Below are 288,358 nucleotides of genomic sequence, written 5' to 3' on the forward strand. Positions count from 1 at the left end.
GATTTTCAGCATTTTTAATTGGATTTAAATTTTTTTCAAGAGAAAAAAACTGAAAATCAATAAGAAAAATCTGATTTGACATTTTTCCATTAGAAAATGATAAAAGATGACGTGGGATCACAGTTTTATACAATTCTTTCACTATGTGTAAGGAAAAGACTATTGGTAATAAAAGTAAATTTAAATAAAATCCCAAGTATAATTTATCATTTTACAAGAGAATTTAAGATTCAACGAGAATGAAAATCTTATTTTAAATTATTTCTTACTTTTGACGTTTAAAGTCTTTAAAGACTTCGACTTTCCAGGATGAGAACAGAACATACGAGTCAAAGAAGATTAAAAAAAAAACACCCTTGAAAAAGACACGTTAAAAGATTTTGGGCTTAGATTGGGCTGGTTTTAATTTGTCCACTTTTGCTGATAAAGTCCAAAAATAAAATCTCACTTTTTTTTCATATAATTATATAACAATCACAATCTATAATAGTATTTTATTATAAGAGACAAGTTTGTTGTAAAATCAGTTTTATATTTTATTAAATTTAGTAAAATTCCTAAGTGGAATAAAAATAATCCATGTAGTACTATGTGTAAATTATAAAGTTAGTCCTTATACTTTTCGAATTGCTCAATTTCAATTCCTTTACTTTTTGAAATTTAAAATTTTAAGCCAAACCCAAAATGGTAGCAGTTAAATGTTCCTAGTTAAATTCTACTATTAGGCGTGTATCATGCCTAAAGTTGTAGATCCAGTCTCCAATATGATCATTCTTAGTTTCCATATTTTTCGAATTTTGAAATTTCAGTATTAATGCAAATAAAGTCCTTAAATCCATTAAACTAACATGACATTACACGTGTGATAATATATTTATCGCATAAGAGTTTAGAAATTGTATAACTTAATGAATTTAATAACTACTATTTGGTTAAAAGTTAAAAGACCCTAAAAACTTTATTCTTTTTCTCTAAGTCATTTGTTTCTTCTCTTTTATTTTGTCCAGTGGCAGTAGCCAGCCTGCCTTTTTTTCCCTCCCACTAACCCTCTTTTTTTTTCTTTTCATTCTCATGTGCCTTATCTCTTTCCAGTTTACAGATCTATTTTGTGGGTATCTTTGTTGCTTTCACAAGTTGTAATGGGTAAATGACAGTGCTTGTTGTCACTAAAACTCCACCAGCCACCAGTAGTTTTTTTTCGGAAAGTGGGTGACTCTTTCTTGGCTTCTCTGTTTTGAGAGTATTTCAGAATAATAAATGATTTCACGAGTTGGTTTGGACTCGCGTTGTCTTAAGTTTTATATGTTGTTTTTGTTTGTTTTCCATTGTTTAACAAGTCTTCACTTTTAGAAGTTTTGTCTATTCCTGTAACACGTTTTTTAGTCTTACTTATGCATGTAGTCTTGCTTTTGCAAGTGATTTTAGGGATGGTTTTGTCGTCGTCCTCTCCAATTTGGTGGATGCTCGATTCTTTTGCCGATTTTTGCTTGCCACTTTGGACCATCCAGGCTTATTTCCTTGTCATATTAAGTGCTTGGAATCACTCCAAATATGTTGTACTAGAGTTGTGACAAAGCCAATTGTCAATGTGTCATAATGTTCATTTGATGTTGAGGTTGAAGCCTTTGTTGTGTTGATGGAGCTTGTCCTTCACCACCTGCGATTGGTATTTGTTGTTTTTTTTCCTTGAATTGCATGATTTCATTCATGGAATAAATTAATGAATTTCTCTTTTAAAAAAATAACCACTCTTTGGTTAGGACCGAATTTTCAAATTTTGAAAACTATAAGGACAAAAAATGAACAAATTAAAGTACAAAGACTAAATTCAAAGCTTACACATAGTAACAAAATTTAACCATTACTGTGTAATCAAGTTGGTATTTGAGACAAATCCTTAATCTTCAACCCTAACTAAAATCCAGACCAACATGATCAAATTCCCTAAATTTTATGAAATCCTTAAAATTTTCAAATCCAAACAAGATTCTACTCGAACCCTAAACTCATACAATCAAATCCTTAAATTCTTTTAAACCAAAATAACACTTATGTATTCTTTTTTAAATCCCAATATTCACACATTGAACACATAAATTCTTCTAACTCTAACACCAATTCAATTCAAAATCTATACCTTTTTTGTTTATTTATTACAAAAAAAAAATTGGTTTTTCATTGCGTTTTCAAAACGCCCAAAAACAACACAAAAATGTCATGAAAAGGTAATTTAAAATTTTGAGCTTTCATGACGTTTTCTATGAAATGTAGGAAAGCGTCACTCATGAAAAGTTACAAAAATTTTGGAAGTTAGAAAGCATCACGAAAAGATGTAAAGAACATCACAAAAACATTTTACGTTAGCGACATTTTTAAGACTCGCCTAATATTTTTAAATCATCACGAAAAGTTTTTTTTTTCATGATGTTTTAAATCATCACTAATAATTACCCAAAAACGTCATTAAAAGTGCCCTCTTCTATGCTATCTTCCTTATTTTACCATTTGCCAAAAAAAAAAGTCATTGAAAATATGTCTTGTCGAGATGTTTATTAAAAAGGACATCGAAAATTGTAACTTTCGTGACATTTACTAAAAAAAACACGAAAAAATTACATGAAAAAATCAATTGAACCCCAAACACAATTGAAGCCCTAAAGATATATAAACTTCAAACACCCCAATATAATCCAAACCTTAAATACCATTGGAATCACAACACTAAACAAAAACATATTTTCTAGGTGGACTTAGGCACTCCCACCAAAACTCCATGAACCCCTTTGTGCTCTCCTCAAAGTAGAGAGACAAAAAGTCAGGGTTAAAACTGAACATAGACACTCTGGACACAATACATCTACCATTTAAAGGTCTAATCAACTATTTAAAATATGACACTTTAAAAACTTCTCTTAATAAAAGAGTTACCCCTCAACATGTTAACATTTTGAACTAGTTTTTTAATGCAAACAACAATAAAAGCTAAAAACAATCAAAGAAAAAAGAAAAATGATTATAGGTTAAATTTGATCGCAGTATATAATCTAAATTCAAAATTTAACCTTAACGATTTTTTTAAATATAATCAAAATATCTTTTATTGGTTTGAATTTAGTTTTGTTCGAGTCTTAACAAAATTTTTAACACCAATACCAATACCCAATTCATTGTAATAATTTTAAAAGATTAAACATACAAATTAAACCCAAATTTAATTATTTTTATTACAACTAATCGATGGTCCAAAATTAGGGCGATACATGAAACTAGCTTGGTAACTATGAAATAGCTAGAAATGAAAGAAAACTAAAAACAGGGACAAAAAGCGAATAATAAACAAATAAAACTTTGGTTTTCACCAAATCAAGCACATATAATAAGTTAATGAGCAAATCTTATTCTTGTTCTCTAATAGGGCTAATTTATAGTTTCATGCAAATGGTGACATTAATGCAAACTTTGAAATTAATCTCTTCAAGCTTCTCCATCTACACATCATCTCTAAAGATTCCAAAACCCATCAACATCCCAAAATGCATATTCGTCGTCGTCGACGACGTCCTTTTTTGTCGATGAGTTATCGTTTATCCCAATCTGAGTAAATCGATTAATGTACTGATTATTATCGAGTCCAGGAAATGGTTCTCCTATCTTTAATATCCCTGGCGGCCGTCTATCGAATGACCTCAAACATTTCGATTTCTTATAAACCCGGCACAAGCTGAATTCTTGTCTTAGCTGTAAAAAAAAAAGAGAGAGAGAGAGAGAGAGAAAATCACATAAAATATAGAGGAAAGGTTGTCTAGGTTTGAATCCGAGGTTATATGATAAAGAACTTACGGTAGGAGGTGTAGTGGCATTAGCTAAAGAAACATGGTCTTGAATAGCTTTATATTCGTTCATTTTCCAGTCAGTTTTCTTCCCATTTGGGGCTCTTCCGTTGTAGAAGACCATAGTTCGTTTGACACCTATGGGGCGACTGTTGAAAGAGTAAACATAACCAGGTGAACCAGTGGCTTTCCAGTACCCCGATGATGTTAGCCGCTTTGGTCTCCCTCCTCGAGCTTCACTCTCTTGCCTTGGAATGAAGAAAAACCATTGCTCTGGGTCTTTATGACATAGGTTATCTGAGAATCCTGCATCAAATGCACCAGTGATCATGAGAAACACATATATATATTATATTGGTTTAAAAAAAAGAAAAACATAAAATGTTCGACCTCCTTGAAACTTTTGCTAGTTTTATTTCCAAGATAATCAAATAACCCAGAAATTTTATGCCAAAAAGTGAAGAAAGGGAGACTCTAGAGTCCATATTCAAAGCTTTCTCGTATATGGGTAAGTTTCATCTGACAAAAAAAAGCTTTATTCAGCTCAAACACTGAGCCCCAAGTTTCATGGTACTCAAGAAAAACAATACTGGTTAATCTTTCCTACTGCTGAAGATATATATATATACACGCACACACGCAAGTGGTATCTCAGCTCTCTCAATATCCTCGGGGTGTTGAGTTTGAGCCTTGTCATGAGCTTGCTTTTCAGCAACCATGGCAGAAGACTCCGATCAAAAGCAATACCGAGCTTATTGAGAATCCGCAACCCTCAACAAAACTAAGAAATTTTATGTCAAAAGAAGTGATAGAAAGGGATATTGTTAAATCCAAAAGAGAAGAAGAAATATATTTACGAGGAAGATCCCAAGGATTGAAGTTATAAATGTCGACAACTGGTATAACTCGATTCATAACGTGGTTGAGATCATCATCTGTTTTAGCTTCAAGCTTCTTGTGGAGATAAAACGAAACCAGCTCTTCTTCAGTAGGATAGAACCGAAACCCTGGTGGCATATCCTCCATTTTGATATACCTATACTTGTTTATTCATGCCAGTCTTCTACTATATATACACACACACATGTAGTTACAGTTGTAATTTCTCGATCATTGATTAATGGGGGGCCAGCAACGGACTGTGGAGTTAGGCAAGAGAGAAGAAATCAGTCAGAAAATGGAAGGGAAATGGCCTTGGAAACTTCCACGGGCTTTACCATGGAAAATGTTAATACAATTGTCACTCATTTCACATTTTATTTATTATTTTACTTGGACGTAGTCAATATATTCTTATATGAAATAAAGTGGTTGTTCGTGTTTGATGTGATTGGAGTACATACAAATAATAAATTTATCTTATTTTATCTTAACTAAAAAAATTACAATTTGGTCAGTGAACTATTCGGAAGTTTTCGTTTAAGTCACTGAACTATTGAAAAGCTTTTATTTAAATCGTTGTGCTGTTAAATTTATTTTTTTAAATAAAAGTTCTGCTAGCGAGCTCCCAGTTATGATTCAACAATCGGTACAATAGATCAGTACACATCAACAACTCGAAGAACATATCTTAGATCCAAGCCGATTTAACAGCCGGTATCGAAGATCGGAGAAAAAACTGTTTGAATTTTAGTGCGCAAATTCATGACATCTAAAACTATTTTTATGAAAAAATTAACTGTAGAAAAGAAGGGGAAATAAAGCTTTTGATTGGTGTAGGCAATACGAACAGAGAAAGTCATATAGCATCAATTTTAACAATTCAATGACTTAAATGAAAACTCTTTAATAGTTCAATAACTAGATTGTTTTACCTATAATTTAGTGACTAATGATGTAGTTTACCCTATTAAAAATTTGTATAATTAATTGTATATGAATATATGTATATTTATATAACTGTTATACGCATCACATAAAATATATATTTTTCTTTTATCTCGTAATACATATATATATATATTATGTTTTGTACATTTTTACCTGAATTGTATATATTATAAAAGTAGACCTTCTCACATATGTTTTCTGGTGCAAAATTAAATTAATATTGCTTATCTTCTTATAATTTTTTATATAATTGATATTCTAAACAAATTCACGGTTAATTTAATAAATTAATTATATTTATAGTGCTCCAAAAGTTTTCAATTCAATATTTTAATTATAAGTAAAAATTTACTTAGCAAAATTAAAATAATTTTACATTTTTTCATAATTTTTTATATGGTTAATATTTTAATAATTCAATCTTCATATTTCATGCTCCATTCATTAGATCATGCATGTCAAGTTCGGTATAAATTAAAATTTTTAACTAAAAATAAACTATTAAATATATATTAATATAAACAATATTTTAATTCGATATGATAGTAGAAATATTAGATCGATTCAAAAATTTACATGCATTACAAGTAAAAATACTTTGATAAATGTAATAGTTGGATTATAAAATATTAATTGTATAAAAAGTTACAGAATGGTGTAAAATCATATTAATTTTACATCGGTGTTTAGTTTTACATCTATGCAAGTGAATCTCTCCCTTTAAATCATATTAATTAAGAAAAGTATTTTATTAAATAATAAATAAGCATTTTACATTTATTCAAAATTTAACATGTATAATCTACGTAAATAAAACGTAAAAACAATAAACAAATATTAATAGCATAAAACACATTACCAAAATTGAGTAAAATTAATATATCATATGGTTTATGGTAAGGTGGAAGCTTTTGGATCATTCAACTCTCAAATTTAATTGTTATTTTATTTAAATCATATGTTTTTTTAATCAAATTTATTTTAATGTAAATTTAGATATATTTTTATTATAACTTCAATTATGTTTTATATGGTTAATTCTAAGTTATGTTTACATTTTTTTTTGTAATTATAAAAATCGATATTACAAGCTATTCTTTATGCATATAATGTTCTGTTTTTTATTGTCAAGTTTTTATTGTAAGGAGCTAAAATTGATTATGTGTCGGCATTAGTGGCCAAAATCGCAGTCACAACGGGGTATACATTGGTGTTTCATGGGGGGATTTGTGTGACTTGAAGGAGGTTGGAGGTATGGGCTTTCGTAATTTGACTAAATTTAATATCACACTATTAGCTAAGCAAGGGTAGCGTTTACTTTGTAACCCCACTTCGCTAGTGGCTCGAGTGCTAAAAGCTAAATATTTTGTAAACAAAGATTTTTTAAGAGTTGAGTTAGGAAGTCAACCTTTAGCAATTTGGCGAAGTATATGGGTAGAAGGGACCTTCTTGATAAATGGATCGACTGGCAAGGTGGAAGTGGGAAACTAATCTCCATTTGGGATATGTGTTGGCTCCTTGGCGACAAACCCTACAAAGTACAATCAACCCAAGTGAGTGGAATTGAGTGAGTAACAGATTTGATTGATGAGCAAACCTGGAAATAGAAGGAGGATCAAATATTGACCTCATTTGATATTCACGAGGCAAGGAAAATTTTGAGCATTTAGCTGACGCAACATCAGATAACAAATCGACTAAGATGGTGCCTTGAAAGCTCGGGTGAGTACACAGTTTGTAGTGGATACATATTATTACTTAGAGGCTTTCCTGACACTGATGATGACACATATAGATTTATATGCCAAGATATTTGAGGCCTTTATAGACAGATTTGGCAAACATATGCGTCGGAGAATATGAAAATTATAGTATGATGATTCACGAACAAATTTGTGCCTACTAATGCTAATTTGTGCCTAAGAAGACTAATGGTTGATGCAATTTGCCCTCATTGTCACCTTGAGGCAGAACGTGTCCTTCATGCTAACTGAGATTGCCCAATAGCCATACAGGTTTGGCAAAAATTGGGAATCAATTGAGTGATAAGCCAAGCAGAGAACTCCTTGGTAAGTTGGGTTGGACAATTATTCAATGGGAGGAGCAACTATCAAAAGTTAATTACTATTGTAGCAATATGGGAAATTTCGCTTTCAAAAAATAGGTTGGTGCATGAAAGCAAACAACAAACAAGTTCTGAGATTACTACATTTGTATTAGGTTATGCTAGAGAATTAGAAACACTGGTAGGGAAATAGTTAAAGCTTAAGCCAACAGAGCCTGTGGGGTGGTGTTGCGCGGAAGCGTGTAAAAGAGTAAAATTATTGTACTAAAAAATCACACTAAGTTCAATTCCCAAGAAAGAGAGGTGGATCACGAGGATCGCTTAAGTACCAGGTTTTTCCTAGCCAGAATATCCCTTTATCGTAATTTAATAACACAATAAATCACTACAATCACACTCGCAAAATATGCAAAATAAACAATAAAGAACACTAGAATTTTAACGAGGTTCAGCAAATTTTGCCTACGTCCTCGGGTACTACCAAATATATTTCACTCCAAAATATAAGTGAAAGTTTATAAAAAAGGAGAGAGAACAATTGCCTTAAGTAGAGAATGGCAAATGTAGGATGTAGAAAATGAGAAATAGTTAGGCCCATTTATAGTTGAAGCTCAAAGATTAACTTGCAAAGTCCTTATACAATTAGGGACCAAAATTGAAATTATCCCAAGCTAAATTTCAACCCTAAAATCTATGCCTTAAATGCTTAGATTTTCGGTGCCAAATTTCTGACACCATCCATCTTTGAAAAGTCAAAGATGGTTGCCAATAATCTCCACATTGAAGATTTGATTAGGATAATCTTATCTTCACACAATTCTTTCTGCCTTTGACGGCAATACTTGATAGTGCCTTCTTCAACTGTTAAACTTGCAGAATATTGATCAAGTTCAAACAATGTTCGAACTTGATTGTTGTTACCACTTTGGTCATCATATCTGCAGGATTATTTGCAGTCTTGATCTTCTGAAGACGAATTTTCCCCCCATCAATAATTTTTCGCACAAAATGGAATCGTACGTCGATATGCTTTGTACGTGCATGATAGACTTGATTCTTTGCTAAATGAATAGCACTTTGACTATCACAATACACGTTAATATGCTCCTGAACCAATCCCAAGGTTTTAACCATACCTTGTAACCAAATAGCTTCCTTTACAGCCTCTTTTATAGCCATGTATTCGGCTTCTGTGGTTGATAACGTAACTGTAGACTGCAGTGTAGACTTCTAACTTATTGGTCCTCCAGCAAGTGTAAACACATAACCGGTGGTTGATCTTCGCTTGTCCAAATCACCGGCATAGTCAGAATCAACGTACCCAATAACACCTTTACCAAGTGTAGTATCCTGCTTGAACAGTAATCCAACATCCACGGTTTTCAAAATATACCATAGAATCCATTTCACAGCTTGCCAATGTCCTTTTCCAGGATTATGCATAAAACTGCTCACTATACTAACTGCCTGTGAAATGTCGGGTCTTGTACACACCATTGTATACATCAAGCTACCCACTGCATTAGAATACAGAACTTGTAACATGTATTCTTGTTCCGTATTTGTCGAAGGAGATAGTTGTGCAGAAAGCTTGAAATGAGAAGCCAACGGGGTACTTACAGGTTTTGTCTACTCGTTCATGCCAAATTGCTGTAATACTTTCTTCAAATACTGCTTCTGAGATATACTAACTCTGCCATGAGCTCTATCTTTGCATATTTCCATGCTAAGAATCTTCTTAGCTTCACCTAGATCTTTCATCTCAAACTCGAGATTGAGTTGAGTCTTCAATCTCTCAATCTCAACTTTGCTCTTAGATGCTATCAGCATATCATCAACATATAAGAGCAAGTATATGAAAGTTCCTACTTGTAGCTTCTGAAAATACACGCAATGATCAAATTTACTTCTTGTGTACCTTTATCCTTTCATGAACTGATCAAATAGCTTGTACCACTACCTTAGAGATTGTTTCAATTTATAAAGTGACTTCGTCAGTTTGCAAACCCAATTTTCTTTATCAGCAACCTTGAATCCATCAGGCTGAGTCATATAGATTTCCTCTTCCAAATCACCGTGTAAAAAAGCCGTCTTCACATCAAGTTGAACTAGTTCAAGGTCATATTGCGTAACCAAGGCTAGCAAAATCTGAATAGACGAATGCTTCAAAACTGGAGAAAAACTTCATTGTAGTCTATTCCTTTTTTTTTAGCGTAACCCTTTGCTACCAATCTAGCCTTGTATCGAATTTCATTTTTACCATGAAATCCTTCTTTTTTTGTATGTACCCATTTGCATCCAATTGCCTTCTTTCCCTGGGGTAGTGTCACCAACTCTCAAGTCCTATTTTTATGAAGAGACTGCATTTCTTCATTCATAGCTTGCTTCCACTTTACACCATCAGGGCTACTTATTGCTTCTGTGTAAGTAGAATGAACATCATCATCTGCAATTGGAAGTGCATAGGCCACTATATCATCAAGCGACCAGGCTTATGAATCCCTCTTCTTGGCCTCCTATATGCAATTGAATCTTGTTGCTGTAGAAGTTCTTAGGTCGAAACTTCATCATCATTTGTTCCTTTAATATTAGCTGAGTCATCATTAACCTTTTCAAGCTCCACCTGCTGCAAAGTGCCACTGGTTTTGTCATCCTTTTGTGAATCCTTGTTCTTCATCATGGTTGATTCATCAAAAGTCACATATCTACTGAAAACAATCTTCCTTGTATCAGGACACCAGAGACGGTATCCTTTTACTCCACTAGTTATACCCAAGAATAATGCTTTCTTTACTCTTGGGTCTAACTTAGATTCTTTTACATGATAATATGCAGTGGAACCAAAAACATGTAAAGAATCATAATCAGTAGTAGGTTTACCAGTCCATATCTCCATAGGAGTTTTTCCATTTATTGCAGCTGATGGCAACCGGTTAATTAGATGGCACGCATATGTAACTACCTCAGCCCAAAATTTCTTGCCCAATCCAGCATTGAACAACATACATTGAACTTTCTCTAGTATAGTCCGATTCATACGTTCTGCCACCCCATTCTGCTGTGGTGTATCTCAAACAGTGAAGTGTCGCACAATGCCCTCATCTTGACATACTTGTAGAAATGGATCATTTTTGTACTCAGTACCATTATCTGATCGAAGTCGTTTGACCTTTCGACCAGTCTGAGTCTCCACCATCTTCTTCCACTTCAGAAATGCATCCAAAACTTTATTTTTCTTTTCATTAGATACACCCATACTTTTCTTGAATAATCATCAACAAAAGTAACAAAATAGTGCATACCTCCCAAAGAAGCCACTTTGGTAGATCCCCACACGTCATTGTGAACATAGTCCAGAATTCCTTCCGTATTGTGAATTGCTGAACCAAATTTTACCCTCGTCTGCTTGCCCAGAACACAATGTTCACAGAATTCCAATTTGCAAGAATTTACACCTTTCAACAAGCCTTGCTTCGCCAAAGTCTGCAAAGCTTTTTCACCAGCATGTCCTAATCGCATATGCCATAACCTGGTAGCCTCTGAATCTGCATCTTTCGCAAAAGCTGTTGATGTTGATCCAATAACTGTACTTCCATTTAAATAGTACAAGTTATTTCTTCTAGTTCCTTTTATCACCGTCAATACCCAAGCTACTACCTTTAGTAATCCATCTCTCAAAGTGACTGTGAGCTCTTTAGATTCTAGGGCCCCTAATGAGATCAGATTTTTCTTCAAGCTAGGTACATAGCGAATATCTGTCAAGAGTTGGATTGAGCCGTCGTAATTCTTCAATTTGATTGTACCTACTCCCATTGTCTTACAAGCACTGTCATTGCCCATAAAAACAACTCCACCTTCTAGTTCTTCAAGACTAGAAAACCAGTCCTTATTAGGACACATATGGTAAGTACATCCCGAATATAAGATCTACTCATCCGTATGACATGTCATTGCCATGCCAACCAAGCTAAAGTCTGACCCCTCATCATGCTCCGCTACACATGCATCAGAAATAGCCTTGCCCTTTTGTAACTTAGGACAATTCTTTTTCCAGTGCCCTTTCTCACGACAAAAAGTACATTCATCTTTGGCGAGTCTCCTTTTGGACTTGCCCCTTCTACCAAGTTTGTTGCTGTGTGAACGACCTCTTACTGTTAAGACTTCTGCAGTTGTATCTCTGTGATCTCTTTTATCTTTCTTTCGAGTCTCAGATCTGTACAACGCACTGCAGACTGCATCAAATGTGATCGTATCCTTCCCATGAAGCAATGTGGTGGTAAGATGATCATATTCATCGGGAAGAGAATTCAACAACAATAATGCCTTGTCTTCATCTTCAAACTTCTCATCCAAATTTAGCAAGTCTGCTAAAATTTTATTGAATGAGTTCATATGGTCATTCATCGACATACCGGGTGCATATGTGAACTGAAAAAGTTTTTTCATATAAAGCCTATTTTCAAGACTTTTCGTTAGAAACTTTTCTTCCAATGTATCCCACAACTTCTTCGCTGATGTCTCCCTCATGACAGAGTACTTCTGCTCTTTGGCCAAACATAGGCGGATTGTACCACATGTCTGTCTATTGATCTTGGCCCACTCCTTATCATCCATCTTGTCAGGTTTTTCTTCAAGGGCTATATCCAACTCTTGCTGACATAAGACATCCAGGATCTCAAACTGCCACATACCAAAATTATTGGTACCATCAAATTTCTCTACTTCAAATTTTGCATTGGTCACGGTAGTCTTTGTTGATGACGATGCCTTTGCCATTTTTCTCCTTGATCCCAACTACTGTATATATGAACAGTACCATCTACGTAAATAGTATCGTGGATGAACAATACCGTATATGTAAATAGTATCGTAAATAGTCGTATTCCCCAAGTACGAATTTAGCTCCGATACCAATTGTTGCACGGAAGCGTGTAAAAGAGTAAAATTATTGTACTAAAAAATCACACTAAGTTCAATTCCCAGGAAAGAGAGGTGGATCACGAGGATTGCTTAAGTACCAGGTCTTTCCTAGCCAGAATATCCCTCTATCGTAATTTAATAGCACAATAAATCACTACAATCACACTCGCAAAATATGCAAAATAAACAATAAAGAACACTAGAATTTTAACGAGGTTCAGCAGATTTTGCCTACGTCCTCGGGTACTACCAAATATATTTCACTCCAAAATACAAGTGAAAGTTTACAAATAAAGAGAGAGAACAATTGCCTTAAGTAGAGAATGGCAAATGTGGGATGTAGAAAATGAGAAATAGTTAGGCCCATTTATAGTTGAAGCTCAAGGATTAACTTGCAAAGTCCTTATACAATTAGGGACCAAAATTACAATTATCCCAAGCTAAATTTCAACCCTAAAATCTATGCCTTAAATGCTTAGATTTTCGGTGCCAAATTTTTGACACCATCCATCTGTGAAAAGTCAAAGATGGTTGCCAATAGGTGGCGACCTCCTTAGGAGCCTTTTGTTTAGGTAAACTTCGATACGAGCTTCTACAAGGATTTGGAAGCGTCATGTACATGCATTATCATTAGAAACAGTGAATGATTTATCATGGGCGCAACTTGCTTATAGAATCATTACATATATGATGTTCTAACTGTAGAGGCCTTAGCAAGAACCCAAGCAATCGGATTCACTCAGGAGATAGGTTTTCGGCCTGTGGAAGTAGAAGATGACTCCTTAGTAGTGATAAAGAAGCTTAAAGCGACATGCATTGATAGAACGGTGATTAGTATATTTCATCTAGGATGCGAAACAAATTTTTGTAGGCTTTAAAGGAATCAAGTTCTAACATTTAAAGAGAGGAGGAAATCGAGTAGCCCAACTACTGACCAAGGAAGGATTTCGACAAAAACGGGATGTCTGGTGGATCGAAGAAGATCCAATGGTGGTTTAGGAGGTTGCGGAGATGGGAAGGCAGAACATCCATCATCTTAGCTGGGTGTCACAAAATAGATGTCTTGAAAAGCTAGAAGGTCTTATTCATTCTCTAGTAGAGGAGTGATTCTCTCAGATTTGATCTGGTTCATCATTTTAATTTGTGATATGAGATTTCACATGAGCATGAAAAGGTCCCTAGGGCAAAGAAGAGAAATGATCTTGTTTTCTTTAATTATTATTTTTCTCGATTTGCCTACAATCGTGTATTGTATTTATTTTATTACCATTACTTTTCTCTTTCTTTACTAATAAGAGCATATATGATTGCATTAAAAAGAAGTAAGTAGGATAAGTTATTTGTACTTTTCAGAGGTGAATGAAACACATTGCGTAGAGACGCGCAGTACTTTTTCTTTTCTTTTTTTTTTGTTTGTTTTATGTATAAAGGCAGACACGAAAACGTCGTGAATTCATTGAATTTGTTGTCCTTTTTCTTTTTAAATTCCCTTTCGGAGATAAAGGTAAATTGACCATTAAAGCATCAGGCAATTCTTTTATTAATTAATCTATTAATCCTTTTATCTTTATCTTTATCTTTATTATTTTTTGGCCACAGATTTTATAGTTAATTTTGTCTCTCATTTTAGTTCCCAAACTGTTGGTCTACCTTTTCACAACACTACTTTTTTTATACAACTTTTGTTTGTCTTGCATTTCCAAAAAATTAAAATAAATTTATAAATTTCAATTAAGTACACAACTATTTTTTATTCTTTTCTCATTAGATGTATTCACAGATTGGGTTAATATCGTTTTGATAGATCTAACTCAAATCAAGATTATTATTTACAAGCAAAATGGGCATGAATTATTATTTAAATAATGAAATTATTATCTACTTAATCAAATTATAAAAATATAAACATTAAACACTTTCTTTTTTCTAATTTGGGTCCTAAATTTATCCAATTTGGTACCTCAAGTTGACAACTTTTTCCTAATTTGGTACATAAGCTTTTTTTTTGGGATCTAATTTGGTACCTTAACTTAACATTTTTTTCATAATTTGACACCTAAATTTGTCAAATATTATACAAATTACTCTAATACACTAAAAGTGTTATTTTTATGAGGTAACAAAAACAATCAATGTCTGACCGTAATGTGACAGATGAAATATAATTTCTTTTTTGTATTTTAAATTTTCAAATACTTCTAATTTATTTTATTTATTTTTTAATTTAACATAATAAATTTCTTTTATTTTAGATTTTTTAAAATTTTTATCCTTTTTTTTTCAATATCCATTCATTAAGCATAACTCAAAGCATAATTTTTTAACACGAATTTCTTTTAATACTAATGAGATTTTTAGATTAAAGATTTAATGAAGACCAAACCATGCTTTAAGCATGCGATCCCTTTTCAATCATTCTTACTATTAATAGTTAAAATAACTCGAGTCTCAATTAAAAGTAAATTTTTGAACATATTATTTAGTCATATAGACAAAATTTTAAATAAAAGTAATCATTCCTATTCCATGTTATCTCCACATGTCTGAGTAGGAAGAAGGAGGAGTATGATGGGATTTTATTTTATTTTATTGTGATGATATGCTAAAGATAATTATACTTTTGTCTACTGAACTTGAACTTTTGCTTTTTGGATTTTTTTTTGGGCATAATTGATGATTACTATTGCTCTAATATTATGTGGTTGATTATTAATGCTGTATGTTTTCTATTCATTAATGATTGATTCCATAGTTATGCTTTATAATTGTATGGATGGATTAAGGGGAGTGTTGTGCTGAAGAGCATATTTATCTATTTTAAATGTGTTGTTGTGTTTTTGGTAAAAAATGTCAATGAGGGAGATTGTTAGTGACAATTACATTGTCCAGATGCAATTCCAGTTTAGTTGGCATCTTTTCGTAGCATTTTTTTGAGTTAAAACGTAGAAAAATCAAGTCAAACAAGGGTTTTATGAAGACTTTCAATGTGTTCGAAGTTTTTTTTATTTGAAGAAATTTGATTTCCTAAAAGGATTATCCGAGAAGATCTCTCTGCTAATTTTATTCCAAATTGAAGACTTCATCGAGTTAAATTTAAGAAGATAGAGAGCAAATAAAGATTCACATTACTTGTAATTTTGCAAGCCAATATCTATAAATTTAGGAGCCTTGTTAAAGTTTTATGCACGAGATTGTGAGCACTTATCTTGTTTGTGTGAGAAACCTATTCTAGTGCATTATTGAAAAACAATTGTTTAGTTTGCAACTAAGCTTTCAAGGTGAAAGTCTTAGTGGGGAGAGTGGTCTAGATTATATATAGGAGTGAGATTGCAACTTGGTGAGCGAGTTGACCTTAAGTCATGTCTTGTACAAGTAAATTTATAGTGGATTCTTCTTTGGACGAAACCTCATAAACTTAGGAAGTTTTCGAACAATGTAACCAAAATTTTGTGTCCATCTTGTATTTTCACTCTATTAATTAGTAAGTTCAATTACAACTGAATATGCATCAAGAATACAAAATCAACAAACACTCAATATAATTTTAAGAAGGGAAAGTCCCAAAATCATACAGGAACTATGATGCAATTTGCAATGTATACATGAATTTTGATTTTGTGCAATTTTGAACATGATATTTTGATTTGATTCAATTTTTTTTAGCAAAGAACTAACATTATTATCGATATAACATCATTTTACATTTACATATTACATACACAAATAATTATACTTCAATATAAAAATAAATTGGCGTATTCATTTCTTTAGATGTGTAGAATTGAATCAAAATTAAAGTTTTATGTATATTTTTGAATTAAAATCAAAAGTTTAATATGTATAATTGCACAAAATCAAAATTCTTGTATCAAATTACACTTTAAATCAAAATTCTTGTATAATTTTGATATTTATCCCTTTAAGAAACACAGAATCTTTCAAATGAAAATAAAAGCAAAGCAAAAAAACCACTTTATGGAAACATCAACAATTCAAATGAAAATAAAAGCAAAGCAAAAAAACCACTTTATGGAAACATCAACAATTCAACTTGGAATAGATTCGACTGTCAAATTGAAAGTATGAACTATGAAGAGGGAAAATGTAATAAGGTAGACATAATTTGATATAAGGAGTGAATGAACCAAATTATGTACCTTTATAGAAAATATTTTTTTCTTACGGTTTACATCTTCTTAACTCAATAACAAGAGCAATATATTTTAGACACAAGAATTTAGGTTCGATCCTGTGAAAAATAGAACGTCGATAATGACAATGTATCGCAAAGAAAAGAAAGAAAAATAGAACATAGAATTTTATGTGAAAACCCTTTTGGGAAAAACCCACGGGCAGAGGAGAAGAAAAATCACCATGTCTAATTTGAATGATACAAGAGGAGAGACGATTACATCTATTTATAGATTTAAAACCTTATTCTAATCAAAGTCAAATAGAAGTAATGCAGTAAGGTTAAAACACCTTATTTTAATCAACATCAAATAGAGGAAGTAAACTTTGGCCCTCGCCTTCGCCCTCGTAGATCCCCCTATCTTGCCACTTGTATTTATTTTAACAAGAATTTGAATCACACAACTTCTAACAGATCCTAATAAACTTCTTTAATTCATTTATAATATATATATGATGAGATTGAGATTTTAAAACTTTAATGTTTTAAGTTTAAGTGTTAACATAAATAAATATAATGTGTGAGTTCTTTTTTCATAAACTTTAATTCATTTATTATGAATTTAAATTCCGCTATTTGTGGTTCAGATATATTCAATTTGTAGTTCGATTATGTTTTGTAGTGTTTTGATTCAAATTATAAATATTCAAATATAGATTATGAAACCTTTAAACTCCTTTAAAATAATCATTCATATCAAATATACAAAAATACTTATCAAGATATATAATTCTTGAGCCAGCTAGTGTGTTACATGATTTGAGTTCAAGCAATCATGCCACAAGACAATATTTATACAGACTTCAATTTTATCTTTATATTTGTGAAATTCTTCCTTGATTATAATTGTTTACTTGTCTAATTTTTTTTAAGTTCAAATCTGGACAATACCTTCCCCTACCTCTTTAAATGTGTATTATCAAATCTCGATAATTATACTCATTTCTTTAGATATGTACATTGAATCAAAATCAAAGCTTCATGTATACATATGAATTACAATTCAAACTTCACGTGTATAATTACACTAAATCTAAATTCATATATTAAATTGCATATTAAAACAAAATTTATGTATAAATTTAATATTCATCCCCACTTAAATCATATATAATTAATGATATTACGTCCCACCTTCCGCTTGTTAATGGGAGAGAGTTGTAGATGGCCTCTTCTCTTTTTTTTTTTTTAGATTAAGAATGTGTCTAATTATCAAATTACCTATGGGCGTAAATTTAATTTAGCATGATCCAAATTATTATTTGATAATTAAAATTATTTTTTTATTTTTAAATATTTAATGAATTATATTTTTAGTGAGATAAATCTCATAATTACACCTAAACTTTGATTTAATATATAATTTGATATATGGACTTTATTTTGGTGTAATTATGCACATGAAACTTTAATTTTGATTCAAATTGTACACATTTAAAGAAATAACTACATCAATTTATTTATATATTAAATAAATATAAATATTTGTGTATGCAGTATGTAAATGTAAAATGGTTTTTTATTGATGATTATGTTAATGACTTGTGAAAATTAAATCAAATGAAAATTTCATGTATAAAATTACACAAAATCGAAGTTCATTTATAATTTTAAGATTTATCCCTATTTATAGTTTGGGGATTAAGTTTAATTAAAAACAAATTTAAACATTAAAATAAATAAATTTATTGATCCAATTCATATACAAATTTAAGTCTCACATAGTGAATAAAGCCTTGGCAATATAGGTAAAGAGATTTTTGAGTATTTATATTGAGTTTATTCAAATTTTAATTAATTGGACATATATTATTTATAAATTGTATTGCACAAACTCCATAAAAAAAATATAAGCCTAGTATGTTTTCTGAGTAAACTATATCTAATGTTATCAAATTATTAGTAAGTTTATGTTTTTGTTACTCAATTTCAAAAGGTTACAAAATGGTCACTAAGCTATTCGAAAGTTTTCATTGAAGTTACTGGACTATTAAAATCATTGTTGTATGGCATTCTTTATTCGCACTATCTATACCAATTGAAAGCTCACCTTCTTTTTTCTTCTACAGTTCAATTTTTTTTCATAAAACAACTTTGAACGTCATGAGTTTACAAACAAAAATTCAAATAATTTCTTCTTTGATCTCCAACACTGACCGTCAAAGTGACTCAAATCTAAAGTATGTTCTTCTACTCATTGATGAGTATTGATCTACAATACTAATTGTCAAATTATTATTTAGAGCTCGCCAGCAGACTTAAAAAAATAACACTTAACAGTCTAATACTTTAAATAAATTTTTTTGAATAATTCATAGAATAATGTAATAACCATTTTGTAATATTGAGCGAAAAATAAATTTATTAATGATTTAGTCACATTTGCTAGTTTCCCGTTTCGGCGTAAATAAGAAGCAGAGCCTGCGCGGGTTGTATACGTTTTGAACAGGAGCGCGTATGTCAATTTCACATCAAATCTCGCCCAAATTTTTGTTTTCGTCGACTTCTTTTGACTCCATTCTTCCAGTTTCTCTCCAACCTTTTCATACGTGCCAATATTTATATTATTTGTATTAAATTTGAGTACTATTATTTAATTTTAAATTAAACAAATTATTAGTAAGATATTTGAATCATTAAATGTTTGAATTTAGTAAATAAAATAAAATTAAAAATAAAGATAAAATTGTGACAAATTCATAATATCGATATTGGTGTAATCTTCGAGTCTCAATACCTTATGAACACGGAATTCAAAAATTTAGAAAAATTAGATTAAAAAAATTAGAGTTGCAATTAATTTTTTGAAGTATATGTTAACATTAATGGGAGACAACATTAATGGCAAACAATACAAAGTGGTGCAAGTTTAGCACCCTAAAGTTGACTTTGAAAAAGTGGCATGGGATTATTTTTTTTTGGTCCTTGAGATAATGGGCTATTTATTGTTTGGTCCTTGAACCTCAACTATAAATAGGCCTTCTCATTTCTCATTTCAATCATCCCAACCAATCTTTCTCTCTTAGTTTTCTCTCTTCTCCCATTTGAGAATTCTCAAGGAATTCTATTTGTTTGTAATATTGTGAAGATAGTAAAGTTATCATCTGGTGTTAGTGCCCGAGGACGTAGGTATAATTTACCGAACCTCGTTAAAACTCTTGTGTTCTTTCTTGTCCTATTTTTCTTTCAATATTTGAGGGTATAATAGTAGTATTTAATTGTGCTATTAAATTACTATAGAAGGGATATTCTGACTAAGGAAAGACTTGGTATTTAAGAGATCCATGTGATCCACCTTTCTTCCCTGGGAATTGAACTTTGTGTGATTTTTTAGTACAATAATTTACACGCTTCCGACCCTATTGGAACAACAAGTGGTATCAAGAGCCGAAGGTTAATCGTAGTATGCTCTGTGGTTGCAGTTTGAACTGATCTTCCACATCAGAAAAGATTTCCTTAGGTATATTGAAAGATTATGGAGAAAACAGTCGGTGTAGGAGCTTCAACATCGTCCATGTGGACAAGACCGACAATTGCAAATGCAAGATTGGCCGTGGAGATCTTTGATGGCACGGGCCATTTTGGTATGTGGCAAAGTGAGGTTCTAGATGCCCTTTTTCAGCAGGGTCTAGACATTGCCATTGATGAAGAGAAACCAGATGATGTACAGGAGAAAGACTGGAAGGCGATCAATCGGTTGGCATGTGGCACAATTCGATCATGCCTTTCTCGAGAGCAGAGGTATGCTTTTTCAAAGGAGACTTCTGCAAATAAGTTGTGGGTGGCACTTGAAGAAAATTTTTTGAAGAAAAACAGTCAAAATAAGCTCCACTTGAAGAAAAGACTGTTTCGCTTCACATACGTCCCAAGTACCACAATGAATGATCACATCACCAAATTTAATCAGTTAGTCACTGATTTGCTGAATATGGATGAGACATTCAAAGATGAAGATTTGGCTTTGATGCTGTTGGGGTCACTTCCTGAGGAGTTTGAGTTCCTAGAAACTACTCTACTTCATGGCAGGAGTGATATATCTCTGAGCGAAGTCTGTGCGGCCTTATACAGTTATGAACAGAGAAAGAAGGACAAACAGAAAAACTCAATCAGAGATACAGAAGCTTTAGTAGTCCGAGGTCGTTCATACACTCGGAAGAAAACTCAAAAGGGGAGATCAAAGTCAAAGTCTAGACTTAGGAAAGATGAATGTGCTTTTTGTCATGAGAAAGGCCATTGGAAGAAAAATTGTCCAAAGCTGAAGAATAAGGGAAAAGCTGCTGTAGATGCTTGTGTTGCAAAGCATGATACTAGTGACTCTGAACTATCACTGGTTGCATCATCATCGTCGTTCCATTCAGATGAGTGGATATTGGATTCGGGTTGTACCTATCATATGTCCCCTAACCGGAAGTGGTTCTCTGATTTAGTAGAACTAAATGGAGGAGTTGTTTATATGGGCAATGACAATGCCTGTAAAACTGTTGGGATAGGTTCAATCCAATTAAAGAATCAAGATGGATCAACCAGAGTTCTGACTGATGTTCGGTACGTGCCCAGTTTGAAGAAAAATCTCATCTCATTGGGAGCCTTGGAATCCAATGGTTCAGTTGTTACTATGAGAGATGAGGTTTTGAAAGTGACATCTGGCGCATTTGTGATATTGAAGGGCATCAGGAAAAATAACTTGTATTACTACCAAGGTAGTACAGTTATTGGAGCAGTCGCTGCAGCTTCCGGCAACAAAGAATTGGACTCAATACAGTTGTGGCATATGAAGTTGGGACATGCCAGCGAAAAATCCTTGCAAATTCTGGCAAAGCAAGGATTGTTGAAAGGTGCAAAGGCTTGCAAATTAAAATTTTGCGAGCATTGTGTTCTGGGAAAGCAAAAGAAAGTGAAATTCGGTACTGCTATCCATAATACAAAAGGTATTTTGGAATATGTTCACTCAGATGTGTGGGGGCCTTCCAAGACACCTTCATTGGGAGGAAAACACTACTTTGTTACTTTTGTTGATGACTTTTCCAGAAGAGTTTGGGTGTATACCATAGAACTAAGGATGAAGTGCTTAGAGTTTTTCTTAAATGGAAAACTATGATCAAAAACCAGACTGGCAAGAAAATCAAGCGGCTTAGGACGGACAATGGAGGGGAATATAAAAGTGATCCGTTCTTCGATGTGTGCCAAGAGTATGGTATTGTTCGACACTTCACAGTTAGGGATACACCACAACAGAATGGAGTGACAGAGCGTATGAATCGAACATTGCTGGAGAAAGTTCGATGTATGTTGTCCAATGCTGGGTTGGGCAAGCAATTTTGGGCTGAGGCTGTGACATACGCTGGCCATCTTGTTAATCGTTTGCCATCATCTGCATTAGAAAGAAAAACTCCTATGGAGGTATGGTCTGGAAAATCGGCTACAGATTATGATTCCTTACATGTGTTTGGAACCACTGCATATTACCATGTGAAGGAGTCAAAGTTAGATCCGAGGGCAAAGAAAGCTCTCTTTATGGGAATCACTTCTGGAGTGAAGGGATTTCGTCTTTGGTGCTTAAGCACAAAGAAAATGATCTGTAGCAGAGATGTTACCTTTGATGAATCTGCCACATTGAAAAATGTAGCAGATAAAGATATTCAGACGAGCAATACTCCACAGCAGGTGGAGTGTACTCCAAAACAGGTGGAGTTTGAGCAGATGGGGATTTGCCCAGTTAATAAGTTTAATTCTCCAGCCACAATGGAGGAATTAGAGGTTGAAGAGGTTCTGACCCAAGAACCACTAAGTACACCAGAACCAGTTGCAGTTGCAAGGCCACGGAGAGAAATTCGTAAACCTGCTCGATTTACTGATATGGTGGCCTACGCCCTTCCCGTTGTTGATGATATTCCTATCACTTATCAAGAAGCAATGCAAAGCTTAGAAAGTGATAAATGGAAAAGCGCCATGGATGAAGAAATGCAGTCTCTCCGGAAGAACAATACTTGGGAGTTGGCGCAATTACCGAAAGGTAAAAGGGCAATCGGATGCAAGTGGGTATTCGCAAAGAAAGATGGATCTCCTAGCAAGAAGGATATTCGCTACAAGGCAAGATTGGTAGCTAAAGGCTACGCTCAGAAGGAGGAAATTGACTACAATGATGTATTTTCCCCTATTGTGAAGCATTCCTCCATTAGAATTTTGTTGGCCTTGGTAGCACAGTTGAATTTGGAGCTAGCTCAACTTGATGTTAAGACGGCTTTCTTGCATGGTGAGTTAGAAGAGGAGATCTATATGACTCAGCCCGAAGGATACACAGATGCTGGTGGTAGAAATTGGGTTTGTAAGCTGAACAAATCGCTATATGGATTGAAGCAATCCCGAGGCAGTGGTACAAGCGATTTGATAGCTTTATGAGAAGGCAGAAGTACACAAGAAGCAAATATGACAATTGTGTATATTTGCAGAAGCTGCATGACGGATCTTTCATTTATCTACTCTTGTATGTTGATGATATGTTAATCGCTTCGAAGAGCCAAAATGAGATAGATAAGCTGAAGGCTCAGTTGAATCAAGAGTTCGAGATGAAAGATCTAGGTGAGGCCAAGAAGATTCTCGGCATGGAGATAAGTAGAGATAGACCGAGAGGCAAGCTCTGTTTAAATCAGAAGCAATATCTGAAAAAGGTATTACAATGTTTTGGTGTAAATGAAAACACAAAACATGTAAGTACCCCACTTGCTTCTCATTCGAAACTTAGTGCTCAATTATCTCCGAAGACTGAAGATGAAAGAGAATATATGGCGAAAGTCCCATATGCTAATGCAGTTGGGAGTTTGATGTATGCGATGGTGTGTACGAGGCCTGACATTTCACAAGCTGTTGGAGTTGTGAGCAGGTATATGCATGATCCTGGAAAAGGACATTGGCAAGCTGTGAAATGGATTCTACGGTATCTTCGAAAAACCGTAGATGTTGGTTTAATTTTTGAACAGGATGAAGCACTTGGTCAGTTTGTAGTTGGATATGTTGATTCCGACTTTGCTGGTGATTTAGATAAACGTCGTTCAACTACGGGGTATCTGTTTACTCTTGCGAAAGCCCCAGTAAGTTGGAAGTCTACCTTACAGTCTACAGTAGCTGTGTCTACTACATAGGCAGAATATATGGCAGTTACAGAAGCTGTTAAGGAGGCTATTTGGCTTAATGGATTGTTGAAAGACTTAGGAGTTGTTCAAAGTCACATAAGTTTATATTGTGACAGTCAGAGCGCTATTCATTTAGCGAAAAATCAAGTCTATCATTTAAGAACCAAGCATATCGACGTAAGATATCACTTTGTGCGGGAAGTCTTTGAAAAAGGAAAAATTCTACTTCAGAAGATTCCGACAGCAGATAATCCCGCAGATATGATGACCAAGGTGGTAACAACAATCAAGTTTAATCATTGTTTGAACTTGATTAACATCCTGAGAATTTGAGCACCTTCAGGTGTATGGCGCTCGAGAGTGCATTTGTAGGCACTACAAAAGATAACTTTATCGAATTTGGGGAGTTGAAGGAAGTGTGTGAATATGTGATTATCGTAATCAAATCTTCAAGGTGGAGATTGTTAACATTAATGGGAGACAACATTAATGGCAAACAATACAAAGTGGTGCAAGTTTAGCACCCTAAAGTTGACTTTGAAAAAGTGGCATGGGATAATTTTTTTTGGTCCTTGAGATAATGGGCTATTTATTGTTTGGTCCTTGAACCTCAACTATAAATAGGCCTTCTCATTTCTCATTTCAATCATCCCAACCAATCTTTCTCTCTTAGTTTTCTCTCTTCTCCCATTTGAGAATTCTCAAGGAATTCTATTTGTTTGTAATATTGTGAAGATAGTAAAGTTATCATCTGGTGTTAGTGCCCGAGGACGTAGGTATAATTTACCGAACCTCGTTAAAACTCTTGTGTTCTTTCTTGTCCTATTTTTCTTTCAATATTTGAGGGTATAATAGTAGTATTTAATTGTGCTATTAAATTACTATAGAAGGGATATTCTGACTAAGGAAAGACTTGGTATTTAAGAGATCCATGTGATCCACCTCTCTTCCCTGGGAATTGAACTTTGTGTGATTTTTTAGTACAATAATTTACACGCTTCCGACCCTATTGGAACAACAGTATAGGTATATCGTGTGCCATAATCTAATAAGATATTCTTGTTGAAGATGATGTACGAATCATGATTGCAATATATAAATCACATGATAATGCGATAATCAGGCTTGACGACATTCAGAATGTCAGAAATGTTTACTCTTGTAGCTTTGCAATATGAAACTCCGGCCTCGACCTACGAATTGATCAATAGTTTCATAGCATTGTTGAAAAATTTATGTACGTTTGATAGTTATATTGAGGTAGGAATACAATCTGAATTTGAAATAAATATTTTCTTTGGTATATGGAAAAAACCTTAAATTTGAAAGAAATATTTTTTTGAATCTAGACTAAGATGATATAGTTTAAAATATTGTTTAATTAGTAAAATTCATTTTTATTAAAATATTATAATGAAAAACAAAATAATAATATAAAATATTGTTTCAACTTTTTTTGAAAATTTAACGATAAGTAATTTTCAAATTCGACCAATTGAGTATTAGAAATATTGAAAAGAGATAGAATTCATTCATATCATCAACAATACCGAGTCTATGAATTTATACACACAACTCATCAAAGAAGCTAACTGACAGACTCTAACAGAATGAGTAACAAAGATAATAACTATATTGCTAACTGCCTAACTGATCCTCATCACTATGCATCTGCTCAACAGACATTCTGTCTAACATTCCCCCTACAAAGGCTTGATAGAAAGAACCAGTCGCAGTGACAACCATATGATCTTGACAACGTGTAAAGGTTCCCATAGTTAAAGGTTTGGTCAGCACATCAACAACTTGATCACACCCAAGGACATGATTCACCTGTAATTCTCTGCGAAGCACTTTTTCTCAAACAAAGTGCATGCCAAGCTCTACATGCTTGACTCTGGCATGAATGATTGGATTCCCGGCCAACGACACTACGCTGGAATTGTCACACCAGATTGTAGGTATACCAAAACCTATTATGCCAATCTCATCAATTAATAGGATATACCAAGTTAATTTAGTAGCAGCATTCGCTAGTATTCTATACTCTAACTCGGTGGTGGAGCGAGACACAACATCTTGTTTCTTTGAGGACCATCTAATGAGATTATTACCAAGGTAAATATAGAGGCCAGAGGTGGACTTGCGATCTTTAAGAGAGCTCGCCCAATCTGGTGTCAGAAAAACCAGTTAACTTCATAATATGGTCGATATACTAGTCCATAACCAATCATGCCTTGAATGTATCATAGGATTCTTTTAATAACAGTCCAGTGGATATCATAAGGCAAATGCATGTATTGACTAACCTTGTTGACGACAAATGATATATTTGGTTAAGTTAAACACATATATTTCAAGCTACCAACAACCTGCCGATGCAAGGTTCTGTCTGGAAGAAAAGATCTAATCAGAGAACTGATGGTGGGATAACTAACCATAGGGGTATTCACCGACTTGGCATTTTCATGTGAGCACAGTTAAGCAAGTCACGAGCATACTTTTGTTGAGACAAATGCAAGCAATCTCCACTCCAAGTAACCTCAAGCCCAAGAAAATAACTAAGCTTGCCTAGATCTTTCAAGGCAAACTTCTGATCCAAACTTTGAACCATATCTTCAAGCTTGGAACAAGAATCACTTGTTATTATTATATCATCCAGGTGTACAAGAATAAACAGATTGCTTGTTGAAGTATGTTTGAAGAATAGTGATGCATCTACTTTTGAAGACTGAAAATGCAAATCTTAAGTTAGATATCTTGTAGTTTCTCAAACCAAGCTCTTGAAGCTTGTTTGAGCCCATATATGGCTTTATTCAATCTACAAGTCAGGGGGTCCCATCAGCACCAAGAACCTCAAACCCAAGAGGTTGTTTCATATAGATATCCTTAGCTAATTCACCATTCAAGAATGTGTTGTTTACAACCACCTGACATAGCTTCCATTTATAAGACACAATTAAGGCCAAAATTGTATGAACAGTGTTAGATTTTACAACTGGGTTGAATGTTTCATGGTAATCCAGCCCGGGAGCTTGTGAAAATCCTTGAGCTACCAGTCGGAGTTTGTTATGAGTGATACTACCATCCAGGTTTTTCTTGACTTTGAATAGCCACTTGTAGCCCACGAGTTCTCAATCAAGCAAAGTTGGCACTAACTCTCACGTATTGTTCCTAACTAAAGCATATAGCTCATCATGAACCACCACCTGCCACGACGGAATGGCCATGGCCTTATGAATATCAACTAGTGTGTCTAAGCTAACAGTGGCCATACACACATTTGGTTTGTATATGCCTACTTTGCTTTGTGTTACCATGGGATGGATGCTGCTAGCAACAACATTCTGGTCAATCTGTTCTAGAATAGGAGAAAGGAAATTTTGAATAGTGGCTGCACTTGGTAAATCGGTACCAGCTGAGTAAGATAGAGTATCTTGAGCCTAAACTTCGAACAAGACCGAACCTTGCTGTAGATCGAGGAGAGGCTAAATTAGCAGTGGCTGACGATAAGTAACACCTGGATGGCACTTGCACAGCTAGGTTATTACTAGCATCTGAAACCAGAGCTGGAAGTGTAGTAACTGTGTTTAAAACCTCTGATGAAGTAGTGGGAGTGGAATAAGGGAACTTGGCATAGGGAAAGACATTTTCATCGAAACGCACATGCTGAGAGATATACAATCGCCCTGTCAGATTCAAGCATTTATACCCTCTATGATTAAGAGCATACCCCCAAAAAATACAAGGCGCATTGAATCTTGTGACGGTTATATGAACGTAGTAACGGGTAATACAGGTACCCAAAGACCCTGGACAATCCATAATTTGGTTGTTGGCCAAAAAGCTTCTTAACTGGTGAGACCCCATCAACACTTTTGTAGGTAGTATGTGGATAAGGTGAATTGCTGTATAGAATGCATCCATCCAAAATGACAGTGGCAAAGATGCTTGGGCTAGTAACACTAGACTTGTTTCCGCAATTTGTTGCTGTCGACATTCCACTAATCCATTTTTTTTTGAAACTATGCGGGCAAGTCACACAGTGAGTTATGCCTAACTATTTAAGGTATGAATCGAATCTCCTAAACACTTCACCACCATCAGTCTATAATTGTTTGAGCCTTACTCCCATTTGCAACTCAACATGTGTCTTGAAGGTCAATTTGGCCCTCCTCTTTGCTTTTTGTTCCAATTTAGTTGTTTTTGTATGATTTTGAATTTCAACACCCCAATTTCATTCCTGATAAGAAAAACTGAAGTTTTAGTAGCATCTTATTTGATAATTAGCCAAAAATAAATTCATTAAAAACACAAATTTATCTTGCTATCAACGACATAATAATCATTCTCAGTATTTGAATCAAATGCTCACTTTTATTCTTTTATAGGATTACAAACTCATTTAGATTATTTACTGAAGTAAGTTGTCTTTCTCGCAATGTAAACGTTCTTACAATATTACTTATCTTCAGTAAATGTTCTTACAATACTACTTATCTTCAGTTTGAACTTAGACAATCAATGAGCTAATATTTTCTTGTCACAATTTTACTATGCATGCAAAATATAAAAGACATAAATACAAAAGACATAATAGTGAAATGTGAAATTAACTTTATTTATTTATTCATCGTTCAAATAAATAGAAGATAGTTACATGTTTACTACAATATGGGTACATTTCCCAACAAGACAACCAGTCTCAAAATGACGCAAGTAAGGCTTAGAGTATGTGTAATCAGATGACCATGATGAGTGCAGCACAAATAAGCTGATTTAGGCCTACGGCTCACGTGAGAATTCAACCCATGGAAAGAAAAGCCGATACGCCTAATAACCGAATTAGAATTTATGCTTGTATTCACATCATCGTTGGCATCATACTTGTAAAAACATCGAGGAGCAAGATGACTGAATTTACCACAGATCTAGCACTACAATTGCGTTCTACCACCAAACCGATCTCATCCACAACCACGAAATGATCCAGTCGTTTGTTGTGACCGAAACACCTAAGGTGACGGTTGTTCAGAATATGATAGGAAAGCTGGTGAAGAAACCTTATTGGCTTCAGCTAGATTGGCTGAGAATAAGCCATATGACAGATGGGCTTACTATCTAGCTTCAGCATCAAGAAAAGTTGTAGTAATATCGTACAAATCAAATGGAACACGACTTTTCGCAATAATTGACACAACGTGATCAAATTCTAGAAGAAGACCATTGAGAAGTTCTGATTTTTGTTCTTCTAAAGATACATAATGGCCACACCCACCTAAGGAATCACATAGATGCTTAATCTCTGCTAGATACATTGACATAGAAATATTATTTTTCTTAAGGTGATGGAGAAGAGATCGATACCTCATGGCTTTGGTGGTGGTCTGAGTTTCAAGAATTTGCAATAGTGCCTCCCACAACTCAGCCACAAAGGAGGAGCTCCCAATTAATCGGTTGTGCAACGACAAACTTATGGTAAAAAGAAGCCAAGCTGACAACGTCGAGTCTTGTTATTCATATTGAGCACATGTCAGATTTTTAATAGAAACACCGTATTCACTAACAGTCAGTTGTGACGGTACGACAATTGTACCCTCAATAAACAGAAGTAACCAATGAGTCTTGAACACAAGTAGCACATGATGCTTCCATGCTAAGAAATTGCTATCATCAACAAGCATAACAACTTTCTGAGAAGCGAAAGCCACTAGATTGAAGAAGTTTTCAGTTGCTACTTCGGTGGAGCCAACAATTGACTCCATTGTTGTCACAACATTCAAATACACTCTGATACCATATTAGAAAGATTGAAAAGAGATAGAAATCATTCATATCATCAACAATACAGAGACTATGAATTTATACACATAGCTCATCAGAGAAGCTAACTAAAAAACTTTAACAGAACGAGTAATAAAGATAACAACTATATTGCTAACTGCCTAATTGATCCTCATCACTATGCAACTGCTCAGAGACGTTCTATTTAACATTGAGCTAGTTTTGGGGGGAAATAGTATTTTAACATTTAAATTTGTATTTACTTTCAAAAAATTTAATAAATAAAATCAATTAAATAACTAATAATATATAAATAAATATATAGTGGTGAAATATAAATAAATCAGTGAATAAAACCTACAATGAAAAGGTTAATTGGATGAAAAAGTAAGATTGTAATTAAATTCGGTTTTTATTCATTTATTAAATTAAATAAATTAACAAAAATAATATTTTAAGGTTAATATTTTTAAGAAAATTGAACATAAATATGATTTAATTCATTTACGCCCGTTTCAAACTCATTTAATAATTTAAAGTTAGTTTAAAGCTTATTTATTATTCAATCATTGTATAATTTAATAATATTATTATTGTTTGTGTACAAATTTTATTTATAATATAATTATTAAAAATTATATTTGATTGTTTTATATCGAAAAAATAAGATACATGTTTATTGCTTGTTTATTTATTCGTTGTTTATAAACATTGCTTATAAACATAATTTAATGTTCACAAACAAATTAATTTAACTTAAACGAATAAACCTAAACGTTCATAATTTTAAAATTGAACAAATCATTATTAAGAAAAATCATACTAAAAATTAAAAAATATTTTTTTTGAACAATCCTATTATAGATTTTAATCATATATATTTTTCATAGAAATCACAATGTCTAAAATTATCCATAGCTCCTCTCAACCTATAAATAGAATGATAATGCGCTTCAGTGCACTCAAACACACGTCCTTCTGCATTAGCAACAATACTCATACTAATCAAAGACTCAATCAACAAAATCAAAATATATTAAAACCCAAGAAAAAAAAACAAAAAAAAACAGTGACAAACAAAAATCAGTCTCTATCGTAATTACTACTATCAATAATTCTCATATATCATTTTCCACAATTCAGAGCCACGTCAAATAAGGTAAGATTTTTAAAAAAAAATCCAGCTAAAGAATATAAATCCAAATCTTTCTTTTTCGAATAGTTTGATTTAGGGTCAATTCATTTAAATTTTAAAAAAAATTTATTTTCAATTAATTTTACAAAACATTTTAAGTTAAAATATTTTTTTATTTTTATTTTTCAAAAATTATTTTTAAAATTTTCAACCAAACACGTATTCAATTCTTTCAATTTTACAATAAAACGAAAATGACTTATATTTCCTAAACAAAGGGAATGTTAGAGCAGTACCACACTTGAGGACAACTGGCTTGCCACTTGACCAACCAAATGAGCGGGCAACCACCCGTACTGTCGGTGATATGGCACTACTAAGCACGGGACGTTCCCCCTATAAATACCTTGAAAAACGAAGAAGAACGACACTACCAATCACTTAGCCTTCCTTACTTCCTAGCTACCTTCACCTTACTATCATTTTATTCTGACTCTGCGCTTATTTAGATGAATTAATCTCCTTGTCACCAATCCACCACTTTCTCCTCCTATTTCCTTCCCTTATTGAACATATGTCTCAACAATTCTCTTTAATTTAATTTCTTTTAATAATGCATTAATTAAATTAATATTTTCACTGCTCTTTTCTATGTCCTCCAATTTTATAGGTACAACTCAATATAAGTTTTGTTCAAAATTATAACACAACGATATAATACAAACACAACACTAAAAAGAAACACAAATACATAACAAAATCGTTATAATGAAAATTTTTAAGTCTTCGATTGGATTGATACTACGAATCAACTGGACACCAAAATTAAATTAAAGAAGATTTAAAAATCATTTAAAAACATATTTCTTTTGAGAAAAAAAAGATTGCTAGGTTTAAGTTTCATATTACTCTAAAAGTATTTTTTTTAGAAATATTTTTATGTAAAATCTAAAAAATGAATTAAAAAATTTAAATCTAAAAAAATATAGATAGTGAGACTCAAGCTTAATTTTTCGTCTATGCCTATATTTCGGGCCTAGTATTTTTATCCAAACCCTCTTAAATTTTGGACGGACTTTCTAACCTAGCTCATAAATAGGTCTACTAAAACTTAAAGACATAAATATTCTCAAAACCTTAAACTTACAGTTTCAACTAAAATTTTATTTTTTTTACATAATTTTTTTTCAATATAAATCAACTTAAATAAAATAATAATATAAAAAATACACATACATAATGTTAATACATTAATTGCTAAATCTTAGAAATACCTCTGGTTGAGCTGTATCCTCACAAAGACCTCAAGAATATATGTCTCACTCAACAAAATAGTCGAGCATTTTCATTCAATGTGCTTTAGGCATAAAAGGGAAAAAAAAACAAAATAAAAGTTGAACAATAAATGGAAAATTTAAGGACGAATTTGGTTTTTAGGTGTAGTCAATTAGTTCCTCATGGAGACGGCATAGACAGTTATGTTGCTGAAATATTCCAAGTGAAATCAGGATGTAATTTCATAAAGTTACAGAATTTTAATTTGATATAATGATTTATTTATCCTTTAATTTTAAAAATAAAAAATTATTTTAGTTATTCATTTAATTTTTCATTCTTTTTAATCTTTAAATTTATGTTTTTTGTTAAATTATCCCAAAATATATAGAAAATTTGACTTTTTTTTAACTTAGTTGACGTTGCATACATGCGGTTGCCACATGGATGATACGTAAGCATTTAATTAAATTATTTAAAATTTAAAATTTAGAAAAATTATAAAAAAATATTTTTAAAAATTTAAAATCATTAAAAATTCTAAAAATGATATAATTTTTTTTAATTTTTTTTAAATTTTAAAAAATTAATTAAATATTGACGTGTCATCTACGTGGCAATTATTGTGTATGTCATGTTAACAAAGTTAACAAACGTTAAGTTTTTCATCTATTTTGAGATGATTTGACAACAAATGTAAATTCAATGGCTAAAAGATGTGAATAATTAAATAGAGGGCTAAATTGACTTTTTTTGTAAAGTTAGAGGGCCCAAAAAGTCATTATACCTTTTAATTTTAGATTTGTTATAGCTTCATCATAACATGGCTCGTCAAAACTATCCATTAACTGCAAGAACATGGTTTAGCCTTATAACCAAGGTGAAGTTAGGAAATGGTTTTGGGGTAAAAATTCAACCTTCATCTTCCTCCAAAGGAAAAGGTAAAAAGAAACTCTTTCAAAATCCACCTTCACCATTTTCTATACCATGTCAACCAAATTCTCATCCTGATCATCCTCCAAAAGTGCTAAGCTTAATATTAGAAAAAAGATTTCACAGAGAAGCCATGAACATGATGCTTTCCTATCAGTTAAGCATTTTTCGAGACTTTGGAGGATTATTTCTAAAACCTTTAGGGCTTCACCCTGAATATCCATTTATTCATCCTCTCAAGTTCCAGTTTGGTGAATTTCCTGAAGAATTGAAATGGATGCTTTGGTACTTGACTCATTTATTCCACATAGGAGTTGAGTTCTTCATCCCAGATCTCCAACATTTTCTGACCATGGCTATCCAAGATGAAATCAGTCCTGAAATGAAAAACCTGGAAAATTTTTTCAAATGGTTCTATCTTTTAGAGCAATGGGCTGACATGATTATGTTCGAATTTCTCAAAAATACCAGAGTCTAATGGATCTTAATTATCTTCTATAAACCCCAATACTTCATGCAAAATGGTCCGGCCACACAACTAGGAGCTTTCCCTAGTGCATGGATTCACATGACGTATTTTTCAGAAGTGGGCCTAAACAAGTATGATTATAAAGATTTGCAAAAGTATTTGTGTCAAATTAACAAAGTTACTCCCTCAGAGATATGGCCATCAGAGAAAGATTTGGCACCATGGGACATAGAAAAAGATCCACCGACACCTTATCAACAACAGTTGAAAGAAGCCTTAAAAGAATATCACTCCAACATGTCAGATCCAATTGAGTGGTCACAAGAGTATCCAATGTTTTGCAGTCAAATCATGGAAGACACACCGGCATGGAAAGACGAGCATGAAGACAAACCCCATGATGACTTAGAAGAAAGAATTGAACAACTGGAACTAAAATGCTATGAAGCTAGAGAGGAAAAGAAAAGAAAGATAGAGGGGCTCAACATCACCTCCGACATTAGTACAAACTATGATACTGACTAAAGACTGAGTGTTTTGTCCTGATATATATTATTGTCCTTTGCTTTATTTAACACTTGTAATGAGTCACCATCTTATGTCTTTTACTTTTATAAAAGTAGGATGAGTCATTGTATTAAAAAGCAGATTCCTTCTTATCTGCTAGTTGAGTCATCATCCTTATGAATTATTGTTAGCTCAGTCATTGTAAAAGGCAGATTCATTCTTATCTGCTAGTTCACTTTTCCTTCTCTATATAAGGAAGGAGGATATTAGTTGTAAGATATAGAAACCTTAAGCCAGAAATAAGATATCAGAGTATTTTAAATCATGTCTTACTAAATCTCTCTGATCTCTTCCTGCCTGCTTATGGTGTATCTATGAAAGAAAATCTCTTGTGAGTTTAAGAGTATGCTCTATGCTTGCCATACAATGGATCTTGCACATCAGAAATTAAGCTTAGACCAGGGATACTAAGCTTAGATGAGTTTGAAGAAGTAGTCTAAATTAATTGTATTAACAGCTAAAAGGCAGTGCATGTTTAAGTGGCCAAGAGGAGAAGGCCTTTGTTTTGGCATAGCATACCTGCTGTTATGACCCATTAAGTTCAGATATCCCATCTTCATACTCACCTGCCCATCCCCAACTCCTTCAGTGGGCTGAATGGTTTTCATTTTCATTTTCGAGGTCAAGGTTGCTACCTACCCTTTCTCTCCACCCTTGTTTATAGTATCGCCATTGGAATAACACACAATTTGGTGAAGCTTGGCTTTATAGCCTCATCAAGCAAACCTCTCTTTAATGTTTCATCATACCAAGTGAGGCCACATGACTCTTGGAAGATATATGAAAAATAGTTTTTGATGACACACATCAATATGTCATATCTTAACTTAATAAACACTTTGCCTAGTCCTTTCATGTCCACCTTTATAATATTTTCAGTTGAAATGCGCCATCCTACCACCGCATATATAGAATAAAGAACTTAATGACTAGAAACAACACTCAATCAACCTTCCTTTATAAATACTCCTCCTTAATACTGATGCAAGGAAGAGGAGGCATACATAGTCTATACTCTGCTAAAACTTAATCTCAACATTCTCAAACTATCATTCTAATGACTTTCTGCATCCTTTACAGTGTGAATCAGCTCCATTCTAATAAGTCTCTATGTCTTTTATAACGTGAATTATACCCATTATATTATTTAACATCAATGTTATAATATGATTTAATGCCACATTTTAAAGTATCCAAATGAATTTACTCTGGCCAAACAAGTGGTTGACTTTTCTTGTTTCCTCCTCAAAGAGTTAACTTGTATGGGCACTATGAATCCAAAAAATCAATTGCATTCGAAGTCAAGTATAAGTATATTCACAGTCGGAATATAAAAATAATACACCCCAACTAAATATTATAAAGTGTGTTGATATAATAATTAGAATATTTTTCGAATAAAATATACAAATTAAAATTTAAATCTGAATAAAATTTAGATTAATAATCAACAGATTATTTACACAAGATGAAATTTGAATATAATATCTCAAAATTTTGAAAACCATAATTTTAGCATCAAACAAAAACCTTGGTGATATTTTTTAAATTTTTTTGGTAGAAGAAAAAAAATTAGACTAAAACAAAACTAGTCTAATTTCCATCGATCACATCAGAGATTACGTGATAAACATCAATTTTTAATAGACGTCGCACATAGATCGAAAGTTTATCAAGAATGATCAATTGGTTCAAGATTTCCTTAGCCAAGCAATCAGCGACTCTGTTGCCATCTCTCAATAAAAGTCTAAGCTTCACTTGTCAATCCTTAGCAATTCAATTGTGGAGCAATCTGACTTTCGCTATATTGTTTACACAAGCAAAACCAGAACACAAAATTTCCAGTAAGAGAGCATTGTCGGTTTCCACTTCCACCTTTCGAAATCCCCGCTCCCAAGCTAGTTTCAACCCTTCAAGCATGGCCTTAGCTTCTACCTGAAAGATATCAACCAAGCTTGTTACCATGACAAATTAATTTTTATTAGATTAACATTTTTGAGTAAACTACACTAGTAGTCGCTCAATTATTAGTATTTTTTTATTATCCAACTACAAAAAGTTACAACATGGTCACCCAATTATTAGTAAAAAAATTTTGGGTCAACCAACTATGAAAAGTTACAAAATGACCACACAATTATGTAGTTTTGTCTTTTTTATCACTGCTTGGCTAATGGTGCAACTTTCAAAATTAACATAATAGTAATTTTAACTTTCAATATTTATACATTGTGTCAATTTAGTTTTGTTTTTTTAAAAAAAAAACTCAACATTTATACATTGTGTAATTTGGTTTTTTTTTTAGTTTTAATTTTACTTTTCTTTGCAACCCTTTCACCTAAAAAGCTAAAAAAAATAAATTTATTAGCTAAATTTGATTGAAATATACAAAAAATGGAGACATCTCTAAAATCCAAGATAATAATTTTCATCTTTTCTCAATATTTTAAAAATAACCCTTAATGTCACAAAAAATGAAAGCAAAAGTGCAAAAAAAACCCCCCAAATTTACACAATGTGTAAATGTTGAGAGTTAATTTTTTTAAAAAAATCAAGACTAAATTGACATAATTTATAGATATTTAGAGTTAAATCTTTTATTATTCTAATTTTAAAAGCTATCATAATTCACCAATTAATGAAAAACAAAATTAAGGGTGGGTTTGGATTGGTGATTGGGTGCGATACGGTGCGTTTAGTTTACTTTTTGTCTCAAGCTACAGTGTCTAATCTCACTGCTACCGCTGTTTTTACACTAACCGCAGATAAACACACCACCCATCTAAACTCGCACTAAATAGTTGGGTGGTCGTAAAAGAAGTTTACTCTTTTAACCCTTTGATTCTCAAGAAGCCCGCCAAGCTCTCAAAGCCCCAACATTCCTCTCTTCAACTCTTATATACCTCAATAAAGTCCCCCAGAATCCAGCCCAATATCCCCACACCATAACCAATGGTTGCTATGTACATAACTCCTCTTCCTCCTCCGCTGATCCATGGCTGTTTCAAATTGAATTAGGGTTTCGTTTCATTTTTCATTACGTTCTTAGATTTTTCTGTTTGATAAAATACAAAAGCGTAACTCCTTAAGGTCGCCTTTCGTTTTAAATCCATGGAAGCGCTTCGAGTCATAGCTGCGCAACATTAACCATTCTCCTGGGTTTTCTCTTGAGGGTTTTCCTCTTTAGATTTCCCCTTGATTTTTTTTCCCTTCTGGGTTTTTCGTTATTGAGCCCCCCTTAAAATCTGCCACCCATTAAGCATAATTCTTAGTGTGGTTCCAGTTATGGGGGAAAAGAGTCTAAATGCCAATCAACAATTATTAGATGTCTCAGTTACTTCAAGTGAGGAGACAAACTGATACAAATGAAAGCGATTGGTTTTGATTTTGATTTTGACTTTTGACTGTTTTTTTTTTCTAAATTGGCAAGAGTGATGAATCAATTAGATGTGTGAATGGGGGTTTTGAATTTGTTTTCTTTTAATATTTCCCATTTTGAATTCAAACTTTCGAGGCATTAGAATTTGTCTGACTTGCCATTGTTTCAAAGAATGAATGACTTTTATTTGTTCTATGTTATTCTCCTGCATAGGTTTCTCATTCACATTGATGGTTTTAAAGACTTTGAATCGTGTGTGGCTTGACTTCAAAACTTGATTTTGTATCATAATGAACCATCAAATTTCCAAATCCTAAAAGACTTGAGGATGATTATATAAGTGAGCTTCAAGACTTGAAAAAAAATAATTATAATTTAGGGATTGTAATTTAAATAGTATGTTAATATATTAATTAATTACAAAAATGGCTCAAGCGAAAATTATATATAAAAATAACTTGAAATCTATTGTGTTCGTCGTTGTCACCTGACACACGGTGCTAATGATTAACTTAAAAAAATTTGGTCAAGAAAAAATATTTAATGAAAATTTTAATAGGAATTAAATGAGAATTCTAAAGTTTGTGATAATTTTTGTAAAAAATAAATATTTAATGGGAATTTTAAAGGTGGCACCAATCAGTAAATTTTAAAAAATAATTTTTTTTTGATATCGCCATTAATAGGAATTTTTTTAAAAGAAAATAGGTGAAATAAAAAAAAAGTTAAAAAGCAACCGTTGAAATAGAAAAAAGAAACCAAAATAATAATAATAATAATAATAATAATAATAATAATAATAATAATAATAATAATAATAAAGGGGAAGCTTGTGACTAATGCTTACTTCACATGTGATTCTTAGGACAGAAAAATTAAAAATAAATAATCTATGAGATAGTGTGAGAAAGAAAGAGATATGAGAGAAAAATAGAGCGACGAGAGAAGGAAAGTAAAAAATGAGAAAGGAAAAGATAGTAAAGTAATATTATTTTAAAATAAAGATTTGAGAGATTTATGGGAATGCACTGATTGCATAAAATAATATTATTTAGTTTCTTACTTTTCAAATGTAGGAGGGCTTTGTAAAGTAAAAAAAGTATGAAATTTTTATTAAATATTTTTTTAAATTGTCATGAACTTTAAAATTCTCATTTAATTCTCATTAAATATTTTTTAAAAAAGTTATCACCAACTTTAAAATAAATATGTGGAAGTTGGTTGTCGGGGCTCAGCGGGAAGAGGATTGTACCATGAGAGAAACAATGTCGACCTCTTTCAAATATACAACATGGATTCTGGCAATGCAATAGAGTTGGGCTTTCATGTGGATCTGAATGAATCATCTTTTCCACAGAGGATAGCAAGTTACAAATTCTGTTTCAGTAGGACATGTATTTCTATTACTATGAAATTCATAAATGAAGTAATTAATCGTAGGGTAACATTATCCTGTTTGTAGTGAAGAATATTGTATATATTCCTAAGAAAAGAAAAGAAATTTGTCAAAATTTATAGGTCTTAAAGGGTCGTGGAAACACATAAGAACTCTTGAATGAAACTGGAAAAGAGATGTAACTCTAGTTCTTTCGGAAATGGTAAGATCTTTGGCACAATAAGAAAGGGTTGATCCTTATCATCTTGACTTGGTTCTAATTTCTCTAATTTTTTAAGAATACCGCTTCTCCTACTTGTATTGAATAGAACATGCTGAGGCAAACATTCTTTATGTAAAACCTACTTGATTTAGATCGGGAGAATCGTACGGTTTTGTGAAACCATGTGTATATGGCTCAAATCCATAGTCAATCTTATTTCTGATAGGAGCAGTTGACAATTGAATCCAACTTTTCCATTATTTACGTATCTGTAATAGTGCAAAAGGAAAGCCTAGCTCCAAGTTGTTCAAGAATAGTTGCGTTGTTGAGTTTCTCGATCCTTTAACTTAGGATTAGTCAGCTCTATTTCTTGATGGGGGCAGGGAAAGGATATAACTCAACGGTAGAGTGTCACCTTGACGTGGTGGAAATCATCAATTCGAGCCTGATTATCCCTAAAGCCAATGTGAGTTTTTCTATTTTCCCTTGCCCTCCGCAATGATCGAATAAGAATAGATAAGAGGCTCATGGGATTGACGTGAGGGGGTAGGGATGGTTATATTTTGGGGAGCAAACTCCAGGCGAATATGAAGCACAAGGATACATGTTATGCCTTAGAATGAAAGGCAATTCCGAACTGACTTTGTCTACGATCAAGTAAGCTATAAGTAATGCAATTATGAATCTTATGGAGAGTTCAATCATGGCTCAAGATGAACGCTGGAGGCATGCTTAATACATGCAAGTCGAACAGGAAGTAGTGTTTCCAATTGCGGACGGGTGCATAACGTGTAAGAACCTGCCCTTGGGAGGGGAACAACATTTAATTTCCCTTCAAATTCCCATTAAATATTTTTTAAAAATCTATTTTTTAAAAGTTGTCACCAACTTTAAAATTTTCATTTAATTCTCATTAAAATTTATATTAAATATTTTTCCTTTAAATTTATGTCTTGGGTTATGGAAATTAAATGCTTCTCTTTTTTGGTTCAAATTCTCATTTAATCTTCATTAAAATTCACATAACTTTTCGTTTTATTAATTTTTCACGTCATTTTTGTTTTTTGTTTTATTTCTTTTCTTTCTCTTCTTCTTCTCAACGGAGAACCCTAGTCATCGTATTCAATAGTCGCCGATGTTGATTTTTATGGTGACCTTTCGTGTCGATTTCGACACCAAAGAAGAGATTCCTCATTCTTGTTGACTTCTACGATTCAGATTTTTGAGTAGCAAGCTTCATATCTTCTAAAACAATGACCAAAGCTTTGAACTACTCTTTCTTCGATCTCCATTTTGCATTACCAAATTGTTACCAATTGGAGATATGTTGTTCTCCGCATTTAAACACGTCACCTCACCGTTCGGATCATCGAACGGAGTCATGAGCTTTCACCTCTAACAGCCTATAATTTTTTTTTTCGTTTCAAGCCATTTTTTATAAAAAAAACATATATATCAATACTGCCTGACACACAGACAACACTAAAAAATAATTTTTTTTAACTTTTCAGTGTCGACTGACACGTCGATGACACCTATTAAAAAGTTTTTTTTTCCTTTTTTTTGTCTCAATTGTGAATACCCTTATTTTTCACGAGTATTTCGAAAAACACATATTGGTACCGCCTAACACAGTGATAGCACCCAAAAAAAAATATTTTTTCACAAGTCGATGATTGGCTAATGATGAGGGGGCGGTGCTGTCTGATACATTAGCGGCACTCGTGGGCACTGTGGACTTCAGGTCATTTACGTATATAATTTTTATCTTGAGTCATTTTCGTAATTAATGAACTATTTGGGTTATTTTTGAAAAAAAAAACCTATTATTGATGAGAAAAAAATGTTTAAATGAAAAATTAGCTTCAAACTGTAGTGTTTTTCTCCCTATTTGATTTTTTTGTCAAAAGTGGTACCTAAATTTTAATTCAATTACTAATTTGGGTCCAAATCGTTAACTTCATTTAAAAATAATATAAAGCCAATTAGAGTCTGACACATGACATTTTAATTAAATAAAAAATTAGATTAATTCTAATATTCAAAGGGCGATGGAACGTTTTGATTCTAATCGCTTAGCTCAGCTTGAGATGGATGTTCGAGACAATTTGGAGAGTGTTCTTAATCATGAGGAGTTACTTTGGAAGCATAAGGTCTGGTATGATTAGCTTAATTTGGGAGATTATAATACTAAATTTTTTTCATAGTCGTACGATTCAATGGAGAAATTTTAATCGTATTATTGCTTTACAGCTTGATAATGGTGAGTTGAATTCTAATCAGAATGTCCTTCAAGCTGAGGCGATTGGTTTTTTTCAAAAATTATATGGAGAAGTCTCGCAACCCATGAGGGGACTCCCGATTGGCATTTTTTCACGGCTTAGTTTTTCGGATGTTGATTTTTTGGAATAGTCAATATTGAATGAAGAGATTATGACATTATTTGATATGGCTCCATCGAAGGCTCCGGGTAGTGATGGTTTTCATGCCTTCTTTTTTCAGAACCGATGGGATGTTGTTGGTAATTGATCTGCCACAAATCGATGTGGCAAATTAGGCTTTTTCGACGTACTTAAGGAGCTTTTTCTCGAGCAAAATAGCATCTTTAACATAGTTTTTCGTTATTTTTATATTTTCAGTTAATAAGTGGAATGTCTCATTTTTGCTCATTTTGTAACCCAAATTAGCCAATATCACCATTGGGAGGTCTAACATGTCATTGAGTGATGTAGGGACGTGTTAGAGGTCAAAAACGAGCGAGAACAACATCAAGGGAAATGGTATCGCGATATCCACTCTTTGGGAATACGATACCTTCAATAATATAGAAGACTGAAGACTCCCTTCAGTGGTATTGCGATATCCACTTTGGGTGTCACGATATCCACCTTCCAAGGAAGACCCCAAGGTTCAATACTGCCTGAGGTATCGCGATATCCTCTTCTAGGTATCACAATATCACCTTCGTTAGGGGAACAAACTTGGACAAAAAGGGTAGTCTTTGTTTAGCCGATCCACCAATCAATCAAGGCCCATGTAGAGGCATTTTTGGTAACAAAAAATCACCAAAAGACACTTTAAAACAACCAAAAACTGTTGAGGAAGATAGAGACACACATTAACTTAGTTTTAGGTTTACTTTTCTCTAAGTTTCTTTAGTTTTTCTTTGCACTTTTTCTAGTGTTTTTATTTTCTCGTCTTATACATTAGTTTAGAGTTTATTTTTCTACATTTACTCCTTATTCTTAATGTTCTTAGTGTTAGTTAAGTTAGTTATTAATGTAGCTAAGGGTTATTTACATTTTCAGTCATCATACCTTACTTTCAATACTTTTAAGCTTTAGTTTAATGTATTTCAGTTTATCTTACTTTAGATATGTTAAACTTGTTCCTTTTATGTTTCTTGCTTTAGATTTCCTCTTTAAATGCTTTTAGTTTCATGTTGTTTACATTTTCATGCATAAAAATCTCAAGTTTTATATTTTTCTTGAGTTTTATTTTCATGGTTGCCTTATTTTCCATTTTCATGTTTAATTCTTTCACTTTGAGCATGAGTAGCTAAACCTCAAAGGAGGTTGGTGATAAAGATGTGGGTAAACTAAAATATTTGGACAAAGGACTAAATCATAATAAATTGGAAAAATCGAATAGAACAAAGAACCTTTGGAAGTGACGCCCCTAAGGGAACATCTAGGCGAGTGAGACCGGAAGGTAATCTTGTCGCGCACTCATTCATTGGTCCCGGATTAACTGATGAGATCGGAAGATAAATCGGACCTAATTCGTCTAAGTCGGTAAAATTGAGATTGGAAGATAAAATGGAGCCACTTAGGAATTGATGTGATTTAAGTCCCTTTTTTCGAGGTTCAGTGAACCACATAGAAGTCAATCAACCCCCGTTAGTTCTTTGTTGGATAGTCCCTTAGTTTTACATTTTTTTACAATTTTGTCCTTAAAGTAGCATATTTAACTTTCTTGCTACCTTACCATGTTATGAAATGTCGTACTATAAAATCGTATTAGTAGCCACTTAGACTCTATCGTGTATGCTAGTTATCGCTCAATTGACTCTTCCTTTAGGTTCGACCCTTTGTAATACTTCGTATTCCATCGAAACTATAAATATTACAGGTGATACTGTATGTTTACAGTAAAACTAAGCTTTAAAAATAGTTTTATAAATTCATTGTTTTAATACGCATATGTGCAACCAGCCAGTAATATTGCTTGTGAGTGGGTTAAAGGGGTATTTGCAGGCAATGCCATAGATCTAGATCTAAATAATACTTTGATTGTTCTTATTCTTAAGACAGTGAATCCGAAAAGCTTGACACGATTCATCCTTTTAGTCTATGCTCTGTCCTTTGTAAATTGGTCATGAAAGTTATTGTCGACCGTTTCAAATTACTTTTTCCTAATTTCATTACGCAAGAATAGGCAATGTTCATTGTTGGGCATAATATTTCTGATAGTATAATCATAGCGCAAGAAGCTATCCACTTAATGAAAGGCAAGTGTAAGGGTAGGAAATGGATGGCGATTAAAATTGACTTGGAGAAAACTTATGATATAGTGGACTAGGAGTTTATTGATGCTTCTTTTTAGGCTGTTGGTATACCGAATTTTCTCTTGAGAGTAGTTATGTTTGTCATCTCTTTTTCCACTATGCAAATTCTATGGAACGGGGTTCCCACTCAGAAATTTAAGCCAGCTAGAGGGATTAGATAGGATTGTCATCTATCTCCCTATCTTTTCATGTTATGCATAAAATGGCTAGGATATAGTATTTGTTCTAAAATAGATTCTGGCAAATAGTGGTGAGCAAAATTTAATTCGATTTGAAAAAATCAGTTTTTTTTTATTTTGAGTTAATTGAATCGAGTTATTCAAATTATTTGAGTCAACTCGAATAAGTAATTCAAGTTTCCAGTTCGAATCGAGTTGAATTTTACAATTCAAATAACAGATTGATATAAATACCCTTTTGGTCCCTGCGAAGTTTGAAAATGAACAAATTGGTCTCTTTCAACAATAATTACAAAATATTTCAAAATTATTTTCAAAATTCAAAATAGTTATAAAAATTCCAAATTTTTATTTTTTCTAAAAAATCTAATAAATATATAAAGAAAGTTTTAAAAAAAGTAAAAATTCACTAGAATATTAATTTTGGGGACCTAAATAAGTTAATTAATTATTCAAGTTTATCATACTAAAGTATTTTTTATTATTTTTCTTTGAAGAAGTTTTCAAATATATATGGTTTCAAATTTATGTGCTTTAACATTGAATTAGTTATATTGTAACAAGATTTTAATTTGACATGTTTAATTTTTTATTTTAACTTAGAATTTTATTTCACTCGGCTTGATTCAAAAAAATTTTAAACCGAGTTAGGATGATAAAATAGGACTTGTCAACTCAATTAACTCGAAATTCTTTCACTCGGTTCGATCAAACGCTCACCCTTACTGGCGAATGGTGTCTTATTCGGTTATCACGATCAGGACCTGTATTGTCTCATCTTTTCTTTGCAGATGATTTGGTTTTTTTTTTTTGCAAAACAGAATTGGAGCAAGCTCGATTACTTAAAAGTATTTCAGAACACTTCTGTGGTTATTTTGGACATAGGATTAGTACACGAAAAAACAACATTTTCTTTTCTAGTGGAGTTGGGGGTGACTTAAGCAACCAGATTAGTAAGTTGTTTGGGTTTCAGGAAGTTCAAAATCTTGGCTCTTATTTGAGGGTGCCTCTCTTCCACAAAAAGGTCACTAATAACACTTTGAGCTTTGTGGTGGAAAAGGTGTGGCGCAAGTTACAAAGTTGGAAAGCAAGACAATTGTCCATAACTGGTAGAGTTACTTTGGATCAATCTGTCCTTCTTTCAATTCCCAATTATTTTATGCAGCCTATGATGATACCTAAAGGAATCTATGCAGAGATTGAACAAATGGTCAGGCAATTCTGGAGGACATATGAAGATGACATTAGTTGGGTGGGACTCCACCTATCAACCTCGATCTCGTGGTGGCCTTGGAATTCGAGATTTAAAGACCAAAACACCTCGTTTCTTATGAATATTGGGTTTAATTTAGTATCTAATGATAGTGCCTTATGGGTACAAGTCCTTAGAGCAAAGTATGGTTTGAAAGTGCAATTACCAGATAACTCGTAGTAAATGCTCACATCTTTGGAAGACCCTTTCTAAGGTATGACCCTTATTTTTTAGACAATTTAGCTTGGTCAGTAGGAAATGGTAATAGCATTCATTTTTGGAAGGATTCATGGATCCTGACAATAGATCCTTTGATAATGCAAATTCCTGCTCATGCTAATCTTGATTTGGATTGCCCTCTTAGTGAAATGGTTACACTAATGGAACTTGGAATCTTGACCTTTTTAGCATCTGGCTGTCAGAGGATGTGGTCAAGCAAATAGTAAGTATTCCACCTCATCACCCTTCATTGGGATTGGATAGGGTTATTTGGACATGTACGACGTTAGGGTCCTTTTCTGTTCGAAGTGTCTTTTGGTCTTTAAAGGAAAATTCTTGGAATTCTAGAGATGACTTTTGGAAGAACACATGGAAATATCAGGGGCAGCAAAAAGTCATATTTTTCCTTTGGATAGTATCTAAGCAAAGGCTACTTACTAATGCGGAGTGTACTCAGCGGGGAATTGGGCATAACAGCTCTTGCTCATTATGCGGACATGAAATTGAGGATACTCTTCATTTACTTCAGGATTGTTCGGCAACGAAGGAAATGTGGATGCATATTGTCCCAATTGATCAACTTCTAGCCTTTGTTGTCACATGAGGTTGCTTGGACGAGGGATAATTTGGTCTTGTCTTTTTGGGCTAATTGCTTGGTGCATCTGGAAAAATAGGAATTTATTTATCTTCCAAGGTATTACTTGAAACGCTCTTGAGATTTTTAAAGTTCCTATAGTTGGGCACAATAGTATGAGTTAAGTCATAATGAATACAAAACATACTTTTTTATACTTGAGCACCTTTGACAAGTAAGTGGGTACACTTATTCACTGATGGTGCAGTGGATAGAGGTTCTGGTAGTGCTTCTGCTAGTGGAGTGTTGCGTGATAAGAATGGGAATTGGATCTTGGGGTATAATCACTCTCTAGGAAAATGCACAGTTTTTTAGGCTGAACTATGGGGTATTTTGGATGGTATATTTATTTTGCTTAGCAAATGTTTTAAAAGAGTTACGATTCAGACCGATAATCCGGAGATGGTCAAAGCCTTACAAGATATTATGATGGTGGATTCAGGAATCACAGTACTCAGGAGGGTCTAACAGATTATGAGAACTGAAGGACAGTGGTGGATTAGGTATGTTCCTAGGGAGGTTAATCTAGTTGCTGACTGTTTAGCTTAACTAAATTTAGGATGAAAGACGCCCCTATCTATAACAAGATAAAGTTAGTGGTGCTTTCAAACAATTTAAATTGATGTAACTTCGTTGTTTATTTATAAAAAAAAATAGATATTAAAGTTAAGAAGCATAGTAATAGTTATGTTATCAACCAAAGTCATTATATTAAGAAATTTTCAAACATGTCAATATACAACAAATTAATACTCCATATATGACTCATACGTTAAATTGGTTTAAAGTCGTGACCCAGTAATTGCACTGGAAGCTTACGTTGATAACATTTTCAGTTTGCAAATTGTATGTACACAAGTAAACTTAGCACAGTTCATTGAAAAATATTTTATTTTTGAAAGATACTTTAATGCAAGTTGAATATTTACGTTAGAACGAGTTGTTATTTTATTTTATTTTATTTGACAACGTAAAATTATTAACATTATAAAATATATATATTAAAAAGAAAATTACTATTATCTTATAAAAAACACTTGGTCGAAAAAATAATTATATATATAACCTAAGCTAATTCTTTCTTTTCAATGTTTCTATGAAACTTTTTACCCACATAAATTAATGCATTTTAAAAATTGTTTTAAAATATTATATTATAGAAATTACATAATATCACTTAAAGAATACGACATGTTATATTATATTAATTTTTATTTTTGAAGTATAATCTAAAGACACCTATTTGTTTGGTTGTCTGAAGATTTTATCCTTCGGGGCAAAAAACAACAAAAGAATAATATGATATGGCCATTGTTTTAACAATCATTCTCATTTTCCAAATTTAACTATGTATAACACACTCAAATACTTTTAGAAAAACCCTAAATTAAACTTATTTTGCACCACTCAATTATTAATTCACATTTAACCATAAAATATTTTAGATGGACACTTATAGTTTCGGTTTCCACCACACAAATACCCTTTTAGTACAACTGTTATTATTTAAATTCTTTAATGTATGGAAAATTGAAGTTAAAAAAATATTTGGTATACTTAGTTAAATTTAAAATTGTTCACAAGGTTGGGTTTATGAGAAATATATATAGAGTATAATAAAATTTGATCATCCACTTCCAGAGTTTGCCCTTAAAGTTTCATTGGATTGTGTATATTCATCATTTACCATATGCGTATATATATATATATATATTCAAGCCTGTATTTAAGACGGTTGAAGACCAAATTTGATTAGCTGCTAATAGTAATTCACAAATTGTAGTTTTGAGTGCATTAAAATATGTAATATTCTCAAATTTATTGTAATTTACAGGTAATTTTAAAATTATATATATATTATATAGAAGTTCATTTGCATGTATCATGCAAGGTTTAGGTCCAATTTATCGAGCAACTAGAAATAAGCTTTTAAAGGATCAGTCTCCCCTTGGTTAGCCAATGATTATGAGAAAAACCTTATTCAAGCCTTGGCAAAAAGGTTGAAATTGCTTGAGCATGAACAAAGATTTTTGTCATTATCAGTAGATCTTATTCCAGTTTCATATCTATTTTATGCTCATTCTTTGGAAGCTGCACATTAATGAATTGAAATGTGAAGGAATAATTTTGATGCTTTCTTTATTCATATAAGAGAACAATGCTGCACAACTAGGAGTATAATTCTCTTCATTTTACCAGTATTTCCGTACTTCGAAAAATGGCAGACAAGAAGAGAACATGTTTGATCGTTTGCCTGTTCATTGAGTTTGTAATATATATTGTCAAATGAGCATAGTCTAGGCGATATTGGCAATGAGGATAGGTGTAGGCGATATTGGCAATGAGTGCATTGGATTCTTGTTCCAGATACTTCCTCAGGGTTCAGTCTTTAATCTATAAATTAATATGAAACTGAGGTACACTCCCATGCGTTGTTTTCATTGTTTAGAAGGTCCTCTAAGGTTCATTCAGTTCTGGGTTTCAAAATGGAGAAACCAGACATGGTTTTTAATGGACATGATGGATATGATGCTGTTGTTGTAGGGTCTGGATATGGTGGTTCAGTTGCTGCTTGTAGGTTATCAATGGCTGGAGTCAAAGTATGCCTCGTTGAAAAAGGTCAAAAATGGGAAGCTAAGGATTTTCCAACAAATAGTTTCAACATCATATCAGCTTTGAGGATGGAGAGTCAAATTTTGGGTGTCAGCTTTGGACCAAAGGATGCTTTGTTTCAGGTCAGTCTCATTTTCATTGTTATGAACATGGCTTTGAAACTTGTATGAACAAAACTTGTTATTGAAATTACAGGTTTATGAACAAAATGATTCACTGGCAGCAATGGCTTGTGGAGTTGGTGGAGGGTCACTAGTGAATGCAGGAGTTATGGTGCCAACCCCAGTTCGAACTCGAAGAAGTTCAAAATGGCCAAAGGAATGGGAAACTGATTGGGATAGCTGTGAAGCTTCTGCTGCTACAATGATGAGAATACAAAGTGTTCCTCTCCAGTTCCCCATTGCCAAAATCATGAAAAAATCGATGTGGGAGAGGTTGAACATATGGTTCAGGATTCAATTAAACTAAGCATGAATTTTGATATTGGAGACACTTCATCTAGATTACCTAAGCATCAAAATATGGATACATGCATAGGCTGTGGAAACTGTCTAGCTGGATGTCCTTATAATGCCAAGAATTCTACTGACAAAAACTATCTTGCATCAGCAATTCAGGTATGTGCACTTCAACTTGGGATATTGGAAGAATCAGATTAATATAGGTCAACATCATGTCAAAATGTACACATATTCTTGTTCATTTTATCTAAAATTAGAACTTGTTGTGATGCAGGCAGGATGTGTTGTTAAAACAGGGTGTCAAGTTCATTATGTAGTTAAAAAATCATATGAAACTGACCAAAATGGTGAAATTGGTGGAAAAAGAAGGTGGCTTGTTTACTTGAATGATATGGACTATATAAAAGCTGATTTTGTGATCTTGTCAGGTATCAATCAATGGTGAAATTATTAGATATACATCCAAAATTTTTGTTTTCAAAATCTTCTAAAAGCTTAAATTTTATGTTCCACAGCTGGAGTGTTTGGCACAACTGCAATACTTTTCAACTCACAAATGAAAGGATTAAAGATCTCAAAAGCACTTGGTTCTGGTTTCAGCTGTAATGGAAATACTGTTGCTTATCTTTGTGGAAGCAATGGACCTTTGAATGGTTATGGACTAGACAAAAAGCAACTGTCAAAGATACCTATTCAAGCACGGCCGGGACCATCCATCTCATCATCTTACTCTTCTCCATTGGGTTTTACAATCCAGGTTCGAGTACTAAATAGCTTCGACTCTTCATTTTTAAGTATTCGTATTCAACTCATATACGTTGACACCAACCATTATTCTCAAAAGGCCTTAAATGGCAAATTATGGAGTTGTTGCATTGACTTTGTATTCATTCATTGACCTTCTTTTCTTTTTGGTGCAGAGTGCTGTACTTCCTACAGCTTATCCTTACCTGTTGTTTAAAGGGATTACAACATTTGGATGGCCAACTGGTTACTGGTTTTTTCATGGCATTATTGACAAGCTGAAACATCTGATAGGTTCTAAGTCCAGCCAAGCAATGGTGCTCCTTGCTATGGGACATGACAAGAGTGATGGAAAAATCATATTAGATAAGGAAACAAATAAAATTATCTTCAGTCCTCCCCATGATCCTTTACTTCCCCAAAAAGTTAAGGCCTTTCAGAAGATCACTAGGAAATTAGGTGGAATTCTATTCATGTCAAGGTTCCGAAGCGCATCGGTACATCTTCTAGGTGGTTGCAATGCATCATCAGATTCTTCAGATGGTGTCTGTGATCCAAATGGTCAGGTTTTTGATCCAGAGGTCCCTGGTCTTGTCCACCAAGGTCTCTATGTTTGTGATGCTTCACTAATTCCATGTTCTGTTGGTGTAAATCCATCCCTTACGATCGCAGCAGCCGCTGAGCATGTATGTAAGGACTTAGTGAATAATGTTCTCAAGTACAAAACCAAAACTTGTACAAATTATGTTTCTAAAGTGGTTGATCAAAATCCACCTATTGAAACACATGATACTTTAAAGAGCAGCGAGACATCATATGTGTCAGTCAAAGAAACCTTGAGAGGTTATATAGGAGGTATGCCATGCACTGCTACTCTCAGAATGAAGATAAACTTGCAGAACTCGAACGATTTTGATGATTGGAATTATTCGATTATGCGAAAATCTCTTGTAACTTTGAAAGGGAAAGTCGGCGGTTATGTCGTTTTTCGAGCCATTGAAAAGGATAAGTTGCATGTTATTGATGGTGAAGTAAAAATGTTTGAAGTAAATTACAGAACACCTTATACACAATATATGCACTATCGTCTTCTCCTTGCAGCTGCTTCGGGTTCAAGGTACAATAAAGCATCTATTTTCAGTCCTTTTTAACTATCTCGCTCTTTTTTACTACAAAATTTATAACATTAATCAAATGCAGATATGTTCTTGAGGGAAAGAAGATAATGAATCCTTATCTATTTGCAATATTTTCTCGGAAGGAGACAACGTTGTATGTAACATTCAAAAGGGTTTCTGGAAACTTTGCTGAGGATCATCATGTAGGATTGAACTTAAAAGGAAAGCTTAAAGTTTCCATGATTCAGCTACTTAAAACACTGTTGAGCCTTGAAGGAAATGGAAAAGGAAGATTTCTTCATCTTTTCTTATTGCATCTCCTTAGAACTTACATACTACAAATACCACAAGGAATTCATGAAGAGTATACCCCCACAGATTCTTACAACAATTCATATCCAACCAGCACTTTCCATGAATTAGAAACAGGTATACATGAACTAGGACTGAATTCTTTGTTAAAGATCTTCTGAAGTTAAAGCTGAATCTTTGTATATGATGCAGGAGATGGATGTATCATAAGCTGTAGGCGGTGGAACCGCGGTCATAGTAGGTTGAAGTTCAATGAGGAAAAGCATCCAGTTCTTCTACTTAATGGACATTCAACTGAGAGTTTCTGTCTGCCAACTGAACCAAATGATTTAATCAGGACTTTATTGACAGAAGGGCATGAAATATGGTTACTCCAACCAAGATTGCATCCATTGAATCCCTCAAACAACTTCACCATTGAAGATCTTGGAAGATATGACATACCAGCTGGTAACAAAACTTACAAAAAAGTAGCAATGCTTACACTTTTGAGTGGTAATTAACTTACGTTTCATCTACTTATTTTGTTGTAGTAATCAGCAAGATCTGTGAATTTCATGGTCCAAGCATGAAGGTACATGTAGTTGCACATTGTGTTGGAGGCTTAGCCATTCATATAGCTGTTATGGGAGGACATGTCTCTCCAACTCGAATTGCTTCTTTGTGTTGCACCAACTCTTCAATGTTCTTCAAACTTAGTACTTTAGCCACAGTCAAGATGTGGCTTCCTTTGGTGTCTGTAAGTTTTCCTTTACAACAAAAACTATATGGTTTAACACAATTTGATGTCAACTTGATATTGCTTTAGCCTAATCAACCTGCAGATATCAATGGCTTTGCTAGGCAAGAACAAAACCCTGACTCTCTTAGACACATCAAAGGCCAGTTTGAGACACCGGCTCCTAATGTATATAGCTCGTTGGATACCTCGATACGAGAGATGTACTTGCAATGAATGTGAAGTCTTTTCTGGCATATTTGGCAATACATTCTGGCATCAAAACTTGACCCCAACAATGCACCATTGGTTAAACAAGCGAAGTACAACAAAGCTTCCAATGGCAGCCTTTCCTCACTTAAGGAAAATCTGCAAATCCGGATTCATTGTCGATAGCAAAGGAAACAACTCATATTTGATTCATCCAGAGAGAATGGCCGTGTCGACATTATACATCTCCGGGGGACGAAGTCTTTTGGTGACTCCAGAGACTACCTTTTTAGCTAATAAGTATGTGAAGTTGCACTAACCGGGTTTTAGACATGAAAGGATTGTTGTGGATGGTTTTGGACATTCAGATTTATTGATTGGTGAAGAGTCTTGTAAAGAAGTTTTCCCATACATCGTATCTCACATAAGGTTATGTGAAGAAGGGAAAGATATAGTAATGATTAACAAGGAAAAGAAAGACCGTAAAGAAGCCTTGGATTGGGCTGCTGATCCTTACCGTGGTTATGGAGGATCTGAAAGTTGTTTGTTTTCACCTTTGCTAGTCTTGTTCTTGGTTTTATTATTAGTTTTCATGGTATCATCATTCAGTACTCTGTTAAAAAGACATTAATAAGAATAAAAATTTGCCAGAGTATTAACAATAAGATAGTTTGGCCAAGTGGTCTAAGGCGCCATTTTTGGCTCTGGTCCGAAAGGGAGCTGTCATTTTGCACTGCTTTGCAACTAGTGGCTTTTGGGGTTTTTTTTGGCACTGCTTTGCAACCAGGTGGCTGAACTTCTTGTCCTTTGGTGGCTTAACCTGCTTGGCCCTGCTTTGCAACTAGGTGGCTAAACTTCTCGTCCTTTGATGACCCTTTGGTGGCTTAACCTGCTTGGCAACTAGTGGCTAAACTTCAATGAAAGAACTGCAGTTTCATTGGAAGTCTGCTCCAAAGCTGCTCTACCAAGAACTAAAGCATCCTCTGCAACACTGGTGCTGTCATATATTTAAGTTGAGCTTTTTAGAAGTTCTGGAACAGTTTTTAATGGCGGCATGGTGTCGAATAAGTCCACCAGTTCTGGCCAGCAATGCTCTGAGTTGGTTTTGGAGACAACAACACTCATAGTATATGAAACAGAAGGCTTACCAGTACGGTAGGAAAGGAATTGAAAGGGTAAGTGTCTAAGCTTGTGTAACAGGGCAGATAATCTCCCGTTAAATAGCTTTTCTTTTTGTGAAGATTAGAATTGGTGCAAATTCTATGTTTTTTGTCAAAAAAGAAGCTTTTGAATAGAGATCATGGATGGTCAATAACCTATTGCTTTTGCAGTACCTCATATTTGGTTGTCATTTTATACAGTTTCTCAACTTCAAATCAAAGTACGTTAGACATTGTCAAATTTTCAAGAGCATAGTCTAATAATTTTCTACAATTTATAATGGTTATTTTTCATTAATGGATTTCTTTGGAATTTTATAATGGGATTATGTTATGATGATAAGTGCAGAAACTTTTTGAGAAAGCTAAAACAACTCGATATCAAAAGATTAAATACTATAACTCTTTAAAGCTCAAAATTATAGAAGTGTCATACATAAAACCCTATAAAATAATGGCTTAAAGAAGGAATCATATTGCGCAATATAAGGTATCATATTCCCTTCTCTTCAATGGCAAGCAGCTTTGCAATGAGATCATCCATAGAGCTGTTGAAAGCTGTCAATTTCTTTGCTATTGCAGTGTTGCCTATGATCCAAAGAGAGTGCTACTGCCTATTGTTATAAGAATAACATGGAAAAATCCCCCTGCAAATTGGTATAAACTTAACTCCGAAGGTTCATCCATTGAAAACCCCAAGTGTCGGTGGAGCTGGGTTCTTATTAGAGAGGATGAAAGAACTGGGTTACTGGTTGCTTCAGGCACATCCCACACATTACTAGCATCAAAGCAGCTTTGGGGCACGTAGAGATGGTTTAAACCTTGCTGTCTCCCTTTACATTAAATCTTGTGGTGGAACGTGATGCCATGGCAGTCAGTAGCTTCATTCAGCACATGGTCAAGTATGAGTAAGCTGAGGTTGTTAGGCTGTTGATCAAGAAGTTAATTAGTTGTTAGCTGGTTAATAATCAGTTGTACAGTTGTACTTCAACTATAAATACGTGTATTAATACTAGTCAGGAATAAGACTAATACCATTCTATTTTCTCTAGTTTGTTTTCTTCTTCAGTTGCATTTGTTCATACCTTTTGAGTCTTTCAAGCATGGTATCAGAGCTGGTGTTCTGAGCATAATCAGACGATCTTGAGCTGTGGAGTCAACAATGGTTCAGCCTGGTGAAATTTCAGATTCGGTGAGTGCAGATTCTTCATGTCCTGCCACTTCTGATGCTTCTTCATCTACAAAAATCAACCAAACATTTAACAATAAAAAGTTAAATGTGAGATTAGATGAAAAGAGCTTTCTCCAATGGAAGCAACAAGTGTTTCTTACCGTCCGCAACCATGGTTTGGAGAAATTCCTCACCGGAGAAGTGATTGTTCCATCAGCTAAGGTGCGTAATAGTGAAGGTGAATTGGTTGAAAATGAAGCCCATGAACGGTACATTCAGCAAGACTGTGCTCTTGCCTCATGGTTTCTTTTACTGTAAGTCCCATCTCTTATCTCAGTTGGTAGGATCGGATACTTCAAAAGATATCTGGAGTACACTGTTACGCTTGTTTTCTACTAAGTCTACAACCAAAATATGTGATACTCTTGCTGCTTGTGGTAACTCTCTTTCTGAAATTGAACATGTGGCCACTATCCTTAATGGTTTACCTGTTAAGTATGATCCATTTATTGCCGTTATAGCTGCTAGTAGAGAGCCTGTTTCACTTGAAGGAGCTTGTTCTATTCTTGTTGATGCAGAGACAAGGCAACTTAATTCTACAAGGTAGCCTATAAGTGTTCATGTGACACAGTATTCTGACTATCGAGCTCAACCTGTGAACGGTTTTAAACTGAACTGTTTTTTGTCTGCTGGAATGAAGCCGTGTGGCAGATTTGGTGGTGGATCACACCCACAATACCAACTTTGTGGCAAGGTGGGACATTTTGTTGACTGATGCTTCCATCGGTTTGATCATTCCTTTCCGGGTGTCTCCTCGAGCAGTTATAGACCACCACGGCCAGTGCCTGCAACTAATATGTGTGCTTTCACATCAGCTGTTCCTGTTTTTTTGGACAATGTTTTGCCCTCTTATGGTTCATCAATTACAATGTCTGCTGATCGTTCAGTTCTAAGGCCTTTAGTACAGAGCTCCACTGCTCGAGATATTCAGTTAGATCCATCTGTTAGTGCCACTTGGTTTGTTGATTCCGAGGCTACTCACCATGTGACTCTCAGGCTTTTTCTGCTGGGAAGGAGTATGTTGGTAAAGGCAAAGTTGTCGTTGTCTTTGCTTTTGATCAACTTTGCACATATCTCATCCCCTAATTGTATTAAGCCTCTCTCCGTTTACTGAGGCCATGGGAGCTTTTGTGTACCGTACTTGATACTAAGTCAATGCATGTATGTTCCTTTCTTGACAAAAAAGAAATATGCTTCTTATTCTTGAATAGAAGAGTGACCAAATAGATTTAACATTGCGATAAAAGCATATAGAGACTATGCACCGAGAAAGCTGGTTGAAAGCTGCTGATGAAAGCTCGATGAGAAAATTGGTTATAACGAAGATCCACTCTTTGTTCATCTATCAAATAATCAAGTAACCAAACAAAAAAGAAACAGGAAATCAGTAGTTTACCTTCAATGAAGCCCTTATGCAATGGATCAGTGATTATTATATTAACGTCTTCACCTTTACCATTTTTCTTAAACTTAATTCTCTGAAAGTATTTTCTGGGGAAGTCTGCTCCAAAGCGACTCTACCGTGAACTGAAGCATCTCCTGCAACACCAGTGTGTTATCATGTATTAAACTTGCATGGTAGCAAAGGGCTTGACGGGTTCCAGTGATGAGTAAATCCACCAGTTCTGGCCATGTTGGAGTTTTGCAGCAAAAGAAAAAACAAAAACGATTGAAGTAAAAACTGAATGAAGAACTTTTGGCAAAAATAACTAAAAAATTTTCTCAGTTTTCATTCAAATTTTGAAAATATATGAGAATTACAAAAGTAATTGGTCAGTTACCTAATAGTTTAACTACTCCCACTTAATACATGACCAAAGCTAGCCTAACTTGTACACAAAAGTAAGCTGACATATCAGCTATTATATCAATTCAAATTAAACAACATATCCTACTAACTTTGCTATCAAATTACAAGGGAACGGAACAAAATAATCAAAATATGTTGCTGCATTCGGATCGGCTCCCATTCTGCACTTCAAACAGTGTTGCTATTGGTGTTGTGCTGAATTGCTACTAGTCTTCTGTTGCAATGCAGGCCAAAGTTTAACACTCCTCCTTGGACTATATGCAACAAACACCAATTTTCTTTCTCAAAGTTTCAAATCTGGTAGCTCCTAATGGCTTGGTCAAAATATCAGCCCATTGAATTTCTGAGCTACAATGAACAAGACTGACTTCCTTCGATTGCTCAGCTTCTCGAACAAAATGGAATTTGATCTTGAAATGTTTAGTCTTACCATGAAAGACTGGATTTTTGGCTATGGCAACTGCTGATTGGTTATCAACCCTGATTTCAGTTGGTTGAGTTTGTTTTTCATTTAGATCATACAGGAGCTTCCTAAGCCAAATGGCTTGATTAACAAATGCAACAGCTGAGATGTATTCTGTTTCAGTTGTAGATTGAGCAACAGTTTGTTGCTTCTTTGAACTCCAGCTGAAAACACTAGAGCCTAAAGTGAAGAAGTAACCTGATGTACTCTTCATGTCATCAATTGAACCTGCCCAATCACTGTCAGAATAACCAACTAGCTTTAGATCCTCTGCCTTTTCAAATTTCACACTAGAATTAAAGGTTCCTTTGACATATCTTAAGACCCTTTTTGCAACTTTAAAATGTGCAACATTACAGCAGTGCATGAACTTTGAAAGAAGGCTAACTGCATACATGATGTCTGGCCTTGTTGCTGTCAAATAGAGCAAGCAACCAACCAAACTCCTATATCCCTTTTCATCCACTCGATTATGCTCACTGGTGCTTGATAGTTTCTCTCCCAGTGCAACAGGAGTGGTAGCAGACTTGCACTTTGACATACAAAATTTTCTTAGCACTTTCAGTGCAAATGTTTGTTGGCTTAAGAAAATACTTTGAACTTCTTGATTTACCTCCATACTAAGAAAGTATGTCATCAAGCCAAGATTAGTCATCTCGAACACTTCTTGCATCTGCTTCTTAAAATTCACAATCAGCTTATTTTTACAACTAATAACTAACAAATCATCAACATATAGGGACACAATCAGCAAAGTCTCTTTTCCATCCTTCTTGACATAAAGAGTAGGCTTACTAATACTCTTTGTGAACCCGAGCCTTGTCAAATAGCCATCTATCCTGTCATACCAGGCCCTTGGAGCCTGTTTTAGGCCATACAATGCCTTCTTGAGCTTGTAAACTTTATGTTCCTCACCAGGGATCTTGAAACCCTCAAGCTGTTCTATAAAGATTTCTTCCTTGAGAAATCCATTTAGAAATGCTGATTTGACATCCAAGTGAATGGTATCCAACCTTGCAACAGGTGTAAAGGTTTCAGAGAAATCAATCCCTTGCTGTTGACTGTACCCTTTTACAACTAGCCTGGCCTTGTGTTTGTTCAGTGACCTATCTGCATTATTTTTGGTCCTAAACACTCATTTGACCTCAATAATCTTTCTATTTTTAAGCCTATCAACCAGCTCCCAAGTATCATTCTTATGGATCATTCTCATTCAGCTTCCATAGCTTTTTGCCAGTAGCTCTCTTTTGCAGCTTCATCATAGCAGGAAGGCTCCACCATGGTCACAGCACACCTTTCATAGATGTTTGCTAGTGTCCTAGTGCCTCTAACAGGTATATCATCATAACCAGCTTCAGCTACATCTTCAATTTCAGCCTGCTGTATGTCAAGGTCATTCTGATCTTCATCAAGCAGACTTGCCTCGATTCCATCCCATTTCCAACAATTTACTTCACCAAACTTAACATCCCTGCTCACCATAATCTTCTTAGCTAGTGGATCAAAAACTCTATATCCCTTCTTCACACTACTATAGCCACAAACACCCATGGCATGGACCTTTTTTCCAGCTTAGTTCTTTTCTCTGCTGGTATCAGTACATTGCACAAACAACCAAACACTTTCAAGTGTGAGACAGTTGGTTTCTGTCCAAACCAGGCTTCAAATGGTATTTTTCCCTTAACTGCATTAGTTGGTAGCCTGTTTTGTAAGTAAATAGATGTGTTTACAGCCTCAGCCCAAAAGTTGTTAGGCATTTTGGCCTCAAACAGAAGGCACATTGCCATATCAAGGACTGTCCTATTCTTTTTCTCACAGACACCATTCTGCTGTGGTGTATAAATGGTAGTTAGCTAGTGTTGAATTCTTGCTTCATCACATATCTTTTGGAACTTCTAAGACACATTCTTAGTTCCATTGTCAGACCTTAAGCATTTAAGCTTGCAACTAGCTTGGTTTTCAGCCAATGCCTTGAATTTGTAAAAGAAATCAACAACATCTGACTTTTGTTTCAAGAAGCTTACCCAACAAAACCTGGTGCAATCATCAATAAATAGTGCAAAGTACCTACTGCCATTTAAGGAGGTGGTCTTCATAGGTCCACAGATGTCTGTATAGACCAGTTGGAGCCTTTCTTGAGCTCTACATGCTTTGTTGACAGGAAAAGGTAGTCTGGTCTGCTTGCCAAGCTGACAGACCTCACATACTTCTTTCTTTGGCTTGATCTTGGACATGTTTTCAACCAAATTCATTTTTTGCAACAGGCTAAGTGGATTGTAGTTCACATGCCCCAGCCTCCTATACCATAAGCTTGCTTCATCAGCCTGAGATGCATATGCCTTTGCTTGCAGCTGATTCACATCCACAATGAAAGATATTACTTGACTTGGTGCCAATCATAGCCTTGTCCTTGCCTTCTGCCTTCAGAAGTTCACCATTCCCTATTCTGACTTGGGACTTAAAGGTGGCGTCTAGCTCCTTGAATATGCTTTTATCTGAAGCCATATGGTGAGTACATCCACTGTCAAGTAGCCAAATCTTGCAGACCTTACTCGAGCTTGCAAAACAAGATGCTGTAAAGACATGCTCTTCTTGTACTTCAACAACCTCAGCAGCCTGACTTGATTCTGATATTGTGGTTGTGCTTTTGGCTTATTTTTTCACACTTTTTCAATGTGGCCAAGCTGTTTGCAGCCTCTACACTGAATGTCTGGCCTGTACCAACAGTAATTTTCAAGGTGAGTGGTCTTCTTACAATAAGCACAAGGTGGAAACTTCTTTTTGGTAGCTTCTTTCTTGCCTGTTTCTTTCTTTTCTATCCAAGGCTTCTTGCCTTTGAAATTCGAGCTTGAACTTGAACATTCTTTACTCTTAGCTTGAAAAGCTCCATCAAAATGCTCTTCCATTCTGTTTGCTCTTCTTTACTCTTGTGCATAGAGAGCATTTATCAACTCTGTCAAAGGAATGGTTGATAGGTCCCTTGAGTCCTCCAAAGAAGAAATTTTTTATTCATACTTCTCTGGTAAGGTTGTTATAACTTTCTCAACTACCCTTTGATCACTAAACTCATCCCCAAGCATTCTTATATTGTTGACTGTGGTCATAATTCTGTTAGCATACTGCTTGATGGCTTTTGAATCTTTCATTTTCAGATTCTCAAAGTCCCTTCTTAAATTAATTAGTTACTGCTGTCTGGTCTTGTCTGACCCCTGAAACTCCTCCTTAAGTTTATCCCAAGCCTGCTTTGGTGTGTCACGGGTCATTATCCTTGTGAAGATAACATCAGAGACTCCACTTTGAAGGCATGACATGGAATTGTACTTCTGGACACAGTCTTCACTATGCTGCCTAATCTGAGCTATGGTCGAATTAGCTCTCAAGGGTGGTGGCTCTGTGTCATTCAGAACAACATTCCACAGGTCATGTACCTAAATATGTTTTCATTTTCACAGCCCAAATGTTATAGTTTTCACCAACAAAAACAGGTGGAGGAAGTGGTGAAAAATTCATCTTTACAGCAACCAAAACCAACCAACAAAAAATAGCTTTTGCTTCTTTGTTTCAGACATGAATCACTTAGAAATAATGCACAACCAAGGCCCTCAAAGACAACGGGCTCTGATACCATTTGTTGGAGTTTTGCAACAAAAGAAAAATAAAAACAATTGAAGCAAAAATTGAATGAAGAACTTTTGGCAAAAATAACTGAAAACTTTTCTCAATTTTCATTCAAATTTTGAAAATATATGAGAGTTACAAAAGTAATTGGTCAGTTACCTAATAGTTTAACTGCTCCCACTTAATACATGACCAAAACTAGCCTAACTTGTACGCAACAGTAAGATGACATATCAGTTATTACATTAATTCAAATCAAACAACATATCCTACTAACTTTGCTATCAAATTACATGGGAACTAGATAAGGTTACATATGAACAAAATAATCAAAATATGTTGCTGCATTCGGATCAGCTCTATTTCTGCACTTCAAACAGTGTTGCTGCTGGTGTTGTGCTGAATTGCTACTGGTCTTCTGTTGTAATGCAGGCCAAAGATTAACAGGTTAGCTATGTCTAGAGTTGGTTTGGAGGAAAACATTCATAGTCTCTGAAACAGAAGGCTTTCTAATTGCTCGTTTTAGAAACAAAAAGAAGGCGAAAACAAATGAAGTTGAAGATTACTTTGAACTAAATAGCTTTTTTTTATTTAAGACAAATATTTGAGGTGAAAATTCTATGGTTTCCCAAAAAAGAGCTTTTGAATAGAGATCATTGATGGTCATTATGTTGAAATATGTGAAACCCATATATTTTGGTATATATTTTGGGATATATTTTAAAGTTATTTAAGTAGATAAATCTTAGAATAAATCATTTGAGATATTCTAAGAATATTTTATTTTATCATTTAGTAGTTTATTAGAATAAGGAAATTATTTTCCTTATCTTTTAGTAGTTTATTAGAATAAGGGAATTATTTTTCTAATTAGGTTATTTCTCTATTTAAATTCAATTGTTTAGTTAATAAAATATAGAACAGTTTTATTAAATGCTCTCTTGAAAACTTTCATGGTATCAGAGCTAGGTTATCTCTAGTAGCATCATGGTTAAAACAGCCTTCATTGGAGATAAGAGATCCAACAATCAAATAGAGGAAGAAAGTTTTACCGTTGAAACAACTAATGAAAATTATGAGGGCCAAAGTTCTCTAGAAGGGTCTCCATTTACTAAGGAACAACTAGAGCATCTATACAAGCTTTTTCAATCACCACAATTTCAGATGAATTTTTATCTTCCTAACTCATCCAATAATCCTTCTTCCTCCTTTGCCCAATCAGGTACTGATTTTTCTATTTTTTTCCAGTGCCAAGCCTTGTAAAATAAACATGTAGATCGTTGATTCTAGAGCTAGTGACCACATGACTAGTAGTCATTTTCTTTTTTCAACTTACACACCTTGTGCAGGAAAAAAAATCAAAGTAACGGATAGGTCATTCTCGGCAATAGCCGGGAAATGCACTGTTAAAATTTTTCCTTCCTTGGTTTTACATGATATTTCACATGTGTCAAATCTAGCTTGTAATCTCATACCGATTAGTAAATTATCCCAATCCTCGAATTGTTATGTTATATTTGACTCCTCTATGTGTAAATTTCAGGACATAGTCTCGGGTAGGATGATTGGCAATGCTAAAGAATCTGCTGGAATTTACTTTCTTGACGACGACCATCTAAGTCAACCAACAACTACTTTATGTTTAAATTCTGCTTCTAGTTTTGATAAGGTTATGATTTGGCATTATAGGCTTGGACACTTTAATTTTTACTATTTAAGATATTTGTTACCTGATCTATTTAAAAACAAAAGTCCTTATTCATATCACTGTGAATTTTGTGAATTGGCTAAACATCTTCGGTCATTCTTCCCACCTTAAAAATATAAAACTTCTAAACCTTTTTCGTTAATTTATAGTGATGTTTGGGGACCTTCAAGAGTCCTAACTTTTTCAGGAAAATGTTGTTTTGTCACATTTATTGATGATCATACTCGTATTTGTTGGGTGTTTTTATTAAAGATAAGTCTGTAGTTAAAAATGTGTTTTAGTCTTTTTATGCTATGGTGAAAACACAATTTGGTGTGAGAATAGAAGTACTTCGGAGTGACAATGGTGGGAATTTTTTAGTGACCAATTAGGTGTTTTCTTAACCAAACATGGTATAATCCAGGAAAGCTCTTGTACAAATACACAACAATAAAATAGGGTTGCAGAAAGAAAAAACTAACATATTTTGGAAGTAACTAGAGCCTTGATGTTCACTAGTCAGGTACCACATTATCTTTGGGGTGAAGCCTTGTTAACAGCTACATATCTTATTAATAGAATGCCTAGTAAAACTCTAAACTATAGAACTCCTTTCAGTCTCTTTAAAGATAACTTTCCTAACTCTAAATTGATCACAGATTTATCCTTTTGAGTTTTTGGGTGTAGTGTTTTTGTTCATCTTCACAACCAAGGTAAACTAGATCCTAGAGCAAAAAAAATACGTCTTTGTTGGCTATGCTTCTAATAAAAAGGTTTACAAATGTTACGATCCAATTGATAGGAAGATTATTATTACCATAGATGTCACATTTGTTGAAACGCAATCTTACTTTGATTCTAATCTTCAGGGAGGGAATTATAGTAAGGAAGATTCTATAATTGATCAAGAAAACACTAGGAATATACAACATAGGGATTCTAATAATAGGGAAGGTGAATTTATGATTAATGTAGAAATTAATTATGTTAATTTTGTTAATGAAAAGGAGTATGAAGGTGTAGAGTCTGATCATGAGAATAAAGAACAAACAAATGAGTTAATTGTTTACTGAAGAAGAAATCGAAATCAAGAAAGTGGAATCCACCAGATTCATCACCAAGAATCCGACCCGCAAGATCTTGTCAAAAGTTCAGATAAAGCTCATAATCCAACCAATGAATTTTCTGATTTAGATATTCCAATTTCTAAAAGAAAAGGTGTTATAAATGTTGTCAAATATCTCATGTCTAACTTTGTGTCTTATAAAGCCTTATCTTCAACATTCTCAACCTTTGTTTCGTGTCTTGATACTGTGAAAATACCCAAAAATGTAAAAAATGCTTTACAAGTTCCTGAGTGGAAGGAGGCTATTTTAAAGGAGATGTGCGCTCTTGAAAAAATAGGTACATGGGAAATAGTGAAATTACCTGTAGGGAAGAAAACTGTGGGCTGTAAATGGGTGTTCACAACCAAATTCAAACCGGATGGATCTTTAGATAGATACAAAGCCCGACTAGTGGCTAAAGGGTACACTCAAACATACGGGATAGATTATCTTGAAACATTTGCTCCAGTAGCCAAATTAAATTCAGTTAGAATTCTTTTATCAATTGTTTTTAATCTTGATTGGTCCTTTCAGCAGCTAGATGTGAAGAATGCTTTCCTAAATAGGAAACTTGAAGAAGAAGTTTACATGGATCCTCCTCCAGGTTTTGAAGAAAAATTTAGAACTCGAGTATGTAAGCTCAGGAAATCTTTGTATGGTCTAAAGCAGTCTCCCCGAGCTTGGTTTGAACAGTTCACTTGAGTTGTTAAAAAACAAGGTTACTTACAAGGGCAAACTGATCACACAATGTTCTATCGACACTCACAAAGAGATAGAATAGTAATTATTGTAGTTTATGTCGATGATATCATTCTTACAAGAGATGATGTGGATGAAATAAGGCGTCTCAAGGAGCATCTAGCATTGGAGTTTGAGATCAAAGACTTGGGTCCTTTGAAATACTTTCTTGGAATGGAAGTTGCTCAATCAAAGAAGGGTCCTGTGGTCTCTCAGAAAAAATATGTGATTGATATTTTAAAAGAGGCTGGGATGAGTGGTTGTCGCCCAACTGACACATCAATTGATCCAAATGTAAAATTCAGAAATAAATAAGGTCAATTAGTTGATAAAGGGCAATACCAAAGATTAGTCGGTAAGTTAATTTACTTATCACATACAAGGCCAGACATAGCTTTTGCAGTGAGCTTAGTGAGTCAATTTATGCACTCCCCAATGGAGGAACATAAAGAAGTAGTGTTTCGGATTCTGAGATACTTGAAGAGTTCACCTGGAAAGGGCTTATTCTTCAAGAAATCCGAACAAAGACGAATTGAAGCTTATACAGATGCAGACTGGGCAGGCTCAATAACAGATAGAAGATCTACATCAAGATATTGTACATTTGTTTGGGGAAACCTTGTGACTTGGTGAAGCAAAAAACAAAATGTTGTAGCAAGAAGTAGTGCAAAGGCTGAGTTTAGATCAATGGCTCAAGGAATTTGTGAAATGATGTGGCTAAAAAGAATTATGGAAGAGCTAAGGAAACCAATAACTTCACCAACAAAGTTGTACTGTGATAGCAAAACTGTCATTAGTATTGCTCACAACCCAGTCCAACATGACATAACTAAACATGTTAAGATTGATGGACACTTTATCAAGGAGAAGGTTGAAGAAGGCCAAGTGTGCATAACAAAACAACAAATTACTAACATACTCACCAAAAGGCTCTCTAAGACAAGCTTTAATTTTCTTGTATGCAAATTTCCTTATCTTTTAGTAGTTTATTAGAATAAAAAATTATTTTCCCAATTGAGTTATAACTCTTTTCTCTATTTAAGTTATAACTCTTTTCTCTATTTAAATTCAGTTATTAAGTTAATAAAATATAAAACAGTTTTATTAAATGCTCTCTTAAAAACTTTCACATTAACCATTGCTTTTGCAGTAGCCAGTGTTTGGATGTATTGATATCATCATCCACATTCTGTCAACTTCAAAATAAAATATATAAGACTGTCAAATTTTCAACTCTTGTTTATGGGTAGCGTACACTTGACATTTATATTTAACAAACTGTAAAATAATGGCCTAAAGAAAGTATCTAATAACAAAGTACATTTTCTCAGCAACTGTTAGATACTTCATTATTTCTCAACCCTAAACCTAATCTGCCATATATGTCATCCTTGCCTGAATGTTTCAATTGTTCATCTTATCAGGCTTTGCCATACTCCAAGCTTCAACATCTGCAGTGATTGTCTCAGTCCCATTGTTGAAGACAAACAAGTGAGCATCATCAAACACTGCTACCAATGGATATACTCTCGAAGTGATGCATGTTTTTCCCCCGGCCCCGAAACTCTCCACCACCGAGTGATCAATCTGCAGAGAACAGAAAAACCGAGAGAGTGAGAGAAAGAAGAAATATTATAAGGACAAGTTTAGCCATAGAAAGTCTATGGGTGAGCATAGTCTAGGTGAGCGGTCCTGAAATTAGAACCCCTTATCATCCATGTAGGGTTGGTTCTAAATGTTTTAAACCATGGGTTGACTTAGATTTCTAAGACAGTTTAGGACCAACTCTATGGTCATAAATGGTTTAGCGTCAACCCTAGAAGAAAAAAAAGTTATTTGAAGGGCATGTATGTAGAAAAGTCCTAAGAGAAATCTTATATGTATCATCCAAATCTACATCTACAAATCCTGCAAAAGATGGTTTGTATAGCCCCTCTTTCCTCAAGGATGAACTGCCACAATGTAACACAAAATTGATCAAAATATATCTAAAAGTTTGATATAAGAAAAAAGAAATATTGATTTGCAAAGGCAAAACAAACCTCCCAGAATCTGAGCATAAGAGAACAACATGCTTGTATAGACCTGTAAATACCCTGAAAAAAACAGGGGTATATTCTTCTAACTTTTCTGAAGCTAATGTTAGGAGCCCAAACGGTCCAACGCCACCTTGAACAGTTGAACCCTTAAGGCCACAGAGATCCTGAGCATTGGTCCAGCTAGGATCAAACGGTTCAGCTTTGTCCAAGTTAGGTATGGAGAAGGTAATGTCAACATCAGCCTATGAAGATCATCAAACCAGTGAAACTCATGTTCAAAACTTGGTTTAATTCAAATCAATTAATTAAAAAGAAAAAAAGGGTTTCAATCTAAAGAAGCACACCTGAGCAGCAGTAATTGCTTTGACTTCAATATGTTCTCCCGACTTGAGTTCTTGATTGCTCAATTGAACATTTTGGCCTCTAAGAGTCTCTATTTCTTCAATAGGCCATTGCAGCAACTGCTTCCCACTAGGATCAAGCCACACCTTCCTTGGAATTGCCTGAGAAAGCGCCATGAAAGTTACTTAACAAAGTATCATAAAATCAAAACATTATCATACAAATCAATCAACAACATTACCTGAAGACCAGCCCATCCTTTCTGAACATCATCTTGAGCAGTATCCGATTCATTGGTCCAACCCCATAAAATCCTCCTATTCTTTGAAGGGTCAAAAAATGTCTTTGAAGCATAAAAATTCCCGTAGTCAAATCTAAGCCCATTCCAACCATCAACAAACCCCTTACCAACCACATATTTATCCCTTGCTTCTGGGAAATACGAACCTATAGTATAATACTCATACCTTGTAAGATCTAAGCTTACCTTCAAAACATGCTTAACATTAGGGCCAAAAGCAGAGTTGTCAAGGCCAGTGTCCCCAGACAATGACACTGGGAAAAAATCTGCACATTCAAACATGCCAGTATTCGGCACCGAATGTAAAGGATGTTTGGCCTTTACCCATTTCCTGAAACCCCTACTTCTATACAAATAAGCAATCCCTCTCTGTTTCCTTCGGCTAGCCACCACCATTCTCCAATGCCCACCGATCTTCCAAGCAGTTGTTGGGTCACGGAAAGCGGTTTTATTCATGGTTTCATCGGCAACCACGATAGGGTTGTCAGCCGGTTTGACCCATTTACGCAAATAAGGGTCAGATAAGTTCTCTGGAACAGCATAGTTTTGCACTTGATATTGATTAGGATCAATCCCTGTGTAGAAAATTACAGGCTTATTTTCCGGAAGAACCGTAGCGGATCCTGACCAACACCCGTTGATATCAAAAGATTCTGAAGGATAAATTGCAGGCTCGAGAGCTTCCCAATTGACCATGTCTTTGGATTCTGAATGAGCCCAAACAATGTTGCCCCAAACTGCACCTTTGGGGTTGTATTGATAGAATAAATGGTAAATGCCATTGTAATACATAGGACCTGTTTGATAAAATGCGTGTGAGAATAACATAAACAATTACAACTTTCTAAAAAATGGGGTTAAAATGAAAAAGAATCATAGTTAAAAGGAGTGTATGAAAATTGAAATTTGCAGTGCTTTTTTTTAAAAAAAAAAAGACTTACCATTTGGATCTGTCGCCACGGCGTTTATCGATTAAGCAATCCCCCATTGAACAATGCCAAAACAATTTGAAAAGTTAGAGTATATATATATATATATATATGGAATAAAAGGCAGCATCACGTGTTAAACTAATTCAATTATTATTTAAAAATTTATATAAATAAAATAGACATAATAATTTATTTAGCCCTCCATTTTTACGAAAAAATCATTATAACCCTCATTTAATTTTTATCTTTTTTTTAATTTTTAAACTTGTATTATTTATCAAACCAGTTCAAAATAAATGGGAAAAATTAATCTTTATTAACTTTACTAAACATAGATACCTCATCCGTATTTAATTAATTTTTAAAATAAAAAAAACTAATATAATTTTTTTTCACAAAATTAGAAGGCCAAATAAATTTTATGTTAACAAAACGAAAGCTAATAAAAACAAAGCAATATATATATATATTAGTGGCGAAGCCAAGGCCCTGAAATGACAAAAATTGTCACCTAAGCGTTTTTATAACTTATAAACTTTTAAATTAATAATGGTAAAATTTCATGTTAACCCCCTAAAAATAATAAAAAATTTATTTAATCCTTTAAAAATTATAAAAATATAATTAAAATGGTGAAATTACATTTTCCAATGTCCTGAAAACATACAATTTAATTCCATCCCCTCCAAAAAATAAAAATAAAAGAAAAACATTACCGTTAATCCAGTTCATAGGAGGCTGAAAGTGATACCCAGTTCGATGAGGTTGTTTTACAGTAAGTGCAGTTTTAGATTGTAAATGTGGATAAACCTTATGAAATGCTTCAACGACGCCATTCTTACTTATTATCTCACAAAAACACCCAATTATTAAATAAACTAACAAAATATTTTTTGTAAACTCCATTGAAATTTCAAAAGCTGAATGTTGAAACAGGATGATGATTCATTTATGTAGGACTAAAATTTAACAATTTCAAAATATATATAAATTTTTTTAAATGTTTAGATAAGATAGATTTTTATTTGAATTTACCAGTAATTTATAATATCAACATTAAATCTACAATTCTTGATTTTCGTTTTTTCTTTTTTTAAATAACTGAATTTTAAACGTAATTAGTGATAAACTGGTTTACTCATGCAAAGCTAGTGTAACAAATTATATAATTTTATAACTTAATTAGTATATTATCCTATATATAGAAATACATTATCTTTACATTATTAGATATAAGATTTTTCAAGATTGTATTAAGAATTTTAATTCATCTAGTTAAAGACTTCTCGTCTCTCGATTTTGAAATTGAGCAAATTGGTCCCTCTCAAAAATATTAGAGTAATTTAATTTCAAAAGTAAACAACTAAAGATAATTAAGTACGGTGTTAATGTCTTCCGTCAATTGTACATAATTTTGATTGGTATAGCAACAAATTGAACCTTCGATGTTTACATATTTTGTCATGTTAACCTCAATTCTAATAAATTCAACATCAACATTTACACAAATGTTGCAGGACGGATTTGTTAAATTATGACCAAATTGATAAAATTTGTAAACTTTGAGAGCTAAAATTATTATTATATCAATCAAAATCATATACAATTGATAGAAACATTATCGTTGTGATTAATTGTCTTTAATTGCTTACTTTCGAAATTGATATGGATTAAATTGTTTTTATTTTTTTGAGAGGAATTGGAGAGGTCTTTTTACCATTCATCTACTTTTCGGATTTAAAAATGAAAACTTATTTATTAACACCATTAAAATTCTTTGGTTAAAGTCGATTGAGTCTTAGCTCAACTGACATCGATATTACTGTTAATGCAAAAAGACGTAGATTCGAGTGCCTTGAAATGCATTGCCCCTTTTAGAGGAGCTATATATATCAAAAACAATGACTAAGAATTGTAGCTATAGGTACAAAAACAACCTGCCAATATATCAAGTAAACCAATTACCACTAGTCTCCTCATTGAAGTGGTGAAACTGGTTCGCATCTCGGACGATGATCAACCACTTTTTGTAATAGCCGATCTGGGTGTCAACGGTCATGTGATTTGTTGATAAGATATTGATGTTTTAGTTTCGTAAACCTTAAAAGAAACCCGGGATTAGTCTGAATTCTATCATTTACAATGTCCTCGAAAACCCGGGACTGCCTGGTAGGAAGAAAACTATCCTGCCAATTACCAGTAGCCTCCACACGAACAAGCCCCCTCAATGAAGTGGTGAAACCGATTCGAATCTCGGACGATAATCGACCTCTTTGTAATAGCTGATACGAACTTTATAAACGTGTGGCAGTCACCGCAAACTCTAAGATTCTTTGTGATCCTGATAGGAGTTCCCTCAGGTGTGGCAATAAGACCAAACGTAATAGCCAGTTTTTCACTGTGTATACAACATTCCAACCTTAACTTCCTCATCAACATCGTGTAACACGAAGTTTGTGTCCGGAACATAACCAGCTAGCTCCAATTTCTCGATCAGACTTTTCAGCAATCCATAAATCTCCTTAGACAGAGGATGAGACTTGTCCCCAACACTAAACTGATGAATCTTGTTGTCAACCTCGATCCAGGTCCAACCCGGGATCTTTTTCAAGTTCCTTTTTGTCATTAAGTTCCTAACTTTTGCCATATCTTCCCACATACCGGCATTTGCATAAATGTTGGAGAGTAACACATAGTGACCCGGATTTTGTGGCTGCAGTTCGAGAAGTGATTTTGCAGCCCATTCAGCCAACTCTACATGTTTATGGATTCTACATGCTGCAAGAAAAGCACTCCATAGCCCTTCATCTTTCTCAACTGTCATGTTCTCTATTAACTTCAAGGCTTCATCAAGTCTCCCGGCTCGACCTAACAGATCAACCATGCAAGTACAATGCTTCACATCTGGTTTCACACCATATTTGTCCCACATAATGTTGAAAAGCTCAAAACCTTCATCAACCAAACCAGCATGACTACAAGCATATAAAAGTGAAACAAAAGTTATCCTATTTGGCATTATCCCACAATTCAACATCATAGGAAACAAATCAAGTGCTTTCTTGCCTTGACCATGGTATCCATAAGCAGCAATCATCACACTCCATGATATTACATTCTTCTCTCGCATCCCATCAAATATTTCTCTCGCAAAATCAACACTACCACATTTTGCATACATATCAATCATTGCAGTACCCAATAATGAACAAATCTAGCCTTATGCATGGCACCCAATTTTGAACAAGCGTTAACCACAGTCACCATTGTAATCTTATCAGGAACAATGCCTTCCTCTCTCATCCAATCAAACAAAACCAACGATTCGTTAGGATTCCCACACTCGGCATACCCATCTATCATAACAGTCCAAGTAACAAGGTCTTTCTTATGCATATCATCAAACAGTTTACGAGCATCATCAATAACCCTACATTTTGCATACATATCAACAAGTGCTGCACAAACAAAGTGATCCCAAGACAACCCAGATTTCAAAACAACACCATGAACCAAACTACCCATTAACAAATCCATCCTATCCCTACAAACTCTCAAAACAAAAGGCAAAGTATAATTATCAGGCTGAACACTACACCTAGTAAGCTCCTTAAAAGTTCTAAAACAATTCACAAAGTCACCATCTTTAGCAAACCCACCAACCATAACACTCCAAGAAACCGGGTCCTTCTCTCTCATTCCACCAAAAAAAGCATGAGCTTCATCTATAGCTTTGTGTTGAACGTATATGTAAAGGAGTTTGTTTGAAACGAAGAGGTTAGTTAATAACCCATTGGCAACTATTTGCGCATGAGCTTGTTTTATTTGAAAGATGTTTTTGCAGTTTAACAAAACAGAGACGAAATACTTGGGGTCTATTTGGAGTGAAGGATGTGATTCCAACGGTTTTTGCGTATGGGTTTGGGATTTGAGGGAGGTTTCTTGAGTGTCTACAGTTGCAGCAAGTTGAGAAAGAGGTAAAAGGCGAAATCTTTCATGGTTTGCTGTAAGAAAGGTAGTTTTCGTGAGCTTTAACATGGTACGAGGAAGGGAGGAATACGTTAGAGACTCCCTAATGCTATTGCCTACAGCTTCTTAGTCTAACCCGACCTGACCGTATCATTGTCGGCTCAGAGACGAGGGAACATGCAGCGGTTCGAGTTGGCGGCCGTTTTACTGTATAAATATGTCAATCGCCCTTAAATTTTTTAGGTTATTTTAGGTTAGATTATTTGAGAATGATTTTAAATTTTTTAAATTAATTTATTATTGATATAAATCATTTTAAATTTTTATTAAATTTTAAATTTAAATCATTTCAATTTTTTTATTCGAATTAATCGATGAGTTGGATTTTTAACTTTTTATCATAAAGAAACATGAGAACATGGTGGTGCAATAAGGGGGAATATACTGAAGCTGAAATATACATACGGCCATCTTTGCAATAATATACATAAATATAGTTCAGAAAAGTAGAATTCTCAATTTCGAGTATACAAAAATGGCATACATTACAAAGCTGCTTAATAAAATTTCACCCTGGGTATTGGGTGTTTACGTAACTCTATCCAGAGGTTCAAAAACTTCAAAATCCTAAGAAAGGATTATTCATACGAGCTTTTTTACTTGATAGAGAATGTAAAAAATCAATAAAACGAAAGAAAAAAAACTTATTACCTTTTTTTTCCATTTTTCTTACCAAGTGATACCTCTGGTAACTTGTAGTATACCACCTTTCGCCTCCATTTACTGACTGCAACCTTACAATCATCCAATGATGATGACGAATGATGACTAACAGGTGTGACTTTAATCATACAAAATACAAATATAATTTTTGCAAAGAATATTATGAATGTAAGAGAGAGCACACTGGATTTTAGTTGATTTCGGTAAGGGGAGAGCGTGTTGGTATTACTGATGACTTTAACAACTTTGGTTCAAATGACTCGTACGAGTTGTTTTCTCGAAATTCTTCGATCAAGGCTTCCATTGGCATGGCTCGTAATGATTCAATAGTCCCCTTGGTCGGTACATCTTGTTCGCTTCGTATTGGAGTCGTCGCACTCGGCTCATAATCCTATAACATTATTTGTAAAACGGTGCAAAAAATCGAATCGTTAAATTATCTGAATGCAATCTAAGTTACTACTTGGCTCATAAGCTGTATAACAACATACCATATACGTCTGCTGGAATGTTTCTTCTGCTCTCTGTTTGATTGATGTAGCTTGACTTGAATGATCATCGTGGAATATCTTGAGGGTTTTGCCATGAGCTTTAACGGAATCCAAGATTCTGGATTTAATTCCATGTTCCTGCTCTGACATACCTGTATAGAATTACATGGTATAAATACCAATCGTACCATTCTAGTTAAAACTGAACGATTTTTCACCTTGCATGGTATGAATATATACAGTCCAGAAGAAACTTACTATCAATGTATTTAAGGGTATCATCAGTATTCTTCAAGCTATCTTGCTCAGCTGAAATCCTGGCACAATCAATCTCGGCGTCATGCTGCTCATTTGCATTAGAAGCATTCCTGAAAGAAACGAATTAACTTCAGAAAAACAATAAATGAAATATAAATAGAAGAATCTCGGCATTGTTAACTTCATGTCCCATATGGCAACAAGGCTGTAAAATATATTTTACCACTGACCTTATAAGTGATGCCATATCTGAAACATGTTTATGAGCCATCTCATTTACAGATTCCTGAGCATCTTTGCTGTGCTTGAATGCAGATTCAGCAGTCGACACACTGAAAGTAAAAGATAAGGAGAAATTAAGTCTAAAGATGCAAAGACAAGAGAAACTGATTCAGAGTACAAATATAGCATATTTTACCATTGCTGTAAAAGTGCCTCCATGCGACAATGTTTGGCAGCCGAGTAATCGGAACTGTCTTTAGCATCATTCTCTGCTTGCATAACAAATTCTTGCCATTTTCGTTTTGCATCTGTTGTAATACCCACCATGGAGGAAACATGTCCATCTAAAAATGTTTTGTTTGCCATAGCACTTTCTCTGATATCCACAAGCCTTGCATCCACCTGCCAGAAAAACCATAAGTTAATCTTGAAAAAAAGAGAGGGATACGTAGAAAACAAATAGAGAATCAACAAACCAGCTCTTTTTGCCGACGAACATGGTTATACACAAGATTTGTCATATCAGCAATAAGCTTCTCGGAATCAGATTTTGATTGTTCCTGCATAGCATATGCTTGATGAGTAAAGAAATTTCAGCAGCATATCTCTGAGCAGGAATGTATGTATTATACCTCATAAACCTTCTGGAAGCTAGCGATGCTCTTCATTTGAACTTCATCAGCTTGGACTGCATGATTCTGAACCTTCACAGACTCTTCAGAAAGCTTATCAAGAATTCCATTGGTGTAATCAGAAATGTTTTTTGTTTGCTCAATACTAGCATGGAACCTCTGTTAATCAAAAGGAGGCGCAGAAAAAAGTAAATCAGAAATGAAAAGAAAACTAAAATATGAACCGAATGAAGAAATCTACATATTAACCCATCAAAGGGAACTTATGCTAAAATAAATAGTACAAGCCAAACAATTACAGAAAAGAAATACTGAAAAAAAAAAGAGAGGGAGAGATGCAAGGAGACAATGAGATCACTACATTAGAGGCAAGTTGAAAATTCGAGCACAAACCTGCCGTAGCTCCCTTGCAAAAAGAGCCATTTCTCCCTGGTGAGTTGCAAGAGTACCCTGAAGATCATTAAATATTGAAGCTGCTTTTCCGGCCTCGGATTTGAGGAACTGATCCACAGTTAATCAAAAGGGAAACAATAAAATGAGCTCAATTCCAAATAAATTAAGTTATTCCAACCTCAGAATATCAGCACCTACCTCTTCGATGGAATGTGCGTTTGAAGCAGCCAGAGTTGAAATTTCATCTAGGGCAGCATTGGAGCTACCCTTGTGCAAACGCACAATATTTTGGACTGCCTCCATCTGGGAAACATGCAAAGTCCTCGCGGCAGTGACCTTTTTCTTCATATCCAAGATTGCCTAAAAGCAATATTTATGTATGCAAGGTCAGCCACTGCTAACAAATGAACTCCAAAACAAAACAAGAACTCCCACACTGAGGAAAATGTAAAACATGAGGTCACTTAAAAAGGGAGAATCCTGAATGCCATAACCATTTAATACCTTTTGATGTGTATCAGTAAAAGAACAACAGAGTTTCTCAACACTCTCAAGGTGTTCGTTTTGCTGAGACATTAATGAGGACACCAGGTTGCAAATAGAACCAATTTGTTGGGCAAGTTCTACTTGATAGTTATTAACCACTACTCTATTATCAGCATTCAGCTTGTCTTCCCTTCCTATAAGGTAAAACATCATACTCAGGTTCATGTTTCTGTTTACTGATAAACACAATATGTTTCTATTTACTGAAAACTAAATTGAACGTACCAATTTTTAGGAACAACAAAGCATTATCCTTGACAGCTTTCTCTAAGTCGGACCTCAAAGCACAAGCTTGATGTGCTAAAGCATTTTCTATTTTTGACCATCCAAAAATAATGTCAGCAGAAAATAAATCTGAATATAAGCTAAAATTCAAGTAAGTACGTATTAATCTGTACCTGCTTGTTTCTGCTGAGATATGATAAATTCTTTCTCCTTCAGCACATAACGACACTTCTTCAATTCTTCTTCGGAGTTGACAAGCAATTTGCTAGTTTCATTCAAGTTTTTCTGCATATTCAGAAAATTACTTAGCACCAATCTATAATATAAAAGAATCAGATGAAAATTTTGAGGCAGCTCACCTCTGTCTTCTCAAGTTTGCCACTCAAATCTGAGCACTGTCGAACTTGAGCAACATATTTGTCTTGCAATTCCTCAAGTTGCTGATTTGTAACATACCAAGCAAAAGACATAAACATAAGCCACAAAAATCAAACAGAGACGGCAAGCATCTCATCCATCCAACCACCCCAAAATGATACCAAAAAAAAAGCTAACCTTCTGATGGTTTTCGAGAAGGACCCCCATTTTTTCAATCTGATCGGCCATTGCCTAAAAAATGTCATACAAGCACACTAATAAGAATAAATGAAAACAAAACATTCAGTATAACCCGAGTACTTCATAAATGAACTGATTTATATAGGGGAAAATTAATAGAATAATAGGAAAGCATTAACACATTTAAGAAATGACATCAAAGAACATTTTGAAATAATGAAATCATTCTTTCTACACATGAACATACACCCTAAAGGTAAGTGGGGGAAGTATCAGCCAAAGTGCACACCTTCCTTTCACTTTCCTCTTGGTAATACCGCTCTTTTGGAACATAAACACCATTTTTCTCACGAGCAGCATACACCTCTGAAGAATTGGGCAACATAAAAATGCAATGTATATTAATCAACATAGTTTATGAAGGAATACAATATTGCCCCATACTATTAATTTTATTAACACCCCTCCAATAAAGAAGAATCTTACCTCCCTTTAGGCGTTCAATTTCACCATAAAGGTCCTTTATAAGAGTTGATTTCATCATTTTTTGGTTAACCTACATAAGAATATCAATAAGTTACTAGTTAAAATTTTTTTCTCAATTCGAAAGAACAAGTCAATATTGCTATAGAGAAAATGCCATATTACTGCAATTCATGGTTAACTAGACATTCAAGATATAAATATACTACACGACAATTACTTTACTTGCTGGAATATATAACCCACTGTAATTTATTCAAGACAATAAGTAACTGTGAAGATAACAGGCCAGTTTTGGAATATAAATAATTCAGACTACTATTGAGAGGTTGGACTATAGTAAGTTTCAAGGAAGATAAACTTTCAGTTAAAAGAAACTGATTTGTTCAATAAAGATTATGTGCCACACACCTCAGGCTTATTTTTTATGTGTTTTGCCCTGTGTGCATAATCAAGTGTGCTTAAGGTCTCCTCCAGACAATGGACAGCAGGAGAAACTGTTGCTATAATGCAAGTCTTTGTTCTTCCCCCAAGTGAATCACGGAGTAATCGAGTAAGCTTGCTATCCCTAAATTCCAATTACACTAAATAATTAGAAAAAAACATGCAATGATCATTAAATCAACTCTAAGAAGCAATTTCAAACCTGTATGGAACATGCCCAAGATGCTCCACGAGAGCACTTATAACTCGTCCTAAAGTAAGCAAACTCTTATTAATTTCACCAGCTTCTCTTGCACGACCCTGTAAATATCAACATCAACCAACACATTAACTATTTCTAATAGGTGAGTTAAGATCCAACATTCGACCAGAACATTAATTGTACTAGAAAGACATACATCCCTAGCACCAGATCGAGATATATTTTCTGATCCTGCTAAATCAACCAAATTCAGCTTCCCACACTTTATAAGCTCTTCACCTTCTGGTGTCGCCTCTTTAATATGAATTGTAATAGAAAATAAAGAATGCGACCGACTGAAATAAACCAGAATTCTTCAATCAAAAAAAAAGAGAAAAAATCTGAACTTTCAAACATAAAATCAAATAACAATTACCTTGACTGCTTATTCAACAAAGTCTCTGCAGTTCGACGCTTAGCAGACCCTCTTTCAAGCAAAGTAAATATCTCACTAGAAGTTGTAACAATTTCTTCTTCTAAACCTCTCACAAGAACTCCACCTTTCCCATCTTCCATAAGTGGCAACGTCTTCTTCTGCTTCTCCTCCAAAACAACTTTTGAAATTTCTTCAGGCGCAAGTAAATCAGTAATTTCCTCATTATATAGTTCCAAAAATGTAACTTTTACGCTGTATTCTGCATTCTGACCCTCTAAGGTATCAAATATTTGTTGAACTGCTCTCGGGATAACCCCTGCATCAGCTGGTAACTCGCCATTATGTCCCGCCTGTCACGTTTGCATAGAATAAGATTAACAAATTAGAGTGTATAAATTAAACAAGGCCTAAAATTAGAAACAGATGTAAGCAAGAACACAGATATTTGGTCTATATTACCTTTCCCCTCTTGCATTCACCTTCCATAGTGTAAGTTTTGCCAGTACCAGTTTGCCCATAAGCAAAAATAGTACAGTTAAAACCTTCCAAGACTTCATTCACAATCGGAACCACTGCTTGTTCGTATAGATCTTTTTGTTGGGCTGTTGGCCCAAATACCTGTTCAAAAATTAAAATCCCTGACAGATTGAACATTTACCGGAGAAAACAAATCCAACTATAATATTAATTGATCAATTAACAAATTAAAATTTTACGATCACAAAAATGGAAACCTTATCGAAAGTGAAAACCCTATCGATATGCTTCCCGGCGATGTTCTGCGAAACAGCCACTTCTCGTTGGAACTCATTACAAGTCACTACCTGCGGCGCATTGTTCCTTAACTCATCTTCACTAAATGGCCTGAATTTTTACAAATTAAAAAAAAATCAAAATCTATCAAATCAAATGAAATGAAATTACAGGATCTAAGAAACCCTAAGTGGAAATTAGATTTAAGAAATGAAGGAAAAAACCTGCAACGGAGGAGGACTTGAACGTTGACGCCTTTCTCTCTTTCATGGCGACCGGACATTTTTCAAATCGTTGAAGAGGTGAAGAATCACAGGAAACTATTTTCGATATGATTTTTGCTTTGTTTTTGTTGATCTATATGACTGTTTAGATCGGGTTTTTGAATTTGGTTCCTTTTTTTTTTTTTTTTTGCCTTTGTGGGTTTGTGTATTGGAGAAATAAATCTGAAAGGGAGAAAGAGCGGGCTTTAGAGTGAGATTTGAATTTTTTGAAAGGAGGCGCTCCGGGGGAGCCGTTGGGTTTATATGCTTTGTTGGATTGTTAATCGGACGGTCTAGATTAGTTAAATCAGTTGGACTGCATTGCCCTTATGAATTATTTATAATGCCTTGTGATTTTAGTTCCTTTTAACGTGACTGAGCCTGGCCCACTTATACTTGGCCCAATCAAGCCTTTCTTGTTGGTCTACGTTTTTCTATTAGTAAATAAAGAATACATAGCCTAAAAATTAGGAATGCATCTTCTTCTAGTAGTCTTCTTATATACTGTGGTGGATCTTGGGAATAACTAATTGATTTAGGGTGAGTTTGGATGGGTGATTGGGTGCGGTGCGGTGTGTTTAACTTACTTTTTGTTTCACGTTACAGTATCGCTACAGTATCTAATCTCACCGCCATCGCTGTTTTGACACTAACCGCAGGTAAACGAACCGCCCATCCAAACTCACCCTTAATTGCCCTATTGTTGCCTTGGTCAAGCAATCAGCCACATTGTTACTCTCCTTTAATACCTGTCTAAATTTTATTTTCTAATCCTTATTGCACCATTCATATATTAATTGAACTTCTCTAATATTATTAATTGATGCGAACTCATTTTAAATAGTATCAATTAACATTGCACTATTGCAATTAGAGGTGATCATGGGTTAGGCTACTCGACCCGGCCCGACAGTCCGCCCAAAAAATAGGAGGGTTCGGATAAAAATATAGGCCCGGAATATGAATTTGGGCAAAAAAAATTAGGCCCGTTTAGAAAACGGACTGCGCCTCGAGCAAAACTTTTTTGGCCCAGGCCCGGCCCTGCTCGAATTAGATATTAAATATATTTTTTTTTATTTTTAATCAAGTATACTTTTTAAAATTTAATATGTTATTTTCTTTTGAAAATATGCTATTTTTGGTGTTGTATATTTTAATATGGGACGGGTCGGGCTCGGGCTCGGGCTTAGCAATTTTCTTTCGAGCCGGGCTTGGACAAATTTTTAGGCCCATATTTCAGGTCAGGCCTGCCCAAGCCTAGAAAACATGTCTAAAACTTTGTCTGAGTCCGGCCCGGCCCATGATCACCTCTAATCGCAATCAACCTCTACATTTTGAGCACATGGATTTAAATATACATATATTCATTTTTTATATTTATAGAAATTGTTTTTATACTTTTGGTCAATTTTATTTTGCAAAATTAAAATAGATAAGGGGATAAAGAAATATGTATGGTTTTATTATCAATAAATTATTCTATTGAACATTTACTTTAGAATAAACAAATTTATCGTGATAAAAACTTTGCACAAAAATATTTAGTGAATAAAAAAATTACACATGTTTATATATATAAGATGTCATTTTATTAAAAACTTTCAATAAGATAAAATCTCGAGTAAGGAAAAAATAGCACAATGCCTATTTCTTTCCCTCGTGATAACAACACATAAAATTTTAAAGTCTATATATTTTAATCTTAAATACAAGTTTTTCAAATATTGAAGTAAATAATGCTTTATAAACTAATCTATTAATTGTTCACTTTAATTGATTTGCGGAATATATATTTCACAATTATTATATAAAGATCATGAATAAGGAAGAATTTTGAGAAAATATATTTCACTTGAGCTTCTTTAATATATTTCATACAAGTTATCAAATTGTGTGCTATTACCAAGACGTAATAGTGTTTCTATAGCCCTAAGATGTGCTTCTGAACTAGACTTGTTCATAGGTTGGGCAACCTGTCCAGTCCCGAAGGTACACCCGAAATTTAGGAGGGTTTAGATAATAATATTAAGCTCGAAAAATGGGATTAGGCAAAAAAAATTAAGCTTGTTTAAAATATGTGTTGGGCTTGGGCTTGGGCTTGGACATTCAATCCAGAGCTCGATCCGGCCTATTTTTTAATTTATGATACTTTATATTATGGTATTTTTATATATTATATAATTTAGAACATATTAAAAAAATAAATATATACTGAATATATAATACTACTCTAATATAAACATTAAAATAATATTAAGATGACTATATAAAAAATTTAATAAATAAAAAATGTATAAATTTATTAAATATTAAAATAATATAAATATAAATATATTTAAAAAATTAAAAAATAATATGAACGGGTTTAGAATAGACTTGGGTTAGTCATTTGCAAATATAATTGGATTTAGATAAAATTTTAAACTCATATTTCGAGTCAAGTTAAACTTAAACAAACATGAAATATATTAATACCATGATTAATCCCGACCCAACCATGAACACCACTATTCTAAACCAATTATTTCTTTATAATTTTATTGAAGATGAAAGATTGTCTTTCTTTCACATTTGGTGGTCTCACAATTATTGAGTACACAACGAAATCATTTTATTCATATTGAACCAATTTAAGAACCTGTTTGTATATTTCAATTTACAAATAAAATGCACTATATGGTAATCTTTACCAAAAGTTGTAACAATAACTATTATACATATATCAAGTTTTTCATAAATTGTTAAACTAATAAGATATTTAAATATTATTACATCCGTCACAACAAAAAATTATATCTTTACATAATCAATGTTAAGACTTTTGTGAAAACTTCCATCCCAAAAATTGTGCTTTACCACATTGCTTTATACCTTTAGATATTTGAGATACAGATAAAAAAAATTCACATTTTGAAAGTGAATTTAATTCTAGTTCAATAATGTTTTTTCTATGTCTACATTACTCGACAAATTTATGTTCAATATCCTTATTTTCTTTCGCCATTTAAATAGTAATATTATATGTATAAATATTGTCGATAAATTATTCAATTCAGTTTCATCTTTTTTTTTATTGTGACATGACTTATCAATATCTCTTCATGTTCATTATTTAAAGTTTCAAGCACCTGAATCTCTTCTGAAATTTTATGATTAGTTATGTATTAAGTCTCTTTTGATGTATTTGTCTTTATTATATGATTATATCGAGTTGTTATTTTCTTTTACGAGATTTTTCATCTTTAAAACTAACTGATCTTTTTTTTTGGCATGTCTTACTTTTATTTGTTCTAATAAGTCATTTTACGAAGACATTGATTCGTATTCAAACATTTTCAGCTATGAGACTTAGGGTGGGTTTGGATGGGTGATTGGGTGCGGTACGGTGCGGTGCGTTTAGCTTACTTTTTCTCTCACGCTACAGTATCGCTACAGTATCTAATCTCACTGCCACCGCTGTTTTCACACTAACCACAGATAAACGCACCGCCCATCCAAACTCACCCTTAAATATTCTTGTTAGGTCGGAGAAATTATTTGGTGTTGATTTGGAGCACCTCATTTCATTCACTTATGAACTTCTAATTCATATGAGATAATAAATAATGTATTTAGTATAATCAATATAATAATCAATAAATAATGTCGTGATTGAATATTTGCTTAAAATATTTAATAATAGAAAGGATAACATAATTAATATGTATTCTTAAATTTCTTCAAAAACTTATTGTTGTTAATTGTGTTGGATCAACCTGAACATATACTACACATTAAAAATTTTAAAAATGGAAAATAATTTACCCTAACTAAAAGCAAATTATAATGAGATTGTTACAATTTATTGGATTGATGCGTACAATTGTTGTTGCAAGTAAAATATCATATTTTCATACATTTATTAAAAATTTTGCTATCATAAGTAATAAGTAATGATTTAGCTATTGATTGGAGGAATTTAAACAATAAATTTGCTAAACTATTTTATGTATAAATATCAAACTCTATAAGCAATTATTTCATTAGACAAAATAATCATTAAAAATTTAAGATATGATGTCACCGAAATTAGCAAGATAAATTATTTTAATTCTATAATTTGAAAACTTTGCTCTTAATTTAATTATTTGAATAAGCAATCTTGTAAATGATGGGTTGTGAGTTAATAATGCACATGTGACTATCTTGTAGATTTATAGATGCATCTATCAAAATCATATAATAATATGTTTCACATCAAGAATAAATGGGCTCAAATTTCATAAATTTCTTATAATGATATATTTGGACTAGTGAACATCTTGTTTAGCATAGTTTGTTATTCAATCATACTAGTGTCATGGGTCGCGGTTCAAAGTTTGTGATGAATACACACGAAGAGTCCCATAGAGGTCAACTAATTAAATGAGGCTCATTTGACTCACTTGAACTAACCCAATTTATGGAACACATGGAGAAACCCGTCTACTTGAAGCTTTGCTAGCCTAATGAAACACTCCAATAAAACTGGAGTTGCCAGGGTAAATATCGTAAATCTTGAGGAATAAGTAGAGGTGCTCATGAGTCGCGTCAGGCCGAGCCTAAACATGATATTAACATAATTTATATTTGCCCAAGTTCAGCCTGACCTGAAATATGAGCTTAAGATTTTGCTAAAACATGCTCATATTTGTAAAGACTGACCAAAGCCATTTTATTTTTTTAAAATATTTATTTTATTTTAATTTTTAATAATTTTATACAGTTTTTATTTATTAAAATTTTTTATATAGTCGTATTAACATTATTTTAATGTTTACATTTGAGTAGTATTATATATTTAGTATATGTTTATTTTTTAATGTGTTCTAAATTACATACTATAAAATATTATAAACTTAAAAATGGGTCAGGACAGGTCGAGCTTGGGCCTTGAATGTTAAAGCTCGGCTCATATTTTAAACTGGCTTAATTTTTTTGCCCATACCTATTTTTCGGGCTTAATATTTTTGCTCAAACCCTCCCAAAATTTTTACGGGCTTTCAGGCCTAAATGGATAGCCCAACCATGAACAAGTGTAGAGATAGAATTGTATAGTGTTTAAATCTCTTAAAACACTCATTGTAAATAAACATTAATCTCAACAATTAATATATTTGATCTGTACCGCTAAATCTAAGAAAATTCAACTATAAATAAATGCCCTTCGTATAAACATTTGGTATGCAAGAAGATAAGTAATAAATTTCAATAAATTTAACCAACAAATTGACATGTGTATTTTTTATAGCAAAACTATTCTTTTAACATCCAAATCACCCGAAAATGTTACATTTGCAAAAAAAAAAATCTAATAAACTCCATCTTCAATTAAGGTTTAGACTCTAATAATATTATATATGTTGAAAATATAATTGATGCATTAATGTACCATCAAATAATTTTAATAACATTGAAAGGTTTAAAAAATATTTTAAAAATAAATATTAATCATACTAATTAAACATAAATAAATTCAAAAACTTATTATTAATTTTTGAAACGTATAATTTTACTCAAGAAAATCAATGGAGGGAGACTTGATGACGTCCAACAATTTGTAAGGATTTCAATTTTGACTCCAATAATCAAAACATTAAACTCTTCGTCTTCCCCTAAAACCCTACGCTCTAAATCAGTAGTTGAGCAAACCTCTTTCACAATGAGCAGATCCGGCCAGCCTCCAGATCTCAAAAAGTAACTTGTTTTTTCACGCTCCTATTTCAATGCTTCTCTTTGTTTGAATCTCTTTTCCCTGGATTTTTTTTGTTTTTTTATTTTCTTTTTATCTTGCTTATAACAGGTACATGGACAAGAAGCTCCAGAGTAAGTTTTTCATTTTTTTTTTATGCTTTGCTTCTACTTATTTCAATTCCATACTAAAATTTAGTTGAAGTTAGTTTATATTCATTTTTTGTTGCTTGTTTCCAGTAGTAGCTCGCTTAAGCCTCAATTCCGTTTGTTAAGTTTCGCATGCACGATGATAAATGGCTCTTGGTTCCTTTTTTACATTTATTTTTTCAGTTGTGATGAGTATTTGAGAATTGAGACCTGCGTATGCCCTGCAATATGGAATTTCATATTTTTGGTTCATTAGAATGTCTGTTTCTGGGTTGTGATAGTTAAAGAATTTGTATGTTATGCAACATTTGATTAGGTGTTAGATTGCATACATTTAGGTATCAAGACCTAGATTACTTCGAATTAGCGTATGAGTGTTGTGCACGGATATGTTGTAACTTCTTTTGAGGTTCTTTAATGTATTTGGAAGATCCTTAGAGGGTCATATACTCGCTCACAAGTCCAAGTATTTCTCATATTTTAAGGAAAAAATAATAGTCGGAGCCTATGTTACTTTGACACGGGTGCGAGTATCGGATATGTGTATGTGTCCAACACAGTTATGGTCTGATTTTTCTAAGATTTTCTATTTATTTGGAGTATCATTGGAGGCTCCAGATCCATGTGTTGGACACAGCTACACAGGTTCCTCAACAAAAACAAAGAGTCGGAGCAACATACATAAGATTTTAATCCCTTGTCTCGGGGTGTACTTTCACGTTTAATAAAAATTGTGGTTGTTTTTCTGTATGTTTTTCAATCTTTTGGACTCTTCTGGATGTTAATAGTCATAAAATTGCATCCTTGAGAACATAGTATTGACCATAATTGAAGATTGAAGCATTCTGTCATCAAAAGAAAAAATAAAAGAGATTGAATAATTCATGAGCTACTGTTGGTTGTAGATTTGGCTATGAATTGTTGCGGTATTTTCTAATACCTCTTTGATTTAGTGAGTCAGGAATTCTTTGCTTTATGCTTTTACTCGCTCTTGTAAGTTGCAGTTGTGTTAGGTCGCAATATGTAAAATACAATATTTATAAATGAGATAACAAAAGTAAATGTTTGGCTTAAAAGCTTTTGAGATTGTTGGTTTACATAAATTCTATATTACAATTTTGAATCTTAAGAACTCTATCATGCTTAAAACTGCAGTTAAGCTGAATGCAAATCGGTTGGTTGTTGGAACACTTCGCGGATTTGATCAGTTTATGAACCTAGTAGTTGACAACACCGTTGAGGTGAATGGCAATGAGAAAACTGACATAGGCATGGTGGTGAGTCTCGTAATGCTTAAACCGTCACTAAAGATATAATACTTCGATCATTTGCCTCATTTAAGTGGTATCAATTTGTTGCAGGTGATCAGAGGAAATAGCGTTGTTACTGTTGAAGCACTTGAGCCCGTAGGCCGGATGCAGTAATTTAGGTTTTTCGTTCCAAAACTTGGATTTCACTTTCTGTATCTCTTTCACTCTTTGTGTCTAGCCTGCTAGCTTCGGGCTTCATATGTTACATGATCGAGAATCCGTAGGAAGTTGTTAGATTGATATCCATGGATTCTGTTCTTTCTTTTCGCTATCCTTTGATCTATTATCACTTTGACGGAAACAAGGCTCTCCAAGTAAACGAAAGCATCAAAACCATCAAATATCAGATGCCTATGAATCTTAAACTTCTTAAATTCGTGTTTACCAGGATTGTAAGACACCATTTCATTATTGAGTGCTAGGTTTTCCACCATAATAACTTCATTGTTTTCCCGAACTGTCAATGCGCTCCTTCTACACTACACCCATGCTTTTCAAATTCGAAATTGGGAACTTTTATCTGTCACACTGTATTCTTTCTTCACAAATATGTTCATATGATTTCTTTTAGTTACACCTATACCCAAGCTTCCATCCCACATTAGAAAATTGAAATCGAAAACTACATCATCTGGTAGTCGTATTCTTCGAAACTCTTCATCACCCAAGTCGAATGATATGATGTCAAAACCTATGCTATCATGATATTCGCCTTTCCAATGAATCAATCTGTAAAAGCTTTTAGTAGTATAACTGCAAATGTCTCCCGAATTTATGCTATTGAACTTGCCTCGTTTTACTTGTCTCCATGAATAAGTTCCCAATGTGTAAACTTCTACATTGTACGATCCAACATAGAAGCTACCGCTGACATTATATTTGGTTCTTCCGAGTTTTCTACTACTCATCTGCATAGCTTCACATCGATGGTTTAGGAGATTATATCAGAACCTAAAAAAGTAAAAAAGTTTTAATCTCGGGTTTCAGACTCGAAATCAGGAGGATAAAAGTTTCCTTGGTATACATCATTATAATTTGGCAAATAGTTGAAATCAAATATAAGACCATCACAATGGTATACATCATTTAAATTATATCTCCAGGACCCGTCAAAGAAATCTAAAGACAAATCAAAGCTACGATCAAAAGAATCATTATTGGAGATTATTGAGAAGGAAACTTTCGACGTCGATCCTCTCCTAATAATGAAGATATCTTCCTTGTGACAACGGTGTTGACGGCTTCGATCCAAATGCATGGTTATGAAGGTGTTGCCACTAAAGAGAGCATACCATGATTTGCAAACCGATTTGAATCGGCAAGTTCAAAAGGATAACATCATATCCATTGGTAAATCACTAAATGCAACACCCTAGATCCGATCCAGTCGTTCGGTATAAACTATAAGATACTATAATTATAAAAATTTGACATCATTCACAATTTAATAAAAATAACCAAATAATTCATTTGCAACTATTTCCATGCTATTCAATCAAAATGAGACTTAACTCAAGTTTATGGAACATTTAAAATAAACTGGAAACATTTTTGGATTAAAATAAATTTTTGAGTAAAAGGTGAAAATAAATATTATACAGTCGTGCGTGTGATAGAGTTTAGCCTGATCGAAGAACTTAAAACATTTTTTTTTCTAAAAAGGGTTGAATTTGGAATTTAATAATTAATGTATAATCAATCACTGTATATTTATAATTTTGGTATGGGGAGTTTAAGTTGGAGTAAAACAAAGCCACGTGACCAATTCATATTATAATTCTAGTGAAATTGGGATTTAGGGTTTAGATGAGAGTGAATGTTGAACTCAATTTAATTTAAAATATATATAATATGGATTTAACTAAGTAATGAGATTTAAACATTAAATTTCTGGGGGCAATGTTATTAAAGGTAAATCTGGTTTTTGGTTTTAACTTTGAGGGACTTTTTTAATATCTAATAAAACATTACGTGAAGTAATATATGGGTTAACTTTCTGTTTAGTCCCTAAATTACACTTTTTTTGTCAATTAGGTAGCTATAATAGGGCTATAAAGTAAAATCTATTATTGAACTTTTATTCCGTTAACGTTCGTAAACCAGACCTGATTTTGGGGTAGGGTCCATTAATTTTGATCCTCTACTTTTCACTTTAACTTTATGCAAGTTAGGACCCTTTTTATGAACGTATTTTCAATACGATGTGTTTATTTTTTTTATCTTACGCTACAGTATCGTTATAACATTTAATTTCACTTCTACTGTTATACTTACATTAACCGTAAGTAAATGCTTCACCTATACAAAGGGCCCTTAACCCTACTTTGTGACGTGAGTAATTTGACCCAAATAGCTAAAGCAGTTAACACGAAAGGTTAATGAGATTTTCACTCCAAATTGAGGTGTTTCGAGATATTTTGTAAAGAAAATTAATTCACGTAAATCAATATAAGTATGATAATTTTGCATTTTTAAATAAGTCACATTATACTAACTTGGCTTAAAGTATGTGAATTATTCACGTTATAAAAGGTAAGAATAATTTTTTTCTCCATTTTCATAATTGAACTTAACAATTAGATCCATTTTGGTTTTTTTTAATTTGAATTCTATCAAGATTTAATGATGTGATCAGTGTTATTGGAATAAGATCGGATCAAACAAGCTGAGAATTGGTCGATATAATGGTCCAAACAAAAGGGTTGAACCGATTGACTCGAAAACTACTTAAAATTGGTAAAAATAAAAAATCGAGACAAAAATCGACAGTTTTTACAACATACAATATGCATTAAAATGATGCATGCATTTTTCATTAAATCTTGAAAAACATTTGTAAGTTGTTACAACAATAATTCCTACATTTACAAAGAGTAACCAATCTTTACTCTTATTTTAGGGAGGAGGATAGGTAGTAGATGATATTTTTTCTTAGGAATGGATTCGAGTAGATTTCTCTTTTCTAGTTCTTAAAAAGTTAGGTTAGATCTTCATTTTTATTTTTATTTGTGGATTTTTTTTATTTTCGACGTTAAAGCTCTGCGATTGAAGAATACTCAAGACTCTTGCACTTATTCTGATTTACCTACGAGCATTTCTCTCTTTATTCTCAATTTTATATTTGATTCATCAAATGTTGATAGAATTTTTGTATGAAAAATGAAATAGATCATGTGATTTTATGAAATAAGTTGAACCGGTTTAATATTTTTTAGATTTTTAATGAAATTTTAATTAATTATTTAATTATTGTTGGTCCATAGTTAAAACGATCGAACTAATTGAATCAAGAATCAACAGTCTGATTTGTTTAGCTATTGATTCAGTTATTTAAGCATTAAACGTAATAATTAAGATTGTACCATATCATTACGTTAAAAATTTATATAAATTTTCAAGTGATGTCATCAAATTTTTAAAAAATTTAAAGATAAAAATGAATCTAATTGTTAAGCTCAAATGATAAAGTTTACAAAAAAATGTAAGTACCAAAATGAACTCAAGGGTAAAAAATTATATTATCCCATGTCAAAGTTGATCCCGTTGGTTGCAAAAAAGAAAAAGGGTTCATCCCGTTGGTGGGGGGGGGGATTAACGATCACTTAAGAAAGGCCTAAAAAAAGGCAAAGCCGCCGCAAAGACAGCCATCTTTATTTCCGATAGCCACTATGTTGGGTTCAAATTTGAAAGAACAAAGGCACAAACGGACGACGCTCCTCAATCAAACACCCTTTTTGAAAAGAGGACGGTTCCTTTTTATTCATGTATTGATTGCTTCATCTACAAAGTAACTCAACCAAAGAATAATAGCTCTTGAAATTCATGTGTTAGCCTGATAATCAGAGTGCTCATCGTTTCAGATGTGATTTGAGTTTGAGCCGCGTTGTTATTAAAGCTTTACTCTCCTCTTATAATTCACCAAAAAATAAAATAATAGCTCTTACACCTACCAGGTCGGGATTTCCAATAAAAGAGCCACTGTTGTTAATCTCATGCCAAAATGCACTTCTATGAAATAGTCCTCTAATTCTTTTCCTTATAATATGTATATCTATGATAAATTTAATTATCAATGTTTGCATTTTTTTATCAATTTGGCAATTATTTTTATTTATTTATTTAGTTACCCTTAACTTTTTAAAAAGAGTTAAAATAAGTTTTTAACGGAAATATTGACTAAAAAAATTAAAATTTTTAAGGCTTAATGGTATAAAAGGCCCTCGTACTTTTTTGAAAAAAAATCAATTAAACCTATGCAACATTTTTGCACAAAATTGAGTCCTTCAACTAACATTTTCCATAAAAAAACCTCATTTGACCAATATCGATCGTTATAACGCTAATGTGGCCGTTAATAGCGCTAGCGTGGTGCTTCGTGTCAGCAATAATTACTGATGTGGTAATGTCACATCGATAAAAAATAAAAAAATTAAAAGAAATATTTAATTTTTTTACTGCAATGAACCTGAACATATGATTGTTCAAGTTGATTCATTTCAAAGTTTAATTTCTTTAAAAAATATTTTTAAAAATTGTTATAAATTTTTAAAACATTATTAAAATTTATAAAAATATTAAATAAAGTTCAAAAAATTCAAAAAAAAAATAAAAATCATTTAAGAAGTTAAGCCTATAATAAATATAGATATATGGTTGTCCAAATTTGCATGAAATTTGAACAGTAATATTTCCATATTCATTCAAAACAACTTTTTAAATTATATAAGGTTTAAAAAATATTAAAAATATTTTTCTTTAAAAAATTAATATGTGTATCGATATTTTAATTGTATCGATACCTTTTAGGATGTATAAAAAATAAAAATATTTTATAAAATAAATATAAATAATTTTAATTGTATTAACCGTAAAGTTTTTTTTAGAATGTATGAATACATCCAAATCTATAAGATTAAAAAAAAAACTTTTCTAATGTTTTTAAAAATTAAGCTTTAAAATGAATGAACCTGGAGAATCATATGTTCAGGCTCATTCCAATAAAAAATAAACATTTTTTTTAAATTTTTTTAAATTTTTTTTTATTTTTTTTCTTGACGAGATTGTCGCTGACATGGAGTGTCACGTTATTGCTGAAACAGTCTGACATTGGTCAAAGGAGTTTTTTGATAGAAAATGTTAGTTGAAGGACTCAATTAGGTGTAAAAAAGTCGCAAGAGCTTAATTGATTTTTTCAAAAAAAAAAACAAAAAACTCAAGGGTCTTTTATACCATTAAGTCATTTTTAACAATATTAGCGTAATAACTCGTGTTACAATTCACGCATATTTGATGTTGATATGACACCATTTGGGTCATATGCCACGAATAATTTAAAATTTACAAAATTATTCAAAAAATTAAAAATACATAAAAATTCAAAAAGCTAGCATGAATTAAAAAAGGATATTTAAAAATTTTATGTTTTAGTTGGTAGTTCCGTTAAGAAAAAATCAATTCGATATTTGATGGCGGAATTCAAGTTTTTTAAGAAGTCTAATAATATTATATAAAAATATATTTAAAAATTAATAAATCCAAAGGATTCCAACTAAATAATGTTTTATTCGATTTTAGTTTAATTAAAAAAAATACTAAACTAAATCCTTTTTCCGAAGGAACCGTTACTACCCAAAAGAGCCCACTAATGACCAGTCAACTACTGTCAAAGCTTAAAAGCATACGTTTCGATATTTGATTGGCTTTCGAAACACAACGACAATTTAGTTAATCGTAGAGAATCACCCCCTCAATTTATTTTATAGAATAATAAAGCCTAAAATGAAAGGTGGTATCCTTTTTTTCTCTTCTATTTCTTCTCTGAACCTCTTCAATTCCTTTTCCGCCTACAACCACTTCTCATTAATCTTCAACTAATATTTTCAATCTTTTAACATTGCTTATTCAATCCTCAATCTATTTCCATTTTTAAAAAAAGTTGAAAAGAGCATAGAAGAAAAAAAAAACCTTGAAAAATGATGATGGTTGCTTGTTACCATCCAAAATCTTGCCTTGAATCAAACTCTACATTGACACCAAATCTTGATATCTTATTATTGCATTAAGTTTTTTCAAAGAAACTCTTTTTGGGATTTGTTTCTTGGGTGTAAATCCTTGTCCCCAATAAAGAAAACACAATGACTGAAGTGCTCCAATCATCTTCATCTCACTTCTCTTCATCTTCAAGCCCCACTTCCACACAACATGGCCTTATTAACACCTCAATGAGCATTATAGCCCAAGGAAGTGATCGAGGAGAAGAGAACAGGCAAGTGGGAGAAAGGAGAGGAAGGGATAAAGGAGGTGAACAGCAGCTGCCTTTGGTAACGATTTTGGTGACTGCTTTTAGGAAGTCTGTGATTGGTTGTAGCATTTCTGGAAGTAAAGAGCTTTGTGCAATGGAAATTGGGTTGCCCACCAATGTTAAGCATGTTGCTCATGTGACTTTTGATAGGTTCCATGGTTTTCTTGGTTTGCCGGTTGAGTTTGAACCTGAGGTCCCCAGGAAAGCCCCTAGTGCTAGGTAAAGATTCCTTTTTTTTTCTTCTTCTTTTCTTTTGGTTCTTGAAAATTTATCATCTGGGTTTGTTTCAATTTTGAGTCTTTCTGTCTTGATTAAATTGTTTTTGATTGTCAATAAAGAAAAATTTTCTGGGGTTTTGGTTATATATTGGTTAATGTGCTTATTTTCTTGATATTTGTTTCACATTCATATAATTCACTATGCTTTAACTTTTATACTGTCTTTGTTGAAGGTTGCTGATGCTAAGATTGGAATATTTCCGGTTTTTATTACCTAAATATGAAGAAACTATTGTTGTAAATAAGTGTAAACATCAATTCATTTTAGGAGCTTTCTATGATGATTTGATTTCTTTTAGAGTCCTTTCTAAACTTTGTTTATAAAGGATTTAAATGACTGTCAATTGCATTGAATATCGGCGACGGTGCGAATATCGTGTTGTGGCTGCTATTTAAATCCATGGTTGATACCGTGCTATGTGATCATAGATGTCAAAGACTTTATCAACAGTGTGTGTGTGGCTGAATTCAGTTCATTAACTAAGACACCATTGTTGTGCAGTGCGAATGTGTTCGGTGTTTCGACAGAGTCTATGCAGCTTTCGTTCGATTGTAGAGGAAATAGTGTGCCAACAATCCTACTATTGATGCAAAGGCATTTATATGACAAAGGTGGCCTCCAGGTATGTGATCATATCTATCTTTACTCTGCTATTGCTACGAAAATTGCTTGGATTATCCAATTCTTTTTGTTTAGGCCGAAGGGATTTTCCGAATTAATGCCGAGAACAGTCAGGAGGAGTATGTTAGAGAACAACTAAATAGAGGAGTAATACCAGATGGAATAGATGTGCATTGCTTGGCAGGTCTTATAAAGGTATTTTCTTTCTCTTTAAAAGCGGCTGTATTTATGTATGTATGTATGTATGTGTGTGTGTATTGTATGCTGAGTTGCTGTCAAAAATTTCTTATGTTGAACTGACATGTTGTATATGGTTGATGTGTTTATAAATGCGTGCATTGCTTGGCCGGTCTTATAAAGGTATTTTCTTTCTCTTTAAAAGCAGCTGTATGTATGTATGTATGTATGTATGTATGTATGCATGTATGTATGCATATATGTATGTACATATGTATGTGTATGCGTGTGTGTATTGTATTCGGAGATGTCATCAAGAACTTGTCATGTTGGACTGTGATATATTGCCATATGGTTGATGTGTTTATAAATCTGCAGGCTTGGTTTAGGGAACTTCCTAGTGGTGTCTTGGACTCTCTTCCTCCAGAACTGGTAATAAAATCACAGTCCGAGGAAGAGTGTGCTCGGCTTGTAAGGCTTCTTCCTCCGACAGAAGCTGCTCTACTCGATTGGACAATAAATTTGATGGCCGATGTCGTGGAACTGGAACATCTAAACAAGATGAATGCACGTAATGTCGCCATGGTGTTTGCTCCAAACATGACACAAGTGAGTTAATATCTTTCAGTAGTTTTAAATGTCGGGTTTCATGTTCAATTATCGGATACTGATATTACTGCTGTTCATTGCAGTTGTCGGATCCTTTAACTGCATTGATGCATGCGGTCCAAGTGATGAATTTTCTCAAGACACTTATTATTAGGACTCTAAAAGCAAGACAAGATTCTATGGTAGACTCTACTTCCAATTTTCCGTTAGAGCCTTCCGATAAGAATGGACCGCAAAGCTCTTCACAACTATGCAACGATGTCAATACTGAGGTTAAAAACGAATGTGAAGGAGAGAAATCATTTGTTCCAACTACAGAAAGAAACTCTCAAAGTTTAGCTTCGATAGAGAACATTAGTGCTGGAAATCGATCTCTAGTTGATAACCGTCCTTGCATTATGGTTTCCCGAGAAGGTAGTCTCCGGAGTTCATCTGAAAGCGTAAAGAAAGGATCGAAGAAGGCGAATGAACGGTCCATGGCGGATCGTGAATCAGGACTCGAAGAGAAGAGCAAGGGAACACGGATTGTCAACCGCGTAAACTCGAGAGCTGAGCTTTGCGAAGCTTGGAGGTGAATGGCCTAAATGCTAGGTCGTAGTCGGAGGGGGGGTCGGGGAATGCCGACCGATAAATGTCGGTAACGATGTGTTTTGGTTTCATTTACATTTGGAATTATTGTGTATTTGGGTTTCATGTGTCTTAAAATGCGACTTTGGGTGGAAATTCTTTTAACCATTTTCATTAGAATCATTCTGACATTTGCTCTACTAATTTCTAACATGTATTGTTTCATGGTACCTTTGTTTTTACAGTTTATAATCAATCAAAGATTCTTTGTGTTGCTGACCCCAAACATGATTTTTCATGTTCTTGTGACTGTCTGATTGCCAAAAGTTTGCATAGCTTTGGATGGACGGCGAGATTTAAATCAATGATGACGGTGAAAATAGTTCTTGTAAAAATGAAATTTAGTATTGTACCGGTGACATTAAAACAATGTTGGGATGTGTGTTTTGATTCAATTGTAACGGTGACGGTGGGATGAAAGTAGAAAATAATCATAAGAGCACTAAATTAAAGCAAGTGTATATATAATAAAAAATAAAATAATATTTGTATTAAATAATAAAGTAATTAAATTTATATTAATGTTAAACGAAAGTTAAAAATATTAAAGTGTTTAAAATATTAGAGATGTTAGTTTAAAATATATTTATAAAAATATTTATATTAAATAATAAAATATAAATTGGTTTTTTAATAATAAATTAAAATGACTCTTTTTGAATTAAATTATTTAAAATTATTTATATAAAATAATAATTAAATTTATATTTATGATAACAAAAAAATTAATATATTTATTAGATTTTTATATAAAAGTTAATCCAAACCAGTGCAAAATCGCGAAAGTGCCATTGTTGCTCTTTCTTCCTCAATGTATACAAGTTGACACTCATCGCAAATACAATAAGATAATACATCTTCAATTAACGCAAAATCAGCCGTGATAACCACAAAACAAGAAAATAAATGAGATATATATATAAAAATCCTGTTTAAAACAACATGTAAAAGCTACGAGAAAAGTTCTTATTACTAGATCACAATATAAAGTCACGATAAAGAGCATATAACTCCAACAAGGCTAACAATAAGTAATTCAAGCAAACAAATGAGAAAAGTCGAAAAATATCACCTCTAAAACTGAATTTAAAATTAAAATCTTTAAGCTACAACACCCGAATGAAAAATCGAACCATACATGATCAAAATATTTAAATCTACTAGTCAAGCCCTAAAGTTAATTCAAGCCAACCTCATATGAACTTGGATTGAAGAGTTGATCAAAACTGCTCAAGGTAAACAAAAATTATTTTTTGTCACATTTTTTTCTGACTCGTTTTTATCAAAAAATTCAGTAGCGGATAAAACAACAAATTTTTACAATTCAAATTGTTAAGCTACAACTCCTCTCGTAAAAGTGATCATTTAACTCAAAGTAGATTTTCTCGAGTCAATGTCTCCGCGATATTTGAATTTCTATATCCAAAACTTACTTACACAGGTATAAAATTTAAGTAGATAGATTAAAATATAATACGTCATAGTTTTGTACTAATAATAAGTTGGACTAAGAGCATATCCATGAACAAGGAAACTAATTCAGTCCAATTTCCAGCCCACCTGTAGATTAACGTTAACGCTTTTCTTAAGAAGTAACGCAGAGTCAAACTCAATTTGCTGCCTTTTCCTAACTTAATGTTGCTAATTTTTTTTCTCAATTTCACTTAGGAATTCGTTTTTGTTTCCATATGAAACTCAACTTGAAGATGAATATACGATGCTGTCAGAGAAATTTTTCTTCTGCTTTGCCGCCTCTGGTTCCCATTCAACTTCCTTCTCCAAGGTAACGATTTCTTTCTTTCTGTCCGTCTGTTTTTCCCCAATTTGTTACTTTTAATTTAGAATTTATGTTATATTTGCACTCAATTAATATGGGTACCTCCCAAATTTGCCTTTTTTTTTGGTGATTTTCCATGGGTTCTAGTTGGAGTTCCAAGCTCTAACATCTGTGCTAAAATTCTGAACTTTCTTTTCATTGATTCTTATTTTATTTTAAGGGAAACCCATTTTTGGTATATATTGCCTGACGAAGTGAAAAGTGTGGCTCTTCTAAATCGATATTCTGAGCTCTTATCGCCATGTGAAAGAGAGAATGTTAATCGTATGAGTGGAGATCAGCTCAAGAAAAGAGCCTTGCTTGCTAGAGCCTTGGTTCGTACTACAATTGCCAGATGTAGGTTCCCTTTTTCTTTTTTCTGCTTATTATTTTATTCATATCATTCTTTTATCTTTGAATGTGTTTGTAATTGATAAGAAAAAAAGCTAGTATGCTTTTGTTTAGTCAGAATTAGATCAAGTTATTGGTTTTAATGTAACTAAAATTACTCAATTCCTGTTTCATATATCAATGTGTGCTATGTTACTCGGCTTAAGAGAGTTAGTGTAGGATACGGATATGTTTTCAACACGGGGATTCTCAAGTTTTTCTATGTTCCTTTTAGAAGATCATCGGAAGGTCATATACCGTGATGTCTATATAAATGTTGCATTCACCATCTTATTAGGGGTGAAAATAACTGCTAGAATCCTAGTATGTGATTTTGATTTTCTCTTTAACACGTGAAGGTTCAAGATATTAATTAGAATTGCGATTAGGATTCATGATCTCGAACCGAAGGAATAGTCTTGCTTGTTGTTCTTAGTATTATTTTTAAGCTTCATGTGTTCTTTCTGTAAGTGGTGTAAAATGTAATGGCCTTCTAGCAATGCGAAAATGCCTATCTGCAAAGCATGTTTTCGGCATTTGTATTTTAAAGACTATAGATTTCCTATATGACATGCTCTGCATAGACTACTAACATAGTCTGTGTATTGCTAGATCAGACAAATTGTGAAATCAATCCAAGATCTTTGAAGTTTAGGAAGAATATCTACGGGAAACCTGAGGTAAGTTCCAACTTGGATTAGTAAAGCATTTGCAATCCTTTTGTTTGCTTTCTTATCCCTCCGTTTCATCTTTTCGAATGTCATTTTGTATTCTCGCGTGCTCGTAATTGTATTTTTTGGCGTATCTAAATAGGTGGAGTGGCATAAAGATGACAACTTCAGCCCACCACCTTTGCATTTCAATATCTCACACACACCTTCGATGATTGCTTGCGGTGTGACAATCAATGCGCCGGTAAGTTGATTTCCATTCTTATTCTTCTTACATGATGAGTGTCAGTTTGTCTTTGTTGTAAGTTTTGCTACTTTGAGTAATCAAACTTGGTGCAAATTTCTTACCTAATTGTAGATTGGCATTGATGTTGAAGAGAAGCAACGAAAACTAAAGAACGATATTATAGCATTTGCTCAACGCTATTTTTCACCTTATGAAGTAAAACTTTTAACTTCTATATCAGACCCTGAAGTTCGGCGTCAGGAGTTTATTAAACTATGGACTCTCAAGGTAAACAAGATCTATCATGGTTGGGATATAAAATAAGTATTGCATACACGTTTTTTCTCAAGTGTTCGAGAATCCTGATATCTTTTTCAGGAGGCATATGTAAAGGCATTGGGAAAAGGCTTCTCAGCTATGCCTTTCAAGACCTTTACCATTCAGTTTAGGACTTCAACTTTAAGGTGTTTTCATCTTCCAGGGAACTCAGTTTCCAAGGTTTGTACCCGAACTTTATGAGTCCACAAACGTCATCGTCTATGTCACAATATGAATGTGGGGAGTTATAAATTGAAATTACTTATTTAGTCCTGTAAAAACTAAAACTAAAAGCATCGTTGAGTTAGTCATTTCACCTTATTGCTGAGCTTTTCGATCGGAAGTTTAACAACAAGAGTAAAAGAAGAGACGTGCTAAAAGTAGCATGCTAAAAGTAGCATGGAGGACTTTATACTAGGAGTTGGATTGCATTTTGTCCCCTTTACTCAAAAAATGAGCGAACTAGTCCCCATACGTTAGATAAAAAAACAAATTAATCATTCACGTCAGGTGTAACTGTCTGATTATTTTGTTAGCCATGTTCGTTTTTAATAGTAGAAATAGATGAGATTTTTAATAAGAAAGACCAGTTTGCTCTTTGATTTAATGTACACGGACTAATTGGTTCATTTTTTGTGTAAAGGGGCAAAATGTAATCTGACTTTTAGTACAACAAGCTCCAAAATACTTTTACCGAATACAAGTACACAGCTTTTAGCTTTTCGATCGTTTCCGTGTATTTTAAACTGAATTATATCTTGTTTTTTTTTCTATTAACGCTAGTAACATTTTCAGGCATCTGAGGTTATTGTTGAATCATCCAATGATCCCGGGAACCTCACAAACAATTGCCTATTTGCGCTCTTGGAAGTTGCCGGTTCTCATTACGCCGCCATTTGTGTAGAAAATGATGAAATTGTTAGAGGTTGGATTCTGATTCTCTTCGGTTTGCTTGTAGAATACATGGTTGCTAAAACGTTAATGTTCCATTCTTAGGTGAATCAAATACACCAATGAAATTGACCGTACGGAAAACCATTCCGTTTGTTGAAGATGTTTGCGTCTCCGGAACTGATGCAGTTCTACCCTTACGTGGCATAATTGAACAATAGCTGAAACTTGGGCGGTATTTATTTTTGATAGATTATTGATATATGAGATGCAATTGGCAAATTTCGCAATGTGAATTTAGCATAGGCATGTCTGGATCTTTTTTGGTTCTAGGCTTCAAACATTATCTATGAGACTGAAGCATTTGTTGCACTCCATTGTTAATTGTGTAGTTCTTATTGTTTTTTTTTCTTTGGCATCTTTATTTTTTAAAATTATCATTCAATTCGAGAGTGTGTTAAATACTCGACTTGTATATATTCAACCTTTCGGAAGTTTTTTCTTTCTTTCTTTTTTTAACAATTTCGTTATAGATTTTAATTATATCTTTTCTTTTTAATGTAATGTCTAGAACTATTTATATTCTTTTCCAATCCATAAACAGGAGGATAATGCGTTTCAACGTACTTGAATCTATATCTTTCTATATTGGCAACAATGCTCATGCCAGTTGAGTTAAGACTTCGAATTCATATTTTTATGCTCGTATACATATTGAATATGAGTATTAAGATGTAGAATAAGTATAATTTTATATTTGTGTTAGTGGATTTTTCTCTATAGAAGACTAGATTTTTGCCTAAGCAATACTCGGTCTAAATTACTATGATAACACTTATTTATTTTTTGTTATGCCTTTTTTTTTTCTTTAGAAGATTTAGTATTTAATTGAATTACTATGATAACACTTATTTATTTTTCATTTGGAATTTAGTTCATATACTTTTATTTTTAGGAATTTAGTTCTTTTGCTTTTCAAATTTCAAATTTTAGGTCCAACGATTAACACTGTTAAAATCATTTTATTATATTCAAATTCATATCAAGTTTTCAACCATTTCTCAGCTTATTGACACGTTATTGCTCAATCGCCCCTAGGGCTCGTTTCTAGCCAATTCGCATGATCTTTCACATGTCATCGAATATCACAATTCATATGTGTAATTGTACCAAATCAACTCAGATTTCATTTCAATCCACCATATAACCTAGCCAAATCATGTTTATATAATCCTAATGATCTGACTCGGATTTCAATATAGATATATGAATTAGTCAATTTGCATCTCAATCTGGCATAGCAGTGCATCATTAGATAACCGAAAGAAAGATACTGGCACAAATAGTGCATCATCAGACAATCTGAAACAGTTATACTGGCACACATAGTGCATGATTGGATAAAACGAAGCAATCATATTGGCACATAAGTGCATCATCGAATTTACCAAAGCAAATATACTGACACATAAGGTACATCATCAGATAAACCGAAGCAATCATACTGACACATAAGTGTATAATTGGAAGTACCAAAGTAAATATATTAACACACGAGGTGCATCATTGGATAAACTGAAGCAATCATACTGACACATAAGTGCATCATCTAATAGACCGAAGTATAACCCGTACAGTTAATAAGGTAACCAAATTTCAATTTCATCGCATAGTTCAATTCACATTTTATCATTCTCAATTCATCATTAATTCGCAATTCCAATACAACATATAACATGTACCACATATCAATTAAATCATAATCTTTTCTATTATATTCAATTTAGTTATCTATCTTGATTTACTATATCAATCACTACAATTTAGCTCATACAAGCATTATAAACTCACCTTATTACTAAATCATATAGTTTAACACGAGTACGCAACAATTAGATTGATCTCAGGTCATAAAAATACAAACCGTAAGCTCGCATCAGTCATCGTCGGCTCTCGCCTCTCCTTTCTCTCTCGACAATCTTGTGTCGTCTTTAGCTACGAATAATAATTCCATAATAACACAGTGTCAAAGTCCCAAATAACATTCAAATTCAAAGTCATACATAACTCGGACAAGCATAACCATCTACCTCCTATTTCTACCAAAATTTCATGACAAATTTACATTTTTGTTCAATTTGATCACTAATATACGAAATCAACAATTAAACTTTACAATTTAGTCTTTTTCTTAAACTAAGTTTAATTTCTATCAAATTCACACCCAATTCTTCAAGAAATCAACAATGGTAACTTTCTAAAACTTTAAAAGTTTTACAAATTGGTACATTGGCTAGCTAAATCAAGCTCCCGCGACCTCAAATCTATAAAAATTACAAGAAAATAACTTGAATTTCTTACCAATTTAATGGCTGAATGTGAAAGCTTTTAAATGGTTGTTCTTTCTTCTTCCGACCGTTAATTGGTGAAGAAGATGACGATTATCAATCTCTTTCCCATTTTCTTTATTATTTATAGTTCAATTAAGCTTAATTAATCTAGTTTAACTTAAATTAATCTAATTTAATTATGATAATCAAACTATTAATTTAACTTAGTGGATTCATCATCATCCACTTACAAGATGAAAACTAATAGTTTTATAACCATTTAATACTTTGGGAAATTGCTATATAGGTCGTCAAGCCTTTAGCTAATTAAAAATCTATAACGATTAAATTTTTATAATTTAGTTCCTAGGTCTTACTAAATTATTTAATCAAATTTCAATTCATCTATACACTAACTCTGTAAATATTCATATTTAATATTTATGGATTTGGTTTACGAAAATGAGGTTCCGAGACCATATTTTTCGACACCAATAAAAACAAGGTCGTTACATGATGCATCTCAAAATTGAGTATAGTATAAACACTAAATTCATAAATTGACCTTAATGGAAAATTTAGCACCATAAACAACAAGAGTCGGAAACAAACAAATAAAATAAAAGGATAAAATCTTATATTTGATGACAGTAAAAGGACTAAATTTAGAATTTGACCTTAACGAAACTTATTTTAGCAGTAAAAAATCTCTCTAGTCCCTCCAAAAAAAATTAGTGTAATTAATCTTTGTTAATTTTGAAGGTGACAAATTAAAGGCAATTAATTATAGCGTTAATGTCTTTCGTCAATTGTGCATAAATTTAATCAGTATAATAACAAATTTAGCTATCAATATTTACATATTTAGTTAAATTGATCTCGGTTCTAAAAAAATTCAATAAAATTAGCGTCAACATTTACACTTTGCAAAAATATTGTGGGCTAAATTTGTTAAATTATGACTAAATTGATAGAATGTGTAAATTATGAGAGATAAATTTGTTATTATGTTGGTCAAATTTATGTAAAATTGGTGAAAAACATTAACGATGCGATTAATTGTCCTTGGTTGCTCACTTTTGAAATTGGCATAAATTAAGATGGGAGCCAATTTGCTCAAAATTAAAATTGAGAGGGACCGGAGAGATCCTTTTACCTATTCCAGAGGAAAGCTCAAATATACCCCCGATTCTTGATTATTTCAAAAAGGCCTACCAAAGTTGTCGTTTAAAGCAGGGTGCAGCTAATGGCCTCACCGTATAAATATCAATCCAACCGCCGCCGTTAAAATCCCGCGCTCTGTTTTTGAAGCATTTTCCTTTTCTCATATCCATTTCCCTATAATTTTATAATTACATGCGCCCAAAAATAGCAATAAAGAACTCTCTCGTTGCTCAGGAATTTTTTCTAGCCTAGACCCTGTCTGTTTCTTGAGAAAATCGATGATAAAATCTTACAGAATTTCCTTTTTTTTCCAGATTTCTCGGCAGTCAACTCACTACTAGTTTGGTATACGGTACATTCTACGTCACAACTTTTTTTTCTGTATTTTGTAGTTTTTGACTTGGAAAGAATACATCCAGATCAACTGAAATAACGACTGTTGATAAATATTTGCTGGAAAAGCTGTATAAACAATCGATTTAGACGGGATTCCTTAGGTTATGAGTAGCATTTTTTTGCTTGAAATTGGTCCTCCTTCAAACAAAAACTATTTTTTGTCACATTTTTTTTCTGACTCGTTTTTATCAAAAAATTCAGTAACGGATAAAACAACAATTTTTTACAATTTAAATTGTTAAGCTACAACTTCTTTTGTAAAAGTGATCATTTAACTCAAAGTAGATTTTCTCGAGTCAAAGTCTCCGCGATATTTGAATTTCTATATCCAAAACTTACTTACAAGGGTATAAAATTTAAGTAGATAGATTAAACTATAATACGTCATAGTTTTGGACAAATAATAAGTTGGACTAAGAGCATATCCATAAACAGGGAAACTAATTCAGTCCAATTTCCAGCCCACCTGTAGATTAACGTTAACGCTTTTCTTAAGAAGTAACGCAGAGTCAAACTCAATTTGCTGCCTTTTCCTAAGTTAATGTTGCTATTTTTTTTCTTCTAAATTTCACTTAGTAATTCGTTTTTGTTTCCATACGAAACTCAACTTGAAGATGAATATACGATGCTTTCATCAGAGGGATCGGACAGAATTGATCATTCTTTAAAATCTTTGCTCTTTTCCCCGTTACATGAGAATAAATAAAGATGGATTGTTGTACTGGCCCAATTTTGTCCGGCCCAAACTAAAAATAGACAAACATAAATAAATAAAATAGACAAGTCTATTAAATAAAAAGTCCAATTTACAAACCCAAACACTACCCAAAACCCACCTAGCCCAATTAGCTCAATCTAGATCTCCTAAACACATATCAGGCTTAGAATGCTCCTCAACAAGTTAGCTCGAAAAAGCTCATACTGTGATATCTGGAGCACTTAGTTTCATTTTTACTCACTCTATGTTCTAGCAATGTTTGTTATTTTAGTTAATCTTTTTACTAAAGTTTTACCTCAATAAATTTCAGTCTTTTCCATGTTGCAACCTTGTTCAAGCATTTTTGCATTGAAATAATGATTAATGGACTAACAATATTATAAAGTATAAAAGGATTTCTGCATATCACTTTGAAAAATTTCTACATAGTACAGGGACCTGAAATAGGACCACTAGTTAGAAATAACCAAATTTGAAAGTTGGAAAGGTCTTGAAACGAATAGTCCAGATTGTGATTACCTCTTCGGGTTTCCTGTCAAAGATACCAGACTTGAATGGAAGGCGTGGTAACACATCAGTGATAGCACTTGGACGAATAACGAGCAATGTCGGTCTAAGCACCAAAAAAATAGACCATTCTCAAATGAAATTTTGTATTCATACAAATACCATGCATACACATCTAGCTAAGAGCATTTGATTTATTCCAATCATATTATCCTAATCGCTTGGCAAAAATATAAGCCTATAAAACAAATTCTACAAGTCCTATTCCCCAGAAAGCAACGTAATGGATCAATGAAACAATGAATCTCATCTCCACGAAGATATAGTGGATCAAGATGAAGCTACAAATCCTACATCTTGAAGTTGCAGTGGACTGAATTGAAACTACAATAGTGAATTTTATCTCCCTGAAGATGCAGCTGAGCAATATGAAACTACAAATCCTATATCTTTGAGACTACAGAGGATCGAATTGAAAATATAGTAGCGAAGCTTAGCTCTCTGAAGATGTAGAGGAGTAAGATAAAGCTACAACATTGAATCTTGTCTTTCTAAAGTTACAGTGAAACGGATAAAACAACAATTCCAGTCCCTCTGAAGTTGCAGTGGGTTGGAATGAAATTACAATTGCAAACATTATCTCCTTAAAGTAGCAATGGAGCAAAAAGAAGTTGTGACACTAAATCTTGCCTTCCTAAAGTTGTAGCAAAGCGGATTCAATAGAGTAGAGTAACCAATGAATAGAAAGAGTGGGTTACTTGAAAAAGAGAAGCACCAGAGAAGTTGAGATTTAGTGAGATCGGACAAAATTGGTCCTCCTTTAAAGTCTTTGCTTCCTTCCCGTTACTTGAGAATAAGTAAAGATGGGCAACTGTAATAGTCCAATTTTGTCCGACCCAAACTAAAATGGATAAACATAAATAAATAAAATAGACAAGTCCATTAAATAAAAAGTCCATTTTAGAGACCCAAATACTACCTAAAACCCATCTAGCCCAATTACCCAGAAGCCCAAATACAAACCCAAGCCCAAGACTCTAAAAAATTAACTAGAAACCTTAAAACCCTAAAGTCATCAATGTTGTTTCCCTCGCCAAGTCAGCAAGCATGTCCCCCAAGGTCTGACGCTTTCTCTACTACCATTTCACTGGAATGGCAAGGGGCGTGACTCCCACCGCTATTGACCAAAGGTCCCCTTGCCACCATTACAAAAAACCTGCAAAAAAAGAAAGAAACAGAAACAAAACATTAGAGAAACAGAGAAAAGAAACAAAAAAATATTATAACTCGAATATAAAGCCCAAAATCTTTTGTAAACATTTTTAACCATCAATGAAAATAGAGAACAAAAAGAACAAAAACAGATTAAAAAGGCATTTTTTCAGTTTAAATTTCAAAAACATAAAACGAAAGTTAGTTTTTTTTTTCTTTTACCTGAACGCCGATTCGTCTCCCTACCGTGGATGGATGAGGCCACTGTCTCCAATGACAGACAACCCCTCTCTGGTTTGATAGGAGAGGCTAAGGTGCCCTTTTCCAAAAAGTAAATGATGAAACTGAAAAGTATCTCTTTTTTTTTTTTTCCGGCTAGTTATTGGGATGTTTTAGTCCTGGATCTGTTTCCAAGGCTTCGAAAAGGTTCTAAAAACTTTTTTTTTTTAAAATTTTCAGCCACCAGATGTGGTGATCGCCGTCGCCGATGATCGGTGGCTGCGACAGAGCTGCAGCGGCCTTATGGTCGGACCAGGGGGAAGTTTTGAAAGAGAAAAAAAAGGTTTAAAAATGAATTTTTAAATTTTTTTTAATTTATATAGGGCCTCTGGTATGACATAATTTAGGCTTGGCTTCAAAAGCCCAAAACGACGTTGTTTTGAGGCCGACTTGATGACCCAACTTAGATCCTCTAGAATCTAAGTGTTTTTGAGGGGAATGGGCTAATTGTTGTTTAAGCCTTTTTGTTTTTTTTTTACTATCTTTTAATTTCGTCCCATTTTTTATTTTCGTTTTTTATTTCTATCCTTTTTATTTTATTTTTGTGCAATTTAGTCTCCCTGACTCACAGGTAACCTTTTTGGATGTGACTGTTTCAAAAAAAAAAACCTTTTTGGATGTGACACGTGTGCAGTGGTGGGGATAATAGCCCTTTTAGTCCTTGTACCTTTTCACATACGCTAATTTAGTCATTTATTTGCCTTTTTTTGTTTTTGCAATTCAGACTTTAAATTTTTTTTAAGTTTCAATTTAGCCTTTTATTTATTTAATTTGGCCCTTTGACTTTCTGCTTTTTTAATTTCCAGCACTCTTAAGTCATGCTATTTACATTTCCCCCTTTTTAAATTATACATTTTCCATTTTCATCCTTAAGTGATTATATTTTTTTGTGTTCACTTTTAATTAAATATGATGTTGATTATGTCATGATTATTATTGATTAATGTTATTATTATAGTTGTGTTTTTATTACTTTCATTTATATACTATAGTATTATTCCACTTTCACTTATATAGCTATTTTATTTCATTTTTGCCATCATCATAATTTATATTATTCCTTGAAACACTTGTTCATTTTCATATCACATTCTAATAAATTAATCGTATATCAATAAGTGTTATATTCATGTTTGCACAACACAAAAGAAGTAATTAAAACCAAGGTGATGTTTTCTTATTTTGGGATTTGAGAAGTTGTACTTCTAACTTACGGAGTATGACTTTCTCCTAGAATCGAAATAATTAAATATCTTTATTAAATTTGAAAATATGTAAGGTCTAGACAATAAATTAAGCGATGAACATTTTTATTTTTGGGGATTCAAGATGTTTTGCCCTAACTTACGGGACATGACTTCTTTCATCTTGATCGACTCAAAATAAGAAAGCCATTCCCATGAAATTTAATTTAGATAGTGATATTTTTAATGTTATCGAATAATATCATGCAAAATGTGGATCGCATTTTAAATTCTCTTCGAAATCTCAATTCCCGACATTAAGACATGAAGTAATCAACTAGGTACCAATTTTGAGCGTTATGAGGGTGCTAACCATTCCTCATACGTAACTAACTCTTGCACTCATTTTCTGGATTTTGTAGACAAAAAATTATCGTTTTAGTAATTTTAACCTTTTATTAAAAATTATTAAGTTTTGAGGTGATCCAATCATACCTAATAAAAAGGATTGGTGGCGACTCCGTCTTCGTTTTAAAATAAAAGTCGAGTTACCAAAAAAGGTTTTGACAAATACATATATGACATATAAGGATGATAATGGAGAAAAGCGAGGTGGTTGATGTTAAATCCATTACTGCACCACAACTAGCATGCTCTGTTGCATTATCTACTTTGTTTCACTATGAATGTGTAATATTAAAATTTACTACCATCTTCATAGATGTTGGATGTATCTATTCCCATTCCACACTGCCTTGCTTCAATTTTATTTTATTAATTACTTTTAATTTTTTTTACAAACAAGTAAATATTTAAATATAAAATATGTAAATTTTGTTATAACACATATTTTTGTCTTTTAATTTTTATAAATATATATACGTCAAATAATAAATTAATATAATGGAGTGGGGTAAGTAATCACTAATAAAATAAAATTCAACCACCTCATTCTGCATCCACTTTATTCGGATCTTATCATCTTCGAACATTGGTATATATTTGGAGGGTCATTTTTCATATCTATATTAGACACAAGTACTTTAAGGAAAAAATAAGAGGCGAAGCAACAGAGCTTGTACACATTCCAATAGTTAGTTAATTGGGGGTGAATGAATACATATTTGACATGGATGCTAGCTGATGTGCTGAACTAAGAACATAATCCGTCTTTTATTGCTATGCCAAGTGACATCTTTTACAGTGATGCCTTTTGCTACTTAGGGTCCGTTCTTTATTACTTTTGAAAAATATTGTGGAAAAGTACTTTTGAGAAGTGCTTTTGAAAAAATTGAGTGTTTGGTATTGTTGTCAAAAAGTACTTTTGAGAAATAAAATGTTCATTTTAGACATGGTATTATAAAGTAATAAATATGTATTTAAATAATGTTCAAATTAGTTAATTTTATGATATTTTAGCAAAATTATAAAAAATAATTTATCATAACTTATTGTTAATATTTTAATATTTTAATATTAAATTTAAATATTTCTAAGTAATTAATATTAATTATTTATTACATTTAATTAGAATATATAAACTATATTTAAATATTTAAATATAATAATTACATATTTGTAATTAGATATTGACACAATTGTATTATTATAAAAATTATTTTTTATTTTTAATTAATGCTTTTAACACATTTGTATTATTTTATTTTAAAATGTATTTGAATATATAACTCATATTAGATATTAACATAACATATAAAATATAAACCTAACAAATTAAAATATTACATATATTTAGATTAAAGTTTTAAAAAGAAATAATATTTATATACCAAATATAAATACTAAAAATTTTGGAAGAAGACAGAGGTTAAAAATGTAAATAGAAGCCAAAATCACTTTTGGTAGATGAAGAAGTTAAAAATTTTAACTTCTCCGTCTGCCAAAAAGTACTTTTTTTTAGTTGAAAATTTTTCTGAGATGATGTCTGCTTTTTATTACTTTTTAAGGAAAAATACTTTTATATGCAAAAACTCATCTGAAAAGCAATAAAGAACTCAGCCTTAGTATCCTCCACACCTGTTTTATCATTAAGCACTCATATAATTTATTTCTCTAATTTTTCAATCATGGTATATGTGTCCAGCTATGATCAGCTTTGTCAGCATGCAAATGGAGAGTTCAAACACCTATTCCTTTGTGGTTGATAATGTGTTGGTGAATAAATTTGTCAAATCATTGCTCTAATAAATTTGTTAGATTTTTATATATATTTTTCAATATTATATATATTTTTTTTCATTTTATCTCTGTTAATATGAATTATATATCTCAGATTATCTTTATATAAGATAGTTAACTTTTTATTTACTTATTTATAGAGGTAAATCGCAAATTTTCTCGAGTTAATAATTTTAGTCAGACTATGAAATGTTTAGCTTGTAACCTATATAAGATAGTAAAATTTTACACTTGATGGTATATGTTGGGTGTTCATACTTTTGTTACTTTAAGCATTTTCTTTTTGGGTAAACTACACCCATGGTCACTTTTGTTTACCTTAGGTTACATTTCAGTCACTTATTTTTGAAATGTTACGTTTTAGTCACTTACGTTATCGTGTTGTAACATTTTAGTCACTGAGCCGTTAATTGTCGTTAATGGTGTAATGGTAAGCTGATGGCACGTTAAATTATCATTTCAAACAAAAACTTTAGGTTAAATTTTACAATTAGTCCCCATAATTTTTCGTTTTGAGCAATTTAATTCTTTTATGTTCTTTTAACTTTCTTTCTTTTTTTTCTTTATTTTTCATTCTCTTCTGCTTCTCCCTCTGTTTTCCTACATTCTTTATTTCTTTTAATATACCAGGAAGTTGAATTGGTAGTGAAGAAAGAAGCATGGTATGAGTTTATGGGTTTTGGTTATAGGCAAATGATGACAATCGACTTCCTACTTCTTTTTTCACTACCAATTCGACTTCCTAATATGTTAAAAGAAATGGAAAATGTATGAAAACAAAGGGAGAAACAAAAGAGAATGGAAAAAAAGAGGAAAGTTTAAATAACATAAAAGAAAAAAATTAAATTACTTAAAAGGAAAAAATATAGGGATCAATTGTATAATTTAACCTAAAATTTTGTTTGAAATGATGATTTAACGTGCCACGTCAGCTTACCGTTACACCATTAACGACGATTAATGGCTCAGTGACTAAAATATTACAACATGATAACATAAATGACTAAAACGTAACATTTCAAATATAAATGACTAAAACGTAACCTAAGGTAAACAAAAGTGACCATAAGTGTAGTTTACTCTTTCTTTTTTTGAAAGAATATACTTGTAAATGAAGTTATTTAAGGGAAAGTGAGTGCAAATAGTTGGAAAATATTGAGATTGTAATTATCCATGTTAGGGTCTGTTTGATTGCCAGTAAAATATTTTCCGTAAAATGATTTCTGGAAAATGTTTTACTTTTCTGTAAAATGATTTACTGAAAAATATTTTCTGGTGTTTGATTGAATCAGTGTAAAATATTTTCTGCTGTTTGACAGATTTCCTGAAAATATTTTATGAAAAAGTTGTTTTTACATATATTAATATATATTAATAAATTTTTATATTTTAAATTGTTTTTACATATATTGCAATGATTTATTTATAATAATACTCAATTATTAAACTACAATATTAATCGTTATAAATTGAAAAAAAATGCATTCTTATTAGTTGGAAAAAAAAGTGAAGAGAAATGGCTAAAAATTTACCTTTTTTATTTTATTATTTATTAAATGGGAAGTAAACTTCATACAATACAACATTCTTGAGCAATAATTAAATTCCTAATAGACTAAACTTGTGATTAATTTGGTCAAAAATCAATCAAAGCTTAGGAGTTTGACACAATTAATTCAACCTTTCTCTATAAAATGAAGTATAAGCTTTATGGTAATCGAACATCTCTCTTAAGATCATCAAATGTTTTGTGAGAGTCAAATTTCTAATGGTTAACCATTTACAAATGATGAAGTATTGTTGTCTAAGAGAGAGAGTAGTGATATATGTATACCATATAAACATACACTACTTTTTCTAAATGTCTGTACATATTAACAAACTTTAATACAACAATACAACTACATGTTGTTGTCTAAGAGAGAGAGTAGTGATATATGTATACCATATAAACATACACTACTTTTTCTAAATGTCTGTACATATTAACAAACTTTAATACAACAATACAACTACATGCATGGTATTGATCCTTTACCTCCTTTTATGTATGTATATGTACTAGCTGATGTAGAATTTTAAGGGCAAGACTAGCTTGAAGATTCTTCTTAAGTCGGCTCCTTCCTTCATAGGGAAAAAAATACAGAACGAAGCTTGAATGAAGAAGAAGTCTCAACAACTTCAAGCTGCGTCATGATGATTGAGAAATTCTATTATACAAGGATACACTAGATCTACGGCCTGCATCAAAAGGAAGTGTAAATATTTAGGAGAAGCAATGTTCCAATTGGAATAACAGGAACATTTAGGACCTGTGCAGGGTCTGCCTGCTCACCGAAGAGAAATAACATCAGATTATTGTCAATATACATACAAGCAGATAATAACACTTCACAGAGAAACAATGCTTAAGCAATTTAGCTTCAATAACACTTGCCAAGGGTAAAAGCAGTTTGAGTGACGATCTAGAAGACATATAGTCCAATGATGATGCCAACGTAGTGACTGCTGCCAATCCAGAATCCTTTCCTTCATAACCTTATAAAAACAAGACATTTTAGCACTCCTATATATTGTTCAAGATACAAAGTCAAAGTAAGATGAAAAGTTTACTTATAAAACTATTCCATCAAGTAGCCTACCGGGACATATAGAACTCTTTTGGACTTATACAGCAACGATTTTGATTCCATCTAAGGGCCTTAAAGAGTTCAAAATTAATTGGCTCTACTCATAAAGGACTCAACATCATCCTGGTTGACATGCTTTAGCTGTGATAATTAAAACGCAACAGTTTGAACTCTTAGATTAGCCAAGCTGTTAAAATTGCTGTTAAAATGTTTAACCGGTCTAAAAAGTGATTATAAACTGTTTACAAGTCTATTTCAGTCGGTGCTGTGTCCAAAGGAAATGAAATTCAAGTTGGTCACAGCTTCAAAATGCTAAATAAATTCTAATCATAACAGAACAGAGAAATTAAACATGCAGTTATGTGTTAATATAACAAACTATTTTGCAATACCAAAAAGGTAATAGCCAAAAGGATATGCAGTAATAGGTTTTACATAGGTCATAAATGTAGATGAACAAGCAAGTTTTTACAGAATCTTACCACATCGTGATAGCATCGCATATAGCAAGATACTGCCCATAGAATGACCGATTGCAAGTAACTTGCCATCCTTTGGTTCACTCTTATCCTTTATGTATTCCATCTAAGATAAAAATTTTAGTTTAACAATACTCAAGTTAGTTGTCATGGCTTACGAATTGTCAGCTGGTGTACGCATCGCATAAGGGAGGCACCTCACCACAGCAGGGACGTCTTCTTCTAGGTAGTTATCAAAGTCCCAATCATACTTGGAAATAAGATCAAGTTGTTTCTGCATATCTTTTAGTGCTGTGGAAATGCTGTTTTGCATATCAAAAGCACGTACTGGAGATGATCTTTCAGCTTCTTCAATTATATTTACAAGCTTTTCAATTAAATCCGTAATTTGACTGGAAAAAGCATATCTTTTTTCTGTTTTTGAAAACCTCTTATAATCTGTACCCTTACCATAAAAATCCTTCCTCTGAGAAATAGAATCTAAAGGGTCTATATATTGTCCAAAATCCATTCCTTGTGTACTCAATCCAGCACCTCTAAGTTCAATAATCCAAGTATCATATCCTTGACTGCACATGAAGCGTGCGAACGAGGACTGAACATGAATTTGCATCATCAATAGACTTAAAAACAAGAACCCCAAGAAAGCTAAAAGCCTAGAAATTACAATCCAACGGAAGAAACTCTATAAACAGAACAAGCGTAACCTCACAAAGCCATAAGCTACGAAACCACAATCCAATGGAAGAAAAGTTAAGAACATCGAGAAATACAATTAAAAGCTAAAAATTAATAACAAAAAGAAACCCATAAAAGCTATGAGGTTTAGAAAATTACAAACCCATCACGTAGAAGCTTGGAAATTGCATTAATTCACCAACAGAAATAATTCAATGAGAATGAAGAATGGATTGAAATTCGGGTATAGGGTCGGAGCGGGAAGGATTGAGGGAATCGAAATGAAGAATGGATTGGAATGGGAGAAGCCACAGAAAATGAGTAGAAATGAAAGTGGAAATAGAAAACATACATTTCTAAAGAAAGTCTGCAAAGAAAATTTTGAAGCTGAGACGATGAGAGTGTAGAGAAGAGAATGGAAAATGTCTTACGGAAGGAAAATCGGTAAGACGTTTTCCAAAACTAAGGAAGTGATTTTACCCGTGTTTGTAAAAGGTTTTCCTTGTGGAATTCATTTTCCTCCAATCAAACACCGGAAAATGGGGAAAACCAATTCCGAAAAATATTTTCCCTATCAAACAGACCCTTAGTTTTATCGAAACACTTGTTGCAAAATCAATTTAGACCTTAAATTGAAACAAAGGTAAATCAAAGTGCTTTTTCAATAATAATTATTTATATTATTTGTATAAATTTTTAAATATTTTTATTAAAATAAATTAGAATAAAACTAACTATTTCAATTTTTTTGAAACCAATAGTGACGTAAGAGATAATAAATGTGTTTATGGACCAGGTCGGGCTGGGTCTAAGTATATTATTAATATATTTTATGCCCGAAATATGAGTTTAAAATTTTGCCAAAGTTTGTCTATATTCATAAATGGTTAACTCAAGCTCCTCTTAAACCCATTCATATTATTATTTTTTAAAAATTTTAAAAAATATATTTATATTATTTAAATTTAATAATTTCATATATTTTTTTATTTATTAAAAAATTATATGTAATTATCTTAACATTTTTAATGTTTACGTTATAGTAATATTTATATATTACTGTATATTTAATTTTTATGTGTTGTAAATTACATGATATAAAATATTACAAACTAAAGAAAGAGTCGGTCCGGACTTGGACCTTGAATGTTCTCTCCACTATGAAAAGTTACAAAATTATCACCAAACTACTCAAATTTGTCTTTTTATTATTATTATCACTAGTTGACTAACAGTACAACTTTTAAATTTTACATAATAGTAATTTTAACTCTCAATATTATAAAGAAGTGCAAAACTCAATATAATAGAAACACCAAAAAATTCAAGATAATAAATTTCATATTATCTCATTTTTTTTTAAAATTTACCCCCAATATTATAAAGAAGAGCAAACAAAAAAATACTAAATTACACAATGCGTAAATATCGAGAGTTAATTTTTTTATAATCAATACTAAATTTGACATATTTTATAAATGTTGAGAGTTAAAGTTGTTATTATGCTAATTCTAAAAGCTACCATCGTTAGTCAGATGGTGACCAGAAAAGATAAAATTGAATAGTTGGATAATCATTTTGTAACTCATATTTAGGTGACCAAAATAGAAATTTACTAATAGTTGGATGATATTGTAACTTTTCATAGTTAGATGACTAAAAAATAAATTTACTAATAGTTGACTGCCTACCAGTTAAATTTACCCTAATAATAATGATGTGGTAAAATTACTCGAATATAAGGGCCCGCTAAAGTAAAGCGCCCGCCCCATAACTTTCTTTCTTAAAACTCAAAATTAGGGTTTGCTTTAACAAAATCCCTCAGCATTCTCTGCTAGATTTCCCTCCTTCTCTTCAAATTTTCCTGCTCGGTAATTTCTCTTTGCTTTCTCTTTCTAAGTTCATGTTCACTGTTCTCGATTCTCTTCTTTGTGCTTAATGCTGATTGTTTAATCTCTCTCTCTCTCTCTCTCTCTCTCTCTCTCTCTCTCTCTCTTTTCGGTTAGCCATTTATTGAATTCGAAATTGTTGTAGGCTTACTGTTTTTATATTTTGATTAAATTCGTTAAGCTATTCTGAAGTGATAATCCATGAACATGAAGTCTTGAAAAACAATGGAATTCGTATTTCTGTTTGTTTAAAATTTCATGAATTTGTTGTTGAAATAGCGTCGTAAGCAATGGATTTATGAAAGAAATAATGTTTTTGCTCCTTTGCTGGAATATCGTATTATATCCCTTCAATTTCTTTATATTCTCCCTTTTAGTTTAGTTGAATTTCTTATTCCTTACTTTTTGCCTTTTGTGTTTTTCTTTCCCTTTTGCCCTTTTGGTGAATGCATTTTCCCAGATATATAATTAAACGGTAGAACTGGCCATTGTCTTTTTTTGGGGGCAATCTATTATCTAACTTTCAAGAATTTCACTTTGTTGAGCATCTGAATCCTCTTGATTATCGTTCAGAACTTTCTCTTTCTTGTCTCTATTACTATTTGTACTATTTTGTAATTCCCTTTTTTGAGAGTCATTCAAGTTGCGACTCCTGTGAAAGCCATATTATCTTCATGGCACAGATTCAAACAAAATTCTTATTCTGCAACTCCATTTGGCCTCTCATTTTTGTTTCCTACTTTCCACATTTGGACTCTTTTCTTTTGTCAATGCTTCTGGCTTCTGTGCTTCCTTCACAGTTGCTTTGCAAGCTTGGTTTATTAGATTACATAAAATGCCAAGGACAAGGGAAGAGATTGAAGAGCAGGTGGACCTTGATGGAGACAATGATCCTGAGGAGACTATAGAGGAAGAGGTTGAATATGAAGAAATAGAGGAAGAGGAGGAAGTGGAAGTTGAGGAAGAGGTAGAAGAGGAAGTGGAAGTAGAAGAAGAAGAAGAAGAGGACGAGGATGAGGATGCTGAGCTTGTTGATTTCCAGAAAGGCTCTGATGCTAATGAGGGGATGGATGATTTTGAAACAGAGGAAGAAAAGAAAAAGAAGCATGCAGAGCTTCTTGCACTTCCTCCTCATGGGTCAGAGGTTTACCTTGGTGGCATTCCTCATGATGCTTCTGATGAGGACTTGAGGAGATTTTGTGAATCTATAGGAGAAGTCATAGAGGTAACTTTTGCTAATTTCACAATGTCTGGCTGTGTTATTCTTATTTTGGCTGACTAGGTCATGATTATAGGTTAGGATAATGAAGGAGAAAGATTCAGGGGAGGCCAAGGGTTATGCTTTTGTGACCTTCAGGTCCAAAGAGTTGGCTTCCAAAGCTATTGAAAATCTGAATGGTTCTGAATTCAAGGTGAGAAAGAATGGTCTGCAGATTCTAGTAGGGCTTAACATTAAATACGTGCTGTTATTTGTTTGTATCCAATTTTCGTCTTCCTTTTTGCTTCCTATGAATTAAGTAGACGAATAGTGGCTTTGTTTTTTTCCAATTATTTTCACCCCTGAAGCTTTTTTCTGTTTTCTTGTTTACTCTTTTTGCCTTCTTCAGGGGAAGAAGATAAAATGTTCAACATCTCAAGCAAAGAATAAGTTATTTATTGGTAATGTTCCCAGAAACTGGGGGGAGGAAGATGTGAAGAAGGTTGTAAAAGATGTTGGTCCTGGAGTCAATAGTATTGAATTGTTGAAGGTTTGTGCATTAGTGCATTTGTTGTCTGTCACTTCCAGATTTTTGAGACTGATGTAATTCAATTAAAAGTTCCAAGTCTTATGTGCCAATTTATATCAGCTATTGATACAATGAGCTTGACATTGATAGGATCCAATGAACCCTAGCCGAAACCGTGGATTTGTTTTCATAGAGTACTATAATCATGCATGTGCTGAATACTCAAGACAGAAAATGATGAAGCCAACATTTAAGCTTGATGATAATGCTCCAACCGTGAGTTGGGCAGACCCAAGAAGTGCAGAATCTTTTTCCAATACTCAGGTTTTTTAATCTTATTTGCTGAATAATGCATTGTGGCTTTAATGCTTGGCCTTATTTGCAGAATAATGTGCACAGGGAGTTGTCTAGTCATAATGTTTGATATATTGCAGGTTAAGGCTTTGTATGTTAAGAATTTGCCAAAAGATATAACTCAGGATCGCCTAAGGAAGCTGTTTGAACATCATGGAAAGATCTTGAAAGTTGTAGTTCCACCTGCGAAAGTTGGAAAGGAGAACAGCAGATATGGTTTTGTGCATTTTGCGGAGAGGTCAAGTGCCATGAAAGCATTGAAGAACACTGAAAAATATGAGATTGATGGTAGGATATACATCTTGTACCTTACAGATTTTATTAACTTCTGTATTTTTCCATGGAGATTAAGGGCATCATTGATGTTATTTTATTGGGTTTTCTGTTATTGACAGATCACGTATTGGAGTGCTCTCTTGCAAAACCACAAGCGGATCAGAAGTCTGGAGCATCTGGCTCCCAGAAGTTATCTCTAGATTCGAGCTTCCCACCTCTTCTCGGATATGGTTTAGTTGGGGGAGCATATGGTGGTCTTGGGACAGGATTTGGTCCTGCTGGCTTTGGACAGGTTAGATACTTTTTTTCACTTTGTCTTCTCAGAATTCAGCCTTTTTATGCTCATTTGTAATTGGAAAAAGTTGGAAAGTGAAATAGTTGACATTTTTTAAGGGAAACAATTCGAATGGGCTCAGATCTCTTTTAGATTGAACTTGGGTTCTTTATTTGTGAATACTGGGTGATTAATCTAAAATTGGCACATAAGTCTGCACTGGTTGTATCCTGTTATTTCTCTAATACTCCCTTCAGGAATGTAAAGGAACATTGCACTTTATAAAGAATAAGAAAGGCACCATTCTTTCCTACATCAAAATTTCTTTTCTTATAATAAGTTTGTGAATATCCTACGGTAGACATTATTATGCGAGTTGACCGTTAGACATTGCCTATAATAAGGTGCCACTATTAATTTTTGACCTTTTGAATGCGTATACTTGATTATTTGTTTTTCTTTAGCACCATTTTATAATGTTTTACTTATATTTATGTTAAAATCTTGCAGCCATTGATCTACGGTCAAGGTCCAACCCCTGCAGGAATGGCAATGATGCCAATGCTTTTACCTGATGGAAGGATTGGATATGTCTTGTAAGTTCTAAAAATGCTTTTGTGGTGCAATTGATCGTGTGAGCCTGTGCTATTGTTCTATGTGTGCATGCGTGTGTGTTTTGACATGACTGGTGCATGTGCTACCCATTCATTTCTTATTTTCTTTTAGTCCATGATGCCGCTCACTTGAGAAATTGCTTACATTTTGGTACAGGCAACAGCCTGGAGTGCAACCACACACCCCTCCACCACAGCCCCATAGCAGCCGAGGTGGTGCTAGTGGTAGCAGTTCGAGTGGTGGAAGGCGGAGCAGCAATGACAGTAGCCGAGGACGGCGTAGGTATAATCCATATTAGTTTAGTTCCCAATTTCATGTTTTTCACGGTCTGAAGCTTAGAACGAATCTGCTTGAGTTGTATTTGAGGCTAAGCAGTAAGGATTACCCAATTAGTTTCTGTTTTAACATAATTTGATGGCAAATGTAGCTGTAAAACCATAACTGATATTTATTTGATGGCTGATGCCAATTCCAGTGATCAAAATTGCCCATTATATTTTTTATTTTAAATTATAATTATATATTTATATCAATCATTCTTTTAAATTCTTTTTTAATCTGGCTAGGCCAACCAAAGCAAAGAAAATAAAGAATTTTAGCCACAACTTGGCTCAGCAATGGACATAATTAGGCCAAAATTTAGTTAAATTTATTTATTATAATCTGAGTTCAAATTAAATAAAGTACTTCAGATGTTTGAATTTAGTAGGTTAAAAAAAGTTTAGGCTCCTATCGATATAAAATATGATATTTTTGTACCAATTCATATAAATGTAATTTCTTTTTATCTTATTTCTCATAAAGATTTAATTATCAAACATGTTGAAAACAAGTGTTTAAATTCGTTTATCAATTTTTTTAAAAAAAAGTAAAAAATACTTAAATTTTTTATATTATCCGGAAACATAAACATAAAGAAATTCGGATAAAAGATTTTTGAGTACTAATACCAATATTTAGTTTGAATATATTGTTGATGATAATTACAATATTTGAATTTAAATATTAATTAAATCCATAAATATCATAATTTGCATTATTCATCATCATTCCAATTTATGTTCGGTTTGTATTACTTTTTATACGAATTTGCTCATTTCATGCTAAAATGTATTCTTTTCGTCACGTTCAAAATAAAAGTTAAATTCTGCCATAAATCCATTTACTTTGCGAAAGTTTTGGATTTAATCCCTATACTTCAATTTGATCAATTTTAGGCCCTATATTTTTTAAGATTGGTCAACCTTAGTTCCTATATGATTCTAATTTCGAATTTTTAATCCTCACCTAAACAATAGCAGTTAAATTTATTTAGTTAAATTCAATTACTAGTCTTATATTATGTGTAGATTTGATTCATATTCTCAAATTGAATCATTATAAGTCCCTATACTTTTCGAATTTTGAAAATTTAATCTTGATGCAAATGAACCTCATTAATCTATTAATTGGATTTTTAATAAGTAATATGTAGAAATAATAAGATGATAAGTCATCACGTATATGACAATATGCTTGGCATATCATATTTTAAAAATAACAGCGTTTAATTTAATAAATTTAATAATAATGGTTTGGTGATGGCTGAAATTTTAAATTTTAGAAAATATAAAGACTGATCAAACTAAAATACAAAAAAATAAATCCACATCTTTCGAAAAAAGAAAAGAAAAGAGAATTTAACTTAAAATAAATAAATTTGAGATTTAGAAAAATACTAATCTTTTATTCATCCATAGAAAACTAGTTAATGCTGTTGTGAACAAAAGTAAAATTTACAGAGATTATTATTTTCGGGATTCGTGATTATCACTCTTATAATAATAGTTTCCGGTGCCTGACGGAGCCTATCCACTAACCATGACCCAAATCCATTATACATTTTCGCAAGGTATCTATAATTAGAACTTGTGAAATACTCATCCAGGTCCGCCATTGTTGGTTCCTTAATTTTCCCAGCACTGATATCTTGAAATAGTTTCATTGCGTTCTTCTTCGTGGAGCGCAACCATTCCATCTGCATATCCATGACAAACACCTCATCTTCTATTTTATTCATCACCATTTCTTGTTTCGTAACCTCGGGACGTTTCTGTTTATTAGTATTGTATACACCTTTTGAAAAAGTACTGAAATTCAACACTTGTTTCCCAATTTCATCAATCTCAGTACTATAAACTCCCGATAGATTTTCCGATAGAAGATAATAGTTTTCTGTCACCTTTTCAAGCTCTTCTTCTTCGGGTTTATTAATCTCCTTTTTGGGTTTTGTTAAAGATGATGACGATGGTCCCTCTCGTTTAACTTTATAGCTTTCCGTCACCTTTTCAATCTCTTCTTCGGGTTTCTTTTTTTTGTTACCGATTTTCGATTCTAATGACGGCCCTTTTTGTCGAGGTTTACAGCTTTCTTTAACAATATCCACCTCTTGGTTTCGTTTTTTTCCTTCAGACTCCGATGATGATGATGATGATGTTGGTCGGCTTATATTCGTGTAAAACTCAAAAAGATGATCAAATTCTTCCCCAAAAGCATGAAAATTCTCAGCGATTGCGGTTTTCAGATCAACCATTATGATTTTCCCAGTACCATAAGCATATAAATGTTTCAACAAATCCAAATACTTATCGTAACTGGTTTGCTTCATTACCTTTTCACAAAACTCCATTGCTTCAGCCAATTGATCCTTAGTTTCATTCAAGCCATCGATTTTTCTATCTTCCTCGGAAGCTAGCTTCCTCTTCCCTTTGTTACTACTATCTGCTGATTGAACTCTACGAGTTACGCCATTAGCTAAGCTTAAAACGAATTGAAACTGAGTAAAAAAACCTGGGTATTCACGAAGTAAAACTTCTACAATCTCATTCAAACGATAAACGGTGATTCCTCCATTGTTGAATTCATCGACACATTGCAACAAAAGCGTATATTGATCAGCTTCCATATGTTCCTTCACCCTTTCAAGAAAAGCTTCCATCTTTGACTTGCGGAAACTCAAATCAGAGGCATCCATCTTAAACAAATCTGATTTACTGCTATTTCTTAAATTTTTCTTGAAGTTCTTTCTAATGGAATTTTAAGCATGAATTAAATACTAATCGGACTTTGTTTGCTAAAAGGAGTAGAAAGGCACAATTTTATTCAAATTAAAAGACTTATATTCATAGTTGGTATAGGAAAAAGAAATAATATAACCGTCTGGAAGTTGGGCCATTTTTATAATTTTTTTAAATTATAGGGTCACTTTTCTAAAAAGGATATTATATGTTTATATAGTATAGATATAGATTTAACGAAATAATAATGTGTAAAATATTCTTAAAAAATGTCAGTTCTTGTATCCGCAGATTTTGATATAATATCATTGAAAATCATGAAAAAAAAACACCTAATTCGGCAAATGGATTAAACCCCCATTCTCTTCCATGGATAAAACTTGAGTTTCAAAGCCATTCTCATTAAGGCAATAAACATGGATCACAAACCCTAAACAATCACATAAAGATAAAGATAATGATGAATAAGAAATTAAATTACATATGATCAACAGGTGCTGTATTTGAATAACTTTACACTGAAAAGACATTTCATACGTAAAATAACAAAAAAAAGGTAAATTAAGATTAACTGAAATCTCTGAAGAGCATAACAATGTTCTTCCCTAAAAAGCAAAGAGCACCAATGGAGTTTGTATCAAACATGGTCATTACATGATCAACTCATTCATAAGCAATTATTCTATAGAAAGCATCAACAACCATTTCATGGATGTTGTAAAATATAACTAGGTTTATATGTTGTAACAGCTTTAAACATATACTTACTTGGACTACTACTACCAGTGTTGATGTTCAATTCAAGGATGCATCTCGGGGTGGTTCGATCCATATGTTCTCGAACGGATCTTGTTCTCCCCAGTCATGGCACTCTTTGCGAGGGTAGTATCTACGGTCATCAACCGAGTATGATATGCATCGCTTTCCAAAGAAACGAACCTTAGAGAAGTAGACAACGTTCCTCATTGCACCAGGGAGTTCGGTTCTTGAATGAGACGACAAGAAACTAGCAAATAGCGTCACACCGTTAAGGGTTTGCATTTCTTCCCATACCATTTCGGAATGATCCAATTTGAATATGATGGGGGTCTCAGTATTACAAGTATAGATAACTAAGATATCTCCATCGTGCTCTGCCATAAATTTTCCTTTCCACCAATTTTTGGCAAAAAAGTTCTCAGGGCATCTCGGAGGAGGCACATGAAGAACACTCCAAGCGCGCAGCAGCGGATCATAGACCCCTAACCAACCAGTGAGGCTAAGACAATAGAACATTCCACTGCAGAATACCATTTTGTTCCAAATGCTACTAACGAACGGCAATCGGTTCTGGTGATTAACAGTGGTCCACTCAGAATCCCCAGGACGACATGTGCTAATAGCGACAACAGTAGGACTGATATGTTTAATCGTAAAAACCACACACAGGTCAGATGTTGGGGCATCGGAGAAGGCAACCATCTGATATGTCAACTCAAATCTGGGAAGCTTAATCATGTGGCGATTGAAGGGATTAAAGAAGAACACACCGTGATTTCTGGGTCGGTACAGCAACAACCAACCATCTTTGGTGTAACAAGCCCTGGATCCTTGTAGCTCTGGCAGCTCGAGAGAGTAGGTTTTACGCTCTGCTGGATCATAGAACTCATACAAGCTACCATATTTTGGAAAGTACATAAGCCACGGTGATTGGTTAACCACCCGGACTGCAACTGCAACCTTATGCCACCTCCTACATACAGCAGAAGCTCGAACATTGTCCTCTAGTGTTAGGCGGCACAGAATCAATTCCAAAAGTTCCACAGGAAGATCAGCCCACGTTTGTAGCTTCAAACTCTCCTCCTCCTCGGTTGCTTTTTTTTCATCCAAATTTATTGTTTCGGCTAACCTATACAGCCAAAAGGATTATTGTTATTCAAATGCCATTATCAGTTATAACTACTAAAAAGAAAAGGGCGGCAAAGAAACCCAGAGAAGAACCCTAAATTGCTCCATTATGTCGGACAGCTTATCATGCTTTAGAACAAATTCAGTGTGCAATGCTTGCTGTTTCTTGAACCTACAACTGATCAAGTTTTGAAAAAGAGCATATCTTTATCTTCTATTCATTACATATTGCATGCTAAAATGGTACACGCCGAAAAGGTACTTATTTGACTTAACCATAAACACTTTCCGAGTCCCAACCCCAAGTGGAAAATTTAAAGCAACAGTACGTACAGTTAGGAAAGAAACAACAACCGTTGGTTACACTTGTTGCTATTAGTCACTGTATTAAATATACAAAATACTTCATATTCACATTCAATCGTGTCTACCATTTAAGTCAATATTCCTATTCAAGAAAGGCATTATTTGTCGTATAGCCTAAAACAAAATTAGCAAATAACACATGCACCATGATTAAAAAGATTTTCTTTATAACCTTTCTTTGATAAGATCAATCTCTATAAATTTCACCATCTCAAGTAACACAAAAACATCGATCAAACAGTTACAAGTAAGATCTCTATAAATTTGGCTCAAATAACACAATCATTGATCAAACAGTGATAAGTAAGATCTCTATAAATTTGACTATTTCAAGTAACAAAAGGATAATAATTTCCATCATGATTTCATGAAATGGAATTGATCCTGGTTACAAGAATGTTGATATTTTATCAAATCCTAAATGAAAACCTAAGGCTTTGTTAAGTAGCCACTTATTGGTAGTACAAAAGTCCAACAAAAGAAGTCACAAATCGTAAAACGACATTAAACATGCAACCGTCGGTTTCACTTGTTGCTATTAGAAGTCACTGTATTAAACATGCAAAATGCTTCATATTCACATGCAACCATATCTACCATTTAAGTCATATTCCTACTTAAGAAAGGGATTTTTGTCGTATAGCCTAAAACAAAAATAGCAAATAACACATGCACCATGATTAAAAAGATTTTTGTTAGAACCTTTCTTTGATAAGATCAGTCTCAATAAATTTGACTATCTCAAATAACACAAAATCGATCAAAAAGTGATAAGTAAGATCTCTATGAATTTGACGATTTCAAGAAACACAAGGATAACCATTTCCATCATGATTTCATGAAATGGAATTGATCTTGGCTAGAAGAATGTTGATATTTTATCAAATCCTCAATGAAAATCTAAGGCTTTGTTAAGTAGCTGCCTATTGATGGTACAAAAGTCCACTAAAAGAAGTCACACATTGTAAAACGAATTTAAACATGCAACCGTCGGTTACACTTGAAGCTATTAGAAGTCACTGTATTAACCATTTAAGTCATATTCCTATTTAAGAACGGTATATTTGTTGTATAGCCTAAAACAAAATTAGCAAATAACATATGCACCATAATTAAAACGATTTTCTTTAAAACCTTTCTTTGGAAAGTTTGATCTCTATAAATTTGGCTATCTCAAATAACGGAAAACATTGATCAAACAGTGAAAACTAAGATCTTGGTTAGAAGAATGTTGATACCTCAATGAAAATCTAAGGCTTTGTTAAGTAACCGCGTATTGGTAGTACAAAAGTCCACCAAAAGAAGCCACAGATGGTAAAACAATCTTAAATTTTAATCCTCCATTAACAGTACTCTGCATGCAAATGAGTTACTCAAGAACTTAACAAGCGGTAACAACTCAAAGACCCTTCTTTGACAGACCTTTAGAACCCATAACCTTGTGGTGCAAAAGACACTACCAAAATTCAGTGACATGGCTGAAATACCCCCACATTCATTCATTTCAACATAATCTCCTTACATAAATACTGGATTTTAGGTTTTAAACCAGAAACCCTAGACATTCAAATAATTTTTTAGCATGACCAAGAAAAACCCAATTCCCAAAACCCAAATTGAGGAATTAAAGAAATTAAAAATTCATTAAAACCCACAAGCAATTCTAAACACTAAAAATCTTTAATTACTCTCAAATACAGTCATTAAACGACAACAAAGCAAAACCCAATTCACCCCAACTGTTTCAGATCAGAATTTTAAAAAAAAAATCAGATTTGATTAAATTTTACATAATTCAAAAAATAACACATTTTATCTCATATCAAGAACACAGAAAACTCCAATTCATTTGAATGAAACCCTAGCATAGCAATTAAAAGTTTCATTTTCATCACACACACACACACACACACACACAAAAGAAGAAGCAAATGTTAAACTTATCAAATTGGCTACACAAAACAAAACCCAGAAATAAAAACACTTACAACTTAAGCTTCCTTCTCTTTCTCTCAGCCATATCCTGCAAAAAAAAAAACTGAAGTTTTTACTGTGTATTCTCAAAGGGAGTGTGATATGAGATTATATATAAAAGGAAGCACATAAGCTCAAAGTGAAGTGGTGAAAATGTGTTAAGGGTGCAATCAAGTGTGGCTGATTCCTTCGTAAAAAGGACAAAAGACAGCGAAGCATGGATGCCACGTAATTTAATTGGTGTTAGGTTGATTGACTTTGACGACGTGGCGTGTGTTTAATGGTTTAGTTTAGATGTGAAAAAAAATACTGACAGCAGATCCTATGGATTTATATGGTAAGCAGAAAGTAACGGCAGAGAAGGCTTTTGCCACCTGGTCAATGGTTTTTTCACCTCTAAAATTGAAAATGTAACGTTTATTTTGTTTATTAATTTCAAATTGGTCCTTCAATTTCATAACATTTTAATTACATTTTACATCAATTAAATCATTCAATTGTTAAAATCGTTAAATGACATGTCAAACCTTATAACATAATTTAACATGAAAATTTTAAAGAAAACTCAAATATTACTGCATAACTTATATAAGTAAAACTGGAAAAAAAAAAGCGAGCAATAAAACTTTTGTATTTGCAAAAGATAGTTTAAACTAAAAATTAAATTATTATAATATAAATGAACTAATAAATTAGACTAAAATTTACTATAACAGCCGCACATCAAAAAATTTGAATTTGCTAATTACTCTAAATCCTAAAAGTTAATAAATAAATAAATAAATTACTAATTTTATGTCTAGTTTAGCGCCACGTGGCCAGACCTCACGAAGTTGGGCGGGCAACAATTGGCAAATTTATAATTAACTTTAAAAATTATGATGTAAAAATAAATATTTTATATTTAAAATAATAAAAATGATTTAAAAATATTATATAAAAACAAATTTAAAATTTTGTTTAATTGAAAATTTATTTTTTAAGAAATACTAGTATAAAAGACTTTGAAACTTTATAACATAAAAATAAAATTCAAAATTAATATAAAAAAATAGATAACTAAACAAAATTATCATGAAGAATTTGGAAATCTATAATAAAAAACTCAACCCTACCAACAAATATTAATGTCTAGTAATTTTATCTCGTGTGCATGCATATGAAAATTATGAATTTAGAGCATTATATACGTTTAAAAATAACATCCAATAAATAAATATCATTTGAAACTACCTATACAACTATATATAAAAAGAAGGTCCACAATGGACACCTGTCCATTTTTATATGTTCCTCTTTTTTTTTTTTTTGACATGAGAACCTTATGGGTAAATTTCAATTCCAATCCCTTTACTTTTTAGATTATAAGAATGGTTAAATTTCAATTTTGATATTTATATTTTGTTCAAATTTGAAATTTAATCTATATATTTTAATTTTGACATAATTTGATACCTCAACTTTTATAATGGCATTAGTTAATCTAATACTTTATTGCAATTAAGATGGTGATGTGAATTTTTAAGAATTTTTAGCACTGTTAAAATTATTTATTAAATTCAGGTTTATTAAAGTGTTGTTCTTTTGTTACATGGATAACAAGTTTATTGTATTTTTTTCAAAATATCACACCAACACAAAAAGAATTTTAAGAGAGTTAATAAATTGACCTAAATTTCTGAGAGACTAAATTCCTAAAAATAAAAATATGAAATTTAAATTCTAAAAAAACGAAGTGTACAAATACTTTGAGCAAATTTTAACTTTTAAATTTTTAGACTATAATTTGGTTAAGAAATAAATAATTAATCCAACGCGGAATGTGGGTGGAAACCGTACTAGTAATAGTAACACATATGTCTGTTCAAAAATAAATATAATGCATATGCAACATTGTGATATTTTTCTCCTTGAATTATGCTATTTATGTTCTCAATTATATTATTTATACTAATATTTTATTTATTATTGGTTTAGGGAATAATTGGAGAAAAAATAGCTTAAAGTTTATTTTTGACAAGTTTTTACAGTTTAGGCTTTCAACACAATGCGGTTTTAGTATTTCGGCCATAACTTGAGATACAAACATTCATTTTGGACCCATAATCTATCGATTCGAAATAAAATTAAAAGGTCTAGCTAAACTTATTTCAAAGGTGAAGCCCAAAAATGTCAAAAGGATGTCCAAAATAGCTTGAAAGTTTGACACAAAAATTGTCAAAATAACCTAGAAATTTATACTTATTTAATTAAGAGCACTTTTGTATTTTTTCTATTATATTTTTTTCCTATAAATAGAGATTATTAGGTTAAGATTAGGAGAGATTTAGACCTAGTTATTCTTAATTTTATTTTGTTTTCTTTATTTTATGGGTTTTTAAAGCCTCTTTTCTAGTAAAAGGTTATATCGAAGTTTGATTCAATAAATTTGTAAGATTTATTTATGCTTTAATTCTTTTTTTTCTTTGACATTCGTGCATTTTCTGTTTTAATTACAATTGTTTAGGTTTGTTTAATAGGTGACCAATATTCATAGCTTAGAATGGTTGTCGAGTCAATTAGGATAATTAAATCTGTAATTGTTTAATTCATTCTAATATTAGTGACAAATTGAATAACTTGTTTGTGGACGATTATAAGGTGTGTATGTTTGATCTAGCTTAAATGAACCCCGTTGAGGTGAATTTGTTAGTTGGAATTAGGTCTCTCTAGTTCATAATGTTGCTAGTAATTAAGTTAAATATTGGGCGTTAAGCTGTGAGATTGTTTATCGGTTAAGGAAGTAATTTCAAACGAGTTGCTTCTTGGTTACCGAATAAGTAAAGATTTATTTTATAATCTCTTTTTACTTTGTTTAATTTTTAATTTTATACCATTTTACTTATTTATTAAAGAAATAAAATTATCATCGATCTCTATGGATATGACCCTACTTGTCTCTTTCTATTAATTTATATTTTTCAAGTAGATTTTTATTTTTTTAGGTCTCGACAATCCAACAATGTACGGAATAAAATGAAAAAAATAGCTTAGATTGTGAGTAAAAGAAATTTAAATAAGCAAAGACATTAGATTAAGAATATTAAATATATAAGAATATTAAATACACACTAATTTTTATCATTTATTTTTACTTTTCCATAACACGTCAAAATGTCATCATGTTAGTTAAAAGAAAAATTTAGTATAAAAATAATTAAAAAATTGTTGTTGGATAATATTTAATTATTTAAGAGTTCAACTCCTAATTAATTGTTAAAATACTATTTAAAATGTTTTAGTATTTATTTTTCTAAAAAAAATTATCATGGTATTGACATTTTAATTGATATATACAAGTGGTAAATTTTATTATCAAAATAAATTCATTTAATTGAAGTTTTTCAAAAGGTAAAAGTACTTAAAATAAAAAAAAATTATAATATAATGAACAATATAAGAAATAAATATGTGTAAATAATATTTATAAATTATAAAAATAGATGAACAGGTTTTCCTTTTTTTCTTCCCAATTTTATTCTCTTCTTTGCTCTGCTAAACAGGTTTTCTTTCAATGGCTAATTTTAATTCCTCTTCTTTACCTTCTGTTGTTGTCGTTGCTGCTTGTTCTTTGCTCGAGAAGCCGGTTGCGTTAACGGCAGCTTCATGTTCATCGCTGACGTCTTCTATCGAAGGAGTGCTTGACGACAGTGTCGAAGACGACTGCTATATCTGTCTCGAGCCTTTCACTATACAAGACCCTATCACTGTATGATTCATTACTCTTTGCTCCTCTTTTGATTCAACTGTTCTTATAATGTCTACTTCACTAAACTTAGCATTTATTTCCTTCTCATACAATTAAACAAAGCATAAAATAAAATAAAAATCCCCTTTATCGTTAAATTAAGCTCAAATTAACGTTGCCCACACTAAATCCATTTCAAAATCAGCTAAAATTAAAATCTCAAGAACGAAAAAAAAATTAAAAAACAAAGCAAGGAGCAAAGAATTGGTGAAAAAGTGGATGGGTTGATGAGAAATAGACCTTTGGGAAAAGGAGCGATGTGGTTTTATTCGAAATAAATGCAACCTTGGCAGTTACAGAAACACTTGCAGACGATGTTATCGGCAGCGTCTTTGTGCCATCGCTCGGGATGACGACCGGGAACAGTTTCAGCACTGGCCCAGCACTTGCTCTTTGCCTTTGAATAGAAGAATCTTGGCCTCTCTTCCTCACTAGGGTGTGCATAATTTGGGTAAAACTGAAAAAATTTGGTTAACCGACCGAATTCGGTTAATCGGTCGGGGGTCGGTTAATTTTTTATGATTTTTCGGTTAACGGTTAATTTGGTTCGAAACTGTTCGGTTAACTGAAAAATTAATAAATAAAATTATCCAACCCAACTCAATTACCAACCTAACCCAATTACCCAATCCAGTAAAACTAAAACTAAAGTCTACCTAATTATCCAACCCAATAAAACTAAAACTAAAGTCTACCCAATTACCAACCCAATTAATTTCAAGAATTATGTAATGTTTTTAATTATGTAGTGATTCAAAGACTTATGTAATATTTTTAATTATGTAGTTATTCAATTCGGGTAATTCGGTTAATTTTTAATCAAAAATAAAAACCATACAATTTTCGGTTAATTCGGTTAACCGACCTAATTAATCGAAAAAATTTCGGTTCGGTTAATTTTTTTTTAAAAAAATCAGTTCGGTTAACGATTAAAAATTTTGGAAGGTCGGTTAATTAGGTTATAGCTATTTCGGGTTGGTTAACCGAATGCACACCCCTATTCCTCACCATTGCTACTGCAAGAACAAGGCGAAGGCAAAGAGCTCATCCTTCCACTGGAGAACGATTAACGCTGGGGTCGATGGTGCACAAATAAACGACGATTTGAAGAGAGGTGGTGGAGAGAAGTGTTCTGGTGGTGCCCAATCGAAGCTTCGTCAGCTGTACACAAGGCGGTTAGGGTTCATTCGGGGGAAGAAAAAAAAGGGAAATTGGGAAGAAGAAAGGAAAATCGGGAAAAATAAGAAGAAAAATGGATAAAAATGGAAATAGATTTTAAAAACAATTTTATTGATTTTTAATATATTTTTTTAGATTATAACATTATCATAATGTCATGAACGTCACGTGTTACAATTTTATCCTACCACTTATCCTAAACTTGACGGTGTTACAAAAAGATACCAATTTAGTTAACAAAAAAATTCAAGTATCGACTTGAGATAAAAAAAACATAAAGTATCAATTTGAAAGTGTTTGACAAGTTTAGATACTAATTTTATATTTAAACTTTTTTTATTATAATTTTTCAGTAAGGATAGTATGGATGGGAGACATGATCGATATATAAAATCCACTGGCACATACAAAAGAAGAAAGAAAATGGGTTGGTGCATAGTTATGATTTGATTATATATATATACATATAAAAGTATGAGTTTGGAGAAATCTTTAAATTGACCAGATCAATATTTTATTTTTTATCATATCACTAAATTTACATTTAAAAATAAAAAAATTGAAATAAAATAGAAGTTGTGATGATTATACATTTTAAATTATAATTCAATAGAAGTTGTGATAATTACACATTTAAAAATAATTATAATTTAATTTACAATTATTAGTTTAAAAAGTTGTGCTAATTTTGAAATAGAGATATTATTTAAATAGAATTTTAAGCATAAAATATAGGGAAATTTTATGATAATTATAATTATTAATTAAAATTTTTGATATAAGAAAAGAAGTGCTAAATCATAAAACATTGAAAAAAATTTGTGATAATTATAATTATTAATTAAAAACATTAATATAAAAAAGAAGTTGTGCTAATTTTATTGAAGTAAAATGGAAGTATTAGTTAAATAAAATTTTAAGCATCTTAATTATGGGAATTATACTCCATATATAGGGTCAGTTGATTAACAAATATCCTGTAGGGGCATGGTAAATTATTTTAAAAAATAAATATTTTTAAAAAATGAGCCACATGCCAATTTTTTAAGGTTACTTATAGAATAAAAAAGTATACTGTTAGTGTACCAAATAAAATTATAACTTTATTATTATTAGAGTTAATTAGTTATTGTTTTGAATAATATTACTTGTATTAATTATATAAAGCAAAACTATATTGTATGTTGATTATGTCAAAAATGCTTTAATTATGATCCGAAAATTTTCTATTATAATATTTGGATTGATAGGTTAATTATTTTAATTATATTCAATAATTTAAATAAGAAATATTAATCTACATTAAATACTTCAACTAAGATTACAATATTTAAAAAAAATAATTAATTATTAAACGCATAAAATCTCATGCAACGTATGTAACATTAAAAACTGATATATATACATATATAGGCACAAGTTTAAAAAACAACTTTTGAATCGAAGAGAATACCCTTTATTTTCTATCATATTATTAAATTGACATTTAAAAATATTTATAATTTATAATTATTTATTTAAAAAGTTGGTGTATAAATAAAATTTGTGATATTTATACATTTAACAACAATTATAATTTTATATAAGTTGTTATAGTTACACAATTAAAAATAATTATATTTTAATTTACATTCATTATTTAAAAAATTAGTTAAAATAATTCTAATTGAAGTAGAAGTTACTTAAAAAAAGTTTTTACAATTACAATGATTTAAAAAAGTTTTTTTTGTAATTTTTTATTTTTTACTTGATATTTTTTGCTACATATTAATTATATTATTTACAAATTAATATAGTCAATTTATTAACTATAAAGGAAATAAAAATAAAAATTGAATAGTGAAGAGTTTATATTATAATATATATATTTTATTGTTTTTAAAAATGCTTTAATGATAATAATTTTATATTACTACTATATTAGAATTATCAAAATACTTAATATATTTAAAATAATTTATTAGTTATTATTTTAAATAATGATTATATAAAGTAAAATTTTGTCCTATGATTGAAATAGTGCAAATGTTTTAATTATGATTTGATTTTTTTAATATTATTAAAAAGTTTATATATCTACAAAATATCAATCTTTTAATATAGTATATGAATTTTTTTTATTATATTTGAATTTTTATATAAATTAATATATTTTAATTATATTTAACAATTCGAGTAATGAATTAAAAAATTAATTATAATAATTAAAATTAAACACTTAAAATCACATGCAATAGATGTACCATTAGAAACTAAGAGCATGTTTGGTTTGGTGTATTGGCATAGCCAATACACCCCTAATCGGTGGGCCCCACCTAATGCGACTGTATTCCATCGTTTGGTTTGATATATTTCTAATACGGGTGTAATCCTTTACCTTCCTAATCGGTGAAAACCACCGATTTCTAATCCCCCTCTTTTCTGCAGATTAGTTGCCCCTTCGGTTTCCCCTCCCTGTTTTACCCTTTCTGCCGATTTGCTCCCTCTGTGCGCCACTCAAAATTCATTCCATATCCTAAAACCCAATTCTCTCTATCTCCCTTTCCTCTCTTTCAACCATGGACGCCTTGCTTTCTGCCCCGAAAATCACTTCTCAGTCGCTCTCTACCTCTCCAGGTTCTTCTTCCTCTTCTTCTTTAACTTCGAACGATGATTCTGAGTTTGTAACTAGTTCAGTAAGTGAACGTACTTTGGAAGATAATGGGAATGGTAAAACTAATGATAGTAACGAGAATGGTGAGGGGAAGTTTGAAACAGTACCCGAGAGGCCATTTATGGCTGACCCTGATGAAGTAATTCCGACCGTGAGGGATGTTAGTGATGCCCCTTTTGTTGGTTCTGATGGTTCGAATGTGATTTTGAATGAGGACTCGTTTGAGGATGGCGATAATGGTTTAGAGGAATATAGAGGTGAGGGTTCGATGGGGAAGGTTGATGTTGATAGTGTTGGTAATGGGGAAAAGGACGATAAGGTGGAAATGGGTTCCATTGGAGAAGTCGACCAATCTGTTTTATTAATGGAAAGTGGAGAGGAAGGTAGAATTGGGATTTTTGAGAATAATTTGGTGTTAGATGGTGGAGCTAAGGGTTTCAATCCTATGATTGTAGAAACAGTAGATCATCAGGTAGTTGAAGTCGATGGTTCGAAATTTTCTGGCGAAGAGGAGTTGGCTGTCGATGCGAAACCTTTGACTGGAGCTGCTTTAGGCATTGAGACATTGGTGATGAAGGAGACAGAGGTGGTTCCAGTTGACGATAATGCGAGCTTGGATAACGGCTTGAATCATGCTGATGGTTCGAAGTTTTCCGGCGGAGACGAGTTGGCTGTTGATGCTGAGAATAAAGCTGATATTGCCAGTGGGGTTATGCTTGGTAAAGAAAATTCTGGGACTGAGCTAAATGATCTCAAAGATGAGGAGATCAAAGATATTTTGGAACAAGCATTTGCTGAGAAAGTAGATGGAGGGGGTGGAGATGGAATTCAGGCAAAGGATAGTTCTGCTCAACCTACAGAAATAATGGCAGCTCATGAAACAGAGAATTTAGATAGTGATTCTCAAAGCAAAAGGTCAGTAACCCTGCCAGGAGAAGAATCTCATTGGCCTGAGTCAGTGGAGCAAACTACAGTGGCTGGAAAAGTTAGTTTTGAAGGTGAAATGGAAGAGAAGTAGCATCAGAATGAAGGCTCAGAGACTGATGGAGAGGCTGAAAGTATGTTCTTTAAGAATGCTGAAGCTGCTAAGCAATTCTTGGAGGAGCTAGAACGAGGATCTGCCATTGGTTCTCACTCGGGTGCTGATACTTCTCATAATCATATACAGACAAATGCTATTGATTCAGATGAAGAAGGGGATACGGATGAAGAAGGAGAGGGGAAGGAGTTATTTGATTCTGCTGCTTTGGCAGCCCTCTTGAAAGCAGCAACTGGTGCTGGCTCTGATGGCGGCAACATTACTATAACCTCTCAAGATGGATCTAGGCTTTTCACTGTTGAACGTCCTGCAGGCTTAGGATCCTCACTGTAAAATGCAACATCCGCACCTCGATCAAACAGGCCTAACATATTTAGTCCTGCTGTAACAAGTAGGGGAGATTCTGACAACAACTTGACAGAAGAAGATAAAATAAAATTGGAAAAGTTACAGCTTATAAGAGTCAAATTTTTGAGGATTCTTCAAAGGCTCTTCGTTATTCTGTTTTTGACTCCTATAGCTATGTTTGTTTATTTAATGAAGATTTAAGGATATCTTTCAAGAGGTTTATGAGGCTAACTGGAAATCAAAATATGAGGCTGCTGGGATATGGTGAGGATCTTTTTCACTTTGATTGACTTAAATTAATTTTCTTTATATTTATGTCAAATATTGATTCAGATTATTTAATTTAAGGTATGAACACCGTCTTATTGATGATATGGTGGCATATGCTCTAAAGAGTGAAGGTGGTTATGTTTGGGCATGCAAGAACTATGATGGTGATGTCCAGAGTGATTTCTTAGCCCAAGGTTTGTGTCACAAACTAGTAAAAGGGGAAAAAATGTTCCCCTTTCAACCCCAAATTGATAAAATTTCACATTATTCTTGCGGCATGGTAGCTATATTGCTTTTCTAACTAGACCTGAATTGCTTTTTGTAGGTTTTGGATCTCTTGGATTGATGACATCTGTGCTGGTATATCTCATGTCAACAGTTTATTTAATTTTATTATCTTCTCTGCTGGTGATAAATAGTCTTCTTATCTTCCTCCTGCGTTGAAGATGAATACTAAACATGGGATGATGTAAATTCAATCCTATCCTGAGCACCATCTTACATGCCACTTACCCTACATGATGAATTTGTTTGTGTTTCAGGTTTGCCCAGATGGGAAGACAATAGAAGCAGAAGCTGCTCATGGTACTGTTACACGGCATTTCAGAGTTCACCAAAAGGGTGGTGAGACCAGCACGAACAGCATAGCATCTATCTTTGCTTGGACGCGTGGGCTTGCACACAGGTAGTACTGATGGCATCTTTCTTTTTCACATGGGCGGCTAACAAAATTATTTAAATGTTTTACTAGAACTATTATGTTGTTTGCAGGGCAAAATTGGATGACAATCCTAAACTCTTGGATTTCACTGAGAAACTAGAGGCAGCTTGTATTGGAACTGTGGAATCTGGAAAGATGACCAAAGATCTTGCACTAATCATTCACGGCTCTAAGTAAGTATTTGTCAAGCATGTTTTATGCAATTTAACCGCCAGTGATTTTTATGGTCTGTTAACTTGCAAATGATCCTTTATAAGAAATGTTTGTGCATGTCAGTGCGTACTCATATAATTCGTTTTTGTACTTTGCATACATGTACATATATGTTATAATGAACTTGGTTATAACATTGACATGGATGCTGCAGGCTTGCTAGGGACAAGTACCTGAATACTGAGGAGTTCATTGATGCTGTTGCAGCAGATCTAAAAGCAAGACTTTCTTAAGCATAAATTTGAACATGGTAACTACTCCTAACCATCAAAGTTCTTTGTGCTTGTTTTGCCCCCTCCACCTTGTATAGACCAATTTATTGGGAAGATAAACATATGAAATTAACTTATTTGCGTAATTGTTAAGTGAAAAACGTTTTATTAGCAAGTTGCACATTTTGCAATAGATGTTTTAACTTGGATAAATATGAGAAATTTTTTTAATAGCATGTTTTGTGCTTCTTGATGTTTGCTTTGGTGCCGGGTCCTTGTAATATAGACTTGGGAGCAAAGTTGTAAAATTTTAACTGACGGTAATTTAAAAGGGACTAAATTGCTCAAATTTTTTTCATGTTGGAGGGACAAGTTTGTACTTAAGCTTTATTGTACAAGGATCTGCTGGGAAATTTAACCTTTGCGTTTGTGTTTGTGGCCTGATGTTTCTTTAGACATTGATGGTAATGTTTGCGTTATTATCTGTTGCAGGTCGAAAATGGAAGGGGGTGGTTTTGCGGGTTTGCAGGAAAAATAATAATAAAAAGCATCAGTGGAGGTGGCGTGGATGAGGTGAGGATGGCAGTTGTCAATAGATGAATTTAATCACCATTTTATGAGATACAGAGACGAGCACTCTCTCACTTGATTCATCTCATTTTTATGTTTTGAAGGGTTTCGATTTTTAATGTAACATTATATTTAAGGATTTGGATTTTGGTTAAATTTCCGTCGTACACCATATCTGCACCCCTACGATATGCATGATGCAACAAATGGATGAAAACCGACATAGAAAATATTTAAAAACAAAAGAAAATGGGCATGGGCATGGGCATGGGCATGGGCATGGTAAATATAATTAACTGCCTCGCCTCATTGGAAGTTAATTTGATGTTGTATTACATGTACAACAATATTTCTATTATAATGTTTTATTAATGTAACAAATAAAATGTAATTTGGTTGCATGGTATATACCTACCTTGTGTAATTATAATCTTAAATTTAAAAAGTATTCAGCAGCAACTTTTTATATATTTTAAAACTTGATTAAAAATAGTTGAGGATAAGAAAAGAAAGGAAAATAAATTAGAGGAAAGCTGAGTAATAAATGGTAAGAATTTCATTAAATTATATATTTTAATTAAAATATATTTAATAATAATTATGTTAATTTATATTTTACAGTATCATATATTATGATTTCAGTAAATTAATATAAGAATATTAATTATTAAGAATTTTATTAAATTATATATTTTAATTAAAATATATTTAATAATAATTATGTTTAAATATGATTAAATTATTTATTATTGATAATAATAATCTTATTATAATTTAAATTACAATAACAATAATCATTTACCAAAATAAATTTATGCTAAGGGTATTCTAGTCATTTTAGTTTTTTCCATTATGCTATTACACCTCTATTCCATTCAACCAAACACAAGATTACTATTACGCCTCTATTCCATTACATTCAACCAAACAGTGGATTAGCTATTACACCTCTAATCCAATACACCTCTAATCCCAATACACCTCTAATCCAATACGCCTCTAATCCAATACAGCGAACCAAACGTGCCCTAATTTTTTTAAAAGAAATCAAGTTAAAGCTCGGTTTGATTCGATTTATACAAATGGTCCATTTTATTGTTTACAAATAATAATAATAATTAAAAATTAAATTTATATGAATAATTAGATATTTTATAATTAAACATATAAATAATAAATAAATTTTAAATTATTTAATTTGAATTCGGGACGAGATGAGCTAATTTGAGATGAAAAATATTTTCCAAAATCGTTTTAAAATGAGTCGAGCCAACCTAGCCACACGAGCCACTTGGCTGTTGAAGAGGTTTATGTTTGATGATACGTAAAGAGAAATTTACTTTCAAGGCAATAAAATGCTTTTTTTATTAACTGAACAGTGAAGGGGTTAGTACACACATGGGCAAGCCTATTTATAATATTAACACACTTTATGTTTACCTAAATCCAGCCGGCCCAAATATGAGCCTAAAATTTTGGCCAAAACTGTCCATATTTATAAATGGTTAACCCAAACCCATTTTAGGCTTGGCTGTATTATTTTTTTAAAATACTTATATTATTTTTATTTATTATTATTTTTATAATCATAACATTTTTTAATATTTATATTATAGTATTATTATATATTACTATCGATTTAATTTTTATGTGTTATAAATTACATAATATATAAAAATAACATAATATAAAACATTATAAACTTTAAAAAATGGTTAGGCTGGGCTTGAGCCTTGAATGTTCAAGCTCAAGCCCAAACTATATTTTAAATGGGCCTAATTTTTTTTTGTCAAATCCTATTTTTCGAGCTTAATCTTTTAATTCAAACCCTTCTAAATTTTAGATGAGTCTTCATACTCACACCATGCACGCACACACTACATCCAAAGGGATCTACTCAAATAAAAGCCTACTACTTGCTCCCCGGAGACTCAAACTCAAGTGAATTCTATGCGTGAACATATAATGACCCGAAAGTTAGTGGTGTCGAAAAATATGGTTTCAGAATAGTATAAGAAAATTAAATTTTGGATAGCTAATTTAGTTGAACTAGTGTTTAATTAAGATACAAGAACAAAATTGTAAAAGTAGTAAAAGTCCAATTATTATAGGTTTTTAATTAGAAACAAGGACTAAAGATTAAAATGGCAATTAGACCAGCCTAATATTAATAGTTGACGGTGAGAGGAAGCATTATAAATTATATTATAAAGTTTTTATTTAAATAGTTAAAATTGTAATAAAATATGATAAAAAATATAGATGTTGGAAAGAAAGAGAAAAAATTTCTCTCTTTTCTTCCTCAATAGTCAAAACTTATAAGGAGAAGGAGGAAGTACGTACGACCTAGGGTAGTAAAATTTTAAAGCTTCAAATGGTTAGTTCAATTTAGTCTCTCTTTTTTTTGTAATTTTTATGTTTTTTAGATCATGAGAGCTTAATCTAACTAGTCCATGTATCAATTTGTAAAATTATTAAAGTTTTAGAAAGATGTCATTGATGATTTTTTGAAGTTTTAGGTATTAGAATGATAGATTTTAAGCTTAGAGGTGAAAAAGGACTAAATTGTAAAGTTAATTGATAGTTTTGCTTAATAGGAACTAAAATGAATAAATTGTGAAATTTCTTGTAGAAATGAGAAATAGGAGGTCCTAAGTGGACTATAGTGAAATCAGATTAAAATTTGGAGTTTTAAATTGAAAGTTATGTTAGTCCCGATTTTAAGGACTAAATTGAATAAAATGCAATTTTTTTTTGTAAACTGACAATTGAATCTGCTCTTGATTAATTCTTGATTGTATTGTATGTTTATTTTAATTTGTAGCTAACGTCGACTTGAAATCCTCGAAAGAAAAAGAAAAGCTAAAGTCGTCAACGAATAGCTCGAAGTTCTCGGTTTGTGTTTCTATAATTTGAACTATTTTGATTGTTGCATTTTTATATTGCTTTGCATGATAAGATTATGAGGTGAGCTAAATTTGATAAATCAAGTTGAATTGATACAATTTTGATTTGGTTAAAGATATAGAGAGCTAAATTGAAAAGAATTGAAAATATTGAATCTTGATGAAAATGTGAGATTGTTCTTGAATTGAGCTAATTCGTGATATCATATATACGAAATGATGATTGGTTGATGAATAAAAAGTGATGATGTATAAATTGAACTATATTCGGAATTGAATAAATTGTTACCCTATTAACTTTTCGGGTAGAGTTGGATATAGTTGGCATGTCATAGGATAGGTAGAGTACGGGTTACTTTGACTACGTGTCGATGAGGCACTGGGTGTCAAATCACTTCGGTTATATCGATAAGCATAGGGCGCAATTTATATACTTCAAATTTATCCGATAAATCATTGGGTGCTAATTTGGTGTGATTGGTAGGATCCGTGTATCCGTTCGAGTTTGAGTCAAGTTAATAGGGAATTAAAATGTAAAATGCGTAAAAGTATATGTATGAATTGAGATAATGGATGATTGTGAAAATTGAATTTAAGTTTGGAAGAACTAATGCTATAGTAAACAAGTGGATCAATTTGATTGAGATATGGAAGATAAATATATATGATACACTTATATTAGCTTGATTTAACATAAGTGAAATGAATTGTAAAACAAAATGATGCTTTATGTCATATTTATTGACATTGAATTGAATTGTATGGCATTTGGTTATGTAAACTTATTTTATTTATGTTGTTTATAATGTTCAAATTACAAAAATATCATTGAGTTTATACTCAGCGTATATTTTATTTTTTGTGCGCAAATTAGGTTTTGATCATATTCATTTTATCTACACCAACATCTAGCTGAAATTCCAGACTCAAGTTGGTGAAGTTTCTTTTGTTAGTTAATTGCATGTACCTATTAGGATCAATTTAGTATAAATTATGCTTTTTTGCTTGTATCTATGTTATACTAATGAAGTATATTATGATCAAGTGAAGGCATTTTGGTGAATAGGCTTTTACGAGAATTGGTATGGCATTAAAGGTTAGTACTTGTTGATAAGACATGAAATTATGTTTTGCAAGAGTTGCATTGAAGTTGGTATGTTTGAATATATGTTAAATGTTGATATAGGATAAGTTAACACACATTGGAAGACGGCATATTTTGGGTTGTATGCTTTTAATGTGCATGTTTTGGCAATTGAAATGATAAATTGGTAAGAAGCTATCTAATAATTGGTTGAATGGATTATATAAATTGAAATAGGTTAATAAGTTGCATATAATTGATGGAAGTGAATTGGATATGCATTTGGCATGTTTATGTTAACTTGAATATGGTTTGAGCTTGATAGATATGAATTGGTAAGTGTTTGGAGAATGAATGTGAATCATCTATGCATGTTTGGGTAGTGTTTTGAAGTGTCTAATGTAGGTAAATCATGCTTGACATAGGCATGAAATTATAATTGGCATGTTGAGATAGTATTGAGTACCTTTTGGTAAATTTTTTTTTGCCAAAATAGATAGTGATATCGTTCAAATGTTGTCACGACGAGTCAATCACATTGCGGCTCCAAATACAGGTCGTCGAGACGAGCCTGAGCCCAGGCCACAGTGTGATGAGACCCAGACAGTAAGTCATGTCGTGACGAGAAACTCCCTCACGTCACGACATTGACCCTTAGTTTAGAATTCTTTGCAATTAAGTCCTATCCTTATCTCAAGTTAGCTTTAGAGCTTATGTAAGCTCGTGTAAGACCTAAAATTGACTTACTCCATATTGAATGTATGTTTTAACTAAATTTTAATTATTGATTGCTATGAATTGCTCGTACTTTGATTGTGATTATTTTGACAACAAATGTGACATCTTGTAACTTGAACCCGAAGACCGAATCGGGTGACGGGGTGTTACAGAACATCCCTTAACCATCGGGCTAATTACGAGTATTCAAGAACGTAAAACACCCTTAATTTTACATGTTTCATAACATTTCTATTGACAATTTTTACATATTTTCATAAATATTTAATTGATTAATATTATAATAAAAATAATATCCAAATTAGTAATATAATTATGCTAATCATGCAAGCAAAGCCTGAAATTAATCCAATATTTCTACTATATATGGAGAATATATATCCTATTTTGAATTAAACATTTTAAACATATACATTTTAGGTAAATATAATATAAAATACTATGATTGAATTAAATAAATATTAATTATATAAAAAAATATGATATTATGCAAAATTATTACATTTATTTTAAATTAACTCAACAACCTCTATTAGCACCAATTATTATAAACATTGTATTAAATAATTAATTTAATAAACTAATTCAATCATTTATACATATAAAACTCGAATTTAAATTTCAAAATTCTCAAATTTTCAACCTTAACATCAGTTAGTTAATATATTGACTATTCATTAACACTTTAATAATTATTAAAATTTAAGTCGATTGAGTCTTAACTCGATTAGTATGAGCGTTGTTACCAATGCAGGATGACGTTGGTTTGAGCATTGATGATTCTAAATATTATTTAAAAGAAAAACAGATATGATCAGAACGTATAACATCATCCGTAAAATTTCACCTATTAAATATTTGTAGTAGAGGGAGACAAGCATTGAAACGATTAATGCAAAGAAGTGAGATATATGAATGAAAATGTTAGATGTTTCTTTTTCCAAATAATGTTGAACCTGCAAGAAAGGACATATCACATGCCTACATTGCTTGTCATTTGCTTTACATTTAATGTCAAGTAACATCTATTTCAAGGATATATGGTTAAAATAAAGAGCTCAAATTAATTAGTTCGTTCTTCCATGCATGCATGTTATTTTAAATTAGATTATGATATATTAATAATGTAGGCACAAATTTTATGTAAAAATTATATTTATAAAAATTTAGTTGAAATAATAAAAATAAAAATATTATAAATTGTATCGTAACTTTAAATCATATCATGTATCGATTAGATTTTATTTTTTTAATAAATTTTATATGAAAAACAAAAATACTTTTAAATAATATTAATTTTTTACTACTCGAATTTATATCAAATTAACTATTAATACTATTTTAGTCAAAGATTTAATAATAGTAGATGTAATGCCCATCCTCAATTTATTTTTGGAAAGATATTTGTGGCTGATGGTAACAAAGGGCATCGACAAACAACATGAGATGAAATCCAATTGTTAGATTTGTGGATATTTTTTTTATAAGAGATAATATCAAGTAAATTTAAAGTTTAATCCAATATTTAATCTAATTATTTATAATAAAAATACTGGTATCAATTATAATTAGACTTGTTTATATGCCGGTCGAGGTCTGTCTGAAAAGTGAGAGAATTTGGACAAAAATATGGGCTCAAAAAATAGGTTTCGGTAAAAAAAATAAAGCCCGTTTAGAAAATGGGTCAAGCCTTGGGTGGGGCTTTTTCGGCCTAGGCACGGCTCGATTTTGCAAAAAGAAAAAAATCTATTAATTTCTTGTTGTTTTCTTATTGTTTTGCTGCTATTTCACTATTATGTTGTTATTGTTTACATATTGTATAACACTTATTTTATTGTTTATTTTGTTACTATTTTAGAGGCTTTTGCTTGTTAAGTTGCAACTAAGTTAGTGCTATTTAAATATAAAGATTTCTTTTAATTTATTTTCATTTTGTTGGGAAACATTTATTTTAATGTTTTTAGTGTTTTTGATGTATTGCATTTTTTTTAAAAATTATATAAAAAATTTTAATAAGAGCGGGCTAGTCTGGGCTCGGGTTTTATCATTTTTATCTGGTCCGGGCTTGGGCAAAATTTTAAGCATTTTTTGTCGGGCCAAGCCTGGGCCAATCAAATGGGCCTAAAATTTTCAAGACCCAACCTGACCCATGGACAAGTCTAAATATAATATGGATACTTCTTGTGATTTTTAAAATTAATATTTTTACCGTACAAATAATTGTAATAGACTTATTTAAGAATTGAATTTTTTTTTATATTTTCAATGTAGAAAAATTTATAATTTATGTAATGGTTTGTATAATTTATGTAACACAAAACATTACAAATGTTATAATAATTGGTATAATTGAGTAATGTTTTGTGTAATACAAAAATTATAATAATTTGTGGATTTGAATATTCTTTTTCTTGTGATTTCAAAAATTAATTATTTTATTAGATTAGTAATCTTAGACTTAATAAAATTGGTAATCTTGTTACACTTATCAAGATTTTAGCTACTTGTCCGATAATTTAATTTGTATCAATTTGTCTAATAAAATTTTAGACTTAGTTGATTGTTAGCCTAGGCTTAATTTTTTGTCCAAATCTAACCCGACTCATATAAAAATATTAAAATTTGAGTCTGGACCGACCAACTCGTATTAATTTTTTAATTTTTATTTTTTATATAAAAATTAAAAAATATAATACACCAAATACACTAAAAATATTGAAATAAATGTTTCCTAATAAATTGAAAATAAATTTTAAAAAATCATTATATTTAAATAACACTAAAATATGTGCAACTTAACAAGCAAATACCTCTAAAATAGTAGCAAAATTAACAATAAAACAAGTGTTATACAATATCTAAAGATGAACAATAAAATAGTAGCAACATAATAGTAAAATGACAGTAAAATAGTGGCAAAAAGTGGGAAACAGCAACAAAACATGGAAAAACAACAGGATTTTTTTATTGCAAATTCGGGCCAACCCGGCTTAAAAAAACCTTATCTGAGGCCCAACTCATTTTCTAAACGGGCCTTATTTTTTTGCCCAACCTCATTTTCCATGCCTATATTTTTGCCGAAACTCTCCCTTTTTGAGTGATGAGATAAATTACCTTCAGTGGGAAATGTTGTTTTCATTAGAAAGCTTGCTAATATCTGAACAAAATACGTACTAACTTCGCGTAGCACACTTCATTATCTGCTCTTTTTGACACAATGTGAACTACTCATAGTTTCTCCCCAACTCATAAGTAAGAGGATAATGCGCTTCAGCGCACTCGAACCCACGTCCTCCTGCATTGGCAACAATGCTCATACCAATCAAGCTAGGACTTAGGGCCAATTCTTCATTGCTTAAAAAAAGCACTTCTGACTCCAAAAGTACTTTTGAAAGAAAAGCTATGAAGAACAAGCTGCTTTTGGCATAAATTTTTAGTTTTTCAGAAGTGCTTTTCAAAAGTACTTCTGAAAATGAGCTGAAAAGGAGAAGCTAAAAATTTTAATTTTTATTCTCTCAAAAGCACTTTTGGTGCTTAATTACTTTTTCACCCTTCTAATAACATAGTATTTTTCTTTTTTTTTCTTAGTACTTAATTACAATTGTGTTAAAATCATTAATTAAAAAAATATTTTTTAAAATACTAATTACAAATATTTAATGGTTATATTTAAATATTTAAAATATAGTTTATATATTCTAATTAAATTATATAAATAATTAATATTTATTGCTTAAAAAAATATTTACAATTTATATTTCATATATAAAATATTAACAACAAGTTATAATAATTTTTTTATATTATTACTAAAATATAATAATATTAACTAATTTAAATATTATTTAAATACATATTTGTTACTTGATAATAATATGTTTAAAATGGACATTTTATTTCTCAAAATCACTTTTTGACAGCAATGCTAAACACTCAAATTTTAAACTAAACTTTTCAAAAGTATGTTTTCACAACACTTTTTAAAAACAATGAAGAATTGGCCATTAATCGACAACCCAACCTAAATCACTATTTAATAATAACAAATATTTACATATAAAAAAATATTATTAAATCCAAATTACTTTAGATTAAATGTGTATTTGTTTTTAATCTAAAGTTTAATAGAGACATTGTAGAACAACAATTCATTGAAAACAATGTAAAAGGAGAAAGAAAGAGGAGAAACTTCTAAAGATAAAGCCAAAGTTCACTTATTATTTGGTTCATAATTATCTCTAACTTTTTAGATGATATTATTATATGTATAAGAAAAGCTCAAACATTGATGGAAAATAGATTTTGTCCCTATTTACCTATTTTCTTAATTGCAACCAACATCAAGCAATCAATCAAATTCCAATGATCTCAGTCCAAATTATTATTATCTTATATTAATATAAAATATCCTTTAAACAATGAAACAAATTGGTTATATTAAATTGTTGAGAGAAATAAAGTAATTATCTATCTTTTGATCACTCGACTTCAAAAGTTATAATATTATCATTAAATTATTTAGATGTTTTTATTTAAATTATTAAATCATTCGAAGTTTTTCATCTAAATCAGTAAATTGTTCAAAAGTTTTTATTTAAGTTGTTGGGCTGTTATGTTTTTTTTTTAAAGTTCAACCAGCAAGCTCTAAACGATAGTTTGACGATCAGTAGTAGAATATACTTTAGATCCAATTCAATTTGACGGTCAATGTCGGAGATTGGAGAAAAAAACTGTTTGGATATTCGAAGCTATTTCATGCCAAAAAAATAATAAAAAACTATAAAAGAGAAGGGGAATGAGAGCTTTTGATTGGTGTAGACGATGCAAATAGAGAATTGCCATACAACGATGATTTTAACAGCTCAGTGACTTAAATGAAAACTTTCGAATAGTTCAATAACCATTGTGTAACTCTTAAAAATTGAGTGACCAAAACGTTAACTTACTAATAATTTAATGACCTTGAACGTGATTTACACCAATAAAAATATTTTATCATTCACATTTGATATGACATTTATAAAAAAAAGAGAAGCATTTATCAAAATATATCTAAATAAATAAATTTTTAATAAAAAATAGATTCCATTTGACCATATTATTTATATTGCAAGATAAGTAAGTTTCCAACTAAAATGATACGTTAGGTTGAATTCAATAACACGTGGCCAGACCACATTTTGTGAATTTAATCATAAGAATCCCATCAACCAAATCAAACGATATATAATAATTTTTGGGTAAGTTATCTATTTTTTTAAAAATAATCTCATCAACGTTCTGATCATATTAACTCTTTTTAATATAATATTTAAAATTACTTATAGTCCTTCCTAACCCATAAATATGAGAATAATGCGCTTCAGCGTACTCAAATCCGTGTCTTTCTATATTACCAACAATACTTATATCAATCGAGTTAAAACTCAGTCAACGGTAACTTATAATTTAAATTTTTTTAAGGATTAGATTATTCAGTTATTTTGTTAAATTTGATTTATTTTAATTTTGAATAAAATAAAATGAAAACAAATTTTTTTTTCTGAAATAAAGACAATTTTTTGTGATTCATAATGAGAAAATAATTTTAAATATTGAGATTTGAATGATAAATTATAATAAAATTTAATGCTTAGAAATTCCTTTTAGTGAAAGTATTGACTTTGAAATTAATATCAATTACTACTATATTATCTTATCTTTCAATATGTTAGGTATAAGTTTAGCATATTATGGATTTTAGCTGTACTTTCATATATTTTATTTTTTAGCCTAATAATAAATAAAAAATCTAAATATGATTAATAATTAATTTTTAATAAAATTAAGGAAAAAAAGTGGGAAGTGGGAACTCCCTATTTCCTTTTTTTTCTTCTCATTTTTTCCCGTAAGTCCATTTTTATTTTAAGGGTGTAATTAAATTATTAATAAATTTACATTTTAGTCACTGAAAGCTTTTATTTGAGTCATTAGATTGTTAAATTTTTTTTGAAGTTTGGCTAATGAGTCCCAAGCGACGACGGCGGTTGATTTGATTGATCAATACTCATCAAGGACTAGAAGAACATATCTTAGATCCAAGTCGATCTAACGGTTTGCATAAGAGATTGAAAAAGGAAGTTGTTCGATTTTGGTTCATAGGTTCGTGACATTCAAAATTATTTCATGGAAAAAAAAAACTAAATTGTAGAAAAGACAGAAAATGAGAGCTTGTGATTAATGCAGACGGTGTGAACAACGTTTTAATAATCCAATGACTTAAATGAAAACTTTCAAATAATTTAATAACCATTTTGTAACTTTTTGAAGTTGAGTGACCAAAACATAAACTTACTAATAATTTACTAACATTTGATATTATTTACCCGTATTTTAATTTAAATATAAATTTAATTTTAATAATTTATTATTGTACATTTGTCGACATCTAATCTTATTTATCGAATCTAAAAACTCTGCTAGCAATTAACAAATATATTTTCCATCTCATAAAATATAACTGGAGTAGTCGATAACGTTGAAGAGTCTCCTTCCAAAACTCAGTTTCTCACTCTAAATTTTCCACAATTAAAATATAAATCTCCTCAAAACTACCCTCTTCTCTCTCAAATTCTCTTTTATTATTTTTCAAGGTTTAAAGTGTTCGTATAATGCCACAGGGCAATCTGGAAACCCTCGTTTCCGCCTGTGCTTGCGGCTCTTGCGACAACAAAATTGTCTGCGAGACTTTAACAACCACCGAAGGCCACTACGACGACTGCCTCCACACGGCGGAGAAACTTCTCGAAGAAGAAACCCCTCCGGATTTTCCGCCAGAATCGTTTTTGTTATCCAAAGACGCTGAGCTCGTCTGGTTCGATAGCAACGCTTTTCTAGAACGGAAAGATTCGCAGAAACGGAACTCCGTTTCGAACTCTACAAATCTTAATCCTAATCTCAACTCAGTTCCGAATTCTCAACGCTTTTCTTTGAGAAAATCTAAGGCTTCGATCCTCGGATTACCGAAACCACAGAAATCTTGCTTCGTTGAAACAAAGAACCGGAAGCCTGGAAACACCAGATTGTTTCCTAAACGATCCGGTTCGGTTAAATCGGATCCGCCCGTCATTGAACCTTCTTCGCCTAAAGTTTCTTGCATGGGAAGAGTCAGATCGAAACGAGACCGTAATCGCCGATTAAAAAAGAACCGCCAAAAATCAGCCGGAACCGAAACAGTTAAAAAGAAAACAACGAGGACAGGGAGCGGTTTCTTCTCGAGTTTCCGTGCTATTTTCCGGTGCAATAGTAAAGCACGTGAGTCACACGCTCTGCCATTAACACTGTCGCCGCCGCGAGACAGTGACATTAGGTCTCGCTTGCCGCCGCATGATGGTGATGACGTATTGAATGTAGCTCCTGAAATAGCGGAGAGTGGACCGGTTGCAGAGCCGGTCAGTCTAGGTGGAATGAAGCGGTTCTCGTCGGGTAGGAGATCGGAGACGTTAATCTGAACCGTGTGGAGAACCGGTTCCCTGAGTGGTGGGCCATAGCTAAGGTCGTGGGTTTGGTTTTTGGTCGTAGTTGGTAACTTGCTGGTCCCGCCTAATGCGCTAAACTTCCTTCGTGGTGGCGTGGCATGATAAATTAGCGGTTTCCTTTGAAGGTAAAAAACCAAAACAAACACATTTAATTTTCAAAATTTCCACGCTCTTTTCTCTCTCTAAAAAACCCAAAAAAAAAAAGGAAAAAAGAAAAGGTTTGATTTCATTTTATAGTACTGTCACTGGGATGATGCTCATAAGCGTTTTTCTGTAATCTTCCTTTTGTTATTTTAATAAAAACTTCAAAACAACCATGTAAAATTTTATATTCTCTGTGAATATTTTTTTTTATCATTTATCATAAATTCTAACTTAAAGAGATTGAATTATGTCATAAATATAAAATTAAATTTTCATTTATAGCATAGTATATTTAACTATCTATTTTCGAAGGAAAAGGCAAAGGAAGTATCAAGAGTTTTACATCCTTAAGGGCATGTAGATTACTAGTTTTTATGGCACACCCTATGGGTGAAAATAATGGTATATAAACTTATATTTAGGGTTGAGGAAAATTTGATTCAATTTAAAATTTTGAATTCTTTTTTAAATTTGGAGTTAATTGAACTGAGTGATTCGAGTTTGAATCGAATTGAATTTTATGATTTGAATAATTCGAATAACCTTTTGGTCTCTTAAAGTTTGAAAATGAGCAAATTGGTCTTTCTCAACAAAAATTAAAAAAAATTTATATTTATATTTTTTAAAAAATTATAAAAATTTTAAAAAATACATAAAGAAAGTTAAAAAATTTCTAGAATAATAAATTTGGGATTTAAATAACTTAATTAATAATTCAAGTCTATCATACTGAAATATTTTTTATTATTATTTTATTTTAAAAAAGTTGTAAAATATATATTGTTTCAAATTTATATACTTTAACATGAAATTAGTTATATTGTAACAAGATTTCAAATCAAGTTAAGATAATAAAATAAGACTATTCAACTCGATTAACTTGAAATTTTTTTTATTTAATTCGATAGAACGCTCACCATATATTTATAAAAATTTTACATTAAAATTGAGTTCTTAGTTGACTTTAACTTGTTAAGTTGAAAGTTCAAAATTTATGTCTTGGGTTCAAATTCTATTATAATATTGATTTTATTAAAAATATGAAAAAGATAAAAATTAATATTTATTTTACTAATTTTTTAACTGAATTGTTGTTAATCAGAATTTAATATAAGTATAAATATTTTGAAGACACATGAGTGATGAAGTATTTAACTGAAAATTGTGTTTAATAATAATAAATAAGCTTCAAGTTTTATAATGTCTTTGTGAATTTTAGATTTTTTTTATTAGTCTAATTTTATTAATTATATTGTAATTCTAATTTATTCTAAATAAAAGTTATAGTAATAATAAAAAAAGTTATAGTAAAAAAAAGTTATAATTTATTAATTATATTGATATCAAGAATCAAGTGAAAGAAACAAACAAAATATAAGTCAAATATTAGTACTCTAAGAAATTATATTAGTTTGAATTCAAATGTTTATATTTTATTAGTTTTTAAAGTTAACTTCATACGTAAATGAGTATTTTTTAGTAAAGAGGAAAAATATTTGGTATATTGTCAGTGAAGTTTTTAAACTCTGTAAGTAGAGTTAGAGAGTAAAAAAAAAAAGAGATATTTGACAAATTTTTAAGGCTGCTTGTGAAATAAAAAAGTATACTGCCAATGAATACTAACCCTTTAATAAAATGTCTATATTTACTCGTAATCTTTCCTTAATCTTAGGCTTAGAGAAAATGCGTTGAAATGCACTCGAACTCATATTCTCTTAATTATTGTAATAATAATAATACCATCAAGACTACAACCTAATTTATAAATAGATAGATTTTATTAAAAAAATATCAATGAGTAGCTTTTTTAAAGATAGTTATGCAATATTAAAATGTTTGAATTTAGTGAAAAAAAGCGGTTAAAAATACTGTGAAAAAGAAAAAAAATGTTCGTAAAAGTTTATGTTTTGATCATTCAAGTTCAATTGATAGTGTCGTTCAAAGTTGTTTCATGAAAAAAATTAAACTATAAAAAAATAGGAGAGCTTTCAATTGGTCCAGATGGTGCAAATAGAGAAATTCATACAACAATTTTAATAGTCTAATGACTTAAATGAAAACTTTCGAATAGTTCAATGACCATTTTGTAACTTGTTGAAATTAAATGAGGAAAACTAAAACCGGGTGTAATTTACCCAAATAAAAAAAATCTTTTTTATTAATAAAAAAAAAACATGACTACTATATATATTCTAAATTTCATTTAATTCTTATCTGAACAATGTGGAAATTGTTGACTGCTAAAGTGGATGGCATTAGGAAAATGGTTTATATTCTTTTGACTACCTTAAATGTCTTATTCATAGTCCCATTTTTCACTTTATTTTTCTTTTTAAATTTCGAAAATGACATTTCATGTTAAAATTTAAAATATTTTCACTTCTTTCAATTCTCTAACACATAAAAAATAGTTTTTTAATGCATTCGATTTGACTTGTCTTCGATTGAATTTTGTCGAAATCAGAGGCGAAAGCTTTTGACACTTTCGAAAATTTTCATTAAACCTTTCAAAATTTTTAAAATTTTCTATTAAGTCTTAAACTTTTTGAAAGTTTTAATTAAACATACAAAAATTTTAAAATATTCTCATTAAATTCTCCAAAATTTTTAAAAAATTTAATTTGATCCTCGAATTTTAACGTCACTGATCAATACCCGATGTTATTAAGATCTAAAGAATAAATATATTGACAATTAAGTGCCACATTGAGCACTTTTCGTATTAATAATAAAATAGGTATATAGTTAACTAACTTCATTTTCCTTTTGATTTGATACAAAGGGAGTCACATAACTCCAACCTAAGATCTCTAGTAAAATCCGACACCACCCGGCCTTACTTGAATTAAGGCTAAGCAAATGCTGTTATATAGGGCCATAAATGAACCGAACTTGAAAGAACATATTCAAAAGACCCGATGATTATTGAGCATAGGTTGCTCTTAAATACTCCACTATTTCTGCACTTTCAAACATTTGAACTCCAGTATTTGGATCTTCCAAATAAGGTACCTGCCAACCATATATATATACACACACATTGCCAAATCATGAAAAATGAGCTTTATAGATGTTGAAACTTGTTGAGAAAATCATAAAGATACCTGAAAATGTCCGGCTTTCTCATAGAGGATCTGCCGTTTTGGGCTGCCTCGAGCACAACTGATTGAAGACAAAATGATGAATTAGTAACAAATTGTCTAGTACCATGTCTTGGTGCAACCATTTTAATGTATATGCATAAATGAATAAAGGGCATGCGTGTCGATCAAATCCGCACGGGAACAATGGAAATGATGATCATCATCATTATTTGTCCATCAAACAGTTGTGATGCAAGAAAAACTTATTCACAATGGCTTGTCTGTTCTTACTAAACTTGTATGAGACATCTTAAGGTAAACATTTGGCCTTATATATATAACAAAAGCATCGATAGAGCAAACAGCTCAGACAGGTAAGACACCGTTGTTGTTGAAATTAGAGTTTAGGTAAACAAACATGGTGAGTTTCCATAGAAAATGGTGAATTAGTAAAAATTGTCTGGTACCATGTCTTGGTGCAACTCATTTAATGCATATGCATAAATGAATAAAGGGCATGCATGTCGATCAAATTCGCAAGGGAACAATGGAAATGATGATCATCATCATGATTTATCCATCAAACAGTTGTGATACAAGAAAAACCTATCCACAGTGGCTTGTCTGTTCTTACTAGACTTGTATGAAAAATCTCAAGGTAAACATTTGCAAGCAGCTCAGACAGGTAAGATGCCGTTGTTGTTGAAATTAGAGTTTAGGTAAACAAACATGATGAGTTTCATGGATCATTAACATACAAGAAAATACGATGGTTGTAAGAAGATTGACCAAATTGAGTTGAGAGAGATCTTGGGAATTTACCTGCGCTGAGTGTGCGGTAACTCTAATTCTACCAGCACTTCTCGTACAATCTTACAGAATGGAGAACCCTAAACGGCAAAAAGAAAAAGAGTAGGAACTTGTTTACGTATTTAAACTAATAAAAAGAAATGGTAGTTGCCATGCATTTTAGAGAAGGAACTGAATCACTAAACATAAATATCAGCGAAAAAATCGAGATTCTTTTTAATAGTTTAATACCTCGTATGACCATATCTCGAGTGGCTTGGGAGGCAATTTTGATGGGGTGTAGGAATTTCCCTGCGTAAAACAAGTTCAGATTTACAGTGTCTGCCGAAAAGCAGCAAACTTATGTGGTAATTTTAGCATAATTTCTTTGACAAATAAGCAAGTTAATGGCGCAAAAGAAATCGGAAAATAATAAAAAAAGTGTTTCTTCACCTATATCTTCAAAATGTAATAAAATAAGAATTTTACGATCTGTCTTACCCTTCCCATCCGACCTATCATTGCAAATCCTGCTGTCAATGTCTGCAACCAACAAAAAAGAATTATGAAGATTTCATTGAGAGCGACAAAAATTATAATAAGAACAGTTACTGACAGTCAATAGACCGAGTGATAGCATGAAAGGGACACTTCCATCACCTAAAACACGAGAGAACACACAGAGATCAGTCAGTGACTATAGCGAACTAAGTTACTAAGAAACTAAAACGTAAGCCGAGAATTTCGAGGTATCTTTTATACAGATCAGTCTAGAGTAGGTAGTAATCAAAAACACAAAAACAGCTCGATCAGTATAAAATCAGAAGAATACATGTATGTATTGCGCATAGATTTATGAAAATATAATACATAGGTTTACCAAGAAATAGAAGGAACATAACCGTAGTATGTAGATGTAACAATGTTGCTAAGAAACTAAAATGTAAAACAAGAATTTCGATATATCTTATACACAAATTAGCCTGGAAGAGATGAGAATCAAGACATGTTACACGGATACCTGTTAACCTTAGAAGAAGTAAGGAAACTCATTTTCTAGAATATTCTAAAATGCCAATTGAAAAACAGAAAGCAACTACATTAGTACAGAAACGGAAGACTACGTATATGCATCGAGTCTAGATATATCCACAGCTATGATCCTTACATTAACCAAGAAATAGAAGAAACATAACTGTAGTACGTAGATCTAACTAAACGTACCATATTTTTCGACCAGATACTTTATTATGTCATCTGATTCATACATAGCAACTCCTGTATTCGGATCCACCTGAAACCCAAAAACAAATATTAAAGCTGAACTCCCACTTTATATCACTCTTTTCAGTACCAATTCAATGGCTTTTTAAATACAAGAAATTTAGCCAAGAGTTCATTTGAGTACAATAAAAGCACAAGGACTTGCTTAGAAAATGGTGAAATTCAGGGGCTCGTTTTGTAATTTAACCAAGGATTAATGAAGTGAGAAGAAGTGGAGCAGAGGAAAGATATCTAACCATGTAAGGGAACTGCTGCTTTCCACCCATCTGAGCAACTTTGGGACGAAAATTCGGACCATTTTTGGGGCAAGGATAAAACAGAACATCAATGTCCAAAACTGCAACAATTTCCCTAACCTGCGTATTAATAAAATTTGTCGGTCTAAAACACAAAGAATATCACGGATTATGATTTCGGTAATATGTTCAGAGGAAAAAACCAAAGTTTTATTATGAACCTCATACATAATGCTTAGTGACCCTAGTTTGAACTAATGCTTCATTACGGAAAAAAAGGAGAAAAAGGTCGTATTTCGGGGAGTATAGCTATCCTATCACTAATTAGAAGGATGATGCTATGCATCAATAACTAAATGTTAATGCCTGTAATCCTCCGGTCATGTTAAATGGACACGTCTAGGTGGTGTAAGAAGTGAACCCGACTATTCAATGCGATAGAAGTGAAAAGAAGAATTAATAGATGTCAATTATATACTACCTTTCGACAAAATGGACAACTGGAGTTGCAGGCAGTCCGCATTATCCGTTATTTTATGGAAAAAAGAAACACATAAGAGTCAATCTTCATCAGATGAAACGTGAAAAACTAAATTCAAGAATAAGGGTAAAAAAGCTATCCAGATTGAAAAATGATGAAGGGTAAGTTACCCTTCGAACTCATATATCTCGATAGGCTTCTCCGGACGAGGGCCTATCTTCGATGTCTCTTTCACCTTCGAGCCTGTTAAATATAGCTATGATTATCAACATTTAGCCATTCGATTTGAGAACTATTTAACTTGCACCAGGTGTTTGACAAAATGTCACAGAGAAGTAAGGAAATGAAACGAAAGAATTGAACCCCATACCTCCTAGTTCTAAAGAATATTGGCCTGGTGGAATCTCCTTCTCAGAAACTAAAGATGCTGAATAGCTGCCACAGTACAAGAAGATACAAATTTCATCAAATGAAGTGGCAAAATTACAGCCTATGGCCATAATAATTGATTATCATTAACAAAATTTCCAAGTAATTCAATTTGATAATCATTAATTTTACTTATTCATAATATCTAAAAGCTGCTATTTAGAAGTATTTTAAACTAATCCCAGTTTCCACATAACTGAAGTCATCATCCCATCTCTTTTCAACCCTTAAGCATCACACTTAGAAACTAAACTAAACAAAAGAAGGGATCATACATACCCAGAAACAAAAACACCAGTTCCCAACCGAAAGAACAAAGCAAGAGATGCCCCAACAATATCCCAAGTCTTGTCGGGTCTAATTGCAAATCGCTTTGGCTCTGGCGGCTTGAAGTTGGGAGGAGGAGCAAAAGTTGTAGCTGTAGTAGTAGTAGAAGAAGAAGAAGAAGAAGAGGAAAAGCTTGGGTTTTCTTCTTCTTTGGTACTGGTTTGGGAATTTGAGGCTTTAATGGAAATGGAAAGTGGCCTTGATTGTTTACGCAAAGGAAGCGACGAGAAAAGTGGGAGTTTGGGGATGTTAAGGATTCCCGCCACCGCCATGTTTACTCCCTAAGGTTTTTGCTTGATGAGAGATTTGTGTGAGAGAATGAAAGTTTGTGTGTTCTTTGGGGAGTGGTGGTTGTGAAACCAGGAAAACGGGGGATCCATTGTTGTCCTTGTTTTCAGTTGTGACAAGACATAGACTGTGACGGGTAAGGCAACAAGGACGCGACATTGATTGTACTAAATTTAAGAGATAATAATAGATTAAGTCTTTAAAGTTTATTTTTTTTTAATTTCATCCTTGACGTTTAAAAAAAAGTTTAATTTGATCATCTAACATTCCAAAAAAAATTGATTTGATTTTTTTAACCGAAATACTAATTAAAATTTTAAATATGTTAATCTACATGGTAATTTGCATGTATTTTATGTTAATTTTTTTATTTTTATTTGAAATTTGAATTTTTTAAACAAGTTTTAAATTATTTATTAACATGATACATAAAACAAATAATGTCATATCAGTATGTAGTACACGTGAATTGTCACGCCAATATTATTAAAAAATTTAATATGTTAGTCAGTATTTTCGTTAAAGAAAAGCGATTACTCTTTTTAAAAGCTTAGTTATCAAATTTTACTCAAAAATATAATAACCAAATTGACGAAAAAGTAAAAATGTTGAGTGTTAAATTTATTATTATGGCTAAATTAAATTTAACCATTCTTAAAGTTTTATTAAAAAGAATTTAGCCTAAACATGTTCATGAGTCAGGCCATCTGGCCCGGTTTGAAGGCTCGCCCGAAATGTGGGAGAGTTTGGACAAAAATATAGACTCGAAAAATGGGCTTATACAAAAAAATAATACCCATTTAAAAAACGGGCGGGCCTCTAGTAAGGCATTTTTGGCCCTAGCTCGACCCAAATTAACTAAAAGGACAAAAAATCTACTCTATTTTTTGTTTGTTTTTTAATGCTATTTTCTTGTTGTTTTCTCATTATTTTGCTATCATTTTACTATTATGTTGTTATTGTTTGGATATTGTATAATTACTGTTTTATTGTTAGTTTTGTTATTATTTTAAAGACATTTATTAATTTTATTATTATTTTAGAGGCATTTGCTTGTTAAGTTGCATCTATCTTAGTGTTATTTAAGTATACATATTTTTTAAAATTTATTTTCAATTTGTTGGTAAATATTTATTTTGAAGTTTTTAGTATTTTTGATGTATTATATATATTTAAAAATTATATAAAAATAATATAAAAATTAATACGGGCGGGCCGGGCCCGGGTTTTAGCATTTTTATCCGGGTAGGGCTTGGGCAAAATTTTAGGCCAATTTTTTAGGTTGGGCTTAGCAATTGGGCCTAAATTTTTAGTTGAGCCCGACCCGGCTCATTAACACCTCTAATTTAGTCCAATTAAATTTTATAATACTATTTATTTTTATTACTATGAATTGAGATTTTTGGGAAACTAATATCAATTTTCAATTCAACCAGTTGGATTGTTTATTCAACTATTCAATAATAGGGGGCTGGTAGGGGCCCCGATTTCTTTAAAATGGAAAATTTTCTATTTAGGTCATTTAAAATTTTAAAAATCTTAAATTAGTAAAAGTAAAATTACATTTTGACCCCCCTAAAAATGATAATAAAAATAGATTTAATTCTTTAAAAATTATAAAGATATAAGCTATTCAAATGGCGAAATTACATTTTTACTATCACAAAAATTAAATTAAATTTCGGCCCCCTAAAAGAATTTTCTTCCTTTGCCCCTGAGCTCTATGCTTGAGTGTCAAAATACATACAAAGCTATATATCATTTTAAGTAGTAAACACATTAACAAAGTCCGATACATACATACAGACTCGTATTATACAACCGGTAATTAATGATTAATTAAACTAGAAACCTCAATTTTAACCTTTTCAAAAGTATAAAAAGCAAGTGATTAGGAGAAAAGATTGTATGAAACTGTGATTTCACGTCATTCCTATCACTTTCAAATAGAAGCATGACAAATCAGATTTTTTCTCCTGAAAAATTCAAAACCAACTAAAAATGTTTAAAATCAGGAGGAAAAATCTGATTTGTAATGCTCCTAATTGAAAGGGATAGGAATGACATGGAATCACAGTTTCATACAATATCTTCTTAGTGATTAGTGGGTTCAATTGACGAATTAATGATTACACTTTAAACTTGTTGATCCTAAATCTATTGCCACTAATCTTAATCCCTCTCGGTCTCTTTACTCACTTCTAGATTTAGAATTCGCCACTAGATTGTGGCTCTCACTTGTAAAGTACTTAACGAACTACATTGGAATGACTAATTAGAATAATCATCAATCATAAACATGCATTAAATTAACCAATCTAATCAAGTAACAACACAACCCCTCACACCAAATTCATTACTTAATCTTATCATTACCAATATTCATCACTAATCACATAACAAATTAGTTACACATGGATAACACAAATAAAACATCCAACAATGGAAATCAATATTATAAATTACAAATTATAAAAAGATCAAGGTTTAAAAATGCTTAATTAAATGTAGATGTTGAAAACCCAAATTTAAGGTTTCGTTGAATGTGCGTTTACCTTCAGTGCAGTGCATTTAGTTTCTTTTTTTTCTTTTTTTTTTTGTTTCACGCTACAATATAGCTACAATGTTTAATCTCACTGCCATCGTATATTAACAGCAAATAAACGTACCGCTCATCCAAAAAGACCCTTAAATCTTTCGTAGACTTGACTTGTCGGACAAAAATTAAGAATGAAGGTAAAGAAAACTTAGAGGGCGTTTAGTTGGGGGGAATGCATGCGTGTTCCCCCTATGCAGCGGGCCCACAACCAAACGGGTGTTTGGTTCGCTGTAAAAGGATTACAGCTCGAATCGGTTACTGGCCTATTACCCCCATTGCCCGTAATAGGCATTACGCCCCCTCAGCGCCGATTAGGTATTTCGCCCTCTTTTCATCTTTCCTATTCCATTTTCTGCCCTCATCATCAAGCTTCCGATTCTCCCATGTTTCCTTGCAGAGGTAATTTCTTTTCCCTTCCATCGGTTCTTGTCGTTCGTTTCTTTTATTTTCTTCATTTTATCAAGAATGAAAAACTGATTTCTAGAGGTATTTTCACTGTTTCCTTAAAATCGATTTCCCTTTTCTTTCCAGAGGTATTTTAGCAGCTCGCACTCTTCCCCGATTTATTTTACAGGTTAGTTTTCCTTTGGCTCAAATTGGCAATATTTATTTCTGTTCTCCTAAACTTTGGGCTTTTCTTTGATTGTTTGTATTGCATGTTCGATTGAAAAAATTGTTCAATCCTTAAGCTAAATAGTTTTATGGGTTGTGTGTTATGTTCTGCTTACATCTCTTAAGCTAATAGTATGTGATGAAATCCATTTTATAGATTGCTTGTCTGTGATAAAGTAAAAGTTTTATGAGTTGCTTGTTATGTTTTGCTCCTGATTGCTGTTACGTAATGGCATAACCAGTGGTTCTGTTTCTAATTTAGCATGATTAAGGATGCTCAGGTTATTTTGTGTTAACTTTGTTACAACTATGCTGATTACAGTTCAAGCATTTGAAGCATTGAAGCATTTGAAATGGCATAATCAGTGGTTATTTTATGTTAACTTTGTTGCAACTTGTAACACCCCTTACCCGTATTCAATACCGGAATAGGGTACGAGGCATTACCAAAACACATGCACTTGTAAACGTATTTAACCGAGTTATAAAATTTCATCTAAATTAAAACTTTCAAAATAATTAACATGCTCCTATAACTTTTCACAATATATCCTCAAAATGTTATAATCATAATAATTAGGGCTTACGAGACCCGATACATACTCATGCAATTCAATGCTTCATTTCCATTTCCTTCAATTCGCAATTTCTTATGCTCACGATTTAGATCATATCACTAGCAATTTCCATTTAATTCACGTACAATTCAATGACATCAAGTTCAACACTAATACGTATTTACCATTTAACTTAATGTTTATTGATTATACCATTCAATAACACATTTATGAAATTCTCAATTTTGCAATGAAAATATCACTTTAGCTTGAATAACAACATCGTCCTGATATAAATACACTACCACTTATCCATTTACTTTAATTTTTTTGGGTCCATTTGTCACTTACCATCCTTAATCAAATTAGGGAACGGTTACGGAAAATTGAGTACTTCACTTTCACTTTGCCATAGTATAACTATGGTCTTACGTATGATCACTTATCACTTGTCCCTGATCAGATAAGTGTAGCTAGGCTACCACTTATCACTTTGTCACTTGATCAGATAAGTGTAGCTAAGGCTACCACTTATCACTTTCTCACTTGATCAGATAAGTGTAGCTAAGGCTAACACTTATCACTTTGTCACTTGATCAGATAAGTATAACACTTATCACTTTTTCATTTAATCAGATAAGTGTAGCTAAAGCTACCACTTATCACTTTATCTCTTGATCAGAAGTACTCAAATCCGGCGTTCCGCTTAATTTGATCATTTATTCAATTTTTTTCACATTTTTATTTTATTCTCATTTCAAAAATGAATACATATCATCATACATTGTATAATTCATGAAATTAACATTTAATCATTAAATTTCAGCCATATGAACTTATTATTTCATTATCTTTCCACACTTGTTTCTATGCACATCACACAAGATATAAGCATATCATTCAACCTTAGTTGCAAGCTAGTGTATTTAAACATGACTCTTTTTGGAACTAACTACACGATAAACCATTTGAATGCATAACTTATAAATTTAACGTGGCATAATCTAGCCACTACTTGGCCAAAGTCTAAGCATATACACCAAATATGTTAGCCAAATACACGTATAGCATAAGCATTATAAGCATGGATGAGCACAACATTTATTCATGTATCAGGCTTACCAACATGTGTTAATTCATAAACCATTCATGACATTATTTCATGCCAAATCATATACCGAATATACCATACACACATACTATGAAACTTTTATTTTCACACATGAGCTTAAACCATAACCAATAATGCACAAATATAAGCATCATTTCTATTTCATCGTTTATCAATTAAAATCAAGCATATGACCAATTATACACAAATCATTCATATATTTCCCAATTTTCCTCCTCATCCTCTCCATTCCACATCCTTAATGTGTATAACACACTTAAACAACATTAGCTATAATTTCACTATTCACTCACATGTATATTCAAAACTGTTTATCCGAGTCAGAGTCACTAAATTATTTTTATCCGGAGCTACAAAGCTCCAAATTAAGATCCGTTAATTTTCCCTGAAACTAGACTCACATATCTTCATACCATAAAATTTTCAGAATTTTTGGTTCAGCCAAATAGTACAGTTTATTCTTTAAATTTTCCCCTGTTTCGCTATCTGGCAGTTCCGACCACTCTTCACTAAAAATTAATTATCTCATTGTACAGAATTAGGATGATGTTTTTGTTTGTTTCTTATAAAAATAGACTCATTAAGGATTCTAACCATATAAATTATAACTCATAATCATTTTTTTTTACAATTTTTAATGATTTTCCAAAGTCTGAACAGGGGAACCCGAATTCATTCTGACATTGTCTCACAAAATCTATTATATCTCATTATTTACAATTCCATTGCTCACACTGTTTCTTTTATAAGAAACTAGAGTGAATAAGATTTAGTTTCATATTTTATTCATCCTCTAATTCAATCTCTAAATTTTTGGTGATTTTTCAAAGTTACACTATTGCTGCTGTCCAAAACTGCTTTAGTGCAAAATATTGATTTCCATTTTGCCCCAAATTTTACAGTTTATACAATTCGGTCCTTTCTCAATTAACCCCTCAATTAATCTAATTTTCCCAATTAATACTTTACCTAGACATTATAAGTTGTTACACAACTATTGAAATTCAGAATTTCCACATTTAACTCTATCTTTAAACTCTTTTACTATTAGGTCCCAAACATTCACTTTCTATTAAATTCTTTCAATAAAATCAGCATATGAACAATTTAAAGCTCTAATTACATGCTAAATCATCATATACTTCCAGGACATATTCATATCAACTTTCAACTTCTTTCATAAAATCAAAAACTAATGAATTTAACAAGTGGGCCTAGTTGTAAAAGTCATAAAAATACAAAAATTTCAAGAAATAGTCAAGAATTGAACTTACTTGTAATAAAAATATGAAGAACCAGCTTGAAGAAGCCCTTCCATGGTGTTTTAGCTGATGAGAATTCAGAAAAATGAAGAGAAATCTAGATAATTCCACTTTGGTCCTAACTTTATTAAGCAAATTTTGCAATATTCCAATTTTGCCCTTAATTCTTCTTATTTTCTTGCTGATTTCATGCCTTTTCCGTCCAGCCCAAACAGACCTTGGGTCTATTTTCCTTTTAAGCCCTCTTCCTTTTATCATTTAAGCTATTTAATCATTTCCCAAAATTTTGCATTTGTTACAATTTGTCCTTTTTGTTCAATTAATTATCGGAACTTTAAAATTTCTTAACGAAACTTTAATACTAACTTTTTAACACTCCATAAATATTTATAAAAATATTTATGGCTCGGTTTAAAATCCCCGAGGTCTTGATACCTCATTTCGATTCTAATTATTTTAATATTTATTTCTAGTGCACTATTCACTATTTCAAAAAATTTCCTAACTTCACATTTAACTTATACTTACTAAATTAATAATATTTTTTACCAATTTGTCGAATTTAGTGATCTCAAATCACCGTTCCGACACCTCTGAAAATTCAGGCCATTACATTTTTTTTCTCGTTGGATTTGTGGTCCCGAAACCACTGTTCCGACTAGGCCTAAAATCGGGCTATTACACAACTATCCTAAATACATCTATTGAAGCATTTGAAATGCCCTGAGTTTAGGCGATAAAGTGAAATTTAGAACGTGATTCTGAAGTATAAAGTGGAATGCATTTTGTGATTGGGATTAGTTTTCAGTTATTTAACTGCATACCAATATATTTAAAAAGCCATGAATTGGAATTTTCCAAAGCAACTTGTATAACCTTATCATATTTTAGTGTGCGATGGTGAAGCTTTAAGAGGGTTCTTAGTTTGTTCTTAATTGCATGTATCATGTGAATACCTACAACACGGAAGCAATAGAGAAGAGTTTGCTGGACAGAGATTAAGACATTTGGATATAAAAAAGAATAAACAAAGTAAAAAAGGGAAGTCAAAGGAAAAAGTTATCTATGTTACTCGGACTAATGTGAGTGTTAGATATAAGTGTGTATTCGACACTGATATGTTTTACTTCTTTAAAGTTTTCCAATTTATTTGGAGTGCCTTTGGATGGTCATACACCCATACCTTTGTTTGGATATCTGTCCAACATGGGTACTTCAAGAAAAATTAAGACTTGGAGCAACAGAGTTGAATTAAAGTCATCAACTTATGGCCTGGTAATAATGACATTGAACTGATATGGCTTATAGTATACCATTTAAGGAACAAGAAAGATCAATGTATGTCCTTGGTGGAATACAAATTTTAAGTTACCTTATTTTAAGAAAAAAAATGTTGTAAGGCTACCTTTGCTTCTACCTGTGTAAGGAGTTTCGTCGAGGTTCATGTGTAAAGAGTTTCGTAGATGTTTCTGAATGGCTTGTGATTTCAATATATAGATGAGTTGATGTTTCCGAATGTTATCTACTCTCTGCCTCTGCACTATTTTCTTTTATACTATTTGTCGAAACCATTCTTTTGAAAAAACAAAAATTTTAGGTTGTCGACTTTAAAAAATGAAAATTGGGAGTCGCCACCAATCTTTTATTAAGGTGTGATTGGGTCACCTAAAAATGACTTTGGTCTACAAATTTTAAAAAAACGGGTCCGGGAGTTGGTTACGTATGAAGAAGGATTAGCACCCTCATTACGCCCAAAAATTGGTACCTAGTTAATTAATTAATGTCTTAATGTCGAAAATTTGAAATCGTAATCCTTAGCAAAAACTTAAAACGTTACGTATTAAGACCCTTATCATTTCAGAGAAATAAAATACCACACCCAATACGTTAGGGCACGACATTCTAATTTTCCCCAAAATGAATTAGGGCAAAATACTAGTGCAATAAAAAATGTAAAAGAATATCCATTTATTCAAGATTTAAGAAATCGTGGTCCAATGCGTTAGGGCACAATTCCTCTAAAATCCCAAACTCGGAATATTTCCTTTATTATTTTTAAAAAAATATTCATTTCGAGAAATCAATGCGTCACATCCAATACGTTAGGACACAACGTGTTGAATTCCCAATAATGAGTTCTTTTTTTTTTTTGATTAAAGAGAAATCCTCGATTGTTAGATTTTCAAAAAAATCGGAACCCAATACGTTAGGGCTCAATTTCCTTAAGAAATCCTAAATACGAGTATTACCTCTATTTTGAAGCGTTTTATTTTAAAATTAAATAAGAGATAGGGTAATGTTATGTTGAATATGTGAATGAATGCCCCTTAAACAAATATCAATAATAAATACAACAATTTCATAGCAATAATATGAATAAACAAATAAATAAACAAAATAATGACGTGCAAAATATCAAATAAATAGGCAAGATAATAATAAAAATATGCAAACATAAATTAATAAGCGAATAAAAAATATACCTGTACACATAAAAAATACATAAGTTTTAAACAATTAATATAATATTAAAATTAATTAAATAAATTAAACATGTGTATATAAAATATAAGTATGCGAAAATTTTAGTATGAAAAAACATAAATACATGCTTAAATATACATATAAAAAATAATAATAATTGCATATGAGAATTATAAAATAAAAATTAAAAGAATACAATTGCATTATCAAAAATATTGATTTTTAAAGAAAATATGAAAATGGACTAAATTGGATCGCCAATAAAGATCCGGGGTAAATTCGCAAATAAATAAAGTCTGGAGGACTTAATTGAACGCTCGAATTACATAGAGGGGCTGGAAGGGCAATTTTCCCTTCTCCTCTAAACGACGCCGTTCAAATTAGACCAAATTGAAATAAAAATAAATAAAAGGGTAAATTAAAAAAATAAAAAAAAAACTTAATTACAAAAACATTAAAAGACGGAAGGGCTAAATAAAATAAATAAAATTCGCAGTGGTATCACCTTCTCCCTTTTTTTAAAATCGTAAATAAGTAAAAAATAATCAAAAGAAAAAAAATAGTAAGTCACCTTTAAAAAACTGCCAATCGTTCTCTTTTTTTATTCGTCCTTTTTTCTTTTTTTTCTTTACAATGAAGGGAGAGGCCTCTATTTATAGTTGAGCCTCGCCAAATCCAACGGTACAGATCAATTACATCAACGGCTGAGATTAAAGGGTATCTACAAATTAAATCTCTAAGATTACAAAATCATATCTTCTAAGATTGCATATCATATCTAAGATTATATATCATATCTAAGATTGCATATCATATCTAAGATTATATATTATATCTAAGATTGCATATCATATCTAAGATTGCATATCCTTGAAGATTATGTTTCCATAAGCTTGTAGATGGACCTTCAACCTTTTCAAGTAATGGCCAATTCCGATCGGGCCAAATGATATTACTTTGGGTTTTTTTTATGAGCCCGGGCTAAAATTGGGTATTACAGCTGCCCCTCTTTACTTGTTGTCGTGTAACAAGAACGGAGCAAAAACTTTAGAAATGACCAAATTTTGCCCAGTCACGCTGGATCTTAGTGCTCTTCTTCTTCAAGCAGCCACATTCCATCATATTGCATCTTCAAATGTATAAGAATTGGTGCTTCAATCTACTCCACTACAATATCAAGGAGATAGGACTTACAATCTTCAACCTATTCCACTGCTCACTAGGGAGATATGATTACTGGCTTCAATGTAATCCACTGTAACCACAGGGAGGTAAAATCCGCCATCTTCGATCTGCTCCACTACTGCTTAGGGAGATAAGATCTGAAATCTTCAATCTATTCCACTATTGTTTAGGTAAGTAGAATTACTGGTTTCAATGTACTCCACTATAACCACAGGGAGGTAAAATTCGTCATCTTCGATCTGCTCCACTACTGCTTAGGGAGATAAGATCTAAAATCTTCAATCTATTCAACTGTTATCCAGGGAAGTGGAATTGCTGGCTTTAATGTACTCCACTGTAACCATAGGGAGGTAAAATCTGCCATCTTTTATCTGCTTCGCTGTCAATGTAGGAAGGCAAGATCTGCTATCCTTAACCTGCTTCACTACAATCGAGGAAGGCAAGGCTTTGTTTTCGATCTGCTTCGCTGTCGATGCAGGAAGGCAAGATCTGCTATTTTCACTGATCTATTCTCTGGGGAACATGACCTGTATAATGAACCTAATTATGCCTAATGATTAGGATGGCATGATCAAAATGCATCAAATGCTCCTAACTAGACATGTGTGAATGGTGTTTGCATGAATGCAAAATTTTATTTTTCCGAGAATGATCCCGCTTAGGTTGTCATTACTTGAAGTTTATTAAGGCTTTGTGACTGGCATGCTACAACGCCTTATTGCTTGACTGGCTTTTCTGAAGAAACATTTAGCCATGTTGCCCCCCACTGTGAACCTCCAAGTTTAATCCATTGGGGCACAAAAATTCATACCATCGTTCTTCCACTGCAACCCAAGAGTATATGGATTTTCTTCAATCCTCTCCTATCACAATTCAAGGATACATGATCTAAATCTTTCTAGTCTTTTACACCATTCCCAGGGTGTCGTACCAAAGGCTCATGTGCAAATGAAGGCTCTCTTCCTGAGGCAACCACTTTCTATTGTCTGGTGATCATTACTTGCTTGTTGATTTAGGCTTTGTCATCAACACAACATCTTATTATTTTGTTCAACCAATGTTTTTGACAATAAAATCCAAAGCGAAAGTCCTAGTTTAGACTCTTCCTTTTCAGATTTCCAACCTTTAAACCTGGTGCGTTCTAAATAATAGTCCTGTTTCAGGCTCCTGTATTATTTAGAAACTTCTAGAGTAATACTCAAAACTTCCCTTGTGAAATTTTTATTAGTCCATTGATCATTATTCCAATGCAACATGCTTACAAAAAGGTTATAACAAGGGATAAGAATAAGTTATAGTAAAAAAAAGATAACAAAGAAATTGATTGGGAATGTATATCTTTGAAAAGAATGAAGTATTCCAAGAATAACAAATTCAATAGTATGAAAATTGGGTGCCCCAGATATCGCAACTTGAACTTCTCTGTACAAACTTTTTGAAGATCCTTCTGAGTTTGACATGTGTTTAGGAGATCCACAGTACTCTGCCAAGGCCCTAAGATTTTGCTTACTCTTTCCTGTTGATTCAGATATAATAGATCACCACATGCCCCAATCTGATCAAGATTCGAGTTGCTCTGATCACCTCATGCCCCATTCTGATCAATATTTGAGCCGCCCTTTTCGGGTTTTCAACTTAAATCCCCTTTGGTTTCAAGGCGTCCTTTGCGGATTTTCACCTTGGCTTCTCCTTTTTCTTTTTTTTTTCTTTCTTTCTTTTTTTTTGTCCTTTTTTTTATTGAACCTGAACTCATAGAATTAGGTATGTCCTTATTATCCCTTCTGATCGATGCTTTTCCAAATGAAGTCTTCCACATAAGGTCCTTCCCAGCTTGGGATGAAGTTCTTTTTGCATGGGAAATATATTCTTCAATGCCAGGTCTCTCTCGAGGAATTCTCTAGGATGGACCTTTTGTGAGCTCGCATCATTTGCTTTTTGCGCATTTGACCATTATGGACAACTTTGAAAATTCCTCTTCAAACAGAATTGGATCCAGAACTCAGAAAGAAAGAATCTTTTCTTCCATAGGCAAAACTGTGATAGGCCTAAGAGAAATGCATTGCCCCGGTAGATGGCATTAATCGTGAACAGACTGCAAACTTTTGATATTATTCTGTTGTTCAAATTTAGTAGATTGTCAGATATTATCCTTTTGGCGTTCCATATTGACATATGATTCTTCACGAATTTGCTAATTGCCGACTTTGTAACATTAGCATATGAAGCAACTTCTACAAAGATGAATCGATGACCGTCAGACTCTTTTGATGAGATCAAATGATCTTCATGCCCCACATAAGGAGAAGTCATGTATCCCAATGATTCTTTGTAGGGTAAAATCCGTTTCTCGACTTGTTCTACCATCATTAACAGGTCCGGAAATAGGCTACAATCTATGTCATCTTCAAAGTCATGAGATCCTTCTAAACACATGTCTCGCTCAAAAGGAGATTCTGAGTCTGCAGCAGCGTCACTCATGTCATTGATATCTAGGGACCCATAGTAAGTTCCAAAGAATATACAAAGAATATGAAAATTTATGAATAATTATTTGTACAATGTAATTATGAATGAGAGAATAATGTGGAAGAAAAATCAAAAGAATGAAAGAATAAAAAGAATAAAAAAGTATGAATGCAAAGATGTATTTTATTAGAATAATGACGTTTAGACATGAGCCTATTTCGCAAAGGAATTTTTATCATTTTTAGGCTAAAAATAACAAAATTGTTCTGAACATTACTCTAAATAAGCTCTAAAAAACTATAGAGATTTCTTCTGCAGTTCAATTACTTAGAACACTTCTAAGTTGATAAGGGCATTGATGTGAATGCCTCTCAACATTTCTTCATACATCCCATTCACCCCCATTATCAAATGTGATTGGGTAGCGGATTTTCTGCGCTGGATGAATCGCCAAATTTGACAACGCCCATACCGATAAGCCTTTCAACCACTTTTTAAAAGGTAATGCAATTTTCTATAGAATGCCCCGTAATTCCTGCATGATAATCACATTGTGCACTTGCATCATACCATTTGGGATACGGGGGCTGTGGAGGCTTCACATGTAAAGGAGAAACAACATGCGCATTGAATAAGCTTTGATACAGCTCTTTGTATGACATTGGAATTGGCGTGAACTGGAGCTTTTCAGTACCTGGCTTCACACATAATTCTTGTCTTGATGAACTCTGTTGATTAGCAATCGATTTGCCGTACGTATTCACGCTGTTCACCTTATTTTCCTTTTCTTTTGAGGCTTGCCTTCTGTTATTTCCTCTAGCATCAATCTTTCTGCTCCTTATGGCACTTTCAATCATTTCACCATTCATGATTATGTCAGAAAAGCTTTTTGTTGCACTCCCTAACATATGTGTGATGAATGGGGCCTTCAATGTACTAACGAAAAGCATCGTCATCTCTCTTTCTAGAAGAGATGGCTGAACTTAGACGGCAACCTCCCTCCATCTCTGTGCGTATTGCCTGAAACTTTCACCAGGCTTCTTCTCCATGTTCTGAAGAGTAATTCTATCAGGTACCATGTCAGTCACATGGCTGTACTGTTTTAAGAACACCTGTGCTAGATCTCTCCATGAATTAATCTGGGTACGGCTCAATTGATTGTACCACTTGGATGCTGCCCCTGCGAGGCTATCCTGGAAACAATGTATCAGCAGTTGGTGTAACACCCCTTACCCGATACCGTTGCCGGAATCGAGCACGAGGCATTACTTAGCTTATCTTACTAATTCGGAGCATAAAAACTTAGTTTGAAAATTTATTTCACTATTTACAGCAAATCTGTCCAATCGCGCAGAAGTTACAAAATTAAGTATAACTCGAGATACAGAACTTGAAATTTAACTCCGTAAATTTTCCTTGAAACTAGACTCATATATCTACTTGCCATAATTTTTTTAGAATTTTTGGTTTAGCCAATTATTACAGTTTATTAGTTAAAGTCTCCCCTGTTTCACCACCTGCCTGTCCTGACCTCTTGTCACCAAAAATAAGTTTTCTCACTATAGGATTTTCATATGAAGTTCTTACTTGTTTTTACAGAAAATAGACTCAATAAGGAATCTATAAATATAAACTAAAACTTATAACTATTTTTGTAAAATTTTTAATGATTTTCTAAAGTCAAAATAGGAGACACCAAAAACTGTTCTGACTCTGTCTCACCAAAATTCACATATCTTAAAATATAAAATTTCTTTTGCTACACCGTTATTTTTCCATGAAAATAGACTCAACAAGATTTATTTCCATATATCATTCACCCTCTAATTCATTTTATACTATCCTAGGTGATTTTTCAAAGTCACGTCACTGTTGCTGCCTGAATTCTGTTTCTTTGCAAAATTTTACCCTTTTATGATTTTCATGCATAGTTTACCACCTAGACTTTTTATAACAACAAACACTTTCATACTTAACCATTTTAGCAACCATTCATCATCAAATGCTTACACATCATTCTTTAGCAAAATCATAATTACAAACATGCAAAATGACTAAATCCCTATACATGCCATAACTCAAACGTGTTTCATCACAAAATACCGAGCAATTGTGGTTGATAGTGTGGACGATCTCCGACTTCTTTAGGATCCTTGAAGTAGCTTGCAATACTATACGAGGAAGAGAAATAAAGGAAGTAAGCATAAAGCTTAGCAAGTTTACTAGCAAATAAATAACAACATTAAACACAAATAATTAAACTCAAATGTCTATATCTCTAGTTTACTTTTTAGTTAATCTCATTCTAGTTCTCTTGCTTATTTACTTGGAATACTTGTGTGCATAACTTACTATTCTCTTTCTGCATCGTTGAATATCAATTGATAATATAATAAGTTCTTAATTCTTATAACTTACCTGAGCTTGCCATTTATGTTTTTAATTGAACTTTCCTGAACATGATTCGTTTATTGGCCCGTTGAGTTACATTGGAACAATAAGGATACTCGGGTCTCTTCTGGTAAAAACATGCCAAAGCCATGTCCTAGACATGGTCTTACATGGGATGTACTCATGTCGGTGCCTATGCCATGTCCCAGACATGGTCTTATAAGGGACCTCTCATCTCGGTGCCAACGCTATGTCCCAGACATGGGACCCCTCATCTCGGTGCCAATGCCATGTCCCAGACATGGTCTTACATGGGACCTCTTTACCCAAATGTCATGACATTTGTATCCAGTACCATCCTTATGTATCAACGGGACTTTTTAATTTTAATTCTCTATCATTTCATGCTTGGATCAACATTAAATGAATTCATAAAATAAATGCATAATTGCTGGAAAATAAAAATATTAATAATTATTATTAAAATATTGTATTTATTTACCGTAAACTTACCTCGGTATCAAATATAGTCCAATTCACCAACTTAGTCTTCAACTTTATTCTTCCATTTGTCTAACCTCGAGTTTCATTCTTCTTGATTATGGAGCTTGGAAGCTTGAAAACCCTAACTATGGCTCCCCCCCTTGCTGATTTTGTCCTAATGAAGAAGATGGTGATTTTTGCCATCTTTTTCCCTTTTAATTCTTTTTATTACTAGATTACCAAATTGCCCCTAACTTAAAAATTTTCTATTTCACTTATTTCATGTCCATTTTTGTCTACCAAGTTACCAATGGTCTAATTACCATATAAGGACCTTCAATTTAAAGTTTCATAGCAATTGGACACCTCTAACATGTAGAACTCAACTTTTGCACTTTTTACAATTTAGTCCTTTTGACTAAATTGAGTGCCCAAACGTCGAAATTTTCGAACGAAATTTTCACGAAATCATTTTGTGAAATCATAGACCATAAAAATATAAGAAAAATAAAATTTCCTCATCAGATTTGTGGTCCCGAAATCACTGTTCCGATAATCTTAAATTTGGTCAATTACAGTTGGTCATTATTAACATACCCAGTTATTCGCCTACAAAACATGGTAACATGAGCTTCGGGGCTACTAGTTCCATTGTACTTCTCAAACTCAGGCATTTTGAATTTATAAGGGAGTACTAAATCTGGAACCAAGCTCAATTCTTTAGCGTCAATTCCATGGTAGCCCTCAGTACTTTCCATCGCTCTAAGTTTTTCCTCCAGCCATTTGTACTTTTCTTCGAGCTGTTTCGGCAATTCACCATTCATTTTCTCAACTGTCTCATCGAAGTCAGGGATAGCGGGATTAGCAAGGTTGTCTCCAGGGTTAGAGCCTGATCTAGTTTGAAAGTTCATTGGTGTTACAACACCGCCCTGAGGGTTGATGGTAATGGAGGATTTGCTCGAATATACCTCCACTTGTTGAGAGGTAAGTTCTGGGGAATAAACAGGTCCCTCGTTGTCTCCTTCTTCAATATTGAGCACAGAGTCTTTTCCTTTATCAGTTCCTTTGTTGAACCATTGAGTTAACTGAGCCATCATACTCCCTTGAGATTCCATCATTTTGTCTATCATTTTTTGCTGCTCATTCATTTGCCTTTAAAGCTGCTCCTGCATTTCTTTTTGGGATTGTTCTAGTCTTTCCATCCTTTGATCCATATCCTTAGTTTTCAATCGAGTACCTTAGCGGTGTTTAGTAGGCTGGTTGGTTTCCAGATTAATTGAGCAGTGATTTAAATTAATTAGAATTTTTGAAGAATTTTAATGCTATGATATTATGTAATACGAATGCATGAAATGAATGCATAAAGAGACATTGATTCTGATTCAATTCCATTTAGAAAACTTTACTAGAAAATAAATCTCTTTACATAAAATGGATATTTATATGGCCTTGCCCTCATAGGTGGAGATATTCGATCCTCTTCTTCATTCGAGCATTAAGATAAATCTCACGAACTTTTTAAAAAACGTCTCTTTTATCTCTTTTTTTGCTCGATCCAGGTCGTAACTTGTTGCTTACTCATCCTCGTGATGCTCGTTGGCTTCTCTTTAAGAAGGTTCAACAGCTCTCAAATAATCTTTGTCATCTTGAATCCTTCGGCAACAGAGCCATAGTCGTGTAGTCTTCCATTAAATTATCATCCTTCTCTTATCACGTGTTCTTGGACCATATTCGGACAACCATATTGTCATCCACTTTATCAAGAAACTCATTTCCTTATGACAAGCTCTCTATTTAGCAACTGAACGTGAATCAACACCTCATTTTTATGATGAAATGAAATGTCATGTCATACAATCAAAATAAAACAGAAAAAGTCAGTATCGAATATAAACATAGAATATAATCAAGAAAGAGTAAAACACCTACTAGGATATCTACTAGGGTTTAGTATAGTTCTACCTAAGGTGGATTCCTAAAGTTCACTATATGAAATTCGGCTTCTAGGACAAAGGTACCCGAACCAGCAGATTGCTTGATCTTCACCCATTATAGGCTTATATGGACCGAGTTCAGTTTAGGGGAATATATTTCCCTATGGCTGCACGAAGATGAAAATCTTACGAAGACATAGGTACGGATGTATCCCGGAAGCAATCCACTACCCTACACGGAGGTGAAAACCTCACGAAGGCATAGCTTCTCACTCCTACTTAAAAGGGTAAAATTGTTCAGCTCATGGAATGTATAATGCAAACAATATTTAAACAAGCAGATAATGAAGGATGTCATGAGTTTTTTTTATAAAAAATATTTTCTCGACTATAAGACAAGAATTAATCAACTTTGTGGCTCGACTCTCTTAAGTTCCGCAATGGAGTCGCCAAGCTGTCGAAACCATTCTTTTGAAAAAAACAAAAATTTTAGGTTGTCGACTTTAAAAAATAAAAATTGGGAGTCGCCACCAATCTTTTATTAAGGTGTGATTGGGTCACCTAAAAATGACTTTGGTCTACAAATTTTAGAAAAACGGGTCCGGGTGTCGGTTACATATGAAGAAGGATTAGCACCCTCATTACGCCCAAAAATTGGTACCTAGTTAATTAATTAATATCTTAATGTCGAAAATTTGAAAATCGTAATCCTTAGCAAAAACTTAAAATGTTACGTATTAAGACGCTTATCATTTCAGAGAAATAAAGTACCACACCCAATACGTTAGGGCACGACATTCTAATTTTCCCCAAAAAAGAATTAGGGCAAAATACTAGTGCAATAAAAAATGTAAAAGAATATTCATTTATTCAAGATTTAAGAAATCGCGGCCCAATACGTTAGGGCACAATTCCTCTAAAATCCCAAACTCGGAATATTTCCTTTATTATTTTTTAAAAAATATCATTTCGAAAAATCAATGCGTCACATCCAATACGTTAGGACACAACGTGTTGAATTCCCAATAATGAGTTCTTATTTTTTTTTGATTAAAGAGAAATCATCGATTGTTAGATTTTCAAAAAAATCGGAACCCGATACGTTATGGCTCAATTTCCTTGAGAAATCCTAAATACAAGTATTACCTCTATTTTGAAGCGTTTTATTTTAAAATTAAATAAGAGATAGGGTAATGTTATGTTGAATATGTGAATGAATGCCCCTTAAACAAATATCAATAATAAATACAACAATTTCATAGAAATAATATGAATAAACAAATAAATAAACAAAATAATGACGTGCAAAATATCAAATAAATAGGCAAGATAATAATAGAAATATGCAAACATAAATTAATAAGCGAATAAAAAAATATACCTGTACACATAAAAAATACATAAGTTTTAAACAATTAATATAATATTAAAATTAATTAAATAAATTAAACATGTGTATATAAAATATAAGTATGCGAAAATTTTAGTATAAAAAAAACATAAATACATGCTTAAATATACATATAAAAATAATAATAATAATTGCATATGAGAATTATAAAATAAAAATTAAAAGAATACAATTGCATTATCAAAAATATTGATTTTTAAAGAAAATATGAAAATGGACTAAATTGGATCGCCTGTAAAGATCCGGGGTAAATTCACAAATAAATAAAGTCTGGAGGACTTAATTGAACGCTCGAATTACATAGAAGGGCTAGAAGGGCAATTTTCCCTTCTCTAAACAACACCGTTCAAATTAGACCAAATTGAAATAAAAATAAATAAAAGGGTAAATTAAAAAAATAAAAAAAAACTTAATCACAAAAGCATTAAAAGGCGGATGGGCTAAATAAAATAAATAAAATTCGCAGTGGTATCACCTTCTCCCTTTTTTTAAAATCGTAAATAAGTAAAAAATAATCAAAAGAAAAAAAATAGTAAGCCACCTTTAAAAAACTGCCAATCATTCTCTTTTTTTATTCGTCCTTTTTTCTTTTTTTTTCTTTACAATGAAGGGAGATGCCTCTATTTATAGTTGAGCCTCGCCAAATCCAACGGTACAGATTAATTACATCAACAGCTGAGATTAAAGGGTATCTACAAATTAAATCTCTAAGATTATATATCATATCTACGATTGCATATCATATCTAAGATTATATATCATATCTAAGATTGCATATCATATCTAAGATTATATATTATATCTAAGATTGCATATCATATCTAAGATTGTATATCCCTGAAGATTATGTTTCCATAAGCTTGTAGATGGACCTTCAACCTTTTCAAGTAATAGACAATTCCGATCGGGCCAAATGATATTACTTTGGGTTTTTTTTTTTGTGAGCCCAGGCTAAAATTGGGTATTATACTATTTTCTTTTAAATGAGTTCATTGAGCTAGTTTGATAAGCATGAAAGTCATACTGTTTTTTTTATAGTGTGTTGTTTTTTAAGTATAATTGAATTTCTCAAACAAGTTAGGATACTATTTTAATTGAGATTATGTCATGGTGATATATATCTACATTAGTAAACAGTAGTCAACTGTTTGATAAGCATGAAAGTGAAACTGTTAGCAAATTATTAATTGGGATTGATCAATTTTAAGAGCTGATTTTTACTGAGAAAATGCGCAACAACTGTTTTGACTAGCTTGTTTGTTTCATTTCTTGTTCGATTATTTGTTTAGGTGGTTGTAATAATTAGCAAATCAGTTTTGAGTGACTATTGTAATGGTTAGTGCAAAACAATATATTTTTATTATTTTTTATTTTAACTATTATTTTTCAATTATTATTCAAGATTTAATTTAATTGGTATAGATTGGTTTTATGCATTTGTTTTTCAATTTACTAAATAATGCATTTGTTTATTTTTGTAATTCAAGTACAGTTTGGATATTTTTTATTTTTAATTATCCAATTTTTTAAATAATGTAGCATTGGTTAAAATAAAAATATTTAAATTCATAAAACTAATTAAATGATATATTTTTAATTTGTAATTTTTTTATTTTTAATATTCCAAATTATTAAAATGAAAAAAATTAAATTATATATTTAATTATTAAATACCACTTAATAATTATAAAGTCTTCAGTTTTAATTACCAAAATATTATTTTAATTAACTGTAATAAATATTAATAATAAATATGGAAATAAAAAAATTTGAAATAAATCTAAAATTACATTAAATTTTAATTTGATGTAGAATGTGATTTCAAAATTATATTTTTTTCTGCAATTGTATAAATATAAATTTATTTTTACATATACCTACAAATTTTACATATACCAACAATTAATTTGTTCTGAATTATACATATACCTACAAATTTTAATTAACTGTAATGAATATTAATAATAAATATGGAAACAACAAAATTTGAAATAAATCTAAAATTACATTAAATTTTAATTTGATGTAGAATGTGATTATGACATAGTTTTTTTTTTCTGCAATTGTATAAATATAAATTTATTTTTAATTCAATTTATTAAAATGAAATTTTAATTTTAGCTCAATTATACATATACCAACAATTAATTTTAGCTCAATTATACATATACCTACAAATTTTAATTTTGAAGACGAAGAATTTATGCAAATTGCTATAGACTATTTGTATTGTGTTCACCTCACAAATTTATGCAAAATATATTTAAATATATTTTCTTTCTTTATTTTTTGGGTGATTGATAAAGAAATGAATTTAAAGTTGCAAAGATAATTTTAAGTTCTATTTTTCGCTTCGTAAAGATTCTAAATTTGTATTGTTTATTTTTCTTTGATAGTGTGTTATTGCAACTTCAATTCTTTGATAGTGTGTTCTAATTTTAATATCTTGCAGTAATAACTCGTCTGACTTTAATTGCACAAAGTGTGAGGCGTAAAAGAATTGATATTGCATTGACAATATGGTTGCAAATCTGTAGAATTGCGAGTTGGTTCTTACTTACATTGGATGCCAGCCTTAGCCTACATACTTATAGACCAAGGATTAGGTCCTATATTTTAGATTTTTATGCAAAACGGGATTATGTGAAAATGTTGTATATGCTAGTGACGAGACCTGTATTGAACAAGTTAGGATTAATAAAATTGCCTTTTTTAAACTATGTGAGATGTTACAAACGTTAGGGGGATTGAAGTCGTCAAGAAACATGCTTGTTGATGAGCACTTCAATGTTTTTACATATCATTTCCCATCACCTAAAAAATTGAGTTATCAAGCATCACTTTAATAGGTCCGGGGAAACTGTTAGCAGATCATTTCATAGTGTTTTAAATGCTGTCATACGCTTACAAGATGTGTTATTTAAAAAGGCAGAGCCAATTACAACTAATTCTTCTGACACAAGGTGGAAATGGTTTAAGGTATTGGACTGAGTTTTATATATAGCTTGTACATAATTTAGTTTATTTAGATTTAAATTTAGTATCCTAACTCAAGGTTTTATATCATGTGATATAGAATTGCTTAGGTGTTCTTGATGGAACCCACATCAAGATTAGGGTTCCAACAGTTGATAAACCTAGATATCGAACGCGAAAAGGTGACATAGTAACAAATATGCTAAGTGTTTGTACACCTGATATGCAATTTGTTTATGTTCTTCCTGGTTGGGAAGGTTCTGTTGCTGATGGACGAGTTCTTCGAGATGCCATTAGTAGAAGACATGGACTAAAAGTTCCCCATGGTAAAGTGGATAGTTATAGGACTTTGAATTATTCATTAAGATCAAATTTTTTTTCGGGAATTAATCATTTTAAAAAAAGTTTTTTTTATAGGTTGTTATTATCTAGTTGATGCTGGATACACAAATTGTGAGGGATTTCTTGCACCTTTTAGAGGACAACGATATCATTTGAATGAGTGGTGTCAGGGTTATCAGTCAAGTACTTCGCAAGAATTTTTTAATATGAAACATGCCTCAGCACGTAATGTTATTGAAAGATGTTTTGGGTTATTAAAACTTAGATGGGGAATACTTAGGAGTCCATCATTCTATCCTGTAAGGGTGCACAATAGAGTCATTATTGCATGTTGTTTGCTCCATAATTTTATTCGAACCCATATGAGTATTAATCCTATTGAAGCGGAGGTGGGAGAAGGATTACCTAGTAATATGGTAGATGACGATGAACCGAATATCGTAAATATTCATCCATCGGATGCATGGGCTACTTGGAGGATGGAACTAGCCAACCAAATGTTCGATGAATTGCAAGCATCTAGAAATTAGTTAGGTTTAGGGACAAAATGAGTTTGAGTTAATTTGTTTATGTTATTTTATGTATCTAGTTTGTGAAACTTTGGTGGTGTTTGAATTGTTTTTTGTATTGTACTAAACTTGTTGAATTATAATTTAATTTCTTTTCATTCATCATGTGTTATAATTTTATATAGTGTTGAGCTTTTGATTCATGATATTTAACTTAATTTTAATTTTATAAAGTGTTCATCTTTTGATTCATGATATTAAACTTAATTTTAATTTGTTTTTTTTTTCTTAAGATAATTATGTCAGGTGTTTCAGAATCAAATGTTTCTTCCCAAGCTTCCCGAGGAACCAAAAGGAAATGGGTTCCAGAAAAAGATGCAGCATTGGTTTCCTGCATGGTGGACTTGCACAATGTTGGAACCTTTAATGTTGATACGGGGTTCAAAGCCAGTTATTTAAACGAGTTGGAAAAAATGTTAGAAAATGTTTTACCCAATACGATGTTGAAGGCTAAACCTAATATTGAATTGAGGATTAGGTTACTAAAAAGGGATTGGTCAATCGTGTATGACATGCTTAATGGCCAAAACAATAGCGGTTTTGGTTGGGACGAGCATAGGCAGCTCGTTGTTACTGAAGATGCGGTTTGGAACTCTTATTTAAATGTAAGAATTATTTCAAGTCTTTATTATCTTATTTTTACGAAACTCATAACTAATATGATTTCCTCATTTTTATAGAGTCATAAAGAAGCCGGTCAATTCAGACATCGTAGTTTCCCTTACTATGACCAACTTACTGCGATCTACGCACGAGATCGAGCGACTGGTAAAGATGCTTAAACAACTGCTGATGTTATTGAAGAAATAAATGTTCAGGATGTACCCACTACAAATATTAATGAAGAAAGAAACGAATTCTATGACTGCGAAGCTGATGTCTCTTTGGATGACATGGATGTTTCTGTTATGGAGCCACAACCAGATAGAAACCAAAGGGCTTCCTCATCTTCAAAGAAGGAAAAGAAGAATTCTGATGCAAGTGATAATATTTCTTCTTCATTTCATGAGGCTGCCACTTTATTGGCGGAAAACATGCGGGCCATTGGCGAACAAATCAGTAAGAGTATTGTCTCTGATGTGGTAGTTCAACAAAAGTCAGAAGAATTCCAAATCATCCAAGAAAAAGCTACAAATTTCTATCCACCTTATGTGAAATAGAAGGTTTAACTGTGGATGAGGGGTATTGAGCTTTGAGTAAAATTCCAGATCATCCAACTCAAATGCTCGTTTTTCTTTAGTTTACCTTCTGATGTGCGGTTGGAATGGGTCAGAAAATTTCTTACTGACCATTAGAAATCATGGTTCTGTTGATGATATTTTCGTAACTTTTTCTGTTTGTAATATTTGGGATGGTATGTCACTACAATGTTCAAATTTTTTGATGTTGTAAAACTGTGTAACATATGGATTATGATGTAAAATTTCATTTTCATCTAACCTTTTGTTAATATATGAAAATTATGTTTATGCAAAATATAATTCTCAAGTTATTTAATAATAATTATTTTAAATTATATTTTATAGTATTATATATTATGATTTTAGTAAATTCATATAAGAATATTTATTATTAAGAATTTTATTAAATTATATATTTTAATTAAATTATATTTAATAATAATTATTTTAAAATATGATTAAATTATTTATTATTCATATTAATAATCTTGTTAAAATTTAATAACAATAACAATAATCATTTACCTAAAAAAATTTATGCTAAAGGTATTCTAGTCATTTTAGTTTTTTCCCTTATGCTATTACAACATTATTCCATTCAACCAAACACAAGAATACTATTACTGTTCTATTCCATTCCATTCAACCAAACAAAAGGATTACCTATTACGTTTTTATTTCATTACACATCTATTCCATTACAGCGAATCAACGTGCCCTTAAATGCTACTATTTACAATTCTGATTTAATGGAACTACAGAGTAAAAATTACAAATGATGGTTAAAGAAGAATTAACATGGTTAAAGTAGAATTAACTAGAAATATGCAAAATTAACTAGAATTAAACAAATAACAGTATTCTATCTAATTCAAATCTAAAATAAGGGGTAAATGATCGATCAAATCGAGTAAATTGAGTTGACGAGTCTCATTTTATCATCCTAGCTTGATTTAAAAAAAGTTTGAATCGAGTTGAGTAAATAGAAATTTGAGTTGAGTTGAATCAAATGAAATTGTTTGAGTTAAATTAAAACAAATTAAACATGTCAAATCAAAATCTTGTTATAATATAACTAATTATATATCAGAGCACCTAAATTTGAAACTATATATTTTTGAAATCTCTTTCAAAACAAAATAAGAGGGGAAAAAAAGATACTTCAGTTTTAATTGATAATTTACTTATTAAAGTCCCAAAATTATTATTTTAGATTTTTAAAAAAAATTTATATATTCTTTAGAATTTTTAATATTTTTAAAATTCTGTAATTTTTTAAAAAAATATACATTTTCGGATTTTTCTAAACATATTGGTTTTTTTTGTAATTTTTGTTGAGAGAAAGACCAATTTGCTCATTTTCAAAATTGACATGGACCAAATGTGTATTTATACCAATCTTTTATTTGAACTATTTGAACTATTCAAATTGTAAAATTTAACTCGACTCAAACTCGAATTACTTATTCAAGTTTATTCGAAAAAAACCAAATAACTCGATTCTATTTAATTCAAAATTCGAAAAAAAATAATTTTTTTAAATCGAATCAAATTTCGCTTACCCTATTTAAAATACTAAAAACAATATTAAACATATTAATTTCACCTGAAAACAAGCCAAAACTAAGTATAAATTTGATGCTAGTACATCAAGTGAAAATGTTGTCAATAAAGTAGGTGTTTTTATCTCTATTTTTTTTTTGAATTATAAGAAAAGGATAAAGCCTTAACAGTAATGTGACTAGGGTGACTCGAACTTAAACTTCATCGAGGACGATGAGCACCCTAACTATCAGGCCAACATGAGTCTTTTACCTATCTCTTAATTAAGGTGACAAACAACTTTAACATGATTTTGAAGTACTTCATTTTAGATATCGTATATAAACGAATTGTTCATAGTTGGTCTTCGATTTGCTCGTTTAAGACATTAAATTTCAAATTATGGTGGGGTGGAACAGTATGACTTTACTACAATCCAACTATAATAGGAGATCTTAACTCTTAAGAAAAAATCTAGTTTGAAATTAAATTCGAATTTTAATAAAAGATTTGATTTCGATTTTAATCCGATCCGATTCAAATATAATTTTAATTTAAATTTGAATTTTAATAAAAGACTTAATTCCGATTTAAATTTGACCCGACCTGAATATAATTTAATTGTAAATAAGATTACTTTTTTCTTTTAAGAAAGCAGAAAATTGAACAAGTAAGAATTACTACATAATTGCTCGAACTATAGCATGTCTGGCTCTATCTATCCTCCTACATCACAGGTGGCAGCTTCTTCGGTGGATGTTGCAACATTTGCGGTCCTAGTTCCTCCGTGTTTTATTTTTTATTTTGAAGCAAAAATATTATTAATTTTTAGGTTACACTTAAAACTTAACATTTTTATATATTTATTTATTAAAAATAAAATTTTAATATATATATTATGATTATTTTTATAAATATGTTGAGATGAAATGAATTTGTCTCAAACTTGACCTAACTATTTTTTTTTTAATTTCACACCACACATTTTGAACCCAATTTTCTAAAAAAAAAAAATTGATCCTAATAAATCGAGTCAGGTTGAAACTTGTCAGATTCGAATTTTTGTTTGCCATCCTCAATTTTGAAAATTACTTTCAAAACATCATCAACTAGATAAGTACAAAAAAATATAATATTTAAATAAAAATCTCTATAACTGTTCTAAAATTTTTATTTACTCAAATTTAAATTAATATCAAACAAAACTTCAAGTCTCGACTTAGTGTTCATCTATGCTAAAAATAACTTGGGTTATATAGGATTATAGGTTATCTACATTCGAAAAATAAAATAAAATATGGATTGAGTCTTAACTCAATTGGTATAGATATTATTTTTAATGTACGATGATGTGAGTTCGAATGCACTGAAGCACATTATCTTCTTATTTATGGTTGGGAGAGACTATGAGTAGTTCATTTACACTGATTACCGTAACTACACCAAAAACCAGAGGAAAACAAAAGGTTAACCTATTATTTGAAACGTGTACACTTAATTGACGCATGGAGTCATCATTTTCGTTCCTGATTAAAATCCACCATAACTTCTTGCACTCTTTATACATTTAGAATTTAGTCCTATTTTTAATTTTAAGAATTTAGTTCTTTTGCTGTTTAGATTTCAAAATTCAAATCTAATTGTTAAGATTGTTAAAAATATTTTGTTAAATTTAGGTTTTTTACAACGTCGATTTTTTAGTTATATGAGTTAGGGCTAAGCAAAAAAAAAAACCAAAAAAACTAAAAAGTGACCCGAATTCAGGTGTTTGGATGATTTGTAAAATGCAAATTTAAAAACTGCCTTAAATCAAACTGAATTCTATTTTTTTATTTAATATAATCAATTTTAATTATAATTATATAAGAATAAATAGTTTATATTTAAAATAGTAAAAATATTTTAAAAGTTCTTAAAAAATTTATTTTTTTCGAAATATTTATGAAAAGGGTTTTGAAAATTTATCAAATAATATTCAAAAACAGTAAAACAAATCTCATTTTGTCAAAATAAGTCTAAGAATAAAAAAAATGAGAAAACTGAGAATCAAACCGATTAGAACCAAATTATGATGAACGATTCAAGAAAATCCAAAAAATCCGTCCATACCGAGCCGATATCACCTTTAAAATGGATACGAAGTGAGTTTTTTTTCAAAATGTAATAAACCAATAAAATACAAGAACTAAATTCTAATTTTGTGAAGAGTACGTGCACCTATGACATATTTTAACCAAGAACAAATATATGACTCCACGTGTCAATTAAATACATAGTACACGTATCGAATAAAAGGTTAATTATAATAATAATAATAATAGATTAATTAAGCCGAAAGGGTTTCATGGAGTCCACAATAATCGGCTACAAAGGGAAGAAGAGAATTCCACATGGCGGTGTCGCTGAACGGCGCCTGAGCCATTGAGTCATAAAGTGTCGTAATAAGTCATAAGCCCGTGCACCATGTCAGCTGACCATGCTGCCCTCTCTGCTCTGGCCTTGGACCACATCTAGAAACCACGTAAAAGAAGTTTAATCCTGTTCTTTGCATATTTGATATTTTAATTTAAAATTTTAAGTAACAATTTAGAAGGTATAATGTTTTCTTCCCTCTAATTTTATAAAAAAAATTTCATTTTAATCCTTCATTTAATTTTTCGCTTTATTTAGCATTTAAACTTATATTTTTTTATCAAATCACCTCAAAATATATGAAAAAGTTGAAAATACTATATTATTTTAGAATTAAAAGTGGAATAATTAGATTTGAGATGCGTAAATAAATTTCAAAAGATGATAATTCGTGGGCATATAAGATAATTTTTCCATCAAATTGTTTCAGAAAGCAATGGGAAAAGCATGAATAAATCGTGGAGGAAAACAATGAAAGAAACAAAAAAGGGGCTTCTTTATTAATTTCAACTGTTCCAACATTTTCCATTGATGACAAAAGCAATGTAAGTCATGTAACTTTCATGAAAGTTAGTGTTCTTTGTTTTGTAGGAGAAAAACATGAAAAAGGAATCTGAATTTCCAAGATTTACTTCTATGGGGGCTGCTGCTTTTTGCCATGATGAATGCACTATTCTTCTCAAATGTATAACCTTTGTCTTTTAAATATAATATTATTCTCAGCTTTAATGTCTTATGACATATATCACATTCTCTCTCAAATTCCATGCCTTTATGGATTTAAAAATGGGCTAATTTTGCCATCATGACCTTCAAAATCATAGGTGATCTTGAAATATGGTACTTCTACGACTTTATGGTGTAGAATAAAACTGACGGGACGGGACACTCGTCCAACTATGAAGATTTGTTTAAAAAAATAAAAAGATTTGAGTAAAAATATATATTAAAAAAATAAGTTTAGATAAAAAATAAAATTCGTTTTTTAAACAGGTCGAGTCTTGGGTAAGATTCTTTTACTTGGGTTCGGTTCGAATAAACTATTCTGCTGTTATTTTACTGTCATTTTATTATTATATTACTATTATTTTATTTTATTATTTAGATATTGTATAACTATTGTTTTATTGTTAATTTTATTTTTATTTTAGAGGCATTTACTTCCTAAGCTGACCAAACCTAAAAAAGAACTTAAAATTTTATGTTAACCTGACCCAAATTTGACTCAACTTGGCTATGATAAAATCTAATGTAGAATTAATAAGGATGATGTAATTAATGACACCAAATTTTTTCTTAGGATGATGTAATTAATGACACCAAATTTTTTCTTAGGAAACGCTGAATAAAGATGAAATAAATGCAAAGCATAGCTTAGCATTTTGGTTCTAAATGGATCTCCAAGTATCCTTAAAGCAACAATGAAAAATAGACTATATTTCATAAAAAAAATAATTCTTTCGAGATTTATGATTGTCAACCCATGACCCGATAGGACCCTATCAGTGGGATGCACGCAGGTCTCATAGAGGGAGTTCGCCAAGAGAGCTCACAAGCATGGTTTGCAATCCCAATTCGCATATGCCAAAGAGTTTGCAGGTGAGGGCCACGAAGTGTAGTAGACAGAAAGACCGGTACACGTGTTCAGCATGCCCAGAGCCCGCTCAGAACGTCAGTTTTATGAACAATAACAACATGCATAAATACCTGATTGTTCCATTCAATAAGATACGACGGAAAATTACTCAACACATTTATTTTTTTATTTTTTACAATTTTTTTTTGAAAGAAGTAAATTACTATTACGTATATACTATAAGTAAATAATTATCGTAATTCAAATTTATGACATGAGTTATATAAAATAAACATCCATGACCAAAAAGACAAAACGCTAAAATTCACGTTCATCTAACTCTTGTGATTATATATTAAAAGGAATTGTATGTAATCTGTAAGTTTATACTCACGAAATATTAAGATGCATAATTAATAAACTTATTTAAATTTCACTAGAAGTGAATATAATTGTTAAATTTTTTTAACGAGTGATGTGTTATGGTTGAATAATAATATCAATATTATATATTAAGGACTAGTTGAGATGGTGCCACCCGTCAACTTTTATCAGAAGTTCATTCGTTTTACAATAAAACAAATATTAGTTTGAAAATATTTATATATTTCTATATTTTGATAAGTCTGGAAAAATATATACACAGAATGACAACCACGAGATTTAAACCCAATATATTATAATCTTCACCATCTTTATTTTACCATCTCAACTAAAGTCACATTTGGTTTTTATATCAATTTTTATTTATAAATTTATTTAATTTTTTTCATCCACATAATGAGTGTGCGATAGTCTAGTTTAGGATTATAAACTATTAGTACATCAAATGTAAATTTAGTTATAATTTTTTAGTGTTAATAAAAAATATGTAAAAACACCTTTTTGGCTCATCTCAATTTCGATATTGAGCAAGTTGTCCCTCTAATAAAAATTGGAGCAATTCAAGTCGTCAATTTCAAAAACGAGCAACTAAGGATAATTAATTATAACATTAATGTTTTTCATCAATTGTAAATGGTTTTGATTTATATAATAACAAACTTAGACTTCGGTGTTTATATATTCTGCTTAAATGTTGACAGAATGTGTAAATGTTGTAGGCTAAAATTGTTAAATCATGACCGATTTAACAAAATGTGTAAACTTTGAGGGCTACATTTATTATACCAATGTACAATTGACGAAAAAAATTAAAGTTGGGATTAATTATCTTTACTTGCTCACTTTTAAAATTGACAAAAATTAAATTGAAAAAGATCAATTTACTCAATATCATGATTGAGAGGGACCAGAAAGGTCTTTTTATCTAAAAATTACATATATTCTAAGCAAAGTCTTTTAAAAATAGTCTATTTTGACCGATTAAATTTTAGCTCGATTGGCATAGACATTGTTGTCAATACAAAAGGATGTGGGTTCGAGTGCGTAGAAGCACATTATCCTCCTATTTATGGGTTAGGCAGGGGCTATAGTTAGTTCTAGATATTGTGTCAAAAAAAACATATATGACCAAGACCTATAATAATATTATTCAAAAATAATAATCTATTTTGCTCTGGTTACCTCCTTGGTTAAGTCACTATTGATTTATTCTATTGGCTAATTTCATCTTATTTTTCCAATACTTCATCCATGAAATTTTCCAAAAGTGGGGTTCCGATTTTCAACTCCAACGAGTTACTCCATGAATTCTCTTTGCCAAAGCATGCGTGTTGACACCATCACCTTATACCACTAACTAGACCATTTTTTCTCCTCAAGTCTCAATCATTTTCATTCCTTTTGTCAAAAAACCATATTTTATATTTAAGAGATTTATTATAATTATCGATTAAGTTTTAGTTCGATTGACACAGATATTATTGTTAATGCAGTAGGATATGAGTTTGAGTGTGCTGAAACATATTATCCTTCTATTTATGAGTTGAGAGGAGCTATGTATAGTTCTAGCATTGTGTAAAAAAGCAACTATAATCATAACCTATAATGAAATTATTCAAAAAAAAATTATTACAATTCTTCCATTAAAATCCCATCACCATGGAACTTACTAGAGGTTGAAATAAACGTTGCAAGCTGACCCAAATTGGCTAAAAATAGAGCTAATGCTGGTTGACTTGAAAATACAATGTTTCTAAGTTCAACTCTCTCTTCGGGGACACAATGCAAATGGAAATCTTTAGAAATAATGGTTAGAATTTACACTTTGAAGTTGAAGTTTCATGATTGTATATGTGGGAAATTATGAAAAATTATTCAATAGATTGCGACCCCAAAAAAATTGGTTTAAAAGGTAACATGTACTCTTTAAACAGCATTTTGAACCATGGTCGTACAATAAATTTTTTTTTAGTGGGTTTAATATATATTTTACATAAATGGGATGAGATGAGATAAATAATTATCATAATTGTTTCGATCTGCATCTACTTTTCAAATAAAAAACCCCAATAGCCAATTTGGGTTTTGCTATTCCTAACCACTTAGTTATCAAATTCTTTGGAAAATTAGGGTTTGAATAACTTGCATATGAAACATATTATATTACTTGAACGGTAAAAGTACCATGGAGGCTCTTGTACTAGGAGCTGGATTTCATTTTGTCTATTTTACTTTAAAATGAACAAATTAGTCTTTCTGTTAAAAATCCCAACCATTTCCACTGTTAAAAATTAGTCCATTGTACGTCAGCATGAGGTACACGTGACATGCCACATGTGATAGTCTAGTTATTCCGTCAATAATGTCAATTTTTAACAGTAAAAACGGATGAAATTTTAACGAAAATGACTTTTTAATCAACGTACAAGGACTAATTTACTCATTTTTTGAATAAAAGAGACAAAATACAATCTGACTCCTAATACAAGAGCATTCATGATACTTTTACCTTAATTGAACTCAAGTGCAAGTGTGAGATATATACATATGTTTGACATAAATATATTTAATTTATAGAGTTCTTAAAGGATCATATCTGTATAATCGAATCTAAATACATATCATATTCGAATATTATAAACATATACTTATATATTCAAAGTACAAGGAATGTACAAAGTTAACTTCCTTATTTCTATAAAAGGGTTTTGCTTTATTACTTGAAAATCATAGATTCATTCCAAATAAACAACAGAAAAAAAACCCACTTACCCAACCAATCTCTCTTTATTACAAGCACAAATTAACCATAACAAGCTCGGGCAAGTAATGAAAATTTGCAGTTGGTGAATTACAAAATAAGGCATGAAGAAGACAAGACAAGAAAGAAAGAAAAGGTTGCTTTCATGCTTTACCGACCACATGACATATTTAGAGAGATTAAACACGCATGTTGTTAAAGAAACGGCTGCAATGAAAATGGAGAATGTCTTACATATGTAGAAATGGTCAACGACAGAGCCCCGTCCAAGGAATCATGTGGTCAAAAACAGTTTTATTGGGTTTAGGAATGGTCCTAAAGGATCCAACCAGATCTTATGCTGTAAAAAGAACAAAGATGTGGTTTGGTCACAATCCACTTACTGTCCAAATGCAAAGAACTTAAGGAGTTTTAACCCCCCACAAAACTTAACGAGTAACTATCATGTTTCAGTTCCCAAGAGAGCCAGTTGTTTGCCTATGCCTATGTATATACATATAGGTATAGGGTAAATTATTCTAGATGTTGAAATTTAAGTTCAACTAATATTTTTTTAACTAATTTAACATGGATTCTTGGGTTTTCATTTTATATTTTTATTTAAAAGTATATATAAAAGTATGAAAAAGTTAAATGTGTATAATAATATTAATTATAATTTAAAAGAATTGATATTTCTATAACTTCATAAATTAATGTGACACCAACTGAATAACAGAGAAAGAATTGTATGAAACATGAGTGTCACATCATCCTGTATCTCTTTCTATTAATGATATTTTTAATAATTTTTTCCATATCATTGATACATAATTTTTATAACTTTTTTAACCCGAACCTCAAACTCGAAATTTGAAACCTTAAACTCAAACCCAAAATCATGAACCTAAACCTTAAATCCTAAACCAAAAGGTTAAATTTAGGGTTTGTGGTCTAAGATTTAGGGTCCAAGATTTGAATTTAAGGTTTAAAGTTCATTGTTCGAATTCATATTCAGATTTAAAAAATTACTAAAATTATGTATCAATTATATGAAAAAATTATTGAAAATGGATATAGAATTATAGAGGAAGTTAATATGAAATGTTATTAAATAATTAATAAGTCTATTTAAAAATTTTATTTTTCATGAATTATAAAAGATAAAAGGGTAAACTACCAAAATAGTCACTTTTGTTTGACTCAGGTTACATTTTAGTCACTTATGTTTGAAATGTTACGTTTTAGTCACTTATGTTATCACGTTGTAACATTTTAGTCACTGAGCCGTTAGTTTCTATTAACGGTGTAACGGTAAACTGATGTGGCACGTTAAATCATCATTTTAAACAAAAATTCTAGGTTAATTTATACAATCGGTCCCCATATTTTTTCGTTTGGAGCAATTTAATTTTTTTCTTTTATGTTTTTTTAACTTTCTTTCTTTTCCATTCTCTTACGCTTCTCCCTTTGTTTTTCTCCCTTCTCCATTTCTTTCAACATACTTTTTCTATGTTTTATTTTTTTGAACAATTTAATTTTTTCGAGTGAGGCGAGCTTGTGGACTAGTTACAAATGGAAAGTATAAAAAAACTATGTTAAAATAAATGAAGAAAGGAGGAAAATAGAGGGAGAATCATAAGAGAATGGAAAAAGAAAGTTAGAAGAACATAAAAGAAAAATTTTAAATTGTTGAAAATAAAAAAATATAGGAACCAATTGTAGAATTTAACCTAAAATTTTAGTTTGAAATAATGATTTAACGTGCCACATCAACTTAACGTTACACCATTGTCGACAATTAACGACTCAGTGACTAAAATGTTACAACACGATAACGTAAGTGACTAAAACATAACATTTCAAACATAAGTGACTAAAATGTAACTTGAGTCAAACAAAAGTGACTATTTTGATAGTTTATCCAAGATAAAAAGTAGTGAAAAAATAATGATTAAGGAACAGTGACTTTCCAAGTAGAGCTTACACACCAACAAAATCAACAAATGGGGACCAAAAGACAAAAGCAAAAGGCATTTGGGGTGGTAATATTTTATACATTATAAGGGCATTGCTCACAAGCACATTCTTTTATATGTATATATATACACAACCACCACTACACTTCAAAAGCACCCTCACACTTACAAACTTCAATAACTTTTCTTTGTATATTGTTGCAAGCAATCTACAAAAAGAAAAAAAGCCATGGGGAATTGCTTAGTTCTTGAAGAGAAAGTAGTCAGAGTGATGAAAACCGATGGCAAAATCCTTGAATACCGACGACCCATCAAAGTACAACAAGTTTTATCCGATTTCTCCGATCGCGCCTTGTCGGAATCATTTTCTGCTTGCCGGAATCTTCATCCGGACACAAAGTTGTTACCGGGTATGTTATATTACCTTGTTCCGTCACCCTCGATAAAGAGTAAGAAAAAGAAGGTGAGGTTTTCGAGTACACCAGAGGTGAAGGATGATGAAGAAGGAAGCCATGGTGTTGTGAGGATTAAATTGATAATCAGTAAAAAGGAACTAGAAAAGTTGGTTCAAAAAGATGGAGTTTCAGTTCATGAGATGGTGTCGAAGATGCAAAGTAAACAAAGCATAAATGGAGTTGATGATGATGACGATGGTGATGATGATAGTTGCAGAAAGTGGAAGCCTGCATTAGAGAGTATAGCTGAAGTAAACTAGTAAAGAATATACATACACATATACATATATATAGTACTGTAAGTCTGTAACAAATATGCTTGTTTTCATTTATGAAAATCTGCAGATAATAGATGCTTCAATTTCAATCCTTGTGAACGTCCATTAAATTTTCTTTTTCATGTTTTTTTCATCATTTAAATGTCATCTACCACTTAATTAAAGAAAGCAAAAATAAGCTAATAATTCAATAAACCAGTAATAAGCTCTATAGGGTGAATAAAATTCAATTCGATTAGAAAAAATCAAAAAATAATTTGAATTTCGAGTTAATCGAATTATTCGAGTCAATTTAAATAAGTAATTTGTATTTTGAGTTCGAATTGAGTTGAATTTCACAAATCGAATAACAAATTAGTGTAAATACACTTTTGATTCCTGTCAAGTTTAAAAATGAGCAAATTGGTCTTTCTCTCGACAAAAAAGTACAAAATAATTTTCAAAATTTTAAAATATTTATATATTTTTAAAAAATTCTAAAAGAAAGTTAAAAAATTAAAAGTTTTCAAGAATAATAATTTTGAGACCTAAATAAGTTAATTAATGATTCAATTTTATCATACTAAAGTATTTTTTTTATTTGCTTTGAAACGGTTTTCAAATATATATGGTTTCAAATTTATGTACTCTAATATGAAATTAGTTATATTGTAACAAGATTTTAATTTGACATGTTTAATTTTTTAATTTAACTCGAACAATTTCACTCGATTCGATTCGACTTGAATTTTATTTCACTCGACTTGATTCGAAAAATAATCAAATCAGGTTAGAATGATAAAATTTGACTCGTCAACTCGAATTTTTTTCACTCAATTTGATCAAATGCTCACCCCTACTCCTAACTAGGGTTAATACAACAGTTACAATGAATAAAAGCCTTTGTTTCTTTTTCTTATTTATGAAAATGCCTATAACCATTATTATTATTACTATTATTATTATTATTATTATTATTATTAGAAATTGATAACATTTAAAGTGAGATTTTATTATATAGTGAGATTTCATGATATCCTTTTTAAATCAACGATTATGGTTAAAAAATAAAAATGAAGAGACTATAGTCGTTTAATCAAGTCACATTATTTGGAACCTACATTGATTTTCTTTGGAAATCAATCACTTTTTTTAATATTGAAATCGGTTGAATTAGTTAAAAGGTAAACGCATGTTTCTCAATGCATCCTATGTGGTATGACCAATCATGGATTGATATTTTTTTCTTCTTTTTTTTTTTAGTTTCAACCATTAATTTAAAAGAATCTCATAGAATCTTATAAACAGGTCTTTAAATATATGTCGTTGTTGAAATTATTAAAAATTGAGATAAAAATTGGTGAAATCGAAATTTTTATTTTTTAAGTAAAAATTGAAACTTGTATTAATATTGGATTTTTCAAAAAAAATTATTATTTTTAAATTGTGTTTTGATTCTTTTTCCTCCTTAGTTTTGTCCAAATATTTTTAAAAAATTGTGAATTTTTGTTAATTATTATTTTATGTTTTTAAAATTTTCAATATAATTAAATCTATGGGGTTCAACCATTTAGACGTTAAATCGGAAGTTCAACCAACTTGATCTCTAGTTCAATAGGGGTGGAGGGAGGAGGTTCGCAGGGTTGGCCCTTAAAATGAATTTTTTTTATTTTAGTCCTTAAAATTTATAAAATTTTAAGTTACTATATGATAGAATTATAGTTTAATTTCTCAAAAATGTTAGAATTTCGATTTAATCCTTTTAAAAATTATAAAGATATGAGTCAATACAAAAATAAAATTGTATTTTAACTCATAAAAATATATAACTTAATATCGACCCTTAATAAAATTTCTAACTTCACCTCACAGCTCAGACTTTTCAACCCACGATTAAATAATGCATCTAATCCATTAAATCTTTTTGCCTAAATAAATGAACTTATATGCATATTTTGGAGTCTAAACACGCTTAAATTCAATTTTTTTTTAATTTTTTAATGTATTTATCAGAACGAGTTCAATAGTAACAAATTTTCTACATTTTATAACGAATTTTAAAACTATTCCATACTCAAAGTGAAGATTAAACCTTCGACCATTAATTAAAATAGTAAAAATCATTACCATCTCATCTAACTTTCGTTATTTAGATTCAAATATTTAATCACATTAAAAAGACTTATAATTATAGTTTGCATGTGTAATTATTAGGTTTATATTGGTGCCATTTTACTGCTCCACCCATCATAATAATGGTGGCTTGTGGCTAATAATTAATACCCAATATTATCGTATAAACTGATAAGACAAAGTCCACTTTGACTGAGTAAAAAAATGTTCATAAGAAATGCTTAAGCTTTGGTGTGTCTCACGCATGAATCTTCGTATTCTTACGATGTTAATGGATAAATATCAAATTTATACATAAATTTTATTTTAATATACAATTTGATATATATGAATTCTGATTTGGTGTAATTATAAACATCAAATTTAAATTGTGCGGTTTATATACGTAAATGAAATTTTGATTTGATTCTTTTATACGCATTTAAAGAAATGAATACGTATATTTATTTTTATATTGGATTAATATAATAGTTCATGTATGCAATATAACCAGGGGCGAAGCCAGAAACTTTTTTTAGGGGGGTTAAAGTGCATTTTTACCTTTACTAATTTAAAATTTCTAAAGGCCTAAATGGACAGTTTTCCATTTTAGGGGGGTCAGGGCCTGCCAGCCCCCCTAGATACGCCACTGAATATAACAACGTAAAATGGTACTAATTTGATAATGTTGTTAGTGGTTTCTGAAAATTGAATCAAATTAAAATTTAACGTATAAAATCATGCAAAATCAAAGTTAATGTATGACATTACACATTGGATCAAAGCTCATGCATAGTTTTGATATTTATCCCTAAATTATTCCAGGCAAAAATATAGGTTTAATTCTATCTCCAGTCCCTATACTCTTTGGATTTAAAAAAAATTATCTACTTCTAATTCTAGAAATTTATTTCATTTACTTGTTTGATTTAAATATTTAAAATTCAATTGATAACATTATTAATGAATTTCCATTAAATTTAAATATTCTTCATTTAAAGCCCAACTCATAACATATATTCAAATTTAACCTAAGTAGATCAACTAAATTCCCAAAATAATTCCTTTAAGTTAAAAGTGAAAGGGATTAAATTTCAAAAATTCAAAAAATACAAGGATTGAGAGCAAAATTAGACCCAAATAATATATAACTCCAACACCAATCAAAATCTCAATTTGCTTGGTAGAATCTAAAACCATATATTTTGAAATGGGAAAAATAAAAGCAAAGTTAAATTTGAATTGATCACATTATATGTGTTCCATGTCATTGCCACTCTTAAAAGGAAGTTTCATGGATAGAATCATTTCAATTCATCATAGCTTTTAGAAAATGATATTTAATTATATATATATATCGAACTGATCGTATTAAGCATAAATTGTTTTAGGTCAAATTATGATGATAGTCTTTTTTTTTATATTTAAATTTAGGGTTTGGTATCTATACTTTAATTTGACATAGTTTGATTTTTATACTTTTATAATATCATTAGTTTGTTCGAATAGTTAGTACCCTTAATTGTTTTGATTAAAATATTGAAGTCAAATTGTTTTCTTAAAAACTAGTTTCGACTTATCATGTCGAAATAGTTTTTCTTTTTGTGTTAGAAAAGTGTTTTAAATAAAATTTTACGTCTAAGGGTGCTAACTATTTCAATTAAATAATGTCATTATAAAAGTAAAAGATCAAATCATGTCAAATTATAATACAAGGATTAAATCCCAAATGTAAGCATATAAAAGGCCACAATGCAATTTAGCCATTATCTTCTAATAGCCTTTAATATATAAGTCGAGTTAATCCTCTTTAAAAAAGTCTTATTTGTCTGTTAATATTCTGTCTATTGTAAAGAGGTGATTGTTCTACACTTTAGCAACATACTATCATAGAGAGGTTTACGATCCATGTTCGAGGTTCGTGGCTACCCCTTCCAATAATGTCTACTCCAAGATTTGAACATGCGTTCTTTTCTTAGAGCGCAATATATCTTAACACTGAGCCCAACAATTGTTTGTTTTATGAAATAACTATAATTTTACTTAGAATTTTAGATAATATGTGGTTGTAAAAAAATCTACTTTATCATCACAGTTATTGTTGTTATAAAAGATTAAACTAAATATAAAAATCAATACCACTAGAAACTTAACTGTTATAGCGGGCAGTTGTTATAAATAGGGCTGATTTTATATATAAAATATGTATTGAACGATTATCATATTTTTATATTGATAAATTTAATATTCTACATTAATTATTCTTTGTTTTACTAAATTGCTTTAAAAATTTATGTTTCAAAAAATTTATCAATTAATAGAAAATATTTTACGCAGAATCATTGAATACAAAAAATATATCTGCTTTTTTAAAATTCAATTTATTTTTCAGAATAATTTTTCGATAGTTGTTTTCAGTGAAATAAATATACACTCGTTTTTTTTCCATTCTCTACATGGTTAAAACGTAAATTTTTAACCAATGCGGTTTTGGCTGCATGGTTGGTATGTACTATTTCAGTAAAAAATTAGAATAATCAACTTTATTTCTTGATGCTGAAAATTTTAATTTGTATCGATCGTATCAACTCGTTTAGTTTAATTATGATCCTACACTAGATGGAATATTGTGCACCGACGAAGAAACTGATGATTTTATTTATTGTAGTCATGTCATATAATTACAATTTGATCCCTTGATCTTTGATTAATTGTGATTATACCCTTTTTCAGAGGTTGTAATTGCAACTTCAATGGAACAAGAAAGAACTGGCGGAACGTGCGTCTTTGGGTGGTCTAAGTTCGCCTTTGACACAAAACATATTTACCCTATGTTTTTACTTTTTAGTTCCTATACTATTTAAAATTTAAAATTTTAGTCCTTATACTAATTTGAAAATTAAAGCAATAGCTAAGGTCTGTTAAGAGATTTCTATTAAAATTGAATATTTTGTATTTTAATATTCAAATGATTAATTTAAAAATCAAAATCTAATTGAAAACATATATTTGAATTTAACATAAATTAATTTACGATATTATCAATTAGACTTTAATTTTTAAATTAAACAAGTAGAGAAATTAAATTCTTAAACTTCGAAACAAAAAGATTTCGCTTTGTTGCATATAATTCATGGCTAAACTAATTGCGTTTTGATGTGCTCTTATGTTCAGGAGTGTTCAGATGGTTAATTGAACCGAATTATTATTAATCGAATTAATCGAACTTTTTAATCCTTTAACTGTTAACTGAACCGAAATTTATATTTTTTTTTGTTAAAGCAAGTATAAAACATATAAAAAATAAATAAATTGATAATGTTCACTTGACCGAACTAAATCAGTTAACTGACCGATTAACCGAATTGGATAAGTTCAGTCTGTTAATTCGGTTTTAACCGAAGTTTTAACACCTCTACTTATGCCCTACCCAAATTGCCATCAACTATGTCGATTTGGGGCATGGAAAAAATATTTTTTTACGATTCAATCTATATCATTTTTGCAAATAAATTTGGGTTTATATTATTTTAGTAAAAAACTCTTAAAAATAAAAAGATTAATTTTAAAGGTATAAAAGAGTACAAGGGTCAAAAGTAGAGGTGCTCATGGGCCAAGCCGGGCCCATAAAAAATTTTGGCCCACGTACTAGGCCTAGGCCCGATCCGGCCCGAAATATGGGTTAAAATTTTATTCAGATCCGGCCGCAGAAAAAATTCCTAAGCCTTTGAGCATTGTTAATGTATAAAAAAGTATTTTAAAAATATTTAAAATTAAAAAAATTAAAAATATATATTTTAATTATAAAAGTGGTGCCCGAGGCCCGGCCTGTTTTTTAAATGAGCCTCTTTTCTTGTCCAAACCCATATTTCATGCCTATATTTTTACTCGAATCCTCTTATATTTTGGGCAGGCTGTCGGGCTGAGCTGGGCCGCCCGGCCATGAGCTACTCTAGTCGAAAGCAGAATTAAACCTATTTACCCATCTTCCCTCAAGCTTAGCTTTTAAGCCATTAAACCATGACATTTGATCAGTAAATAAACAACAAGAAAATCAAATTTCCCATGTCGAGATCATTGATTCGACGATTTTGTCCAATTTTCATAGCTCGAATCAAACAAAACCATAAAATTCTAAAGTCTTCTTTATATTCTTCTTCTTCTTCAGCTCTTCATGAGGTTTCTTCTGAATCTTCTCCTTCTCTCGATGCTATTCACATGACTGATAATTGCGTTAAGGTAAACGAATTCAATTTAAAAAAACCCTTTTTTTTTTCTATGTGTGATTTATATTGCTCTCTGAGTATTGTTTATGGAATCTATGGTAATACAGCATTCTTGGTTTGTTTGTCTTTTTCTTTTTTGCTTGCAAGTGTTCTGTAATTTGATTGCGGGTTGGGGAAAGGTGGTTCTGCCGTTCTGTTTGGGTGCTGAGAAAGTGCAGGAAAAGTTGTGTGTTTTTTTTAATTATCTTGATTTCATTTTGTGTAATATAGCTATATTTTGGAATACCATCAAATACATTCATTTAATTTCATTATTTAATCTAAAGTTATGTAACTCTATCTGTTTTTTCTTTTGTAAATTGAAACAAAATATTATGAAAAAATTGTCTTTTTTTTTGTCTTTTTGTAAAGATTGCTGAATGAATTGTCTGATATTCTGTGACAAAGTTGCAGAATTTAGGGAGCAATATAAAGTACAAATCTTATACCTTTTTATGCATTGCAATGAAATTTGAATGAGGAACCTTTCTTCATCTCTCTGAATTAGTGTTATTGATGGTTGGCGATCAATATTATTGAGGGGTCAACTCCTTTAATAGAAGTCTTCCAACTATAGTCCGCCAGGCACTTGGTCCAGTTCTCAATAATCGAAGTTATTGTCCCTTAGGAGAGTTTTGTCTCCTGTGCTCTACTGAGAGCCTGCCTGCCTGCCGTAAGTGGATGCTCTGAGTGCTTGGTTCATAAAGCTAAGAGCACCTCAACCATATGTGGGTGCACGGCCACCCAGCAAAGGGACGGTAGTGTCTCGCCCTTAATGTGGCTTGAACCCTTGGCCTATATAGGTCACTTTTTAGGGAAAGTGGTACCGCTTGAGCCAGTTGAGGCACTCTTGGCTTTGTGAACTAGACCCTTAGGGCAACTGCTGAGGGCACATTAGCTCTCGGCAAAGCGGCAAAGCACTAGAGGCAAAACCTTTCTCAAGGGACAATACCTTCAATTGTTGGAGGACCAGTCGATTGTTTGATGGATGACACTTAGAAGACTTCTCCAAAAGGAGTAGACCCCTCAACAAATATGTTGCCCAAAATAATTGAAGGAATCTACATTTGGTTGTTGTTTGATAATTTCCTCATTAACATTAGGGATATGCTTTGCAGAGAATCGAAGAACTGCAAGCAAGTAAAGAATTATCCGAGGAAAAGATGCTCCGGTTGAGCGTGGAAACAGGCGGATGTTCTGGGTTCCAATACGTTTTCGATCTGGATGACAAAACCAACCAAGATGACAGGTTTCATCTCCTCTATTGCCATTCTTCAATTTTCTTTTGGCGAAAACTATGCATAATGCTTTCTCTCAGACTACCATAACCTTTTTTTCTTGCATTTGATTCCATTTGCAGGGTCTTTGAAAGGGGTGGAGTAAAATTGATAGTTGATAACATATCCTATGATTTTGTAAAAGGAGCAACAGTCGATTACATTGAGGAGTTAATTCGTTCGGCGTTCCTCGTAAGCCATCTTTGTTTGATATATAAACATATCTCTGATTTAAGTCATAGAATGTTAACCATCAAAATATATTGCAGCTTTATGTTATGCACTCTTGATGTTTTAGCTCATTACAGTGGATTACTAGTACTGTGCTAGTAAGACGATAGGGTGAGTGTGGGATGCAGATATGCGTCCCGGGCACTAGTAAACTCAAATTTTTTAAGGTTTCCCATTATATGTTAGACATGGGTGAATATATACATGCATGCTTCCAAGCTATGTTAAACCGATCTCTTCATTTCATTAAAATACTTATCTAGTATCTGTGTCCAACACATATTTGTCAGTGGATATATACATGCATCCAAAACTTGAAAAGAAAATTCAATGTAATCGGATATATGTACATGCATCCAATACTTATTTGTGTGGGCAGTGGGTGAATTTTGGAATTTATTGTGCAGGTAACAACAAACCCAAGTGCAGTTGGAGGGTGCAGTTGTAAAAGTTCATTCATGGTCAAACAGTAGCCTGTGATTTTCAGCTTTGCCAAACCAGTTGGTAAATCATATTTCTACCATTTTTCTATATGGTCGTAACAAATTATTTTGATTCAAAGATTGTAACATCATAATGTACTGAGGCACTGCTGCTACTGCTTAATCTGTTAGGAGTATTGAATATCTGCAAATTTTAGTACTTTTAAATACTCGAATCTATATAGCACTCATTTGCACTGACAGTTTTTTAATCCCATTTGTAATATTAAAAAACTCTACCATCTACCTATCAAAATATTACTATCCAAAACAGTAATTATTAGAATATACCCCATACCTTGCCCATACCTTTCCCATACCTACCCATACTTTGGAAAGGTCAAAGTTATGGGCACCAAATATTTATTTAGTGTTGGGCATGGGAAAATAGCAATTTTTGGTCCCTAAGTGAATAGTGACTTTGCAAGGTGGCCCTTGAATCTCAACTATAAATAGGCCAACCATTGCTCATTCTCATCATCCCACATTTGCCATTCTCTACTTAAGGCATTGTTCTCTCTCCCTATTTGTAAAGTTTCACTTGTATTTTTGGAGTGAAATATATTTGGTAGTGCCCGAGGACGTAGGCAAGATTTGCCGAACCTCGTTAAAATTCTGGTGTTCTTTACTATTTATTGTTCATATTTTGTGAATTTGATTGTAGTGATTTATTGTGCTATTAAATTACGATAGAGGGATATTCTGGCTAGGAAAGACTTGGTACTTAAGTGATCCTCGTGATCCACCTCTCTTTCCTGGGAATTGAACTTAGTGTGATTTTTTAGTACAATAATTTTACTCTTTCACACGCTTCCGCGCAACAATTGGTATCAGAGCCAGATTCGTACTTGGGAATACGACCGTTTACGGTACTATTCACGTATACGGCACTATTCACGTATACGGCACTATTCACGTATACGGAACTATTCACGTATACGGTACTGTTCACGTATACAGTAGTTGGGATTGAGGAGAAAAATGGCAGCAGCATCGTCATCAGCAAGGACTACTGTGACAAATGCAAAATTTGAAGTAGAGAAATTTGACGGTACCAATAATTTTGGTATGTGGCAATGTGAGATCCTGGATGTCTTATGTCAGCAAGAGCTAGATATAGCCCTTGAAGAAAAACCTGACAAGATGGATGACAAGGAGTGGGCCAAGATCAATAGACAGGCGTGTGGTACAATCCGCCTATGTTTGGCCAAAGAGCAGAAGTACTCTGTTATGAGGGAGACATCAGCGAAGAAGTTATGGGATACACTGGAAGAAAAGTTTCTAACGAAAAGTCTTGAAAATAGGCTTTATATGAAAAAGAAACTTTATCGATTCACGTATGCACCCGGTATGTCGATGAATGACCATGTGAACTCATTCAATAAAATTTTAGCAGACTTGCTAAATTTGGATGAGAAATTTGAAGATGAAGACAAGGCATTATTGTTGTTGAATTCCCTTCCTGATGAATATGATCATCTTACCACCACATTGCTTCATGGGAAGGACACGATCACATTTGATGCAGTCTGTAGTGCGTTGTATAGATCTGAGACTCGAAAGAAAGATAAAAGAGATCACAGAGATACAACCGCAGAAGTCTTAACAGTAAGAGGTCGTTCACACAGCAGCAAATCTGGTAGAAGGGGAAAGTCCAAAGGGAGACCCGCCAAAGATGAATGTGCCTTTTGCCGTGAAAAAGGGCATTGGAAAAAGAATTGTCCTAAGCTATAAAAGGGCAAGGCTATTTCTAATGCATGTGTAGCGGAGCATGATGAGGAGTCAGACTTTAGCTTGGTTGGCATGGCAATGGCATGTCAAACGGATGAGTGGATATTGGATTCGGGATGTACTTACCATATGTGTCCTAATAAGGACTGGTTTTCTAGTCTTGAAGAACTAGAAGGTGGAGTTGTTTTTATGGGCAATGATAGTGCCTGTAAGACAATGGGTGTAGGTACAATCAAATTGAAGAACCATGACGGCTCAATCCAAGTTCTGACAGATGTTCGCTATGTACCCAGCTTGAAGAAAAATCTCATCTCATTAGGGGCCCTAGAATCTAAAGGGCTCACAATCACTTTGAGAGATGGATTACTAAAGGTAGTAGCTGGGGTATTGACGGTGATGAAAGGCACTAGAAGAAATAACTTGTACTATTTAAATGGAAGTACAGTTATTGGATCAACATCAACAGCTTCTGCGAAAGATGCAGATTCAGAGGCTACCAGGTTATGGCATAGGCGATTGGGACATGCTGGTGAAAAAGCTTTGCAGACTTTGGCGAAGCAAGGCTTGTTGAAAGGTGCAAATTCTTGCAAATTGGAATTCTGTGAACATTGTGTTCTGGGCAAGCAGACGAGGGTAAAATTTGGTTCAGCAATTCACAATACGAAAAGAATTCTGGACTATGTTCACAGTGATGTGTGGGGACCTACCAAAGTGGCTTCTTTGGGAGGTATGCACTATTTTGTCACTTTTCTTGATGATTATTCAAGAAAAGTATGGGTGTATCTAATGAAAAGAAAAAATGAAGTTTTGGATGCATTTCTGAAGTGGAAGAAGATGGTGGAGACTCAGACAGGTCGAAAGGTCAAACGACTTCCATCAGATAATGGTACTGAGTACAAAAATGATCCATTTCTACAAGTATGTCAAGATGAGGGCATTGTGCGACACTTCACTGTTCGAGATACACCACAGCAGAATGGGGTGGCAGAACGCATGAATCGGACTATACTGGAGAAAGTTCGATGTATGTTGTCCAATGCTGGATTGGGCAAGGAATTTTGGGTTGAGGCAGTTACATATGCGTGCCATCTAATTAACCGATTGCCATCAGCTGCAATAAATGGAAAAACTCCTATGGAGATGTGGACTGGTAAACCTGCTACTGATTATGATTCTTTACATGTTTTTGGTTCCACTGCATATTATCATGTAAAAGAATCTAAGTTAGACCCAAGAGCAAATAAAGCATTATTCATGGGTATAACTGGTGGTGTAAAAGGATACCGTCTCTGGTGTCCTGATACAAGGAAGATTGTTTTCAGTAGAGATGTAACTTTTGATGAATCAACCATGATGAAGAACGAGGATTCACAAAAGGATGACAAAACCAGTAGTACTTTGCAGCAGGTGGAGTTTGAAAAGGTTAATGATGATCCAGCTAATATTGAAAGAACAAAAGATGAAGAAGTTTCGACCCAAGAACTTCTACAGCAACAAGATTCAATTGCATATAGGAGGCCAAGAAGAGAGATTCGTAAGCCTGCTCGCTTTGACGATATGGTGGCCTATGCACTTCTAATTGCAGCTGATGATGTTCCTTCCACTTACACAGAAGCAATAAGTAACTCTGATGGTGTAAAGTGGAAGCAAGCTATGAATGAAGAAATGCAGTCTCTTCATAAAAATAGGACTTGGGAGTTGGTGAGACTGCCCAAGGGAAAGAAGGCAATTGGATGCAAATGGGTATATGCAAAGAAGGAAGGATTTCCTGGTAAAAATGAAATTCGATACAAGGCTAGATTGGTAGCAAAGGGTTACGCTCAGAAAGAAGGAATAGACTACAATGAAGTGTTTTCTCCAGTTGTGAAGCATTCGTCTATTCGGATTTTGCTAGCCTTGGTTGCGCAATATGATCTTGAACTAGTTCAGCTTGATGTGAAGACAACATTTTTACATGGTGATTTGGAAGAGGAAATCTATATGACTCAGCCTGATGGATTCAATGTTGCTGATAAAGAAAATTGGGTTTGCAAACTGACAAAGTCGCTTTATGGATTGAAACAATCTCCGAGGCAGTGGTACAAGCGATTTGATCAGTTCATGAAAGGGCAAAGGTACACAAGAAGTAAATTTGATCATTGCGTATATTTTCAGAAGCTACAAGAAGGAACTTTCATATACTTGCTCTTATATGTTGATGATATGCTGATAGCATCTAAGAGCAAAGTTGAGATTGAGAGATTGAAGACTCAACTGAATCTCGAGTTTGAGATGAAAGATCTAGGTGAAGCTAAGAAGATTCTTGGCATGGAAATATGTAGAGATAGAGCTCATGGCAGAGTTAGCTTGTCTCAGAAGAAGTATTTGAAGAAAGTACTACAGCAGTTTGGCATGAACGAGCAGACCAAACCTGTAAGTACCCCGTTGGCTTCTCATTTTAAGCTTTCTGCACAACTATCTCCTTCGACGAATACGGAACGAGAATACATGTTGCAAGTTCCGTATTCTAATGCAGTGGGTAGCTTGATGTATGCAATGGTGTGTACAAGACCCGACATTTCACAGGCATTAGTATAGTGAGCAGGTATATGCATAATCCTGGAAAAGGACATTGGCAAGCTGTGAAATGGATTCTACGGTATATTCAGAAGACCGTAGATGTTGGATTACTGTTCAAGCAGGATAATACACTTGGTAAAGGTGTTATTGGGTACGTTGATTCTGACAATGCCGGTGATTTGGACAAGCGAAGATCAACCACCGGTTATGTGTTTACACTTGCTGGAGGACCAATAAGTTGGAAGTCTACACTACAGTCTACAGTTGCGTTGTCAACCACAGAAGCCGAGTACATGGCTGTAAAGGAGGCTATTTGGTTACAAGGTATGGCTAAAACCTTAGAGTTGGTTCAGGAGCATATTAACGTGTATTGTGATAGTCAAAGTGCTATTCATTTAGCAAAGAATCAAGTCTATCATGCACGTACAAAACATATCGACGTACGATTCCATTTTGTGCGGGAAATTATTGAAGAGGGGAAATTTGTCTTCAGAAGATCAAGACTGCAGATAATCCCGCAGATATGATGACCAAGGTGGTAACATCAACCAAGTTCGAACATTGTTTGAACTTAATTAATATCCTGCAAGTTTAACAGTTGAAGAAGGCACTATCAAGTATTGTTGTCAAAAGCAGAAAGAATTGTGTGAAGATAAGATTATCCTAATCAAATCTTCAAGGTGGAGATTATTAGAATATACCCATACCTTGCCCATACCTTTCCCATACCTACCCATACTTTGGAAAGGTCAAAGTTATGGGCACCAAATATTTATTTAGTGTTGGGCATGGGAAAATAGCAATTTTGGTCCCTAAGTGAATAGTGACTTTGCAAGGTGGCCTTGAATCTCAACTATAAATAGGCCAACCATTGCTCATTCTCATCATCCCACATTTGCCATTCTCTACTTAAGGCATTGTTCTCTCTCCCTATTTGTAAAGTTTCACTTGTATTTTTGGAGTAAATATATTTGGTAGTGCCCGAGGACGTAGGCAAGATTTGCCGAACCTCGTTAAAATTCTGGTGTTCTTTACTATTTATTGTTCATATTTTGTGAATTTGATTGTAGTGATTTATTGTGCTATTAAATTACGATAGAGGGATATTCTGGCTAGGAAAGACTTGGTACTTAAGTGATCCTCGTGATACACCTCTCTTTCCTGGGAATTGAACTTAGTGTGATTTTTTAGTACAATAAATCACTACAATCAAATTCACAAAATATGAACAATAAATAGTAAAGAACACCAGAATTTTAACGAGGTTCGGCAAATCTTGCCTACGTCCTCGGGCACTACCAAATATATTTCACTCCAAAAATACAAGTGAAACTTTACAAATAGGGAGAGAGAACAATGCCTTAAGTAGAGAATGGCAAATGTGGGATGATGAGAATGAGCAATGGTTGGCCTATTTATAGTTGAGATTCAAGGGCCACCTTGCAAAGTCACTATTCACTTAGGGACCAAAAATTGCTATTTTCCCATGCCCAACACTAAATAAATATTTGGTGCCCATAACTTTGACCTTTCCAAAGTATGGGTAGGTATGGGAAAGGTATGGGCAAGGTATGGGGTATATTCTAATAATCTCCACCTTGAAGATTTGATTAGGATAATCTTATCTTCACACAATTCTTTCTGCTTTTGACAACAATACTTGATAGTGCCTTCTTCAACTGTTAAACTTGCAGGATATTAATCAAGTTCAAACAATGTTCGAACTTGGTTGATGTTACCACCTTGGTCATCATATCTGCGGGATTATCTGCAGTCTTGATCTTCTGAAGACAAATTTTCCCCTCTTCAATAATTTCCCGCACAAAATGGAATCGTACGTCGATATGTTTTGTACGTGCATGATAGACTTGATTCTTTGCTAAATGAATAGCACTTTGACTATCACAATACACGTTAATATGCTCCTGAACCAACCCTAAGGTTTTAGCCATACCTTGTAACCAAACAGCCTCCTTTACAGCCTCTGTTACAGCCATGTACTCGGCTTCTGTGGTTGACAATGCAACTGTAGACTGTAGTGTAGACTTCCAACTTATTGGTCCTCCAGCAAGTGTAAACACATAACCGGTGGTTGATCTTCGCTTGTCCAAATCACCGGCATAGTCAGAGTCAACGTGCCCAATAACACCTTTACCAAGTGTATTATCCTGCTTGAACAGTAATCCAACATCTACGGTTTTCTGAATATACCGTAGAATCCATTTCACAGCTTGCCAATGTCCTTTTCCAGGATTATGCATATACCTGCTCACTATACTAACTGCCTGTGAAATGTCGGGTCTTGTACACACCATTGCATACATCAAGCTACCCACTGCATTAGAATACGGAACTTGCAACATGTATTCTCGTTCCGTATTCGTCGAAGGAGATAGTTGTGCAGAAAGCTTGAAATGAGAAGCCAACGGGGTACTTACAGGTTTGGTCTGCTCGTTCATACCAAACTGCTGTAGTACTTTCTTCAAATACTGCTTCTGAGACAAGCTAACTCTGCCATGAGCTCTATCTCTACATATTTCCATGCCGAGAATCTTTTTAGCTTCTCCTAGATCTTTCATCTCAAACTCGAGATTGAGTTGAGTCTTCAATCTTTCAATCTCAACTTTGCTCTTAGATGCTATTAGCATATCATCAACATATAAGAGCAAGTATATGAAAGTTCCTTCTTGTAGCTTCTGAAAATACACGCAATGATCAAATTTACTTCTTGTGTACCTTTGCCCTTTCATGAACTGATCAAATCGCTTGTACCACTGCCTCGGAGATTGCTTCAATCCATAAAGCGACTTTGTCAGTTTACAAATCCAATTTTCTTTTCCAGCAACCTTGAATCCATCTGGCTGAGTCATATAGATTTCCTCTTCCAAATCACCGTGTAAAAACGCGGTCTTCACATCAAGCTGAACTAGTTCAAGATCATATTGCGCAACCAAGGCTAGCAAAATCCGAATAGACGAATGCTTCACAACTGGAGAAAACACTTCATTGTAGTCTATTCCTTCTTTCTGAGCGTAACCCTTTGCTACCAATCTAGCCTTGTATCGAATTTCATTTTTACCAGGAAATCCTTCCTTCTTTGCATATACCCATTTGCATCCAATTGCCTTCTTTCCCTTGGGCAGTCTCACCAACTCCCAAGTCCTATTTTTATGAAGAGACTGCATTTCTTCATTCATAGCTTGCTTCCACTTTACACCATCAGAGTTACTTATTGCTTCTGTGTAAGTGGAAGGAACATCATCTGCAATTGGAAGTGCATAGGCCACCATATCGTCAAAGCGAGCAGGCTTACGAATCTCTCTTCTTGGCCTCCTATATGCAATTGAATCTTGTTGCTGTAGAAGTTCTTGGGTCGAAACTTCTTCATCATTTGTTCTTTCAATATTAGCTGGATCATCATTAACCTTTTCAAACTCCACCTGCTGCAAAGTACTACTGGTTTTGTCATCCTTTTGTGAATCCTCGTTCTTCATCATGGTTGATTCATCAAAAGTTACATCTCTACTGAAAACAATCTTCCTTGTATCAGGACACCAGAGACGGTATCCTTTTACACCACCAGTTATACCCATGAATAATGCTTTCTTTGCTCTTGGGTCTAACTTAGATTCTTTTACATGATAATATGCAGTGGAACCAAAAACATGTAAAGAATCATAATCAGTAGCAGGTTTACCAGTCCACATCTCCATAGGAGTTTTTCCATTTATTGCAGCTGATGGCAATCGGTTAATTAGATGGCACGCATATGTAACTGCCTCAGCCCAAAATTCCTTGCCCAATCCAGCATTGGACAACATACATCGAACTTTCTCCAGTATAGTCCGATTCATGCGTTCTGCCACCCCATTCTGCTGTGGTGTATCTCGAACAGTGAAGTGTCGCACAATGCCCTCATCTTGACATACTTGTAGAAATGGATCATTTTTGTACTCAGTACCATTATCTGATCGAAGTCGTTTGACCTTTCGACCTGTCTGAGTCTCCACCATCTTCTTCCACTTCAGAAATGCATCCAAAATTCATTTTTTCTTTTCATTAGATACACCCATACTTTTCTTGAATAATCATCAAGAAAAGTGACAAAATAGTGCATACCTCCCAAAGAAGCCACTTTGGTAGGTCCCCACACATCACTGTGAACATAGTCCAGAATTCTTTTCGTATTGTGAATTGCTGAACCAAATTTTACCCTCGTCTGCTTGCCCAGAACACAATGTTCACAGAATTCCAATTTGCAAGAATTTGCACCTTTCAACAAGCCTTGCTTCGCCAAAGTCTGCAAAGCTTTTTCACCAGCATGTCCCAATCGCCTATGCCATAACCTGGTAGCCTCTGAATCTGCATCTTTCGCAGAAGCTGTTGATGTTGATCCAATAACTGTACTTCCATTTAAATAGTACAAGTTATTTCTTCTAGTGCCTTTCATCACCGTCAATACCCCAGCTACTACCTTTAGTAATCCATCTCTCAAAGTGATTGTGAGCCCTTTAGATTCTAGGGCCCCTAATGAGATGAGATTTTTCTTCAAGCTGGGTACATAGCGAACATCTGTCAGAACTTGGATTGAGCCGTCATGGTTCTTCAATTTGATTGTACCTACACCCATTGTCTTACAGGCACTATCATTGCCCATAAAAACAACTCCACCTTCTAGTTCTTCAAGACTAGAAAACCAGTCCTTATTAGGACACATATGGTAAGTACATCCCGAATCCAATATCCACTCATCCGTTTGACATGCCATTGCCATGCCAACCAAGCTAAAGTCTGACTCCTCATCATGCTCCGCTACACATGCATTAGAAATAGCCTTGCCCTTTTGTAGCTTAGGACAATTCTTTTTCCAATGCCCTTTTTCACGGCAAAAGACACATTCATCTTTGGCGGGTCTCCCTTTGGACTTTCCCCTTCTACCAGATTTGCTGCTGTGTGAACGACCTCTTACTGTTAAGACTTCTGCGGTTGTATCTCTGTGATCTCTTTTATCTTTCTTTCGAGTCTCAGATCTATACAACGCACTACAGACTGCATCAAATGTGATCGTGTCCTTCCCATGAAGCAATGTGGTGGTAAGATGATCATATTCATCAGGAAGGGAATTCAACAACAATAATGCCTTGTCTTCATCTTCAAATTTCTCATCCAAATTTAGCAAGTCTGCTAAAATTTTATTGAATGAGTTCACATGGTCATTCATCGACATACCGGGTGCATACGTGAATCGATAAAGTTTCTTTTTCATATAAAGCCTATTTTCAAGACTTTTCGTTAGAAACTTTTCTTCCAGTGTATCCCATAACTTCTTCGCTGATGTCTCCCTCATGACAGAGTACTTCTGCTCTTTGGCCAAACATAGACGGATTGTACCACACGCCTGTCTATTGATCTTGGCCCACTCATTGTCATCCATCTTGTCAGGTTTTTCTTCAAGGGCTATATCTAGCTCTTGCTGACATAAGACATCCAGGATCTCACATTGCCACATACCAAAATTATTGGTACCGTCAAATTTCTCTACTTCAAATTTTGCATTTGTCACAGTAGTCCTTGCTGATGACGATGCTGCTGCCATTTTTCTCCTCAATCCTAACTACTGTATACGTGAACAGTACCGTATACGTGAATAGTTCCATATACGTGAATAGTACCGTATACGTGAATAGTGCCATATACGTAAATAGTGCCATATACGTGAATAGTACCGTAAACGGTCGTATTCCCCAAGTACGAATCTGGCTCTGATACCAATTGTTGCGCGGAAGCATGTGAAAGAGTAAAATTATTGTACTAAAAAATCACACTAAGTTCAATTCCCAGGAAAGAGAGGTGGATCACGAGGATCACTTAAGTACCAAGTCTTTCCTAGCCAGAATATCCCTCTATCGTAATTTAATAGCACAATAAATCACTACAATCAAATTCACAAAATATGAACAATAAATATATATTTTCAGCTTTGCCAAACCAGTTGGTAAATCATATTTCTACCATTTTTCTATATGGTCGTAACAAATTATTTTGATTCAAAGATTGTAACATCATAATGTACTGAGGCACTGCTGCTACTGCTTAATCTGTTAGGAGTATTGAATATCTGCAAATTTTAGTACTTTTAAATACTCGAATCTATATAGCACTCATTTGCACTGACAGTTTTTTAATCCCATTTGTAATATTAAAAAACTCTACCATCTACCTATCAAAATATTACTATCCAAAACAGTATTCTAGTTCAAGATATCCAAATCTGGTATATTTTGGTGATGCAATGAGTAGATCAGTATACATTGCATATAATCCGCGATTCTGAATCATTCAATATTTTCAAAGACAATCAATCGACTCATTGTTAATAAAGATGTACGTTCCCCTCCCCCCCCCAAAAAAAAAAAAGTGACATTTTATTGCAACAATGAGCATTGCTACATCATAGATATATGCTCATACCCATTCCTCAAATAAAAACTTCAAAACATCCACAAAGAGAAAGAAAAGGATGAGTTCATTCCTCTGATTGCCTCTGTCCTAGCACAGAAATGTCTTTGTATCGTTTCTGTTGTATTGCAAACAAAATCAAATATACAAATTAGTAGACAAACCTCGTAAGCTCGATTACTGCAGCAAATATGAACGATTTTTGAGGGTGAACTGAATTAGATTAGCTAATGGACGCTGGTTAATCATTATGAAATTGATAGCATCTCAACACTTGCAAGAAGAGAAAATCATAGCTTTAGAGAAGGCTAGATTATATCACATTGTTTAAGGGGGGAGGAGAGGACACAAAGAAGCAAAAATGCTTTGCTTTGCACTAAACTTAACTATGCACACAACTGAGAGAAGAAATAATGTCCAAGAGATTGAAAATGTAGCGTATAACAAGTTACATCACCTGAAATTCGATAACACCAATATAAAGAGCTGCAATTATAGAACAGGTGTTGTAGCCTTCTATGTAAATGAGATATTATTGCATTGTAAAGCCAAAATTTTCCAAGTTCAATTCTTCCTAGATCCTTTTTCAATAAAGCCGATCACAAAATAAACGAGATCAAACATATTTTCAATCCTTTCTCAATCGCTAGCAAGACTATGGAAGTGTAATGATGTCATAATTTTAACAAAAACTGACAATACCTAAAGATTACAGATACTTCACAAAGTCCACCATGGAATGTACTTAGTTGTAAAATACCATTAAAAAAAAGACCGGTAGGAGTATTATAGCCTATGTTACTAGCACTTAAGAAAGGGTATCGGATATGGGTATGTGTTCAACATAGGTAAGTTCAATTTTTACAAAGTTTTTTGATAAATTTGGAGATCCTTGGAGGATCATATCTCTGCACTCGTATGAGAATAGGTGTTGGATACAGGTGCTTCAATAAAAATGAAGAGGCGAAGCAAACATAGATAATAATTAGATTGGAATGAGCAAATAAAAAAGTATTGCCGCCGGCAGTCTTAATTACTACAAAGGTTTAAACATCTTGACAAACAGAGAAAAGGGGCTATCGTCTCTTCAATACATTCAGATACAAATCCCAGTGTGCTTGTGCAAAGTGACAGTGAAATAATAACTACCGAATATGCAAATCAGAGTCCAAACAATCCGCAAATAACTAAGCAACTGTGAAGTAAAATACAAAATAAAAACTGGTATTCTTAGAATTAGAAATTTACCCCAACATTGTTGTATTCCCAGAGCTTATGAACTCCATAATCCACAGCCTACAGAAGTCAAATCAATTACAATAAAACACATTAAAAAATTAATAGTAAAATTAATAGAAAAAAACCGTCACTTACAATCAAAAAACAAATAATCAATAAAAATTAACAATCCCTGACCAAGTATATTCCAATCAGTACGTTAAAAAAATTATTTTCCCCTAAAATCAACAATAAAATTCAATTCGAAAAAGTGGATGAAGGGTGGAAATAAGAGAGATTCAATCGGGAAAACAAAGAGTTAGAACATACCCGTTCTCCGAGGAAAGCGCCGGCGATGACAAATGTGACGTAGACAGAGTTACGGCGCATGATGACTCTGTAGAGACCTTCGAATAGGCCTCCTTGACTTCTTCGAGAAGCGTAGTCCATGGCGATTCTTAAGGTAGAGAGAGTGGCTCTTGCTGGGATCTGCTATTAGGGTATGCAGAGAAGATAAAAAAAAAATTTGGGGAATTTTGTGTTTTGTAACAAAGAAATTTACAGAAAGGGTTTTCCGGTCGAACCGAAATGTGTTGATTTTGTTTATGGGCCCAATAGGTCAGTTTTTGGGCCTTATCTTTGCCAATGCCCTTTTACCATTTAAGACTGTTGCTAATTCACAAGTTTTTTTCGAACGATTTGATTAAATAAATTATTAAAAATATATATTAAAAATCGGTTCAATCGTTTTTTAACTCGATTGAATCGATGCATATTTATTCCTAGTTCAATTGATCTAAAGGCTTTCTCTGGATTAGTACTCCAATTAATCTGATTCGGTTCAGATAATCACGCTAGTTTATTTCCTATTTTTGTATGTTTTTAAAGAAATATGCCCTACAAACTAATAAATGCCCTTGTTTGCAAAATAAGCTCAATAAAAGGGAATGACAAGTTGACAATAACTGGATTATAATTGGATCACATAATTCAACTTAATATTAGTTAAATATTAGCTATACTATTTTCTTACTTATTCCGCTTTACATGAAAAAAGTATCGTATAACGAATATTAAATAACCACATAGAAATATTTTATAAGTAGATTATGCGAAGTCATTGCATAAAATACACAAATCCTAACAATCTCACACTTACTTTAGTGAAGTAAATAAGTTATATATTGCATTCCTATACCTCAACATGTTTCTAAACACTCTTAGTTACTAAAGTCTCGGTAAACAGATCCATAATATCGTCCTCAGATGTGATTACTTTTATGGAATTTGATATTTAGTCTTTATACTTTAAAAGAAAAAAAAAATTAATTATCTTACTTTTTCAATTTTAAAATCCTAATCTAATAATTATAGACGTGGTAATTTCTATTAAAATTTGTTAACTTAACGTGTTTATTTTCCATCAATCATATAACATGTCACATTAAGCAACTTAATCAGCATGCCAATTTGACAAATTTGCCAAAAGACACTTACAATTTTAATGATTGAATTGGAATTTTTAAATCAAAAGAGTTGGAGGACTTGGTTTCAAATTTTTTTAAGTGTAAAGACTAAATCTCAAATTTTATCAATATAGAAAGACTAACAACATGTTTTAATCTATAAAAAAAAACAGGAACAATCTCAACAATTTAATGAAATAAATGGTAACAAGACCAGCACAAAAACTTAGTGTTTAGGGGGCGTTTGGTTATCTGAATCTTAAATTATGATTCGCAATAATATTATAGGAATGTAATATTACGGGTGGAATGTGAGATTACTTTATTTTGTTCATTTGGCTAGAATGTAAGATTCAGGTGTCTGGTTGACGAAGCATAAGATTACCTAAAAGCACATTTTACTCAATTGTTATTGTTATAAAATATGTTTTTTTTAACAAGTTTAGCTCATTTAATATTTTTTAGTCTCAATTCCCATAAAATTATGATAATTTATTACAATTTATATTGTAATAAGTAAATATATTATATAGAAATAAATTTATAAATCCTAGTTACAATAATTCATGAAAAGTGATTGCAACACTAACCATAATTATGATTATAATCATATATGATATCTACTGGTTCACTATTAATAAAAAAATGTTTTTTAATTAGTTTTGAACTTTATTTAAGAAAAAAAGTAAATTGATTAGAATAAAAAATTGTTTTATAAAAAAGGACAAATATCAAAATTATACGTGAATTTTGATGCAATATGCAATTTGATACATGAATATTGATTTAGTGCAATTATATAGATGAAAATTTGTGGTTTAAATATATACATAAAACTTTAATTTTGATTCAATCATACGCATTTAAAGAAATAAATACATTGATTTAATTTTATAGTGGATAAATATAATTATATAAACATAAAATGAAGCAATGTCAATATTTACGTTAAATAATTTACGAGAATTGGAGCAAATTAAGATTTCATGTTTAAAATTATTCCAAATTAAAATTCATGTATAAAATTATGTATTAAACTAAAGGTAATATATAATTTTGAGATTTATCCGATAAGAGACTAAATTATATTAAATTAAAACATAAAAGCTATATTCTTAAATTAATCAAAATAGTAGGATGAAAATCATAATTTGACCTTAAAATAGTTGCCACGAGCACGCCACGGCCCTCCGGTAATCACGGGTCTGAAGGCTGCGCGCGTGTCAAACACCTGCCTTTTTCTTTTTTCACCGAAAAACCTAAAAGAAAAAAAGAGAGAAGAAGAAGAAGAAAACTTTGAACTTCCGCTTCGCCGATTCCACACTTTTACTCTCTCAAACAAAAAAAAGGCTCAAATCGAATCGATTTAAACTAAAAGCATACTTTTTTTTCTTTGAATTATTACTATTAATTTGTTTTTCTCAGATATTTGATTGAAATGGAGTTGTTAGATGGAAACTTAGAGCTCAAAGAGATTCAAAAGCTTCAAGGTCATACCGATAGGGTTTGGAGCCTCGCCTGGAATCCCGCCACCGCCGCTGCCGACGTTCCCAAGGTTTTCGCTTCTTGTAGCGGCGATAAGACCGTTCGAATCTGGGAAGAGAGCCCCTCTACTCGCTCCTGGGACTGCAAGGTTTACTCTATTTTTCTCGTTTTTGTTTTTGCTAAAAAAGAATGCAAAGAAAAAGTAAAAAAATGATTTAAGTTAGGTCACTGCAACATATAAATTTTGAATCTTTGTTGCCTTTTATATTTGAAGTTAACATAAATAGAAAAAAAAATAATTGATGAAGTCATTTGAAGTTTACTGTAAGTCTTTTTTTTTTCAATGTGGAAAAATCTCTATCTTTTTAATTCAAAAAAAAAAAGAAGTGTCGAAATATTAGCTCAAGTGATGTTAGAGCGTACTCTTTTGCAGGCTGTTTTGGAAGAAACACACAGTAGAACCGTCCGATCCTGTGCTTGGTCACCATCTGGGAGATTGTTGGCCACTGCTAGCTTTGATGCAACCACTGCCATATGGGAAAATGTTGGGGGTGACTTTGAATGTGTTTCTACTTTGGAGGTATATTTTTATTCTTTTATTGCTTTCTTTTCATTTCTTAAGATTTTCCAGTCTGTTTTAAGCAAAATTATAGTTTCATTGAACTTATGAGTTAATGGAAATGGTTTACCATGTAGAAGTGGATTGAGCATAAACAATGTAGTGCTTCTTGCATTTAGAGAGATATCGAATATGCCATTTATTAGCATTTAGTTTATTTTTCTTTAATATCTGGTTCATACGGTAAAACATTGGAATCATTTATTTATTTGCTTTCTGCGTTTTATAGGGTCATGAAAATGAAGTGAAAAGTGTGTCTTGGAATGCATCAGGTTCTCTTCTTGCAACATGTGGGCGAGATAAAACTGTTTGGATTTGGGAAGTGATGCCAGGGAATGAATTTGAGTGTATTCAAGTTTTGCAAGGTCATACTCAAGATGTTAAAATGGTTGAGTGGCATCCGACTATGGATATTTTGTTTTCCTGTAGTTACGATAACACTGTGAAGGTACTGTTTCGGCTAAACTGAGCTCTGTGTCTTAGCAAGAGAATAGAAATCCTTGTTCTTTTGCTAATTCCATTGTACACCAACAAGATTGAGAAATGTAATGAAGTTGCAATACTTTTGCTTTTCCTTGTAGGTATGGTGGTCAGATGATGCTGATGGTGATTGGAGCTGTGTACAAACTTTAGGTGAATCTAGCAAGTACTATGCCTAAAACTCTTCTATCTTTGCTATTTCAGCTCATTTTCTTGTTTATTATATTGCCTGACTTGTACTTGTTCTTTATATCATCCTATGAAGTATTGTGATGATGTCTTTTAAATTTTATAGACCTTGAAGATTTCTTTTGAATTGTTTATGAAATTGTCAGACTATTAAGAACTCCTTATTTCAATATCTTGTGGTCAGTGGTCATTCTTCCACCGTCTGGTCGCTTGCTTTTAATGCTAAGGGAGACAAATTGGTGACTTGTAGGTATGATAACAAATTTTTCTTTATAGCCTGCAGTAACTGGAATTTTAGTATTCGCTGATGGCATCACAGAAAAATTACATTCAAACACACATGCACGCTCACAAAGTTGCAGAAGAAGGGCTGAAAATTATGGCTGATTTTGCAGTGATGATCTTACCATGAAGATATGGGAAGCAGACATCATAAGGATGCAGTCTGGTGATGGTTATGCACCCTGGTGAGAAATATGCTGCGCCTTCTTTTTTTCTATGTTGAATTTTTCCAATTGCTAGCTCTTGGTCGTCATACCAAATCTATCTCTAGGCTCGTTTGTATATATCAGGACATAGATGTTTGGTTAATGTCCTTGAATCTCGTTTCTCCATTTGTTTATGATGTGTAGACTGGCTATTTGCAATAGTTGCTTGCACAATGGAAAATCAATTGAAGATAATTTCATGGCCTGTGATCTTCCATGGAAAGCTATTAATGCACATTTTAATGTCAAGAGACTCATTTTTGCTGTTTGAAACTTAAGAACATCAAGTCTTGGCTTGGTATTACTGCTCTCCTAGCAAAGAAATAGCAGCCAAATTATTGTCGCTAACATGCATGATCTTTGTGAACTGAACAATGCATAAAATATTTAGTTGATCAAAAGTAACTTATTCAGCATTTGTATATGGTATTTTGGTTCTTTTATTCTTGTTTAAGACCCTGCGATGCATAAAATAATGTGATCCACTTCAATGGTTGTCCAGGAATCATCTGTGCACACTCTCAGGTTATCATGATCGAACCATCTTTTCAGTTCACTGGTCAAGGTATTAACTTTTGTTTTATTGTAATAGCTATTTTCTCCTTGGGTTTTCTAGCATGGATCCTTTTATTTTCTCTGTCTAAATGGTTGAAAGTTCTAATTACAACTAAACTGCTTCTGTGTTATTTTTGTTGGGATACGCTAGTGCTTACCTATTTGTTCTTTTTCTCTTAAAAAAGAAGAAATTGGATGATACCTGTATATACAAAGAAAGACCTGAAGGGCAGATTAACTTGATTTGCATCATCAGTATCATTTTCTGATGGCTGAAAATGTTCTAAAGCTTAAATGTCCAAGTGACCTGGACATTAGCTATAGTCATGATCTCAAGGAAATGGCTCTTGTGCTGATTATTAACTCATCAGCATGCTTATACTTTTAGCTTTCTGTATTCAAGAATTTAGTAGCAACTTTGTGAGAGAACCTATGTCAGATGGAATCTAATAGCACTCAGTTTGAAAATTATTTAAGTGATATAACTACTATTTGACTGAAGTAGTGAAGTGTGTTCCATTAAAAAAATGTATGTTACTATTGTAATTGTTCAGTCTGATTTTGTTAAAATGAGGTTGATTTTGTTGCCTATCTGGTTCTACTTTATAAGTGTTAGTTAATGTCAGAAAACAAGTAGCTCCAGCCCTCTACTTTTGATATTTTTTACAATATGAATCTCTTTTTTCTTTCTTTCAAGTTTTTATCTAAAACTGATTGTCTGGCTTATCATGTTACAGAGAGGGAATTATTGCCAGTGGAGCTGCTGATGATGCTGTAAGGTTGTTTGTAGAGAGCAAAGATGGTTCGGTATGTAATTCTTTCTGGGGTGAAATGCATAACCCTCCTTAACCGACTAACCCATTAGTCAACCACCATTTCTCCTTTTAGACCCTGCAGCCATGTCACTTTAAAAGTTGGCCAATTATTATTTCATTTCTTGCATATAAGATTATCCACATCATTCCCTGCCGATGTCATCAGTAAGTACATTAAAAGTCTTAAAGATTCCAATGATCTTGTATTCAAGTTGGGTGCTCCGCCTATAACCAATTGGTTTTAGGTTGAATGCTTAACTTGGTGTTGAAATCCAAGTTTTGTTATGTTAATTGCTTGTGGTCTTATGTTCAAGTTTAATCTCTCCACCTATTGCCATTGGATGCTTAACGCAGTATCAGAGTCCAAATTTCATTATATTGTTACCCTCTGAGGTTGTTCATCCTCATAGATTGTACATCTATATGAGCTTATATTGTTAAGTCCTGGTGTTTTTTTGTGGATTTCTTGTTGTGTTAAATATATATTATCTTAAGCAAATTCTTATGCTGTTTAGGTTTTGAAAGTGGCAAATATTAATCAATTTTTGTGGTTTTACAATAGATGAATGGATCTTCATATCAATTGCTATTGAAGAAGGAGAAGGCTCATGACATGGATGTAAATTCAGTACAATGGTGCCCTGGGGTAAGATTCCCTTTCTTGGAATTTAATGAGGATTACTATATGTGCTTGCATTCACATGCAGTACATAAAAGCAGAAATGAATATAATATGACAAATACAAATAGTTTCTTTAGGCATAGTAGAGTCTAGTGGTTGGCTAAGTTATTGGTTTCTTTCTGTCTTTACTCGGAGCCGATAAGATTGATTTGCTAGTCTTTGCTTTAACCGGTGACAATACCCCTTAAAAAGGATTCATAATAAATGTAGAAATTGTGGTTTCATGTCCATATCATTAGCTTTATACTATGTTTGGTAGGAAGGAAAAGATGATAGAAGAGAAAAGTGAAAACTATTTTCTTTCGGTAAATGCGCTTGGAAGGTCTCTCTATTATAAGAATTGGATCAATTTAGTCCTTGTACTATAAAATAAAATAAAATCAAATGAGGTCAAATTTCAACAGAGTTAAATATTTACTGTAAAAAAATGTCATTTGTTGTTTAACAGAGTTATCTTTTGCAAGCTTCTTATGCTTCTGCAAATAAAATATTTTGTTCGGTGTTGAACTGTAAAAGGAAAATAATAATTTTCATGTCATTTTTTTAACAGTAATTGTTAACTATGATCCATTTTGCCTTATTTGATTCTTTTTAATAGTACAAGGACTAAATTGGTCCATTTAATAGTAGAGGGATTAAATTGTCCTTATATTCTACATTTAGTCCTAAATCTAGTTCCAATCAATTGGATCATGCATGACACTTAGCCTTAGCAACCTTAAACTACTTTGTTGAGCTAGAATTTTCCTATAATTTTCACATTTTCTCCTGAATTACTGCATCTCTCTATTTACTTTCTCGAGATTATTCCTTTGACTTTAGCTAACATATTCGGCTTCCTGTGTTGTCGAAAATAACAGGAGAAACGTCTACTTGCTTCAGCAAGTGATGATGGAACCATAAAGATATGGGAGTTGGGAACTTTGCCTTGATCAAAACTTTGACTTTAGCTAACCTTGGGGATTTTACTTTTTCTATGGTTTCAGAAATTTGTTTTAAGTTGGGTTGTGGCTTTGAGAAATCATGAATTAAAATATTATATAGAAAACTTAGTTGAAATAATTGTCAAGCAGACGCTCCTGTGTATAAATTTTAAGAGCAAAAATGAAATTCTTGATGAGCTTGGATCCTTACTCTGTTGGTTCCTGTAATTCTCTAAACTGTATATATATATTCATTTTATAAACAAAAGAAATGAAATGAAAGAAAGCACTCGGCTCAACTTTAAAAAATTATAAAATTAATATTAAATTATTTGAAATTTTTTATTTAAGTTATTGGAATTCTATTTGTACTGCAAAAGTTTTATTTTCTTTTTCTTTTTACGGTTTAGTTTTTTTTAATGATAGAACTTTGTAAAGAATATACAAATCAAAATTTAAATAATTTTTTTTTCTTTAATCTTTAATATTAATTGTCGAATTTAAAACATACAAACTTTACTCATAAAGGGGCATTGATATATAGTAAAGTTGAATTAGTCTAAAAATAATTTAGTGATTTAAATGAAAACATGTAATGCGGAATTAAAATATTGATGTGAAAATAGTTGGATGAAATATAATTAGTACATGGCGAACAACCATATAATTAAAACTATTAGATAAAGAAATGAAAAGATATATTGATGATAACTATTCAACACCTGTTTTCTATTCTAACCCCACCAGAACCTGTTCTTCCTTCTGCAACCAAAGCTTCACGAGCTAACATAATCCCACTAGGCACCAAACAATCATCAAACCCAGAGCAATCAATCCAATCCTTCAAAAGTTCTTCTTGACCCCATATATCCGGTATCCAAACCTTACTTTTTCCCATTTCAATCCTATGCTTCTTCAATCTCTCTCGTCCATTATCTTCTTCCGTTAACTTTTCAACCCCCCTCACCGTTCCTTCTTTAGCAACTTCATCAACTCTGGCCGAACACCGACCCTTTAACGAGCTTTCCTCGTCAGGCTGCTGAGTTTCATTAGCTTGTTCTAAAAACTGGGATGGATTTTGATAATGGGTGGCAGTCATTTTTGTTGGTTCTATATTCATGTTGATAAAAAAAAAGACAAATGAAAAACTTCTTTTTTTTGCTTCAATGGTTGAGCCCTTTCAAGATTGAAGATTATATAGAAGACGGAGAGATTTCAGAAGGGTTTATTAAGTGTGGGAGAAGGAATTACAAAAGAAGGTGATGATGAAAGATTCAAAAAGAATATATGGTTTAGAAAACATTTGGGGTTGGTTTGGTTTGTATGGTAAGTGAGAAAAGTACGTGTTTTTATATGTGCGTGGCTTTTTGTGGTTTTTAATTGAAAGTTTTGATAATATTAATATCCAAAAGAAAAAATAAACCCAAAACAAAAAATAGGAGTTTCTTTTCTTTATTCAAAGACAACCAATGAATTTGTCTGTGTCTTAGCTCGGTTGATATGAATATTGTTATTAATACAGAATGGCTCAAGTTCGAGTGTGCTGAAGCACATTATCCTCTTATTTATGAGTTGGGAGGAACTATGAATAATTTTAAGTATTGTGTCAGAAAAAAAATATCAAAAACTATAACTTCATTTAGGTGGATCTTTTGTAAAGATTGTGAGGTTGATGTGATGTTTCTTTTTGGATTGCAATAGTAACCTTTGTAATGATAAATTTTTAAGGGTAAATTACATCAGTAGTCAGCCAAAATGACTACTAAATTATTTTATTTTGTCTTTTTTTATCACCCAATTATCTTGAGTTTTTGGGTGTTTCTATTTGTACGTTAGCCAGCTAGTGACTAAAAAAGACAAAATTAAATAGTTAAGTGACTGTTTTATAACTTTTTATAGTTGGATAACAAAAAAAATACTAATAATTGAGTGACCATTTTGTAACTTTTAATAATTAGATGACCTCTATTATAATTTACAACCAATAGACTTGATTTAAATCTTTAGTTGACCCTGATTTTAGATTCTATCTTATTGTATGAGAACTCTTAGCCTCTATCCAAAAAGCTTTGCCTATAAAAAAAACTATAAAATTATAAATTAATATAATAATAAAATTAAATTTTGAGTCTCTAAAATTTTATAATTCAACTTCCTCTTAAAAATTTCTATCTTCATTATAATTATAAAAAAAATATTCATAATTAAGCATTAGATCAATATATCACTCAATAACTAACTATAATTAATAAATCATAGTATTTTACATAAACCAAACTTTCAACTTGCATTATTCAAAGGTTTAAAATTTAATTGTTGGTAAAAGAAATAAAGAGTAATTATTTCTCAATTTTTTTAATTTCCTCCTTAAAAAATATAACCCAAGCCAAGAAAAATATATACATCAAACCTAAGTAAATTAGCAAAATCAAAAGCCTAAGCTCCATAAGAAGTTAGTTAGTGCATAGGATGCAAGTAATAAGTCATTATCAAATCGAAAAATGGTACTTACTATAGGTTAGAGACAATTATCATTAAAGAGTTTAGAAACACAATTTTCTAACCGAATACAAGAAATGGCTTCCACCCTACATGCACTCTCATGCAATAAGAGGGCTAGGTATAGTAATAACCTTGAGGTACGTCCACAAGAACCACGTCACTTTGATAAACTATTCTCCTAAATTATCATCACTTATTCCTTCACTAGCATAAGCATCAAAGAGTGTCTCGAAGCATAAACTCCAACACCTTATAGATTTTCCTTTGTCTTGTAAGCATAAAACTCTTACCAGTCGAAAACTAGCTCTTAACCTATTCTCCTCTCAGTGACATAAACATTTGGCGTTCGCTGTAGGAACTAAGCGAAAAGCCTTAGGTCTTACCATTGAGAGCAACCATACCGATATCTAAACCAACCCTATCAACAAAGAGAACAACCCTTTGAGCATTGTTAATGTCGTCGGAACTAGCCATATTGCTCCTATGATGCTGAAACCCTTAACGTGCTATAGGATCCAGCTTGAACATTCCCAACTTGTCCACACACATCAGCTTAGCTCACTAACCCCTCAGCGCTACATCTACTTCCATCGGAGGAGTTAGCCACCTCCCACTCTTACTTATGGTTATAACCCTTAATTCCTTAACACCTTACGCATATTACCATCATTCTATATGCTCCCTATTCATACTCTTAATTTCACAAAATTACCAAAAATTTCCCTTCAAGCTAAAAATTAATTGCGACATGAACTAGGCACTAGGTTACTTTATAACAAGTTTCGAACCCAAAGGAGATGTACTGCTATACTAGCCTTAGAAAATATAACCCAGACCCAGGAAAATATGCCTTAAAGCTAAGTGCCGTGTGGTATGCAAGTAAAAAGTTACTGTCAAATCAACAAATAGTACCTCCCACAAGTCATAAGGCAAGATCAACAAAAGGCCTACACGTGTACTCTCATGCAATCACCATCGCAAGGATGCAAAAAGGCCCTGTTATAATCACCTACTTCTTCATAAATTTTCCTTTGTCTTGTAGGCAGGAAGCTCTTATTGACCCAAAACCAGCCCTCACCCTACACTCCTCTCAATGAGGTAAACAAATTTATTTCATGGGGAAATATTTGGAATAGTGACGATGAAGTTTTTAAACTTTACAAGTAGAGTTAGGGGTTAACAAGTTTTCTATAGAGGTATAGTAAAATATTAAAAAATAAATATTTTAAAAATGGTTAGTATTTGGTACACTAATGTGTACTTTTTTTATTTCACAAGCAACCCTAAAAAAATTGTCATCTGACTTTTTTTAATATTTTACTATACCCTTATAAGATATTTGTTAACACTCGGATCCTGCTTGTGAAGTTTAAAAACTCCACTGACAGTATGCCAAATATTTTCTCTTTTAAAAAAAGAGAGACATGTGACAAGTTTTTAAGGCTGTTTGCGGAATAAAAAAAATACACTGTCAGTGTACCAAATACTAACTCATATTTTATTTTAGGGTTACTATTTGGTACATTGGTAGTAAAAAAATTTTATTCCACAAACAACCTTAAAAAATTACCATGTGCTTTTTTTTTAATTATTTTTTTAATATTTTACTATACCCTTATAGGACATTTAGTAACCCATTGACTTTGCTTGTGAAGTTTAAAAGTTCCACTAGTAGTGTACAAAATATATATATATTATTTTATTAATAATATTTATTTATTGCTACTGTTATTTATTTTATAGGACATTTAGTAACCCCTTGACTTTACTTGTGGAGTTTAAAAGCTCCACTGGTAGTGTACTAAATATTTTTTTTCTTTATTTTATGTTATTAATAATATTTATTTACTGCTATTTTTTATTTTTAGATAAATTAATTTTGAAGAAAATAAACACCATCCCAATAAATTACATTTTAGAGTAATTTACTTCTATAAATTCAATACATATTTTTATATTCCTTCAACCCAGATAACAATCCTTTTTTATCTCATAAGTTTTGATAGTCAAATTTCTTTTTAAAAAAAAGTTTATTTATAAATTTATTGTTGAATTTCAAATCGATGCATTTAATTTTCTTTTTATTAAATATTAGAATTTTCAAATCTCTTATAAAAAAATCCTTGATTTTTGGGATATGGCATTGGCCAATCATGTTGTTGGTTTTGATTTGATTAAATAAAATAAAATTTATAAATAAATAAATTTTAAAAATTAGTACTATTATTCTTTTCATTTAATGAGATTTGACTTTTTTCTAAAGATCTTTTTTTCCTTGGTGTTACCTTCTCCTCTTTTGTTCGTGTCCTCACTTTCATTTCCCTTCAAAAATAAAAATAAATAAAATCCCAAGTTTCATTTATATATATATATATTTTTAGTATATACGTAATCCATTATATATTGTGATCATATTTACTTTTTGGGACACAATACCTAAGAACTACTCATAACCTCTCTCTAGCCCATAGATAGGAGGATAATGCAGTTCAACGCATTCGAACTCACATCTTCCTGCATTGACAAAAATATCCATACCAATCGAGTTAAGATTCAATCGATTATATAAATAAGTATTTTATGACACAAAATACAAAATTGACAATACACTAATTAATTTTGTAGAACAAGACCTTCTACACTTTTTGGGATATTATATATGGAGCTTTCTTCAAAATTTAGCGTACACTTATTTTTTTTGGATTTATCAATAATTTTAATTTTTATAATATTTTATTTAAATTATATATGAAAAATTTTAACATCTTTGGTAGAAGATATTTTTGCCCCTTAATTTTAATGTTAAACAAATTAATCCTTTTAAAAAAATTAAAACAATTTAATTATTGTCAATTTAAAAAATGAGTGGTTAAAGAATATTACTCTTTTTGTCAATTTTTACTAATAACTTTTATATAAAAAAATTATTTCTTTGTCGTAGTTAAAATTGTATAATTAAATGTTTGATTTGTTAGATAATTGGGTTTATATCCGATATATTATCGATGTATAAATTTATATATTAGTGAATCAAATAAACAGTTTTTTGGGTAAAACATAACACCAATGTATTAATAATAAATATATTTATATTTAAAAACTCAATATATTGTGTTTGGTTACTAATATGTATTTCACTCTTTTCTTTTTCTTTTTTCTTTTTTAATTTTTTAACAATCTCATTATATGTTTTGATTATATTTGCTTTTTTTGACACAATATCTAAAACTATCCATAATCTCTCCTCAACCCATAAATAGGAGGATAATGCACTTCAGTGCACTTAAACCCTTGTCTTCCTACATTGACAACAATACCTATACAAATCGAGCTAAGACTCAATCGACTTTTTTAATAAAACTTTTCTTCAAAGCAAGTTGACTAAGCTTTGGTGGCTTTATAATTTTCTTATAAGCAATAAAATTGTGAATTATTACATTTAATATTAAGATTTACGATAAACAATATATATTAACAAACATTTTATTGGATAAAACACGTTAACGAACAAATATAAATATAAATATTTATATTAAATACAAGATCTGAAAAATAATATAAACAAAAATTTATATTTATGTAAAACACCAGATCTAAAACAAGACAAATTAAATAAATATTTATATTTATTTAAAACTTCAAATTTGAAAATAATTAAATAAACAAGAATTTTGAAAATCCAGAAATGAAATAAGAGAATCGAATTTTACTAGATGTTGAGGTCTGTTTTCATAGTTTCATTAAGACAGATTCGACCGCTCTTATGGTACTTGGAGAAACGTTGGTCGATTTCTCCCAGGATACAACAACAAAAATGATCGCTGTAGTAGTACTTTTACACTGCTGCGATCAACGAACATACATTGACTTCTTCTATCACCAAAATGTTTGAAAATTTGGAGAGAAAAAGAAAAGAATTTTGTAGAGTGAAAAAGTTTGTTGTGTCTTTGTTAAGAATTCTACAATATTCTTTGGGCTTTTATAGGCATTTAGTACGGAGGAATTTTGAAAATTTCCATGAATAAAGATACAAATATTCATTAAATAAGCCTTTAAATTAATTTGAATAAAATCAAATCAAATTGAAAATCAATCTGATTGGAATAAAATCAAATCAAGATATTTGTTTAGTCATGCAAGTGCACCCCCCACCCCGGTAGATTTGAATTCGCAACCCCTCCTGCACACGAGAGATACATTAGTTTAGTCATTCAATAACTACTAAGTTGGTTTGCATATATATACAAGTTCTACAATTGATTCCAATCAACGTGGGACTAATGTTTTTCATTTTTCTCAACATAATTTACAAGTAGCTTACTTTGAGTATCAATTTTATAATTCAACTCTCCACCTTTACCAATCAAGAATATGCCTCAAAGTTTCCAAAAATATATTTTTTCCAGCACATTTATTATAGGATATCGTAAGAACACTAGTTAGTAAAACTTATGCATAATATTAAAATTAAAATTAAAATTATTAATTTTTTTAAAAATAAAAATAAAATTATAAGTATAAGTATAATCACAAATGATAAATATCCGAATAACTATAATCAAAATCAAATCAGTATAATATAAGAACAAACAAGCAACCAAAATATATTCGAACTTAAACCAAAATAAAATTTGATAAAATCCACTATTCAATTTCAAATTTTCAAACTCAAAACCACAACCATTGTTGTATCAAAAACCAATTAAATTAAAATATAAAAAAAATTAAAATTCTTTTTACATATTTTTTGAACCCTAAAATTAGAGAGAAAAAAGGCAAGAAGTGATTTTCTTTTGTCACATAAAAGTGGTAGGGCTTGTTCTCCATGTGGGTATGTCCCTTAATTTTGGACCTAGTCTTGTCTTATCAAATAAAATTATTCAGATTTAATGACTTATATAATCACTTTCAAAACAATAATATTTTAATAAATTTTAAAATTTAAATATTTTAAATTATAATTTTTTATTAAAATCAATTGGTATGAGTAATGCTATCAATATAAAAAAAATATAGACTTGAGTGCACTGAAATGCATTATCTTAAGTTAGAAAAAAATTATGAAAAACTCTAACTATCGTGTAAAAACGAGGGAGTATAATCGAAATTATTGAAAAAAAAAACCTCATGTGGGTTACCTTAGGCTAGAATAATGATTTGAAGGTTGAAACTTGTTCTTCGGGAAAATTTAGGGAACAAAAACCACCATTGCAAATGTTGTGGGCTATGTTATGTGACAATCACATTTCGTTATAAGTTGGCCCTTTCCCTGTGATTAAGATGGGCCAACTCCCCCCTTTTTCTACTTATTTTCAATTGTGGTTGGCTTTATTAATATCATTAAAAAAATAAGATAAACTCTATCATTAATCACTAAATTATAGATAAATTTTATTTTGATCATTGAACTATTCGAAAGTTTTTATTTAATTCACTAGGTTGGTAAGTTTCTTTTTAAGTTCCGCTAGTGAGGTTGAAGCGATAATTCAACAATTGGTACTATGGATCAGTACCCATTGATGAGTAGAAGAACATACCTTAGAGCCAAGTTGATCTGATGGTCAATATCGGAGACCGGAGAAAAAGATTGTTTAAATTTTGGTTCAAAAATTTCTGATGTTCAAAGTTATTCCATGAAAAAAAAATTAAACTATGAAAGAGAAGAGAAAAAAGAGCTTTCGATAGGTGCCGGTAGTATAGATAGAGAAAGCCATATAACATTGATTTTAACAGCTTAGTGACTTAAATGAAGACTTTTGAATAGCTCAATGATCAAATTGTAACTTTTTTTAGTTAAGTGACCAAAACAAAAACATACCCATAGTTTAGTGACTAATAGTGTAGTTCACCAAAAAAACAAAACAAAACTTTTGCTTTTTTGGTAGTTTTTTAGGGATAAATCTCAAAATTATACTTGAATTTTGATTTGTTGTGTGATTTGATACATGAATTTTGATTTGATGCAATTTACATGCATGAAACTTTGATTGTGGTTCAAATGTACACATCAAACTTTAGTTTTGATTCAATCATTCACATTTAACGAAATAAATGTCAATTTATTTTTATATTCAATAAATTGTAATAAATAAAACTTAAACTGATGTTATATTAATAAGAATTGGATCGAATCAAAATTTCATGTATACAATTACACAAACTCAAAGTTCATGAGTAAAATTGCACATTAATCAAAGTTCATGTATTGTTTTGAGATTTATCCATTTTTTGATAAGTTTAACATATGCTTTCTCTCCTTATCTTGATGACTTGCACCTAGTTCGTCACATAAACCTTTTTTAATTGAATTGGTACTCAAATTTGAATTACATCACACTTTAATACTTTTTTTTTTGTAATATTGTTAAAATATGATGATGTAGCACTGACAACCAATAATATGATGACTTGTGACAGTTTTGCATTATGATACATATGCATTAATAAAAAAAATAAAATTCTATTTTTTAAAGAAATATAATTTTTTTAAAAAATTATAAAAATTATTTCACGTATAGAATGAACACAAACAAATAGATATTCAATTCAAATAAACCTATACATTATTTTGCGCAAATTCATTCCGGATGTATTATTTAGTAATTTTATATATTTTAAATTATTTTATAAAATATCATGTTGTTATATTATTATTTTTAAATTAAAAAAATATAAGATATATTTATTTAAATAATTTTTAAATAAGAAATAAAAATATATAATACAATTATATTTATTTAAATAATTTTTAAATAAAAAATAAAAATATATAATACAATCATGTTTATATTCATTCTGGACGTATTTAGATTATTAAGTCAAACTAAATTTAAATCAAATAAATTTTAATATATTGATTCAAATTTAATTATAAAATATATAAATATAAAATATTTTATTATTTTTAAATGATAATGTAAATTTTTTTAATTGTTGGAGCTAAATAAGTCCAAATCTAGAGTTTTCTTTTTTAAAATTGGTCCTCAACATGTGGATCATAAATACTTCAAAATACAATTAAATAGAGAAAATATTAAATTTAATATTAAGTTTTAAGATATTTTGAAAGACTATTTAATTCACCCAATTCCACAAACGAGTTGATGATATATCAAATAATTTTTCATTTTGAAAATACTAATTTATGTTTTTGTAGTTAAGAAATTAAAATTGTGAAGAAGATCCAAATATTTTAGTAATTATAAAATTTTTTTTGGTGAATTAGAATAACATGTGAGGAGCCCGAACAATAAACACGAATAGCGACTCAAATCCAGACCACACTTGGAACAATAAACACTCTAACTATCGGGATGGGGTTGAATACTAATTTTTTGGAAAAGCTAATGAAGTATGTTGTGAAAAGTTTTAAATTTTAATTCTCCCCCATGAACTTTCAAAAGCCATGCACTTTTGCCAAGCTCATGCCGAGACTAAAGGACTCAAAATCCTTAGCAAAAATAATTCAAAACTTAGCCCAAACTAGACAATTACTTCAAGGAAAACAACTTCATTCTCAGCTGATCTCATCTGGGTATCCATTATGCACTTTTTTAACCAACCATCTTCTTAACATGTACTCAAAATGTGGTCAATTAGATTACTCAGTTAAACTGTTTGATAAAATGTCTCAAAGAAACTTAGTTTCTTGGACTGCTATGGTTACTGGGTTTTCTCAGAATTTACATTATTTTGAAGCCATATCTACTTTTTGTGAAATGAGAATTGCTGGGGAAAATCCGACCCAGTTTGCTTTTTCGAGTGTTATTAAGGCTTGTGCTTCCGTTGGGTTGGTTGAGTTTGGGGAGGAAATTCATTGCCTCGCATTGAAATTTGGGTTTGGGTCTGATATTTTTGTTGTTAGCAATTTGGTTGACATGTATTCAAAGTGTGGAGTTATGGTTAATGCTTATAATGTTTTCCAAGAAATGGAGTGTAAAGATGAGGTCTTGTGGACTGCTTTGATTGATGGATATGCAAAGAATGGTCCTTTCGAGGATGCATTGTCAGCTTATAAGAATATGGTTAAAGAGGGAATTGGTATTGATAAGTTTGTTCTTTGTAGCACTTTAGCTGCTTGTGCAGCATTAAAGGCTTTAAATTTTGGGAAATGTCTCCATTCAGTTATGTTGAAGAAGGGATTTGAGTTGGAGATTTCAGTGGGAAATGCTCTTACTGATATGTACTCAAAAGTGGGAGATATGGAAAGCGCCTCAAATGTGTTTGGAATTGACTCTGATTGTAGAAATATTGTGGCTTGTTCTTCATTGATTGATGGATATGTTGAAATGGATCGAATAAAGGATGCTTTAAGTGTTTATGTTCGGCTCCGGAGGCAAGGAATTGAACCTAATGAATTCACTTTCTCGAGCTTGATCAAGGCTTGTTCCAGTCAAGCTACACTTGAGCAAGGTACACAGCTTCATGCTGAAGTGATTAAATTCAATTTTGATTGTAACCCTTTTGTTTCTTCGGTTCTTGTTGATATGTACGGAAAATGCGGGTTGCTTGATGACTCTATTCGAGTATTTGATGAGATTGAAAATGCCACTGAATTTGCATGGAATTCAATGTTAAGTGTGTTTGCTCAGCATGGTTTAGGAAAAGATGCTATTCAACTATTTAACAGGATGAAGAACGAAGGAGTGGAACCAAATGCGATAACATTTGTCAGTCTTCTAAGAGGCTGTAGTCATTCTGGTTTAGTGGAGGAAGGGTTAAGCTTTTTTAAAGCTATGGAGAAGATTTATGGAGTTGTGCCTAGAGAAGAGCATTATTCCTGTGTTATTGACTTACTTGGTCGTGCCGGACAGCTTAAAGAAGCTGAAGATTTTATAAACAAGATGCCATTTGAAACAAATGCTTTTGGATGGTGTTCTTTCCTTGGAGCTTGCAAAATCCATGGTGATAAAGAAAGAGGTAAACTTGCAGCTGAAAAATTGATGCAACTTGAACCTGAAAATAGTGGAGCTCCTGTTTTGCTTTCAAATATTTATGCTAAGGAGCAACAATGGGAAGATGTGAGAACATTGAGGAAGATGATGCAAGATTTTAATGTTAAGAAACTACCAGGTTATAGCTGGGTTGATGTTGGAAACAAAACCCATATTTTTGGTGTTGAAGACTGGTCTCATCCTCAAATGAAAGCAATTTATGATAAGCTTAATGCTCTTTCGGGTCAGATAAAGGTGGCCGGATATGTCCCTTGCACAGATTCCATTCCCTTAGATGTGGATGTTAGTGTTAAAGAGAAGATACTTCAACATCACAGTGAGAGACTTGCCATTGCATTTGCACTAATAAGCATTCCAAGTGGGAAGCCAATTATTGTAAAGAAAAATTTAAGGGTCTGCTCGGATTGTCACTCTGCAATTAAGTACATATCAAAGGTGATTGGAAGAAAAATTATTGTCAGGGACAACAGTAGATTCCATCATTTCTCAAATGGATTGTGTTCTTGTGGAGATTTTTGGTAAGGTTTTTGACCTCTTAAAGTTAACATTAAGGAAATATATATATTTCATCACTTCTTAGAGGTGAACAATTTTGGATGCTGGAAAATCTGCAGAAGAGCTTGAAGGTACATGCCATTGCAAATTCTTTAAACTTCAAACAGTGTGCCTGTCTATCATTAAGAAATGGGAACATCATGCATATTCCTGTTACATTTTTCTGTATTAATCTGCTTACCGAAGTTTGGTTTCATGTATTCTTTAACGGTATTCGTCTGCATGTTCCTGTTGTTCTTTGCCACATTATAAGCTTACGGATGCTCGGTTTCATGTTTTTCTTTGACAGCATTCTACTGCATTGCATTGCTAATATGCAATATCAAATTTAATTATTCAGTTAACATTACCACTGAATAAAACAAATCGAGTAAACTCATCTTTACTTATCATCAAATGCACTCTGTACAAGCTAAGTTTTATTTAAACATGGGGGGTACTGAAACAAGTTCTATCCTAAATTTGTGAAATTTACACAACTTCTTGAAGGGGGGATGTGTAGCTGCTTGCATTCTAAGGCAACAAACTATTTATAGAACCAACTACTAGCATTCTCTATTTTCGAACAAGCATTTGCAGTAATATCCAGAAATGGAAACCAGTATGTGAAACTAAGCAGTGCTTTCAGAGTGAAGCATAAGTACATTGGTTGAGACACTGCAGAAAATCATTCAAGCTCTCGGATAGCGTGAATGGCCTTTCTTCTTCAGGAACTCAGGGATGTCCACTGAACCACCTTCACTGAAAGGAGGCCGCCGATTAATTCCAAGACCAGTATCTCCCTGTGTTAGTCGACCTGCCTGCATTTTAATGGAAATCTAGTATAAACAGGCATATGTGTGTGTGCATGAGTGCGTGTGAGAGAGAGAGAGCAAGAGAGTTACCTGAGACCTTTCACCTTCTTGATTTTTAAATCCCGTGGCGATTAGAGTTATACTGACCTAAAAGAAAGACCACAGTAACGATTGCCATAAAATTAGTGATTCATACTTAGGACCATGAATGATGTTTACCAGGCAATGTGTAAACATGACCTTGTTTATTACCTAAATGAAGAACCAAGAGAGAAGAGCGGCCTATATGGTTTTCATTGTTAATTCAAGAGCTTGAATTAAAATCATTGTGCACTCTATCTAAATTTGACCTTATTCTCCATACCTTAAATATCAAGAAGAAACGAATGACTAAATAAGCCAGGGTAGCAGAGATGCAATCCCATTGCCAATCTCATTGCTGAGATACTTCGCTAGGAAACACGAATTAGATACATTAGAACTAGCCAATAGCCACTGACAATAAACACAAAGGCAAGGCATCTCTTATTGGACCAACATGTACCTGCTTTTCTGAATGTTTAAATAATTTCATTGTTATTCTTGTAACATATGCTTTCATTATAGTTACAGTTAGACAGAAGGCGTATGCAAAGTAATGCGTACACAGTAAAGTTCACCAATAAAGTCCAAATTTTAGCCCTACTTCTCAGAATGTTAATTCAATGAACGTATTGGAGGAACGCAAGCACGAACAAGAGTACATCTCTTTATTTTGTGACAGTCAGAGTGCCTTGCATCTTGTACGAATCCTGCTTTTTACTCAAGAACGAAACACATCCGGGTCCAGTATCACTTCGTTCATGAGAAAGTGGAACGGTAGATATAAAGAAAATTTATACCAAAGACAACATAGCAGATTTCATGACAAAGGTAATGAATACTGATAAGTTTGTTTGGTGTCAATCCTCTTTTGGCCTGATAGAGACGTGAGCAACATGAAAAGTGCAAGGTAGAAAGAATGGTGTAAGATATGATTATCCCAATCAAATCTTCAAGTGGGAGATTGTGGTTGATTAATGCCAAGTAAAAAGTTGGTTGCATTGAAAGCCACCAAATTAGGCTAGTAGTTGCAAGTTGGAAACTTATTAAAGAGATAATTGTTGTTTTAGTCTCTTACATTAATGGGTTATTTATAATTTGGTCCCTGAAGCTCAACTATTAATAGCCTAACCATTTTAGCATTTAAGATCATCCCAAAATCAGAGAAGTTAGAGAGTGTTGTTTCTCCTTTTATCAAAAGAGAATTTTCATTATTTTCTCCTTGTTAAAGTGAGAGAAGTTGTAATTCCTAATTTTCTTATAGTGAAATTCTTCTATCCTTGCCCATGGTGATTTTCACCTATATTAATTAGGGGGTTTTCCACGTAAAATCTGTCTTCTTTATTCTCGCTGTTATTCTTTCACAATTTCCCTCTACTCGACAACCGTATTCGCAACAAGTGGTATCAGACTAGGTTTGGATGTGTATATCTACTATTTACATTCTCTGTGGTTGCCACTAAAAGCTGGATCCTCCACAACAGAAAGTAAGTTAGATTATTACTTGCTCACCTAAGGTGTTGGGCACTATTCACATCAAATAGTGAAATAGTGGGAGCTATTTGTTATAGAAGCAATGGAAACAAAATTTGAGATTGAAAGTTAGAGAGTTTTAGAGAATGTTGTTTCCATTGCTTCTATAATAGATAACTTCCACTATTTCACTATTTGATGTAAATAGTACCCAACTTCGATGAGTAAGTAATAATCTAACTTATGTTCTGTTGTGGAGGATCCACCTTTCAGTGGCAACCATAGAGAATGGGATAAGTAGATATAAACACCCAAACCTGGCTCTGATACCATTTGTTGCAAATAAAACAAAATTGCAACTGATAATTTGAGAGAATAAAGAAGACACAGATTTTATGTGGAAAATTCCTAATTAGTATAAGGGGAAAAACCACGACCAAGGATAGAAGAATTTCACTATGAGGAAACTAAAAATTACAACTTCTCTCACTTTAACAAGGAGAAAACAATGAAAATTCTCTCTTAATAAAAGGAGAAACAACACTCTCTAACTTCTATGGCCGTGGAATGATTTTCGGATTGTGATGATCTTAAATGCTAAAATGGTTAGGCTATTTATAGTTGAACTTCAGGGATCAAACTATAAATAACCCATTAATGTAAGAGACTAAAACAATAATTACCCCTTTAATAATTTTCCAACTTGCAACTACTAGCCTAATTTAGTGGCTTTTTTGATGGCTTTCAATGCAACCAACTTTGACTTGGCATTAATCAACAACAGTGCTGTAATGGCATACTCTTGATTAGAACTACAGTGAAGTGGATGACATACTTAAATTAGGGTGATCAAACTATAGGTATGCAAATGACTGTTACCAAGTCTAAAACTTTGGTATCACTAAATTAGAACAAGTATGAACTTACTTGGCCACTAAGTGATGGATCTATCACTGCTCCAAATATTAAGTTGGCAGCAGGATCCACAAGATCATATATAACCTCAGCTGCAGCATTGACCTACAGAAAAAAAAAAAAAAAGATCACATGTCAAATGATGCATACGAGAAGAGAAATAAAGTAACTCACTTGTATTACTTGAGTGAGAGAGTTAGTAGCAAAGGAATACCTCAAACAATGTTAGATCACTTCCACCAGTTATGTTCCACACGATTCCAGTGGCTCTTTCTATACCAAGATCTAACAAAGGTGACTGGATTGCATTTAGTGCAGCATCTCTTGCCCTTGTTTTTCCTACAAACCAGACAAAGTAACTTGTCAATAGAAAGGCAATTTAAATACATAATTACCAACAAATAAACTTAAGTGTTGCAATGGGAAGAGATCACGACCATATGACATGAAAAATCATCAATAAGTACTGCCAATAAAAGGAAAAAGGAAAGAAAATGGATAATCTACAATCACTTGTATTTTGTTACATGGCGAAAAGAAAAGAGGTAGAAACTTCATGCATTCATAGTCGAAACTTTGGTGCATTATCTTCTGAGAAAAAAGAAAGTCCAATCCGTACCGTCTTTATCATTTATGAAACACAACTGAGAAACATGTAACATGATGGTGGTCCAAGTTCTTTGCATTAAGGTATGAATGAACCATGCAATAAGCTTGAGAAACCTCTATTTTTTTCTCCTATTTTCTCCCTACTTCGACATTATAAACGCTAATGATCTCTTTGAATTACCAGTTGCAGTTCCTATCCCCATTAGTGAAGAACCAGCATTTGCCATTATAGTTCGCACATCAGCAAAGTCCACATTCACTAGCCCCGGAATCTGCAATGAGGAGATTCAAAAGCAATTAGGATCCAGAAGTATGGTTCCAAGCTTCTAATACTTCAACTTCTGTGCCGTCCAAAACATTTCACATATGAATGTTGGATTGGGAGGTTTGCATACCGTAATTATATCAGAGATACCACGAACACCTTGTCGAAGAATATCATCAGCCAGATTAAATGCTTCTGTTACTGGAGTAGATGGGGAAACTGCAGTCAACAACTTGTCGTTTGGAATAACAATTAGCGTGTCAACATTTTCTCTTAGAGCTGCAATTCCTTCCTGTGCTTGAACAGTCCTTCGTCTTCCTTCAAAAGAAAAAGGGGTAGTGGCAATACCGACAGTTAATATACCCATGGACTTCGCAAGCCCTGCAATTACAGGAGCTCCCCCGGTTCCAGTTCCTCCACCCATTCCAGCCTGCAAATGCAAACTTGAAATCCTATGTAAAATGTTAAAGAAAGATACTAGAAAACAAATGAAAGCCAAGATCCCAAGTGTTGGTCCTAACTTTGAACTAATATGAATTTATCACGACCCCATGTGTAACATTACCAGAAGAAACGATTTTTCCAATGGAAAATTAGAGAACAAATAGTTTTATGAACTAATATGAATCATCAAATATAAGACAGATCAGACTCTAGGAAACAGTATGATCAGATATACAACAAAAGTTTTATGGATTTTTACCTTAAATGCTAGCAACACATATTGGGTGCTCACCTCATAATAACAACTTAAGCTAGGGTAAAAGTACCGTGAAGGCCCCTGTACTAAGAGTCAGATTGCATTTTGCTCCCTTTACTCAAAAAATGGGCAAATTAGTTCCTGTATGTTAGATTAAAGAGTAAACTACATTCTGTTAAAATTTTTATCCATTTCTACAATTTGTTAAAAACTAGCATGGCTAATGGAATAACCGGATAGTTATACGTGGCGTACTACTTGCACCTCATGCTAACGTATAGGGACCAAATTTTAACAGTAAAAGTGGATGGAATTTTTAATAAAAGGACGAGTTTGCTCTTTGATCTAATGTATGGAGACTAGTTTGCCTATTTTTTGAGTAGAGGGGGCAAAATGCAATTCGGCTCCTAGTATAAGGGCTTCCATGGTACTTTTACCGTTAAGCTAGCTCCCGGAGAAACAATATATAATTCTTACACACCTTGACACTAGACTTCGAGGATATTCATTAACGGTTCAACTGATTCAATGGATTTCATGAAACAGGAAACCATGTATCAGCAGCCAAATTGTATTTATTATATGATTAATGCATATCACTTTAATTAGGACGATAGGAATATTTTCTTCAAGGAATATCATTCACTAGTCTCCACGAGGAGTCCGGTTAAAAGTAATAAACAGAACATAAAATTGTTGCATAGCATGTTTTGCTCAATTTTGCATACTATTACAAACAAAAGCAACAAAATGGTGACGGTTTAGATTCAAGATACTCATGAAATCAGATTAGTAGCACTAACAGTAATAATCCAAACTCTACTCAAATGATTAAAACTGTAGATTGGGAACTTACAGTTACAAAAACCATATCAGCACCATAAAGAGCCTCTTCTATTGACTCTTTGCTCTCTTTCGCAGCATTCATGCCAATTTCTGGATTCCCACCAGCACCAAGACCCCTAGTTAGCTCCTGACCGATTTGCAAACGACGCTCGGGGAAGATAGGTGACATTTTCATAGCTTGAACATCAGTGTTAACGATCCAAAACTCTACACCCTGCATTTCGCTCTCTATCATACGATTAACAGCATTTGACCCACCACCACCAACACCGATAACTTTGATCTTAGCTTCATTGTTATTATTTGAACCATTCATGTCTCCTAAGATCTCGGTGACACTTCCACTAGAACTCTCTTTTCTTGGATTGGTTATCATTTTGTTCCCTTCACCTCTAAGCATTGGAACTTCATGATGTAGGTTTAGAAAACGGTCTTTGTTTTGATACAGACTGACACCGTGAGAATTGGTGGAACATCTAAGATGAGGCATGATAGACCTTAGGCCGGCACTTGAAAACCCAATTTTCCCATCACAGAGCTTAAGGCAGCTAAGTCTACCTGTAGGATTTTCCAATAACACTCTCCCTCCAAGAACATTAAGTACCCCCATTGGTCTAATATCAGAAGCAGTTGCCATTTTATAAGCCAGCACTAGGAATCAAATTTATGATACAAGCCAGATAATTTAGAAGCCTAAACAGCTTAAATTTCAAGTTTGCAATTTCATTCAATACCTGCATAAAACCCACAATTAAATCAAAATTATATTCCCAAACACCTAGTAAAACCCATTAGCTAAAACACTATCAGTGTCCATTTTGCAGATTGACCTTAAAACTAAAAGTAATCACTAAAGGGCTATAACTTTCTCAAATGAAGAGCATAAAAGTGAAGTATAACATCAAACAAGTTGCCAATATACATTCAGAAATTACACCATATGCACACGCACACTACCTAAAATGCCTCAACTTTGAAGTTCACAGCAAACCAAATTTACAATTCAAAGTAAAAGGTTCAAAGATAAAGTGTACAAACAAGACAAAATGCATCAAAAATTTTATCTGGGTATTAATTAAAAGGAGAAAAGAAAGAACCTGAAAGAGATTCAGAGTGGACTAAACCAGAAACAGCAAAGTTCCCTCAGGGCATTTGAGTGGCTGAAAAGCCCAAAGATTGTGGAAATGGGGGCAAGGTTTTTTCGTTTTTGGATTTTAGCAATGCGGTTTCCTTCGCCAGGTTGTTGTTAAAAAACAAAATTACAAACCCCAACATAAAGAAAATATCTAGTGAAGTAAAGAGAAGAAGGCCAGAATTTATGAGAAATATGAATAGTGCCCTTATCGGCCAGGGTTTAAGTGTAGCCCTTAAAAATGGTTAAACCCTTTTTTGTTTTTGTCTTGATTGTCACTGGTGGGACTGGGGGTTCGTCACAAACAAAAGTTCTTTTCTTTCTTTGGATGGAAGAAATGAAAGAATAAGACGTTTCATTTAAGTGGGGATAATAGCCAAAGTTTCCATTTTTCATTTTCTCACAATCCAAACAAAGGTCCGAGTTTCCAATAGTCGACATCAAAGGCCTCTCTCCCAATTCCCCACCCAATCTTTGCTTTTTCCATTTTCACTAGCCTGTTGTAATATTAGTTGTGGATTTCAAGACCCTTTGTGATAAGATAAGATTCTAGCCCACGAATTGATGCTTCCTTGCTCAAATTAACCCCTCCAAATAAACTTCGATGATATTGATTCCATCAATACCGCTTTATTCGATTTAATCAAATAAATAAAATTTATATCCATTCATAAATCTCCTTTATTCGAATCAATACTACTTCAAATATTTTAAATCAATCCAATTACTTAACCCGTTCTAAAAATTATACAACAATATTTAAATTAAAAAAAAATTAACATATCTTTTACTTTTGCCTCTTAACTTTATTCGTGATCAATTTGTAACTTAATTCAATCAACTGATTTAATTTTAATAAAATAAATTATTAACAATTTATACGACTTTTTAAAAAAAATCAATTCAATCACCAATTCAGTCTGGTCTAGCTGATCCAACACGTGTTGAATTCTAAACTTTCTGTATACTTACATTCTCAAAAATTAGGAATCAAACATTATCGATGAAACAATTTATCGCCCCACGAAAATCTTGGGGCCAAATTTGAGACTAAGATGATATACAAGCAACGACATACCTTTCCATGACTTGTGTGAACATTAAAACCGTATACATACATACATATATATATCATTAGTTTAGACTTCAGAAATTTGATTATTCATAAAAATCATATTCCCAGAAGCCTTCTTTATAAATATCCACCAACTATCATGTGTCTAAACGTGTTTTGATGATGTTCTTCAGCTTGAGGTTATGTCATTGGTTTTGAGAGCTTCCACCGTCAATGCCTGCATCATATTCCATGGATTTTTACATTTTGTAGCATAAGCATTGCAATTACTGATCTAAGATGATGAGGGAAACAAATAGAGAAGAGAAGGGTAAATATCCATTTTCGTAACTGAACAAGGTTTAAATTGGTACCTAAGGTTTGCTTCAAGGTTCAATTCAGTAACTAAACTATTTTGGCCCAATTGAATACCTGAACTTCGCTTTATAGTTCATATTGGTCCAAATAAGACATTTAATGTCGGTACCAATTCAAACTAAAAAGCCAAGTTTAGGTGCCAAATTGAATCTTAAAGCCAAGTACCTAATTGGAACAAAAAAAAACCTTAGGAACATTGAAGCAAAGTTTAGGTACCTAAATGTATATTTACCCAAAAAAGAAATATAACTAAAATACTTGCCTTGAGCATGCATCTTCTTTTCTGGCTCATAATGGACCACTTAGATTTCTTCTCATTACCCTTAGTTTCTCTTTAGCTTTCTGGGCTTTGGTTTGTGTTTTCATTGACCATTCCTCAAAGTACTGCAAGGACAAAAAAACACCAAAAATAGGATGAACAAAGCAAAAAAATGAATCTAGTATGATGCTTGTAGCCATCAATGCTTATATTTCCTACTCTTATGCATGTTGCCCCCATCATAAAGTTATATAACTTTTCCCCTTCTGATCATCTTTTTTTATTCTCTACTTCATATGGTGCATTGTAAAGCACATGGAATCAGTTGAATGATTTACCTGTTGCTTTCTTTTCCTCTCGAGTTCCACCTGTTGAAATGCAAGTAAAATGAGATTGAGCTGCCATATTATATATGATAAAAGCTACATCAAGATCTGAAATTTCGATAAATGCGAAAAGTAATACGAATGTTACCAAAGCCTGCTTGAGGTGAGTATTCTCTTGTTTCAATTGGTTCAATTCTGCTTCTAGCTCAACTGTATATGCCTGTTAAATATAACCAACCTTGTAAGAATTGAAGTATTATGCCTATATACTAATGACCTACACAATAGAAGATTATTTCTCTACCAGTAAATATATATGTATAGTTGTATACACATGCATATATATGCATTCACTTCCAGCAAACAGTAGTTGTAGGTAGTACCTGTTTTCTAGCTCTAGACCTTGCAGCTGATTCCCTATTCTTAATCATCCTGCGTTGCCTTCTCTCGACTACTTTTTCTATTGGACCATCAATGATTCTTTTCCTTCCTCGTAGTCCACCTATCTCTATCCCGAATTGAGTGGCTGCATTATCAACTTGATTGGTACATATCCCATCTGGTGATACCGGACTTATTGGTGATACCACTCCCATTGCCTGTCCCGGTCCAAAGCCACCAGCTGCACCTACTTTTCCGTTATAACAGATGGCTGTTGACGGTGGGGCAGCAGCTGGCTGGTAGCCGCCACCCCCCTTACCATCATTAAGATAGCGTGATGAATCACCAAGGACTCCACTTGGAGGCATTGTTTGATATGTACTCCCACCAAAGCCACCACTGCCACCCATTCCCATAATTGGCCTGGGAACAAAACTCGGACCCACTGCAGGGTTATTGCTAGCCTGATGCAACCCGAACTGTTGTTGATGTTGCGAATGCGGCGGTACTGCCGGTGGTACGCATGGTTCCCGAACTACACCTGCCTTAACCAAGAAATCCTCCAAGGTCATTTCCCCAAAAGTCGGTTGTCGAGTACTAGTATTCTCAGCATTCTGCACATTGCTATTGTTACTCTGTCCTTGTCCTTGCTGCACTTTATGTATCTCAGACCAAACTTCATCAACAGTTTTCCGACACAATGGTGCCGGAAGTGAAAGCGAGCCTTGTCGAGGCAAGCTAGACTGCCTAGCTACACCTTTACTGCTTGCTGTTTCATTCAAAGATAAGTTAACATGGTTGCTAACCTGTTCATTTACACCATTGTTGTGATGATTGTTATTAATGGAGTTTGTAGCTTGGTTTTCTTCAGCATTCCAAATGCTGGTAAGGAACTCGTCCATGTTCATCGACCCAAAGTTCTTCCCACATAGCGTGTGCTGGAATTCATCGAGAGTGAGGGAATAGATTGAGGATTGTCTTCCAAGGGCCGATAATGGATGATTCTTTAGCTGCTGGTCCACCTCCTTCAATGTGGACTCGACCTCGCCAACCTCAGAGTCCTCAACCACCATTTTTGCGATGAAATCTTGCTTTAAACTATAAAAAACGAGATTATAATCGATAAATAAGTATTGTAGCAGATTGTTAAAGGTGGGGCCAAAGCATGATTCTTGAATATCAACCCAACATGTAAGCAAAAAGTAAAATTTAAGGGAAAAAAAAGGGTGCATTAGACTTTCACTTAGAACAGTCAAGTAAATAAATTGAAGTACTAGTGGGAGTTTAAGTTCAGTAAAGTTGATTTAACAATGGAGGAAATAGAATAATAAATAAGAAAAAGATAAAATGGGGTAGTGCATTTTTTTAATGTAAAAGATAAAAAGCTTCAAAAGTGGGTGAACAATGGGAATCTATTAGCTTATCTTGTTTCACTCCACCACCCTCCATGAATTGAAATAAAATATTGTTTATCATGTCAGAAGATATTACAAGTGCTTTATATTTTCGATATTTATTTAAAAATTTTATGTCAATTTTCTTTGGATACTATATCAATTGTGATTAGTTTAATATTAACTCACATGTAGAAAAATTAATAATTATAAGTAAATATAATTTTAAAACTAGAACAATAATGGTACCTACCAATACAAATTATGGTCATGTTTCCAAATGTTATAATCAAAAGGAGACCTAAAGTACAAAGATACCATCTATGACCTATCTAGGCAACAGGTCAGGCTACAATTAAAATATTTAAAATTAATTATAAAATATATTTTATTAATTCGGACACCAATTAAGCTAAAAATAATATAATTAAGCTATATTAGTAATACTAAAGATATATAAGTAATTTAATTTTTAAAAAATTAAAATTCCTATTTTTCTTTCACCTTCCTATTCAATTTTTATCATTTTTATTTAAACTATTAGCATTTTTATTTCTTTATTGATAATTATTTGCATTTCTCAATTTCTTTAATAATAATGATTTTTAAAAGGTAATTATTACTTAACTAATAATTTCTATGATTTTTAGGTTATTGTGACTTTTCACCTAATCTTTAAAAAAAAAATTCACCTACAATAATTGAACTCAAATCTAAACATGAAACCTTTTTAAGATTCAAGCTGTGACTCCTAACCATGAATTCCTTTACACCTAATTGATTTCTAAATTTTTCATAATGGTTAAAAGATAATATTCAATATAAAAATTATTAAAATTATAATTTATATAAATATAAAATATTTTAAATACAAAGAAGAAAACATAGCAGGAGCAGAACCAAGAAGATGATCTTTATATAGTGGAGCAAAGATATTGCTTGGCAAAGAAGGGAGCTACAAAGAATCTTTCCTACTATGGAAAAGATGATAACATCCATTGACTAATCAAATACCGCTAAATTAAAATTTAATACTTTTTTTTCCCCTCTCATAAGATGATAAAAAGGGGCGAGCTACCTAACAAAAATACCTACTATACTATTCAATAATTTCTTCTCTAAAGTGTAAATATGTATTTGAACAATTTATTTATTTTGGATATGTCTTACCATTACATCGACTTTGGTGTTGCAAAGTCAATGTAATGATAAGATAAGTTTAAATATAATAAGATTAATATATATATGTATATATTGTTACACGATTGGGAAAAAAAATGTTGCATGATATATAGATAATTGAACGACATATGGATCAGGCAAAGTGAAGGATACATAAAGGAGCTAAAAGGCTCACCCTAAGTTAAATTAATGACTAAGTAATTGAGTTGATAAATAAATAGGGTGATAGTAGTGTTTGATGTATGTAGTGACAAGTGATTTTTGTTTACTATTAAGATAAATCTTATGTTCATCATGCCTTCTCTAACCCTTATCAAAATATAATATATATGCATGGAATGGGACAAGCCATAGAGAGAATATAGCTTCAAAACAAGGATTGAAAGAACACATAAAGGGATCCCTATTAACGCATTTCTTGAACCATAAAAGAAGCAAAGCAAGAAACTGAAGAAGGATGTATGAACATACCTGGTTTCAACAAAGGAAAGGAGATATGATTGGAGCTGAAAAAAGATGAGAAAATAGGAGGGTTATTGTGGTTGAAGAAAATGGTTAGGCAGTGGGGAATATAAACAAAAACGTAGAGGGTGTAAAAGTGAGTTTAAAGTTTCCCGGCGCAGTGGGGTCCAAAAAAGTCAATTGGAATCGACCCAAAGGAAGGGAAAACTTAATAAAAATTGGGTAATTGTGCTGTCTCCCCAGTTCCAAAATGGTATCACCGTTGCTTTGATCGACACGTTTCGGCCATGTGGCTTGCTCTGCTTTGCTTTACTGCTCTTATCTCAACGCGTGTGCTGCTGCTGCTGCCTCTTTTGCTCATCTTAAGTCGACGGAAACTAAAACCCTTCTCCGTCTGCAACCTAAACCTCCCATTCTACTACTTCTTATTGGTATTAAAATATTCCTATTCTACATCAAATACAGGAAGAATGCTTCTGAAACAAGAACATAGGTTAAATCCATCATCTTATTAATTTGATTAGTCAATCGGTACATATGATTCTAATCAAATAAATTATAAAAATTTACAAAATTAGAAAAAATTTAAATTTTAAAATCGGATTCAATCAATTTTTTAACGTGTTTCATACTAATTGCAATTGTTTTTGTCTCTCATCGGAGTCTGGACCATATTTCAACTTATTTCCAATTCAACCGGTTTGGTTCAATTATGAAAACACTAAAAAGAATTGACCATGAAGCTTATTGTAATCCGTGTTGTTTGGATCGGACCGATTGGACCAGGAATTGATTGGGAAATTAATCTAAAAATGGCTTTAAACTAGTTAGGCCAAAAATCGATACGAAACTAATTAAAAACTGGTTGAACTAATTTTTTTAAAAAAATTTAAATTTTTTTAATTAACCGGTATAAGAAACATTGATTAAAATTGACATAAAATTATTTAGAATCGAACTCAAAATCTCATACTTATAACATAATACTCTTACTACTAACCGAAGCTGATGACATAAATATGCAGTTATAATATTTGAAATCAATACTTTAAAAATTAAAAAGACTAAAAATGATAAAAGAGACCAAATCCGCAAAACAATTTTTTTGTTATGCATACAAATATATATATATAAATATTTTTAATTATTATTTGACAATAATATTGTGCCTATGTAATAATCAAGAACACAATTGATATTATTTTAAAGTTAATTGAATATGATTTTTTAACTAAATTTTATATACTACTTCCGTCGATCATAATTTAAACAAGATAATAATTTTTTCGTGAGTTACTTGTTCCTCGTAACCCTTTAATCTACGAGCATATTTAAACTACCAATTAATATAAATTGTCTTTTACATACGAAATAATATTTGTGATGTAACTTTTTATTAATTTAAAAGGTATCAATGAGCCATATTTTCTTATATCATTAGGTTATACATACAAACCCACTGAGGACATATTAATGTAGAGATAATTGATGAAAATTGCATATTTCCATAAGTAAATAGTTTGGCTATTTCAATAATTTATCAAATACGATGAAATTGATGTACTTAGTACACAAAAACCTAATAAAAAGTTATTGACGTCCATCAAGAACTCGTCGTATACAAAGCAAAACTCTGTTTTGATACAAAGTTACTTTTATTTATAATTATTCTTCGATCCTTAAATTAAACGAAAATATATTTAGTCGTGCTTGAATAATATATTCTAGATTGTTACAATAACAATAATAACAATTGAGTTATATTAATATATTTTAGTTTATTGGTAAATGAATCTTAGCTCGATTGGAATGAGTATTATCCTCAATATAAGAGGATGTGAGTTCAAGTGCATTGAAGTGCATTATCCTCTTATTTATGGATTAGGGAGGGACTATTGATAATTCTAAAAGATTATTCAAATATATATATTAGCCTATTACAGTAATATTTAATATATTTCCAAAAAAAATTAAAATGTATTCAAATGTGATACTACAAAGTTATGGTTAGACATGTGAGGCACGTGCACTTTTATTTTTGTGGGACAGTGTGAAAAGTGAAGGATGAAAATATGGGTTTAGAATTTAAAAGGACGACAACATCATGGGTGGGTTCGTAGGAATATGGGAATGGGATTGGTAAGGTCGCTGTTTTAGGGGGCTGCTTTTGGCTATTTTTGCATTCATTTTATGATTTAAGTTTAATTTTATTGAATTTGGAACAACATTCAGATAAAACTCTCTCATTAATGTCGACTTTAAGATTTAAATTTGATTCAGATGTTTAAGGAAGAAATTCACTTCCACTTCTTTGAAAACATATAAGATCGAACCACCCTCAAATGCATCCTTCATCTGAATATAGTAGTAAGTATGTTTGAAGCTATCAACGAATGTTGCACTGTTGATAGCAATGGTGAGACACATTGTGCTTCTAAGAAAACATAAATTCGAACCTGAAAAGACGATATTATTGGAAAGGATAGTCACGAATCCCGAACATGAATCGTAAAATGAACATGTTGGATACCAAGATAAAAAGTATGTTTGAAGCGAGTAACCGATTTAGTCTTTTTCTCTGAATTAGTGTATCGATCAATTCTTTATTCAATAGATCCGGCCAATCGGTCTAATTCCAACAATATTGAGAAAAGGGAATTTGCAGCTCTTTCATTTCTTTTTGGCTCATTTACAAAGATGAATGTATATATTTTGCAATGCTCCTATCAGTATACATATTCTAGAATTTAAGAAAAGGTTTTCTAAAGTTCCGACACTTGCCCAAGATTTGTTGATGTTGCTTAAGTGGGAAGAGAGAGAAACAAAAGAGGAGGGGAAGATCAATGTTTTTTAAACCAGATCAGTGGTCGAACTGATTAGGTTATTGGTTTGTTGGTTCAATTAAAAATTATTAAAATTTAAAAATATTAAAAAATCCTGATTCAACTGGCTCCTGATCTAATTGGTTCAAAGACACTTTCCAAATGGTCCCTCGATCAATTCTCGATCTAACTAATTGATTCGGTTCAAACAACACTGGAAGACATGATTAAGAGAATAATGGTGGGAAGTTCACAGTATAGGGTGTCGAAAGTCTTATTCTTTAAAGATAGTCTCTTCTTACTTTTAATGAGTGGGAGCTAGTTGTGCATACTTTTCGACAATCATTCTTTTCTTGATGTTCATGGATGTGTCAATGACTTTGCTAAAGCGTGTGTTAGTATATATATTCTTTGAGTCACATGTCACTTCGTCGGATCTTTAAAATCTTTATAGTGATAAGTTAATCTGTACCTTACAAGTGACATATGGGGTATAGGAAGATCTTTACTATTGATAAGGCAGAGTTAGGTGGTGTACATTATAGAAGCTATGGAAACCTTTCTTTATGGAAAAGAAAGAGAGAGATTGCCAAATTGGTTATGCCGATAATCCTTAAGGGCTGTGTTTGTTAATATCCCTTATTGTGATCTTTGATTCTATTAAACAAAAAAGGGATCACTAGTTTTCTTGAAGAATAGCTACAGAAAATATAACACTTTGCTTTATTCCAAAATGTGGGATTAAGGGAATAAGATGGATAAATTACAATGGCCATAAATGAAGGAAAGTATTGATGAGATGCCATACTTATTTTAAGAGTAAATTATATTCAAGGTTAATTAGTTATTAATAAGTTTGTGTCTTGGTCATTTAAACTATTCGAAAGTTTTTATTTAAATCATTGGGATGTTAAATTTTTCTTTTTAAAATCCGAGTAACGAGCTCCAACTAATGATTCAACAATTCATAGCGTGGATCAATATCCATTGATGAATAGAGGAACCTTAAATTCAAGTTTATCTAACGGTCAGTATTAGATATTAGAGAAGAAAGTTGTTTGGGTTTATAGATTCGTGACTTTTAAAGTTATTTCGTGAAGAAAAAAAATTGTGAAAGAGAAGGAGAAGAAGAGCTTCCGATTGATGCAGACAACGCTAATAGAGAATGTCATACAACAACAATTTTAACAGCCCATTGACTTAAACGAAAACTTTTAAATAGTTCAATGACCATATTATAACTTTTTGAAATTAACCAAAATGTAAATTTACTAATAAATTACTGACATTGGGTGTAATTTAATTACCCTTTGTCGAAACCACTTTTTTTGAAAACAAAAATAAGTTATCGACTTTAAAAACAAAAATTGGAGTCGCCACCGATCCTTTATTAAGGTGTGATCGGCTCACCAAAAAAACAATTCTGGTCTGCAAAATTTGAGAAAACAAGTTCGGGAGTCAGTTACGCACGAGGAAGGGTTAGCACCCTCGTAACGCCCAAAAATCGGTACCAAATTTGATTATTTTATGTCTAGATGTCGAAAATTTGAAAAGATTTTAAATAGAAATGTTTAACCCGTGAATGGATTAAAATGATAAAACATTATCATTTCAAAGAAATAAAACATCACACCCAGTAAGTTAGGGCACAATATTTTATATCTTCAAAATATCGAATATTGCTTTTTGTTTTAGAAATTCTTATTTCGAGATAACGAAATGTCGACCAATAAGTTAGGACCCGACATTTTGAATTCCCGAGAATAAGCTTTTATTTGAAAATTGCAAATTTATTGTGAAATAAATACTTAGCTTGCTAAATTCATCGAAAAAATGATCACGATCCAGTAAGTTAGGACACGATCTTTCTCGAGAATCATGATTGCCAAATATTTAAATTTTTTTAAAGAAATCGATTTAAATACTTTGATAGAACCAATATACACATTTTCTTTAAAAACATGATAAAATGCTCGTGCATATATACGAAAATCACGAAAATGAATCAATAATACAATGTACGTGCATTTAAAATAATAATAATAATAATAATGTATAAACATAATATATTAGTAATTATCAAAAATATGGACATGTATATATAAAAACAAATTTTAAAAAAAATATATATTTATAAAGGTATAGAATAATATATATCTATGTATACGTATATATATAAAAATATTTGGATCATAAAATATAGAAAACATATATATATTATAAAAGTATATACGCATACATATGAATATAAAGTTAAGAAAAATAAAATAATAATAAAATATATTATATGTATATAGTATATATTTAAAACGTTTTAAAAATATTTATATGTATATTAAGAGGCATATGCGCATATAAATAAATATAATAATAGTACTATATAATATGATAATAATAATAAACTAATAACGATACAGTAATAATAATATAAATAAATAGTATTAATAACGTAATAAATATAAAAAATAGCAAATTAAGGATTAAATTAAAAAACAAACAGAATTTGAAAGCTAAATTTGAAAATAAAAACAAGAAAGGGAGTAGTTTAAAACACGCGCAACAGGGAGAGGACCGAAGGAGAAAATTACCCAAAAACACTGCACAACACTGCACTAAAATAAAACAGATTCGATATTTCATGGATAAATTTGAAAACAAAAAGAAATGGTTTTGAAATAATAGGATAAAATGGAAGGATTAAAAACACAAATAACCCATTTCAAACTCTAGTTAAAACCTTATTCCCTTTTGCTGTAACAGCAGCCTCAAGAACTGCTCCATCCTCTCCTCTGCTTTGCAAGCCAAACTCCCCCCTTCCAACTTCGATTTAGATGAAGAGAAGCAAAGATGTCGACGGCGCACTTCGTTTGGTAAGGATTTCTCCTCTTTCTTTTATTTTTGTTTTAAAAAATTAAAGGAAAAACCCCAAAATAAAATAATAAAAAAACAATAAAAAGAACAGGAAAAAAAGAACAAAACCGATCACCTTTCCAAAATTCTTCCTCTGATTCTTTACTTGTATTTCATTAATCTTTCAATACAATATTTTGCTCCAATTTCTTATTTTTATCCACTCTCTCAATAATTTTTTGATACAAAAATGTCAACCCCCTCTTCTCTATTTTTCTTTTTTCTCTTCATTTTCGTAACCCCCGCCATTTCTCCTTTTTTCCTCCTTTTGTTGCCGTTTTTGATCTGTTTCAGGGACACTGAAGGAGACGTGCAGGACGTGCGTAGAAAGTGACAACCGCTGGCACACACGCGCTGTGAGAACCCGATGATTACGGCACCGTTGAAACTGCTACTGTTTTTTTTTTTTTGCTGTTTGTTTGTTTTTTTTTGGTGATTTAGGCTAGTGGGTTTGATGTAATTGGGCTTTAGGCTAATGTAATTGGGTTACAATTTGGGCTTGGGTTAATTGGGTTTAGTAATGGACTTCTAATTTTAAATTTGGATCTCTGAAGCTTTAGGCGAATTGGGCCGTGTAAAGGATTTTGGGCCCCGGGCAATAATTGGGTATTACACCCTTATTTTAATCTGCTTTGGGTGCAAAGGCCAAAACTTATAAGAAAATAATTTTAAAAAATGGCCAAAATCTATTGTCTGTATTAAAGTCTATAAGTTAATAACTACATCATCTAATTCAACCACGTAGAAACTACAAAAGAACCATGTAGGAACTGACAAACAATCACATTACATACACACCAATATTTGGATATAAAGCTTCATAAATTAGATCCTTAAAAAAGAAAAACCCTTCCCTGCATGAAATTATATAGGTCAACTCAATCCATCACCTTGGAACATGTGGTACAAGCATTAGATGATACCATAGGAATTGCAGTGGAAAGATCAGATATAGGTAACAAGCAATTAGCAAGTAAAGCATTGCTAGTTGCAGTGAAAAAAGCTTCCCAATAATGTGGTGGAGGGATACTATTAACAGCTTCGATATTGATCTCGAAAAGCTCTTCGTCTCCTTCTTCATCTTCATTTTTCATCTTTGTTATAATCTGGGTTTCGCTGCTCTTTCCTCCATGATCTACAATTTCATCTTTGATACTGAACGAAGCCATTGATTTCAGTGTTGAGTTTGTGAAAGTTTGGAGCATCCAGCTTGTGTTTAAATATGTGGAGATGGGGGGTTTGGGGTTAGTGGGGTTGAGGGAATAGGTGGGAAGTAGAACGCTCTTCAACAAATTCACAACAAAGTTTGGTCAAAACAAGCGACAAAATCAAACATCACTTTTCGGACTCTTGGCGTTGCTTTTCCCATGGGTAAAAGTACCTATTTTATCATCTTTGTCATAAAAATATCGAAGAGTATATTAATCATTTCTGTTTAAATTTTTATTCACTTATACGTGATTAATAGAATAATCAGATACTAACACATGGCATGCTATAAGTAAAAATGCTGACGTACAAGAACCAATTTTTTTCGTATAATTAAACTACTTTTTATATTTGGCTTTACAATTTATGAAGCTTAATCATTTCAAGGTTTATAATTATCTCTTCCAATAATATCATGTTCAGATCTTAAATCTGAGCTCTCTCCGAAAGTGTAACGTGACATACTATTATATCTGCGACCTGTTGATATATTTAAGCTTCCTTTAACGACTACATTTACCATAGCAATTTCTTTTGGGATAAATATCAATTTGATAAATGAACTTTGATTTGGTGCAATTATACACATGAAACTTAAATTGTGTTTCATATTTATGTACGAAACTTTGATTTTGAATTCAAGTATACAAATTTAAATAAATGAATACACATGTTTATTTTCATATTGGATTAATATAATTATTTACCTATGCAATCTATCAACATAAAACCTTGCCAATTCGATAATATTGAAAAATGAATTAAATCAAAATTTTATGTATAAAATTATACAAAATCAAACTTCTTATATAGTTTTAATATTTATCTTTTTTTTTGTCTCTAACCTCATTTTTTTCACTAAAAGTAAATATTTAAATTATTTAACATATAAGGTGGAAAAAATATTTTTTTCCCAAAAAGAAATTGTATAAAAGAAAATATGTTGTGTCAATTAAACTGTGTTTGTTGATGTCAGGTTTCTGATGTTCTATCTGGGAGCATGTTTCACTCATTTGGCAACATCCGATATTCATGTGAATACTGGGTTGTTGAAAAACTACGGTAGCAGTCAGCTAGCCCTTCCCATATAATGTTCATCAAAAGAAAGATCACCACGTTTTTCTAAAATTCTGTTGCCTGTTTTAGTTTTCTTGCTGTTTCTATCATTTTCTTTGCTTCCAAACACGTCATTTCATTCATAAATCATAGACTCTAGCAGCAAGGGAAGGTAATCAAAGGTAGCAAAACCAAAAAATGAATTAACATTCATAGGCCGTTTGTTTTGCTGGTCTATCTTGAGAGGAGTATTATCCATATTGAAGTATGAACCTTGATTTTCTCTCTGTATATCAATATGTTGCTCATCGGACATTTTAATTTTTAACTTACATGCCATCACCTGCAGTTTGACATAATGGTCATGTGTTTATAAAGAATATTGGAAAGTCATTCTTAAGGAAAACTACACCTATGTTACTAAATCAGTAGTCAATTTTTATTTTAGTAGTTTAATTTCAAAAAAATTATTAAATGGTGACTCAACCATTTAAAAGTATTTATTCGAGTCGTTAAGCTATTAAAATGATTATTATATAGCATTCTCTGTTTATACTGTCTACGTCAGTCGAAAGCTCTCCTTTTTTTTTTCTATAGTTTGATTTTTTTTTCATAAAATAATTTTAATGTCACGAATTTTCAAATCAAAATTTAAATAACTTTCTTTTTTATCTTCGAAATTGACTATTAAACTGAATTGAACATAATGTATATTCTACTTGTTGACGGGCACTAATTCATCGTACCGGTCACTGTATTGTTACTTGGAGTGGGGCGAGAGATGTTGCATCCACCACCGCTCCACAGCTGGCATGCTCTAGTTCACAACCCACTCTGCTCCACCATGGACCTGCTCTGCTCCGTTTCAATTTAATTTTTGCTACTTCTCTTAAAACATTTTTAATTTTTTAAACGCAAATAAATATTTAAATATAAATTTTTCACAATTTACACGTAATTCTTTTAAAAAAAATTTAAATATAAAACAAGTGAATTTTTCTATACCACAATATTACATTTCTACTCTTTTAATTATTAAAAATATACAAGGATAAAATGTTCATATAGTGAACTCTATGCGATAGCCTAATGGACGGGATGTTCACTGCCCTCGGTGTGACCTGGATTCAAGTTGCATTAATCATATTTGCTATTTGGGATTTACCTTGTTCTTGTATTCCAAAAAAAAAAATCATATAGTGTAGCAAGATGAATACTCCAACCCATCTCACCCCACATCCACTTTCTAAAAAGAATAAAATCAGAATCTTTAGATGGTTTAATGGAATTGGATCCAACTTGAAATAAATAATTTTTAATTTAAAATATTTTAATAGAGTTAATTAATAAATTTAATCATTACGAAGATTATTATTGTCATCAATTATACTGATTATCAATATTTTTAACTCTTATTTTTTAATCGTATAATATTGTTTTAAAATAATAAAACTTGTCAAAGTGAAGTGATGGGCTTGAGAAGTAGAGGCAGCCAACTGCTACAACACAAGATATTGAAATTTTTTTTAATCGAAAAGGGAAAGGAAACAATTAGAAAATAGAAAGCAACATTTAAGAAACCCAACTGTCTCAACAACCAAACACAAAAACAGCATTTCTTTGTTTAGTTCAATGGTAGTTGTGTTTTTAAGGAAAATTAAAGGAATACAAACAATTAATTATAATTTTATTTTATTATTAAATCTTTTTTAAGACTAGAATTAGTCCTTCATGGTCTTATTGGCCAACCAACAAAATCAACAATCATATAATTTTATACCCCGTACATGCTTTTAATTCAATAAAATCTTGAAAAAGACTTTAGCTTCAGCTTGGGCATGCCCCATACATGCTCTAGGACCCTTGGTGCTTAAAAAGTATTGAATATTAAACCTATATATCACCTATAGTTAAAGCATGAAAGGGATTATTTCCCTTGTGCAAATTGAAATAGTAATACATATTTACACATCCCACCAACAATAAGAATGCAGGTAAAAGAAAAGGGTAAATTTGCAGCTTGCAGATGTAATCTACGCATATAGCAGTTTTGAAGGGCACTATTAGAACTAGAAGTTATGCTATTAAGTTCCATGCCTACTATAGAAACCTGCAGTCCTACCTACGCGCTCTTAAAATTCTATACTTAAAGCATGTAATATATCCAAGATTGAAAACCTGTGAAAGTATTGTGACAACATTAAGCACTAATGCCCGGAGTAAAGACCCTTTGAACTAAAAGTTATGCTTTTCGGGCCCATGCCTACCATAGAAACCTGCATGTCTTGCGTATGTACTCTGAGAATTCAATACTTAAAAGGAGTCATACAAAGTATTCCAAGATTCAGAACTTATGAATGCAACGTGACAAGATCCCATGTTAGAAACGAGCAAGATATATGAGGTTTAACGAAGAAAACAGCAACAATCAAGAGAATTAGGTTTGTAAAACTAGTTAGAAAAAAGTCGGGACAGCATATATATACATACATATATAAAAGACTTTCTTGCAAGCGAAGTTACTAGACTTTCCTGCAAATAAAATTTTATTTTTAACCCTAAACCCTGAAGAAAACTAATAATCTTTGCTGTCTAAAATGAATCTGTAGGTAACTCAATCACATAAGAATTAGAGCTTACTAAATTTGTAGGGAACTCAATCACACAAGTCAGAAACATTAAAAACTGGACTGATATGCAAATCTGTTGGCAACTCAATCACATAAGCATTAGAGTTTATTTTCTTTAACATCGTACATGACCTAAACTTCTTTGGCTTCAATTTGTGATGATTTCCCTAAAACTGAACTTAATTTATATTTAGCCTCATGATGTAAATACAAGCACTAATGCACAGAGTCTATATTATAAAATGATACCTCCAATTCTTGGCTTCAAGTTTAAAAGCCTACTAAACTTCCACACCAAAAAACTGATCTAAATTTATATTTAGCCTGTAAAACCGTAAAAAGAGATAAAAATCATCATTATTCTCAAGAGAATCAAGGACCCAAAGTGAAAAACAATTTTTCCTCAGGCCCAAAGAGATGTTTTCTCCTTATTGCCTTAATATGCTTTGCCAGGACGAGTAAATAGTTTTATTGAAGAGAAGGGCTAACACCAAGGATCTCTCAGAACCCACCTCCAACAATATAGTACTTGATAAAACAGAATGATCAGAGTAACTTGATCATGAATTATATCTAATATTGATGCAAATAGATAACAATGAAGAAGGTAAAATCCTATTTCAAGCCCTCAAACAAGTTTATCTTCTATCTTATGCGGACCCACGATTCAGGTACGTGTTTCTACTCAATAAAATGATCCATTGGATAGCTTGATGATGAATTAAATCTAATAGTCAAGCGAACAGATCACAATGAAGAAGGAAAAAGCCTATTTCAAGTCCTCAAACAAGTTTATCTTCTTCTATCTTAGGTGGACTCTTGATTAGGATACATAATTGTACTCAATAAAACAAAATCATCTGACTAGCTTGATCATTAATGAAATCAAATATTCATGCAAATAGGTGACGATGAAGAAGGTAAAATCCCATTTCAAGCCCTCAAACAAGTTTATCTTATCTTATGTGGACCCATGATTCAAGTCCGTGTTTCTACTCAATAAAACAGAACCATCTGGATAGCTTGATAATGAATTAAATCTAATAGTCATGCAGAGAGATGACAATGAAGAAGGAAAAAGCCTATTTCAAGTCCTCAAACAACTACCTTAAGTGGATTTGTGATTAGGGTACATGTTTGTACTCGATAAAACAGAACCATCCAAATAGCTAGATCATGAATAAAATCAAATATTCATGCAAATAGGTGATGATGAAGAAGGTAAATTCCCATTTCATGTCCTCAAACAAGTTTATCTTCTTCTATCTTACTCAGGCTCAGGATTCGGGTAGCTTGATAAATCCAAAATTCACGAAACGAATAATAATGAAGAAGGTAAAAGCCTTATTCAAGTCCTCAAACAAGTTTATATTTTTCTATATTAGTCGGACTTGGGATTCGGGTTCATGTCAAACACAAATATGCTCAATAATTTTTTTCTAAAAAACTTAGGATACATTTGAAAGATCATATAGATATCCATGTCAAGTGAAAAAGAGCTCAATACATACCGAGTAATAACTTTGAGCTAGAAAAGGCAAATTTCTATGAAATTTCAGTCCAGTTCAACATTGTAGATATCAAAATTCAACCAAAAAAAAAAAGAAAAGAAAACCTCTTTAGAATACATAGCAATTAGTATCCACTAAAATAACCTAACCCTAGATACAAGCACATTGTGCTTCAATTAAAATATAACAAGAAGCGAAAACAAAGTGTAGATCAAGAAACAAGCGTACGATATAAGGCCGCGATGTTCTTCACCTCCATCAGCAAGTGCCACCATTAAATTGGTGCAAGCCCTAGTGGCCCAAACAACGAAAACCCCAGCCACAGCGTACCTAGCAACGCTCGTCCCCTGGGGAATAAAAAGCGATGCTGCCGAGAAGATCACCACCGGCAACATACAATAACCAACCACGCTCGTACACGTATGAAGATCTAGGTTGCCGTTGCGACCCGCTAACATATTGAAAACGACATAGAGGAAAATCGAGGAGACGACGATCCAGCCAAGGATGACGCCGAATTGGATCTTGCCAGCGAGGAGTTGGAATAAGCAGAGGGATAAGTAGAGAAAGATAGGGCCTGATAAGTCGGAGTCTTTATGGGCCGTCGAGTTCACCCGGAGAGGGTTGAGGATGGATCTGGTTTTGTACCAGATTTGATCCGGGTGGATACCGAGTTCATCGAGAAGGGGCTCTTCGTCTTCGAATGAAGCGGATCCGGTTGCTGCGGAGGAGGAGATTGAACCGCCTAAGGATACCGACGACGATGTGGCCGAACCCATATCGAAAGACATGAAGGGTAAAGCGGAAGAGGAGGAAGGAGGGCGTGAGGGTTGGAATGGAGCAGTGGGTACGCGGCGTTGGTTGATGTTTCCAACGGAAGGGTTGACTCCGCTGCCGGAGGGGAAGACCACCGGCGGCACCGTGAATTCTTTCGCCATTTCTTGTTAAAGCTACAGAGACTTGTTTTGTGAGTATCTAGAAATTACTATATTTTTTCCGTGGAATCTTTTCGTGTTTCCAAGTTTTAAGCTTCTTAATGGATTTTATTGGGCGCTGATTAGACCCGGCCCGGCCTGCCGGGTTTTCGGGAATTTAATAAACATTTTTATTAAATTTTAATTATAAAAACATATTAAATATGAAAAAATATTTGCTACACCACGAGTAAAGTTTTTAGACTCGATAAGTAGTGCTAGAGGGTGAGCGTACATTGTCAATGTACCAAATGAGATATTACTATTCTATTTTTTTATATTATTCATATTCGTTTTACAGTTTATATTCAAGATTCGTGACTGCCCCTCCCAATAATTTCATCTCTAGGGGTGAATATTTGATTGAATTAAATGAAAAATTTTCGAGTTAATTGAGTTGATAAGTGAAAAGAAGTTCCTAAACCCTTAATTTATTCATGAAAAGCTTATACTTGTTATCAAGAGCAACAAGGTCGTTGTAGTATAGTGGTAAGTATTCCCGCCTGTCACGCGGGTGACCCGGGTTCTATCCATGGCAACGGCGAATATTTTTTCAATTTGAAAGCTCGATTTCTGAGAAAGAGCGATGAAGAAGCTGTACTTTCAAATTATGTCTGATTAATACTTCTTGGGTATCGTCTCCATTTTCAAATCTATTCATGAAGATAGTTGAGTTGTTAGTCCAGAATATAGTGTTCTATGATAATTTAATGAAACTCACTAGTAACTCGTAGTGATTCTGAACCATTAAGTTTGTTTTTTCCCCCTGTAAACTATCAACATTAATGGATCCATTATCCAATTAAAGAGAGAACAATGATAATACTATATGACAAAGATGATGGAAATAGGAAGAACTTGGGTCCATGTCTGGGGTCTTGATGTCTATATATCCTGCAGAATCAGGGTTCGCCATTGTTATAATAGGAAGAACTTGGGTTAGAATTGAAGCTGAGGTTGAGGTGGTCAGTAATGGTAATGGCTGAATTTTTTGGCTTAGAGTAGGTGGGGTTGGAGAATTTTTGGTTAAGCTCAGATAATAGGGCTTGATTCTCCTCGTTGAGAAGCTTTGCTTTCTTCCTCAACCTCTCATTCTCTTTCAGTATGTAACAGTTCTTTATGTATAGCTCTAAGTTTAGCTTTTCCATGACTATCAAAACTTCCTTCAACTTGCCTGTAATGGTCCCCCGAAACCCAGTTAAAAAACCAATGGGGTATTAGGATAAAAGAAACCACTGTAATTGACACAAATTATATGCATGGCATTAAAGATCACTAATTGAACAGAAACTTACACTATAAAACTGGTTATCTTATTAGTGGAGAAACAAGCAGGTGGATGATGGCAAGTGATACTTGTTTTGTGAGTAATATTTTGTAGGAGCAACCCTGTATGGTCTATATATAGGGGATTATAATTAGGGCAATAGCTGTCCAAGACTCTTTCGGCTGGCCTATACATGAAAGAAAGGGATAAAGGTTATTACAAGGTCGACTGCAGATTGAACATGTTGGTTGCTACTACATGTGCTTATGTTATTCTTAGACATAGATTTGTTCTTTTTAGCTGTATTCAAGTAGAATGATGGTTCCAGTTGGTATAAAAGAAGGGGCCGAAAGTAAAAAACAGATAAAGAAGATAAGTTCAGACATGGAGAAAGACAGGGGGGTGGGGGGGCTTAAAAACAAAGAATAAAGGAGAAGCCTTTAGAAACTAATTCAAATACATTCAATAGTAAAGAGACTAATTTAATTTGATCCCATAATCTTTATAACGAAAATATAAAAATATAACCTTTTTCGCAAATAATGGAAAATAAAATAAAATAATTTTTACCTTTATATGGATTTAAACTAATACTAAAGATTTGATATTTAAATAGGTTTGTGTGTATTAAAACCTTATTTGCCCTTGTATATGAAGTTTCTCTTCCTGTCTAGATGGACATTTGAATAGCAGCCTAGACATGCTTTCAGAATAGTTTAATTGTAATATAAAGTTGACATTTTTTATTTTAATTTTCATAATGTGTTAAATTATCAACCAATGATCTTCAGGCTGTGTTTTATCCCTTCCTAATTGATGGTGTTGGAATTGGGGTAAAGAATGGCAGAAAGGATTGACAATCTCATCTAGTGCAAATGATCTCAGGCTGATGATCCTGTTTGAAGATGGCCTATAAATACCATGCTTGTTGACATCCTCAAGGGGCAGTTCTTGATTGTCTTTTGTAAACAATTTCTTTGTGCTTTCATTTGTTATATATATCACGAGAATCGACTCCATAAAATAAAAATTGACCTATACTTTTTCAGTATGGATTCGAACTAGTATCAATCATTAAAGTTAAAAAAAAAAACCCTTATTTTCAACTTTTTCAATTTTACAAAATAATTTTAATGGAAATAATACATACAAACATATTATATATATACATACAAACAATCAAAGTTAAAGAACCGGCTCTACACTTGTCATTTGCTGCAAGTATATTGAGAAATTTTCCAACTGGTTTACTTGACGCCATCTAAATCTTATACATATACATACATATGTATGTGTATTATATATATACATATATAACCAGCTCAATGATTCCTTGTAATAATAAATCTGTAGACTCCAATTCAGGAACATCCTACCTTAAACAACTAAAAGATTATGGCAATACCATGGCCTAAGCATTCCTTGCATCTCCTTTTAACAATGATCTTCTTCATCTCTCAGACCACGTGCACATTACAAATCCTTTATATTCAATACCCTCCTCGACAATTAATCGATATTACTCCGCATCGTCGATCCAAATCCGACCCTCAACAGGTTGATGTTGTCTATTATTCATTTTTTTCTCATGTTTTTTCGTATATTAATATTTTTCATCTCCTTTCTCCAGGTACATATTTCTTTGGCGGGAAAAGATTACATGAGGGTGACTTGAATAACAGAAGATAAAGACGTGCCATTGATAATGAAATATGGGAAGATTTCAGGAAAATACAATGACATTATTGAGGGAGATAGTACTCGATATCGATACTTCTTTTACAGTTCAGAAAAAATACATCATGTTAAGATTGGACCATTGGAGCCTTCAACAATGTATTATAAGTGTGGTGAGTTTTCCTTCAAGACACCTCCTTCAACTTTTCCTATTGAATTTGTTGTGGTTGGTAAGTAAAGATTTTTTTATTTTGTGTTTATATTTCAGTTTAAATTTTACATTTTATTCCATTTAAAAATTCTAATCTTTTCATTAATATTATTAGTATATTTTCTCTAAATTTACTTCTATCAAATTTCTATACTGGGTTTATAATGATTTACTTATGAAGTTGGTATATATTGGTAGCAAATTTTGATGAATGACTTCTACTAATATGTTATTTGGATTTGATTGAGTATTAAACACGAATATATTTAAAATTTGAAATTCGAAAGGTGCAATGATAATTCAAACACAGGATATTTGTGAGGAAAATTTTCAATTTTTTTCATATATATATATAAAAGATTATATCTTTTATTCTTCTAAGAACATATTTCATAAATATATGTATTTAAAAGAATGAGTCCAAAATTAAAACATCACTAATCATTTTGATAAAGGAGAAAATAATGGATTAGCCCTATTTCTGTTCTTTTTAAAGGTTTATATTGAGAGAATATGTTTTTCTTTTTTTGAATAATCTCATTATATATTCTGATTATATCTGTTTTTCTGATCCAATGTGTAGAACTGCTCATAACCCCTTCTTAACCCATAAATATGAGAATAATGTGCTTTAGCGCACTTAAATCCACGCCCTTCTGCATTGGTAACAATACTCATATCAATCGAGTTAAGACTCAATCGGAGAAAGAGAATGTTTCTTCTTGTAATTTTGGTTTAAATTAGTGAGCGAAAGCAAAGACCTATTAAGGAAGGAAATCCAAAGGTGCACACATTGATCATTGTTAGATTTTGGACTAACTAGGTAGATAAATAATTAGGAGTAGTAATAACTTGGGAAACCTATTTCTCCTTTGTTTGCATTGGCTTGCTTTTTTAAAGTTTTCTTTTATGGGTACACTACTACAAATCAAGCAATATATATATATGTATATAACACTTTTTTTTTCTCTTTAAAAAGTTAAAGTTGCTATACAAATATTGCAAAAACGTAAGACCCATCAAAGTTTCACGTACAAAAACAAAAGTATTTAGTTTTACAAAGATTCAAACTTTTAAGTATGAAACACTAGTTTGTCAAAGTTATATGTTAAAAGTATAAAATGGGTTTAATGCAATATTTGCGCTTGAACTTCACAATTCACACTACATTGGGGTTTGAACTTTTTTTTATTTAAATTAGTCTTGAATCTGGTAATTGTTTCCCGGGCTTGAATTTTTTTTGTCCAAGTTAGTATCTGAACTTGACGATTATTTCCACATTGGGGTCTGAACTTTTTTTATCCAAGTTAGCCCCTGAACTTCATGACTATTCCACATTGGGGTCTAAACTTTTTTGGTCCAAGTTAGTCTCTGATATTTCCTTAACAAAAAGCTGGACCCAAAAAATTTTCAGGTCACAATGTTGGAACAATTGTCAAGTTTAGGAACAAAAAAATGTTTAAGGCCTCAATGTGGGAACAATTGTCAAATCCAAGTCCTAAATAGTGCATTAACCCTATGAAAATAATATGGATCCACTGGACTTGTCCAAAAGTTGGGTTTTTTGTTAAGATCGTTAGCCTGGCTCAATTTGGACTTGACTTGGATGAGGTAAACTTCATACTAGATCAACTCGAGTTTGGTAAAAGTATCATGGAGACCCTTATAGAAAGAGATAAATTACATTTTACCCCCTCTACTAAAGAAATGGATAAATTAGTCTTTACATTATAGTTAAAAAAGTAAATTGGTTTTTATGTTTAAAATACCGTCCATTTTATTGCTAAAAATTGGTCTTTATAAGTCAACATAAGATATATGTGGCATGCTAGTGTAACTATTTGATTATTTCATTAGCCACATCAATTTTAATAATAGCTTATGTTTGTTGTTGCGCGAAAGCGTGTAAAAGAGTAAAATTATTGTACTAAAAAATCACACTAAGTTCAATTCCCAGAAAAGAGAGGTGGATCACGAGGATCACTTAAGTACCAGGTCTTTCCTAGCCAGAATATCACTCTATCGTAATTTAATAGCACAATAAATCACTACAATCACACTCACAAAATATGCAAAATAAATAATAAAGAACACAAGAATTTTAACGAGGTTCAGCAAATTTTGCCTACGTCCTCGGGCACTGCCAAATATATTTCACTCCAAAATACAAGTGAAATTTTACAAATAAGGAGAGAGAATAATGCCTTAAGTAGAGAATGGCATTTGTGGGATGTAGAAAATGAGAAATAGCTAGGCCTATTTATAGTTGAAGCTCAAGGATCAACTTGCAAAGTCCCTATACAATTAGGGACCAAAATTGCAATTATCCCAAGCCAAATTTCAACCCAAAAATCTATGCCTTAAATGCTTAGATTTTCGGTGCCAAATTTCTGACACCATTCATCTTTGAAAAGTCAAAGATGGTTGCTAATATTTGTTAACAGGCGATCTTAGACAAACTGAATGTACAAGATCAACTTTAGCACATGTCGATAGCAAAGACTACGATGTGTTTCTATTACCAGGCGATCTGTCATATGCCGATACACACCAAAAACTATGGGATTCATTCGGTCGCTTGGTGGAGCAATATGCCAACCGACGCCCTTGGATGGCGACGGAAGGTAACCACGAGATTGAGTTCTTCCCTTGGATTCGTCGTCACACTTTTAAAGCCTATAATGCTGTTGGCTAATGCCATACAAGGAGAGTGGATCCACCTCCAATTTATACTATTCTTTCGACATTGCCAGTTGACATATTGCGATGTTGGGGTCTTATACGGATTTTAAGGAGGATTCTGATTAGTACAAGTGGGTGGAAGCGGATTTGGGTAAGGTTAATCGGACGAGGACGCCTTAGGTGGTGGTAGTGGTGCATGTGTCGTGGTATAATACTAATTCGGCACATAAAGGTGAAGGGGAAAGCATGAGGAAAGCAATGGAAGAATTGTTGTATAAAGCACGAGTTGATATTGTTTTCGTCGGACATATTCATGCATATGAACGATTTGTAAGTCACTTTTTTCTTTTATTTTTTCTCGTCTTTTTAAGTGTCATTTAAAAAAATTATTAATCAAAATGTCAATTTTAATCCTCAACATTTACATCTTTTATCAATTTGACTTTTATTATTTTTGTTTGAGCTAAATTCGATTCTCAACCTTTCAAAGAAAATCAAATTTGACCATCAACCTTTTAAAAGGAGTTGAATTATTCTATTAAAAAGAGTTGAATAATAGCTAAAAATGTGGAGAAAACTAGATTAAAGGTAGCCATGAACGTTTAGATTTAGTGTGATGCGTTTAGTTTTCTTTTTGTCTTATGTTATAGTATCGTTATACTATCTAATTTTACCGTCATCATTGTTTTTACATTAATCACAAATAAACGTACCGCTCATCCAAAGGGGTCCTAAGACTACATTTTTATTTTTTGTTTTTTTTTCTTTAGAATTTAAATTAAATGATTAATGATATAACAAATTTTCAAAGTATTTTAAAAAATTAATTTGGTTTCTTTGAATATTTTTCACTTAATTGAATATTTTTATTGATAAAATTAATTAATTAAGCCTTTTAACCGTTAAATTTTTAAACGCGGATCTCCATGTAAGCATCACGAGATTAACTCAGCAACCAATAACAACCATGTTAGTAATACCATTAGGATTTAACTGTCAACAATTAAAAAAACTTAATTGATTAATTTTATCAGTGGAAGAGCTCAATTGGGTGTAAATAATCAGGAGAGACTTAATTGATTTTTCGAAAATATTTGGAGAGCTTTTAATCCCATTAACTAAGGGTGTTGAAACGGTTGGTTCTGGTTAATACTCAAACCGAATTACCCAAAATATGAAAATCTTTAATAAATAATCGAATTGAAGTTTTTTTTCAATTATATTAACCAATCAAAATACTTCGGATAATTCGATCGGTTAACTGAATTAACTGAAATTTATATGTTCTTGTCTTTTAGTTAAAATAAGTATAAAACATATAAAAAAAAGACATATGTTCACTTTCTTTCTTTATTTAATAGTTCAAAAGATTTAAAATAGAAGTGAAAATAACGAATAAGACATTAAAAACACTAAATAAGTCTTGAAAGTTAACAACCAAACAAAAAGTTATATATATTATTTATATACCGGGGGTGGGCTATATATAATATATATTATATATGATTTATTTCGGTTAATTACTTGGTTTCAAACCGATTTACCCGATAATCGAAATTTCAAAAAAGTATTAATCGACTTTCGATCAAATTAAATTCGACCACTGACCGATTAATCGAATTACATCAATTCGATCAATTAATTCGATTTCAATCCAACTATACACACATATTAATAAACCCAACATAGACACAATGCATATTGAACCAGCTATAGGCTCATAAATTACACACCTTAATTTTGGTGGGCTTAATCAATCCTTATAAAGGGAGCATAACACAGATCAATGGCCGTAGAATCGAGCATAATTTGCCATGTCTTTAGGACACTCCAATGGAACGAAAAGTTGAAATTCAATTGATCCAATACGGAACAAAACATCAACTATAAACTAAACAAATAAAATGTTTGGTTAAACTACACCCAAGGTTATTAAATTAATAGTAAGTTTACATTTTAGTCACTCGGCTTCAAAAAGTTATAAAATGATGATTGAACTATTCGAAAGTTTTAATTTAAATCACAACAGCCTTTTCTATTTGCATTGTTTGTACCAATCAAAAGCTCTCTTTCCTTTTCTCTTCTATAGTTCAATTTTTTTTTTCATGAAACAACTTTGAACGTCACGAATCTGTGAACCAAATCTAAACAACTTTCTTCTCTAATTCCCAACATTGACTGTCAAATTGATTTGGATCTAAGGTATGTTTTTTTACTTGTTGATGAGTATTGATCCACCATACAAATCATCAAATTGTCGCTTGGAGCTTATTGGCCAAACCTTTTTAAAAAAAAAATAAAACTTAACAAGCCAATGACTTAAATAAACTTTCGAATAGTTCAATGACTTAAATGAAAACTTTCGAATAATTCAGTGACCATTTTGTAACTTTTGAAGTTGAGTGACTAAAGCTTAAACGCGGGGTTGCCCCCCTCCCCAAAAATGGTAAAATTGCATTGTAGTCCCTTTAAAATTTTAAAAACTACAATTTAGTAAATATAATAGTAAATTTATACTTTATCATTCTAAAAAAATTATGATTCATCTTTAACTTCTTTTAAAGCAATTTTCTGACTTCACCCTTAAATATAAACTTATTAATAGTTTTGTGAAACCGAGTATAATTTTCTTTACTTGATCTGATAACCCATGTTTCAGGTTTGAAGGTCCTACTTCAGAGCTTTCACTTTATAGGGAACCAAGCTTTGGACATGGTCGATTAAGGGTTATAGATGAAAGTCGAGCACATTGGTCATGGCACCGCAACAATGACTCCCAATCACTTGTTGCCGACCAGGTTTGGCTACAAATTAAGTTTAACTACGATCAAACCGTGTTGGCTGACTACAGTCCATAAAGACGGCTCATACATTAAAAATGATGAACTACAAAGTAATTATGTATATACATCGGATATTGAGTGTTCCGAAGGGGATGCTAATACCTTTGTTTGTACTATAAATTATATATTAAACTATCAGATTAATATTTAATGATAGTATTTAAATGCATTGTATCATGTGCATTATATCATAAAATATTTAATATTCTTGGACTTTTATTTGTTTGGAAAATCAATTACAAGCTAATAGTAGCAGTAGGATTAGATATTAGAAAGTGTCTATCCAACCGTATCTAATCATCAACTAATGAAGGAGTCACATGAAAAATTCGAGTACTAATAGGAGAGTCTTTCATCAAGTCAACCCAAGTATCAACAACACAGTTCGCTTCTCGTGGTATTTGCTTAAAGACCTCTCTCTAATCGCGTCTGCACAGTTCTTGAATTCATATCACTAAGTTTCGTTTTGAACGTCCTCTGATATCATTGTGTTGATAGCTAGCGCACAATCAATCTCAACAATAATATTTTCCAAATTTGCCTCCCACGCTAGTTGGAGACGATCATAAATAGTCCAAAGTTCAAATTTTAGTACACTACATCTATCGATGTTTCTTTCAATTCCCCACATCCATCTACCATAAGCAGGATTAAAAATGTGATAAATGTTTATTTTTTGAATAATTATTTAATACATAAGCGATGAAAGTTTTAAACTCCACAAGTGAAGTTGCGATTCTACAACATGTCTTGGTTATTTATCTATTTATATTCCCAAAAATAGAAAATTTTTTCATTTAGACTTTTTTATAATTTATAAAATTTTAAATTAATAAGGATAAAATTACACTTTACCTTCCAAAAATTATAATATCTAAATAAATAAATAATTTAGGTTGAAGTTGAAAACAACTCATACAAAACCCAACTTGCTAATGTCGACATTTTAAAGATTGATTCGTGAATCTTAATTTGACTTTTTATCATATGAAAAAAAGGATTATTTATTCTTTTGTATATAAAAAAATGAAGTTCATGGTCATAAGAATTTCATTTTTCATGTAAAGTAAATTAATTAAATTTATTTTCGAAGGCTAAATTCATGATAATTTTAACAAAATAGAAGACTTGTGTAAAGGAAAAGTAATAAAAATAGAAGACTTATTTTATAAGATAAAATATTTTTATCCAAGCCCAATTTTTAAAGGTATGGGGACCAACACCGAAACACGTGTCGCAATCTTAACGAGTTTGACAATTTCTATTTCTCTTTTTCTTTTACTCATTAAAAGTCAAAGGATCGATCGGCTTTCCATCTTCTTCTTCTCAAATCCTCACGATCTTCTCTGCTTTGACCACGGGATTGGCACGTGCAATCTCCTCTCGCCCAATCTTCTTGAAATCGAACGTGCATCCATGATTTTCCGGGTACCTGTGTGACCCGCAAAACGTAATCCCGCACTTGCACTTGAATCCGGTCAACCCGACCCGTTTCCTGCAAACCGTGCACCGAGTCGGTTGTTGTTGTTGTTGCTGTTGCTGTTGTGGTTTCTGTTCCGTCACCGGAGAGATCGCGACAGCCGAAACAACCGGCGGAACTCCTTTGACTTCAGGGAGAGTCAGGAGAGGTACCTGAGAAACAGATTCGACTGCCGTTGACGAAGATGAAGGAGAGGTAGAGATAGACGATTTAGCCGAAGAAGCTTGTTGTTGTTCTTTAAGACGGAAATCTCTGTAACATTTAGAACAAAGATTCATCGTCGCCGGACTTCCTAAGAAACCACAGTTATTAACACAAAGACGGTGACCTTCCGGCGCTTGGCATCTATGTTCCTCCGCCATCTTTTCTTGTTTTTCTTCGAAATCTCTTGATATTTGCCTTTAATTTTTTATTTTTGAAAATCAGATCTGCAAGATCTAAACACACAAAACGAATAAAAATCAAACGAACTTTAAAAACAACACACAGAAATTCAAAATAAAATTCAAAAAATACCTCTGAATTTTGAAGGGAAACTATGAACAAAGCAAAGAATTATCAGAAAAGAAGCCTCTTATTAAAGGGAAGAGGGGATGAGAGGATAGAAGGGAAGGAGGAAACAACGACGAAAAGGGTACCAAAAAACACCGAGTATATAACATTCAATAATAAGTAGAAATATCTGAAGGGACAGGCTGGCAGGTAAAAGGCCAAAAATGGAAATTCCAGCTAATCCGAGTTTGGTTTACTGTAGGTTAAAATCTTATTTAGTCCCTGTACTTTGATCAATTTTAATATTTAGTCCCTATACTTGGAAATTTTAAATTAGGTCCTCATACTTTTCTAATTTAAAATTATCAGTCTAATCATTAAATTTGTTAATAATTCTTGTCAATATATTAATTAGGATGTTGTTAAATTGACAGATTCTAACAAAAACTACCAAAAATAAAAACAATAAGGGTAAACTATAAAAATAGTCATTTTTGTTTACCTCAGATTACATTTTAGTCACTTTCGTTATCGTTTTGTTACGAAATGGTCACTCTACTGTTAAAATCCGTTACCTCTGTAACGACAGTCCTACATGGCAGTCCAAATGAGTTTTAAATGCCAACTTGGATGTCTAGTTGCTAGGATGAAAATATGTTTTTAATTAAATAAATTTAATTTGGACTGTCACATAGGATATCCATGTTGACATTTAAAACCCATTTGGATTGCCACCGTTGGGGAGATAATGGAGCTTAACGGTAGAGTGACAATTTCGTAACAAAATGATAACGTAAGTGACTAAAACATAACATTTCAAACATAAAAAAACTAAATCAAAAGTGACTATTTTTGTAGTTTACCCAAACAATAATCATTGGATTACTATTTTGAAATTGAAAAAAGTAAGAGGATTAGGTTTTTTTTAACTTTTAAAGTATATAGACTAAATATCAAATTATGTAAAATTACAGGGACTAATGAAAAAATTTAACCTTTATTGTATTTAAAAAGGAACACGGAAATTCATGCACAATGTAGGAAAGAGAGAGAGAATTAAAACGACAGCAGCGTGCTACTGTCCAACTTGTTTATTTAACACGTGGCTTCTGATGTTTGGTTTATTATTTGGGATTTATTATTTTTTTCTCCTCTCTCTAATGCTTTTATTTTTTTAAAATGCTTTGTCTAGGTGGGATGTAACATAAAAATTATGAATTTGTTTATTACATATTATATAAATTAACATATTTTATTAATTAGACAGTTTTTATTAAATTAAACATGTTTATCCAAACTAACATAAAAAATATTATCATTAAATTTAAGTAAAGTAAATGTGAAATTCAGGGGTTTGGATAAGGTGGACAGTGGTTTTGGGGGATAGTAAGTGGGTCTTCTGGAAGCTGTATGATGTAATAAAAAGGGTTATTTATTTGTAAGAAGATGACAAATGAATGGAGACATTGCCAAGTTTAAGAGCTTTATTTATACAAATGGATAATTATTGAAAAAGAACAGTGTGTTGGGTGGTTATGTTGTGGGGGTGGGGGATTGGGCGGTTGGCTTTTAGCTGGAATGAGTAATATTGGTCGGATATTGCGTGTCTGAAAGTCGCGCGATTTAGGGGAGTGAAACGAATGGTGGTGCGGTTGGGGGTGCATCATTTGCGGGGCATGGTTCACCCCCTAATCATTGATTTTCAAACTAAATTAATGTTTGAAGGAGTGTTTTACAACCATAATTACACGTATAATAATTAATAGGTATGATATAGTTTAAATTAGGGGTGAACAAAATTCAATTTGATTTACATTTATTTCAACATTTTATAAAATCTTTTGTAATTTTTAGAATGGCTGAGGACGGTGGAGGCGATAGTTCTGTCAGAAATCGTAACATTAAAAAAGTTTGATTCAAGGGCCTTGATTCAAATGCGGATAATGATATGGTCGGGGACTCTTTTCCAGCGTCGGGTATTTCATGGAAGGACAAAGTTTTTGGCAGAGGGACTTCTCAATGGCGATGAAGATTTTGAATTTTTAGAAAGACATCATAAGGTCTACTGTAAATGGAATACCTGCGATTAGTTTATTTTTAGAGGGTTCAACAAATTCTAGTTAGAGATATGGCAACCACAGTGGTCAAAAAAAATATTGGGACGGAATTTATCGTATACCTTACTACAAAACAAGATCCATAGCCTTTGGAAACCCTTCCAACAATTCCAGTTTATGGAAGTGGAAAATGGATACTTCCTGGTATAATTTCAAAGTCGAGACGATTACGAAAAGGTGCTTAGCTAAGGGTTGTGGATCGTGCTTGGCCAGCACCTCACGGTGCAACCATGGACCTCGAAGTTTAGTCCCCTTCAGGCTTTTCCTAGAAGCTCAATGGTTTGGGTTAGGTTACCTGGCCTTCCAGGATTTCTCTACAAACGACAAATTTTAGAGGAAATCGAGAGCTTGATAGGCACACTAGCAAAGCTGGATTTTCAGATAGATAAGGGCTCGAGAGGGAAATTTGCTCGAATGGTTATGTGTGTCAATCTTGGAAAACCTCTAGTCTCTCAGATCTTGGTTAACGGAGTGGTGCAATGGGTCGAGTTTGAATCTTTTGGGCCTTGGATGTTTGTTGAGATAACACAAGGGCGCGTCAAAATCTTAACATGAAAGTGATTGAAAATGACACCTCGAATCCGTTTGGAATGAAATTGTTTGAGATTGGCGCGGTGGCATCTGATTTATCGGGGATAAAAAATTAAAAATTTTCTAAAATAATAATTTTTGAGAACTAAACAAATTAATTAATGATTTAAGTTTATCATACTAAAGTATTTAATATTATTTTGCTTTGAAAAAGTTTTTAAATATACATGGTTTCAAATTTATGTGCTTTAACATGGAATCAGTTATATTGTAACAAGATTTTAATTTGACATGTTAATTTTTTAATTTAATTCAAAAAATTTCACTCGATTCGATTCGACTTGACTCATTTCGAAAAAAATCAAATCGAGTTAGGATGATAAAATAGGACTCGTCAACTCGAAATTTTTTCACTCGATTCGATTAAACGCTCACCCCTAGTTTAAACCATTATAATTAAAATGAAACTAATACAAAATACAATCAAATTGAAGTTCGATATATATTTCGATGAAACCCACATATGGTGGTTTAAACTTAAAATAAATATAGAGAAGAACCCATGCATGATATTTACAGATAGTGAAGCACAATATAACTACTCAAAGACTTAGGGCCAGAACTTTACCAATACAACCAAAGCATCATTGGGTTAAATTCCATAATGTTATATATAGACTATTATTTATATCATATAAAGTGATTGGTTAAGTCTGATGCCACTCTATTTAATTACGAAAGCGAAAAAAAATCAAAATATACAATAAATGAAATACTCTAGAATAATCTGAAATATAATTTGGGAGAGAACCCATATATGATATTGACATTTGTGCATAGTGAGGCTCAAACCTAAACTATCAAAGTCTTAGGCCTCAACCTTGCCAACCTAGGCATCATTGGCACATGGACAATTACTTTACTTCAAGATCATATTATTATGCAAAACAAAACATAATATTGCATAAATAATAACTCAAATATCTTTAGAATAATATAAGTTTCACAAATATATAGTATTGCCCAACGAGGAATCGGAGTTGACCATTAGATTTTATGAAGGACACTGAGATAAATTGATTTCTTCCTTTTTGATATTTTCTTTTTTGTTACACAAACTCTAATGATTGAGGTAATAAGTTTTCTATTAATTTTTTTTATGTAATGCTAATACATAGAAGGATGATCAATTATAATAATTAACTTTTAATCTAGTACTGCCATCAAATAACTGAATGAATAGATAATTTATTTTCTGTTAGATTAAATAGCTTAATCGCTTAAATTAAGCCACTTGTTTTTAAACTTAATTAAGTCTATAGTATGGGCAAAAATTTTATATTTTCACACTTGACTCAATGTGATGGAACATAAACTTTAATAGAACTAATATTGAATGTGTATAACAAAAATATAAAATTCAACATTATTACTATTTTATAGTGAATCACAAGTGCAAGTTATGGAAGCTCTATGTAGTTTAAGTTACATACTTCCTTTCATACACTATGATACTACAATTCAATATAATAGGTCTTTAAGTAACATACTGTAACAACCCGTTTTCAGTGAAATCAGAACAGTGGTTTTGGAACCACAAATCTGAAATTGAAAAAAAGTTATTATTATATGGTCTGCAGTATGATAAAAATACCGTTTAAAAATTTCGTTAAGAAATTTTACCGTTTACATGTTAAATTTGATAAAAAAAAGAGATTAAATTGCATTAAGTGCAAAAGTTGAGTTCTAATAGCTAAAGATATTAAATAGCTATAGAATTTGAAAATTTTTGGTCCTTATATAGTAAATAAGCCTGTAATACCCCGAAAATTTCTACAGTAAGGAAAGTAAGATAATATCTCTAATATAGTAAAATAAGAAAATAAAGTGCTAAAAAGGGTAATTTTGAGTTATGGCAACATTGGGAAGTATATTATGACATATTAATTCAAGAAATGATTAAATCGCAAAAGTGAGAAAAGTTTTGTTACTCAAGAGTAAATACTCAAAAGTTGAGGGGTTAAAGTGTAAATATGAAAAATTTGAAGGACCAATAGTGTAAATATTTTAAGGGTGGAATAATCTAGAAACTAAGGAAAATGGATGGATTGGGACCAAATTGAATAGATGAATAATTATGAGGGACTAAATTATAATTTTACCAAATTGTGTGATGACTCAAGGATGGAATTTTAAAAGATCTAAAGGGCAAAATGGTCAATTTGAAGAAAGAGAAATCTAGAAAATAATGATATGTTGGAGATATTTTAGAATAAATAAATAAATAAATATTAGTTTATTAATATTTTAATTGGATTTTTAAATGACATTTTATTATTTTATTATTATTGTTATTATTAATATTATTGTTATTATATTATGACATAAATTAAAATATGACAAATGGATGGTAATGATAAAACACATGTGTAATAATATGTAAATGTACAAATGTAATATTTATATTGTTTATTAAATAGCTATTTATTATTATTAACTATATATATAAGATATAAAGTAAAAAAAAAAAAGGAAGAAGAAAGTTACAGAGAAGAAACAACGAAAATAAGGGAAAGAAAAGAACAAGGGGGAAATTAGAGAATTGAAGCTTGGAGCTTATTTTGGTAAGTCAATCAAGTCCTTTTCTTTTAATTTTGATATTTTAGAAGCTTTAGAATAAGGTTTTGATGAAACTAAGTTAACATATTGAAAGTTTATGAGTTCTCAAGTATAGTTTATGTTGAACAAAAACATGAATTAGGGACTTAATTGAATGAATTTCAAGCTAGAATTGATAAAAAAGATTAAATTGAAAAGTAAGCTATAAATTTTATGTGTAGGGACTAAATTGAGGAAAATTCGAAGTTAGGAAAATTTTCTGAAAATTTAATAGTTAAATTTGAGTTTGGATGGAATTTGAATAGAAAAGAAGTATGAATTGAGTTAAGAAAGTAAGTAAACTTAGTTAGAATTAAATTGTAAAATAAGTTATAAGAAATAGTTTTGGACAGCAGCAGTGGTCTAACTTTGAAAAATCACCAAATATTGTGGGAATTGAATTAGAAGATGAATAAAATATGAAATTAAATCTTATTGAGTCTAGTTTCTCATAGAAGAAATGATGTAAGCAATGGAATTGAAAATCATGAGATATAATTAATTTTGTGAGACAAGGTAAGAATGATTTCGAGTTCCCCTGTTCTGACTTTGGAAAATCATTAAAAATTGTAAAAAAAATAATCATGGGATAAAATTATATGTTTAGAATATTGAATGAGTATATTTTCAAAAGAAACAAACGAGAACGTTATTCGAATTCTGTACAATGGGATAATTAATTTTTTGTGAAGAGGGGTCAGAACTGTCGAGCAGTGAAACAGGGGAAACTTTAAAGAATAAACTGTACTATTTGGCTAAACCAAAAATTATGAAAATTTTATGGCAAGAAGATATGCGAGTCTAGTTTCAGAGAAAATTAACGGATCTTAATTTGGAGCTCTGTAGCTCGAGATACAAATAAATTAGTGACTCTGACTCAGACGGACAGTTTGAATTTACATACAAGAAAATAGTGGTAGTATGGATAATGTTGTTTAAATGTGTTATACACATTAAGGATGTGGAATGGAGAGAAGGAGGAGGAAAAATTGGAAAATATATGAATGATTTGTGTATTATTGGTAATACGCTCGATTATAATTGATAGACGATGAAATAGAAATGATGCATATATTTTGTGCAATATTGGTCATGGTTTGAGCTCAGGTGGTAAAATAAAGTTTCATAGTACGTACGTATGGTATACTTAGCATGTGATTTGGCATGAAGTAATGTTATAAATGGTTTATAAATGAACTCATGTTGGTAAGTTACGTGTAAATAATATAGTAATATATTTTTATAAATTGTTAGTGATATGATTTGAATTGTGAATATGAGAAATTGTGATTTGAATGAAATGAGAATAAAGCATTAAATTGCATGAGTATGTATCGGGTATCGTAGACCCTAATTATTATGATCATAATATTTTGAGGATATAATTGTGAAAATATAAATGTTTGAATAAAAGATTTAATTTAGATGAAGTTTTATAACTCGGTTAAATACATTTACAAGTGTATGTGTTCTGGTAATGCCTCGTACCCTATACCGGTGTTGGATACAGGTAAGGGGTGTTACAAAGCCATTAAGGTGGTTAGTGGATAAGTATGAATAGTCATCATTGGAAATTTCATGAAATATTAAGGTTAATTTTGGAAATTAATGATTAAAGTTATAATAAATAAAATAAAATAAAATAAAATAAATTATTATCACCATCTTCCACCCCCCCAAAAAAAGAAGAAACCTAACCATGGAAGCTTGAAATATTAGAAAGCTTATTTTGCTCAATTAGGTAAGTATTTTTGTCCCGTTTTTAATGATTTCTATGTTTCCGAGATCGTGGTAGCTTAATCTAGCTAACTCAGGGATTAATTTGCAAAACTGTTAAAGTATTAGGGTTTTGCTATTGATGAACATACTTGAGTTTTGAAGTTTGATGATAGAAAATGAATGGTTGTTGTTAGATAAACAACTTTTGTAAAAAGAATTTTGATGAAAATATCAATTAGGGATTAAATTGAAAAAGATGATAAATTTATGGTAAAAATTGTGAAGTTGTGAATTATGTGAGCTGCTATTAATATGTATAAAAATTGACTAGGCTTGAGTAAGGATTAAATTGTATGAATTTCATTTTCCGAGCCTAGGGACTAAATTGCAATGAATTAAAAGTATAGGAGCAAAATAGTAATTTTACCAAAAATGTGTGTTGGACTAAATTGAATATGAATTATATTGAATTGAGTTAAATTCATTCGTATAGATCCGATTAGACCTAGTACGGAGTTAGATCGAAGCAAAGGAAAAATATCAAATTAGTTGCCTTCGTATCTACGTAAACTCGTTGAGGTAAGTTCGTATAATTAAATTGTACATTTATATGTGTTAAATTGAATTATTGTTTGTGAATTGTACAATTCCCATGAATAAATACCGGTTGTATATTCGACAATTACTGAGCCCCGTTTTAACCTTAGGAATCCGTAGGATACAAATGACATGTCATTAGGGCCACCGTTTTCAACTCTTATGAGCTTCCCGTTATTCAGATCTTATGAGCTTCATGTTATTCAGCTCGCATGAGCTTCCTGTTATTCAGCTCGAAAGAGCTTACTGTTTACAGCTCGTATGAGCATACATGTATATGAATTGACGGATTACAGTTCAGTACACTTTGTGTGTACTACCCATGTATCCAACAATATTCTAAATGGTTCAACAAGCACAATTCTATTATGAGATTATATGAGTCTGATATGAACTATTATTGGTATTTATATGAAAAACATGAAATGTGATTATTTGATGAATTCAACCATGTGTGTTGGATCTTATATGAGATTTTCATGGCTAATATGTTGGTGATCATGTGTTTAGGCATTTGGCCAAATTGGTTGAGATATGTTATGTTTACTTACCTCTTGTATGGATATATAGTAAGTTAAATTCCGTGTTATACGAACTTACTAAGCTTAAATGCTTACTCTGTGTTATTTTTCAATGTTTTATAGTAATTCGGAAGCTTGCTCGGGTTGAAAGCTAGTCGAAGTTATTTCACACTATCCATCAGTCCTTTTGGTACTTTCAGTAAATTAATCTCGGATATAATGACATGTATAGGTTATTTCGGCCAATGTTGGCATATAAATGTTGTGTTGAGACTAGCCACTTGAATGGCTTGTGTTTGGTATATTTTGATGTGTATATAAGTGGCCTTATCATATTTGATGTGTGTTTGATATGGTAGAATGAAAGAAAGTAAAATGTGGTTTGAATATGCATATATGCATTTGGTCATTTAGGTAAGTATGAATACTTGGTTGACATGTTTTTAAATTGTCATTTGAGGCGCCTAAGGGCATATTGGTTGTATGTGGCGATATTTCATGCTTAAAACTTAATTTTGGCTTGTGTTGAATGCCTTTTGTACCTTGTTAATGTGCAAAAATGTTGAGTTAGGTTGGTGTCAAATTGGGTGAGAAATGTGGCTTGGAAATTGGCCTATTTTTGTCCACATGGGTAGAGACACGGACGTGTGTCTCAACCGTGTGTGACACACAGCCAAGTGGCACAGCCGTGTGTCCCCTGTATCTTTTAAATTGTGCAAGTCAGTATGCTCAACACGGCTTAGCACACGGGCGTGTGGCTTGGCTGTGTGGCCCAAGTCAGGGAGTTACACGGGCACGAACACGGGCTGGGACACGGTCATGTGTCCCTATTTCGAATGCCCACTTGGCCTGAGATACGGGGGTGTCTCATGACCGTGTGAGTCACACGGCCATGTGTCCCCTGAAACTTTGAAAAATTTTAATGTTTTCTGAAAAATTCTCTTAGTATCCGATCTAGTCTTGACTTGTTTCTAACGTGTATTTTGGGCCCCAATGGCTCGTATAAGGGACACTATGTATGATTTCGATTGATTTCTGATATGAATGTTATATTATATGAAATGCCTGATTAATTTATCTGTAAACTCCGATAATGCTTCGTAACCCTGTTCCGACAATGGATATGGGTTAGGGGTGTTACACATACATATCACAATAATATTTTATAAAGATTTTATTGTTTTAAATAATTATATATACATTATGTGAACACAATCACAACAAAACAAGAAATATGTCAATTTTATATCAAAAGCATTAACTGAGCTCAAAGTGTCACATTATCATAAAATATCATTCATCAATATAACAAAGACCCATTTTATGTACAAGTATCTTTTAAATGTCTTTGGTTGTAAGCCTTTAGTTAATGGATATGCGATAATAAGATCAATTATAATGTGCTCTATAACACTCTTTGTTTATGAACTTCCTCCTTAAAAGCAAAATATTTTAATTCTATATGTTTTGCAACTTTGGAATTTTTGGCATAATTGGAGAAAAATACTATTACAGATTGTCACAATAAATTTTTAGCTTCTTGGTAATGGTGTCGACTACCCCAAGTCCTAAAATATAGTTCCACAACCATGATGCATGAATAATGACATCAAAATATGCCACAAACTCTAATTTTATCAAAGATGATGTAATGACATACTGCTTAGCAATTTTCCATGATATGCCTCCTTTAGCAAGCAAAAATAAATAGTCAAAAGTGGGTTTTCTACTATCAAGACATCTAGTAAAATTTAAATACAAATATCCAATTAGTTTCAACTGATTAAATCTCTTGTACATGAGCATGTTTTATGTTTCACTATAGGGATTAATGGATGGGCATGTACCTATTTGAAGACTGTAGGCATGTCTAGTTAGAAAGGCCATATGTGGTAGGACTAGTTATAGTTTCAGGATTCTCAGGGATATTTTCATTAAGGTGGACCATGTAGTCCACCCTCACTACACCAAATTATTGATAGTAAAAATGGGGAGAAGAAGAGAGATGGCGGTTCGCGTAGTAAAGGTGTGTAAAGAGCCACTTCTAACTAGAAAAAGGAAATCCCTTCTTAAGGTGAAGGAATGGATATTTATAGGCAAGCTCGGTTACCCTTTGCCTTCTGACCTTGAGACATGTTCATGTAGGTCTTGTCATGGTTAGCTCCTTAAAAACATAATAGCCTTCTAAATAGAAGGCATCAAGATTAATGGATTTGGTGATTAGACTGTGATTGGACTAGTATAGACTTGATGAAGCTCCACATGTGTTTTATGCAAGAGGGAGGCGTAATACTTATCTTTGGTGAGATAGATTGAAAACGCATCACGTGTCGAGCGTGCATGCGTTAGCGAAGATCATACTTGGTGAGGTGTTGCTAGAGGGTGAGATGACTTGAGGTGCAATTGACGAGGTCCCCCTAGCAAGGTACATATAATAAATTTCTTAAGTGATTGTCGACATGAATGATCATTATCATGTCCACTTTTAGTAGAGTAAAAAAAATCCAAAAGTGAGTTTAGAATGATGCTTTGTGTCTTTATGATGCAGTAAAATAATAATAATAATAATAATAATAATAATAATAATAATAATAATAATAAAAATAAAAGATACTTAATGGCATCCTAAATTCGCTTGTAATTTTTTATTTATTTCACTAATTGTGAATTGAATTTTTTAAAACAACTTTATAAGTACAATGACAAGTACACATATACAATCACAAAATGTACACACAGTCACAAAATGTACATTAAACCAAAGTTCATGTATAATTTTAAGATTATTCTCTACCCAAAAATTTGTTTTCAGTTGTTGTACAATTAACAAAAATTATCTTAATTTTCTTTGGTACAATTTAAATATAGTAATTTGGATTGATAATGTGAATGATTAAGGTATGAACATGAAGTTATTATTAAGAAAAATGATATTTTAATTTTACATTAATGGTGATTGTTTTTCTACTTTATATTAACAAATGTTAAAATAAATTTATCGAATCAATGTCAATTGTAATGGTAAGGCATGTTGTACTATCAAAGGGATAATTCTAATTTTGGAAATGATATTGTTGGAAAGATTAAAATTCGAATCTTGAACGAACCCCAAACATAGACCGTAAAACGGACGTGAAAATTATATATAAAAAAAATACCTTGCTGAAAAGGAGACTTCGGCCATCAACTTATCATAGAATAAATTGCTTCACGTCTAAGATTAACTATAATATACATAGGAAGTATGATGACAAAGTTAGGGCGATTGTTGACTGAGGAAAAAGATAAGGGAAAGAGCCCTATAACAAATATTGAGGAGGAAGGTGAGGATGGACTCCAGTACCCTCCAGGCTTCACTCCTCTACATCTGCAGCACCAAGCGGAAGTGTACCCGTGTAAATCTTCTGTTACGATTAGGCCTCAGCAATTTCAAGCCGATGCTTCAAGGTCACTGGATTTTCAGGTCGGATCAAGCTCCAGTCCTGAGAATAATCTTGTCAATCCTATTGTTCCTGATTTCGATGAAGCAGTTGAAAAAGAGAAAACAAAAGAGGAATTACCAAAGTAATTGGAAGAAAGATAGAAGTAGATTGAGGAGAAATTCAAAGCAATAGAAACTACTGAAAAATGCCATGGGATCGATGCTAAGGATTTAAGTTTGGTACCGGATTTAGTGCTCCCTTACAAGTTTAAAATGTCGGATTTCTAGAAGTATAATGGGACCACTTGCCCTGAGGCCCACATTACCATGTTTTGTAGACGAATGACTGGGTATGTCAATAATGACCAGTTATTGATACACTGTTTTCAGGATAGCCTCACGGGGGCAGCGTCTAAATGGTATAATCAATTAAGCCGTGCTAGGATTAGCTCTTGGAGGGATTTAGCACAGGCTTTTATGAAACAGTACAGTCATGTAGCGGAAATAGTTTCTGATAGGATTACCTTGCAGAACATGGAAAAAAAGTCGAATGAAAGCTTTAGGCAGTATGCACAGAGATGGAGGGAGGTTGCAGTTCAGGTCCAACCACCGCTCCTTGAAAGAGAAATGGTGATGCTCTTTATAAATACGTTGAAGGCCCCATTCATCACACATATGTTGGGAAGTGCCACAAAAAGCTTTTCTGACATAGTTATGAGTGGTGAGATGATTGAGAGTGCTATTAGGAGCGGAAAGATTGATGCTGGAGGAAATAACAGAATGCAAGCCCCAAAGGAAAAAGAAAATAAAGTGAACAGCGTGAATACGTACATCAAATCGATTACGGTGAATCAACCAGGAAAGGTGGTTGCTAATCAGCAAGGTTCATCAAGACAAGAATCAGGTGTGAAGCAAGGTACTGAGAAACTCCAGTTCATGCCAATTCCAATGTCGTATAAGGAGCTGTATCAAAGCTTATTTGATGCGCACGTTGTTTCCCCTTTCTACTCAAAACCCCCACAGTACCCCAAATGGTACGACGCAAGTGCACAATGAGACTACCATGCGGGAATTACAGGGCATTCAATAGAGAATTGCACTACCTTTAAAAAGCTAGTTGAAAGACTCATCAACATGAGTGTTGTTAAGTTTGATGATTAATCCAGTACAAAAAATTCCACTACCCAATCATGCTGATATTTGGGTGAATGTGATCTATGAGGAAGTTAGAAAATGTTCATATCAATGCCATAGTCACAGCTGAAGGAGGGACCTTGTTAGAGATCTGCCCTTATGAACCCGGGAGCGAGCAAAATAATTAGACTATGGAAAAGATCTTTGTAGTATCTAGAGCTTACTTAGAGTAATGTCCAAAACGCACTTGTTGCTTTTAGCCTAGAGGCAATAAGAATTCCTTTGTGATATAGGCTCATGTCTGAATATTGTTATTTTAATGGAATGCATCATTGCGATCATTGTTGAACCAATACACTTTCGGTCTTTTTGAATAATTATTCTTTCATTCTTTTAGATTTTCTTCCACATTATTCATTCATTCATAATCATAATTGTACAAATAGTTACTCATAAATTTATACATTCTTTTGTATATTCTTTGATATTTATTATAGGTCTCTAGATATCAATGTCATGAATGACACTGCTGCAGATTTAGAATCTCCTTTTTGAGCGTGGCATGTGTTTAGAGGGATCTCATGACTTTGAAGATGACATAGATCGTAGCCTATCTCCAGACTTGTTGAGGATGATAGAGCAAGAAAAGAACAAATTTTACCTCTTGAAGAGACAATAGAGATTGTGACTTTAAGAGAACATGCATAACCGGATAAACGAAGCAAGACCTTGTTAAGTTGATTCAAGAGTTCAAAGATGTCTTCGTATGGTTATACCAGGATATGCCCAGGTTAAGCACTGATATTGTAATCTGAGCAATAGCACAACGCTAAAAATTTACAGTATGTTCAAGATTCACATCATGAACGATGCAGTTAGAATTCTTTGCCGGGGCAATACCTTCTTCTCTGGCTTATCCCGTTGAAGTCAAGTTGTCATTTTTCTGTATTTTTGTTAGGTTTCATCCTAATTGAAGAGGAAGATCTAAAATTTTCTCGTCATAGTTAAATTTCACCCCAAAAGGCTCTATGAGATAAACCTGATGCCAAAGAAGATTTTTTCGCGTACAAAATGAAAGTGGAAGATTTTATGTGGGAGACCTTATCTTGAATAACATTGATTCTGATCGAAAGGGATGACCAGGACCTGCCTAATCCTATGAGTACAGATTCAATGTAAAAAAACACAAAAGAAACAAAAAAATCTCCACTGGGGCAATACCTTTCTCTTTAGCTTATTACGGTTTTTTCCATTGAAGTTGAAATTCTTTTTCTCTGGGTATTGGCTGAGTTGAAGTAGGATGAAAATCTAATCTTGATACGATCAGTTGAACTTAATTGAAGAAAAAAGGCTAAAAGTTATTCGTCACGTTCAGATGTACCAAAAACGGATAATGCGAGCTTACAACAAAAGGGTTCGTCCTAGAGAATTCTACGAGGGAGACCTAGTATTGAAAAAGATCCTTCGTCTACAAAAGGATTTTAGAGAAAAATGAGTGCCAAATTGGGAATGTCCTTATGTTGTAAAGAAGACATTTTCCGGAGGAGCACTGATATTGAGTGAGATGGATAGTAAAAACTTGTCTAATCCTGTAAACTCAAATTCAGTTAAGAAATGCTTCGCTTAAAGAAGGAGAGGACCAAGGTAGAAACCCGTAAAGGGCACTTTGAGTCGTAAAAAAAATGAGATATGAAAAAATGAAAATGAAAAATGAAAAATGGAAAAAGTAAAAATGGAGAGGCTAAGGTGAAAACCCGCAAAGGGCGCCTTAGACCAAAGAGGATTTGAGTTGAAAACCCGAAAATGACAGCTCAAATTTTGATCAAAATGGGGTATGAGGTAATCAGAACAGCTCAAATTTTGACCAAATTGGGGCATGTGGTGATCATGCTATGCCTGAATCAGCAGGAAAGGATACGCGACATCTTGGAACATCGACAGAGTATTGTAGATCTCCTAAGCACATGTCAAACTTAGAATGGTCTTCAGGAAGTTTGTACAGAGAAGTTCAAGTTGCGATATCTGGGGCACCTAGTTTTCATACTATTTATGTTGAATTGCATGTTCTTGGAATACTTCATTCTTTTTTAAGATACGAGTCAATTCTTCTTGTATTCTTAATATTCTTGATAATATGTTCATTTCAAGCTATGTTCTCAAACCAATTCTATTTTTTATTTTGTTCTTTTTGCAAACATGTTGCATTAGAATAATGATTAATGGACTAATAAAACTTTCACAAAGAAAGTTTTGCATATTACTCTAGAAGTTTCTAAATAATTCAGGAACCTGAAACAGGACTATTGTTTAGAACGCACCAAGTTTAAAGGTTGGAAATCTGATAAGGAAGAGTTTAAATTAAGACTTTCTTTTTGGATTTTGTTATCAAAAATGTTGATTGAGCAAAATGACAAGATGTCAGGTTGGTGACAATGCTTAGATGACCAAATAGGCAATAATCACCAATCAATAAAAAGGGGTTTTCTTGGAGAAGAGAATCATTCATTTGTGCATAGGCATTTGGTATGACCCTGAGAACGGTATAAAAGACCAAAGAGCTTTACATTCTGTATCCTTGATTTACGATAGAAGAGGATTAAAGAAAAGCCAGATTTTTCTACCCTTTGGTTACAGCGGGAGAAGGATGATATAAATTTTGTGTTCCGGTGGATTTTGAGGTTTACAATGGGGGCAATTTGACTAAGTGTTTCTTTGGAGACGCCAATTGAGCAAGAAGGCGTTATAGCACATCAGTGATAAAGCTTTAATAAACTTTGAGTAATGACAATCTAAGCTTTAAAGAGGGATCATTCTCGAAAAAATAATATTCTACATCCATTCAAATGTCATTCATATATGTCTAGTTAGGAGCATTTGATTCGTTTTTGATCATGACATCCTAATCGCTAGACATAATTAGGTTCATAAATTGAATTATACAGGTTATGTTCTTTAGAGAACAAACCGGTGAAACTTCAGCCTTATCTCCCTGAGCAGCAGTGGAATAGGCTGAAAATAGTAGATCTTGTCTTCCTGTATTGGCAGCGAAGTAGATCGAAGATACTAGCCTTGTCTCCCTGGGTAGTAGTGGAGTAGGTTGAAAATGACAGATCTTGCCTTCCTGTACTAGCGGTGAAGCAGATCGAAGATACCCGTCTTATCGTCTTGACGCTGCAATTGAAAAGATTGAAGCCACGACGGCGAATCTTACTTCTCTGGCGTTGTAGCGGAGCAGATTGAAGCCACGACGGCGAATCCTATCTCCCTGGCGTTAAAACTTGGATTAGCTGAAGTGGAGTGGATTGAAGCTGTGGGCAGCGAATCCTATCTCTTTGGCATTACAGTGGAATGGATTGAAGCCACAACGGCGAATCTTACTTCCCTGGTGGTGTAGTGGAACAGATTGAAGTCACGATGGCGGATCTGATTTCTCCAACATTGCAATTAAAAAGATTGAAGCCACAACAGCGAATCTTACTTCCTTGGCGGTGTAGTAGGAACAGATTGAAGCTACGACAGCAGATCTGGTTTCCCTGACATTGTAATTAAAAAGATTGAAGCCACAACGGCGGATCTTACTTTTCTAGCAGTACAGTGGAACAGATTGAAGTCACAACGGCGAATCTTGTTTCCTCGACATTGCAGTTAAACAATTTGAAAAATCCTATCTCCCTGAAGTTGCAGTGGAGCGGATTAAAATCATAGATCTTATCTCTCTGAAGTTGCAGAGAGCAGATCGCATATAGTCTTATCTTCCTGAAATTGCAGTGGAGCAGACAGAAGAAACTAATCCTATCTCTCCGAAGTTGCAGTGGAGCAGATTAAAATGATGAATCCTATACCTCTGAAGTTGCAGTAGGTCGGATTAAATCCCTATGACAGATCTCATCTCTTTGAAGTTGCAGAAGAGCAGATCACATCAAACTTATCTTTAAAATTGCAACAGAATAAGTTGAAGCTACAAGTCTTATGTCCCTGAAGTTGCAGTGGAGCAGACTAAGGATAACAAATTTTGTTCTTTTGAGAAGCTACAAGGTATCAATTCTATTTCTTTGTTGCTGCAGTGGAGTGGATTGAGGTACCAGTTCCTATACCTCTGAAGATGCAGTAGGATGGAATGAAGCTACTTGAAGGAAAAGCAGCCCCGAAGTCCAGCACAGTCAGGCAAAATTGGCCATTTCTAAAGTCTTTGCTCCGTTCTCGTTACACGATAACGAGCAAAGAGGGGCAGCTGTAATAGGCCAATTTTGGCCTGGCTAAAAAACAAGTAATTAACAGCCCAATTCTAAACCCTAGTCCAAATGCAGTGTGGCCCAAAATAATTTTCAACAGCAGCAAACTGGCGCCTCCAGCTTCCCACGAGCGTCGTCCCTGCTGCACGAATGTTGCAGCACGTTGCCCTCGCAAAGCAACTGCCTACGTTGTCTCACCCACGTCTGGTAGCTTCGCACGATGCCCGTACCTACAACAAACCATGAACTATGAATAGAAATAATAGTAGAAATTACGACAAAGAGGGGGAGTTTTTTGGATAGTTTTTATCTCCGTTATTTCGGCTATATAAAAGCCAAATTAAATCTGTTAAATTTTACTACATGTTTTATTACTGCTTTATTTTAATCCAATGCTGCGCAGCGTTTTGGGAAGTTTGAGTAAATTGTTTTTTCAGTCCTCCTCCTATTGCGCGCGTTCTAATGTGCTCCTTTTCACGTTTTCAATTTTCGAATTCAGCCTTTAAATTCTATTTATTTTCAATTCAATCCTTAATTTGTTATTTTAAGTTTTTTATTAATGCTGTTAAATTGTTATTATTACTGTATTATTATTAGTATTTATTATTATTATTATGGTTATTATTACCATTTTAATACATATATATTTGCGCATATATATATATTTAGATGTCTTTTAAATGTACATACATATCTTATATTTTACTTTTTTATTTTTTTCTTTAGTTTTATGTACGTATATATGTGTACATATATTTACGTTTTATAATATTTATACGTTTTCAATATTTTATAATCCATATAAATATACATTTTTTATAATATACATATAAATATTCATATACTATTCAAAACTTTTATAAATATATATTTTTTCATATATTTTTACATATACGTATATGCCCATATTTTCATAATTATTAATATATTATGCTTACATTTTTATTTTTATGTAAACTTTATATATTTTATGATTATGTTCTTTTTATAATTTTTGTATACATATATATGCATTAAGACTTTGCAATACATATATAGGTATAATTTAAATTAAAGTAATGATTTCATGTTGTGCATTCACATTTTATCATACTTTTAAAGAAAAATATATTTTGCTTTTATCAAAACATTAAAATCATTTTATTTTGATTTAAAGACTTTTAAAATGAATGCAATATTCGATGTTCGGGATTTTTCGAGGAAATTAAGCCCTAACGTATTGGGTTCCGATTTTCTTTATTAATCCTAAATAATCGTAAATATTCTTTTTTCGAAACGCATAAACAAAAATCATTTTCGGGAATCCAATAGGTTATGTCCTAACGTATTGGGTATGACATATTGCTTTCTCGAAATGAAGATTTTCTTTAAAAAACTAAAAAGCGCTATTCAAAGTTTGAGGGTTTTGAGAAATTGTACCCTAACGTATTGGGTCTCGATTTCTTTATCTAACTTGAACATTTGATTATCCTTTTCAAGTTTCATCATTTGAGTTTTAAAAACAATCTTTTTAACCCTCGACACTAAGACATTAAATAATCAATTTGGTACCGATTTTTGGGCATTACGAGGGTGCTAACTCTTCCTCGTACGTAACTGACTCCCGAACTCATTTTCTCAAATTTCGTAAACCAGAATAATTTTTAAGGTGGGCCGATCACACCTCAATAAATGATCGGTGGCGACTCCAATTTTTGTTTTCAAAGTCGATAACCAAAATTTTTGTTTTCAAAAAAATGGTTTCGACAGCTTGACGACTCCACTGGGGACTTAGAAAGTCGAGCCATAAATTGATTATTTTGTGTCTTTTTATCGAAAATTAAAGTTGTTTTAAATCATGATTTTCCCTTTTGCATTCATTGGTTTTGTAATATGCTTGTTTGGTTGGTTTAAGTCCGTTGGTTTATTTGCATTTTTGCATTTCATGGTCAATTTTACCCCTCTAGGTGGGAGTGAGAAACTAGTCCTTCGTGAGGTTTTCACCTCCGTGCAGGATAGTGGATCGCTTTCGGGATACATCCGTACCTATGTCTTCGTGAGATTTTCATCTCCGTGTAGCCATAGGGAAATGTATCCCCCTAAACTGAACTCGGTTTATATAAGCCTATAATGGGTGAGGACCGAGGAATCTACTAGTTCGGGTACCCTTGCTCTAGAAACCAAACCACATATAGTGAACCTTAGGAACTTGTCCTAGGTAGAACTATTCCAAACTCCTAGAGGTCACCCGAGTAGGTACTCTATTTATTTTCTTGTTCGTTTTTGTTTTGTACTAACCCATTTTGTTTTGTTTTGATTATGATTGCATTGCATTTGCATCTTAGGAAAGTGATGTTGATTCAAGTTTGATTACTAACTTAGAAAGCCTATCATAAGAAAACGGGTTTCTTGATAAAATAAAAAATAGTACGGCTGCCTGAATATATTCCGAGAAACACAAGAAGGGCGATGGAAGAATTCGTGAATTTACTTCGGGGCCTGAGGATTCAAGATGATTGTCTAAGAGCTTTCAACATTCCAACTTTCTTAAAGAAGCTAATGAGCATTGCGAGGATAGGCAGACAACAGATTGCGACCAGAATCAAGCAAGGAGTTAGCAGTGACATCCTTTGGAAGTTCGCGAGGTTTATCTTAAACATCCGGATGAAGAAAGAGGTCGATATTTCTTGGAGTATGAGGGCGAGGCCGTACATGCATCCGTTTTATGTAAAGAAGTTTGTTTTCTAGCGAAGTTTTTTTAAATGGAATTGAATCAGAATCAACGTCTCTTTATGCGTTCATTTCATGCATTTGCATTGCATGACATCATATGCATTAAAATCCATTGAAAGAGCCTAATTGATTAAAATCATGCCTCAGTTAACCTGGAAATCAACCAGCCAACCCAGCATTGTTACGGTACAAGAGCAAAATTAAAAAATATGGACCAAAGGTTGGAAAAGCTCGAAGGGTTCCAAAAAGAAATGCAAGATCAGCTTCAGCAGCAAATGAATGAACAACTCGAGAAGATTCAACAAAGTTTGATGGATAAAATGGAGGAATCACAAGGAAGTATGATGACAAAGATAAGGGAAAGAGCCCTGTAACAATTTATTCTATGTATATTATTTATATATTTCAAGTGCTTTATAAGAAGATAAGGCATGGAAGATGACTATTTTTAGGGAATCAAAATATCAGTGTCCCAATCTTCAATTATTAAACAAAAAATAGTCTACATTTTCTTTATTTTTGATAAATTAAAATGGTGGGTAGCGCATGATTTTGCCCCCCCCGGTCTTCTTTTTTATCTGATTTTTTTGTCATTTTCAAATTATTCTTTATGTTTAGCATATTTGTCCTTATATTTTTAGTGCAAATGGAACTTTAATAAAAATGAAAAAATGTTTAAGATTTTAAAATTAATTTTTAAAAATAATTTTTAAGAAAATATTATCATTAATAGTTACCATGAACAATAATGATATAAAGAGATGGAACATAGTACAAACTATAAATAAGACATTACAAATTGATACACAAATGTCATGTTTATTAAATAATCCCAAAAGAGAATAAATATAAACTAATAGTAATCGCAACATTGAAAGAATTCAGAAATAAACTGCTGAAAATTGAATTCTAGCTCGCCATTATTAGACCAACCTTATGATGAACTTCGATTAACCAAGAAATCATTGCTAAGAGCTCCAAGAGATGTACGCAAAAAGTCAAATCTCAGATAACCTATCCTCCTCATCATCTGGAATTCTAATTTTATAAATACCATCAGTATGCTTTATCATTTAAAATTTTACCGGTAATGATACAATGCATAATTCATAAAAAAGTTTAAATAGGAAGATACTCAAAAGCCATATAATCAAAACACCTGATCTATAATGGAAGCAACCAGTATTGAGATTATCTTCCAATGCCATAAACCTCGATTGAGGTTTTCTTTAGAGTGGGTGTGAGAAGAGGCTCTCACGTTTGACCTTGGCAACATACCCATATGAGATGCCATGGAGCTTGAGAGCCTTTTACAAAACATCCATTACAAGTATTCACTAAACTTGAATATGGAGTAATTAAGGATGAAAAACTTGTTAATCTAATGATTGATTAATCAATTTTCTATTTTAATTTTTTTCTATCTGGGTCACTATAAAAAATGACTTACCACTGAAAACGAAGATAGGAATTTTGTAAATGGAACAAGATGAAATTATAAAATTTTAAGGAGTTAAAAAGCAAAAAAAAAAAAATGTTAAAAGAATTTAAATAAATTATAAATATTTGAAAAGAGATATAAATGAGGGGATTCTTCCCATACTAATTAATTCCCAAATTAAATTCAACAAAGTTCTTTCGGCTCAACTTAAATTATCATGGTTAAAATATGCTTAAAGTCATTATATATATATATATTTGAATTTGAATTTAATCTTTTTTACTTTGAGTTTTTATTAAGAATTTAGTGACTCAACTTTTCAAATTTCAAAATTTAGGTCCAGTTATTAACATTGTTAAAATTCTTCTGTAAACTTCGATGATATGGTATTTTAAAATTTAAAAAAAAACCTCATTTAATAACCATGTGACAAAAAAATATTGTAATACAAAAAAAAATTAACAGTGTTAATAATTGAACTTACATTTTAAAATCTAAAAAGTAAAGAGTTTAATTCTTAAAAATAAAAATAGAGGGACTAAGTTTCTAATATATGAAAAATATAGAGACTAAAAGTATATTTAACCAATTATTATTCTCTATAATAATTTCTAGAGTAAAGTAAAAAATCGATTAATTCATAAATTGAATTAAAAATCCGATTGAACTAATTCCAAAGTCATTGCAATTTCTCTTCCAATGACATTTATAGTTGGATCTTGTTTTCCATTTTCGGTAGTAATATGGTTTAATTTTCCTTTCCTAGACGAAATAACATTCCACGTATCCAAGTAGTCATTATCAAGGTCACCATCATATTGCCTATACCTTACACCTTCCTCCTTGGTTTGGATTCCTTCCAAGGTCAATTTTTTTAAAAAATAATCTCACTATAATTTTGAATCATATTTGTTCTTTTTGACGTAATATTTAAAATTATTTATAGTTCCTCTCTAACTCATAAATAGGAGGATAATATGCTTCAGCGCACTCGAACCCACATCCTCTTGCATTAACAATAATGTCTATACCAATCAAACTAAGACTTACTCGACATGGATCAAAAGTTTTTAACTTGAATATTTTTCAAAGAAATCTTGGAATTTGGTTAAAACTAAAAATTTTATGTGGGTGATTTTGGGCTTCAAGGTAAATTGGAGATGTCAAAATAGAACATGGGTAATGACAATATATTGCAAAGAAAAGAGAAATAAAAATAAAGAACACAAATTTTTACGTGGAAACCCTTTCAGGAAAAAAAATTACGGGCAGAGGAGAAGAAAATTTACTATGTCAAATTCGAATGATTACAAGAAGAGTTTCGACTACATCTATTTATAGGTTGAAAAAACCTAATTCTAATCAAAGCCAAATATATTATGCTAATAAATGCTAAATATATTATGCTCATAAATACTAAATCTTCTAGAAAGAAGATATATTTTGTTTAACTTGACTTGCAAGCAATCTCTTAGAATTTGGGTCACACAACTCTAACAATCTCCATCTTGACACGAATTCTCAACGAACAAGTTTTTCACCTCTTCCATAAAACCCCC

General features: G+C 32.3%; 22 protein-coding genes, 3 long non-coding RNA genes, 1 other non-coding gene and 3 pseudogenes across 33 annotated transcripts; 14 read left to right on the forward strand and 15 right to left on the reverse strand.

Annotated features, from left to right (window-relative positions):
• Nucleotides 1-3,418: 3,418 nt before the first annotated feature.
• LOC107928166 (NAC domain-containing protein 90-like) lies at nt 3,419-4,953 on the reverse strand. Its single transcript, NM_001327283.1, is given in 3 exon segments — nt 3,419-3,738; nt 3,841-4,136; nt 4,688-4,953. Coding segments are annotated over 3 exon segments (702 nt in total). The 5' UTR covers nt 4,857-4,953; the 3' UTR covers nt 3,419-3,501.
• A 23,621-nt stretch (nt 4,954-28,574) lies between these two features.
• LOC107928163 (uncharacterized) lies at nt 28,575-29,969 on the reverse strand. The gene is made up of 2 exons (XR_001692567.2): nt 29,335-29,969; nt 28,575-29,245 (listed from the first exon to the last, which is right to left on the reverse strand). It is a non-coding gene; the product is annotated as an uncharacterized lncRNA (long non-coding RNA).
• Nucleotides 29,970-37,550: 7,581 nt separating this feature from the next.
• LOC121214347 (small nucleolar RNA Z266) lies at nt 37,551-37,672 on the forward strand. Its single transcript, XR_005909930.1, has one exon. It is a non-coding gene; the product is annotated as a small nucleolar RNA Z266 (small nucleolar RNA).
• A 3,486-nt stretch (nt 37,673-41,158) lies between these two features.
• LOC107928173 (uncharacterized) lies at nt 41,159-52,987 on the forward strand (annotated as a pseudogene).
• Nucleotides 52,988-53,683: 696 nt separating this feature from the next.
• LOC107928189 (uncharacterized) lies at nt 53,684-56,249 on the reverse strand. Its single transcript, XR_005909626.1, has 4 exons — nt 55,982-56,249; nt 54,627-55,867; nt 54,380-54,532; nt 53,684-54,221 (listed from the first exon to the last, which is right to left on the reverse strand). It is a non-coding gene; the product is annotated as an uncharacterized lncRNA (long non-coding RNA).
• An 8,911-nt stretch (nt 56,250-65,160) lies between these two features.
• On the reverse strand, nt 65,161-68,407 carry LOC107928122 (beta-fructofuranosidase, insoluble isoenzyme 1). Of its 2 annotated transcripts, XM_016859307.2 has the most exons (7): nt 68,278-68,407; nt 67,571-67,579; nt 66,570-67,426; nt 66,331-66,489; nt 65,990-66,228; nt 65,804-65,899; nt 65,352-65,535 (listed from the first exon to the last, which is right to left on the reverse strand). In XM_016859307.2, exons 1-7 carry the CDS (start codon nt 68,291-68,293, stop codon nt 65,352-65,354), a joined length of 1,560 nt encoding a protein of 519 aa, XP_016714796.2. In that variant the 5' UTR covers nt 68,294-68,407. The 2 variants fall into 2 exon arrangements, with proteins under 2 accessions (XP_016714795.2, XP_016714796.2); XM_016859306.2 differs by lacking the exon at nt 65,804-65,899 and having other exon boundaries at nt 65,161-65,534; nt 68,278-68,397.
• A 1,005-nt stretch (nt 68,408-69,412) lies between these two features.
• LOC107928153 (pentatricopeptide repeat-containing protein At4g21065-like) lies at nt 69,413-71,701 on the reverse strand (annotated as a pseudogene).
• A 313-nt stretch (nt 71,702-72,014) lies between these two features.
• LOC107928219 (kinesin-like protein KIN-5C) lies at nt 72,015-78,373 on the reverse strand. Its single transcript, XM_041087624.1, has 23 exons — nt 78,100-78,373; nt 77,857-77,986; nt 77,582-77,740; nt 77,123-77,472; nt 76,904-77,042; nt 76,708-76,805; nt 76,473-76,629; nt 76,065-76,134; nt 75,868-75,944; nt 75,576-75,629; nt 75,380-75,460; nt 75,194-75,305; nt 75,021-75,107; nt 74,754-74,929; nt 74,448-74,609; nt 74,250-74,357; nt 73,857-74,015; nt 73,701-73,784; nt 73,421-73,626; nt 73,233-73,334; nt 73,003-73,112; nt 72,745-72,896; nt 72,015-72,644 (listed from the first exon to the last, which is right to left on the reverse strand). Exons 1-23 carry the CDS (start codon nt 78,156-78,158, stop codon nt 72,444-72,446), a joined length of 3,033 nt encoding a protein of 1,010 aa, XP_040943558.1. The 5' UTR covers nt 78,159-78,373; the 3' UTR covers nt 72,015-72,443.
• A 5,286-nt stretch (nt 78,374-83,659) lies between these two features.
• On the forward strand, nt 83,660-85,691 carry LOC107928220 (probable small nuclear ribonucleoprotein G). The gene is made up of 4 exons (XM_016859407.2): nt 83,660-83,853; nt 83,960-83,982; nt 85,153-85,274; nt 85,359-85,691. Exons 1-4 carry the CDS (start codon nt 83,819-83,821, stop codon nt 85,419-85,421), a joined length of 243 nt encoding a protein of 80 aa, XP_016714896.1. The 5' UTR covers nt 83,660-83,818; the 3' UTR covers nt 85,422-85,691.
• A 5,370-nt stretch (nt 85,692-91,061) lies between these two features.
• Nucleotides 91,062-94,368, forward strand: LOC107928225 (rho GTPase-activating protein 5). Of its 2 annotated transcripts, XR_005909627.1 has the most exons (6): nt 91,062-91,827; nt 92,389-92,509; nt 92,584-92,703; nt 93,064-93,294; nt 93,378-93,927; nt 94,107-94,368. XR_005909627.1 is itself a non-coding variant. In XM_016859411.2 (5 exons), exons 1-5 carry the CDS (start codon nt 91,442-91,444, stop codon nt 93,867-93,869), a joined length of 1,350 nt encoding a protein of 449 aa, XP_016714900.1. In that variant the 5' UTR covers nt 91,062-91,441; the 3' UTR covers nt 93,870-94,061. The 2 variants fall into 2 exon arrangements, 1 of the variants encoding a protein (XP_016714900.1); XM_016859411.2 differs by lacking the exon at nt 94,107-94,368 and having other exon boundaries at nt 93,378-94,061.
• A 1,082-nt stretch (nt 94,369-95,450) lies between these two features.
• On the forward strand, nt 95,451-98,735 carry LOC107928157 (4'-phosphopantetheinyl transferase HetI). The gene is made up of 9 exons (XM_041087625.1): nt 95,451-95,513; nt 95,590-95,704; nt 95,919-96,094; nt 96,740-96,807; nt 96,941-97,042; nt 97,157-97,312; nt 97,403-97,522; nt 98,138-98,267; nt 98,339-98,735. Exons 2-9 carry the CDS (start codon nt 95,610-95,612, stop codon nt 98,452-98,454), a joined length of 963 nt encoding a protein of 320 aa, XP_040943559.1. The 5' UTR covers nt 95,451-95,513; nt 95,590-95,609; the 3' UTR covers nt 98,455-98,735.
• An 11,169-nt stretch (nt 98,736-109,904) lies between these two features.
• LOC107928125 (uncharacterized) lies at nt 109,905-112,575 on the reverse strand. 2 transcript variants are annotated; one of them, XM_041087626.1, is made up of 4 exons: nt 111,534-112,575; nt 111,335-111,437; nt 110,660-110,760; nt 109,905-110,463 (listed from the first exon to the last, which is right to left on the reverse strand). In XM_041087626.1, exons 1-4 carry the CDS (start codon nt 111,945-111,947, stop codon nt 110,404-110,406), a joined length of 678 nt encoding a protein of 225 aa, XP_040943560.1. In that variant the 5' UTR covers nt 111,948-112,575; the 3' UTR covers nt 109,905-110,403. The 2 variants fall into 2 exon arrangements, 1 of the variants encoding a protein (XP_040943560.1); XR_005909628.1 differs by lacking the exon at nt 109,905-110,463 and adding an exon at nt 110,865-110,993 and having other exon boundaries at nt 110,655-110,760; nt 111,335-112,575.
• Nucleotides 112,576-113,766: 1,191 nt separating this feature from the next.
• LOC107928214 (heterogeneous nuclear ribonucleoprotein Q) lies at nt 113,767-117,622 on the forward strand. 3 transcript variants are annotated; one of them, XM_016859398.2, is made up of 9 exons: nt 113,767-113,880; nt 114,699-115,123; nt 115,194-115,310; nt 115,506-115,646; nt 115,776-115,949; nt 116,060-116,267; nt 116,375-116,547; nt 117,040-117,125; nt 117,301-117,622. In XM_016859398.2, the coding sequence occupies exons 2-9, from the start codon at nt 114,734-114,736 to the stop codon at nt 117,440-117,442; spliced, it is 1,431 nt and encodes a 476-aa protein (XP_016714887.2). In that variant the 5' UTR covers nt 113,767-113,880; nt 114,699-114,733; the 3' UTR covers nt 117,443-117,622. The 3 variants fall into 3 exon arrangements, with proteins under 3 accessions (XP_016714887.2, XP_016714889.2, XP_040943561.1); XM_016859400.2 differs by having other exon boundaries at nt 113,775-113,880; nt 114,359-115,123; XM_041087627.1 differs by having other exon boundaries at nt 113,780-113,880; nt 114,016-115,123.
• Nucleotides 117,623-120,655: 3,033 nt separating this feature from the next.
• LOC107928216 (F-box/kelch-repeat protein At1g57790) lies at nt 120,656-124,588 on the reverse strand. Its single transcript, XM_016859403.2, has 2 exons — nt 124,442-124,588; nt 120,656-122,088 (listed from the first exon to the last, which is right to left on the reverse strand). Exons 1-2 carry the CDS (start codon nt 124,471-124,473, stop codon nt 120,996-120,998), a joined length of 1,125 nt encoding a protein of 374 aa, XP_016714892.1. The 5' UTR covers nt 124,474-124,588; the 3' UTR covers nt 120,656-120,995.
• A 9,039-nt stretch (nt 124,589-133,627) lies between these two features.
• Nucleotides 133,628-135,575, forward strand: LOC107944342 (cytosolic isocitrate dehydrogenase [NADP]). The gene is made up of 7 exons (XM_016878164.2): nt 133,628-133,697; nt 133,782-133,897; nt 134,029-134,063; nt 134,246-134,388; nt 134,475-134,597; nt 134,792-134,887; nt 135,342-135,575. Exons 2-6 carry the CDS (start codon nt 133,807-133,809, stop codon nt 134,868-134,870), a joined length of 471 nt encoding a protein of 156 aa, XP_016733653.1. The 5' UTR covers nt 133,628-133,697; nt 133,782-133,806; the 3' UTR covers nt 134,871-134,887; nt 135,342-135,575.
• An 11,060-nt stretch (nt 135,576-146,635) lies between these two features.
• LOC107928230 (uncharacterized) lies at nt 146,636-147,993 on the forward strand. Its single transcript, XM_016859419.2, has one exon. The coding sequence runs from the start codon at nt 146,798-146,800 to the stop codon at nt 147,635-147,637; it is 840 nt and encodes a 279-aa protein (XP_016714908.1). The 5' UTR covers nt 146,636-146,797; the 3' UTR covers nt 147,638-147,993.
• A 2,500-nt stretch (nt 147,994-150,493) lies between these two features.
• Nucleotides 150,494-154,882, reverse strand: LOC107928127 (uncharacterized). The gene is made up of 12 exons (XM_016859313.2): nt 154,390-154,882; nt 154,052-154,116; nt 153,852-153,924; nt 153,682-153,700; nt 153,201-153,320; nt 152,905-152,974; nt 152,297-152,340; nt 152,182-152,223; nt 151,933-151,992; nt 151,714-151,781; nt 150,913-150,970; nt 150,494-150,820 (listed from the first exon to the last, which is right to left on the reverse strand). Exons 1-12 carry the CDS (start codon nt 154,707-154,709, stop codon nt 150,731-150,733), a joined length of 1,029 nt encoding a protein of 342 aa, XP_016714802.1. The 5' UTR covers nt 154,710-154,882; the 3' UTR covers nt 150,494-150,730.
• A 34,289-nt stretch (nt 154,883-189,171) lies between these two features.
• On the forward strand, nt 189,172-189,657 carry LOC107928175 (uncharacterized). The gene has a single exon (XM_016859355.1). The coding sequence runs from the start codon at nt 189,172-189,174 to the stop codon at nt 189,655-189,657; it is 486 nt and encodes a 161-aa protein (XP_016714844.1).
• A 6,158-nt stretch (nt 189,658-195,815) lies between these two features.
• Nucleotides 195,816-198,363, forward strand: LOC107928167 (iron-sulfur assembly protein IscA-like 2, mitochondrial). Its single transcript, XM_016859348.2, has 4 exons — nt 195,816-196,005; nt 197,150-197,280; nt 197,392-197,500; nt 197,947-198,363. The coding sequence occupies exons 1-4, from the start codon at nt 195,832-195,834 to the stop codon at nt 198,010-198,012; spliced, it is 480 nt and encodes a 159-aa protein (XP_016714837.1). The 5' UTR covers nt 195,816-195,831; the 3' UTR covers nt 198,013-198,363.
• Nucleotides 198,364-208,573: 10,210 nt separating this feature from the next.
• On the reverse strand, nt 208,574-213,176 carry LOC107928139 (cytochrome b-c1 complex subunit 9, mitochondrial). The gene is made up of 5 exons (XM_041087628.1): nt 212,952-213,176; nt 212,611-212,713; nt 210,319-210,477; nt 210,019-210,066; nt 208,574-208,888 (listed from the first exon to the last, which is right to left on the reverse strand). The coding sequence occupies exons 3-5, from the start codon at nt 210,436-210,438 to the stop codon at nt 208,838-208,840; spliced, it is 219 nt and encodes a 72-aa protein (XP_040943562.1). The 5' UTR covers nt 210,439-210,477; nt 212,611-212,713; nt 212,952-213,176; the 3' UTR covers nt 208,574-208,837.
• LOC107928223 (protein CIA1) lies at nt 212,650-217,900 on the forward strand. Its single transcript, XM_016859409.2, has 10 exons — nt 212,650-213,087; nt 213,373-213,519; nt 213,788-214,006; nt 214,140-214,204; nt 214,412-214,477; nt 214,623-214,694; nt 215,218-215,280; nt 216,008-216,077; nt 216,648-216,731; nt 217,628-217,900. Exons 1-10 carry the CDS (start codon nt 212,893-212,895, stop codon nt 217,697-217,699), a joined length of 1,053 nt encoding a protein of 350 aa, XP_016714898.1. The 5' UTR covers nt 212,650-212,892; the 3' UTR covers nt 217,700-217,900.
• A 471-nt stretch (nt 217,901-218,371) lies between these two features.
• LOC107928164 (protein BIC1) lies at nt 218,372-219,028 on the reverse strand. The gene has a single exon (XM_016859345.2). The coding sequence runs from the start codon at nt 218,808-218,810 to the stop codon at nt 218,406-218,408; it is 405 nt and encodes a 134-aa protein (XP_016714834.1). The 5' UTR covers nt 218,811-219,028; the 3' UTR covers nt 218,372-218,405.
• Nucleotides 219,029-227,487: 8,459 nt separating this feature from the next.
• Nucleotides 227,488-229,956, forward strand: LOC107928209 (pentatricopeptide repeat-containing protein At4g33170). Its single transcript, XM_016859393.2, has one exon. The coding sequence runs from the start codon at nt 227,581-227,583 to the stop codon at nt 229,666-229,668; it is 2,088 nt and encodes a 695-aa protein (XP_016714882.2). The 5' UTR covers nt 227,488-227,580; the 3' UTR covers nt 229,669-229,956.
• Nucleotides 229,957-230,058: 102 nt separating this feature from the next.
• LOC107928210 (cell division protein FtsZ homolog 2-1, chloroplastic) lies at nt 230,059-236,988 on the reverse strand. Of its 2 annotated transcripts, none has more exons than XM_016859394.2 (8): nt 236,482-236,986; nt 235,395-236,118; nt 233,969-234,268; nt 233,755-233,845; nt 233,179-233,303; nt 232,977-233,069; nt 230,586-230,642; nt 230,059-230,501 (listed from the first exon to the last, which is right to left on the reverse strand). In XM_016859394.2, exons 2-8 carry the CDS (start codon nt 236,019-236,021, stop codon nt 230,373-230,375), a joined length of 1,422 nt encoding a protein of 473 aa, XP_016714883.1. In that variant the 5' UTR covers nt 236,022-236,118; nt 236,482-236,986; the 3' UTR covers nt 230,059-230,372. The 2 variants fall into 2 exon arrangements, with proteins under 2 accessions (XP_016714883.1, XP_016714884.1); XM_016859395.2 differs by lacking the exon at nt 230,059-230,501 and adding an exon at nt 230,860-230,942 and having other exon boundaries at nt 230,585-230,642; nt 236,482-236,988.
• Nucleotides 236,989-237,499: 511 nt separating this feature from the next.
• Nucleotides 237,500-242,441, reverse strand: LOC107928148 (protein ABSCISIC ACID-INSENSITIVE 5). The gene is made up of 6 exons (XM_016859334.2): nt 241,962-242,441; nt 238,917-240,012; nt 238,682-238,753; nt 238,546-238,575; nt 238,211-238,332; nt 237,500-237,808 (listed from the first exon to the last, which is right to left on the reverse strand). Exons 2-5 carry the CDS (start codon nt 239,985-239,987, stop codon nt 238,237-238,239), a joined length of 1,269 nt encoding a protein of 422 aa, XP_016714823.1. The 5' UTR covers nt 239,988-240,012; nt 241,962-242,441; the 3' UTR covers nt 237,500-237,808; nt 238,211-238,236.
• Nucleotides 242,442-247,359: 4,918 nt separating this feature from the next.
• Nucleotides 247,360-248,310, forward strand: LOC107928159 (uncharacterized). Its single transcript, XR_001692565.2, has 2 exons — nt 247,360-247,644; nt 247,979-248,310. It is a non-coding gene; the product is annotated as an uncharacterized lncRNA (long non-coding RNA).
• Nucleotides 248,311-254,033: 5,723 nt separating this feature from the next.
• LOC107928217 (protein YIPF5 homolog) lies at nt 254,034-255,108 on the reverse strand. The gene has a single exon (XM_016859404.2). It carries the CDS (start codon nt 255,026-255,028, stop codon nt 254,267-254,269), a length of 762 nt encoding a protein of 253 aa, XP_016714893.1. The 5' UTR covers nt 255,029-255,108; the 3' UTR covers nt 254,034-254,266.
• Nucleotides 255,109-260,653: 5,545 nt separating this feature from the next.
• On the forward strand, nt 260,654-261,282 carry LOC107928176 (purple acid phosphatase 22-like; annotated as a pseudogene).
• A 3,606-nt stretch (nt 261,283-264,888) lies between these two features.
• On the reverse strand, nt 264,889-265,882 carry LOC107928215 (zinc finger A20 and AN1 domain-containing stress-associated protein 6). 2 transcript variants are annotated; one of them, XM_016859401.2, is made up of 2 exons: nt 265,741-265,882; nt 264,889-265,661 (listed from the first exon to the last, which is right to left on the reverse strand). In XM_016859401.2, the coding sequence occupies exon 2, from the start codon at nt 265,584-265,586 to the stop codon at nt 265,071-265,073; it is 516 nt and encodes a 171-aa protein (XP_016714890.1). In that variant the 5' UTR covers nt 265,587-265,661; nt 265,741-265,882; the 3' UTR covers nt 264,889-265,070. The 2 variants fall into 2 exon arrangements, with proteins under 2 accessions (XP_016714890.1, XP_016714891.1); XM_016859402.2 differs by having other exon boundaries at nt 264,889-265,652; nt 265,741-265,881.
• Between the last annotated feature and the right edge of the window lie 22,476 nt (nt 265,883-288,358).

This window comes from Gossypium hirsutum, chromosome D01 (assembly GCF_007990345.1).
Source record: "Gossypium hirsutum isolate 1008001.06 chromosome D01, Gossypium_hirsutum_v2.1, whole genome shotgun sequence".
NCBI classification, from domain to species: Eukaryota; Viridiplantae; Streptophyta; class Magnoliopsida; order Malvales; family Malvaceae; genus Gossypium; species Gossypium hirsutum.

Excerpts from the sequence above, each read along its gene's own strand:
- LOC107928216 (XM_016859403.2), bottom strand. The coding sequence starts at position 124,473 with ATGGCTGAGAGAAAGAGAAGGAAGCTTAAGTT. Across the intron at positions 122,089-124,441 it reads AAGAGAAGGAAGCTTAAGTT|GTTAGCCGAAACAATAAATT; the intron begins GTAAGTGTTTTT and ends TTGGCTGTATAG.
- LOC107928217 (XM_016859404.2), bottom strand. The coding sequence starts at position 255,028 with ATGGCGAAAGAATTCACGGTGCCGCCGGTGGTCTTCCCCTCCGGCAGC.
- LOC107928210 (XM_016859394.2), bottom strand. The coding sequence starts at position 236,021 with ATGGCAACTGCTTCTGATATTAGACCAATGGGGGTACTTAATGTTCTT. Across the intron at positions 233,070-233,178 it reads GTGATCTAACATTGTTTGAG|GTCAATGCTGCAGCTGAGGT; the intron begins GTATTCCTTTGC and ends TTTTTTCTGTAG. Across the intron at positions 230,502-230,585 it reads AAGAAGGTGAAAGGTCTCAG|GCAGGTCGACTAACACAGGG; the intron begins GTAACTCTCTTG and ends ATTAAAATGCAG.
- LOC107928148 (XM_016859334.2), bottom strand. The coding sequence starts at position 239,987 with ATGGTGGTTGAGGACTCTGAGGTTGGCGAGGTCGAGTCCACATTGAAG. Across the intron at positions 238,754-238,916 it reads GGTCTAGAGCTAGAAAACAG|GCATATACAGTTGAGCTAGA; the intron begins GTACTACCTACA and ends TATATTTAACAG. Across the intron at positions 238,333-238,545 it reads AGAGGAAAAGAAAGCAACAG|TACTTTGAGGAATGGTCAAT; the intron begins GTAAATCATTCA and ends TTGTCCTTGCAG.
- LOC107928125 (XM_041087626.1), bottom strand. The coding sequence starts at position 111,947 with ATGATGCAAATTCATGTTCAGTCCTCGTTCGCACGCTTCATGTGCAGT. Across the intron at positions 111,438-111,533 it reads AAGAAGACGTCCCTGCTGTG|ATGGAATACATAAAGGATAA; the intron begins GTGAGGTGCCTC and ends TTTTTATCTTAG. Across the intron at positions 110,761-111,334 it reads TGCGATGCTATCACGATGTG|GTTATGAAGGAAAGGATTCT; the intron begins GTAAGATTCTGT and ends TGTTTTTATAAG.
- LOC107928167 (XM_016859348.2), top strand. The coding sequence starts at position 195,832 with ATGTCGAGATCATTGATTCGACGATTTTGTCCAATTTTCATAGCTCGA. Across the intron at positions 197,281-197,391 it reads AAAACCAACCAAGATGACAG|GGTCTTTGAAAGGGGTGGAG; the intron begins GTTTCATCTCCT and ends TTCCATTTGCAG. Across the intron at positions 197,501-197,946 it reads TAATTCGTTCGGCGTTCCTC|GTAACAACAAACCCAAGTGC; the intron begins GTAAGCCATCTT and ends TTTATTGTGCAG.
- LOC107928220 (XM_016859407.2), top strand. The coding sequence starts at position 83,819 with ATGAGCAGATCCGGCCAGCCTCCAGATCTCAAAAA. Across the intron at positions 83,854-83,959 it reads CAGCCTCCAGATCTCAAAAA|GTACATGGACAAGAAGCTCC; the intron begins GTAACTTGTTTT and ends TGCTTATAACAG. Across the intron at positions 85,275-85,358 it reads AAACTGACATAGGCATGGTG|GTGATCAGAGGAAATAGCGT; the intron begins GTGAGTCTCGTA and ends AATTTGTTGCAG.
- LOC107928209 (XM_016859393.2), top strand. The coding sequence starts at position 227,581 with ATGAACTTTCAAAAGCCATGCACTTTTGCCAAGCTCATGCCGAGACTA.
- LOC107928219 (XM_041087624.1), bottom strand. The coding sequence starts at position 78,158 with ATGTCCGGTCGCCATGAAAGAGAGAAAGGCGTCAACGTTCAAGTCCTC. Across the intron at positions 76,806-76,903 it reads CTCGATCTGGTGCTAGGGAT|GGTCGTGCAAGAGAAGCTGG; the intron begins GTATGTCTTTCT and ends TGATATTTACAG. Across the intron at positions 72,897-73,002 it reads TACCCTTAAATACATTGATA|GTATGTCAGAGCAGGAACAT; the intron begins GTAAGTTTCTTC and ends AATTCTATACAG.
- LOC107944342 (XM_016878164.2), top strand. The coding sequence starts at position 133,807 with ATGGTGGCATATGCTCTAAAGAGTGAAGGTGGTTATGTTTGGGCATGC. Across the intron at positions 134,389-134,474 it reads ACGCGTGGGCTTGCACACAG|GGCAAAATTGGATGACAATC; the intron begins GTAGTACTGATG and ends TGTTGTTTGCAG. Across the intron at positions 134,598-134,791 it reads CTAATCATTCACGGCTCTAA|GCTTGCTAGGGACAAGTACC; the intron begins GTAAGTATTTGT and ends TGGATGCTGCAG.
- LOC107928215 (XM_016859401.2), bottom strand. The coding sequence starts at position 265,586 with ATGGCGGAGGAACATAGATGCCAAGCGCCGGAAGGTCACCGTCTTTGT.
- LOC107928122 (XM_016859307.2), bottom strand. Across the intron at positions 66,490-66,569 it reads AAGGATGGGCTGGTCTTCAG|GCAATTCCAAGGAAGGTGTG; the intron begins GTAATGTTGTTG and ends GCGCTTTCTCAG. Across the intron at positions 66,229-66,330 it reads AAGCAATTACTGCTGCTCAG|GCTGATGTTGACATTACCTT; the intron begins GTGTGCTTCTTT and ends TGATCTTCATAG.
- LOC107928230 (XM_016859419.2), top strand. The coding sequence starts at position 146,798 with ATGCCACAGGGCAATCTGGAAACCCTCGTTTCCGCCTGTGCTTGCGGC.
- LOC107928225 (XM_016859411.2), top strand. The coding sequence starts at position 91,442 with ATGACTGAAGTGCTCCAATCATCTTCATCTCACTTCTCTTCATCTTCA. Across the intron at positions 91,828-92,388 it reads AGGAAAGCCCCTAGTGCTAG|TGCGAATGTGTTCGGTGTTT; the intron begins GTAAAGATTCCT and ends ATTGTTGTGCAG. Across the intron at positions 93,295-93,377 it reads TTGCTCCAAACATGACACAA|TTGTCGGATCCTTTAACTGC; the intron begins GTGAGTTAATAT and ends TGTTCATTGCAG.
- LOC107928214 (XM_016859398.2), top strand. The coding sequence starts at position 114,734 with ATGCCAAGGACAAGGGAAGAGATTGAAGAGCAGGTGGACCTTGATGGA. Across the intron at positions 115,124-115,193 it reads CTATAGGAGAAGTCATAGAG|GTTAGGATAATGAAGGAGAA; the intron begins GTAACTTTTGCT and ends TCATGATTATAG. Across the intron at positions 116,548-117,039 it reads GTCCTGCTGGCTTTGGACAG|CCATTGATCTACGGTCAAGG; the intron begins GTTAGATACTTT and ends AAAATCTTGCAG.
- LOC107928127 (XM_016859313.2), bottom strand. The coding sequence starts at position 154,709 with ATGGCGGTGGCGGGAATCCTTAACATCCCCAAACTCCCACTTTTCTCG. Across the intron at positions 154,117-154,389 it reads ACTGGTGTTTTTGTTTCTGG|CTATTCAGCATCTTTAGTTT; the intron begins GTATGTATGATC and ends GTACTGTGGCAG. Across the intron at positions 150,971-151,713 it reads TTACCGCACACTCAGCGCAG|TTGTGCTCGAGGCAGCCCAA; the intron begins GTAAATTCCCAA and ends GTCTTCAATCAG.
- LOC107928175 (XM_016859355.1), top strand. The coding sequence starts at position 189,172 with ATGGGGAATTGCTTAGTTCTTGAAGAGAAAGTAGTCAGAGTGATGAAA.
- LOC107928223 (XM_016859409.2), top strand. The coding sequence starts at position 212,893 with ATGGAGTTGTTAGATGGAAACTTAGAGCTCAAAGAGATTCAAAAGCTT. Across the intron at positions 213,088-213,372 it reads CTCGCTCCTGGGACTGCAAG|GCTGTTTTGGAAGAAACACA; the intron begins GTTTACTCTATT and ends ACTCTTTTGCAG. Across the intron at positions 214,205-214,411 it reads ACTTTAGGTGAATCTAGCAA|TGGTCATTCTTCCACCGTCT; the intron begins GTACTATGCCTA and ends TCTTGTGGTCAG.
- LOC107928139 (XM_041087628.1), bottom strand. The coding sequence starts at position 210,438 with ATGGACTACGCTTCTCGAAGAAGTCAAGGAGGCCTATTCGAAGGTCTC. Across the intron at positions 210,067-210,318 it reads GCGCTTTCCTCGGAGAACGG|GCTGTGGATTATGGAGTTCA; the intron begins GTATGTTCTAAC and ends TGACTTCTGTAG. Across the intron at positions 208,889-210,018 it reads GGGAATACAACAATGTTGGG|AAACGATACAAAGACATTTC; the intron begins GTAAATTTCTAA and ends GCAATACAACAG.
- LOC107928157 (XM_041087625.1), top strand. The coding sequence starts at position 95,610 with ATGAAACTCAACTTGAAGATGAATATACGATGCTGTCAGAGAAATTTT. Across the intron at positions 95,705-95,918 it reads ATTCAACTTCCTTCTCCAAG|GGAAACCCATTTTTGGTATA; the intron begins GTAACGATTTCT and ends TTTTATTTTAAG. Across the intron at positions 96,095-96,739 it reads TCGTACTACAATTGCCAGAT|ATCAGACAAATTGTGAAATC; the intron begins GTAGGTTCCCTT and ends GTGTATTGCTAG.
- LOC107928164 (XM_016859345.2), bottom strand. The coding sequence starts at position 218,810 with ATGAATATAGAACCAACAAAAATGACTGCCACCCATTATCAAAATCCA.